We start from the raw sequence: 216,007 nt of genomic DNA, 5'->3' as shown, positions 1-216,007 counted from the left end.
GACGGGTCTGGCGACTACGTGCGCCGGTGTACTCGCTCTGAAACCTATTCAATTGGCTCTTGGGTTCCGTACGCCGGCTGGGATTGTTGCCACGACGGCCTTGTCTTTTGTTGCGCCTGCGTTTTCGGGTCTCTTGCTTACCAAGGTTTCCGGTATTCCGTTGACCGAGGCACGACACGATGAAAAGTACGGCGGAAGAGCGGATTATCAGGAGTGGAAGAGAAACACGCCAAAGCTTGTGCCCAAGTTATGGTAGGGCTTGCGGATTGTGTAATATCCTGGGCAGATGAACATGATTGTGGTTGGGGGAAAGCAAGGCTGTTGTTATATACGTGCCAGTAAGCAGTGGTTGAAGTGGTAGATTTGTTTTATTTATTCCTGCATATGCTTATGCCAGCTGCCCTCTGTGAATTCCTATAATTTCTTCGATTCATGACCAATCCCATGGCGTTCGCAGTCCGTTGTTTACATTACAATATATTTAATTAGCGGGCCTTGCATTTACTTGTGAAAAGATTTGACCTTTTCAATCTCGTCATAGCTGCCCATGAAAATGCCCGAGCGGTCGTGGATATGCTCGGGATCGACTTCCATCATGCGCTTCATGTTGCTGTCGAGAGCTTGGCCACCAGCTATTACTCATATATTAGCACGTCTCATGAAGCAAAATGGAGCACCTGAAAAAAAAAGGGGACAAAGAGAGAGGCATCATAGAAGCTTACCATTCTCAAAAACCATGGCCATGGGCGCGCATTCATACAAAATACGCAGCTTGCCCTTGGGACTCTTCTTGTCGGCAGGATAGGCAAAGATGCCGCCATACAGCAGCGTTCTATACGCATCGGCCACCATGGAGCCAATGTATCTCGAAGAATACGGCTTTCCATTGGACTGGGCCTGCTTCAACGAGTTAAAGTAGCTAATGGTGTTCTCCTCCCAGTACAGAGAGTTGCCTTCGTTGACGGAGTAAATGGCCCTCGACTTGGGGATACGCATGTTGGGGTGCGTCAGGATGAACTCGCCAATGCCGTTGTCGAGCGTGAAGCCGTTGACGGAGCTGTTCTTCATGGTGAGCACCAGTTGCGACGAGGCGCCGTACATGGTGAAGCCAGCGGCGATGAGCTCGGTGCCGGGCTTGAGGATGTCCTCCTTGCGGGCCGTGGAGCCCTCGGGGAGCTTGTGGATGGCAAAGATGGTGCCGACGGAGACACCGGCGTCGAGGTTGGAAGAGCCGTCAATGGGGTCGCACGCAACGGCGTAGCGGGAGCCCGTGGCATTCTCGAAGTAGATGATGTCTTCTTCCTCTTCGGAGACGAGCAGAGCGCACTTGTTGGACGAACGCATGGCCTCGATGAAGAGGTCGTTTGAGATGACGTCGAGCTTCTTCTGCTCGTCACCCGTGGTGTTGGAGGAGCCGGCCAGGCCGGTGAGGTTGACGAGGGTTGCGCGGCGGATGTAGTATGCGATGGACTTGAATGAGAACTGGAGGGCATGGCAGAGTAAACTGTATGGGAGCAATATTAGTTTTTTTTTCCTTTTCCCTTTTTTTGCGTGTACCCTGCTCATGTACATCCGAGGGGATTGCAAAAGGCAATCAACGTATAAACTTGAAATCGTGCACATACGTGAAGTCACCGCTGGCCTCCTTGTGCTTGGTCTGCTCCTCATTGAGGAACCGAGTCAGCGTCACAATGTTGGTGTTGACCTTTTCGCCGTTGCTGTTGTCCGCCATGATGCCGGTATTTCTGCGCTAACTTGTACTGTAGAGGGACGGTGATGGACAAGAGGTGTGAGTTCGACGAGGACTATGCCACAAGACGAATTGGCCTCGTTGTAATCGGCTGCTGTCGGGTTGACCTGCGGCAAAGCGTAAAAAGCTAACCTCGGTGGAGGGGCAGCGGGGTATCGTGACAAAGAGCTGCGAAGGCCAGCGGATCTCAGGAAAAAGAAATCCCGAGTTCGACGACGAGTATAAACGGATGAAAAGAAAAGAGCAGAAGAGGGGGGAATCCAAAGGGTTTGAGCACTTTTCTAGCCAGGAGAACAGGCACGAATGAGGTCACGATAATCATAAGGTAATATGTATGTAATGGCCGTGCCTCCCCATATTCCGTCCTCCATCCAACGCCAAGGAGGCCCGGCAGTCGTCCTCTTCCGCCAATCCGCCATGGGAATTCAGGTCCCCCGGGTCCGCTGGTCCTGCTCTTCCCGTCATGTGGTCTCACCCTCCATCCAAGCCACCGAGGGCTCCGGCCAGTCTGGAAGCGGTTATTCGAGGCTCGGTCCTCAACACCGAGCTGCTCGCGTCTCGAGCACCGACCGTGGGCATCCTCGGAAAGGGCCCCGTGACTGCTGGGAAACTTGGGGGCGCGGGATGCGGGAATCCACCTACGCAAGAGGATTTCCCGGAACTTGGAAGGGCAATTGAACTCGGAACTGTTGAACACATTTCTATGGCGTTGCGGCTAAGCTGCTGGAGTGGCTTGTCGCCTGTGGCGCGTGCTTCCTGAGTCCTGACAAAGCTCACGTGCCTCCGCGGATAACGGTTTCTCCGCACCGATATGCCCCATCCCCCCGCCGCCAATTAGGCTGCTCCATAATGGGCAGTCGTCGCCGAAATGCACCCTGCTTTCCCCATGGGACCGTCGACGTTGAGAAGCAGAAAGCCTCGGCATGTGCGCGACCACGTTTTGCACCGATGCCGCCGGACACCCGCTCCTGATATGCGCATCGCATTCTCCAACTCGCCCTTCCTTTCTCCCACGCCTCACGTCCATATTATATCCAGAATTGCCCGCCTCCCCGCCGGCCCTCTTACTTTGCAAAATCTCCTTCTCCTTCTGCTGCATCTGCTTTATTCCGGTCCGCCCGTCACGTCACAAAAAACAGCCCCGCTGCCCTGCCCGTTCGACTCGGCTCACTCCGGTCCCCGGCCGCTCGTGCAACTCCAACAACCCACCACCCTCCATTTCTTGACGAGAAGACGCGAAAACAGAAACATATACTCAAATACACACCTAGGTCATCAACACTGCAGCCGTCAAAATGGTCGTCAACACGCTCGTGTACCACCCCTCCGTCAAGCACTACCTCAGCTTCGTCGCCACCACCGTCGGCCGCGACAAGCTCCTCCGCACCATCCAGTACTTCGCCCGCTTCTACGCCTGGTACCTCCTGCGCACCAATGCCACCAAGGCCCAAATCGCCCCCTGGGACGTCACCAAGAAGCAATTCGGCCTGACGCGCAAGATCCTCCGCGTCGGCAAGAACGTCGAGCACCTCAAGGCCGCCGTCGAGACCGCCGACAACCCCAAGCCCGTCGACGCCTTCCTGCGCTACGCGGGCATCGGCAGGCAGATTGGCTACGCCGGCTACCTGACCTTTGACTCTGCCGCGCTGCCCGACGCCGCCGGCATCAAGAAGTGGGACAAGGCCAAGACCGTCCAGGCCTACGGGTACAGGTTCTGGGCCATGGGCCTGGTATTCAGCATCTCGGCCCAGCTGTATACGCTGTATCAGCTGAAGCAGCGGGAGGCCAAGATTGACCGCAAGGACGGCGAGGGCGTCATCAACAGCAAGCACATCGCCCGGTGAGTGAGAAATCCAACCCCCCGCTTCTTCTTTCGTGTGTGTGTTTTGCCGTATCCATAGCCTTGTCGGCATCAGAGCTATCTTTTTTTTGTTTTTGTTTTTGTTTTTTGACGACATTTCACGAGTGACTAACTTATTTTTTCTCCCCAGCGAGCGAGCCACTAGCCAGCTCCAGCTCATCTCTGACCTCTGCGATCTCACCGTTCCCTCGTCTGCCCTCGGCTGGGCTGGTTTCGACGACGGCTTCGTTGGTCTCGCCGGTACCCTGAGCAGTTTGATCGGCGTGTACAACCAGTGGAAGAAGGTCACCGCAAAGCCGGCCTCCAAGTAAATTCAAGACGATACCAGGAGCCGAGACCGCACCGTCCAGGTCCGACCAAATGACGACGCCTTAATGGATACAACACACACCGTTGCTGTGACTAGTTTGCCATTTCGCTCCCGCTCCCACATGCTAGGGATCGGCAAGAAATTGTAGTTATAGTACGAGAACCAAGACAGAAATGTCGGTTCGCATACCTTGATCTGAGCGGCCAAATCGTTGAATATTTGTTACGAACCTTTTCATGCTTTTATAGATTCTTTAATTCCATTTTTGGTTACCAACAAGGCGATTTACATTTTTCTAGTGACTGAATACTGGAGCCTCAAGGATCCAAATTTCAAGTCGTACTTCTATCACGCAGGGTATAGAAACTGTTAGGGAAAAAAAACAGAATTAAATTGATCAAGAGCAACACATCAAAGAAAGTAACAAATATCGAAACGCAAAAGAGGCGTGACGTGCATTCTGATAATCGTACATATCGTGGTCGTTCGCTGCAAAACCTCGAGTCGAGCATCTGTCGTTCTTGATTCTCGACTTTAGTTACTTTCCCCAGACGCCCTCGTTCACTTTTGCTTTGTCATCACGCCCATCCAGTTCGTCCATTCAGGCCCATCAACCCAACCATACTCCCATGAATCCGCGCCGTGGTAGCTCTGCCATATCTTGGAGACCAAATTTTTTTTTTAAAAAAAATGAAAATGAAAAAAGTTACTGTCGAGCAATTTGTTTTCCTGCACACCCTCACTCCTCATTATCATATTGAATATCCCCCCGGCCGTAGTATAGCGTAAATGGCAATTCGGTTCTCGTTAATTCTTCAGCCTTCCCATGTCCATACTAATGGAATGTGTTTACCGTGGCGAAGTTCCGACGGGCAATCATCTATTACCATAGGTCAAGGCCAAGTTCATCCATCGAGATACGATTGGCTCTGCCAAGGTGGCAGGCTCAACGCTCAGGGCAAGCAACAATGTGCTAGGAATAGAAATTACCAGTAGCGTCCACCTCTGTCATATTCGCGAGCATATCCATCACGCGGTGGGTACGCAGGTTCTCGAGGGGGAAAGTCCCTGGGAGGTCGATCATACTGACGACCGTTGGCATAGGGATCCGGCGGCGGGGGAGGATAGTCTCGACGGTATGGGTCCTCGTAGCGGCCTCGAGCCGGAGGGTAGTCCTCCACGGGGGCAGGTCCTCGAGGAGGAGAGCGATAACGGGCTCTGTCTTCGTGATACTCGCGTCTGGGACTTCGATCGCGATAGCCATAAGGACCAGGGTCTCGGTTGTAACCACGAGGGGGAGGGCCACGTCGATCGTATTCGTCAAATCGGGGAGGCACATTATTGTAAGGCCGTCGGCCCCCAGGCGAACGTGAGCGACCGCGACCATCCCGGGGAGGCATATCCGGCTGAGTCTACAGCGATACGCGTCAGCAAGAAGGCTTTACTTATATATGAGGGACTTGAAAAGGAAGGGGTGACAAACGTCGGCAATGCACTGGACTCGATTTCCCTTAAATTCTCGACCATCGAGCTTGTCTACAGCGGTTCGAAGGTCGGCAGCGGTCTCATACTCAACAAAGCTGGTGGACAAGTTAGTACAAGGCCAAACTATGGAAGCAATGGCTGGTTGGGACAACATACCCCCTGCCGTTAGAGTCTCGTCCCGTCTCGGAATATACCACGTCAAGGCCGGGCTGACGCGCAAAGTCTTTAAGGTCCTATATCCAGAAACCGCGTAAGTCCTTGTCCCCAGGAGCGACGGCATATTTGTGCGACGGCAAAGCAGCTCAAAGTCCACATAGCCGAAAGACCGCATCATACATCCCATTGTACAACAAATCAGACACCGCGAGCCAAGGGGGGGAACAGCCGGTAGCCAGGATGTGTCCCAAGGAGGATGGCGGGTTGTGGCAGTCCAAAATTACACAAGAAGCAAACAAGCCTCAAGGCGTTGAATCCCAGCCGACAAGAAGGTGCAGAAAGGATCCAAGTGACACAGGTGGGAAGCAAGATATCCATAGGGTCCAGCGACAAAGAGCGGGGAGATGTAGACAGACCTGCCAACTGGTTTCGTTTGGAAGCCCGGTGATTTGCATCCGGTGAGGAGTTCGTCGGGGTCGCGGTGGAGCGCGCTCATGGCCGCTGAAACCACTTTCCCTCTGTCGCGGTCCACGGGCAAACTGAACAGTGAGACGCTCTCCCATGAAGTCAGATCCGTCTACATGGTCCGTGTTAGCAAGACACAAGGCCAGGGAGGGAGCGTTTCGGAGGTTGGGCTGCCAGCGTGGGCGCGGCCCAAGCCAACGCGAAGGGGGTGCGTCACATACGAAAGGCTGTAAAATCGACGACGGCGAAAACAAGGCCATTGAGTTAGCAAAGTCGCGTTGCAAAAAAAAAAAAAAAAATAATGATGAAAAAAAAGTTGTTGTCCAGAGAGACAAGGTAAAATGGAGTCAAAGAAGAAAACAAGAAGGCTCAACTAACCCGGAACGACGTCTCGGGCATCCATAGGGTCCTTGTATTCGATGAAGCCGAAGCCATTCATCAGCTTGACCTCAGTGATGTCTCCGGTGCCATGGGTCGCAAAGTGAGCCTCGATGTCGGCCTTGGTAGCTGCCGGGAAAGCGAGTCAGTTGGAATCCAAAGGGGCGATGAGAGTTAGAAGGTGATGATGGGTTATGGACCATTGCGAGGAAGGTTGCCCAGGTAGAGCCGCGTATTAGAGACCTCAGTCGTCATGATGGCGGTGGGTGGAGAGCGGAGAGCGGAGGGCGGAGGGCGGAACGGCGGTGCGTCGAGGATCACCGAATCCTGGAGGGTTGTGGGAATGAGGCCAGTAGATGGCGGTTGGGATGAGAAAGAGGGATCCGAGGAAGCAGAGCAAGCACTGGAAAGTGTCGTCTTGGTCACGGCTGCGAACTTGGCCTGGGGGGGGGTCAAGAGGTCAAGAGACCAAGAGGTGCTCAAGTGAGGAGAAGCCTTGGGAAAGCTGCCTTGCCTGCGTGTCCCGTGTGTCTGTGTCCTGCGTGTGTGTGGTGTGTGTGGTGTGTGTTCAAGTGACCAGAACCTGTTTTTCCTTGCCAGAATGCGACACTGAGGCTGAGGCCCAACATTGGACGCTAAGCCGGGCGGTGGCAGTCGGCAAAAACGCATCATGGTGGAGGCGATTCCGCTTTTCTCGTTACTGGCTGGCGCACGAGTTGGTGGGCACTGGTCGATTTGATGTCAATACATTGTACTCCATACGTGGGTAGTAACCGATGAGCATCATCGTCTCAAGAGCGGTTGGTGACCATCAAATTGACACAAATTAACACAGGCATAAAAACACACCGCGAACAAGTCTTCAGTCATTATTGACATGTTGAACAACCAAGCCGCACCATCATCGCCAGCTACTTATGCGACGTCGTTTCCCAACTCACCTGTTCACCAAAGAAAACCCACTGTGCCTCTCGAGACGCCGTGCCACGCCATGCTTACAAAACACCACTCATTGAATTCAACCAGACCGCCGCCGGTTCCTGTGTCATGACTCGTTTTATTAACCCCCCCTCTTCTCAGATATCACCTTGCCCACGTCGCTTCGCCGGCTAAGAATCCTCAAACATGATGGATATGATTTCCTCCAGCATTGTAAATACTAAATGCGCGCTGTCCGGTGTAAATAAGTCAGTATCTATACAAAAAGCTACCAAATTTTAAATGCCGTTTCATCATAATCAGGAAAACCACTCACTTAAGCCGTGAATTATTCAATGTAGCAAAGATACGCCGACTAGCAGTTTGCGCATTCGCTCTGCCAACAACATTCCCTGCCAAGTCCGGCACAAGTGTAGCCAGCATGAGACTTGCCTCTGTGCGAGTCTTCTTCTTTTGCGCTTCGGATCTTGGCTTCCTATCGCGCTGCAATACCCCGTTGGGCCACATGCTGTCCTCCACCAGAGCAATATATCGCAGAATAGATTCGTCCTGCAGCAGCATCTTGACAATGTCGCGCACCTTCCTCTCAATAGTGCCTCCCAAAAGTTGCTGTAGGACCACGACAACTGCGCGCCCACGAAGCCAATTATTTCCTCTGTTCAGTTCAAATACTTCCAAGAAGATGTCGCAGATGGGCTTGATAAAAGGCTCCAGTTCCTTGTTTTCGAATGCGTTCAGTTCCGCTTCCGCCTCTGCGGCCGGGAAGGCCTCTTCATTCACGTTGAGTGGCATCGCATTAAGTTGGTTCGTGGCGGCGGCAATGAGATTCTGACCAGCCACAGATATCTGGTCCAAGACGGGAATATTGCCCAAAATATCGTCCATGCCATCCGCGACGGAGTCATAAAGTCTGGACACAATGTCCTTCTTGTCTTCGCGGTCCAAGATATCCTGTCCAGGGGTAATCACACTTTGGGACAAGAACGCGCGAAGTTCTCTACTACGACATACTTCGGGGAGGAGAAGCAGCTCTCGTAAATACTTCTCCAGGGCCTCTCTTCTCTTGCGGAGGAATTCGCTTTGGAATTTCATGACAACTCGTCGGCGAGGGAAATCCAAATTCCTTACTGACGGGTATCTGGATCGTAGCTTCTGGTGGAGGTCGTGGAACTCACTGTATCGTCTCGTGACTATCCATGATGCGGCAGGCATTTGCTCACCAGCGTTCCGTTGCACTTCGACAACATACATGGCAAATTCTCTGCCATCGTCCTCCCTTCCAACTTGAATTGACTTGATCTTGACTGAAGACCGGCCGTAGAGACTATTGTCACTCTCCTGAACAACGTACTGCTGTCGTTGAAGCTCCTTGCGTCGAATTTCTCTTTGCAAGCTTGCCTTGGACTTGCGCAAAATTCGCAACTCGGATGTGTTGTTTGTGAGCTCAGCCTTTCGCGTCAACGAGTCTACAATGGCTTCTTGCGCAACTAGACGGTCAATATCGTTGGTCAAAGCAGTTATAGCTTCAGCAAGACCGAGGTCACCCGGTGCTGCTTCATGGACCTCTTCGTCTTCGTCTTTGTCGGTATTGCCTTCTTCGGCGTCTTCAACCTCGTCTGCGAGAAATTTATCTTCATCTCCAAACAAATCATCATCCACAAAAACGCCGATTCTGGACGCCGCGCTCACTAAACCCAAGGACGACAAACTAGGCTTCTCCTGATCTTTAGCGGCTATTACGGGTCGTCCAGAATCGATTGAGTCCCGATTGGACTCGCGGTCATTGCTCGTCAAGAAGCTTCCTTCAGCGTCTTCAGCGTCTCCAAATAGCGAGGCTCGCAGATCTTCTGCAGTTTGAGGACGGTCATCATCCATGATGTTGTTCAGGGCTTCTTCGACAGCTTGAACAACGTGTGTATCTGGGGTCACCTGTAGCGGTGGTTCAGGTTCACCAGCACTATGTACCGAGTCCATTAACCCATCATTGTCTACATCTTCGTCATCAAACAGTGGTGCTGAGCCAGGCTCATCCAGCGACCGCCGAGACTGCGTCAGAGGATCTGGCCCGTTGGAGTTGCCGTCCATGCCCCGCAGGTCCGATGCGGAATCGGATCGCCTGGTGGTGTAGCTGGAAGCCGACGTTGCAAGTCGAGAAACCGGCTTTGGTTTGGCTTGGTAAGATTGCGATGCTCGGGTTGTAGGTGGATGAGTTGGGGGTAAAGGGGGCGGCGCCAAGCTCGCGGTGGACGACTCTTGTGACGCAAGGCACTTATAGTACAAATCAGACTTCTTGAAACCGTGGTAGTGTTGCGACTGCATTTCCTCCAACACTGCGCTTTGTGCTTTTAGAATAGACTTCCTGGCTCGATGGTATTGCAGCGGCGTTGCAGATTTTCCAGCTTCAAGAAACTGACGAACCTCCCGGCGCGACGAGTCTGGGACATGTAATTCAGGCTTCGACAGATACGCTCGGTTGATTTGCTGCAGGTCCATTCGATCAGACTCGGACCACATGGATAGGTTGGAGGAGGCTGCTTCATCCTCTTGACCATCGTCTTCCAATGGATTTCGAAACCCATCAACCACGAGCCAGAACTGCACAAGAGACATTAAACGTTGCCGGTCCATGTACTCCATGAAATAAGACAGTCCAGATGCGTCTCTCAAAAGTTCCACAAGAGAGACATTTTCCAACTTGGAGGTGACAGCAGCAGCGGGCGCAGGTGCTGGGTTAAATGAAATGGGCAGTCGATCGCCACCAGCGGCCAGATGCTGAACCCTTTGATCCAATAATCGCTTGCCCATTTCCAGGCGCCGCAAATACGCCGGGTCCTGGTTCACCTGTAGCGAATCTCGTTTTAGTTGACTAGCGACCTCGCTGCGGAAACGGCGTGCATCTGACAAGTTGTTTACTTTTCGTATGGCCCGAATAAACTTTTCGAACTTGCGCTCACTATCGCCTGGTGCAAGTCGGGGAGCCGGTGCCATTTTCACCGTCCGAGGTGTTGGTGATGCATGCTGATCAAGAGCTGCCCTGAGCTTGCGAACTGTCGATCTGTCTTGCAACATGGTACGGCCGTAACTTTCCATGACTTGGTTCCAAGTATCGGGATCTGACAATAACTGTAGAACGGGAGACATGACAGCACAGCTGACAATCTCCCGGATAATGATAGACACAGATCGGCTAGCTAGCATCTTCTCAGGCAGCACCTTGGGGATAATTCTTTCGGCCAGTGACCGTAGATAATCTTGCTGCACCATCTTGGTATCCGGAAAAGAGAGCGAGGCAGCAGGGTGTAAATTTCCATCTTTGTACTTGGAAGCAATGGCAAGGTCCAGCTCTTCAGATTCCGTAACCGAGCGGTTTAACTTTCTGCCTCGCACAGACTTTTCAGCATCGTAGAAATCGCGGAAGTGCGCCGTGAGAATGGGGATAAGTCGGCTCGTAACAATCTCGGCTAGATCTTTGTGACGCAGCGTTTCGAGCAGATTCGTAATTGCCAGGCGCACTGCCCGATCAACCTCGTTGGGAAAGACCGGGTTCCGGCTAATATGAGAATACCAACTGTACACAAAGTCGCGAAGAATCAGGTCCAACAGGCCATCGACAGCATCAAGAACATGCGGTGAGCACCCCAGCTCCAGTCTCTGCTTCTCGTAGGCTTGTCGTTTCCTCAAAGCGGACACTTCTTTCTTCCACCGACCAGCACCGAGAAAAGATGCCCTAGGAAGCTGATACGGCTTCCGTTGAGGTCGCTGCGAAGTCAACAGCAAGGTTGCGACGAGGCCGATAATGGAGACGAGGATGCCGGCGACGAATGCATAGCCGGCCCATCGTAGCACGGAGAACCAGCTCACAGCATAACCCCAAGCAACGAAGGCAGCTACGGCAGCGATAGCCACATCTCTTTGCTTTAGGGCCATGGCCAGAGCTGCAGACGATGGAGCAGCATGGTCTGCCGTCTGGTTACCAAGTATGAGGGATCGAGGGTCTTTGTGGAGGTCAAGTGTTGAAGGGGTCTGGTCGTAGGGGTATCTCGAGTGGTTGCAGGGAACACTTGAAACCAAGGGACTGGAGCGATAAAGGGCGTGGAGCACTGTCTCCAGACTACGTACAAAGTACTCAGTGCTTACTGACAGAACAGTGCTCTTATCGATAATGCTGAGGACCACTGGAGCTACAGGAGCTTTCTGCCCAAACTGTCTTAGTGCTGTTGTCAGAACCAGGGAAGTATTTAGGTACTTCATACGGAGTATACGTACCGCCTACTCCGTACTCCGTCAACGGGTCAACCATTATGCATGCATCAGACCTGGGTACCTTCATTGGGGCATCAACTCTTCTCGAGCCCTGCCACACAAACAAACTACAAAGCACTGCGAGACAACTTTTGCAGGGTGGATGCACAATGACCGCACATGCAGACGTTTGGCTACAGCCAAAGCAAATGGTGTCGAGTGTACTTGAGCATTCATGTTGGGCATCCATTGTCCCCTCCGTCTAAGCTGCGTAATTTCCGGGAATGACAAGAGACAATTTCTCACCCGCCTACTCCCACGGAGGGTCTTCGATGCGCCGAAACAAGGCTACAAACTTCTGTCCCTTATTCCTCGCCACCTTCTTTCCTTCTTCCGTCTCATTCTGCATCACTTTGACACACTCGTCCTTCTCCTCCTCCTCCTCGGAAACCCGCTCAAATGAGGGGTGAGCATCCAGATGCTGCACCATCCAGTGGTGCAAAGCTTCCACATCTGTGATGGTGTATACAATACCCCCAGGTCGCAGGGCGTAAGCATACTCCGAGTTCAATGTTGTCGAGACAATCCTGGCCTTGTGTTTTCTGGCCTTGAAGTGTGGGTCGGGGAAGCAGATGAAGATCTTGCTCAGTTGGGCTTTTTTGAAGAAGTTGGGGAGAAACTTCATAGTGTTGGCTCGTATACAGGCGGCATTCTGGTATAGTTTGCCTTCATTTTGCTCCCGCAGTGCCCATATTTTTTCCTGCACAAACTGTGTTACACTTGTTCTGATTTCCAGGCCTGCAAGTTAGATTAGTCTCACGCAATGCCCTCATCCAGCCACAATAAATGGGGAGTACACATACCTAACAGCAGGGTCTCTGGTAGAAGAGTAGCCAGTGCGACAAGTAAACCTCCAAAGCCGCATCCAATGTCCACAACTTCCACGTCTTTTGTCAACTTTTGAGGGTGAGTCGATTCTGCTGGGGGGGTGTCTGCTACGTATGCCGGATAGTACGATGACCAGTCCATTGCCTCCGGAGATGACGGGCTGCAAAAAGAAGTCAGCACACGATACTTACAAGTATTATATCCGACAAGTCGAAGTAGTACTCAGGCAGTAAACATACTATTCAAGGGTGTGATCTGAGAAGGGATTGGCATGAGCACGCTGTCGATAAAATCGTTTCCGTGGGAGTCTCGCGACACCAGCTTGATCCTTGGCATGGCTGAACTTCTGGCGGTTTTGCCGCTTATTTGGTGCCCCGGGCATATTGAGAGGCTTTCCCTGTCGGCTTTTGCGTGTGCTGCGTGCAATCGCTTTCATAGACAGATACCTACTAGGTAATAGATATCTTATTGAGCTCCTGGTCATGAGAAGCACTTTTGCGCCGACTTTGTCAAGCAATGTGCCAAACAGGAAGGCGGTGAAAACGGACTCCCGCCCACACCATCTCTTTTAAGTGGTGCGCCATATCTCCTTGCGCCCGCTTGACCCGGCAGCCAGACATGTCATCACCTCTCCTGCGTCGTCTCCAAACCGCAAGCCTCAACAACGAAAGATCAACACTTCCTGCACGCCCCGGGAGCGTACCTCGTAGGCTGTATCGCGACCATCACTGTGTATAGTTTGCTTCACGTAGCAGCAATAATGTCTGAACCTGTACAGACAGGCTCCTGGGACTTGAGTCACCTCTTCGTCCCTCAGTCTTCTTCCTTTGTCATTCGGTCTATTTCAGCTTTATGCGTATGCGCGTCCAACACCTCATACTCACGGTGGTCTAGCTCTAACATTCGCGCTTTTGGAAATAGGCATTTATTGGCACCATTTTTATTTTACCGTTATTCTTCTTCCTTGCCATAGACATATCTCTGTGGGTATGGAGGCACCTCTCGAGTCGAAGCGAACCCCAGAACAGCCAGTCAACGTCGCTAAGCTCTAGCACAATGAAGACCTCGGCCACTTCTTCCACGTCCTCCACAAGCGTGACAACGCTGGGCGGACAAAGGACACGCAAGAAATGATACAACTACTCTCCACGCACAACTTAGAACATTCTTTCCTTTTAGGATTTTTGGGATGTCTGTCATTTGTTTAGGAAAGCTGGCCAATAACTTTGATTAAGTCTGCAGTTACGCCCATTGCGGTAACATCTCCGCCAGCGCCAGCGCCCTGAACAATAAGAGGGTTGCTTCCGTACCGCTTTGTGTAGAAGCTGATGATGTTGTCACTACCCTTTAGGGCAGCAATCGGGTGGGATGGGTCAAATGTCTGGAGACCAACCTTGACATCCTTGGCGCCGACGTCGATGCTGCCAACGAATCGAATAACCTTGTCCCCAGCGGATGCCTTCTTCTCTTCCATCTGCTGATCAAAAGATGGAAGCTTCTCCAAGAACTCGTCGCCGCTGGAGCAAGACTCCAACTCCTTGGGAATCAAGCTCTCCACCGGGAAGGAGGTTGGTGACTCAACGGGCAAGCCGGCCAGACGAGCCAAAATGGTCAGCTTGCGGGCAACATCCAAGCCGTTAAGATCGTCTCGAGGATCGGGTTCCGTATAGCCAAGAGCCTTGGCTTTCTTAACTTCCTCTGACCACTTACCACCACTACCAGTGAGAGGAGCAAAGGAGTTGAAGAGGAATGACATGGTACCACTGAAGACACCTTCAATCTTTGTGACTTCGTCGCCAGTCTCCACAAGATCTTTCAAAGTCGAAATCACGGGCAAGCCGGCGCCAACGGACGACTCATGGTAGACCTTGGCTCCAGAAGCGGCGGAAGCCTGGAAAATATCCTGCCACAACTGATATGATCCAGAGAAGGCCTTCTTGTTTGGGGTCACAATGCTAACGCCAGCCTTCAGAGCCGCGGGGTATGTTTCAGCAACGTCTTGGGAACTTGTGTTGTCGACGATTATGGCTTTGCCAGGTGCCTTGCTTAGGTAGGCAACTAGGTCGGTCAGAGTAGGGGGAGCCTTGGAGGAAGCGGCCAGAACGTCTATTGCGTTGTCCAAGTTGATAGCCGAGTAATCGTCATTGTAGAGAGCTTTGCGACTAGTAGCAATGTAACAGAGACTCAACTTGGGGGACGGTCGGCGGACGGCGAGATCTCGGAGCTGGGTCAAGAAGCACTTTCCCACCCCACCAGCGCCTGCATCCGCCTGGTGTTTAGCATTCGACTAGGAACTAGAATTCACATTCCATTAACTTACCAATCACGGCAATGAAAATCGTGCTTGCACTTGCCATATTGTAAGGTGTTATTGGTAGAGCCAGGTGTGAGGAGACAATTTCTCTGCTATCCGATAGCGGGGGAAGGCATTTGGCGTGATCGTTGTGGGCTTGGAGTGGAGGGGCAGACTGTGGCTAGGCACGGAAGTACGTATGTATACATAACTACTCCGTACTTGTGGCTAATGCGGTGGCTGGGTTAAATTATCGTCTATCGTCTTGTAGTCCAACACCAGATGACCATCCAAGATATCTCATCTTCCAAGTTGCAAAATTTCCGTCTCCAGACCAGAAGGATCCTAATGTGCCAGACAAAAGCATATCTGATGCTACGAGTCAGAAGATGAAGCGTTAGCACCCCAAGGCTCATTGCATCGAACCTGAGCTGAGCCTAGCGCCGGATTTGTTGATTTCTATTTTCTTTGCATCTTCAAGGAGAACGCACAACCTTACACATACATCAGTCTCACATATCCTTATAGTCGCAATCGGCACCTTGCATTGCCGGACAATAGTAGGCTATATACAAGATGCCTCAAGATCCAAACCTGTACGGCCAGCGGCCTGCCAAGAAGCAAAAGAAGAACACGGCACTTCCATCTTCTCTAGATTTTACAGCACAGTTGACTTCACTCATGTCAAACACCACATCATCCACATCGACTTCGGGACGTACTAGGCCTTCCAAGGAACCAAAGGACGATATATTCCGAAGCAGCAAACCAAAGCAGCAGAGCTCCCGAAAGGATGATGGCAAACTGGTACTCAAGGAAGTCGCCGGAACGGAAGAAGAGACACAAAATCTGGCGCGTGCGAGGCGGAAAATGGAAGACAAGGCGCGGCTCTATGCAGCGATGAAACGAGGGGACTACGTACCGAAAGAGAATGAGGCGGCTCCTCTGGTGGACTTTGATCGGAAGTGGGCAGAGAATGTTGAGGGGAAAGACTACTCAAGCTCAAGCTCTGACGACGACGACGGAGATGATGGCAACGATGTGATTGAGTACGAGGATGAATTCGGACGACTCAGACGCGGGACCAAGGCTGAAAGGGAACGGATGGAGCGTCGAGCGCGGAGAGGATTACTGGGCGCAGAAGAACTCGAGCGCATGTCCGCGCGACCGAGTGCGCCTACGAACCTGATTTACGGGGATGCTGTACAGGCAATGGCTTTCAATCCGGATGACCCCGAGAAGATGGAAGAGCTGGCTCGAAAGCGGGACCGTAGTGCAACACCACCGGACCAGAAGCACTACGACGCTGACAGTGAGATTCGGACAAAGGGCGTTGGCTTCTTCAAGTTCAGCAAAGACGAGGAGACCAGGACCAAGGAAATGAAGGAGCTGGCAGAAGAACGCGAGCAAACTGAAAAACAGCGCCAGGCTCGTGAGGATCAAAAGGAAGCCCGGCGTAGAGAAATTGAAAAGCGCCGACGCAACATGGGCACGCGACGGGCTCAACGGCAGGCGGACAACTTCCTCGAAGGATTGGCGGAGTGAGAGGCTCTGTCAGACAGGACAACGGGATGAGAGGGATAGGGAAGGACGATTTAGATCGGTCGCGTATGCAACCATGTTCTCGTCCAGTTACGGAGCACAAGAGGAGACTAGGCATGTATTATCAATGAAACCAACCAGCCTCACTTTTGAGACGGAGCCTATCACCTGCTTCCGAATGTCCCAAAGCCACCCCCCGAGGCATTTAGACAGGGCACTCTTTTATCCAGTTCTGTCAAGTTGTTTCGATGTATTCCTAGCGTCTCAGGCTGGCCGAGCCAAGCCACTTTTGATGTGTTTTTGTGTCTTTTCGCATTAGTTCTGATGGCTCTTTAGAGAAGTTTTTGCGCTGATTTAACGGGGCCATCACTGGCGATGGCTTTCATGAACCAATGAAACCCCAGGCTATTCCAAGGAGGTGCGTGTCTAATTTCGCGTTTTGCTTCCTCCACCCCGCGTATTCCGTATTACGGAAAGGCGCCAGCGACCAGGAGCACGAGCGTTTTCGGGACCATGCAAGTCAATTGAGCGCAGGTGGAGGTGGGCGCGGAGCTGAAAGGTTTCGGCATCTGCTTTCTTGGGAAGATGCTGGTTGCAACCACGGCGCAGCAAAGGCGGCCAGGTAGGACTGCGGTCCTCCGTCTGGGTTGTGTGCGACACATGAACAGTTGGCAAAGCCCACGACAGGTATCGCAAGAGTGCTGGGGCAAGCAATCGAGAGATACACAACCAACTCTGGCGGCTTTCAGCACCTTGCCGTTTGATGCCAGGACGGGAGGAGTCGTGCTGCGCCATGGGTCGCGCTGCCGCATCGCGGACGGCCAGTCTCAACACGGTTAATGCGAAAAAAGTGTGAGTCACCGGTCGGACCCACCGGCTAGCGTATTGGACGTACGAATTGTACTCCGTACGCTTGGAACCGAAAGGGCGCGGTACCTGGCGAGGCGCCTCACGCCTTTAACAGCCTCGAATACGGCTGTGCGCGCAGCTCTGTTAGGGCTGTATGCGGCTTTCAGCCGGCTCCACCTGGTACCGCACCCGTGGACGCGTGCATTCCGCTGCTTGCTGCCTGAGAAATACAAAACCTCGCAAATTTCTCGCCCAGCCCAACGTCTGACTCTTCTTCTCCTCCACCCCCAATCTTTCCTCTACCACACAAGTCACAAGTCAGATCAACGCCTCAGGCGGCCTTCAAGATGCTGTAAACTACCTCTTTTTGAGAGTTCCCCCACAAATCGTCAAAATTTCGTCTCAAGACATAAACAACATTTACCCCACTCAATCTTCCCCCCGTTCAGCTCACCTTTCGGTTGATCTGGACTTCAGCACTGCTATAGAAAGCATCAGCTCGAGTTCTCCTCTCACCACCGCCACCATTTCGGCCCAAGACTTTCCAGTCTTCACCACGGATACTCAATCAACATGGCTTCCCAACTCCCCATCAGCCCTGCCGGCACCATCCGCGCACCAACTGCAGAGCCCCGTCGAGAATCAGCAGGATTTTGTCTTGTTCGACAACCCTCAGCCCCGTCAAGTCCTTAATCGGTCTTCTGTTCCGCTGTCCAGCCAGCGCCGTCATTCATACCACAATCGCAGAGACAGGCTTGTTTCTTCAGCTGTCCAGAATCAGCGAGTGGCCCAACTACTCCAGGCTATTGGACACCAATCATTATCTTCAGTTAACGCCAACCGTTTCACGAATCAGTTTTACGCCTCATCGGCCCCGTCGTCTTCCGTCTCCCTGAGCAGTCAGCAGAATATCCAACAGCATCAGCAAGGTTCTGCCAGGCCCCCTGTACCATTGTTCAATCAGAGCATCGGTAGTGTCCATCAATCCGCCAAGATGATGAACGCGGCAGACGTAGACCTGGATGAGTTCACCGCCTTCGAAGGCGGTGCCTCCACGGCATTCTCATCTCCAGCGGCCCCATCCGTCATGGATTTCAGTGGTAGCATGTCAAGCTCCACTTCAAACTTGGGCACTGTTTCTCCTCAGGATTTGCTCGTCCAAGATCCCTTCATGTCTGCGCCAAATTCATCTGCTCTTACTGCCCTGACGTCTCCTTCCATTTACAACGAGTCTCCGGACTTTGATGGATATGACGTCTCTCCCAACTTTGGCAGTGCAGACTTCGAGACATCTGGCGATCCTTGGTACCCCCTGTTCCCTCAGGACTCTAGCCACAGTGGTCCCGAGTTGAAGCTGGAGGATTCACCTGCCCAGAAGTCGGATGACATTGACTCTGTCGGTCCTGGTTCTGGCTCTGGCAACCGTAAGAAGGCTACCAACTCGCCCACAAGCAGTGGTCGTCATTCTTCCGTTGCCGGCGTCGGCTCGCGCAAGCGAGACAAGCCTTTGCCACCTATCATTGTCGAGGACCCCCGTGATACCGTTGCCATGAAGCGAGCTCGTAATACTCTCGCAGCTCGAAAGTCGCGTGAGCGAAAGGCTCAGCGCTTGGATGAGCTGGAGGATCGTATTGCCAAACTTGAGGCGGAACGTGATCATTGGAAGAAGATTGCTCTCTCGCAATCTGGCGCGCAGACATAAAAGTTTTATTGTTTTCCGGTCTTTTTCCTCGCTTTTCCTCGCTTTTCCTATACGCCAGTTGACCTGCGGTGTCCGTGGGAGAGTCTAATCTTCGAGACTTGTGTTTTTCAGTTAGTTCAGATATAATTTCAATTTCTTTTTTTGTATAATCTGAATGAATTCCTCTGTGATCGTGCGTGTTTCTTGTGTCAAATGCATCAATGAGCGAGATTGGTATTCGTTCTCTAGGCTCTGGACAGACCATGATTCTGTGCTAATATCCAGGCCGTTGTGCTATTGTGCGTCGGCTAGCTGAAGTCTCGAGAGATGTCCCTCTGGGTTGTTCACAGAATCAGCATAGGGTAGTTCGGTCGGCTACGCGACGTCAATGATGTACTTCAACGCGCCGAGCTCACCCCTTAGTCCCCAACTTTGGTGTTTCCAAGTCAGCTAGCTGTTCTGCTCCATCTCAGGGTAAAGAACTACATATTTCGGCGAATTTACTCCAGTTGTCGAAAGCATACTCCGTATCACCCCGTAGTATCGCGCAACTTTTGCCATAATCTAATGCCACGACCAAGCATGCTAAGCATCCAAGTATCTTCAAAGATCCGTCATGAGATAGTACGTGAGAACCTCAGCGTGAGTCAAATCTTTAGTAAAAAAAAGGTTTCGCGAATCACAAGTGATCCTACTGCTAGTACTAGCTCAAGGCACTACCCAATATAGTTGCGGCTGAAGATTACCGTGACCCGCTGACGGTGAGCGTACAAAACTGAGCAAGCCCCTTTCCTTTTCTTAGCCTCACGCTTCGATTTTGAACCCCAAATCCGCCACTCTTTGTGCCCATTGCTGTAGCATTGTCCTTTGTCTTCAGATCTATCCTACCTGTCACTCCTTCACTCGGGTGCCGGCGCGCATCTGCTCTGTCTTGCATTGTAGAAGAGCCAACATCTCCAATACACATCTCCAATACACAGGAGCCTCCCTGTTGGAACTTGTGTGCTACCATCCCCATTACAATGGGTCCCCATTCCTTTGCTCTCGGAGCCCTGTGCCTCGCGTCTCTGGCCTTCGCTCGTACAGATCTCGTTGGATGCACATACTTCGACACAGTTAGTGCCTACCCCGGTGGCCAGTCCTTCGCAACTCGTATCTGGTACGTTCCAGGATCTGGCGAGCTATGCGAATTTCTCGACTGTGGCGGCGGCCGGGCCCCTCCAAAGACAACCGTCCCGGGATGTGCAGCTTATGAGGGAACCGAGACCTATTCGCCCTCGTTTATCAACCCGAAGACTCTTGGCCACGCTCCGGCTACTGTCAGCCCGGCCAAGACCACTAGCAGCTCTGCTGCTGGAAGCTCTACCGCTGCTTCTTCCCCTGGAATCACTGGCACAGAAGTGCCTGCTACCACCGAAGCCTCTGCATGGTCAGAGACCGGTTCAAAAACAGCAATGGTGACGAGCACACCATCAGGCTCCGGAAGCAGGGGAGCGGCCATGACCAACACCACGAAACCCACCACGATAAGCAGCACCGGCGCGGCTGCCGGCCTTCCGACAGCCGGTCCAGTAGTATTGGGTTCCTGGATGGCTGCCGGTGTCGTTGCTGGACTTGGCCTATTCTAAACACGCCTAGTTGCCTAAGCAGTGACGTAATGGGCCGAAGATGTTGTACATTAGCTGGTATAGACTGTTATGGAATATTAGCATACTGTATAATGAAAATGTCAAAATGCGGATGCGAAATACCGCAAGTTATATTCTCATGATGCTTAAATGCACCAACATACACTTGGCGATGGATGGATATGTTTTGCATATTCTGTGACACTATCATACTCGGAGTATGTTGGTGGTAGGTGGAGATATTTCTACCCTTCCGCGTTTGACCACATGGCAGTTATTCAATCCGTGTTGCGTCAATTTCATTACGTCGGCAATGGATTTGTGCCGGCACTCGAGATCACGGCCCGGTCCCATGACACGTCCGGAATCGGCGGTTGGTGCCTGCGGGAGTCTTGGGGTGACATTCGGTCCAGGCTCTTTGTCTGTACCATGTGTTGCTCCCTCTCTGGACCATATAGCCGGGGTCCAAAACATGAATGTGGCTGTTTGGTTGGATAGGACAAGAGGGGCGTGCCGTGATGTGCATTACAGCAGATACACAAACTCCAGACAAGCCGGAGCGTAAAGGAGTGTCAAGATTGCATATTTCTCTGCAAGTCCATGTCGTACCCAACCGGTGAAAACATCGAGAAATGCTGCATAAACAAGGTGGTAGTTGAAGAGACTCGGAAGCCGATCGTCATCCAGGTTCTCACGACTACTTCCCAGAATGGTAATTGGGGTCAAGGATGGGTGGGCCAGAGAATCGCCAGGCTTCCAAAGTTCCTTTTTCCTTCGCTTGATGTTCACCATGAGACGGCACACGCCGGACCCTCCACTCACCCACAGCCAAAGTAACTTCAAAGCTTGAGACGTCTCTCTGCAGCATTTCTTGCCCGCCCCTCTCTGCTAGTAAGACGTCGTGTTACGACAACTGGGAAAGGGTCATGTCAGGACAAGGGTTGATAGGCTCGACCAGTGCTGCTGTACGAGAAGATGATGTAACCAGTCCACTCAGGCAATGCCTCCGGTTGGATGAACTGAATGGTCAGAAGAGGCTGACGGATAAGAGCATCGACAATCCCGGCGAGAAGTGCAGGCGCAAGGAGACGATTCTGACCAAGGTTAAGTAACTTAAACGTTCAAATTTTCTGAGAACCAATCCGCCAGACGGTATCTGCCATCTTCTCCATGTTGCCGCCAGTTGACAGGCTAAGAACAAGGTCTGAGTTGTCGCCCCGCCTGACTACGCTTAACTGGCAACAACGGGCTGGTTGGGGCTTCTGGTGGAAAGCGGAAGGAGCACAGCAGATTCCGGCAGATGATCCGAGTAGAGGTTAAGAAGGAAGGGAAGAAGGAAGGAACTAGGGGTAGATAATCTCAATCTCAAAGTACGCAGTAAGGAGGAGAAAACAAAAATAAGCCCCCCCAAAAATGGAAAAAATTTGCTCCCTGCATCCGCCAATCGCTCGAATTTCTCGACACAGACGCAGGATGTTGTCAACACGCTGATTTCATTTGTGATAGCCGCCGCTCCGTATAACTACCAGCTGATTATCATCTTATCACACCTCTTCAATTCGTCCGTAGGACTCCGCTGCAAGAGAACGTTGGGCCAATTTCGAATTTTGAGACCGTGCAAGCACACCACCTGCAAGAGCACAGTTCAATACTCACGTCTGAAAGAAACGAAGACGACTGTCCGCCCAATCGAATCAAGCACTGTAATCTTGTTCTCCATCGCCCTGCCACCCCTCGATCTTTGGCGGCCTAGCCTAATTGACCTTCCCAACACCGTGGGGGAAGAATGGGAGCAGCATTGGAGCAGAATACTAGGCAGACGCGCAGCCCGAGTTACGGACCTGTGATACTTGGATTCTTCGCCGACCTGCCACATCTGTCCACCTGACCCACGCCATCGCCGCATGGTCCGGTCCAGGACGGCTCCCCCAGGTCGCCAGAGCTCAGCAAGCTTCGCTACGTCTCGTTACCCCAAACATTCACGCATTTCTTTGTCTCATCGTGCTACCCCACACACACCAAATCCAACCGAGCCGGACCAACCACCTACCGCCGTCACCGACTCGGGAGACGTAGCGCTCCAGATGCCCCAATGCCGGCCAACGGAGCGCCGGTGCTCTCCCCGGAGGGGGCACTCGATTTACTAGATTTCTGGGGAGGGCGGGCGGAAGAGTTTGTGGAGGAGAGGCGCAGCTGACTCGAATCACAGGGCCAAAAAGTACGTAATGGGGCCGTATGTAACCGTTGTGCTTTGCCAAACAAAGCCTGGCATTGGCAGGCAGCACCAAAGTCCATGATGCTTCGCCAGGCCGTCCGACTGGCACACTTGATGCTTTTGTACGATCGGTGGGGACCGAAGGCGAGGCATGGCACGCCTAGCGAGTCACGAAGGTTGCCGCCCTGACACAATAAAACCACATGGGATCTTGGAATCTCTCAAGTCAGATCTTGCCTCCCATCCACACTCTCTTTCCTCTCCATCACCCCACAAGAACCGTTACACCTATAATACACAACTACTCATCTCTATGATCACGCCCATAACCTGGGGAAAGAGCAAACAACTTCTATTGGACAATGGTTTTGTGTGCTGTCTTCACTCCACCTGCGTTTGACCTCAACAGCCACCTTCGCAGCCCGAGTGCTCCATCATAAAGCAATTGAGGCGCCAAGCTTGCTTGGTTTCCAGCTATCAGGTCTATTTACACAGCATCGTCTAACGAGACCAGACATCATGGGTTCTCGAGGCACCATTGCTCAGCCAGAGGGGACACCTCGCTCCTGGTGCAGAGACAACTTCTTCCTCACTACCGACAAGACATTCCTCGACCCCAAAGCCGTGAACGAGGTGTTTGAATCGGACCTTATGTGGTGGAACGATCCCCTCGAGCTTAGCCAGATGCGCAAGATGCTTGACAACTGTCTCACCCTGGCAGTCTTTTATGTCCCAGACACTGAGGAAGAGATGATGAGTAAGTTTGTGCCCAACAATCTCTGAAAATCAACAGAGCAAGTACATGACATTCGAGAACCGTCTTTGGACCCTTTGTCTAACCTTTCCTTTTTCATTTTCTTCAAATTAGGCAATGGCGGCATGCCTCGATACATGAATAACGGCCCTGATTTCAGAATGATCGGTCTGGCTCGCATTGTGACAGACTACGTCAGCTTGGCGTACCTCACCGATGTCTTTATCATCGAGGAGTTCCAGCGTCGAGGCCTTGCCTCATGGATGATGCGTGCTCTGAAGGAGCTTGTTGACGAGTGGCCAAATCTTCGTGGCCTCATGCTCATGGCCAGTGACAAAGCTGCTGCTCGCATGTATCAGCGCACTCTCGGCGCGGTCGATTTTGATAAGGGCCCCTCAGCAGGGATGGTCATGTTGGAGATGGGAGGAAAGGGTCAAAAGGACGTTCCGGATGAGCATTAATTCGGAAAGAGGAAGAGAATGGAAAGACAGTGCGGAAAAACCGTCGCGTCAATGACCCGTCCGTATGGCTTGTTATGCCTCCTCCCCATCTCTACTGTTCTCTTTTTAGAACAATTGGCATCGGCCCGGAATTTCGATCAACGTTAGCATAGCAGTTTTTCTTTTTTTTTTAGCGTACGGCCTTGGACTGTGCAGCTCTCAGTTCAACGGCTCGTTTGTATGGTGGCGCAATGGGAGGCTGGACAGGATCCAGAGAGACATGGTCCTCAGGGAGCAGATAGGATGCATCAGAGTCGAAGGCTGATAGATCTCCACAAGCGACAAACGGCGCAATCCATCGCGTACTCCTGTCGCTGCCTTGGTTGTTGTTGTTGTTGTTGTAATTGCCACTGCCGTCGCCATCTTTCGTTTCGTCGTAGACTTCGAGCTCCGTGATACTAGAAGAATCAAGGGCATTTACACCCATGACCGATGCTGGGGTGCAATCCCATGCGCCAGTCTGCGGATTTTGCATGGCCGCGTGAGCTACAACAGGCAACTGCAGCTCCCTCTCCTTGACCATCTTGTCCAATCTTTCTCCCACACCCAGGGGCTCTTCTAAACTCGCATGGAATCCCGTGGGCGGTCTGAAGTTCAAACACACGATGAAGGCCTCCATACTGCTCGCCCTCGAACTTCTCGGCTTCGCCACGACCACCTTTTCGAAAAAGATCTTGAGCTGCGCATACAGCACGTCCACGTTCCGCCCTCTGAAGATCTTGGCCACAAACTTGCCGCCCGGCTTCAGCACGCACAGCGCCAGGTTCAACGCCGCGAAAAGCAGCTGGCTCTGCACGTAGATGTCCAGGTCATGCAGGCCGGTCACGTCGGGCGCGCCGTCACTCAGCACCAGGTCCACCGGGTGCGAGGCCTTGCCCTCGGCCGCGCCCTCGGCCGCGCGCTGCGCGTCGCGGCCCGGGTCCAGCGCCCCGAGGAGCAGCGGCACCGTCGCGGGGTGCGTGATGTCCGCCTGCAGCGTGGTGATGCCCGCCAGGGGCGAGATGGGCTGCAGGTCAATCGCCACGATCTTGACGTCGTCCCTGGGCCGGGAGGCCGCGTGCTGCGCGGCAATGGCGGCCTCGACGGCCGACGTGCCGCCGGGCGTCGTGGATGCCGGGAGCACGGAGAGCATGGAGCGCCGGAGGTGCGCTTCGCCGTCTTGCCATGACTTGAGCCCGAATTGCTCGTTTTTGATGAGCACCCGCGACAGCACTTGGGACCAGGAGCCGGGCGCGGCGCAGAGGTCGACTACGCGGGAGACGTTGGCGAATAGATTGAATTCTGGGGACGTTAGCCGCGTGTGCGTGTGTGTGTGTGTGACTGGGTTTGGACATGGGAAGACGTGACGGACCTTCGTCGAGCTGGAGGAGTTTGAAAGCGCTCCTGGCGCGCCAGCCTTGTTCTTTGGCGAGGCGGTAGTACGCATCGCGCTTGTCTTTGGACGATTTGCCCATTGTGAGGCGGGGACGGTGCTAGCTGGTGGGAGAGAGTTGGGCGTTGAGGTTGGATTTTCGGGGTTTGGTACGTTTTTTTTTTTTTCGCCTTTGGAGGTTTGATACCACCCCCGCGATAGTGGGATGGCGGGGATGGATTGCCCCGCAATTCTCTAGTATTTGCTACTTAAGTAGATGACAACCTAGACGACGACTTGCACTTCATATTCGCATGTTCAGTGTACCCATCTGCATGAAAGTGATTATAGTTGATGAGTAAACCGTCAGTTATGCTTTATTTATACCTTAAATGCTACAAGCCTGCATGTTATCGTACATCCAGCATTCTAAATGATCCCCAACTCACTGCCAACAGCCTCCAACGCCTCTCCCAGTAATCTCAAGATCGTGTCATCTCCGCCGACGCCTAATGCTCTTACCAACAAGGGATAAAGCCGCAAAAGGTGCTTCCTTCTTTCGCCTCTAGCCTTCTCTAGCGAAGGAATAGCCTCACCACGGCTTTCAAGCTCTACAAGCTTCGTCAATGTCCAGACTAGTTCCTTGCGCTGACTGAGTGGTTGTGGCATCTGTCCACGTAGTGGCTGGTCAGCGACATAGGCGCGAATGGTTAGTGCGCATCGGAGAATGAGAAATGGTGCTGCTATGCTGGCGATGCGGTTTCGAAGTGTGGATACCATTTCCTCTTGTTCAACTTGTTTATTTTTCCTTGATTTTTGTTTCATGGGTTCGAAGGCTGTTGACTCTACAGGGTCTTGGGCGGACACCAAGGAGAAGAGCTCGTCGAAAGCAACGTAGGCCATCCTCCTCCGTTGCGTGGGCGGAATTGCGACCGTACGACCTGGCCTCGGCGCGTAAAGGGAGTGTAGGCCATATTTGTCCTCTTTGTCTGGGAATTCTTGTTCTGTATGTGTGAAATTGTGAATGATGGAATTCTTAAAGAGGCTCTCGGCATACGATTTTCTGGTTTTATCGGGAATATCATCTGCGCCAAGAGATGGAATTATGAGGGCTCGAAGGCTGCGGAACGATGAAATGTCAAATGTTTCGTCCTCGTCAAAGGATGCTCCATCGGCATTCTCATCGCACTCCGCACTGAGGATACCATCTGCCACACCGACGACGGCAACCCAGATTTCCTGAACAGTGTTGCTGGGAATTCCTAGCGCCCTTATTTTTGGGAGTGTAGCCTCCAGTATGGACAGCACTGACGAGGTTGCTAGTCTCCAAGGCTGGACTGATTTTGTAGAGATGGGGAAGTCGTATTTCAAAGCAATTGGCTTGTGAAGAGCTGACAGCGCATCCGAAAACGCACCACTATTATAAATGTCCTTCTCAGACGCGTGGTTCAATATGAGAGTCTCGACAAGCTTCATACTGGCCTTGGACATGGCCACGTAGGTGCGTTTCGAGCCAGAGACATAAAGCTCTCGTTTGTACGCCAATGTGACAAACTCTGACACTTGTTTGATCACGGCTGATATCACGCCTTCCACATCGGTTCGGATCATTTGAACAGCTGCAAGTGTTTGAGTCTGCAGACTTGTAGCATGCTCAATGTCTGAAACATGTGTACTAACTGAAGCTTCTTCCACAGTCTGACGCAACAAGGTAAGCATGCGTCTTACAGTTTCAACAGTCAAATCTTCTTGAATTAGATTGTAGACATCTCGCAGTGCCGCGACGTACGCAACCAAGCAGTTCTGATTGTCTTCTGCTTTGTCGCCCACCGCCTTTGAGGTCGGAATGCCCCTTGACCACAAGTCCCACGCGAATTCAACCGTCATCTTATTGAAGATTGGTTTCTTGTTGTCTCCAGTTTGTGAGAGAACATGACTCAGGGCCTTGAAAGCAGCAGTATTGATCTCAAGAACCTTGAAATCAAGCAAGGTGGCAAAATGCCCAAGAAGTTCTCGCCAAAGCTGATTGAATGACGGATGAGCTGTGAGAACATCGATGTGATTGGCAAGAAGGCCGGAAATGCCATCAAGCACCACAACAGCAGTGCCGTGCCAGTCCACTTTGTCCCTTTCATTTACATCATCATTAGATGCGGCGTCAAGTTCTTCCTCTAGGGAACAAAGAAGTTTGAAAATGACCGACTTGATGCATATTGACCAAGCCTCTGGATTAAGGCGGCCGCCATTTGCATCAAAGATTCTCAACAATGTTTGAATGGCCGAATTTCGCAAGTCAAGACGCTCATCCGAGGCGACTGTGGCTAATCTGAGAAGTAGTAGCATCCACAAGGCAGCATCTGAGCCCTTTTGTGTGTGATCTGCTGCCTTTCTTTCTAGCTCGGACTCGTCAGATCCATTCAATAGATCCGCTCTGATCTCTAGAGAGTTTTCTTTTGCAGACAGAAAATCCGACAATACCCAGAAGAAGGTAACCGTCTGCAATGTTTTATCAGTATACACCACACGCCCATGAAAATATACCATGTAAACTCACCGTTAGCGCAATGTTAAGATCATCGTCCTGGGAGCAAAATTTGTACAACGTATCCACCAGAATCAAGAAGCAAGAATTAGGAAGAGAGGATAAAAAGTCCGAGCAAATAAGCTGCAATGAGCCGAACGCCGATCGAGTCAGCTTGGGTGATCGTGTGGAGAGCAATCCGGCCTCTGGACGCCGTCTACGTTCCTGAATAGCATTCGAGGTCACGAATCCGCTGCCAATGATGTCGAACGCAATATCCCAGCCACTCACCAGGCTCTCACCACAGCCCTCGACCAAACTCTTTAAACCTTCCAGGATGATTCTGTGAACCTCAATGTCTGTCGCCACACTGGCTACTGATGCAGAGCGAGCGTTCTGGTTAAGAGCTGTCAGTGCATCCCGCAAGGATGAAAGCAGCCTTAGCTGCACCGAACCTCTGCTGTCTTTCGGTATCGACGTTGTTGCCGTAGCTGCTTCGAGGATAAAGCGGGAGAGCGTCTCTGCAGCTTTAACCCTCACATGGGCGCCTAGAATGGGGGAATCAAGTGCGTGGATGATCTCATTTGTCAAGATATTCCAACCCGATGCCGCTGGGTTATTCATCAGAAGCCTTTCCAAGTTCACATTCGCGATTTCACCAAGTTTGGCCAGTGCGAACAAAAATTCTTGATTTGGCGATGCAGAAACAGTGGTGGAAAAGCTCAACACGCGGCGATGGCCATGGCCAAGCTGCTTCTGCGAGGACTCGATGGGTGACGGAGAAGCAGAGTCACCCGCTTCCGGTTTCTCTGGAAGGTTTTGCTCTAGGAGATTACACACCGCTTCGACTACTTCGACGAAAGGTGCGTTGGGGAAGTCAACAGTGCTTTCGATCAATCGCGAGGCAGCAGTTTCAACAGATCTTATCTCATTATTAAAGTTGGCCATTAATGAATCGGAATCACCGCCGTGTTCGGCTCCGCGGCCTATGGACGGGGTTCGACCAGGTGCCTTGCCAGTGGCAAACAATACGAAATCCGCCTGTTGCAAGGTCTCAAAGATGATGCCCCATGCTGAGCCCAAGGTTGGGCCAAGCGCAATCCCGAGGTTGAGAAGGGCTCGCAAACAGAGCAGATTCCGAGTGTTCAACGACACTGCGGCGGCGTCAAAGGAGACATTCCGTTGCTTTTCTGCTGAAGGAGAGGCCGGTGTTAATGTCTCAACACTTAAAAGACCACGGGCATTGCTGAAGAGTGTGTTTGCCGTGTCAGACGGGGTGCTGGGCGCCACAGATTTGGGCTGGCCCGAGTTCATACAAGCAGTGAGCAAATTAGGCGGCACAGCAGACTTGCCCAGTGTTGACAAGAAGGCGTCTCTAGGAGTAGTAAGCTGCAGCAGGCCAGATACATGGGCAAATCTCTGAAACGATCGCACCAGGCTGTGATAATACTCGGAATCGAGAGCAGCGTATAAGAATGTAGAGAACGTTGCAAGAATGGCAGGCCAGCATTCATCAACAATGGCGGCGCAAATTTTGATGTCCGGGTACATTGGGTGATCTTTAAGTTGAAGCGGATTGACGGGAACCGGATTCTTTTTAAAAGAAGCTGTCCGTTCTAAGCCTGCTAATTTCTTCTCCGGCAGATCAGAGGACGCGGGAGAGTCTCGACCAGAATCGTGCTTCGAGGCCTTGCGGCGGCTGCGGCTCTCGCTAGGGACCGTAAGGGGTAGGATAAACTTGGCCAAACCGTCAGATAAAGATGAGAGACACGACAGAATCAGGCTGTAGACGTATGATTCGGGGATGGACGGCGGGTCGGTCTTGTCAAGTTGGTCAATGCAAGGTACTCTAATAGAGCTCCATTGAGTGCTGATGCCCGTGTTTGAAGCTTCAGAATTGATGGAGCTACTAATTATGCCACTCATGCCGGCCTCAAGCATCGCCTGATCTGTGGATTGAGCAAGATTTGTCGACGGATCGGACATTGGCATGGTAGACTGATGACCAAGCCCGATTACTGCAGGCTTTTCTGTGCTTAGCCTAACAAAGGTTGCTGCCAGTGTCTTGATGATATCCCTCTCCCCCTTTTTGTCATCATACAGGGAGAATATCTTTCGCACCAAGACGTAGTCGCTAAATATGCTTCTGAATACTTCCATGCAGAGTGCTCTCTTCCACAATGCCGAATCCTGGTCCAGTAGGTGTGTGAGGATTTCCAGAGCGTCACCGCATTCCTTTGGCAAAATGTCGATGTGTCTTCGCAGCATTGTGTACAGAATGCGGACAAGCCTGACTGTGGTAGCAAAGGAAGGCCTGCCCTTGAGAGCGCTGACAATGAGAGGCATTACTCTGACGCGAAGAATATGGGCCTGCTCAGCGTGTGTAGTGAATACAGAGGCGTGATTTGTTATGACAGACTCAATCAGCTCCAGCCCGAAGGTTTGTGGAAGGCTCGAGAATCTCAAGAACTCGGGTCTCTGGTTCTCAGTCATGAGGCATAGGTCGTTGAAGATCTACCATGCCGGTCAGCTACATTCGTCTTCGGAATTGTATGAGATAGCCTACTCTGTATGCATCAAGAGCCGCTGCACGAAGCTGAACCGTCCCATCCGCAGAGGGCGCTTCACCAACCACCGGAGCATCTGGTCCATTCTCTGAGCAACTTGTCAGCCATCAATAGGTATTGTAGCGTCCCCCGCAAACCAAGAACTTACTATCTTCTGAAACAACTTTATCAAATACCGAAACAACCAACTGCTGCAGCGTTGCGGCACTTGTATTATTCACAATCGCATTCTTGCTACTTTGCAAAATGAAGCAAATGTTCAACGCTGTCACTAGCAAATTCCCATTCAACTCGGCAGAGTAGTTCTGCAGCAAAGACGGCAGAGCCTGCAGAATCTTGAGCTGAACATCTAGCCCAGCAGAAGACGCCTGCATCAACGCCTCCAGGACTTGGTTGAGCTTGGACTTGGGCAAGGCCTTGGCGACGATGAGCCGCTGGAGGCATACAATGGCGATGGCGGTGAACTTTGCGTTTTTCGTCCCGCATGCTATGATGAAGGGGTTGACAAAGTTGGGTTTTTGCGAGAGCACTGGACACACGAAATGGTTAGATGACGACGGATTCGAAAGAGCTTGGCTTTGACAATGCGCATACATTCTGGGGCTGCTTGCTCAGATACGCTGCCAAGCTGCTTGAGCTCCTCAAGAGACTTTTCAGCCGCCTACAACGGAGTATCAGCACACTTTCGTACATGATATAACTCGATTTAGCGTCACGCGATGCGCTGCAAGCGTACCTGTCTCAAGTCATTATGCTTCCTCTTGCTCTCGTGTATGAGGTTCGCCAACTCGTTGGCGAGCAGTTGCGTCGTCATGTTAGGCTAGCCCGCGCGAAAACCCGCCCGTACGTACGCAAAGAACCCCGTTTCTCATCCATGCAGCTTCAGGGATTAGCCGGCGCGCAGTTATTTATCCAGATGAGATTGCGGAATTTAATGTTCAACCGATGCACTGTTGGTGTTGACGTATGACACGAGAGACGGCTGTGTGAGGTGTGGTGCCTGCCAACAAAGGGGACGTGGCCGGTTCAGGCCCACATGCACCCGCACCTTCTGACGTTAGAAGAATGGGTACGATAACTGAGGTGGTTGAGGGTTCGAACCCCTGGCATAGCGTTGGAGTACTTTTTTCCCTTTGGGTTTCGTCCGCTTGACTTGTATCATGTTTTTTTTTTAATAAAAATAAACCTTTTAAACATGGTTTATTTACACTTTTAGCTTAAAGATATCTATTTTTTAATTCTTGAAATCTTCGCCTTTTTTTTTTCGCAATATTACGCGGAGTACTAAACATACGGAGTATTACTAGTAGGCGCAGGTATCGACACAGCTCCACATTCATGCGCGTCGTCGGATGTACTATATCGCGTGACAAGACTCTCTCTGCCCACTTAGCATCGCTTCTCCTTTCCTGCAGCGTATCTAACTAAGAAGTCAGTTTCGTGCTAGCATTGAGTCTCCATATGTACACATCAGAAAGATGGTGCGTGTTGATTGAAATACGAATAGTTATAAATAGGTGCCAGCTCTATGGCATAACAACTCGAGGCAATCCAACGTATCTAAGCGGATGACAATCCAAGTTCATACATGATTCTTTTCTCCGTGAACCCCCCATTATCGAAGATAAAGAAGGACTTAAGCCCGTGCCACGTGAATCTATGGCAATGTGACGAAAATCATGGCAGAACCAGCTCTGCGAGTCTAGCGGCCGGACGGCCAGTGCAGCAACATGCGCTTTATTCTAAAATTGCTTCAAAATAGCGCATTAAAAGGCTTTTTGCTTCGTAAATAAGTAAACAAGCAAATGATTTCAACACCAATCACCAAGTCGAGCTCGGCTCCTCCCAAAATACAAAAATATCCTCACAGCACTGGGGAACGCGTTAGCTAAAGCCCGTTGTTCCATGTCGAGTGTAGGGAGCTGACTCACCGACGCCAAAGCAAACTTCAAATCCAGTCATGAACACGTGAACGCTTAAACAGGAGCGTTGGTGAAGAGGTAAGAAACAGATTCACCGTTGTGTGTGCGGCGGATAGCCTGTTTAGAGTTAGTTGTGAGCTGATCCGATCTTGGTCGACGAAAGTTTTCATCGCACGTACCTCTGCCAGAGTAGCCGAGACGTCAATCACCTTGAGTTTGGGACATCTTTCAGTCTTATCACCGAGGGGGACGGCTGCAGAAATTGTTAGCATGGTATTTTTGATAGGCCAGAATAAATAATCTCAAGTGTAGCTCACTGTTTGTGACAACCAAGCCGGCAAGGCAGGAAGCGTTGATGTTCTCGATCGCCTTGCCACTCAGAATGCCATGAGTGACAATAGCGTAAACCTCCTTGGCACCGTGCTGGTTGACAGTCTCGGCAGCCTTGACAAGCTGTTGCAGAATGGTTAGTCCATGCGGCTTCAAAGGAAAAAAAAATGGAGGAGAGGATGAGTTTGCATACGGTGCCGCACGTATCAGCCATGTCATCGACCAGGATGGCAACCTTGTCCTGAACATCGCCAACCAGAACCATGCGACCAACGACATTGGGGCGAGGTCGCTCTTTGTGAATGAGAGCAAACCCGACATTCAAGCGGTCAGCAATGGCAGTGGCTCGCTTGGCACCGCCGGCATCAGGGGAGACGATGACGCAGTTTTCTGACTCCAGATTCTCGCGGATCCAGCGAAGAACGGAAGGCTCAGCATAGAGGTTGTCGACAGGGACGTTGAAGAAGCCCTGAATCTGAGAGGCGTGCAAGTCCATGGTAATAACGTGATTCTAATAAAGGGGAGTTAGCAAAGATGGTCAGAGCTTATAATCGGGCGTTGATGAGTTTTACATACGCAACCAGAGACTTGCAACATGTTGGCAATGAGTTTGGCACTAATCGGCGCACGCGACTTGTCCTTCTTGTCCTGGCGAGCATAAGGAAAGTTGGGGATGACGGCAGTGATGCGACGAGCAGAAGCAGTCCGGCAAGCATGGATCATGATGAGCAATTCCATGAGCCCGTCGTTGACGTCTCCGGGGGCAGTCGACTGAAGGATGAAGACGTCTTCATCTCGGACAGATTCTCCAATGGACACACTAGTCTCTTGATTTGAGTAGTTGAGACTCATTGTGTTGGCGACATTGATGCCCAGCCTGGGGTGAAATATCAATCAGCCAACGACGCCAGGTGGATACATGATGAATGATGTGCCAGTGCCACACATTTTGGCATCAGTTGCAAAGGCGAGGGGGGGAAAAGAATGCATACCGACTGGCGACTTTGGCACTCAGATCCGGGTGAGAGCTCCCCGAAATGAGCTTGATTTCGTTTGCCATTTGGTCCAACATGGCCGGTGATGTTCGGCGGGGAGGGGGAAGTCGGGAAGGAGCGCAGATGAAGTCGATCGAGGTCAAGTGGGAGAAATTTTTAGCGGCACTCAGAAGGCTGCAAGTGTCGCGGGCTGCGGGACCAGACTGGGATTGATCCCTCTGAGACTCGAGTGAGACCAGGACTGCGAGGGGGGCCTATGCCTCTTTATCTTTTGGCTGTCGGTACTCAATTACGCACTTGATACAGGATAGGTATGGAAGTATGCGACGAGCGAGGACTCTACTACGCTCACGAGCTGCTCATGGGTGCGAGGCGTCAAAAGTTTTTTTCTCTAGACGTCGGCCGGATCAAGCCATTCGCTCGCCTGGGGCCGATGGATCAATCTCCAAGTCACTGCCGCCAAAACCAGGTGCTGCCCGCTGCCGGTCTCTCTGCTCCTCCCCATCTCCCTCGGCGCCGAGTCATGTGATGGGACGTTGCCTGAGTGCCAATTGAGACCTCTGGTGGACCGTAGGCGCATGTCTGGTAACTACTCCGTACTTGATCACGCACCAGTGACGGCTCGCAGCGGCTATGCTAGGCTGGGGCGTCTGCAGTGCGCTAGAGCGGCTGTCAGCCCACTAACATGGAACCAGACTGGACCGTTCCAGACGCGCTCCCAGAAGCCCAAAGCTAAAATCCACAGACAGCACTTCACCATTGCTGACGTCTTTTCGTCGTCACTTCGACCCCCCGCCAGTTCACCCGACACAATCGAGCACTAGCATCATCGCCCGTCAGCGACTCCGGCAAGAGAACGCCGTCAGCCCGTCGTCTCTTCTCGCCACTTCTTCCTTCTGGGCTCAATTGCGGCCGCTGCGTTGCATGGTGGTGCGGCGCCTGGTGTCGGCGCTGGTGCCCAAAGCTGCCCGCAACTCTGCCGTATCGCACACACACTCGTACTCACACAGACACAGACACACACCGCTTCTGCCAGGCGGTTCGACAAGAGACCTCACCATGTCCTGTGCCCCGACGACCATATCACCATGGAGAACTTGTCGTTTCTTCCGCCACGGTTAACGTCGTCGGCGTCATCGTGCTCGTCCCTCAACGACATGTCCTTGAGAAATCGCAAGTTGCGCCTGCTCGTTGCTGCCACGGGACCCCGTGACACATCGTGGGCCCAGGCCCTTGTCGTTCGACTCTCCAAGAACCCCCATATTGAGATGCGCGCCATCGTCGACGACGTCGTTCCCCGGCTCACACAGACCATCATTGTCCTGGAGAACCGAAGCCTGGCCGCGGGACAGTGCGGACGCGCCGACGACGTCGAGTTCTTTCGCCAACAAGCCTTTGACCTGGTCGAGTGGGCAGATCTGCTCGTCTGCGTTCCCCTGGATGCAGATGGAATTGCCAAGATGCTGGCCGGCATTGCCGACACCTTCCTCGGAGAAGTGTTCCGGGGGTGGAATATTCAAAAGAGCATCGTGCTCGTCCCGGGCATGAGCACACACATGTGGTCGAATCCAGCCACAAAACGACAACTCAGTAAAATACACAGAAAATGGAATTGGATCCGGGTCATGACGCCCATCCTGTGGCACTACGAGGGGCAGATGAACCCCAAACGGGTCCCCAACTGGAATGGCTTCAACGAGGTGCTTGGAATCATCAAAAACCAGGCAGATTTACTAGGCCTCGGCCGAGATGTCGAAATCGCAACCAGCGCCGCCGTGGTTCCCGACACCAACGATGTCCAGATTCGCTCCAAGCTACCGCCTGAAATATGGACAATGGTGCTTGATCACGCCGGCGACTGGGAGCTCGCCAAAGCACTCGGCATGTACACCAACCTGCCCATGCCAACGACGTGGTCACTCGAACCCAAAGATCCCACCGACCCTCTCAAAGTCTACGAGCACCAACTCGAATGGACGGTCCTCACCGGAAACCCGGCTGCCATATGCAAGAAGCTGTCGCAATCTCCGCCAAACTTCCAGTACGTGCCAGCCTTGGTCGTCAAACTCGTCATACGCTTCGCCCTCATCGACGTCCTGGCTTACATGGAAGCCAACCGCCCCGAGCTCTTCAGAGCCTTTGACGGCACCACCCTCCCCACCAATGCATCGGCGTACTACCCACGAACCGACGTCCTCGACTTTTGGAAACAGAGCAAGTGGTTCCGCGACGAACACATGTACGACGCGGAGGCCGTCGACGGGGCCTCCAAGAACGGCCACGTCCGCATCCTGGATTGGTGGTGGCGCCGCTCCGGTCTCCCGCTCCGGTATACGGAAACAGCTCTCGAGCAAGCCAGCGGGCGCGGACACTTGCTCGTCCTCGAGTGGTGGCGCGATGCCGCGGCGCAAGACGAAGAGATTGTCCTCCGACCAGGCCGGTCTCTTCTCTGGGCCTCGCAGTACGGGCAGGCGGACGTTCTTCAATGGTGGGACGCCTCAGGGATACCCGTTGCCCACGGCGATGGCGTTGCCAAAGTCGCATCGCGCTGGGGCCAAGTCCAGGTCCTCGAGACGTGGCGCCGTCTCAAAGGCGACAACAAGCTCGTCTTTGATGCTGAGGTTTTGCTAAGCTCCACCATCCACCAGCATGTCGACGTGCTGGAGTGGTGGCGCAGGTTTGCGCACGGCGAGCTCGAAGGCATGGAGGGGAGGAAGCAACCCGTCGAGTTCCGGACGTGTAACATTGAAGAGGCACTGGAGGATAGCATTGGCGATCCGGACCAGAACCCGGCAAGGAAGTGGTGGGCACGGTATGGTTTGGATCTACGCATGAGGAACGAAGAGTGGCTGCAGACGAGATACTTGTAACGCGAGGACTGGCATAGGCGTTACCGGGGATTTTTTTCATCGCACGTTGGGCGTTGTGTGTGTGTGTTTTTATTGCATCTTTTTCTACTGATTCTTTTGCCCGGGGCTTTTGTATGCAAGGCGTAAGGGGGCAAAAGGCTCAAGTTGTTTTGTTTCCAGGCAGCACACTCATCGTACCACATGTTAGGCATAGTACTAAGATATGAGCAGAAAATGAGACAATGCACAAAAAAAAAAACAAGGGAAAAAAAAGTCATCATCTCGTCCCTAGTAGTATTGGTGTTTCAGGCAAGTGTCAAGAGCCGGCATGAATGCAAAATCCCTGATAATTAAACTGTCAGCCATCCAAGTCGACGTGTGTATCGCAATGGCAGCGCCCCTGTTGGCCAGCATAAACCTTTGCGCGGTATCATATCATGGCTCGCTATTATTTTCCGGCACGGCGTCATGCCATTATCGTTCCACCTGGCTATAACACCGTCTCAAAGGCTCTGTCCTACTCGGTACGGGGTCCGGCGCGGGCATCCGGGACGTCCCGAATCCTGGTTGAGTATGATTGCGCATGGAGTCTTTTCGCGTCACTCCATAGAGTTATTGCATCTTGGCGTGTTTCGTCGCGAGCAACCCCATCGAATTACGCTGGGTAGCATCTGTACATATGTAAAAGAGTTTAGAAAGGAACAAAAGAAAGGGCCGCTACACATACATTGTAAGTGCACGCTCATAGTACTACGCCAATGGTCAGGGAGCCTGTGGCGCCATCATCATCCTTGGCGCGGCTGCAACCACGGGAAGCAAAGAAAAGGTCTTCTTAACCTGTCCCGCCCAAGCTGTCGGGTCGCCAGTGCGTCGGGTTAGGTAGGACGACTGATTTTCTTTAGCCTTTTTTTTTTCTCCTGGCCGGCAGGGGCTTTGTGAGAATTGAAACTCGCTGTTTGCCCGCCAAGGTTTTGTCCCTTGTCCACGTAAATACCATGCTAAGCTTCTTCGGACCTCGTCTGTTGTTTGCCCAGGACGCCACACAGGACCCTGGGGGGGTGGCCAGGGGTTGGTGATACTAGTTGTGGAAACATGGCATTATCGACATGGCACCATCAGGTTGGGCCACGGGGACGATGACCGTATTCACCACGGTGAGAAGCTGACGATGCATACAATGTTTTGTATGCATGCACATACTCGCTACTCCTGACGCCGTATGGAAACCTGGACAGGCATGATCCAATCCGCCAATCCAGGACAAAGGATTCAAAAACTACCACGTATACCGGTAACGAAAGCAAGCATTGAGATTGAATGCGCTCCACACACGACAGCTGTTTGGCCGGCAACCGACGCGCCGACAAGCGGGAGGTGTTGTGGGCGGTCAAGGGATTCGACTTGGGATGAATTTTGTTTCGTGGGCCAATTAATTTGCGCTTGTCTTATACCCGCCTTGAGACGAGACGATTTCCGTGCTGCTGACGTTCGCTTGTCGGCTGTCTGTGTGGCACCGCACGCTCTTTGGCCTTGAGGCCCTTCCCTTGACCATGCTCTTCTAGAAATACGGAGCTTCCATCTTCCATGCAGGGGCCGGGGGGGGGGCCCGAGTCAGAATGCACATGGACTCCTCATTTCTTCGTTGCTGAAACTCTAAAGAACGGATTGTACCAGCTCACATTCGCTACCAGCCAAGTTGTAAAAGGGGTCCAGCATGGGGGCCCTATGTCCTCCGTAATATAGTCATCTGCAGGTGGGCAACTTCATTTTGGCAGTCGTGTGCATGCGCGGGGTGCACTTGTGGTTGCAGCCATGGCTATAGTTGGTGTGGCTTTCTTTCTGTCCATCCAGATATATAGGGGAGGGAGCCTTTGTTGAGCAACGCCAAAGTCGAGGAACCCGGGAATCATCGCCAGGGCCGAGGGTTTCTCGTCCGTGCAGCCATCCTTTCCATTCCATTCCAAGAACAAGTGCCCGTTTCGGAGGCACACACAACACCGCAGCGTGTACTCAGCATGACGTTGCCGACGGCCTAGCCGTGCCCGCTCGTGATTCCGGTGAGAGTCAGCAGCCCATCCAGCCTTGTGTTGGGCTGGACATGTCGGGGCCACGCTCTCCAAGGCCAAAGAATAGTACTCCGTACATGGCATTGCAAATCCTTCTGGAGCCAATCTGCCTCACTGCCGATGTTGTCGTACAAACAAATAAACCCCTGGCTATACCAATGCAAAAAGTCTGTCCGCCACGGTCTTGGTCATGGCGAGCAACTCGGGCTGGAGCCACGGGCCAGACCCAAATATTAGCGGAGAATGGCCGTTGTCCAAAGAGCCTCTGGCGTGTTTGCACGAGCTGGCTTCGTAGAAACAGAGTCTGACTATTTGATGTCCGGTCCGTTGTGTTAAGCCACCGCCGCCACAAGGCAAACGCCTGGCGGTTCAGAGTTCGCGCGTAGTAGACTTGACGCTTTGACTTGCCCAGATATCTGATCCAACGTTGTCTTTTCCAACGAGAATCGCCGCCACTGTTGTACAATCGACTGGCAGCCGGCGTCGTTTAGCAGACCCTTGTCATACAATATGCAGGCGTCCTTCACCTCAGCAGAAGCGGGACTTGGCTGAGCAAACAGTGCCCTGCTCCTCGCCCAGGTTCAGTGGCCGTCTTTCCGAGCAGTGGGTTCCGTGTTGTAGTATTTCGGAGCAAGCAAGACTGAAAAGCCCGCTTACGGAGCTTCAATCGCCATCGAGGCTGGCGTTCCTGCTTCAACCCCCTGGCTCTGAGCGCGCAGCATGGATCATAGAGGGCCTCCTTGGTGTTGAAATGCACAAACCATCTCCCAGTCAAGTTAGTGTAAGCGGCACAACGCCGCCATCTTTACCACCCACCCACGCGACAGCAACAAGCCGGGAGGCTTGGACCAATCCATCACGGGCTGGGTGACCCCAGACGAGAGGGCAGCCACTCAACGCCAGTACCAGAGTCGACCCATCACAGTCCGCTGAAAAGCTAAAGGTTGCAACCTTGAGTGGCATGGCAGTAGGAGTCCGCTATGTACGGAGTAGTAGTTGGCAAGTTGGGACGGCGCGGTTTGACTGATAAAAGGCCGTGAGCCGTTTCCCACAGTTCAGATAGAAACACCTCAGTATAATAGGTTGCGTGTGTCGCGCCCATGCTGACGTCGATTTATTATTCCTCTGAATCCTCTCGCACACTGTCGCTCGTCGAATGCGTGTATGTATCTTTTCCACCATCTATCTATTCCTGTGTTTGCCCCGAGCGAGGTGCACCAAGATCAGCAACATCCCTAGTCGGAATAATCGCCGCCATCTGCTGCCCAACATCCTGGCAATCAAGCCTCTCCTCTTCCAGCATCCCCTTGCTCGGCGTCTGCGGTCGTGGATTGCTTCTAATTAGATGGTGGGGAGGCAGGCACATGCATCTCATTTAGCAGTGTCCGGCTATCGAAGCCTGGTCTTGACAGTTCTTGTCCCTTTCTTGAGAGACCTCATCTCAATTCTCTTTTTCTATTCCAAAAACTGTCAATTGAATGGTTTCCGAGTAAAACGACCACATGTCCAGAGACCTTGTCACCCTCAAGACAGCTATCCTTGTATTTAGTTTTCGAGTTTCACCTCATCACGCCAAGAGTTATCAGACTCACCAGATTTACCAGTGGACCAGTCTAATCTCGAAAATAGCAGAAGTCGTCGAATGAAGTCGCAACTTGACGAAAATCGGTGGCTATTTGGGAAGAGAACTCCGACAGAAACACCTCTCTCGCCCTTTCTCACATGACCTCCTTCATCACCCTCGGTTTCCGCTCGAGTTAGCAAATTTGGGAAACTGCCTTGCAGCTTCCCGCTTGGACGCGGCGGAAAGATGGCTAGGTTTTCCTTTTCCTTCACCGGCCGCAAGAAGCAAAATGTACCACCTCCCCCAACTGGACCGCGCATGAGCAAGGCGCACAAGATTTTAGGTTCTACACCACTGAACATCGATGCTCCAGGTAGCTGGGACGATGTGTCTTCCTTAACGACTAGTGACGACAGGTCTACAACCACCGGTGCCAGTTATTCCGAGTCGGAGCTGCGAGGCCATGAGTACGAACATCGGGTTGCCATTGCCAGGTCGGATGAGGACTGGGGCGAGGAATCAGACATCATTCCTCACCCTTTGAAACCCGATGCTATCAGTTTTGGAAACCCTACTGAAAGCGTTAGAACAGATACAACCGGAGCATTGAGAAAGAGCCAATCATCCTCCACGATCCGATCATGGTATGATAAGTCGAAGCTGCCACTATCAATTTCTCAACAAACGTCCTCATCTGCCATTGCGAAGGGGTTGCCGCCTAATTTCCAACCAGGACTCAACCCAACCGGCGTGGAGGAAGGATTCAGGTCCAAGAAGAAGCCTGCAAAGTTGATGTTTTCTCGCACAGCTCGAAAGGGAAGCGATTCAACATGTAAAGACTCAGTTGCAGAGTCAGGCCTCGATCGCATGCTGCGTTCGCCATCCATCATCTCCTCCTTTTCCGTCATGTCAACAAGGTCTCGTGAGTCACGAAGATTTCGAAAGAAACATACCAAGGAGGATCCCCCCTCTCCAATTCCCGAACCCCCCCGGCCAGTAACCAGTGGCAGCAACCGAATTGGTCGTGGGAATACTCGAGAGCTCCCCTCGCTCTATAGCCACTATGAACAGATGTCCCTGAGAAACGTCATGAGACAAAAGTCTACTCCTAGCTTGACCATGACTGAAAATGGAATCTTGACTCTCCAAAACGTGACGGAAGTACCTTATGACGGTCACGAGGCAGAAGTAGCCGTCCATCAGCCACAGAAACCGGCGTCTCAGAACCCCAAACTGACCATCTTCCCCAAGGCCGATTTGCAGTCATCATCGCCTGAAAGGAGTGTCACAAGGTGCCACACCAAAACGTCGAAGGCATCGAAAAGTCTGGACAGATCCTTGGAGGGCGCTGACTTGCTACAAACCAGTGTGTTGATGCTATCTTCGGATTCTGAAGAGGACGATGCCGAACCGCGACCACCAGTAGTCCGACCATCAGCACCAGCGCCCTTGAGAAAGCCGTCAAAGTTGGAAGCCAGAGCACCACCACTCGAAGAATGCCGGCCCAAGATGGTCAGTGATCCGAAACCTAGCGAGGAGCGGGCCAGTCAGTCCACCAAACTAGGCAAGAGAAGAAGCGTTTCAGCATCGAATACATATGTTGCGAGGCCAAGCCCAGAAAACCGTCTTCGGGCTCCTACTGCAATGAGTTCGAGGTCTGGGACTCCTCTCGGAAGCTTCTCCCCCGCCATCCCTTCCCCCAGAACTTCAGTCATGTCATACTCTTCGGTAAATTCAGGAATGACTTGGCAGGGGAAACCTGGATATGGAGTACAGGAAGCTCGTGCCATGACCGTGTTTCCAGCTTGGCGGTCTCCCGGCGCGGAGCTTGAAGAAAAGCAGGATGAAGCTTCCAACACAACCAGTAGAATGTCCAGGCAACCTATACTCAATCAAACCTCGTCGACGGATCAACTGACACCACCACTAAGTCCAACCTCCGTGGACTTTTACATTGGCTCGGCGCACTCGTCCATCGACGGCCCCGGAAGCCATAGTCGACTAATAGCTGTCAGCCATCAAGAGGAAGTGCTTCTCTCGGCATTACGACAAAAGCAGCAGGCCATGCGCAGGGCGTCTATGTCTCAAGTGTCAGAAGAGAGTGAAGTTGACAGTGTCGCAGGTATTAAAGGCCAGCCTGAGAATTGCCGTCGGGAGCAACAGGGTATGGAATCTGACATGTCGAGTGACGATGCACAAACTCTGGCTAAGGAAGGCCATCGGAAGGAACATCAGGCAAAGGAGTCGCAAACAACCATCACCGGTTCGACATTTGAATTCGGATTCCCAGCTCCCCCGTCTTTCAAGGAAGACACCAATACACACAATGAGCAGAGTCCCAGACGCCTCGAGTCCTCTGGCGTTCATCCTCCTATTCATACAGAGGGTATAGTCCTTCGCAGCGATTCCATTCCTACAAGCCCTGTCGGTCCTCCTCCAACCCTTGCGTTGCCGAAACTTCCAAAACACGCAAGGAACTCCAAGTCTTTGCCGAGCCGCGACAATGACAGCACTCAAAGTCAACGAGATGTGACTTTGTATTTTGATGATTCTGAACCAAGCCCAGATTTATCAGATATTCAAGGCTGGGAATCGGCAACCGCCCCAACCACAAATGCCGTATCTCCTGATGCTCCGCTAGCTACATCTTGGCCTGAACATGAAGGAGGTCAAGCAAGTGGCAAACAAGTGCTCCCTTCTTCGAAATTAGAATCACAGTCGTTCCTCTACTGCGACGGTTTCTCTGAACTAAATGTCAGAAATCAAGCACCCAACCAAGAAAAGGAGGCAACTCCCAGTGGAGACAAAGACATTCCCCGCCCTGACAGCCCCATCTCCCCTGAGGCATTCCCAGCTGTTCCCGCGAGAAGAGTAACGTTGGGCAACATGGCGCGCTTAAGCGCAGTTGGGCCTAGTCTTTTCACAACTGCTGGAGCCCCAGGACGGCGGGGAGATGATGATTAACTTTGCCATGACAACTGTAATGATGGATATACACTTACCAATCCGGTATCAACTTTTCTTCTTCAAATGGGATTCTTTCAACCCCTTTTCTCTTTTGTTTTCTCTAGGACAGAGTGTCGAGGCAACGTGCCGGCATGAATCTTAGAGCACCTATGTATTAGCCTCAAATATTGGACATCTTTCACCTTATCCGGGTGCAATCTTCGTTGCCCGGCATATATCATGGTATGGTGACGGCGACAATGATAGAAAGTATGAATACAGCGACTCTTTTCTTCTTCTTCCTTGGACTTGATCATGATGAAGGCTGGAATATGTATTCACCACACCCGTACTGGCCTTGTGAATTCAAGGCTAGACATAATACAATGAATCAATTCAGGTCAAAGACGACGTGTATAAAAAAAGAAAAAAATGCTTGTTCTTTGGCTAGTAATTCGTACGTTTGTAATTTCGTTCATGTCCATTGCTTGCCATGTAATTGGTGTGATGCTGCTTATCTACTCCTGCCTTCTAAAATATCCATCATCAGCACTTCACGCAGTTTGTCTTGTGTAGCTCATGAGTAGGTCGAGCCCTCGGGGGGTTGAGGAGTTTTTTTGTTCATCGGGGCCGCCATATATCTGGGCAGTGTCAGCGGGATCCCTATTTAGTAACACACACTGGCCAGGGCGGGAATATTTTACCTTCTTAACTCGATAAGGACTGTCTCCATGGTGTTTTCTCGTTTCCACTGGGCGAGGCAGGGGAGCTGATTGGGATCGACCATGCCGTTGCGTGGATTAACACAAGGCAAATTAACCTGGCTAACAAACTGGATAGTAGGAGGTGCATCAGGGTACTTGTCGCCACAGTGCATTTTGACGCTGTAGATGCGATTCTCGTGAACAGACTGTTACATGCGGCGCATGACAAGTCAGAAAATGGCTCAGTAGAAGCAATTTGCAAGGTGCAAGAATAGAATGACGTGTTTCGTTTGCTTCTTCGTCTGCTAGCAATCCGTTTTGTTCTTGGTACAAACGCGGGGGCTTCCATCTTTTGCGGCGTATGCAGAATTCCAGCTCGACAATCACTCACATGAGGAGGCCCCAAAATGGTCCCATTCCAGTTGCTCATGAGCAAATCCTCGCTGTCTTCGAGGCCATAACTACAGGCTTCAGCACCAAGGCCTTTCTCGCCCTTCTCGAGCTCCTCTAGCAAGCGGAAGTTGCGCGGAACCTTGGCGGTCATGTTGGCGGGACAGGAGCGTCGTCCGACGACGATGCAGGTGGGCTTGAAAGTTATGTTCCGAGGGCGGAGAGCACTGCACGGCGAGCAGGGTGTTCCAACAGGTTGGCAGCTGATTTGGACAGATGGAGTATCGGCTTGGTTCAGGACCTGAGTCTTCTAAGTCGAGTGTAGTGTAATGTTCTGCGTGGCCTGGTGCCGGTAGATCGATTGATGGCTGTGAACGCGGGGCAACTTCTAGTTTCAACCTCCTCAATGTTCGTCACAGCCCACCACAGTTTGTCTTGCTCCTGCCTTCAGCCGCGGGAAACTTGTAGCCACCACGCCGCTCCTTCCCTGTGGCTCAATATTGGCAGCCTCCGCCCCGCGCCTGCTCTGACTAATCCGCAACCCATCGTGGTTCAGCCCAACAACCGCAGTTGTGTCGGCCCCGTTTGAGACAAACACCGGGGTTCTTATTGAGACGGGTAAATCTCGGCCCGCATACCCTCCAGTAATCAGGCAACCAGACGCTGAGAGTGCAGTTCCGGTTACATCGTAGTGAGAGCTGTCTCGTTTTCTCTAGTCGACGTTCCGACAGGCCAGAGTCAGAGCCAGAGCCGTCCGATTTCGAACCTCTCGACCACTCCAACAGAGCTCGGCTCATGAGCGGCGTCGTCTGCATTAAGCGGCTGTGACGTACGCGAAAAGCCCATCATGCTGAGCCTATATCTGACAAGAGCTGCTCTCCGGAGCCCATTGCTCTCCCATCAATCCCGCCTTTTTACCTCGTCTACCCGCACTCTCCTTCCTGCCAGCTTCGCCGGACCATTACCTTCATATTTCCAGAAACCCCGACTTCCGGCAAATACAGTTGTTCGCTTTGTTCCCCAACAGACGGCATGGATTGTCGAGCGCATGGGTAAATTCAACCGCATCCTTGAACCAGGTTTGGCCGTCTTAATACCCTTCATTGATCGCATTGCCTATGTCAAGAGCCTCAAGGAAGCTGCTATTGAGATTCCCAGCCAGAGTGCCATTACTGCCGATAATGTGACTCTTGAACTCGATGGTGTACTCTATACCCGGGTGTTCGATGCTTATAAAGCCAGGTAAGCTCGTCCTTCACGCCCAGCCGGCCTTCCGTACGGCAGCCTATGACCAATTGCTGTTCTCGGAGGCGGTCAAACACTGCAAAGAGGAAAGCGCATACTGACATGAGCTTCCCTTTCATAGCTATGGCGTCGAAGATGCGGAATATGCCATCTCCCAACTTGCCCAGACGACTATGCGGTCTGAGATTGGTCAGCTTACTCTTGACCACGTCCTCAAGGAACGTGCAGCCCTCAACACCAACATCACTGCCGCTATCAATGATGCCGCCGAGGCATGGGGTGTTACATGTTTAAGATACGAAATTCGCGATATCCACGCCCCTGGACCCGTTGTCGAGGCCATGCACCGACAGGTCACAGCTGAGCGATCCAAGCGAGCGGAAATTCTCGACTCCGAGGGCCAGCGCCAGAGTGCCATTAATATTGCCGAGGGTAAGAAGCAGAGTGTCATTCTTGCTTCAGAAGCTTTACGTGCAGAACGCATCAATGAGGCGGATGGTGAGGCAGAGGCAATTCTGCTCAAGGCTCGCGCCACGGCTGAAGGTATCGACGCCGTCTCCAAGGCCATTCTCGAGGGCCGGGAAGGCGCCAAGGGTGCCATCAGCTTGACTGTGGCTGAGAAGTACGTAGAGGCCTTTGGCAACTTGGCCAAAGAGGGTACTGCTGTTGTGGTCCCTGGCAATGTTGGTGATATTGGTGGCATGATCGCCACTGGGCTGAGCGTGTACGGAAAAGTTGGCGAAGCTCAAGCAAAGTCTATGGCTAAGACCGCCATCGATACATCTGCTTCAACAGAGCGCGGCGACAAGAAGGAAATCGAACAGCCCAGATCAGAAGAAGAAGCTGCGACCATAAGAAAGGATGCGATGAAGGAGAGCATGCTGGATGGCTTCGATCAAACAACTGCCAGAAGATGATTGAACAATTGTCTTTGACAGATGTAGCCATCCAGTATATCCTTCCTCATGTGCTATTTGCAACAAACATACACACGCTACTCATCCATGATACTGGAGCCAAAGGCACTCAAAACGGGAACAGGAAATAGTGTATTTCATCAACTGTACTGTAAAGTAAGTGGGGAGGGAAAAAGGGTTCTTATGTGTTTTCGACATTTTGACCGTGCCAGCTGGACGCGATTAGGACCAAACCGGGGTTTTACAGTCTCATGCCGCAAAACGGAGCGGATGGGTGGCGTATTCACTGTACTCATAGGCGGGAAATGATCTTCCCTTTTGAAATATACAACCTTATATTTGCATGTTGCGGTGTCACGGAGTTTTGACTGACTTATAAATCTAACAGGTCAATATTGTCATGGTAAAGATATCACTAGGTCCTGCAGCAAAAACTTTGGCCACCGCGCCCAGATATCTTTTCAAGTCCCAAAAGCTATTTAATCACCTAGCACATATATGCCTTTGTATGCAGATACATGATGATTTGGGCGTTCTAGATGCTGGTGCCATTAACAGCGATGTATGCAAGTGTAAGTCATGGCTGAATCGTACATCACGTAGAAATCCACCAGTGCACAGTTTCATGGGATTCTAAAGTTATATTGATTGCCAGTACATCCGCCTTCCATATGGCTATGCGTTTCCCGCTCTCCATAATTCTTTCGATTGTCCCCTGTCAGTCCTAATTTAGCACCGCGGACAAACGTGCCCTTTCTTATTTTCTTGTCAACACGCCCTCGTAGGCGTTACAGTTCCATTTCTCGTATTTTGCCTCCCTTGAATTTGTCAAAGGCTAGGCATGTAGACTAACAATCGACAGGGTGGCTTTTGGTCATGTGAGTTGGTTTGTAGTGTCGATTGCTACGAAACGAGCGAGATGTAGAGATATTGGCCCGTTTCTCATCTGCTCGATCCATTTATAAGAGAAGAACAGCGGCTAGGAGACCCAGCAGGATGCTGGGGCTGTTGATAGCACCAACGCCTGTTGGGGAAGGAGAAGGATTCTTTTTGTCATCAGTAGGTGAAGCACTACTGGCAGTAGGGGTACTGTCACCCGAGCTAGATCCAGATCCAGATCCAGATGCCGAAGCAGTGGCAGAACTGGATCCAGAGGCAGAGCCGCTGCCACTGTCAGAGGTCTTGATACTTGGAGCGACACGGAGGGAATATGTGCTGGTGGCACTGCTGCCCTGGGTCGTTGTAACTCCGCCGGAGATATCAGAGGTCGCGGTCACAGAGCCAGAGGTCGTGGTGCCAGAACCAGAGCCCGAGCTCGAGCCGGATCCAGACGCAGGTCTTTGAGGCCCGCTGCACTGGGTGGTGCCGACACAGCTAGTTCCGGCAATGCAGAATATACCATTGCTCTGGGAGCAGCATTGAGAGCCCCCGGGGGCGCAGGACTTGCCACACTTAACACGGTCTCCTTCACAGGTGTTGGAAGGTGGACCATAGCAGGTGTGTCCAAGGGGACAGCATCCATCTCTCTGGCAGCCGTATCCGACCCTGCAGAAGGTGCCCTCTGACTGCGAGCAGCACTGAGCACCGATGTCGATACAGCTGTCACCGCAAGCAGTACCGGTGTCGCACGCAGCAGAAGCTCGGAGAGAGAGGGCCTTGAGATCACCAATAGGTGAGGTCATGGACTCGAAGGGAACCTTGTCGGCAGCAACGAGCACAGCCAGGGAGAGAATAACAGCCGAGGCGAGCATCATGATACAAGTCGGAGAAGAACTCGGCTGGATACAACAAAAGACGAGAATCAAATGCGAGAACCAAATGAGGATAGAAACAGAGAGAACTTGTGTTTCCGGAACAAGACAAAACGCCAAGTTAAATGTGTTGGCCACAGGAGAAGATGAGCGGTGAGCAAAGGCCATCCCATCTTATTATAACACGGACCATCGCAGAAATATGTATGTTGGCTTCTAGGCCACAACGAAGTGAGCCTGACCCTAGAAGGTTTGATATGCCAGCGTCCTTGAATGACTGTCTGCTTGGTCCGTGAGTGATTCTCTCGCAGCATCGTGCTCACCAGCGCTGGCGATAGGACGCCCTGACCTACAACAAGTAAGTCCAATTAGCAAAGCGAAGCCATTCTCAGCCCAATTGACCGAGCCAGGATCTTGCGGATCACTTACGCCACAAACTGAGTCCCGAATGGATCAAGGACTGAAGGCTTGCTCCGCTGCCTTGTCAGGCAAGCCTCAATACAGATCTGCGGAATATTACATTATGACTGGCCGCCACAGGCTAAGAACCACCCTTGTCACCTAGATAGCGTATCCTCTCTCCGCAAGATGAATTGTCGGTTGAGGGGAGATATGCAGGAACAAAGTGCGGCTGATATTTGGTCACATTCTGTTAAGAAAAGCCTCAAAGAAGGGACACACAGGAGCCAGCCTGAAGTTCAACAGCATCGGGAAGATAACGATGACAGCAAATTATGTGCCAGGTTTGTACAATGCTCTCCCATTCACATTTTTCTAAAACCAGTTGATAATATCGGGCAATTAGTATTATTTATTTATCGGTATCCCGGAAATGCAGTGTGTATAAGTGCGGTATAATCCCAAACCGCGTTTGTCGTCTCATGTCTGAGTGGACACTGGAGATTGTGAGCGCCTGCTGATTTTTAAATTTAGACTCGCTGCAAAGATCATCATGGTCTTGACCAGTCAGCAGGTGTAAATAGAGACAGAGATTTGAATTCTGACATTGTCTGCCAGGGAATCCGGGTCATCTAAGAGACTGTGTCTTTGAGTAAAATTGTATCAGCCTTCGCCTCCTGTCTTGATGCACCGAAAGTGGTTGACGTTTGCTTGTATCAGTCGAAGGTCAATCTCATCACGATCTCGTAAACGCTTGCTGCAGATCGTATGTCCGTCTGAAGTGTGTGAGTAAATACCCCTGCGTCTTTTGGAGTCAGGAAACCTGATGAAAAGAATGAACCACTGTGCCGACTATCTCCTCGCAGGCCAACCTGAGTTCAATCTTCTCGCCACGCTTAAGCTCCAAGCCCAGAATCAGTTGTTTGTGTTCCGCAAGCTTATTCACACTCCCGCGCCAAAACCAAACAAGTCTCCCGTCGCCGCCTTCCATCACTAACGTAACCCAGGGGTTGTTTTTATTCCAGAGTGGTACCTGGTCATTCTCGTACGCCAGCACAACATGACAAACCCAAAGCGGAGATTGTGACATCTCGGGTTGATCATGCTGATGGTCACCACGGGGAAGTCTATCAACTAATGCGTAATCTTTGATGATGTCGAACTGGCAACACAACTTGGGGAACCCAGCGAGCTGTTGCAACAAGTTGTGACCGAATGGTGGGTTGCGGCTCATCAACCTTTCAATGTTGCAGAAATCGGTCTGGGCCAATTGGTGAATACTCTTTATGCCACTTCGAAATAATTTCTCCATTTTCACAGAACCAATACCATCAACCAAAAGCAGTTCTTGGCCAGCCCCTTCCCACACACCAGACTTAACACTCCGCAAAACGTCCAAGACCACATTTACGCCCCTGCCGTCCCTTCTTAGTCCCAAAATGTCCGTGAGGCATCGTAGGGTTCGGTCTAGAAGCGCATAGATGCGGCCTCTTTCTTGATAAAGCTCTTTTCTCGCAGCCCCGGATATCTTGTTGGGCCATCCAGTGCGGAGAAGGTCTATCTGAACTAAGAGGAAGACCTTGTGCCACGGTTGAGTAATTGCTTCTTTGATGGTATATGGGATCGCCGTGTGATCGTTGATTTCGCGAAAGAGATTTTTTTCGGCTTGTTTCAAGGGGAAAGAACGAAATTCGCTTGCGAGGCATGACTTATAGAGGACTTGCCGTCGATCCGGAGCTTGTGAGATGCTGCACAGAGCTTTCATAGTGACAGAAGAAAGCTTATATCTTAATTGCACTTCATGAATGTTGGACTCCATATCTTCGGTACTAGAATGAACTGGTTCTGTAGCCCCGACAGATTGTGTGCTAGGGTGAGGCTCGGGAGTACTTTTCTTGTGACGATTCATGTTGGCGTGCGTCGACGAGCTTGCATAGGTTTCAGCGTCGGGGTTCATAATTGCGCTCCTCGCTCGATGCTGTTCTTTGACACTCCTCTATGTGAGGATTCCAATATGAAGCGTCTGACAGTTTGAGTTACGGTGATTAATTACTGTCTAATGGCAAGTGACAGGGCAACTTTGTCACGAGGCAAGCGCGATCCCGAGGGCAGGAGCGGCCCGCAAGCCAAGGCAACAATGAGCAGTATTTGTATTTTGTAGAATTTAAAGCAGATTATGTGATAATAATTTAACTTGCACCCGGCTACCACCATACTACGATGCTTCTTTGGCATCAAGTTAGACTTCCTAGGACATCATGTGATGCCATTGTTGTAGCTGCTAGCAGGGGCTTACAGGGTGTTGAATTGAAAGAGTTGATCTGAGCCGTGGCTTCCAGCTGCTATATATATCCTTCATCTGAACGCTCCGAGGGAGAAGGATTGACCGTAATATCTGTAAGGAGAACTTTCATAGGCCGTGCTGAGACTCAAGATACTCGAAAATGTTGGCGAATACTCGGCGACGAGCTTGATGCTATGTTGGTAGATGGAACAGATATCAAGCTCACGAATTGAAACCATCTATCTGCCACAGCAGCTTTTCTAAACGCTCTTCGCAGATCGTACTAGCTTGAAGGAGGAAAGTGAATTAATCAGTTTTGACTGAGAGACCGATAATTCGCTTTTTAATGATGTAACTTGCCTAGCAAACCTTATAATATGATTTCAGAAACCGCTCGGGTGTTTTCTGACTGACGAGCCGCATATTTCGGATCTCATACCGCAGGTGCATCAAGACGAGGTCGAAGTCAAGACAATGTCTCTGTGGACTGTTTCTTCAATGAGTTTGTCATGCCTAGCGTTACTGGCGAGGGATGTTGCACATTGGGCACCCAAAATTAACTTCCATTGTTCATAGTGCCGTCCTGAAATTGTATACTGGTTCCAGTGAGGCGTTTTCGGAAAGCAAGGCGCCACAGAATCGGCCCGCGCCTAGAACAAACTTCAGTCTTGTACAATCTAGGTAAGATCGTCAGGCTACGATAATAAATACAAGTCGCCTTTCCTTTGAACACCCCATCTAGCCGCAAGCGATGCATGGAGTAAGATCCCAGAGATCCCAGGGGGTATCGGGTGGTAGCTGGGGAAGGCTTGCTCGATACTGTTACACTTCTGGCGTCGAATGTACCCGGCGTCTCGTCTACAAATCATCACACGCACCATTTTGTGGCGTACCGTCGCACTCTCATCACCAAGACTCCTCGGCAATACAATTTCAGAGGATAGCGAACGGAATCTGTTGTTGTCCAAGAGCGTTAGTTTGCCACTGAGGGGTAACGAGAAGTAACTTTCCAAGGGGCGAAAGCGCGAGAGCGAGGTATATTGTGGTGACTCAGACAGTGATGCTCGTAGTCTTGTTCCAACTGTTCTGTCGTCAGGTAGTTTTGTAACGAGGGGAAATACAAGAAGCCATGGCTGTGGTTAATTAACAAGATGGAACCAAGGCGATGGAACATACAACCTGTGTATGGCAAATGAAAGGCTCAGCGCGCGGTATTGCACAAAGATGTTCACCCGTACAGACTAGGCAGGTGAGGATTGAAGCTAGGGAAGTCACGGTAAAGGCAACTGTCCAAACAGTTCTTGCTTATTCCGCCGATTGGCAACAGTTGGCACGAAATACATAAGGCAAGAGCAGGAGGCAGTGATACAACGTGAAAAAAAAAAATCCACCACATACCCAAACACGAAGTTCTTTACTCATTCACGTATGTATATGATTTGAAGGACCTCGGAATTGTCCTAATACTCTCTTTACCTGCCTACGTTTACTCCGTCCACACTTTCGCGAGAGACTTGTCAGGTTATCATCATGTCTTGCAACTGCTTCATAGTGCCGCCTCACCTGCTCAAGGGAATAGCAAATTCGACTCACAATTCAGAAGAGATACGCAAGTCCGCCCAAAATGGGCTGGAATTACATGCCAAGTTAACTGATGCTCGCAAAAAGCGTTTGGCTTCTCTAAGCCAGCCTCGGGGTGCTCGTGGTGAGGTTCCTGCTCCTCGTCCCGCACCTTTTATTCCAGAGACGGTGCTGCATCATCTATCCATTGCTGAAGATGTTGACGAGGCCGTCCGTCAACGTGCCAAAAGAGACTTGGAGCATTTTCAGTCGCTGATGGCACCCAAAGGTTCTTAGGGTTTCACTCGCAGTTTCTGCTTTTTGGTCAGAGAATGCTAACTGTGAATGGAATCACAGCCGAACCCCAAGAAGAATCGCAATCCATGGTAAAGCCAAAGAAAGACCCAAAAGATGCACCATATCGAGCCGTCTACGATGCTGAACACGCAACCAAACCAACAGAGCTGCCTGGGGAGTTGAAGAGGGCCGAGGGCCAGCCCAAGACAAAGGATAATGCTGTCAATGAAGCTTATGACAATGTCGGTGCCGTCTTGGATTTCTACAGGAAGAAGTTCCACTGGAAATCGATCGACAACAAGAATTGTGATGTCATCTCGTCAGTTCACTTTGGCGAGAGCTACGAAAATGCCTGTTGGTTGATTCCCCGTCTATATTGCCCTCCTGCGTATGAACTAATATGAAATGGCAGTCTGGGACTCGCAACAAATGGTGATGGTTTTTGGTGATGGGGGAGAGTTTTTGAGCAACTTTACAAACTGCATCGATGTTATCGGGCATGAGTTGACCCATGCTGTCACGGAGCACACCAGCCCTCTCGTCTATGAAGACCAGCCAGGCGCCTTAAATGAACACGTCTCTGATGTCTTTGGCATCATGATCAAACAAAAGAAGGAGAACGAGACTGCTGAAAAGGCCGACTGGCTGGTCGGTGAAGGCTGTCTCCTGCCTGATGTTAAAGGATTGGCCCTCCGCAGCATGAAAGCCCCAGGAAGTGCATACGACGATCCACGATTCGTAAGTATACTCTATTATATCTTCAACTCCTTTATATCCCCTAACCATTTTTAAAAGGGAAAAGATCCTCAGGTCGATAATATGAAAGACTACAAGAATACGTACGAGGACGAAGGAGGAGTTCACATCTTCTCCGGCATTCCGAACAAGGCCTTCTATCTTGCATCCGTTGCCTTTGGGGGCTACTCGTGGGAGAAGGCGGGGCAGATTTGGTGGAAGGCTATGAACAGTGGGAAGATTCCGGCTCGATGCAGTTTTACACAATTTGCCGATGTTACCGTGGATTGTGCTGAAGAAGAATTTGGCAAAGATGCTGCAGAAATTGTCCGCAAGGCATGGACCGATGTTGGTGTCACTCGCGTTATCTAGGAGAGTGACAATTGGTGCAGTCCGTGGTGAAGGTGAAAAGCATATTTACATTGCTCAGTTGATGTATGCTATCATGACTCTTGTTACCTAAGTACCTTGATGCAACAAAATATCGTTTGTGTATTGAGTTGAGGTCCTTACAAGGTGTGAAAGGGCCAATATGCGCAACTTAGCAAGGATAAGGTAAATCCCAAAGTCAGAAACATGCATGCTAGCGTCGCGACTCGTCTTTAGCGATAAAGTTGGTGACGACCGAGGCAGGCTCGCAAATATATTTGTTCATAATCAACGGAGAAGCTACCCTAGGAAAGTGATGTCTCACAGTGGGGAGAGCAAATATAGATGGACAGACCAGACGGCTGACTATCACACACGATACCATAATATACTCTAGCATATTGCTGTATACAGGCCTATGGTTTCTCAAAGACTAGACTATGAATTCTAGGACCATCCCGACCATGAGTCGTCAACCCCAGCACACTTTGTTTAACATTTGTAACGTTCGACTTGCTTGCCGTGGCAACGTTTCCACCAACATCAACAAACCTTTTTTTGGCATGTGTTTTCGTAAATCCATGGCAACTCTCCACCCGGCCGCCAGCATATGTTGAGGCGTACGATATCGTTTTAAATTTTCGATTTGAATGTTAATAGATATGGCTCGTCATTAGCGCAGGGATATGAGAGCATCAATCTCGCTGTTCAGTTCGTACTTTTCGCGGCCTGCATAGCCCCCCCTCCCCCACCTCGGTAGAATCCGAGCAGTTACAGATCAATCTCACTCATCCCATCTCCTCCATACGGAGTACTACTACGTACCTGGGCTGCCTTTCGGTAGATTTTCTGCGCACAGATATCATATGGTGGCGCAGTCATTCACGGGGGCCGGGGGGGGGGGGCAGCAAACCCGGGAACTGCACGATCGTTTCCCGCCTCGCCCGTCCCCAACATGTCAATGCATTTCGTTGAAGCGAAATCGTACCTTCACCTGAGGCCAACGGACAATGTGTTTCACAAAAAATTTTTTTTTTAAAAAAAATTAATATAACAGGCCCAGCCCACAATGCCGAGCCAACATCATGCCAGAACAAGAATGTGCGTCCAAACAACCCCGTGCAGGTGAAATTACCAGTGTAGTGGGGCTCTATGGGGGCCTGTAGCGGTGCCGGCACCGTAACAGAGGTGCCAAAAGGTGCCAAAAGGCCCTAAAAGCTAGTGCCGTGAGGTGCCGTGAGGTGCCGCGAGGTGCCAAAGGTGCCCGTAAATTTAAGGCCGGCACCTTCCATATAATAAAAAATAAGCACGTTGGTTAATTAATTGTGACTGTTGTAGTAGTTATATGTAATACTTAATTTATGATCTATGAAGCCATGTATTTAATCCCTGTAAATACCCTTTTTTATGCCTTGTAAAAATGCCCTATAAAATTCCTTTATTTAATATTATGTAATTGGTGATGTGCGGTAATAGGTGTGTTTTTTTTTAGCGTGTATGGCGGCCTTTGGCACCTTTTTAGCACTAATATGTAACCTTGCCGGCACCCAGCCGGCACGGTATCGGCACCGTACTAAAATATGGCACGGTAGTATTACTTAAGTATACGCTGCAGATAACGTACCAATTTTTGGTATGGTAACAGCATTCCAGCTAGCTCTACTACTCAATGTTGACACATGCATGCACGGCGAGCAGAGCATGTCCGTACAAATGCAAGCGCCTGTCTGGTTACTCTGGTACCTGCATCTGGCCCACTGGACATTCTCCTCACGGGGCATTCCGGCACCAGACCCTTGCTCACCCCACGTCTGCCATTCACTTGGGCAGCTAAAACCTACACAGTCGACACTCTCACGTACCAAAATCTCTTCATCCTGCGCATATACATGCAGCCCAGCCTTCACCCTCGTCCGAAAACAGCAACTTCTTCACCCCACCGTATTCCTACATCATCTCATACCCTTATCCTCTTGGCCTTCGCCATCCTGTTCCTCGCGCTGGCGCTCCTCATCCCTCACAGTCTCACAAACTCTGCCGTCCCCCGCCTCCGCCAGCTCTCCAGTCATCTCCTCCGTCGAATCCACCTCCCAACTGCCACAATGGTGACCGCCCCGCCCTACAGCCACGAGCTCGAAGTCGCGCAGCTCGCCGTCCAGCGAGCCACCATCCTCACCAAGCGTGTCTTCCACGAAAAGGCCAAGGGCACCGTCGACAAGAACGACAAGTCTCCCGTGACTATTGGCGACTTCGGCGCCCAGGCACTCATTATTGCTGCCCTGAAGCACAACTTCCCTGGCGATGCCATCGTTGCCGAGGAGGAGGCCGCACAGCTGAAAGAGGATGCCAACCTGCGTCAGACGATTTGGGATCTAGTCAAGGATACCAAGTTGGACGATGAAAAGGCTGAGCAGACGCTCGGTGGAGCTATCCAGAGCGTCGATTCTATGCTGGAACTAATTGATCTTGGAAACAGCCCGGGTGGTTCCAAGGGTCGCATCTGGACCATTGACCCTATTGATGGGACTAAGGGGTTTTTACGAGGTGGTCAGTATGCTGTGTGCTTGGGATTGATGGTCGACGGGGAAGTTAGAGTCGGAGTACTCGGTTGCCCCAACTTGCCTGTGGACGATTCGGCTCGTTTGACAACAGACATTGGATCCAACGCCACCGATGAAGGACGAGGGGTCATCTTCTCCGCGGTCGAGTACAAGGGAGCCAGTAGCCGGCCCTTAACGGCTGGCAGTCTCTCCCCGGACAGCAGACACATTGGCATGCGTCCCATCGAGGACCTCGCAAAGGCCACCTTTTGCGAATCCGTCGAGGCGGGACACTCCTCGCATGATGATCAGGCCATCATCTCGCAGAAGTTGGGCATCACAGAGCCGTCGGTCAGAATGGACAGCCAAGCTAAATACGGCTCCATTGCCCGTGGTGCGGGGGATATTTATCTCCGTCTGCCAGTGAAGGCTAGCTACCAAGAGAAGATCTGGGACCACGCGGCTGGTGACTTGATTGTGAGGGAGTCAGGTGGCCAAGTTACGGATATTTACGGAAAGAGATTGGATTTCAGTGTCGGTCGGACGTTGGCGAACAACAAGGGTGTTGTGGCTGCTCCGTTGGGCGTTCACGACCGGGTGTTGAGGGTTGTGCAGGAGGTATTGAAGATTGGGCAATAAGCGATACCTGGGCCAGCAATGAAAACAGGTTTGATGACTAAAAAGCTAGCAGACGAGAATTTTTCGATCGATCGATGAAATCCGGTTCGCCGATATGGCCACATAGAACAGGGGTGCACTGGGTAGCGACGAGGGGGAAAGCAGGAGAGAAAGCAGGGGTTGCGAGACAATGCATTCTTGGGCCCAATTTCCTGTTAGGGGCATGACCGACATTGCTGTTGGTCGGGGATGCGTCTTGGTTGGCTGCGGTGTTGCCCTTTGTCGTGTCCCTGAAACAATTGTTCAATGCACTCGAGTATGATGAGACTGACCGTCGACGAGGATAATGTCTCAAGGCAGGCTGTACGTGGAAGTATTGACTCGAAAACGAAAAAAAAAGACGCTGAAATAAAAAGAAGAAGGACGCTTTATTTATTTTATGTATGCGTGTAAAGACGATCGATGATAATCTAAAGCTGTCTACCAAGTGCAAATCAAACTGGGCCTTCCAATCCCGCCCGCTAGGTATCCATGTAAATCAAATATCCACAAGCACACCCGTCTTCGTGAGTCGTCGCATTAGCCGCCTCTCAAAGACACCCTGCCCATTATATCTATCTATTCGGCTAGGCAGTCCAAAATAAAAATCGCAAAAAAAGATCAGAAAATTCCTCGTCGAAAGGGGGTCAAAGCAAATCTCCACATCAAAACCAAACACCAGCGTGAAGTCTTCATAGCCAAGAGCCAAGTTGTGTGCCAGGAATGGTCTCTTTGTAAATAAATAAGAAAATTCGAGTCGAATTGTAAAAATTAGATGGTCTGCTCTCCGTGTACCGAGCGGTATATCCACTGTGCTTCATACTACATGCTGCATCTCATGACCAAGAAACTGTACAACCAGAATAGAAGAGTTGGATCTTTTTTTTTAAAAAAAAAAATCAAAGCAATTGATCCTTTCGGCACATTTACAGGAATAGCTGGGCCATGGCAATGCCAGCACCAACCAGGAGAGAACCACCAATGGCAGCAGCACTGCGAGGAGCGGCACCAGGAACGGCGGTGGTAGGGACGGTGGTGGGAGCAGAGGTGGCCGAGCCCCTCGAGCTGGTGAGCGTAGCGCTGGCCGTAGAGTTGGAGGAAGCCGAGGCAGAGCGGGAGACGGTGGTGATGGTGGAGTTGGCCGAAGACGTCTTGGACTCGGGGGCCTTGGTGGTGGAAGGCTTGCTGGAATCGGTCTCGGTCTGGGTAGCAGAAGCCTTGGAGGAGCCAGAGGCAGAGGCAGGGGCGGAAGCAGAAGCAGAAGCGGAAGCGGAAGCAGAGCCAGAGGCGGAGGGAGAAGGGTCCTTGCTGCTGTCACCCTTGATGACTTTGATGCTCTCCCAGCTGCCCGACTTGTCACCGTAGATGTACTCCTTGATGCCACCGTTGGCGGGGCTGTCCTTGCCGGCGTAGTCGACAATGGAGATGCTCTTGTAATAGGCGTCGAAGGGAGCCTTGGAGAAGTCGGTGAAGCCGCCAGCCCACTGACGAGTGCCCTCAGGAGAGTTCTTGCCACCAGCGCACCAGGTTCCGAGCTTGATCTGCATGGGAGTCTGGGGGAACTTGTCGCCGACAGTGGCGGCATCGAGCACTCGGACGCTCTGGCCGTCGATCATCCAGTTGACCTGCTTGGAAGTCCACTCGACGGTGTACGTGTGGAAGGAACCAGTGGGATTACCAATGGGGTGGTACTTGCCGCGGTCGTAGGTGGTAGTGTCTCCCTTGCTGAAGTAGTTGGTCTGGACCTGGGCGTTGTCGGAGCCGACAAATTCCCAATCAATCTTGTAAGTGAGAGCCTCATGTTAGCACTTTTCACACAACAATCAACCAATTTTCAGCCTGGCAATGAGAACTTACCTCATCGAGATCATCAGACTGCAAGACAGCCGAGGTAATAATACCGGCTCCGGGAGCTGCCTGCATAACTACATCGACACGGCCGAAGAAGATGTACTTGCCAGTCTCAATGGTGGGAGCGTTGGTCTCGGTCTGGATGGTAAAGACGGCGCCATTATCCTTGTACGAAAGCTTGGTACCTTCGGCTTCCGAGAAGATGGAACAGGCTCCCTTGGTGAAGTCGCAATCGGACTTGCCGCCAAATGCAGGGTCAGCAGGACACTCTGGATTTTTGTCAGCACAACAACTCTAACTCAACTCAATATGTAACGGAACTGTTCAGGATCAACGCTGTACCTTTAACCAATGGAGAACACTTCGTAAAAGTTTGCCCTTTGGCAACAGTTGCCAAAGTAAGGGTTGCGATGGACACAGATTTGAAGAACATGTTGACTGGGGATGGTGGTTGTCGCAGGATGGTGACGATTAGTATAAATTGAGGCTCGGTTTTTTCGTGTAAAAAGGAACACGACGAGCGGGATATGTCAAGGACAATATAACAACGAAAGCGAGTGAGCTCGTTAGCGAAAGACGAGAAAGTTGATAAGACAAGAATGACACGCCTAGTGCCAGTCAAAGAGAATCAGCTTTAGTGATGTAAAGAACAGGGAGGACAACGACTCGACAAAGCAGGCACGAGGGGAGGCTGAGTGGTGCTTTATTGCTTTCTGGAGGATGAGACTGCCTGGCCATCTGGGAACAATCTAGGAACCAATAACACCAACGGCATCTGGATCCGTCCATCCAACCTGGGTCAATCAGCCAAGCCTTCCACACGTCGTGGATCCCTGGCGTTTTGCTTCTCTCGGCAACGCCATGGCCAATCTGAGCCTGCGCCTGACAACAGGGCCCTAGCGCCACTCTCGAGATATGAGACATTGACACGCCTAGAAGGCAGCCAAGCCCATCCTGGCATGACACTTGAAGCTCCATTGATGGCGTTTCTGGATCCGCCCCAGCCACCCCTGCCCATTGCAGGGCCCACGTTTTACGAAAGGGCAGGGTCACAAGGGGTCAGAGCCGCAAACTGATAGCAGCCAGCCTTACCGTCGCGGGCTCTGGAGATGACGCCTGTCTTGTCCTGGCTGCGGATGGAATCACCCGGCCGCTCTCGTGTTTATTTCGGGCAACGGCCCATGCCAGCACAATGCTGGGCACGACCAACGACCAACGAGCTAAGAGCTACGAGCTACGGAGTACAAGCCGCGCAATACGGGCCGTGAAGTCAGGGTTAATTAAAGTCACAACTTCGTCCGTCCTCTACAGCCTAATTACTACTAGTCAGAGATGGTGAACGGGGCGGTCGGCACGGCATGGGACGCCGCAAAAAGACACTGTACTCCATACGCCTCCTCAGTCTCCAGAGAACGAGGTTGGGGCCTGGCCAGTCGATCAACATCGCTTACGGAACATGGTTTGAAGGGAACTTGGGGGGCAGATGGACAATCAACGGACATCAAACGGTGCGGGACGTTGAATAGAGACGGTGCGGACCGGTGGCGGAGTGGGGGCCATCGGCCATTGTTGTGCGCGCCTCGCGCAGACTCGGCAAGAGCCAGACAGTGCCAGACAGTGCCGTTTCCGGCGCAACAAGGTCGTCACTTCCCTAGCGCTGCCCCTGGTTGACGCGGCTCTTTCCCTTGAATGACCTCCCCCCTCCTTCCCTTTGGAGTTTGGAACCGAGGAACCAAGGACCCTCCTCGCCCGACCTGGTCGACCCCCCGCCCGCTTCATCTTACTCTGCGACCACTCCGTATTCCTGCTACTCCTTTTGCCTATCGGGTTGCTCTTGGTTACGTGAACAGTCATTTGAGAACGATGAATGGCCAGTGCCAGCCCAGCCACAAGACACAACACTGAGCCGACATCCAACTTTATCAGTCAATTGGCTAAAGAGCTAAAGAGGGTCAGATCGTCTCGACAGGTACGACCAAGATGTCAATCGCTCGGTGCAGCCTGTGGTGACACCGAGCACAATGATACCTCAGCATCTGGGGTAACGTGTCGTACAGAGACCTGCAGGCTGTCAAACGCTTCAGTGCGCACATCAGCACGGATCTTGTGCACTGTTGGAATAGTAGGGCTCTGTCATCAATCCTCACTCAGGATGGATGCTGACGAAATGGCCGGCCACATTCTGAGCAGTGAGGGAATTGTCGTCGACACAGTGCTGACGGCTGAAACAGGAGCATTAACTAGTGCATTTCTTCAGCCAGCCCCCAATGCGCCGTCTACGTTGTGAATTTCTATCTGTCTGATAATATCGACCGCATCTTTGGGCGACGGCACCTGAACACCTCGTCGTGGGCACAAAGCTTTGGAATTCGCAATTTGTTGTCAACCCAGTCGACAAATTTCCACGCCGTGAGCCAAGGCCTTATCATCTGCAGGGGCAAAATGGCAGGCGCACACACCATGCGAATAAATTGCCCACGACGCCAGCCAACCGCTACGCCCAGCAATGCGCGGCACACCGGCATCCCACCACTTTGGTAGTACGTCTGGTATGCAACGCACAGTGCTCCTCAGGCAGATTCGTATTCAGGCTCCGGACCATGACTGGTGGGGCTGTGCTGAGAGGATCGATCAATTCCTCCATCATGTGGTTCAGTCGATTTTTTGTTCTCTTGCCTAGTCCGTAATACGACTTGCTTTGTCCCTCCTTCTCGGCGACTGCCGCATGAGGCCAGCAATCGTGTTGCCGGCCTGACCTTATTTGAACAAAGGCACAAAAACGGCCCCTACCGAGTCTAACGAGTAACGAGGTTGCAGCGGCTCGAAACTTGCCATTGTCGGTGGCGGTATACTCTTTTGAGATCTACGATGGTGCCTTGACGTGCGCTAGCTGGCAAACTGGCTAGTCCTGTGCTGAAGTCTGCTAAGTGGGCTCTTTGCAGCCATTTTCTCCGACATGGCAGACACATTGACAAGTCAAAAGTTGACTACGTTGCGCTAGTTGAGCCACATTATCGTCTGCCGCTCCGCTGTTCTAAATTTACCATGCCAACACGTCCACGTGTGCAGGGACCAAACCCTTTTTGCAACACGCAAAGTCGTCAGTCTTTGACGGAGGAGCTTCGTACTGTAACGAACCATTATTTCGTCACACCAAGCTTGGTAAGTCCATGACGTCTGAACGTGTGTTGGGGGGCAAAGAAGGCAGCTATCGTGGAACATGCCGTAGTGTCTTGCTACCTATTCTCACGACAAACTAACTACCCATTAATACACATATTTACGGCCACAATACAGTCTAGAAGGGTCTGAGGGATTTGCCATGGCACACTCCCACTGGTTTCTCGAGCCTGCCAGGTCATTTGATGGATTTCACCATCAACACGTGTGAGTCACTGTCTATTAGCTTATAATAATCATGGAGATGGCTAAGAGTGAGCAACAGGAGCATAATATTAGTTGATATACTCGTCGTTTCGTGGTTCTTTGCCATATTTTAGGCGATCATTATACACTGCCCGCAAGGAATATCACACCATCAAATGAAGGAGACTGACGACGGTGTCAACAGGGTGAGCCGTTGTACAAATATAACGTGACATCCATGCAAGGCGGGTTGTGCATGCACAAAATGGCAGCAATCAAAGAGATGGTGCAGCTACCCGTACCCAAATCACTACACGCGGCCGTGTAACGAGCAGTACTTGGACCATGGATTTCCATTTCGAGGTCATTGCAGGATGTATTCCATTGTGGGAGGCCAACAGCCGCATCGCCAACTTTGGGATGTCGCCAGGCATTTGGAGTACACAGTATTCTTCTATTATATAGGCATAGGGTAAAAAGCATTCTATCGAACAAGGCGCCTGGCTACCAAGCACTGTACTACGGTATATTGTAGTACATTAGAATACGTCTAGATACTTGGCTGTCACATAATATGCTATGGTAATTTATAGCATATTAGCGTGTACTTGGCTATCTCGGGCTACGATTTTAAAATACCGCGGCATACTAGTATAATTGGGAGACGGGGCAAAGCAGAAATATTGATAGAGGCTCTAGTGCAGTATAAGATCTATGAACAGCTCACATAGTCATCTTAATGGTCCTTGATGATTTGAGAAATATCCTCCGAATCTCTGCTCTCATCGTGACATCCGGCACGAGACCACTCACGGTTGCCAATACGGAAAGAGAGAATCTTCTGTCATCTTGAAAAGGTGGTGTAGCTTCTTGGATACCCTTCATCTTCCATTACTTCATGTTTCACGGACAAAGTAACCGAGCAGCAGATCTTGGTGCCTACTATTGCATACTATCAAACGCCGCAGGGGTTAGATATGGGTGCGCAAACTTGGAACTGACATCCGTGACACGGTCCTTAGACAGCCAGCGGAAACTTGATGGAGGTATTCTAATAATAATAGAGGATTCAAGTTCCCCAATATAGTACCAACCCTTCCTCACCATCTTGACGAACAGTGTTGAACCCCAAAAAGGCGCAAAGCTTCAGACGCGTCTCGGGGAAGAACAGTCCGCCACCACTTACACAGCGTAGACAAAGACCTGCGCGATATCTATTTCGACTGGGCGACATGCCGACCTGCTTTCATCGAGTGGCCCGTGCCTGTCGGAGAAGTCTTGTTTGAGAGGCGGCTGACCATTACCCGTGACGGTATGGCGTCACTTCCACCACAATTTCATTGTTATCCAACAAAAGAGTTTTGCATTTTTTATTCAACCGCATCGCCGTGCTATCCCTGAATTACATGGAACGCTTCTCTACATATTATGGTAGGCGGTCTGTTCACTACCCCTCTAGGATCTTCATCCTTTATCACACCCTTCTTAGCTAGCTCTTGCTATTGATGGTATTTGATGCACTTGAGCTCTTGTGTGATTGTCATTTGGTCCCTCTTTGCTCTGCCGTGAGGTTAATCACATCACTAAACGAGCTACTCTATTTATACCGAACAATGTAGCATCTTGATAAACAACTTATGGTCGGAAATGTCCTGACAATCATGCCGTTGCGAATTAAGTGCTACGATGCGCAGAATGGGTATTTATCTACCTTGTAAGCAAATAGTATACACTCTAAATAGAATATAGTTTAAAGTACAGGCCTTCGCGCGCAGGCGCTTTTAAATTCCTTGTACTAGGATTGCCTGATTCTTGGCGTGTACACGTAAAAACAGCTTTAACGGACTGGCAGGACGGCGGCGACGGATTGACAGCTGCCAAAACTTCTGGTATTTGACTTGTAAATAGAAACTGTTTATTCATTTTTACTTTCTTCCTTCCTCTCTCTAACGCTTTACCAGAACGTTTAGCATTTTACATCACGATTACCACAAAACGTTGCTCTTTTAGCGCCAAATTCTTAAACCATCTGTATTTGGTATTCAGATATCTTGATTTGTCGTTCGGGCTTTTTTTCACGTTTTCAGTGCACGTGGCGTAGTTCCAATATTTCCTGCTCGGAAATTCACTTGGAGTCAGGATGTCGCAACTCTTTCAGAAAAAGGAATTACGTCTTTTAACAACACCAGAATGGGATCGGTCCTCGCTGAAAGATCGCATTATTTGGAACAGACGTCTGCAGCTACATGATATGTCTGAAGATGCCGGGCGTCTTTTCACAGACGATCAGTTGCTCGCAAGATACAATCCTCGTATCGTAGCCCCCGAGCAGTTTCGTTTTTCAACAAATCCATACTGGATGATGCCAAGTATGCCGACTTCTACGCCTATCCCACCCGCCGCCCCTGCAGCTGAGACGATTCAGACTCCCAGGAAATTATCGTTCAACGAGGCCTTCTCAGATGAAAATTGGGAGAACCTAGACAACAATACTGCTGCTGCTATAGCATTTATTCGGGATATAGTATGGCCAAAATTACCGCCCTAAACTACAAATACAATAGGACCGCCGCCCACGACGACGACTTTTACGTCTATCCCTATACGGCAGCCCCTGAGCAGTTTCGTTTTTCAACGAATCTATACTGGATGGTGCCAAGTGTGCCGACTTCTACTTCTATCCCGCCCATCGCCCCTAAGAACCTAGACAATAATTGTCACACGGTTGATTCACAATGAAGGCCGTTTCATGATATGGCAATAATTCAATTCATGAAATCATTTAAAAAAAAAAAAAAAAGGCTAGATGGTCATGCGAGCCCACTAGTAACACTGCATGTGAGCCGTACCAGGCTCTGGGACTGTGACCAGCAGTGAGAATAACGCCGAGTACACGCATCGTGATGCGTTAAACACGCCAGCCAGATGGTGAAACACCGAGGAGCTAGGCAAAAAAAAACACTGTGACTTAGTTTATGCTCATCGCTGAGGGATAATTCAACTCATCTAATAACAGTCTTTGGTATCAAAGGTCCTTGGTTTTCCTCAAGGGCTAGTCAACTAAAAGCTCTTTAAATATAAAAAGTTGGTGAGGGTCTTCTGTCCTATGTCCCATGATCATTGCCCTCGTGTAATCCCGTGTGACACCAGCTTCCTCTCCCTCTAGCCCGTCTTCGAGCTATTGTGTATTTGGGTCGTGATAATAATGTTACTGTCCGCATAACCTGGTGTCAGGACTTGTAGCAGATATAATAATAAGTTAAAAGTTATAGTCTAGAGAGCGTTGCGAGAGCAAGGGATGTAGTAAAACGAGATTAGAGTAGTCATTGAGGAAGCATTCCAATTCAACAGAGTCTAGACTGAATCAAGGGACATAGTTTGTTGTCGCATCTTGAGGGCGGCCATGGAGATTATTTTAAGTTCTTAAAACAAAATGGAAAAGGTTTCGAGTTAACAGGACAGGGCTCTTGTAGTGGTTCGAATCATCTGTTCTATTCAGTGCAAGCATCTAATAAGTTCTTGCACTTCTGCAGAATTGACTGGCAACTTGGTCCCCGCGACAGGATCTGGTCATATCCAATGTGCCCAAAGGTATAGGGTAGCGCCATCGCCCATGTCTCCGCCACCCAACCTCCGTCGCTGTCGTCACTCGTCGTCGTCACTTTCATCCTTCACATCAATCCAACTCCTCTTCAACCCTTGAAATCTCACCAAATCTGCCCACCATGCAGGGCTTCAACATGGGACGCTACGTCCCGCCAGACCTCGAAGGCACAACCTCAGCCAACAAACTCCATAAGAAACACGGCCTCGGCCAGCGCGCATCCAAACTCGCCTCCCACGGCATCCTCACGGTGCGCTTCGAAATGCCCTTCCCCATCTGGTGCACCTCGTGCCCCAAACCAACCATCATCGCCCAAGGCGTGCGCTTCAACGCCGAAAAGAAAAAAGCAGGCGCCTACTACTCCTCTCCCATATGGAGCTTCCGCTTCCGCCACGCCGCGTGCGGCGGGACCATCGAGATGCGGACCGACCCCAAGAACACCGCCTACGTCGTCGTGGAGGGGGCCACGAAGCGAGACACAGGCGAGGACAAGGGCCCGCGCGAAGGCGACGAGGCCCTGGCCATCATGACCGACCAGGAGCGCGAGGCCCTGCGCAAGAACGCCTTTGCGAGCCTGGAAAAGACCATCGAGGACAGGGAGAGGCTGAAGGCGGCCACCCAGAGGATCGACGGGCTGCTCGACGCCCAGGCCAAGTTCTGGGACGACCCGTACGCGCAGAACCAGAAGCTGCGGAGGGCGTTTCGCGCCGGCCGCAAGGAGAGGGAGCGAGAGGCCGAGCGGGCCGAGGACCTCAAGGACAGGATGAGCCTGGGCATCGACCTTGTCCCCGCGACGGAGCACGACGCCACGAGGGCTGCCCTGATCGACTTTGGCCCGGGGGAGGATGGGCAAGCCGCGCAGAGGGCGCTGGCGAGGCCGTTGTTTCAGACGGCTGGTGGTGACGGAAACGGAACGGGCGACAGGGACGCTGCGAGGAACAAAAGTAGCTTTGTCGCTGACATTATGAACAATACGCGTTGGGCAAAGGATCCCTTCTTACAAAAGAAGGACGGCGTCAAGACGGCGCGGATCCAGGGCGTCAAGAGGAAGAGGACCGATGACGAGGACAGGAATCCCTCGCCTGACAAGGATGCGAGGAGTGCTTCTGCATTGGTGGAATATGATTCTGACTGATTTGTGCGTTTGGTTTGGTTTGGGCATGGCGTGGCGTTTACGGTTTGTTGGTAGAGCAATATACCCCTTTTTTTTGTGCTCTACCAATTTTATGTTCTGGCAGATGGAATCGTCTCCCGCTACTGTGCATGACATGTTGCTGTGTTGGCGTGGAACGTGGGTTCTTTTGGGCATCGGGGGAAGAGAGGCGCGGCGTTGACGTTGTGCTTGGTTTATCTGGCTTGGGCGCTGGTTTACTGGTGACAGTCGGTGTTGTTAAGGTTTGGATTGTTTCGCTCTGTAGTAAAATGAAATTACAAGCATGATACAAGTATCGACAGTCGGTGTTGTAATTCGTCGTGAGGACTGGATTAGATATCCGATGGTACTGCTGCTCTATGATGGGGAACTTCACCTCTATATACAGGTATTTCTCTTGGCGGATGTTTTGCATTAAGAGGGCTCAGGGGCGGTGGACTGTAGGGTGGTAGTTATAAAATACAGTAGGGCGACAGTGGCGGGCTATAGACCGGATTTTCTTTGTAAGGAGTATGTGTTTGAGGAGACTTGAGGCTGCAGCCATTGGGTCTAATGTGTACGCACCCTCATTTTCAATGCCCGTATCGAGTGCTGGAAGGATTGAGATATTTACCGATTAGAATGATGATGGTGGCGATGAGGAGGAGTATCAGGAGGTTGTGAATGTGCTGATTCAAGATGAAGAATGAGCAGTACACATAGAGAAGCACTCCAACATGAACATGGGTACATTGAAGGTATCTAGCCTGCCCATCAGATTTGCCAGCGACCAACCATTGCCATCTCTCAACTTGTCCAGCTCGGCGGCCGATCAGCGGCCTTCTTCCCCCAGTCCGACTCCGTGTTGCTCAGCGTCAGCTCGAGCGTCCACCCCTCCGTAAAGAGCTCATGCCCAATCCACGACCTTGTCCAAGGTTTGCCATTCACCGTCGCCTTCTGGACATAGACATTCTTGTATGCAGAGTCGAAGTTGAGGGCGCGGATCGTCGCTCTCTTCCCCGTCACGGGACTCTTCACGCTGACTTCCTCCAAGAACGGAGCGTTGATGAGGTACACGTTCTGGCCGGCCACAGGGAACAGTCCAATGACGGAGAAGAACAAGAAGGAGCCCATGGCCCCGGAATCATCGTTGCCCGGAAGCCCGCCGTTGGTGTTATTGAACGACGACGGGATGTATTGGTGAGCCCTTTTCGCAGACAGGCCAGGGCGGCCAGCATAGTGGTAAAGGAAAACCGTGAGGAAGACGGGCTCGTTGGAAATATCCGCCAAGCCGCTCTCATGGAAAAAGTTTAGGCGGGAGATGAACGCATCGTCGCCGCCGAGCAGTGAGATGAGAGAGGAGGTGGCGTGCGGAACGTAGCTGGAGACGCGATATATTACTTTTTAGTTTTTTTCTTTTGTAGCATGGCCCTTCAACTTACAACAGGTATTGCCAGATACTGGCCTCAAACGTCTCACTTGGGTTTGACGTCAGCGAGCAGAAGCTACCAAGGGCTGAACAAGCTATTGGGTCCTGAAATCCCCACGTGCCATTCATGTATTTGGGCTGGAAGAAGCCCTTGAACCCGGTATCTTTGCCTTTGATGACGGAGGTCTGGTCCTCCTTCCACAGGTTCTGCCAATTCATGCTGCGGTGCATATACTTTTCTCGCATATCATGTTTGCCTAATCCTCCCGCAAGCGTAGCCAGGCAAAAGTCGTTGTACGAATACTCAAGAGTGCGCGACACGCTCCGGGAGTTGGTTCCAAAGCCCAGAGGGTCGAAATCCAAGTACGGGATGTACTTGTACTTGCGCCAGCTCTGCAGGCCGCCGCGGCCGTGATACGACCACTCCAGGGGCTCATCCTCCGCGTCGGTAACAACGGCCTCGAGGGCGAGCTCCCAATCAATGTCACTGCTGAGGTTCTTGGCATAGGCGTCCACGAGAACGACGTCGGCATTGGAACCTCCCTGAGTCCACCCCTTGCACATGGACATGTGGCAGTCAGGCAGCCATCCCTCGTGCTTGTACATATCCAACAAGGACTGAACCATTTGTGTCTGCGCAATTGGATCCAGGATTGTGAGGAGAGGGTGCTGAGCTCGGAAGCTGTCCCAAATGCTGTGCGAAACGTTCAGTTAGTTTGTCAAAGAAACAGACAATAGTTTTTGCCAAGCGCAGTGCTGGTAACCCAGAGAGACAGCCTCTTACCAGTAGAATGAATCAAAGTAAGGCCTCCCGGTATCCCAGTGAGGATTCTCGCCGCTATAGTTCTGGGGACTAATAAAGCTCCGATAGGCACCGCTCCAGAAGCTCGTCAACAGATTCTTGTCCGCGCCGCCGGGCTTGACAGATATCGGACTCAGCTTCTCTCGCCATGCATCCTTGGCAGTCTTTACGAGACGGTCAAAATCTTGGAGGGGATTCGGAATCTCCCTCTCTGCACTGCCGCACGCCTGCTCCGAGCTTTTGAAGCTGAGCCCAACCCTTGCTGTAACTGTGTTGTCGGGCCCTGGACTAAATCTAGCAAAGCCACCACCCTCCAGGTAGAAGAGGTTGAAGCCACGGGTGATGTACATTTGTTTTGGCTCCGTTCCCGCCCTGTTGTTGATCCATACGCCCGTGTCATGGATTTTTGCCCCGGCGAAGTCCACGCAAAAGTGAAGCTGGTACGAGCCGGCGCCAAAACTGGGCAAGAAGGTGCCGTTTCCAACCATTCGGCCAGATTTCTCGTCCACGAGGATACTGGCATTCTGCCGGCTCTGCCACAGGTCTGTGAGGTCGAGCAGGATTAACGGGTGGCTCCCCTTTGACTTTGGAAACGTGAATTTCATCAGACTGGCATGTTCGCTGACAGTCATGTTCACTCGGACACCAGACGCAAGCTCGATGCCAAAGAGCCCCGGCTCGGCAACTACCGAGCTCGCCCTGTAGTGAACTTTGCGGTCTCCAATGCGAAACTGGCAATTGTTTAGCTCATCAGAACGGCAGACCTGCGGAAACAGCGGAAAGTTGCCGAGGCTCGGATTCCCTCCCGTCCCCTAGGGGAAGACAAAAGTCGAGTTAGTTTTGACCGAAGCCTCGAGGGAACAGGCGAGGAGAAAATGGGCAGAGATGTGCTTTACTGAGTCGTGAATAGAAGAAATGCCCGTAACATTGGACATGTCCATGGCAAACCCGCCGGTGTTCTGGCCGTCTACATCGGCGACGACCTTGGCCAAGCCATACGGCAGAGTCGCTCCGGCAAATACATTGCCCCCGTTTGTTGTACCGATCAGTGGGTTGACATAAGTCAGAGGGTCAAATTGTGTCGCTAGGGACGCAAGAGGCCAGGGCAGCAGCAGAAGCTGCGGCAGATTGAGGCTGGGATTTCGCATGACGATGCTCGGTGCCCATGCAATGACGGCGTGCTCCAAGTGCCCGTGATGAGCTGCGGTAGGGGGACGATGGCAAGGCGACGATGCTCCGTTGCGTTGTTTGTTTGCCAGAAAGCCATTGGAACGCGTCCAACGTGGTGTGACTCTGATTGATCGGCGGGCCGCGGCCATTGCAGCAATCGTGCCCAATCCATAACTTACATGATCCAGACAACGCGGGGGAGCAATCCTCGGGGTAGCATCAAATGAAAGCCTATCATCATAGATGTCGGCGCTTTAGCCAATAAGTCGACCTCTGTCACCAACATTGGCCTAGCTGCGCACCGTCACCCACGCGCATAATCGGGCGGTATGCTTCGGTTTTCCCCTCACGAACCATCTTTGTGCAGAGCCTCGGGGCCGCGAGCCCAATGGCGACCTTGTTTTCGCGATCAGTCTTGGCAGAAGTTTGTCATTGTGAGACCTTGATCAAGCAATATCTGTGCCGTTGCTGACTTACATGTATGTAGTTACAAGGTATTGCCAGACCTGAAGGCTGATGGCCAGAATCGAGTTGTGATGGATCAATTGATTCCCCCGCCGGCCCCCACCCTTGATTCTCTGGCCGACTGTCTGTGTTCTGGCCAGCGGGGCGACCAGGGTGCCATGTACGGAGTATGTATGTTGTACGGATGGATATCTGGAGTCGACGGTTGGCTCCAGCCTCCCGATGTCAGATGCCGCCACGTTAGCCAACGGCATTTCACCATCACATTGCTCCGTAGACACACGCTGCTCTCTCATCTTGTACAAAGTCGACAGGACAACGGAACGCGAGGGCCCACAGTTGCAGGTTCAATGTATTTTCATCAATTATGGCTACTGGTACTATAGCCTTCTCATTTTAGAAGGGTCCAATGCTAATTCAACCCGCCCGCGCGCGTTGCTGTATATCAATATTCCTGTGAGCAGTCGACGGCAATCCACTCTATTAACCTTTGTGATAAGTCAGAACCGAATCCACTCCACTCATTCGAGTAATACCAGAAAGTGAATAAAAAGAGGAGGAGTTTGTGTGTGTTTGTTTCATCCAAAGATGGCAGTAAGGGGCCCACTCCCTTGCTTTCGCTCTCTCCCGGTAGCGTTGTGCTGGTGTCATAGGCTGAATTCTCCATCTTCTTGCAATTTCCCAATCACCGGCTCGAGCAGTCTGGGAAGCGCATCTGCCGCATCTTGACCGAAAGCGAAATCTCCCGGCTGTATCTTGTACAGCTCCGTCTCCTCCTCGGCCTCGGGGTTGATGGTACAGATTCGAGCCCCATGCAACTTTGCTTCTGAGATGTATCCGGCCGCGGGATACACTTGTGCGGATGTGCCTATAACGAGCATCAAGTCCTAAAAATAACGTGTAAGCCACCTTCTATCAACAGCGGTTTTGCTTTGCAGCTAGCTCCTGGCCCACTGCTCACTGCGCCAACCAAAGCAGGGTAGTGCTGAGGCGTACAATCTTATCCTTTGTGATCCATTCATCGATATTTTCAATCATATTCTCATCAAGCTCCTCGCCAAACCAAACCACGCCAGGCCGTTGAATACCCGTCTGACACTTGGGACATTTGGGCAGCTCCTCTTCGGGAACGTGCTTGATTCGGTGGTACGGGTCCAAGAGAGGAAGCGACTCTCCGGGGGGAGGATCCTCCGAGCCAGCCTGTAAAGATGGGCAGAATGGGTCGTCAAAGTTGTCCCGCTGAATCCAACCGCAGCCTTCCGTCGTGCATTTTATATCGAACAAGGAGCCGTGCAGCGTGCAAAGTTGCTCGGGTGGGTGGTTTGCTCGTTGAGACAGGTCTGCAGAGAGCGACAAAGGCGCAAATAGCCTCGCATTAGTCGAACCACGAACAACATGGAGGCACTCAACTAACCCCAAAGAGCGGGAGCGGGTGCTCACTCCCTTCCAAATACGGGTGGTTGAAGAACTCACTATCAACATTTTGTGTTAAACATAAGAAATCCGGGTTCTTCTTGGCCAAGGCCGCCAGAGCTTCATGGCCAGGGTTTGGCTTGGCTTTCAAAGCCAGGTGGCGTCGCCAACCATAGAATAACCACACAAGGCCCGGATCCGTCGTAAAGGCCCTCATCGTGGCTAGCTTTGTGGGCGAGTGCATCCTCCAGAGACCTCCGGCTCCACGAAAGGTTGGGAGACCAGATGAGGCACTCAGGCCAGCGCCGCAGAGGGCCAGGATGCGACGGCTGGAACGAAGGACCTCATGAAAGGTCTCTACATCGTTGTGGGGAGGCATCGAATCCGGTCCGACAGATGAATAAATATATATGAATATGTATTAAAAAAAGAAAAGGAAAAGAAAGAAAGAAATAAGAGAAAAGAGATAAATCAACGTATGAATATTCCGGTCCTGGAAACTACTAGTTGACCGAGCGGGTGTGGTGCGTCGTGAGTGGCCACTGCCGGTACCGGCTGGGGTAGCCCGGAAGCCGCCAGTGCTAAGAGGCGATCACGATCAAGATCAAGGCGAGCTGTGGTGGGGTGAGGATGAGCAACACTCTGCTATCCTAAACGGGAGAGCGAATTGTCTGTCATAGGCCGGCCGGGCTGTAGCGCGAGGACGCATCGATGAATAAGGCCTGCGAAGAAGAAGGGTTGGTTGGTGTGAGTTTTGCAGATGGAGAGAAAAAGAAAGAGGCTGTGTGAGGCGAAAGTACGAGGAGGTGGTTGCAAAAAAAAAAAAGACACACGCCGATGCTGCTGATTTTAGAAGAATCAGGGCCAACCGGGACCAGTTGCTTCAGGTGAGCAAGCACTTTGCACTTCGGCGCTTTACCAAAGCGGTGCCCAGGGACACAGATGGCGACTTGGGGCAACCTCGCCAGGTACTTTGAAGTATCGTGCGGAAGGCTCAGTGACACAGGTACCAGGGCGCCAGCAAAAGGTACTCCCAACTCCAGACTTCCGTACTCCGTACTCGGACCGTGGGGATAGCAGCCTGGGCACCTGCGCAGCAGACTTGGGGGTGTCCCGCTTCTGCACACTGGTGCAAGCCTCACATGTGCTAGGCAAGTACCAAGTGAGCTAACGAGAGTTGACTGGACTTTTGCAGCGACCAAGCCACATGCCCCCAACATGAATCGAGCACCCAGATACGAGCCAGCACCAGAAATATAAGTACGTGCTGCTTCATCAACCAACCTGCCGGGCACTAATCATATTTACAAAGTACTTAGATGCAGCACAGCATATTTATTGCAGGATACCGCGCTGTCGGCAGTCACCGCCACTCCTTGTGTCGCCGCCACCATCTGCCATCTAAGCACAAGCAGAGTACCAGACATGTAGCTGATGATGATGCATGCGCTTCCAACTTGTACTACTGTCATCAACACCTGTCGAGTCTGGAACTGTGGCCCTGTCACCTACTGAAGTACCTTAAGTACTCAACTTTACTTAAGGTATTGACTTAACAAGTACTTCAGTACTTACCCATTTGCGCATGCAACCAACCAGGCACATTGTAGTTGCCTGGCGCATGAAAGTCACATCGCAGTCCTCAGCGTCGGGAGCCTAGTCTGCTCTCCACCATGCCAATCAACCACGCTCTCGACTGGACCTTCAATGTAGCCTCGATGTTGGGCTAGCGCCGTTTTCAGACCGAGAGACAGAAGTTCAGATGAGCAGTTGCTTTCACCCTGGCCCTGGTCATGCTCCGGCTCGTCGTACCAGCACCACCCTGCATCTGCGCACCGCTCCTCGAGACCCTTCAGCTTCGCCAATGTCCCGCAAACCCCTCCTTCATTCATTTATTCCCTGTGCTTCTTTATTTGGAGCACTTTTCAGCATCTATCCACTATTATGTCGTGCCTTCTTAGTGCCTTCTGCGCCTCCTCCCTGCGCCTCCAGGCCCGAGCCGGCGTCTGCCAGGGACGCCGGCGAGGCAATGGATTGCAGTCCCCAGGAGGACACGAAGCCGCGCCCAAAGTCGCGCAAAAGCTTGCCCCGAATTTATTCGTGTTGGATCAAATATGTAGACGGGATGGCGAGCACCGGCTTCCATGGCCTGACATGCAAATAACGTCCACCACACCCCCTCCCCAAATGATGCTTCGTCATTGTTGGAGCCAACCCGCATCAATCCCTGCTCGGTTTGCACCAACAATATTTCTCGACGGTGCCAAGAAATTTCAGAAACACCCAAATACATACTAAGTTTTTAACTTTTAATTGTTTCGCTCTCTAGTCAAATGAAATTACACGCATGATACAAGTATCGTGCAAGCGTAAAATATACATACTAAGTTTACACTAGTATTTTGCAGTCCGCGTTCCATCATATCTACATACATACATCCTGTCCTTGCGCTAGTTGATGTTTCGCCCATCGGTCCGCCGTAATCGCATGGCCTGGTGGCCTGAAGGAGTGGAGAATTTAGATAATCAAATAACAGACCTGAGGCAGCAACAAAGGATAGCTTCCGTAGCTCAGTTGGTTAGAGCTTCGTACTAATAAACGTTAGTGATGCGGAGGCCGCAGGTTCAAGCCCTGCCGGGAGCAAAGTCGTTCCACGATGCTGTCCTTATCGTGCTGTTTTTTTTTTCATCTTCCTCTGTGCCAACTTTGAATTTTAAGTTTACCTTCTTTTTTAAACGAAAAAAAGCCATCGATCTTCTATACTTTGCACCTATGCTGAGAAATGCCAACGAACATTTTTCTTCCTCCGTAATGCTGTCAAGTGTCATTACCGACTCCAAGACCATGAGAACTCGCTAGTCGAGTTGTACCTACCTTACTACATATATACTTCGTCACGTCGCCGTAGGTAATCACGGCTGCATGATTTCCGTCTACTTGGTCAAAGTTGGTGTGTGCCGGACATTTGCTCTGTTTAGTTTACTTGTTTTATTTTTTTCTTGACTCGTCCTAGCATAACCCCGAGTAACAGAAAAAAAACCTCATGTCCTTCATCATAATACCACCATTATTCCAACCGAAACATCACCGAGGCCAATACAACCTTTGACAATCGATAGGTGGCAACCGTACCAGAGCCTCACTCCTATAAAACGGGCTTGGAAACCACGCCATCATCTCGTTGAGAAACCCAATGGAAACAGCAAAATCTAAAGTTTGGCAACCTCCCAGCCAACTGCATAGACAGGCATTCTTTCGTTCAGAGAGGAGAAACAACCAGACAAAAAAAATTCCGACATCATAATAGTCGGCCTATGCAACTCCCCGCAATGTATAGTCCTAAAAGGTTCTTTCAATGTGCCTTGATATCCGTGTTTACGCCGAAAAAAAGTGCGAGCGGAATGTCCGCTGATGACCCCGTGAGGTGTTTATGAAAATCGTTGACGCTTGAGATGAGATGTGTGCGTGGTGTCGGTCCAATCGAGGTTATACGTCGTCCATCTGCCCTGCTGGTTCTTCGTCCTCATCGTCAAAGCTAGCAACTGAAGACATGTCGTCCTCGTCTTCGCTTTCGGCCCCTGCTTCGTCGGCTGCGTCTTTCGTTGCGTACTTTTGTACATACTCTACAAATCCCATATATTAGCCCCGAGAGCCATGGTTGCAAGGATCACAGTGCACTCAACGCTTACCCTTGACCTTGGCGTCGTAACTTTTGGGCTCTCGTATCAACAGGGCGGCTGCCTCTCCGTTGAGGGGATCGGTTGGGTTCGGGTAGCGTAAAAGCTGCGGGAGGAAGACCTCGAAGATGTTGATCATGTCGAACATCGGTGACCATGTTTGGTTGATTACGTCCAAACAAACGGATCCGGACCTGTCGAGGGCCAATATGTCTCAGTACTGCCAGACACTGCAAACATTTGGCTTTCCCACTCTGGCGCCATCTGTTTGAACGCATCCACGAGACGCCATGTACCAAGTGTCTACTCACAGCTCATCGATGTTGGGGTGGAAGATACGGTTGACGAAGCCGATGCTAGGTGACTTATACGGATAGGTATCAGGCAACTCGACGTGCACTTTCCAGAGGCCGCCTTCAAAAGGAGCTGTAGTTGAGCGTATTAGCGTCGAGTCTAGAGGCATGTGTGGGTTATTCATCGTGGGCTCTGCATACTCTCGGCCGGGCCCTTGAAACGGACGAAGAACTCTTGCCTGTTTGTCGTTCTGGTAAGAAAGAATTCGTCGGCGTGGAAAAACGCGCATAGCCAAGGTAAGCATCTTACACTGCGCGAAGTTAGCAGCCATCAGGCAACAGCGAACGAGATGACATACTGTTGTCGTTGACCAGGGTTACCTCATAGTCACTCATGAGCCTACAAATGTCAGTTTGACCGTGGGGTTTTGGGTGAAATTAGAGGCAGTGTGTCCACCATACATCCTGTGATTAGTGTTAGCAGGTCATGGAAAGCAAAGCGGCGTAATGTATGAGAGTCGAGTTCGGGTAGCGGCGGCGTACTTCATGACCTGGACAAGATGATGTCAGCGGAGAGAGGAACTCGTTGTCTACAGCACCAGGCACAGACGGCACTTACATCAGTCTCGATTCTTCGGCGCGGGCTACTCATTTTGGCAGGCTCGCAGCGATCACTGCGTCGCGTGGTGTGCTCTTCGAAAGTTGAGGGAATGTCTCACGACTCGGGAACCGGCGACGTCACTACTGATAAGGATGGGCTGGAACAAGGGTGCGAGACGAAAGACGGCAGGTCGGCGGCGGTTACTGCTTCGACGAACAAAGATATGCGATGCTTCGGGTATAAACGGCGACGGATAGACGTTGTTTAACAAATAACGGGAGATGGGCGAGATGGGCGAGATGGCCGAGTGTGCACTGCAGTCTTTGGCTCGAGGAGAGAATGTCGGGAGGGTCGACTCGAGTCACTCGACCAGGTTGACTCAGTTGTATTCAGGTGGGTGACGGCGGCACAAGTCGGCACCTGTATGGGCATGTATGGGCATGTATTGGCCTGGCTGGTGCAATCAATGTTACGGGACAGGGCCTACTTGACTGACCCAGTGGTGAATGTCGACCTGTCCTTCGTTTTGTGCCAGTTGTCGATGTGTTCTGGCCCGGTCTGGTGCGGGGATGCGTTCAGCCAGCCAGTGAGTAATCCAGCTTCAATGTTGCCAGCCAGCCAACGGGCGGGCACGCTGTCTCTGGAGGATGGGGCCGCATGACCTCCAGACCTTTCAAATGCCCGGTTACTTGGGCAGTACGGAGTAACTAAAACCAGATTGACTCGTACTACAGCATGCAATGGTCTGGTGCCTTTGGACGTCCGCCAACCCAAGAAGGATCGGCAGCCCCCCGTTGGCCTCCTACACGTCAAAGGCTGGGACCAGAGACCAGACTGGACCACCGGCTGGAGCCAATCCGACCACATGCAGCCTCTAACATGACCCCTCCAGCTGCAGGCACAAGGCATGCACTGATGGTGGAGGCGATGATGCCACTGGGCCGCAGCTGCCGCATAAGGCCAACTCGGTGCTTGGACTACCCAGCACATGTGCAACCTGGTGTGCCAGTACCTGTCAACGTGGTAACATGTCTGGTCTGGCCAGGCATCAGACTCACTGACGCTAAGTGCTGGTCGTGCTGGCACTGGGTGGTTAAGTACTTAGAAGTACTTACCTAGTAGTGGCCACCGCCTGAGCCACAGCGCCTCGCACACGCCTCAGCCTTGAGCACTGGAGTGGCCGGAAACGATCGACCAGACCACCAGACCGTTGACATCTGAGCTTAATCCCAGCAACTCACCACCAGACTTTAAAATGTCAAGTCGACCCAAATGCGTCTCGCTCATCCCCTACGCTGTGCGAAGGCCCCAGTAAGTATTTCGCCCCACAATGCCCCTGCAGGCGACTGGTGACCTCGGATAACCTCGATAGCAGCCTGAAGTTTGGTATATTTTAATGTAGCGATTTATAACTAGCTTCTTATAGAGACTTCTATTATTACTGAATTTACTAGTAAAAGTATGTACCTCTAGGAACATAGCTTCTTATTGGATATGTACCCCTGCAGATACCGCATTGGAGCCTTCGCACACCGTGGGGGATGTGACCCTCCACTTATTAATATTCTTTATCCAGTACTGTCGACACCTCTGGCTATTAGATTTGGCCACTCAGTCTTGGAAATGACACAACAAGGCAACAGCATTAGTAGTCTGTTGAGGACCCAGGTACTTAAGTACCTAGTGGCTACTGTACATTCATTCGTGTACGTCGTACGTGTACATACTCTCATAGGCCGCTCCAGGCAGGCAGGACATCGCCATTGTGACAAATCAGGCTTTCACCCCTTCAATTGACTGCATTGTGGTAAAACAACAAAGACGCAAATTTGAGGCATGACTGGTCGTTTATTCCCCTCTGCCCTCAGACTTACAGCACCAGTAACAGGCAGCGTCGGCATCCCGTAACATTTCACAAAACTTCCGAGTGCCACCAGACTGCACATTGACAATCTTCGCCCATAGCAACCATCTATTGTTCTCGGCCAAACATGCAGATCGCGCCCAAATAAGCACACAAGAAAGAAAGAAAAAACCTCAACAATACCTACCAGAAAACATCCGGACAAACAATAACTGACTTGTCTCGAAAACCCATTTATTGTGCCACGAGACATGATCGACCTAAAAGGCGTCTGCATCACCGGCCGCCCCCGGTCTCTCCTCCCTCCTCAACCAACCACATCCCTCCCCAACGTCGTGGCTCCCAATCACCCGAGCCTCGGCACAGGCACGAACCGTTTCATCGCCTCTCCGATAGACCGAGGAATCCGGTCCCGCTCGGCGAAGGCGACAAGTGGACGCCAAACAATGCCTCCAGTTGGGAAATGGGGAGTCTTGATATTAAAAACAATAATAACAATCACCTGAGGTAATTTTTATTTTATTCCTTTTTTTTTTTTTTGTTAGAATAGACCGACTGCATCTTGCTATCCCAATACAAACAAATATTTGGAGAGCACAAACCAACCTAGTGACAGAAGGTGGGTCGCCGCGCCGCCCTGACTGGTTAACCAGGCACCCGGATCTGAATCTGGGTTAGCAACTCTGGAACCGACCGGGGTACCTCGCCCCAGGGTGCTCCGTACTCCGTGCCCGTAAGAAAGGGAAAAAACACCACAATTTCCCAGAGATACTCAGTTCTACAACGTAAAATCCATCATGGCTAGCCTGAATAAAACCGCTTCTTCCGCCACAATTCAGGCACACCGTTTCTTTTCTTTTCCCATGCTCGGCATGACGGGGTTTACACGGTGACGTGCACACCAGAATATTTTGCGCCTTTTTTTTTTCGCTCTTGGATATAGTGTATTGCGTGCAGTCCCTGTCGTACCGAGTACACCTTTCACTCATTGCCCTTGCGGTACTTGTTCACTCACTACGCTTGCGCGAGTATAAAAGTACCCGCACCGGACCCTCACATACACCACATCCGTCCAAGCCTCTCCCACCCCAGAACCATGTCTGCCGTCACCTCCCCTCTTAGACGGTCGTGTGCTCAACTTACACGAGCATCACCATCAAGCTCACTTGCCCTCGCCGCTCTTGTTCGTTCCCCCTTTTCATCTCCATCATCAGCTTTCCCCCCCTCCTTGTCAGCATGTGCAATTGCCTCACCTCAGACGCGGTACAGCTCCCACTCACCCATGGGGGCTGCACCCGCCAACCAGCGCAAGAAAGTTACTCTCGGTACCTTGAGGAGTCTGCATCGAAAGGGAGAGCCCATCACCATGATGACTGCCCATGACTTCCCCAGCGCCCACGTTGCCGATCATGCCGGCATGGATGTTATCCTGGTTGGCGACAGCCTGGCCATGGTGGCCTTGGGTATGGAGGATACCAGCGAGGTGCTTGTTGAAGAGATGCTGCTGCACTGTCGATCAGTAGCCCGAGCCACCAAGAGTGCATTCACGGTAAGCCATCTCGTATCGTCGTGGGATATTTTGCCAACAAGTACACCTAACATGCACTCCGTCAGGTTGGTGACCTGCCCATGGGCTCCTATGAAATCGCCCCTGAGCAAGCACTTGCCACCGCCATCCGCTTCATCAAGGAGGGACGCGTTCAGGGCATCAAGTTAGAAGGCGGCAAGGAAATGGTTCCCACCATTGAGAAAATCACCACCGCTGGTATTCCTGTCCTCGGTCACGTCGGTCTCACTCCGCAGCGGCAAAACTCTCTCGGAGGGTTCCGCGTTCAGGGCAAAACCTCCAGCGGCGCCATGAGCCTCCTCGAGGATGCTCTGGCTGTCCAGGCAGCAGGATGTTTCGCTGTCGTCCTTGAAGCCGTTCCAGCCGAAGTTGCTGCACTCGTCACCCAGAAGTTGGCCATCCCCACCATCGGTATCGGTGCCGGTGCCGGCTGCTCAGGCCAAGTTCTTGTTCAAACGGACATGACTGGTAACTTCCCCCCTGGTCGATACCTACCCAAGTTTGTCAAGAAGTATGGTGATGTATGGGGCGAGGCAATGAAGGCCATCGAGGCCTACCGAGATGATGTCAAAGCTCGCGAGTATCCTGCCAAGGAGCACACGTATCCTATGCCACAGGAAGAATTTGCCGCATTTGAAAAGGGAGTCAAGGCGTTGGAAAATGTGGCTGATCAAGCTTGAGGACGGCACATGTTGGGACATGTTGAGTGGGGGCGGCAGCACTTGATGATTCGGTTTTTGTGAGCGAGCGCATTTGCATTGCATGCGAGGCGGGTTTTCTTGATTCTCAGGAGGCATATTTTGCGTTTTATAGATATTTCCAGCAAGATAGATGATAGTTCACCCGAAAGCTGGTGTCATAGAGTAGGCGACAATGAGCTGATCCTGGCCATTCTTGAAACACTATTTCGGTCAGAATCGTAATTGGTATCACTTCCAGACATGATAATTCCAAATCATAATCCGGCTAGGGAGCAAAGAATGACTCTTCTCATGGAGAAAGTCATCCCGGATCGTACAAGGACATACCTGATGTAAATTCCCAACCACCTCATCCAAACTCGGCGCAAACGCACTATTCACATACAAAAACACGCTATCCGTATCCTTGCACCTTAGTTTTCTCCTCAAATATCTCACCACCTCCTCAAACTTTCTCGTTGCACTAATCTTGCATAGCTCCTGTGCGAGACTAGGTGCCGCACCAACGGGCTTGAACTTGACAACCACCTTCTCCTGGGGAAAACCACCAACGCTAGCCAAGGCAGCCGTAGCATCACGCGGTAGGTCTGCCAGCATGACAGAAGCACTCATGGTAAGTGGAAGCTCGGGAGAAGCCGCCCCAGAGTCATCATCTTCTTCGGGAACTGGGGAGCTTGGTGTTTGGGAGGGAGTGTTTGTGCTCAGCGATGTTGACGGTCCCGGCTCGTAGGGTCGTGCCATCTTGGACGATGACCAAAGAACCCAAAGTTCACTTTTAGACGAAAAGTAACAGGCGCAATAAACCTATGGTCTTGGAGTGGTGTATGAGACACCGTCTTCATCGGGCCTTGGCAAACAAGCCCTTGTGATCCAGTCGTTGGGTTTGCATGTACAGTGCGGCTCGTATCGTCACTGTACACCATGCACGGAGCGCGGAGTCGACAACGCATCGAGGCCTCAGGCCTGACCATAATCAGCTTTTCTCCCTGGCAACGCGCGGGCGAGGCATTACAATGGTTTCTTGTAATTTTGTTTCATTATGGTAACATACAAAGTACATATATATCAAGTAACCAGTATATGTACAGCCGGGCAATGTCCCACACTGGAAGAATCCTGTGCTTCTTCTGCAATGCTCAGCTATGATCCTTTTCCGCTTTCACCATACACTTCATGCCAAAAATCTGTCAGTCCTGACTTGTTTACTGTCGTCTTCCAATCCATCATCCTACTCCGTTAGCTATAAATATGCCAAGACAAAAAAAAACGCCTTGCCATGATGTGACGTTCAAAAAAGAAAAAAAGGTGAAAAAATGCTAAATATGCCTAGCTATGCCGCTTGCGCCGACTTGCATGCAATGTCATGATGCAAAGTGAAGAATAATAAAATGAATATGATAATCGAAAAAATTGTTCAATCAGAAGGACCGCTGGTGAGGGATCATTCTGGTCTCAACCTTTCGTCGAAGAAGTGGTATCATTTGGATTCTATACTGCAGCGGGAATCTGATTGAAATGCAGAGAATGAAAATGCGAGTTGCGTGGAGCCAATGTAAAAGCGCAAAGAGGCGCCAAATATCAAGGAAGTCGTCGTCAGGAACATTATCTGAGTTTTAGATGGTGCGAGTTTCAAGGTTGCTTCTTTGGTGTGCGAGGTGTGGGATATACTCGGAGTGTTTGAGTATGATATGTACTGTCGTCAATTACCATCCATTGTCGTCATTGTCGGACTCGGCGCCAGCGTATTTTGGCATACGTTTTAGTTGCTCGAGCAGCAAATCTAGCTCGGTCCAGTTATCATCATTTTCGGCAAATTTGCGGTGTTTCCGAGACAAGATGTGCTAATCAATGAGTCAGTCAACGGGCAGCAAAAGAGCATATAGCACAAACCAACCTCATCAAAATCTGGGAACTTATCCTGACAGTTTTCACAATAGCCAGGTTTCAAATCTCGCTTGCTTTTAAGAGATTGCGAGTTTGACTTTTTCTCTCTGCACTCTGTCCTTTGCGACTCATCATCGTGAGGTTGAACTGCCTTGGATGTTTGTCGACTCATGGTTGTTGACCGACTAGATGCAACGTCCATGGAAACCTCTGCAAAACGGCGAGAACTAACATCATGAGAAGCCGGGTTGGCTTTCTGAAGCACCTTTCTCTGAAGACCATGAACCTCTTTACTAGTTCCAGCCTTGCCACCATTTATGCCAGATGTGGATGAAATCATTTGAGAACGAATAGCTGACGTAACGTTTGATGGTTGCATTCCGGAAGCCACCGGCTCGCCTGCAAACAATCTGGTGCCTTCAGCGCGGCTAGTAAAGGCATTCTGCGACTTCAATTCCGCTTGCTTGGAGAGGACTGCTTTGGCAGGGTTAAAGACATCCATCGCCAGACCCGTTCTTACACGATTCTGGCCGTCTTCCATCTCTGTCAAGGTTCGCTTTCCAGTAACTGGCTTCGGTATGGGAATCTCTGGTGGCTTCAGAATCGGGACAGGATCCTCTCTCTTAACTAGCCGAGCATCCTTCTCTCGCTCACGGTTGCGGCGCTGTTCCTTTTCAGGAATTTCAATTTCTTCAACAAACGGGCAGCGTCCATTGCCAACGCTTCGAAATTGGGGCCATTCACCGTCTTGCTTGTTAACAGCCTTTGCGTACTCGCGAACCATGATAGGCTTGTACTTGTCGTCCATATCCCACACATAGATGTAGGGACCCTTGAAGTAAACCAGCTCTCGATTCACTGCCGTCGGATCGCGATCTGAAGGGCCGTTAAGACGCTCATTGTGCAATAGCTGAAGCAGATTGGGTTCGTGCGAGCCCTTTGTTACGCCGTATTGACTCCTGACACTTGTAGTTCCAGATGCGTAAGTCGCACCCCGGGTCTCTGATTCTAAGAGAACGGCCAGCATGTTTTGAAACTTGTCCAACGACCAGATCTTCTTGCCCATCTCTCGGGCTTTGTGAAGAACATCATTGTTACGGGTGCCTTTGGTCCGCCTTGTAGGGTCATCAGCTTGCTGAGATGGGATCTGTGTCTGTCGAAAGTCGAACAGAAGCTTTCGACGACCAGCCGCTGTGTTTCGATCTAACAGAGATGGATTGATCGTTTGGGGCTGCTCCTCTGGCTCCTGCTGCTCTTGTTCCAGAGATTCTTCATGTTGAGTTCCAGACTTCTCGGGTGGAATCGACCGCGTCGTGACAACATGGGTGATGTCGATAGAAAAGAATGGCTCCTGACGCTACATGATAATGAAGAAAAGACAAGTCAGTTTACACACGGTAGCAGCAATTGGTTATGACGGATCAACATACTGCACCGAGATAGTTGACTCGCTTGGTCAACTTCGCTCTAATATCGTCAGGTATACTCTCGAAATAAAACACCATCTTTGGGAATTTAGCCCTGTGATGTTTTTTCCACACCTCCTTCTCCGTATCAACATCCTGTACAGTTCTGGTAGATACTTGAGTAGTCCTCGTTGCACGATCCTTTGCAACTAGACGCGTACTGGAGCGTTGTACTACAACTTGAGTACGGTGTGCCTTGGAGGGAGAACGAACAGCACGCTGAGTACCATCTTCCAGGACCTGCTTCTTGACAGGGGGGGGCTGACCATATGCTTCCTCGCGTTGGACATTGGCATAAGATCTCTTTTGCTTGGCATAGGCGTGTAGGGAACCAGGTCCTCTTAATGGAGAGTTGGCGACATTAGGGTTACTCGTTAGAGGTACCCGCCTCGAGGACATGGCCGCGATGGGAGCAGGCGTGGGAGATAGAGATATGGCGGCCATAAAACTTTCCAATTAACATGCTCTGGAAGCCCACGACCAGAGCCTGACCCAGAATATGGGAAATTTGGCGGTTATGGCCGTTACTGGAGGTTGTTGTGGTGTGAGGCACACCTTGGCCGGGGAGGGGCTTTGTCGAGGTGAGTAAGCTGGTCCGTGTCGAGCACGCGACGTGCAGAGGAAATACACGTCAAGATTTGCGGGCTCACAGGCAGGATGTAAGGGCTGCTAGGAGGACATTGAAGAATCAAGTGCGGCCTTGCAGAAGGAAACAAGGGCCTTTATGACAACGGCGGTTGTTGTTGGTGTTGGTGTTGGACGTCGAAGGAACGAGGTCGCGGTGGTTGAAGAAAGAGTTGTGCTCGCTCAGCTGTGGTGTTGATGGAGCCTTCGCGCTTGGCATAACAGCACTATGCCTGGTTGGGCGAGGCTGCCAAAAACACGCACGGGCCAACCCGCCTCACCAGCAACGAGCAGCTAAGCGGTCGCTATGCAGCCAGTCGCCTCAAGTTTTAGCGGCTGTTTAGCCGAATGCGGACACTAAACAGGCTGCTCTTCAGGGCAGCCACAGCGGGGTTGACTGATCACCCCGGTATACCTTCCAGCACATCCCGTCTCCAGCTGTGCATAACGATCAATCCGACCAGTTCGTGAGATCGGGCGCTGCATAAGGGGTGCCCTCTCGCAGCCGATCTGGATTGCTAAGCAATGCAGTCTGTCTTGTGCAAGTGGATAATCGGCCTAGTACTGTGCTACCAGCATAAATACTAGGGCATGTATTCTGTGCATCCATATGTGGACAGCACGCGCCACAACCTCACACCACAGACCATCGATGCGAGGCTAAACTGCAGCCTGGTGTTGCTGTGCCGTCCATCCAACCCATCTCTTCATGGCGACCACTTCATTGCCCCAAGGGCTACACATCTTATCAAGCACAGACGGGCCACTGTGGTAGTTTCGGCAAGGGTCTTTCTTTCTTCTATTTGTCTAATCCCCGCTCCTCCTTTCTTGCTGACTATGCCATCGTTGCTCCGATTCAATTCCTCCAGAAATTATCCCGCGACCTTGAAATGAAGTTGCCGCTGCTATCATTCCGGAGCTCCCTATCTCCGCGCAACGCCTTGTCCACACGGGCTCCACGGCTGGCAAAGAGCGGCACAATAAACAGCTTGTCGATACGAGCGGCATTTGCAGAAAATCGGCAAATCATCAGATCCTACAGCGCCGTTGCTGTATCTGCTGCCGACCTGAAGTTTGGTCAGCCCGTCTACGAGACCCATCCTCACATTCTTAAAGCCGGTGAACGTACGTTTATCCTATTCTTCTTTCTATGTGAATGAATATCTGTAGCTGTAGCTGACCGTGATTCCCTTTTCTTGCGAGATAGTTACACCTGGTATTGCAGCCCAAGAATATGCCGACCGAAGGGCAGCGCTTGCCGACTCCATGTCGGAGGGAGGTGTGGCAGTACTTCACGCTGCCTCCCTTCAATACAAATCAGGCGCCGTTTTCCATCCTTACCGGCAGGAGTCGAACTTTCTCTGGCTAACGGGATGGAACGAGGACGACGCTGTTGCCGTCATTGAAAAGACGGGTCCCGGTTGGGGTGAATACAGCTTTCACATGTTTGTCAAGCGTAAAGATCCCAAGGAGGAGCAATGGAACGGCTACCGGAACGGTATCGAAGCTGCGAAAGACGTTTTCAATGCGGATGAAGCCCACTCCATAGATGGTGTAGACAGCCTCTTGCCAGATATACTTCGGTCTGCTAAGCTGGTATATGCCGACGTTCAACCCGTGCGGGACACGAGTAAAAATTCGCTCTGGCGATTTTTTTCTAGTAAAGACTCGACGCACCCCGCAAGGACGCCATTATATCCCGTGATGAACAAGCTACGCGTCATCAAGAGCGCAGCCGAAGTAGCCAATATGCGCAAGGCAGGTCAGATCTCTGGGCGAGCAATTACCGAGGCCATGAAACATGGCTGGGCGAAGGAAAAAGATCTCCATGCTTTCCTAGACTACCAGTTCATCGTCAACGGCTGCGACGGCCCAGCGTATATTCCCGTTATAGCAGGCGGCGAACGCGCCAATTGCATTCACTACACTGTGAATAACAATACATTCAAAGACGGCGAGTTCATACTTGTCGATGCCGGTGGTGAGTATGGTACCTACATCACGGATATCTCGCGGACGTGGCCTGTATCAGGAAAATTTAGCGCAGCGCAGCGCGATCTTTACGAGGCCGTCCTCAAGGTCCAGCGCACCAGTGTCTCATTGTGCCGCGAAAGCGCCAGGTTATCGCTCGAGGATATTCACGGCATCACTGCACGCGGTCTCGTCGATCAACTCAGGAGCATCGGGTTCAATGTGTCCATGAGCAATATCGACCAACTTTTCCCCCACCACGTCGGCCACTATATCGGTCTCGACGTCCATGACTGCCCTGGGTACAGCCGGCGAGAGACCCTCAAACGCGGCCACTGTGTCACGATCGAGCCGGGTGTTTATGTGCCGCACGACGAGAGATGGCCGAAACACTTCCATGGCATGGGAATTCGCATCGAGGATAGTATATGCGTTGACGACGACTCACCATTTATTCTGACGACGGAGGCTGTCAAAGAGGTGGATGATATTGAGGCGCTGAGATGACATGTACAAAACAACTAAAATGCATTCTCGCAACGAGTTTGGACGTGTATTACTAGCAGGCCAAAATATGTACGATTTGAGACAAAATTTACCCCGCACACCAATTTTAGTACTAGTAGTGTCTTTGATGTGTTTAATCCGTCACCACGTAATGGCTGGAAGCCTTGTAGGGTAGCGATATACTTTGGGGTCTCAGCGCTGCCTACAACCATCACTTTGAGAGTCTTCAACTCGAGCCAGGCCTAGTATATAATTGGTATATTTACGAGTGGTGAAGCATGAAGATGTAATTTTTGTACAGTCGCTTTCATGGGAGAGTTCTAACCTTTTTTTTTCTTCTCCACGAGACGCCATTAACATATCATTAAGTCCGTTAACCTCATACCGACTTTTCTGCCTGTCTAAACAAACAAGCAGAGATTCACGTGGTATTAACAAAAGCCATAAATCAAACGCCTGCATAGCAATGCTTGTCCTGTCTGAAGCCAACACAGACAGAAAAAAAGAACCGATGACCCTTCCTTGTTCCGAATCATTTTTGCGTACCATGTCCGTGCCAAAATGCTTTGTGATTTCCTTCAAAATTTTAAGCCCCTCCCCCCCCTTATCCTCTCTTTTTATTTTGCCGCGGATACTTCCGGTCTAGCTGGTCTAGCAGAAGCCTCTAGGGTCGAATAGAGTCATGCTGTGATTGGGCATCATCATATCGGTTTGCCTGCCCGTGCTGTTTAGAAGTGTTTCGAACGCTTGTAGTCTCCGTGCCAGCTGCTGGTGCTCTTGCATAATGGTCCTGTTTCTGGCCTCGAGTTGGTGAATGTATTCGGTTGCCTTGGTTAAGACGGTGCCCTGTGCCAAGACACGCGGGGAACGCGCGCTTTGGTTAGCTGCTTGCTCGAAATTTGGGCGGATCAAGAGTGATCGTCCAGAAGCCCGACAGAGTCAGGAACATTGTAAACATCCTAATAACTGTATGGGGAAAAAAATAAAATAAAAAATAAGCTCACCTTGCTAATTTTAGCGGCGCTTTGCTGACCACCCGCGGAACCACCCTCCGAGTCTCCGTCACCCCCAGAAGTTTGCAACGCAGGCACGGCGGCGCGCAACTCGGCGATTTTATCTTTTAGATTTGTTCTGTATTTTCTCTCAACATCATTGTGAGCTATTCGATCTGCAGACCGAGCTTTTGGTGCTCCTGCCGTGGTTGCTTTCTTTGAGGAGCCCGCTCTGCTTGTCGTTGGCCGCTTCGTAGTCGGCTTTTTCGATTCTGTCTCGTCCACCATCTCTCCGGTTTTCGCTCTGCTGGTGTCTTTTGATGTGGTTTGACTCTCCGTGGGCTTTCCTAGCGGGCTGAGGGGTCGGGTTATGAATTCCTGTGGTGGCCTACATCCCATGCCGGCACCAAATCCTACCCCGAACCCATTTGGTGGGATGAGGGCTCCAGGAATTCTACCAGAGTTTAATGCTTCCTCCAGAAAGCGTCGCTGTTCATCGATATCAGGCTCCGCATCTTGCGGGCCAGTCCGTCGCATTTGCTTGGACACATCTTTGAAGGTCGACTCAAGCCGTGATCCCGGCTGAAATTTATCTGCACCCTGCGCGCTGTTGAAAAGCGCCGTGTTGTTGTCGAGAGGCTGTTGTGATGTTGATATGCTCTCTAGCTGTGCCATCTTCTCCCCTGGCTTGGCTGTGGCTTCGAACATTTCCTCGTCGTCCGAGAGGACCTGCTCGAAGGCGCTATCATCGAAAAAGTCTTCTTCTCGAAATGGCGCAGTCGAGGTAGAGTACAGTCCGCTGCCAAGGCCAGGTATCGAGTCGGATGCCATGCCGGGTCTGGTTACCGTCGTTTAGTCTTTGCCCGCAGCACGTCTCGTCTTGCAACAAGACTCTTCTTGATTGAGCTTACCTGTTTTGACTGAGTAAATCGGGTCGTCTGGAATAATCAATTTCAAAGCTGCCCATCTTGTCCAGGTCGTCGTCAAATGATATCCAGTAATCTATTGAATCTAAAGCGGGGGTATCGGATTCGACCTTCATCCTCTTCTTGTCGTGAAAGTCCCGGCTTTGAAGAAGTGCGTCGGACTGGGGGCTCGCCATTGTGTTCTTCCCTGTCTGGTAGGGTGACCCGTGGGGCGGTTGTGTAAAAGACAGGTCGGCGAATGCAGCAATTGCCGGGTCGAACGATGGTATCGACACATCAGGAGGAGCGGATGTGAAGTCAAATGTACCCATCCCAGCAGAGGCGGCCGACGTTCCCCAGCTTGATGTGTCTTGTGCAGGCTGGGAGGTTTGTCGCGAGGACGAGAGGTCTTGTTCCATGCTGCTTACCGATTGCTCTCTAATGACATTGTCGTGCATCATTATGGCGAGGCGCGATATCGTAATAAGATGATGTATGAAGCCTTTATGGGAGACGGCGGGTTGCGAAAAGTGATGCTATGTCAAATTGGCGGTCCTGTTGATTGCGATGGTTTGTCGGGTATGGTATGGTTGTTGCGCTTCATGAGAGACCAAAATTGAATTCAATGTTACCAGACACGTCGAAGCTGTCGTCTGAAGAAACGTGCGCCCGGGCCAACAAGCTCTTCCGGTAGGCTCGACCGGATGGCAGGAACCGGTTTCGTGGCGTTGATAATAAACAGCTTGGCTTGGCTCGATATATTGTGTTAACCCACCGACTTACATACAAGCTTGGGGTCAAGCTCCCCTCGGGAGTCGGTCCCTCTGTTTAAATCAGAGCTGGAGCGGGCTCGGCAGTCAAAAGGCAGGCCGATTCAGATTCCTAGCGTTGGTTTTTTTCGAGAATTTTCGACACCCAGGGGAACAAAGCATGCATGACTTTTGGCCGCAGCAGGGTCAGATGGTCAGATGGCATCGAAGAGAAGTCGGGCTGTCCTCACAGTTCAGTTGCTCAGGCAAAACACGGAGCAGAGTTCGCCAAGTGCAGCCACAGCCGGCCAAGTCCGCCGCCAATGAATGGTTCCGGCCTGCGTCTATCGAGTAATACCGAGTTGGCGAGTTGGCGAGTCTGGTGTCTGCCAGAAATGAGGATTAACGATGGCAACGGCTTCCCGCTGACGCATTAAGAAACAAGATGCATTGATTAGCCGGTGCAAAGCTAAACGAGAGGCTCCGCACCAGACATCAACACGCATCTGAACAAGACCGCGTTCATTCATATGCACAGCATTGTCTGGACAAGTTTCCTCGCCCGGGCACAAATTTCCGGGCAACGCTGCTTGGTGGTCGGCGACTCCCGGCTTGGGCTTCCCAGTCGACACAGTACCTGCAGGCACATGGGCTGGTTTTCATGGCATTTTCCTCTTCCGCGCGCTGCTCTCCGAGGCCCAAATGGCGTGACATGAGGTTGCTCCACGATTCATAGTTGCCGCACACCCAACGCGAGAGCCACAAGATTGAATCCAGCCCATGCATTTAAGTGGGAGATCGTATGATTAGGCAAGCCGCTGCATCAATTCGCCGCCAGGGTGGGGCCCTGTGCTCCGTACCACTGGAACACGTCTACTCCGTCATGTCTGGCACATTCAATGTTCATGTCTGGTGTGTCTATTTTGTCCCGCCCCTTTGACTGATTGGCCCTGCGTTTCCATCCACGGCCCTTTGCGACTTTGCGACACCAGTTGACCTCTCCCAACCGTGGTTGATGTTTGGTCCGAGGTTTCATCTACGGCGCATTCAGCCTTGTCCAGAAGCTTCAGCCAGCAGGTCCAGAAGGTCCAGAAGGTCCAGAAGGCCCAGTTGTCCGCGAGTTCTCTCGCCCATCCATCTATTAACAGGCCATCTTTGCTTGCAACCTGGGGTCTAGGGGACCTGTCACATCCCCAAGAAGTACTCCGTACGTATGTACTCCCGACGTGCGTCCTTCCCGTTGCAGCGTAGTTGTATCATGGTATTTCGTCCTGCACATACGTTGTACATACATGATGGTGCTGGCGGTCTGTGCGAGAACTCATCCCGCAAACTCCATCGCCGGCACCTGAACCGCGCGTGTGCAAAGACCCAATGTGTGGGCTCCGGGCCGTGGAATATCACATTACCTTTCTCCCCGTGCTTGCTCGAGCGGGCCTTCAGGAACAACTCCATGTTTCGAACAAACCGGGAGGGGCTCGCCACCCAAGATCATCTTGATCTTACGGATTTGCCATCGGGGATAATGAATGAGCAGGTATCGAATAATACTAATCCTCTAATAGTATGTGTTATAGCCAGGGCCGCTTATCTGAAGCATAGTAACATCGACGAGCATGTGGCGAGTCTGCACCCTTCTAACCTTCTGGATGTCACATCCCCCCCCCAAAAGTACCACAAGCTATTGGTATTCATTCCATGTGCTGCGTTTTTGAATCTTTCAAGTACGTATTTAGCAAATCGACGGGCGAGCTACACCCCATACCCCATCCGCGATGCCACCAAAACATGGCTTGCCATATTCATTAAATTCTGACTCCCGCTTTCAAAGTGATCCAGGAGTATCGTCAATGAGAAGGAAAAACAAAAAGATATACCAATCTCTGACTTGCCGAGGACGCTGCAAAATGAACGGGGAAGGATATCGTATAATCCCATTTCTTCTATGCCCATGAACACCTTATTTGGCTGTATGGGGCTTCGGAAGTGTTTGGCGACGCTGGCAGTCACCACACACCTCGGGCTCATCGATGATATCATGCTTTGCAGTGGTTCCCTTGCAACCGTTGAACAATCGCTCACACCGTTTGATTTGATAGTATCCGACGTGTCCGCATGCCCATCTTTTGTCCACCTGCGTGCACATTTCCCCTTTATGTGAGAACCCTGCTTGCAGCACAAATTGCTGATGCTGGCGACGGTTTGGACGGCGTGTATTAGCGTCGTCGGATCATCCAGGCAGTGTCTGTCGCTTGTCCACCTCCACCGATTAATCCACGTTGACCCAATCGTCGGTATATTTTAACGGTGATTTTTGTGCCAATGAAAACGTGTCATCATGAGAAACCGTGACTCCAAACAACGTCCATGCATTTCTAGAGCCCTTAAGAAGTACCGAGGTTTTCAACCATGCCTCAATGACCGCTGTCTAATAACAGACGGTATCATGAGTTCGGATATTAAATGACGTATCGATGTTAATATTGTGAAAACGGCTGAGCATATAAGCGTGCAGAGTTGGTCGATACTGCGCTGCAAAAACCGACTTTGACGGCAGCCGCGGGACAGACAGCGCAACAGCGAGCAAGGCCGTGAAGATGGTCCTCGGGAGTTGTAAATTTTCTGTTGCCGGACTTGAATTTTTCCACTGCCAGTCTTAGGTACGCTTCCGTGCTTCCGCGTTCCCACCCTCAATCAGGGTCGTGCGGGTCCTCGAGATCTGTCATATCGACAGACTCAGGTTAGTAAGCTAAACCGAAGCAGGACGCAGCAGAAATATGAGGAATCAAAAATCGCTTCTCCAGCGGCACTCCGTATGTTGAAGGGCTGTTTGGCTTTGTTGCGTGCATTGTGCATGTAAAGTGTCACCCTTCCATTGAAATATAGTCACCGGAAGCTGGAGGCGCATATCCGAACAAAATGGCCGCAGACGCATGCCCTATCAACAACTGGCAAACACCGCAGTCATTTGAGCTGTACCATATGTAGTTGTAGTGGAGCTATGGCGATCTCCTGGTCCACCGGGCGTCAAGCAGCTTGTTGTACTATGTATGTTCTCGGTCTGTCAACACCAACAAGCCTGTGGATTCCCCGTTGCTTGTGTCAATGGAATCAAGGGACCAGTGCTGGATCAGTCGAACAGAAAAACAAAGACCATACCGACTAGGAGAGCATCAGACCTCGAATCTCGATTTCGCAATCAGGCCGATTTAGCCTGGATGCGACGCCGATGACCCCTCTTCGCAATGCTTGACCGCAGCGTGTGGCTTCAACAGCTTTGCAAGTAGTCGCATCCTATTAAGTGCATCGACGCATAGATGGCCCGCTGGCAGGAGCTGCATCCAACCCGCATCCTGCCGTGTGAGCCAAACTGGGCGATTGTGCAATGGCTTTCATGGACATCAATATCTTACCCGCAGGTGTGGCGAGCTTGATCGTGGGACTGCTCACAACAGTGGTGGCTCTTCGTCTTGCTGCCGGAAGAAAGGTGCATCCCAATGAGCCGACTGTATTACCTTCATGGATTCCATTCATCGGCCATCTAGTTGGCATGGCTATATATGGCGGTCGGTATATAAAAAATTGGGGTACCTTGCTCATGTCTCGTGTTGTGCTCTCTAGAGATCGACCCTGCTAACGCAGCTCAGCCTGTCGCATCCAAATGAGCCAATCTTTACTCTCCCGGTACCTGGCTCTCGTATCTATGTGGTTACAGACCCGTCCTTGGCTGCGTCTATTCAGCGAAATGTAAAGACTATGTCTTTTACCCCACTTGTCCCAGATATTACCAAACGAGTGCTCGGTTTGGACGATGAGACGGTGGCAAGAATCAGAAAGAACCTCGATCCGGAGCCAGGGGACCCTCGTGGATTTTTGGCCGGTGTCCACTATGTCGTTTACAGCGCCTTAGGTCCTGGATGGTATCTGAATTCTCTGAGCTGCGAAGCAGGCCAGGAATTGTGTTTCCAGCTTACTGAGTTTGCCGCATCTTTCGACAAGTTAAGCCAGACAGAACGAGAGTTGGATCTCTTGCAATGGGCCCGCCATTTAGTGACCGTGGGATCGGCGAGATATCTTTATGGCCCGCGAAACCCCATAGCTGAAGATCAGGGGCTGGAAGCCGCCTTTTGGGCTTTTGATCAAGGCCTCGGCGGTCTATTGATGGGTGTCCTCCCTTCCCTGACGGCTTCGGAAGCCTATCAGGGCAGGGAACGGCTGGTTACCGCCTTCATGAAATATTTTGAAGCTGGTCATATAAAGGACGGGGCTCAGATCTCAAGGGACCGCGTGCGGCTCGAAGAACAATATGGCATGAACAAGCAAATGATTGCACGTTCTGCGCTGTCATTTATCTTCGCTAGCATTGTTAACACCACAACCGCGACTTTCTGGATGGTTCTTCGCCTTTTTGCGAACAAAAAGTTGCTCAGCATTGCTCGGCGGGAAGTGGCAGAAGCACTGAACGCAAGCACAGAACGAGAGGGCTCCAAGAGATTGAGTATCGGGATATGAAAAAATAGGTGCCCAACTTTGGTTGCTGTGTTTCGAGAGAGCTTGCGCATTGGATCTGAAAACTTTTCTGTTCGACTTATCAAGGAAGATGTTCTCCTTGCCGACCGATACTTTCTAAAAAAAGATGCTGTGGTCCAAATTGCTGGAGGAATCATCCATGCCGCCAAGTCTATCTGGGGAGATGATGCGGATGAATTCAATCCGCAGCGTTTCCTCGCCCCCAAGGCCCAGTCTGGTGGTATTCACCCAGCAGCCTTTCGAGGATTTGGTTCCGGCAAGACCCTTTGCCCTGGGAGGCATTTTGCTACAAACGAGATCCTATTGTTTGCTGCGCTTATTGTCCATGGGTTAGACATGTCCTCGCCTGATGGCCGTGATATTCGGGTCCCACGAAAAAACGATCGAGTAATGCCTGTTCATATTCTGGAACCTTATCCCAGGGACCGCCCGAAAGTATTGTTCCGATTAAGAGATGAAATGAAATCTCTGCGAGACTTGACCATAGTCATCTGAAACGGGCGCGTAGACAAACGTAGGGTTGGGGCGATTAAGGCCATCCGCCTTTTGAACCTAACAATAATACATAATCCTGGCATTCGACGCTCAGTTTTATGTGACCTCATGCGAAGAATAGGGAGTTGCGCCCACGGAATTCTATGCCAACTGGCAACTGCTCATCCTTGCACCTTCCCTCCCCAGTGTCTGCACCTCTGGCAACTTTCAAAGCTCGCACATTTCGTCTATTTGTTCGTATTAAATATTTTCTCTGATTACTTCCGAAGTTCCTGGGTAGCTCCATCTCGGACGATTGCAATTTCAACAGAGCAGATGATTAGCCATATCACGATCACTTATTGACATCGATGAGCTGTTCAAGATGCCGAAGCCAAGAGGTTTCATTATGCGCTATGGCGCAATTCTAGGAATTGTCGTGCTTTCGCTTAGTGGCATGACATCGGCCTTGGGATGGCGCAGCCCGCAACAGAAATACGGTAAGCCAGTAGTGCATATGTTGTCAAACATAAATGATCGGTGCTAATGCTAGCCACAAGTTGACAAGCCTCTTGAAGAAGCGTCGCGGTCTCCTCCTCCCTCACCTTATGCAAGCGGTGCAAACCCTAGTATTTTTGCAGCGGCACTGAGTGAGTTGCAAGAATTGGAGTCAGAGCCCTTCTGTCACAGAATTGCAGCTCGACTGTTGGTAAATAACTGCCAACTGCTGGATGGCCGGAATGATGCAACGGTGATGACCAACACCGGCAGAGCGGCAAGAGACTTTGTAGATTTCTTTGCTGCCAGTCTAGCAATTTGCGACTTGGAGAGAGCCAATTTTGCGATACCGTCAACGTGCCATAAATTTCGGGAGCCTGTGTTGGCAAATCTCCCGGCACCTTCCAAACCAGAGCTTCATGTAATAACTCGCGAGATCGATGACTGTCTCGAGGGCTTGGCGCGATCCGACTCGGCTTGGAGCACATGGGTGAGCTATCGCCACAAAGCACTCGGATTCTGTGAAGCCGCTCGAGCAGACGGCGAGAAAGGTATTTGCGCCAGTTTTCTACCAAAGAGAAACCCGGCTAACTGCCCAGATCATCATATTTTTCTTCATCGAAAACTTGCAAATATTCTCGAGAGACTTACAACTGATGCCGAAGTCCAAGTACAGAATCGACTAAACGAACTCGATCGAATGTTCCGAGAGTCCAGCGACAACGCGAAGACTTTGACAGCCCACGTGGCGGGACTTAACGCGAGCTTGCTGTATTTTGAACAAGTCATTACCCATTCTATCTTATCCAAATCCAAAGTATCTAAAAGCAAAGCCTCTATTCATAGTCAAGAAGCTAACATATGTCCAGGAAACTGAAATGGTGGTGCAGAAAGGCTTGAACGAGGCCAGGTCTCTTCAGCAATTGATGGAAGAAGTACTCGGCATGATGAGCTTGAGAGAAGAGAATCATGCCCGCACACTCGAGACTGCTCTGGAAGTGGCTGTAACGCAGATTAACCGAGATGCTCATGAGGTCATGAAGATGTTGACGGCCGTCGCAATGTCATCACTCAGCTTGCAAGAACAACTAGTGAGTGCGACTATTCTAGCTGAGAAAACATTCTAATTTGTTATAGAAAAAATCTGAAAGCCAGCTATCTCTTGTAATGCGTAAACAGGAGCGGGTTCAAGAGGTACGGACCACATATTTGTTCGTGATGCGCTTGTCTAACTCCAGCAGGGGATGGAGGAATTGAGTCTTCTTGCAGATCTGGTGGCCGATAAACATCACTCTCACCAAGAAATGCTTCAGTCGGCACAGAATGAAACCGCTTACCTACTGGCATCACTTGAGGCAGCTTCATTTTCCATGGGTAATCTGAGGGCGTCATTCTCTGACCTTGGCTCGGTTGGCTGGTGGCCGTACATAATTTGCCCAGCTGCATCGCTAGTCCTCGGATCTTACAGGCTTCAACCGTCGGCCACACGAAACATATTACTATTAGGCGTTGGTGAGTACTCCATAGCAAATACCGGACTGCTCACCCGCACAGCCCCAACTTACAACCCAGCAGGCGAAATTGCCGGATTCTTGATGACATTTGCAAACATGCATGGGGGCGAGTTTTCGGAATACTTGTTTTCCTCTGGACTTTTTATATCAAGAAATGGCCATATTAACGAAACTATAAACGGAGATGGTTCGTCACATTTTTGATAAATGCTATGGACGCAATGACATTGGGATTTGAGCAGGGGTTGTCAGCAAATGGGTCCGATACTCTACACAATCATCTACCTGGGCAGGTCGTTGCCGGATTCTTACGATAAATGGGAATGGGTTGGGTTTGATGTTTTATTTTAGGCGTACCTTGGTAGGGTTGATGTGACCCTAGTTTTGGGTGGATGGAGGCATAGACGAAGCGAAAGGACATTGCTCATGGGATCGCATTCGAGGTGGTATTACGCATACGGACTTGACACTTAAATTTTACAATGGAATAGATATCCCGGGATCTTTTGTTTTTTTAATTATCTCACCAGTGGAGAAAGCCACTAAGCTCGTTCGTGTGGCCGGCGCCCGAGGAACCCAGCCGACAAACCAAAGCGGATATGACAACACGAGAGTCGCGTTGCGGCCAACGTCGGACAAGCTCTGGTCCCTTCATCAAAATAGGACCAACATCTGCGAGAGAACACAGTACACAGGTAAATTACGATGGCCACGAAAATAAAAATAGCCGCAATACAACTCTATTCTGAGGTATGTAACCTCCAAGACATGGGCGTGACTTGACACCAGCACCCACAAGAACACCCACTCATCTCAACAATCTCGCCATCGTGCCATGCATAAATCCCCAAATTTGTACAGAGCTCACCAATGTATCGAAACCCCAGCCCTTGGCGCCCACAGACAACTTTGCCCGCGCAGAAGCCTACCTGCGCGATGCCGCTTCCCAGGGCGCCAACATGGCCGTCCTCCCAGAGTACCACCTCGCGAGCTGGGTCCCCGACGCTGTCGAGTTCGCCTCGATAGCAGGCCAGTCCGCGCCATACCTGGAGAAATACCGCGCGCTCGCCAAGGAGCTCAACATGGCCATTGTTCCGGGAACCCTCCTGGAACCTGAAACGTCTTCCGGGGGCGGCCTCGCCAACGTCGCCTACTTCATTGGACCGGACGGTGCCGTCCTGGGCCGCTATCAGAAGAAGAATCTCTGGCACCCTGAGCGGCCGCACCTCGCGGCGGACATAGAGTCCCCGCACACGGCGTTCGATACGCCGTGGGGTAGGATGGGGATGCTGATCTGCTGGGATATCGCGTTCCCCGAAGCGTACAAGGCGCTTGTAGCGGATGGCGCGAGAGTGATAATCAGTCCGTCGTTTTGGCTGGCCGACGATGGTGGCGAGGGCTCGGATCTGAACCCGAATTGCGAAAAGATGTTTTTGGACAACGTCTGTATTGCGAGGGCGTTTGAGAATACTGCGGCGATAGTGTACGTCAATAGCGGTGCGCCAAAGGGTAGCACGGATGGCAAGGATGGCAGGGGGAATACGTTCTGTGGTGTGAGCCAGGTTGCTGTCCCGATTGTGGGGAGACTTGGAGGCGGGGAGTCGATGGGGCCGGCGGAGGAGATGAGGATTTTTGAGGTTGACATGGGATTGTTGGATATGGCGGAGAGTGTGTACAAGGTTAGGGGGGACATGGCGAGGGAGGGATGGCATTACGGGCCGTATCGTTCAGCATGAGGGAGGGTGGTAAGGGTTTGAAGACGTCCGCTGCGTCTATGGGATAAGAAATCTTATGGCAGGGAAAAGAAGCAGTATTGGAGTGTGATGAAAATAACAGGGTATCTATCATTATCGACTTCTAAGTGACGAACGCGTATCCTGCTCCGACAAGACTATCGTGTACAGAGTCTACAAACCACATCAATGTCTGGTTTGCGTCATGAAACACTCTCAAGCTATTAAACAAGGCTTGTAAGCCTACAGCATATAGACACGTATCAATCCCTGTCCATGATGGCTTGCGCCTGCAGGAATCGCCGTCTCAAATCGACCGCTTCCTGAGTGTGCTTGCGCACAATCCGATCAAGCTCCTTCTTTGCCTTGTTCAGCTCTCTCGTGCTCGCAGAAGACTTACGAGCCTCGATGGCGTCGGCATATCGCAAGCTCTTGTCATCGCGGTCGGTCCAGATTCCCTCATAATTTGAGGGCACACCTTCTTTATTATGCAACTTTTCCAGCAGTGAGGTCATCGGCCAGCCTGGAGTCATTGTGGTGCGCATGAGCGATTCGATGACAATGGGGCGCGGATAGCCAAGAGCCTCATAGAATTCAGTACATTCGCGGATGTCCTGGCTGTTTCCTTCATCGTCTAGGTTTACTCGAATGGGCGCTGACGGTCGCCTGGCTCTTGCTTCGGCCTGCTGAGAAGGTAACCGCCCTGGAGCTGGCTGAAAGGATGCAGGTAATGATCGTCTGGTCGCTCGCTTTGCTGCCTTCCACTCTGGAATTAAAGCCTCCGGTTCTTGAGCAGGCTCCGAGTTTCCAGCTTGCCGCTCTTTTGGGTCATCACGGCCCTTCCTCAAATTGAGTGGGATTGGAGTTACATCTAAAGCCTCGGAATGTAGTTGCTGTGAAGGTGTCACGTCGAACGTACTTTGCTGGGCGTCCAGCGGTGGAACCCGTCTGGATTGCATCTCAGCCATCACCTCATCTCTATCATCGGTTTCGTTGTCGTTGTCGTCGTCATCATCATCAATAGCATGGGACGGCTCCACTGAAGTAGAAGTCTTCGTAGAGCTAGAGTAAGCTTGTCGTAATTGCTTGGCTTTTATAACACTAGGTGACTGCGTCGTCAGCACACCTACTATCTCCTCCGGCGTTGACGGTATTTCCGCATTGCGACTCAATCGCGTACGCTTTGATGACTTCTCCACGGTTGACGGAGTGTGATCATCAATGGGCCTCTTTCGGTTGCTGAGTTGAGGAGGGGGTGAGGAAGGGATGTCGCTTTCGGGAGACACTGGTCCAGAATGTTTCTCATCTTCAAATTCTCCATCGCCGTTGAGAGAGAAGGTTTCCATCATTTCAAAGAACTCTGCGAGATTATCCTCGTAGTATCGCTGCAGTTCTGCTGTTACGCTCTTGTTTTCCACCAAGTTGTATTTCAGGTCTTCGGCAACTTTCATCCAATCCACTTCTTCTAGTGGCATCTTTTGCGCATCGACAGCTTGACTCAAATACCATAAATCGACGGTCTTGCCGCCAATACAGCAGTCAAAATTAATTTCAGCCCCAGTCTCCTCAACGAAAGTGTGCAATTGATTGTAGAATTCGCCTTCCATTGCGTCTTGGGTACCGCCTTCGCTTCCCTTAGATTCTGTTGACGAGATTGGTGCTTCCTCAGATTTCTGTTCGCTCCTCGTTATAGATGCGGCAGTGATTTGGGCATTATTGGGATTTGTAGAAGGCGACGCAGACGCCGGCTGGTGAGGGGCGCGGGCTGCTTGCTTCTTCTGTGTCTTCCCGAGGGCTTGTGCTGCATTTGGTAGTTGTTCCTCTTGTTGTCTTGAGTCTGCTTGGCTAGAAGCTGACCGACTAACAGGGTTCGTGGTTTGGAGAGCCAAGTCTGCAGCAGACATGGCCAGCTTCTCAAGGTCTGCGATTGGGAGGTTTGCCAAGAACTTGGTGAATCTGGTCCGCCATGAATGCCACGTATGCGAAGAATGCTTCGTCTCGTTAACGTTGCCACTATCAGTCAGTAAATTAGACTAGGACCTTACCGTCTCGGCAAATATTTTGAAGATCTTATTGCCAGTGCGACCTTCAGTGTGAGCCAACACCCAGTTTGCCAGTGCGGCATCGTCAGCATCGGAGAAACGGGTTCGTGTACGCTTCACAGGCCCGCTGGCACCAACACGAACCCTGGGCGTCTCTGTGTGGCCAGAAATACGATACCGATCCGTCAGTTGCGCTGCCCCATGCTGGACGGAATCTGTGATGTATTTCCACGAATACGAGTCCGGATGGGCATCCTTCCTCGCGTCGTCCGCGATTAGGATATGTGCATCTTTTTCCAAGGGCACAACTTTGCCGCCGTTATTCTACGCGCTGGTTAGCTGGGGAGCCATTCGCCCTCTGATACACTGCAATGCTCATTCTCGGGCTTGCCTTGATATGGTCGAGGATAGTGTTCCTCATCGGCACCCTCTGAGCAACCCAGAAGACCATGTCCTTAAAAATATTGCCTCCCGTGGCGCTTTCGACGCCGTTATACGTGATCCCTCCAGACATCTTGGGGATTATATTTGCCGCGGCGGGATGTCGTGTAGTGAATTACGCGTATGCCCTGTGTCGTGTCGTAAAGTGGTGAGCTTCGTCTAAGGTGCAGTAGGGGCGATAATCCCATATGTCAAGGACAAACAGTCGCTACCACATCAACGGTACAAGAGGCGCTCTTGCTTCATCGTGCAGGCGCAAGTTGCAGGAAATGGCTTATTTTTATTCCAACTTCAACCTCCTACTTGATAGAGTCTCGTGGTCAAGGCTCCAAACGACCGTTGGACAAGACCTGGACGCGTGATGAGGGTCGCGCGATCACGTGGGTCACGCTTGCTGGTAAAGTGGCTTTGGTGCAAACTGTGCCGTGGCTCAGGTCAGTTGGCGGTCGCTGAGCCAGTCGGGCCTTGCATGTGCTCCGCCACAAGTACCTAGGTACCTACCTAGGTAGGCAGTTACCAGACCAGAAGCCATCGTCAAACTCATGCCAAGAGCAACTGCATTCTGCCAGCCATTTTGCGCATGAGACCTTGGACGCTGCCGTGATCCGCGACGAGATGCGATGACAGTAGTACTGCAACCTGGGTGCCCGTTCTCTTCCATCAGTCACCCAATACCCCGGACCCTGGCTCTCGCGACTGTCTGACGTCAACAGCCGGTGATCTTGCCCAGCAGCCTCGGCCCATCATGGTCTCTCTAAAATGGGCCGTGACATTCATTTTGGCCGTAAGCTTCGCAGTCTTTGTAACCTTCTTTGGAAGATTACCTGTTTTTCGGTGCGTAGCTCGACCCTGACCCTTTCACATTTATGAGATTCTGTCATGCTGATAGTTGTCTGATGCAGACGAACGCCCATTGGCTTCTTACACCGTCTGATATGGATTCATGTCCCCAATATGTTACTGTCTATAGACAATAGACTTACCTCGGGAAGGATCACAAGGTCCTTATCCAAATTTGGACACTTTATCATGCATGAACGGCATCCGGCCGTAGTTGTACGTATCGGCCACCATCGTCTCGTGCATCATTCATGTACCATGACAACAGCAAACACTAACCAACCATCTTTAGATATTCTTCCTCATCCTCATGGTAGGCGGGGAATACCTTTACCTACCGCCCATATGGCACCGTTTAGCCCCCTTCACCAAGCTCACAGTCACCGTCACCGTCTTCCTCCCCTACCTGTTCCTCTATCTGTCTTGCGCCGCTGACCCCGGCTACATCACCAAAGAAAACCACGCCTACCACATGTCGCTCTATCCATATGACCACGCGCTTTTCCACCCCGGCGTGGAATGCAAAACCTGCGGATTCGTCAAACCGCCACGCTCAAAGCACTGCAGCCTGTGCAAGCGGTGCATAGCAAAGGCCGACCATCACTGTATTTTCATCAACTCGTGCGTGGGATACGGAAACCACCAGTGGTTCATACTACTCCTCCTCTCAACCGCTGTTTTGTGCACATACGGTGGCCTTCTCGGCGGTTCGCTGCTCTCCTCGTCGATTAAACAACACTTTGTCGACTGGTCGCCTTGGTCGCCGTCAAAACAGGGATGGGGCATGTACGTTGTCATCTGGGGCTGGGGCATTCAAACAAATATCGGCCTGGGCGTCACAACTCTCCTGTCCGGTTTGACGGCCCCCTTAGTTTGGGGTCTTTTGTTATATACAATGTATCTCGTGTACTGCGGCACAACGACAAACGAATCATTTAAGTGGTCCGTGTACAAGGATGATATGGAAGACGGCTATGCTTTTCGTCGACCCATGCCCTCGAAGCGAGAGAGGAATCTCGTCAAAGAGCCTATTTGCCGTAGGTGGCCGGTTGAACCGGAGATGGTTCTGGCAGCGACGGACGACGGGAAACCTCCGCCAGCGCAGATGGCGCTAGCCGGCGAGGGCGAGTGGGAGCGGGTGTGGAATTTGAAAGACGTCGAAAACCTTTATGATTTAGGGCTCTGGGATAATTTGGGAGATATTTTTGTGGCAGACTGTGCGTTTGGGGCGAGAGTAGAAGACCCTCCTGCCGAACGGGGCCTGCGGACGAAACGTACCAAGAGTAAATAGCGTGTCTCACATACTGGGAGCGAGGCGGAAGAATATTGGAGTTGGGCATGCATTCTAGTTATACTGTATAGATTGCGTCTGTGGGATCCAACGCAACTTGGGCGAGGGCCTGGCGGTGTGCTTCAACGAACAGTGTACATTAAAATTCAGAAATTTTGTTAATTTAATTCAGAGTATTGCTCATCAACATCGCTCGTGATTGTCGTAATCCCCACGCTTCTAGGTCTTGATTAGACCCTTCAAGACAAGAACCAGTAGCTACCAGCCACCCAGCCCATCCGCCACCATGGCAGAGACGCCTAACCCCGTTGTCCCATGCCCGCTTCTAGAGCGTTTCGATGTTATGTATGTCTATTTTGTCGTTGTCATTTTGAAGCTCTTTATAGAATGGTGCCAAATCTGTTCATGGCCTGTTAGCGCAAGCGATTGACTATATGTTTACTTCCGCTGATCTGCTTACCCAAAGGTTTGTTTAATGCTCCTGACGTAGTACTCCAGCCAGTTTCTCTTGGTAACTTCTTCCTGACCAACTGGTACGCCCTTCCACTCCACACGCATCACCGTAACGTGATCAACGTTGTTTTGTTCAAATTCGATGTGGAGCTTGGAGAAGTGGCCGGCAGGCCACTGGCTCAGACGCCAACTCTGGACGATCTTCTTTCCAGGTTCAAGCTCGAGATATTCCCCAGAGACGTTTCCACCAAATAATTCAAACTTTCCGCCCTTGTTGGCACCCTCAAAGACCTTTGGAGGTGAGCGGGTGAAGGCGGCAAGGCGCTGAGGATCGACAAAAGTTTGGTACATCTCATCGGCGGTAGTTCTAAACTCCTCCTTGTCCGTGACTGTTGTCGTGTTGACAATACCATAGGTGCTTGAGGGGGCACTGGAAGGTTCTGTAGGCTTGGGTGAAGAAGTCTGAGGATGAGTCTTCGGGGTCGAAAATCCGCTGGAAGGATTTGAACCAGGGGCATGTTGAATATCCTTGCCGTGCTCTTCGATGAGGACAGACGTGATCAAATTGAACTTCTTTCCCAGCTCTTTAACAAGCTGGCTGCGGACGAGCTCCTTCACAGGCTGGTTCTCCTTTGGAGCAGGGTCCTCGAGTTTTACCTCGAACTGGAAGACGAATGAGTGACTTGCACGGCAAACGACTTTGGCTTTTAAAAAGCATCACAAAGACGCAGACAGAGACGTACCGTATAGTCTTCGATATCTGGTTGGACCTCAGGGAATTTGATTGTGCCGGAAACCTTATCCACATCGGGGGCGGATCCTACGATGAGCGTAAGCCTAGGCTCTACTGTTGTTACATACTACACATTCACGTATCCTTACCAGCGAATCTCAGGGCGAGCTCCAGGTCAAAAACTGTCTTGACCTTGCCTTTTCTCTGGTAGACTTCAGCTTCGCCCTCTATGCTCTCAACCTCGACAATCTTGACTTCTACGTCGCCGTTTTTGGCACTAATTTCGTTAAGATTGTCCTCGAGCCATTTCTTTGTCCAGGCAGTGACATCTTTAGTCACCCAATGCCAGTTATTAGGGTTATGGAGGACCATCGCGGTGATTCGTTTTCGGAAATTTAAGAGCTAAAAGGAGAGCACCCTGGCGACGTTAGCATTACATTCCATGAGTACCAAAGCGCTAAAGCAAACAGCAGCAACAAAAATGCTTCCACAGTCTGGGAAATCAGAAATGGTCTTGGACCACAGCAAGATTGGTCATCAATGAAGGGAGTACAAGTCACTCTATGACTGGTGCCAGCTGGTGTCTCATCACGAGAGACTGCGGAAGGGGGATTATGATGCGTTGACATTGGCAAATGGCTGTACTTACGTTGTGATGGATGGATTGGGACGCAGCAGCGACGACAGTCAACAATGTGTAGGTACACAGCGAGAGAGATTTGATCGCTGGTGTCGAGAGATGAAAAGTTCAAGTCAGAAGCCAACACCTGAAAGCTCAGAACCTCGTAGAATTTTCTAAGAGCCTTGTGTCCCCACCATATTGCACTATCCAATAAAAGCGCAAAACGGGTCGCTTCTGTCAGTCTTGGATCCGCTTCTCCCAGCCTGGTCACTGGTGAAAGTGCTTCTTTTGAGGATAGCCATTTGTACTGATTACTTGTACTCTGGTCAAGATGTTAGGAATGTGATGAGAAATTGGTCTTTTGAGCTCAATTGGAAGTGAATGACTGGTACGGCATAACGATTCACCTGTTCAAGTTTCTTTTAGAAACCGATGACTTGCGGGCACACGTTTGTGCCCAACCAACCAACATTGGAAGTGAGGGGCCATGGGGACCATTGCTAGTCTGAAATGTCATGAGCAAACAGATTCTCTGCAAAACTTCGGTTGCGACTCCAGTGAATCATAAACACATGTACGATACGACCAAAGCGAACCTTGCGTATAAATCATATTTGTACAGAGTTCGAGTCTTGATCAAACGGCAGAGGGAAGGAAGTTTGTTATCGGGGCCGAGAGATCAGAGAAATCCAGGTTCGACGGCCACCATGCAATAAGCTATGCTTCGCAAGGTTGTCTGATGGCTTCTGTGTCAAGCAGGCTGCGATATTTCGGCTGCGCTGTATCGCGGGTTGACAGATTGGGCTAGATTTAACCTTTCAACCCAAGGTATCTGGTGGTAGAAATGCAGAAAATATGACAGAGCGGCGAGATGCCAAACCGAGGCGGATGGGGATCCAAACAGATGCTGGCAGAAGAGGTCAACTGGTCCTATTCATGCAGTTGGGGGTTCATAAGATTCGATCCCTTCGGAGTCATTCAACGCCGGCGGGTGGTCGAATGCTTATGATGCAGATTTGACTCGATGGACTAAAGGCAATAATGCTTGTGCTGTTAGAAGCCTATTCTGGTGGAGAAACTGGGCGCAATGGACGCAGACCTCTCGCAGAAGAATACTACCACCAGACGCACCCCAACCAGACATTATCAAGACCAAATTTGATCCCACTGAAGCCAATGGACGGACGGCAGCACTCGCTATTAGAGTACATTTGGGGCTGGCAGCTTGACAAAAGACGCTACTAAGCGCCGACGCCCAACCTCTTCACCTGCATCGGCAGGGATGTGGCCAATCATGGGGCCATATTCGCGTCTGATCCCTCCCTCCACGGAAGGAATTTGACCAGCAACAATGTTAGTCAACTAGACAAACCACTCGCGGACTGAGGAGGAACAGCAGTCTTGATGCATCTACCCACCAAGCGCCCCATTAAACCGTTGTATCCTGAAGTCTTTTCAAGCGTTGGCGTCTTTCCGCCGTGCAATTCGGCCAAAGTCTCGAGCCAACGAAAAGGGTGGCAGAGGGTAGTATTGTGCGACATGGAACCTCGACTTTGGTTCAGACAGTATGTACTACTCCATACCCAGGTATGTATTATAATACTTGACTTCTATGTACATATGCCTTGACCCTCGCCTCTTGCATATGGCTCATACAATGTGTACATAGGCACTCGAGGGTAATATGGGAAGATACAAGCCAGGATGGAGAAGCGGCCAAGGCAACGCCCACTTCACGCTGATCATGGCGTGATGTGCGCATTTGTGCTCGACAACTGCCACCCTAACAGCGTGGGGATACAAGACAGGCAGGTCCGAAGCGGCACACAACACAATTGTGTCGACTGTGATCCCTCGATTGTGCATGACGGCCAAGGCTGCGAATGCTACGGTTCCTGACAAAGGATGTCATCAGTACCAAAGGCGTGGCAAGATGATGCGAAGTTGACGCTCGCCGTTTTTTGCGCTCGCTGCCTCCTTTGCCGAGTATTTTCATATCCTCCGTACAACCCATGGTGTTATATCCATGTCTTGATTGCATATAGAAACAATTACGGATAGAATGAGCAACTACTCCGTACCTACCACGAAGAAGTAGTCGGACAGACGACCAGGGTCGGACTGGGAATCTCCCACACACAACAGCTAAACCTTGCAGACCAGACACACGGCATGCGCACAGAGTTGACACTGCGTCTAACCCCCGTCAATCTGAGAACAATGTGGTCAGCATTCGACTGAAGCTATGAGCTCGTCTACAAAGCAGTGCTGCCGATCGACTGGCCAGTTATTAGCATTGCTTGGACTTTACCCCCGTTCCTGCGAAGCCGCAATCTTCAACACTCGTTGGCCAAACCCGAGCGGGAACTGGGATTTGCTTTCCTCCCCACCGCCGGGCTCTGGGGTCATCGCCAATACATACAGCTTCCTGCAGGTCTCCGGCAACCAACCACGTTCTGCGCTTCCTCTAGAGCCATTTTCTGTTGCTGTAAATAGATCTGCCCGCCAGGGACACGCTCCCGAAGAGCTTGCGTCTTGCAGCCGCCGTTTTCAATAGACCGAGGCGAGAGTGGTTTGCAATGCTTTACGCACACGGGGTCGCGACCCGTCACCAAATCTGACCGACATACGGAGTACTGACCTGCACCGCGTACCATCCTCTAACCGCCGACAAGATCTGCTATCCTCGCGGCAATCCTTACCGACAGCGAAGCATTCTGTTCTATTTTCAGAAATCGGGGAGTCCGCCATCCTCCACGCGAGATCCGTCTCGTTTGGGGCGCCCCAGCGAGGTAAAGCAATCATGGCCTCGCCCCGTGATCCAGCGCGACTTCGTCCGGGCCTCAATCTCCTCACCACGAACTCTCTGGCTCCTAATACATATGGCAACCATGTGAACTCACCTATGTCTGCCGTATCTATGGCTTCTCCTTTTATGCAGTCGGCGCAGACGCCCAGTAGTGCCATTCAGCCATATAATCCCCAGGAATGGGTTCCGTCACCAGCTCAGATGCCCGACAGGTCTCGCCAGTTCCCTGTCGATGGAGGGCAAGGTACGGGAATATAGCTTCTTTCTTTTTTTTAATCTTTAACTCACCCACTTGCATTGACCTTTTATCTTGTCTGCAAATCCTAACATGAGTCTATATCAAGCGTCGGCGGTGCCTCCTCCCCCATACAGCCCTCCTCGAAGCAGGACGCAGCGGCCGATAAGCACTGCCTTTGAACACACCGTTGCGCTGGGCTCAACGCCTCCGCCTCCATCCAGGTTGACAATATCTCCTCTTCATCGGCCTTCACCAGAGCCGCCTGCGAACCCTTTGTTCCCTCCGCCGCCTGGTGCTGGGGGAAGAGGAAGCTCAAGAGATCGCCGATTTGGATTACCGTCTCTTGGGCGGAGAAGGGATCATGAGCAACCGCAAGCCAGCTCGCCTGATCCCCAAACAGCTGCCATGCAAATGAGAAGAAGCACGGGTCCTGCAATGTCTCAACCAGAGCCTGAACGCATTGTAGCACCTATACCGAGTACTCCCTTCACCGGACCTCCAGCAGCTCGTAGGGCGGCCTCGACTGGTGCAATTGATACCCCGACATCTCAACGATCCCGGTCAACATCGCAAACGAGGTGGGAGCCTGGAATGCCGCTTCCACCGCCGCCGCCCGGGCCCCCACCTTCGTCGTCAAGATCGCAGAGTGTTCAAAGCATAGACCGAGCCAGCGTTCCAATCATCTCACCTCCAACCAGGCGGCCACCACCAAGTGGTGTCACGTCTTTGGGCCCTGTTCCTCCCACACCCGCGGACTGGGTTGATGCCGATGCAGAGCCCAGCCAATCTAGCCAACCGAGCCAGTCTGGTCGCGGGCGGTCCCCTGGCTTGGTGATTGATACAACCACTGCTGCTAATGCCACGGACGTCCCAGATCCGTTAGGATCATCCAACAGCGCAGGAGGCTTGAATAGAGCTAGGGCAGTTCGACATGATAAGACAATACTCCAACGAAGAGCTGAGAGCCGAAGCCGCCATACATCGCATGGCTCCATTGATGCCATTGCACAACCACATAATATTTCAGATATTGTTGTTCCCTCGGGTTCTGTTGGCGTGCTGCAAAGGTTCGTGGCTGGGAAATCGACACCTCGTAGCGCAGGCAGAAGGGATAGTGAGTTGCCTCGAACAGCCGACTCATTGACGCTTCAAGATTCTCGAAATTCAACTCCACGAGCGCCAAGGTCCGGACAGCTTGAAGCCGCCACCCCTCCATTTTCCCCATATCACGGCAAAGGCGTTCAAATGCCTACACCCTCCAAAGCCGTGGCTCCCAAGGCTCTACCGACTCCCCCTCCTCAGACACGGTCAGCATCTGGCTCACGGCTAAGAGATTCATCTCGCCCCTCAATATCGGCATTGACGCCTATTTCTAAACAAACAGTAATTGGCCAAACCGCTGAGCAATTTGCTACTGCTACAATCGAGAGATTCCGATCATTCGCCGCCAATGAATCTGCCGCAGCGTCAGATGCGGATAGAGTTCGTCTGTTTGCCGATTTCATCGTAAACGAATCCCGAATTCGACGAGAACGATATTCCTCAGCCATTGGAGCAATGGGCTCGGAAATTTTTGATCTTAGTCGTGATTTGTTTCGCCCAATGGTCTCCTCGTCAAGACGGGAGTCCGGAGCGTCTCAGGATGAATGGACACCAGCATCGACAGATCCAAGCTATTCCCAGAGAGACTCGACGAGTTCTATTGTCCATGGTGAAGGGCTGTCGACCTCGGCACCAGCTTCTGCAGGTCTCTCCGCATCGCCTGGCAGCGCCCAGCCACAAGGTAACTGGACCAACAACTATATGCCATCACTTTCTCCGATCCTCAGCATGAGCGTCAGTGACAACTATGAAAATGGAAGCTCGCGTGGACGACCGCCAAGCCGGTGGTGGGAGACCGATTCTCAGGGTGAGCCTCGCATGTTTGAGAGATCCAAGCGAGAATCCAAGTACATGGGAGTTCCCAAGGATCAATGGGTTGAGGAAGAGCAAGGAACAGGGGCTTATATCGGAACGAGCGAATATGAGTCTTCCACGGAATATCCGCGAGAAAAGACAGGATGGCACGACCAAGAGGAGCCGTCATCCTGGACACTGCAACCGTTGCGGCTTTCTAGTGGAACGCCCCCGGACTCAAGTTCGTCCCAGACGTCACATCACAAGCCCGACGCAGTGGATGTTTCCCGGCTCGTTACTCTGCCACCACCATACCCTCGGCATTATCCTGCTCTCAATAATAACCATCCAGAATTGACAGCAACGCGGACAGCTGTCAGAGCTTTGAATGAGCTGGCAGAAATCAATAATGTAAAGGAGAGATTCACAATAGCCAGCTCCAAGCGCCGTGAAGAATTCTCCAAGGCAGCGTCTGAGCGTCGGCAATCACTGATGGCTAACTTGCAGAAAGAAATCAGCTCTGGAAACATCGGGTACGCGGATGCTGCTGTCATTGAGTCGGATTCTCAACAGCAAGAGAAAAATAACAAGAAGGAGCTGGAAAAAACGGAATACGAGCAATTCCAGAATGAGGTCATCCGCCCCCTTAATGATCTCTTGACTGCCCAAATCGCAAAAGCTGATGCTCTGTATGACAACTTATCGAAGCACCTTTTTGATAATGGTCAAATGGATGCTGATATGCCGCAAGAGGAGGGGGATGACCGACCTGAATTGCTCGAAAAGCTTACTCTGTTGAAGTGGATTTTCGAAACCAGAGAATCCCTGCACAGAGCTATTTATGATATTTTATCTGACCGCAATACACGATATCGCGAGGTAGTACTTACACCTTACCGTCTTTCTGGAAACAATGAGAAGCTCAGGTCCGCGGAGGCATTCTTCGCCGAGGATGCCGCAAAGCGAGAATATTCGCTCGCCACTGAGGTTCTGGATCGGGCTCGACAGTTCAGAACTATTGTTGAGGAGGCTGTCGAGCGTGGAGTTGCTCTGCAAATGTCGGCATTTTGGGACATTGCCCCGCCCCTACGCCAGTTACTCGACAGCATTCCAGAAGACCTTGAGGGATTCAACATTCAGATTCCCGCGTCCGAGTTTGAGGAGAACCCGGCATACCACGACCACCCGCTGCAGTATCTTTATAGTCTTTTGATGCATGCCGAGAAGAGCACGCGCCAGTTCATCGAATCCCATACCAACCTACTGTGTCTCCTGCACGAGGTCAAGGGAGCAGTGGTAAATGCCAAGGCAAGGGTATTGGAGACACAAGTCACCGAAGCTGACGGCTCAGCTATCAGTGCTGAAGACCGAGAACAGAGGGCCAACAGCATGAGGGAGATGGAAGATCGACGATTAACAGAGGATCTCCAAGAAAAGGTGCGCCTAGTTGAGGAACAGTGGAATAGCGCTCTTGGCGAAGGAATCAGGACAGTCAAGGACCGTGCCGGCGTATTGCTTCTAAGTACCGGCGGGTGGGACGAGACGTTGGAAGAGGAGCAGTCGTTTCTTGGGTTGGATCAGATGACTAATGACATTCATACATGACCTAAGGGAGGTTTAGGTTACTTTTATAGTCGAACTTTGTTGATAGATACCCCCTCAAATGAGGAAAAAGGTTACGGCCTGCGATAGGAATGAATCTACATGGTTTCATCCAATGTGCCATTCGCCAGCCGCTGTGACATGCATGGTAGTATCCTTAAAAAGGAGCAGACGAAGGGTATCAAGTTTCTATATTCATTGTACAGTGTTTATACAATTCCCATTGGCCGTTTGGCCCCTTTCCTCCTGTTTGTACATGCCTATTTCCGTTGCGCGCTAAAGAAGAAGTTGCTGGGCGTGCCATTCGGCCTTGGTGTTCGATTAATGCGGAGGTTTTGTTTTTGTTTGTTTTTGCTGGTGCTGTTGTTGTTACGTCCAGTAGGAAACAATCGGACCATTTGAAATCCAAGCCCGGCCCAATTGTTGTTTGCGCGGCAACCCAGTTCATAGTAACACAAACAGGATGCAACGTCATCCAACTTGTTCATTCTTCGGTACCTTGCCGCGACCCATTTCTAAGAAGAGATCAGCCTCTCCTTTACTGGAAAGCATTTCCCCCGTTTGTTTGTCAACGGCTTGGCAAGGTGTCAAAACTTCTTTCCCTTCCCGTACAACTCGGGCATATCCATGCCGACGCGCCTGGCTGTCAGCCTCACTCTCTCCTCCTCGTCCATGTCCATGCCTGGATTATAGCGCTCTATCAGTGTGACGTACAGCCTCTGAGAGCGCAGGTAGGCGACGAGTTGCTCTGCTTCGGCGTGTGAGCTGGCGGACGAGTCGGTAAATGAGGCGCGGAGACGGTTGTGTAGATGGCTTCGGGGGGAGGCGAGGACAGGGCGGGGGGGAAGTTCGCGCAGGATGGAGCGGTAGATGGACCGCAGGCGGGCGGGAGACATTGTTGGCATGTTTGGTGTATTTGCGGCAATCGCAATGCCGGCTTGGAGAAGGGAGGTTGTTTCGGGTGGATGGTGGTTTGTGTTTGATTCGGCTTGCAAAGAAAACTACTCGGTACTGCGAACGGGATTGAGAGCTGGTTTTGATTGGCTCGGGATGTCGGCGTGGGGCTTGCATGGAGGATGGTTACTGCATGTCGTGTCGTGCCTGCCAACCAGGCGGCGCAGTTCTGAACTATGTATAACGGCTTATTCGACACCTCAAGTAAAGACTATTATTATAAACTGCAATTGCCCACTTGAGGATCTATTCATAAATTGCTTCCTTAATTTTTATTTTTTTTAAATTGACTGATTTAGGTTGTTATACACTGGAGAAGTTAGTTGTGCATCACCAGCTATCCAAAGTAATTCGTCACATCATCCTCGAGGTCGTCCTGCCATCGGCCACATCGGCATCGCGACGTCCCGGCTTGGATCAAGGATCAAGAATATCAGTTATAAATGCTCTATATGAGAATTTCATAAATTTCGCAACTAGTAGTACACTTATACTTGACGGGTTCAAATACACGCCATGGTCCGCCATGGCCAATTTCCTCCCCCAACATTCTACCTGTGAATCTTTACTTGATCTTCTTCTGCTTCAACTTGATAGTCTGGTCGTTGATAAACACCCCCTTGCCCTTGTACGGCTCCGGCGGCCGCCACTGCCTCACCCTCCCCGCAAACGACATGATCACCTCGCGATCCGTACCCTCCAGCAGGATTCTCGTCGGCGAGGGCGTCGTCACCGTGACGCCCTGCGGAATGCCCTCCTCGACAGGGTGCGTGAAGCCCAGCTTCAGACAGAGGAACTTCTGGCCCGGGTATTGCTCCTTGGCGCCGCGGCGCTCGACGCTCGCTCGGTAGCCCACGCCCACCAGGCGTAGGATGGCCGTGTGGCCCTCGGACACCCCCATTACGTAGTTGGTCAGGTAGGACCACGACGTGCCTGCGTAGACCAATTGTTAGCAAAACTCTACCTTGACTTGTCCGCGCGATGGTGTTTGCAAAATTCTGACGGGCAGAGGTCACGACATACCCCACATCTCCTTTTGATGCTTGACGTTTGCATCCTCAACGCCCAGTAAGACTGTCTTGTTCTCCAAATCCTGCTGCAAAGTCACAAATTCAGGAACATCAAGCTCCAGCGATCCTATTCCCCAAGTCATGTTAGCTCAAATGCTTCCAACAGTTCTCACTTGGCACCACCAGTCGGTTTATGAAGCGCGGCCATGAGAAAGGAACTTGAGCTCACCCAACGGTCCCTTTACTGTAATTGTCTTCTTAACGGTAGGCTTGTATGAGGTCGCAACTTTGGATGTCTTCAAATCGCTCATGGAAAGCTCCACGCCGGGAGGGATAGAAATCAGCGTTCGCCCAAGCTTCGAGGGTCGTTTCGTCGTCGTCGAGAAGTGCCGTTGCGCAGACGTTTGCCACGCTGGCAACAGGAATCCCGGCAGCGCTACCTGCGGATTCATGCGCAGCGCATGGCCCAATGCCTTTCCCTTGGCAGGGACAAACCTTGAGGCCATTGAGATTTGTCTTTGCCGTGGCAATGGATGGGAGATTGCATGGACAGCCACTGATTCCTCGTCAGCTTTGGGTGCAGGTGAACTTTTTGGTCGCTTAGTCATCCCATCACGTGTACCACTCGTTGACAGCAGAATTAGGTGCCATGCACAGCTGTACCAACATTGCATTTACTGGCACTGCAAATATACTAGTTCTTTTTATATACGAGTAAATTTCAAAGTAATATTTACTCAACAACTTGGTCAATTCTCAGCGTACAATGCTACAAGAGTGGCACCAACGCTCAATAATAATAATAATAAAAGGTATCTAGCAACCTCCTCTGGTTACAACTACTTCCATAGCGCGAAGTAAACTTTGACCAACTCACGCCGCCCACATTCAAGTCGGACATTCTGGCTGAATACAAATAGCTTGTCGTAGAGTCTCTTACTCCAAAGGTTCTTCAACAGGAGCTTCTTCATCATACTCCTCTTCCTCCTCATCAACACCAGCATCCTGGTATTGCTGGTATTCAGAGACAAGATCGTTCATATTAGACTCAGCCTCAGTGAACTCCATCTCGTCCATACCCTCACCAGTGTACCAATGCAAGAAAGCTTTGCGACGGAACATGGCAGTGAACTGCTCACCAACACGCTTGAAAAGCTCCTGGATGGAGGTGGAGTTACCAATAAAAGTAGAAGACATCTTGAGGCCACGGGGGGGGATGGCGCAGAGGGCGGTCTGGATATTGTTGGGGATCCATTCGACGAAGTAGGAGGAGTTCTTGTTCTGCACGTTACGCATCTGGTCCTCAACCTCCTTCATAGCGACCTTGCCACGGCTGGAACGGAAATTAGTACAATGACCTCGTATAGTATGCACATCATTGACGGGACTTACAAGATGGCAGAGCAGGTCAGGTAGCGGCCGTTTCGGAAGTCAGAAGCGGCCATCATGTTCTTAGGGTCGAACATCTGCTGGGTGAGCTCAGGTACGCTGACAGCGCGGAAAGAGTGAGCACCCCGGCTGGTCAGGGGGGCGAAGCCGACCATGAAGAAGTGCAGACGAGGGAAGGGGACCATGTTGACAGCCAGCTTACGCAGATCAGAGTTCAACTGACCGGGGAAACGCAAGCATGTGGTGACGCCAGACATGACGGCAGAGACAAGATAGTTCAGGTCACCGTACGAAGGGTTAGACAGCTTGAGAGTGCGCATGCAGATGTCGTACAGAGCCTCATTGTCGATGCAGAAAGTCTCGTCAGAGTTCTCAACGAGCTGATGGACGGAGAGGGTTGCGTTGTAGGGCTCGACAACGGTGTCGGAAACCTTGGGAGAGGGAACGACGGAGAAAGTGGCCATCATTCGGTCGGGAAACTCTTCACGGATCTTGGAGATCAACAGAGTACCCATACCAGCACCGGTACCACCACCGAGAGAGTGGGTGATCTGGAAGCCCTGGAGGCAGTCACAACCTTCCGCCTCGCGACGGACAACATCAAGGACATTGTCGACAAGCTCAGCACCTTCAGTGTAGTGACCCTTGGCCCAGTTGTTGCCAGCACCAGACTGACCAAAGACGAAGTTGTCGGGACGGAAAAGCTGACCGAAAGGACCGGCACGGACGGCATCCATGGTGCCAGGTTCAAGATCGACAAGGACGGCGCGAGGAACATACTTGTTACCGGAGGCCTTTTGAGGGGAATCCCCGCGTCAGTCTTTGATCTTCCCCTTGATAACAACCTATGGTTCCTCAACATCCTAGGATTCGGCTCATTCAAACTTACCTCATTGAAGTAGACGCTCATACGCTCGAGCTGGAGCTCAGAGGTACCGTTGTAGACACCATTGCTGTCGAGGCCGTGTTCACCAGAGATGGTCTGCCAGAAAGCAGCACCAATTTGGTTACCCTGTCGAAATATTGTAAGCTCCCGATCTCCGTAACAATTCATTCGAAAATAGCGGCGAATTTGTTTACTTACGCACTGACCGGTCTGAAGGTGAACCTGTGTAAGATCAAAAGGAAATAAATCGTCAGCCAATGTTCATTATGATGATGCAGCGCGTTTTGCCTCGTCCTGATGATCCGTTGGGCGTGCGTATATGGACGTGGCCTCCTCATACAGCGGGGTACCAAAATCAGGGGCACGACCATGGAACGCGTCGAGGAGGGGTCCTAGACAATGGAGGGGGGACTCACAATCTCACGCATGTTGGCGGATTATCGTCGACGACAGGAAATTCGGGTGAAGAGTGAGGTTGATGGAAGAATCACGATAGCTAGGCAGAGCTTCACGATCCGTAACGGGTTGGTGTAGGGGAGCAAGGGAGAAGAAGTCGCGGAGGTGTTGATTTTTGTTGGAGATGTGGTTCACCGCCATACCTGGTGGTAGACCCCTGGCTGGGGAGGCAAGTGCAGCAGCCCAGGGAAGTACCTGCCCCGCCTTCACTTTCGCTTGTTTACACGCATGGTCTGTGCGTCCCCAAAAGGGGCAAGGCGGCAAGTCAGGCACCTTGCTGTGAGTGGCTCTAGTAACTTGACTATTTGCAGAGGTTGAGGCGGCACCTCCAAGCCTACACTTTTGGGTGAAAATACGACGTCTAATGAACCCCCTTCAACGTCATACTACTCCGTATTGATTGGAACAATATCCAGTCTCCGAAAGCTGGCAGGGTACCAGAATGGGTCCAATCGAATGGAGAGTACGTAGTAGTACTACAGAGAATGGACGGAGCAGCTCGTGGGAGATTAGATCAATTGATGAGGTTGACCAGGTTGACCCCCCACTCTGGATCCAACTTCCACCGCCACACTGAGAAAGTGATGGGTCACCTTATATGTGGCTGAAAGCCTGTCGTCTTGCAAATTAGGCACACTGTGAGCGTAGGGTAATGTCGTTGACCGGAGTATCAAGCTGCTAGATGATCTCACTGTCCAAAGAAATCCCCGGAAACTCTGGTTACTCTGTTCAAGTACTAATCGAAGGGTTCGCTTGCAACTTGGTTTCGGTAAGTTGGCGTCACGTGAACCCCCTTTTCTCCACACAAAATCTCACCCTTCCCGGAATTCACTCTGACGTAACATTTTTATAGTACCACCATGTTACAGCGATCTTTTGCGCGATGAATTTAATCAAGGCATGTTTAAAAGAAACACAGTCTCGTATTTCGAAGCTACTTGTCCCACGGTCTCAGCTCAAATCGTTCGTGCAACCGAGTCTAGCCGTGGAAGAACCGGATTATTACGAACCTGGCGGGTTTCATCCTATCTCCCTTGGGGATACATTTCACCATGACCAGTATACTATCCTGAGGAAATTGGGTTATGGGCAATACTCTACAGTTTGGCTAGCTAGAGATTTAAAGTATGTCGTCCATTGCTATTGTACTCGAAGCTGACTGGAGGTAGATGCCGAAGATATGTAGCACTCAAGATGTTGAGAGCTGACTGTTATGGTGGCACCCATGATATTTTCGAGACGGAGATTCTCTCCAAAATCTGTGAAGTGTCTAGGCAGAGTTCTCATGAAGGCCGCGCTCATGTGTCGCATCTCCTCAGCAAGTTCAAGCATAAGGGCCCCAACGGCGAACATGTTTGCCTCGTGTTCGACGTATTAGGACACCATCTGGGTTTCCAAACGGTGAAATACGAGGACGGAAGATTACCTGTTAAAACCGTGAAGTTAATTGCAAAACAGCTACTGCTAGGACTTGATTTCCTTCACAGAGAGTGTGGTATTATTCATACTGGTATGACGTAACATATCGTGTGGATATCCGCGTTTTTCTGTGCATTGCTAATATCCCCTTGTCTTGAATAGATCTAAAACCAACAAATATACTGTTAGAGTTGGAAAGCCCGAACAATGCCATTGCCAAGTATCTATCGGTAGTTCCCCCGCGGATGGCCGATCCCCAACGTGGTGCTCCGCTTCGTGAGGTTATCACGACACCGCCAATTTCCGAAATAAAGCATCCTCATGTCAGAATTATTGATTTTGGCGTCGGTAAGTATACTACGTTCCCAGGCATCACAATATGAAACTTCCGTGTCATAGCGTCTTGGAGAGAAAAGCATCTGTCAGACCTGATCCAGTCACCGGCTTTAAGGGCACCAGAAGTAACTATCGGCGCCCCCTGGGATACTGGTGTTGACATATGGAGTCTCGGATGTCTTGTAAGAGTGGTTTACTATTTTGTGCATCATACGAACTATTCTGACATTTAATTGCCAGATTGTGGAGTTTATCCAAGGAATAGTTCTCTTCTCCAGTGAGGGTTCAGCAAAGGGGACATGGACGGCTGAAGATGACCATTTAGCAAGAATTGTCGAGATACTTGGCCCCTTCCCACTTCCTGTCATGAGACAGGGAAGTCGGGCAACGCATTTTTTTGATCCCCAAGATATATTCCCCTTCTAGTATCGATAGGTTGCCTATCTAATACGCTTTGCCTGTAGGAAGTCTTCTCCGTATTCCGAACTTGAAATCTACGAGCCTTGAACGCTTGCTAAACGGCACATCAAAGCCGTTTCTGAAGCCCGAGGATATGCCCGATCATGAAGTCGATATATTTACTGACTTCATTAAGGGCATGCTAACAATCGATCCAGGGTCTCGAAAGTCTGCAGCAGAACTGCTGCAACATGAGTGGATTCATCCCCGATGAATATAGAGTAGAATTTGAAACGATTTACATACAAACTCGTAACTACTTGCGGCGGTATATGGGATTCTACATCACGAGCCGCCCTCCAAAGAGTAGATGTTTATTGGATGGCGTCAGCTGGTAAGTACAGACGGCAACCCGACAAACGGTCTGGTAGTTCTGATCAAACCATTCATGAAGGGTATGATCTAGTGCTATACTTGGTGAGCGGTTATCACGACGCTTATCGGGTTCAATCGTTGAACAAGTGTTCGTGCCTGTAGGGAACGTATTTTACGACGAGAAGCACGGAAGGCCACTGGGCCAATGCCTCGAACCTTGCAATCGGTCAGCTCCTGGTCCACCAGTTCAGTGCTGGAATGCATGGAATCGCTTGCAACAGTGTCCTTTCCTCTTAGTGATGGACAATTGCAGGCTTGGCTTTCTCCTTGGGCGATTCTCCGCTACGCTGGCGATAAGCTCCTTGATATGCTTTGGCCACATCGTCTTTAAAGGCTTTTCCCTAGTCCACAGCTCCTCGCGTAGTTACTTGTAGCTTCCTAGTCCATCATAGGCGGTAATTGCAGTATTATAACTCTGTACGTCTTCGCATGATTCCACTCTTTATATGGGAAGTCAACAGTCTTTCACTTTGTCTGAGCTGTCCAAACAATTGTGCTGTGCGGCAGCCTAGTCGTCATCTACCTAGGTACTTACCTAGTAGATAGCATGAGAAATCTCAACACACTCCATTCTGATCTGCACGAGCTGCAAAACTAAAGCGCCAGCAGTGGTATACGCGGTTGGACAAAGAATTCATTCAGAAACCACACGCTTCGCATTGAGGTGGTCAGCGGGCTAGCATCTACAGTACAATCAACAAGTCTGTCAAGCCTCATCTCTAAATTAGTAAATAATCATTTCACGTGCCCCGAGGCTCTGCCAGCTTAACATAGTAGTTGACTTCCTTCCAGATTCCCTACCTTATCGTCCCATACTCTGGGTCACTATAACAATGGTCTTGCCACGTATAATTCTTGCTGCAGTTGGCTGAATGACAAGACAGGGGAGATTGCGCATGAGCCCTGCCGCTTCTATTTTCATCTAAACGTAGGGCAGAGGTCTATCAGGCTCATTATTCAGGTTATCGCGGGCTTGGTTGGGCATCTGTGATGACTGCATCGCCGAATGCAATCTGGCTGCAGTGAATAGAGAGATTTGTCAAAGGCTCGTGACCGTATTCCCATTCGCGGCGTTGTCGTTCGACAAGCATAATAGATCCACGAGAAATGAACGACTGGAATATTTTTCCCTGCAAACTTCGGATACCTCTGCCCCAGTTTACGACGGCACTCAGACAAGTCTGTTCCCTGAGTGTCGTGTGTCGTACACATCTTGCTCACTGTGCTGAGGAGTGTCGGCGCCGGTTTATACAAGGGGCCCGTTCTTCTGATTCTCCCTCCGTCTTCTGCCTCGCCAAACAAAGTCATGATGGGGCAACGCCAGGATAACCATCATCAGGTGAGCTGGCCGCCACGTCGACACTTCTGACAGCCTGCAAACCAATGAATGGATTCTCATTATTCTCATTATCCCCAGTAGCTAAGATTAAATTTTTGGTCTAATGAGCCTTAACAACACCAGCCGCGTCCGCCTGAGCCGAAATCTTCTTCTTGTACGCCTGCACATCGCCATCAAACTTCTCGACGGTTCCCTTGTCACACACCCACAGTGACGTACACACCATCTGCAACATGGTGACGTCGTGAGATACCATGAGTACACCTCCCTGGAAAGCCTGCAAGGCTTCCGCAAGGGCATCCATAGCTTCGATATCAAGGTGGTTAGAAGGCTCGTCGAGTACGAGGATGTGGGGATTGGTGAGGGCCAGGCAGGCAAATGCCACCCTTGACTTCTGTCCTCCAGACAGTAGAGCCATCTTTTGTAAGCCTGTGGTGCCGGTGATGCCAAAGGCTCCCAGCTGTCTTCGATATTCCTCGTCCGTTTTTCCGGGATACGTTTTTGACATGAAGCTGACGGCACTAAGTGACAAGTCGAGAGCGTCCACATGGTGCTGCGCGAAAAATCCGATACGTAGACGTGGGTGAGATGTTACTATACCCTTGGACACTTCCAATTTGCCAATAAGAAGCTTCAGAACAGTCGTCTTACCGGCTCCGTTGGGACCTACAATGCCAATGCGGGAATCTAGCTGAACATCCAGATCCACGTTTCGTAACAGAGGTTTGTCCTTTGTATATCCAAAGTCGACCTCGGACATCTGGATAATGGGCGGCGACAGCTTCTCCACGTCGGGAAAGGTGAACTTTACACTGTATTCTGACTCTGGCGGGGTGAGGACAGGCATCTTTTCCAGCTTTTTAATCCGAGACTGAGCTTCGGATGATTTGGCAGCATTATAACGGAATTTGTCAATGAATGCCTGGAGGTGAGCTCTCTGCGCCATTTGGTTCTCGTACTCCTTCTTGGCAACCTTCTTTCGCTCCTCGCGGGTGGCGTAAAAGGAGTCGAAATTTGCGCCACGGTAGTAGTCGAGTCGCTCAGAATGCTGGTGAATAATATCGGTCGCAACCTCGTTCAGGAATGCTCTGTCGTGGGAAACAACAAGAACAGTGCTGGGATAGCCTTGCAGGTAGTTAGAGAGGAAAGTAATGGAGGGAACGTCCAACATGTTGGACGGTTCGTCGAGCAACAGCAGATCAGGCTCGCAAAACAGGGCACGGGCGAGCGCGAGACGCATTCGCCAACCGCCAGAGAACGTCTTGGTGGCGTATTGTTGCCTCTCGGGAGAGAAGCCAAGACCTGCTAGAATACTGGCTGCTCGAGATTCTGCTTTGTCAGATTCCATCTCGGCCAATTTGGACTGGATATCTCCCAGTTTGCTATCCTTGGCTTCCTTTTCGCGATCGAGCTTGGCAGCATCGGCGGACGTGTCAGCAAGGGGCGCTCGCCGAGCCTCCAGCTCAGCCAAGCTAGCAGTGAGTTCCTACACGATGTATTAGCCGCTGGACGGTACATCTTTTGAACTAGAGCTGGGTACATACCTCCTGTTCTCTCAGGAGAACTTTCCGCCAGACATCAGCGTCAAGAACTGCTTGCAGGGCAGGTGTATCGTCTCCAGTAATCTGTACAGTCGATTAGCATGCTTTGTGTTTCTCAAAGCTCAAGTACGGTTAGTCAGACTTACTTCTTGCTCCACGTGTAGAATGGATATGTGCGTGGGAATGGCGACCTCTCTCCTTGACAGAGCCCGCAAAAGGGTAGATTTACCCACACCGTTATTACCAACCAAACCATAACGATGACCATAGGCAAGGGTAAGAGTAGTATCCGTAAGAATCCTATTGCCGCCAATCGACACATCAATATTGTCCAGTTTGACGTCCTTGGTCTTGTTTGCGCCGGAGCTGCCAATTTGAAGAGGGTTGACGGCCATGTAGAACTCTTCGTACGACTGCGTATTCTCCGGCAGGTCCAACAGTCTTGATGCCTCATACTCTACAACCTTGAACGTCTTCTTCTGTTGCTTGGCAGCAATCTTGCGCTCCGCCTTTTCGAGCTTCTTCCGATCGACCTTCGATTCGACTTTTCTGGCATTGGCCTGCTCTAGATCAACACCGCCAGTGGCCACGGCCAACGTTGACGACATGTTACGCTGTGTGCTAACTTGGATGGTCTGATCTAAGCGCTTGGCTATGGAAGGTCCTATGCGCTGACCCCCATTTGCTTCGGCGTACTTGTCGACCCATTTCTCCACGAGCTGCTTGACCTTTTCCTCGACGGATGGATTAAAATCGCCGGAAGCGGAGAGAAGTAGTTCGGTAATGGCGGCGGCAGCTTCGCTAAGAGGTGACAGACCAGAGGTCTCTTCATCGTCGGTCCAGGCTGTTGAAGCGTGCGTCAGATAACCGACGGAGTAGTCTGAGACCACAGGATCGATGTTTGGAAGCACAGCTCTAATATCGGCTTCCATCCTGTATATTGTTGGTCCACGTGCGATTTGGAGCGGGAGACGTTGCTTTCGAGCTTAGGCTACTAGCTATTCAGCTTCAATCTGGAGTTTTCAGACGTCTATGCCCCGCCAGAGCCTTCGGCGGTGGTGCATAGTGGGGTCATCTGACGGCCCGTTTCGGTCCGGCAGAACGCTTGGCGACCGTTAATATTGCCACCTACCCTACATCGATTTTCCACCCACGCGGCTAAAATAGCTGCGGAATTGGAATATAGTGGGAGATTTCCTGAATGTTTCTGTCGTTTATATTCCTGGTATAATACTGAATATTTTGTCCCATTCCGTTGTTTTCGTTTTCATTTAGATATTCTTGGTATATAGATTCACACCATCACACGAGGGTGATCCGTATAGATGGACGGGGAACGTCGGCCGGGACGAGCAGGCCAGGTTTACCTACACATTCACAATATACGACGTCCAAAACAGCAGAGGCGGTTGGGATAAACATTCCTCCACAATGAGCCACGTGTGGGATTACCAGTCAGAGTGTCACCGTCTCAATCGGTGCCTGGCACCAGCGCCGTGCTATCACTCCACAATGCAAACTTTCTCGCCACGACGACCGGAACTGCAGGAACACGGATGAGGGCAAGCCGTCAGCTATAATCAATCATATCGGAGGCAAGGTCGGATGAATTGGTACATGGGCTCTGTCTGATGACGAGACGCAAATACCATGTTCAAGATCAGCTTTGTGCAATTGCTCGAGCCAACTACTATGGTTTTTATGACTGTCGAAATAACTATCTATCCCTGGCAAGACCATAAGTAGACACATGAGGAGAGTCATCATTTTAAAATGAAAACGTATTCCCCTATAAGAATTCTAATTTTGAATTATTCTGGCATAAAGAACTCCATGAGTGTTGGTTGAAGAATCTCTAGTTACCCTATATGGAAAAGAACCTTTTGCCAGCCATCTGTTAACTCACCTTTCGCTAATTCGAGCAAGACACTCCATGCCGAATCGACCGAGAACACACCATGGCAATTCGATCTGGCCCACAAACCCCGGCCCATCTTCCGTTCATTTTATCAACGAAATCAATTCGTTCCTCATTGTAGTACCCGCACATGTCGTCACAAGCAGGGCAATGTAATTGCCTACAAGTCCAAACTTTGGCAAGCCACCCGAACCTTTGCGGACCAATTACAAGCCCCAAACCTTAATTACCGGCGCGTTCATTTCGCGTATCGTGTCGCGTTACCCCGAACTTCCCCAATTGAATATGGCCGAGCGGCCTGGATGGATCCAATAATGGCGCCTGCTGGGTTACCAATACCAGAGCGGCGGGAACACCGTACATACGCCGACTTATGCAAGTCACACACACTTTCGCCTGATTGACACAAATAGAAAGAACGAGTTGTCAATCCGCCAGGGATCCTCCTTGCTGAGTGAGATGTGGAAACTTTCGTTTGGCCTTGGCGGCAACAAGGTGGAGAATGCCGCCGTCCTTCCGGAATCCTTCGCCAGTCAGTCGCCTGGTTAGAGTGGTCCTGGACTGGGAGACGACAATAACCGCGTCTCCAATGAGAGATGAGACTCACAGCCTGCTGGCGGACCACTGTGTGTGGTTATTATGTTGGCGTCCCGATTCTGCATGCCGTACATACGTCCTGCATACCCCGGTGAACTTTGCGAGGTTTGCATTGTCGAATGAAAGGTGGCTATCATAGTTTGTTTCCTTCGGCGGAGACAACTTATCCCAATTTATTCCCACCATCAACGGAGCTCCGTATTCGGGCCATTCTCATTATCAACGGCGTCTGCATCTGACAAAGTGAGAATGGGATACATACGTTTTTGCCCCAGCATTGCTAGTAACTCGTTCCCACATTCAAGACCATGGGCTTTGATAACTTATTAGCAAACCAGCCGGGTTCTGAAGACTCAAAACATGTTTGCCATGTGCAAGAACTGGCCTGGCTTTGTTGCTTGGAACCTCGCGGCCGCCGTATGAGAGAGCTCCCTTCTGATTGCAATGCCACAGCACCAGTTGATGCATTTGCAGCCTGGCTTGCCACAATTGCCACTTGACACAGGTAGACAAGGAAAATTGGCCTCGCTTCATGTAGCAGGCGATCCGGGCTCTTCCTGGTGGATTGTAAAGGTGGGACCTGGTCGGTATCATGCTAAGTTTTTTTCGAGTATTTGATGAATCGATTCCCGCTTCGGTATGGTTTGATGCGCTTGAGGCAAAGTTGAATTGTATAACTGAATCAAATACGTCGTCGTAGATAATCATTCTGATTCTCTTGCCATGTGGAACACAAAAGAGTTCTCACGTTGCCCTCAGTATTATCGAGTAGTGGACCATTGCAATCTAAATGGAGCCTCTATCTCTATTACCCCCTGCCGAGCTGGACCGATAGTGCAAGCATGGATTGAAAGCCTTCGCACGTTAGCACCAACCGCCCATCACGACCAGATTTGCCTTGTTCGGCGGCTCTCAGCGCCGACGTTCTCAAGACAGCGTTCTCGAGACAGTCTTCTTTGCTCGGGACTAGTACAAACACTTCTGATGAAAAAGACGACATTCTAAATACTCCGTAAGCTGAACAGGATAAGAGCAGTTTGCCGGGCTGTAACTGAACCTTTGCGAACTCTCCTGTATTGTTGTACTTGGTCCAGGACCTTCGGTATTGCTGTCCCACGCCCGAGAGTGTCCATTCGATCTTGGTATACAAGGATTGTGCTTGGCGTGATAGACTCGGAGCAAATCAACAGGGGGCCTGAAGCTCAGTGTTGGTGGCCAGCATTATCGTGATGCTGAATTGACCTGCTAACAATTCATCTCGTCCTTTCGTTATGCGGATAAATTTGTGTTCTTCTTTTCTTGCTCCTGCCAAAATCACGCCATCTGAAGGACACGAATGGTGCCTACAATCCAATGGCGGCGAGACGAGGCCATAATCTGGCTAGCTTCACTTTTCTGGGCTCGAGCAAAGGGCCATTAGAGGTCCAAGTTAAGTATAAAACCACCCATGGCCCTTGTTGCCCCACAAGTTGTCGTCAGATCTAGTCTGGATCTGCCGCACCAACTGAAAACCGTGATACCGTTGGTCAGCGTCGCTCACTCGTCAAAATGCGGATTTCTGTACGTACAATGTTGACTCATTTCTTGCATATGCATGTAAGTCGGCGTTTCCTCGCTTTGGTCTGAAGGCAAGAAAACAGACAAACAGGCAAAGCAGGATAGATCTCCAGCCCTTCATCCCGATGCGTCTGCGGGGTTAGAAACAGCCAGCAATGAGGAGAAAGTGTGTTTGTTATTTTGCCACACACCACGCGGCGATGGAGCTCCAGAAGGAATGGGGCTCGGTATAGCTCCGTAGTTGGGTTTTGAATGGTGACCAGGGTGCGTGTTGCGTCTATGGATGGATGAAGCTAGTCTTGGCCACGAGGAGTCGTCTCAGATCCAAGCTAGGCAAGCCAATGCATGCTCTCCAGTCTATCAAATAAGACGCCGCGGATACGAGGAGAGAGGAGGCGGAGAGACTGGCGGAAAGACTGGCGGGAGAGGACCAGTTGTTGCTACGATCTCCTCTGACTTGTTGCCCGTACGTGCGGAAAAGAGTTTTGGTTACGATTCGAGATTGTAAAAAGGGATGAGAAAAGGTTATGGTTGTGCCTTCCTTGAATGTTTAATGTTTCCTGCTACCGTTAAGCGAAGTTGGTTTCGTCCAATCAATACTAAAGTACCCCGTACAAGTACTTGGGAGCCCACGAGCTGTCTTCTACACTAGACGTTGACTCCCATCGACACATTGACCAGACATATTGCAACCCGCTTACAACAGACCTCATGTCCACAAGCAATGTTCGCAGAGGCACAAGCTTGTCCCAAACTCATTGTGAAGTTCCTTTTTTTTGTGTTCTGTGCTGATGTCACCACACGCTCGCTTGAAGTACCTGTGCGACGGCTTGGTCCTTTTTTGGGTCCTCGGTCAAAGCCGCCATTGACAGACATTATTGGCTACGGTGTTGATGCCTACGGACAGTCTTTGAGCACCAGACAATAATACTCTCACAATCCGTGCCACAGCAGACGTGCGAAATGCGGAGAAATAAGCCCATAAATTTCCCTGGGTATCGGCAGTTATCACATCAACCTTGAAACGATTTAATCAACGCCTCTTTGGACAAGGTGGCGGCGCTATGAACGGTTAAGTTGGTATCCGTGTGCAGCTGATGTGACATGAGAGTCACCTATTGATACTAGCCGCTGTAAAATCAACGGGTGGCCGCAAGGCAGCTTCGTGTTACAGGAAGGCAACGGAGGAGACCGCTGGCTTCCTAGCTTCCACAAGTCTTCGTGTCAAGAGGAAAACATGTCTCAATCGTGGCAGAAGGGTGGGTGAATGATACGGTAGCTTGGGTAGCACGACTGTTTAATCCTGGGTCCGCCGATTTGGCTTTGAAAACGGAAATGCACGGTCCAGCACTTTCATACCGGTGCTTTGCGAATGAGGACTCGTGGAAGGATCATCTGGCCGAGATACGGAGTACTAACTATGCTTCAGATTGTCTTGCTGGTCCTCGCGCCTCGCGTGTCCATCAAAGAATGGCACCTGAGAAGTTGATGCTGGACAAGGTATGTATGTCTGGGTTGACACCGAGTGTTATTACTTATCATTCTACGTTGAACTGGCCAGCATCAATCGACACCGGGCTACCGATGTTGTGGCCGTTCCTCACACGTGGATCGCTGATGGTCGTGTTTTTGTCGGCCATGTGGTTGAAGGTTGTTTCTCTATGCAACCCGGCATGTTTGACGGCGAGACGACTGCAAACAGACGATAACAAACAGCTCCTCGAGACCATGGCGAACCTGACAACCATGCACTGTACACCATATTGTACCATATGCGGCAAGCTAGAATGGACCCGTGGGCCGATGCAGACGCGCAGCATCATCCGGGAAGGTCTTTGGAAGGATACGTCGGCAGAAGCCACGTCTCGCCTCTCGCCAAGATGTGGTAGAGAACTGCACCGGACTCTAGTACGGAGTACTTGAGCGTCAGTGGAGTTGCCGTGGATTTGTGCCACAAGATCTCTGTAACTCCATCCAGATGTGCGATGGAAGAGATGGAAGGGGAGGACAAGGGCTACCGCGATAACAAAGCCACCGGCCAGCACACCCCTTTTGTCAATGGATGTCAAAGGCTCGGAAAACATTTCCATGTTGCTACGAACTCACTCCGGGCGGCGGACATTGGCGATGCAGGGCGATGCAGCAAATTGTGGTATCCCGTTCCGAGTACATGCAGAAATGCCTGCCTGCGGCTGAGTTGGGGAGACAGGCATCGTCTATGGAGCCACGGTCGGCTCACCTCTTGACCTTTCATTAAACGATGCAGCACTTCGCACGGAACAGTCATGACCATAAAACTAGGCTCAAAACGTCGGTTTGACTGGATTGTTGATGGCCTTTCTGTTGGGTCCCTTGCCCCTGCTCTACACAGGCTGCCCCGAACGACCCATGCCTAGCTTGTACATGTGCGGTGCAAATCAAGTACTAGTAATACCTGGTAATGCGGGAAAGGGGAGCCTTTTGCCCAGGAACATTTCAGAGTCTTGCGCGTGCTCATCATGACAAGGTATGCGGTTGTGCCACAACGAACAAGTTGGTGTGCTTTTGGTCAACTCTGGGTTGTCGATTCGTCCTGCGACACTGCCCTACGGGGTGAAAGAAGAGAGAGAGAGAGATGAGCGAGCGAGCGAGCGAGAGATTGCGGCATCTGACCACTGCAAGATATCATGCAAGTGTTATTAGTCCCTGTCACCCATCGTCCTGACGCCCGAAGCAGCAAGATGCGGTGCGTCCAGACCTGCAAGACGCTGCCAATTACAAAGGGCCGTCGTTCGGTCGGAACATCATCAGCGACAAAAAACATGATCCACTCGTCGCATCTCGGTCTTGACAGTACATATGCCCTTGTTCACATGGGTTCTTGGGATTGGCGATGGTCTAAGACACTCACTTGAAGGGTGGCCAACCAGGCGGGATGCAGGTAGACAGCTGCAGTTAGGAATGCAGAAGGCGGCCGAAGCCATATATTTAGCGACAAACAATGCCAACTCGGTAGTATGAGTGTATGGAACACAAACAAAATTCCTTGAAACGGAATTGTTGTCGGTCACGAGTCTGACAGCTACCAGACTCCGTAGATGGCTGTTATTGGGCTGCAAAGGCAGGGGTGGTGGTGAGTGAAACTGCATGTCACAGACGACACCACATAACTACATGCTGGTACATTGGACTATATTCGGGACGAAAATATGACAAGGAGGACACGGCGAGAATGAGCACAAGTCCGAGCCATTCTGCATGGGGTTGCTATTTACAGAGTGCGCTGTTCTATTTACGCAAAGTCTGCAACATCGATGGGAGAAGCCGTTCTGGAAATGAGGACGGACATACGTGACGAACCACCAGACGAGAAGTTGCCTCCAGTCAACAAAAACAAACAAATGAGAAAGATAAAATAGAATAAGAAAAACAAAAACAAGCCAAATAAAAGAGCGAGCGAAAGAAAGTCGCACAATCAGATTGCATGTCTTTGCCAGACCGCAACACTTGTAGCACCAAGTAATCATTCGTAGCTGTGCAATAAGACGCCAGGCCGGGTAAGAATAACCATGTAAGTGTGTGCATCTTGCGGGCGCTGGAATGCATCGATTAATGAGACAACAGATACGAACAGCTCCGTAATAGCCGACGCAATTGTAATCTATGTACGGAGTAGTAACTACATCTTTGCTTGGCCAAGATGTCTGTAACCAGCCATGTGACTACCTTGGGACCCGAGCCTGCGGCCGTGATGGCTTTCTGGAGATGACATCAAGTCATTGATGGCTTGGGTCTGGTTTCGGCCTCCAGTCCGAGGGCCCTGCCCAGTCGCGTCCACGGCCACGTCCAGTTGACGTCCAATCCCATGTCCGGCTCGATTGTTGTGATTAGTACTCGTCGTGTCAGAGTCAGCGTGCTTTGACCTGGCCTCGCGGAGAAGAGGCCAGCATCAGCATGTATACGGAGCACTGTAAACAATCATATTGAAATGTGAGGGCTGCGACCATGGACATCTTGAACGGGGTGACAGCTGGGGGCCATAAACATTGAACCGTCAACTGGCTGCCGGGAGAGACACCGTGGTGATGTGCCACGGTCAAGGTGTTTACAGAGGCAGGCGGGGGACGCGGCAGGGGGGACATGGTCGATGTCTATGTACAATTGTACAATGTACTTAAGTATGTATGTGCGGAGTAGTACCAGACATGTATCCACTGACTAGACCATCATTGACCTTGAAACCACGCACTACTGAGTAAGTACGGAGTACTGTGCTGGAGATGCCGACGTCAATTGATGTTGAGATGATAGCGGATGGGATACTTGACGCTGCGTTCCGTACCGAGCAGAGCACCGGTGACGCTTTGAGTCGGGTCAATTGACTCCAGTGCATGTTGCAGCATAAAGTCAGCAAGCGCCAACTGGAGGATTGACTGGCACCTGGGATTATCTGGAACATTCCGACTCCAGTGTGGACCGGTGTTTGCACCACTGACAGCTGTCGAATTTGTTTGCGTCTGGTGCCTCCTAAAGTCGGTCGAGTTTCCCTAGACAGGCATGTCGCCTTGAAAAACGTTTCACAAGGCGCGTGGGTGTTTTTTTTATTTTTATTTTTCTGTGGTCTTGTCCTCGGTGATCCGTACTCCATACATGTACTGCGGACAGCAACAGGATCAGCGGCCGGCGGTCAGTTTTATTTTTATTATTAACCAGCATTGTTGACAAGACACGCACGTGCTGTTGTTGATGGCGCGTGCCTGTGCCTGTGCTTGTGCTTGTGCTTGTGCTTGTGCATGTGCGCTGTTGCTACCCGTTGAACACGACCGGCGTCGACTGTAACGGGCCATCCGACCCGGAGCAACCAGACAATAAGAGGCACCGACTCTGGGCGATTCATTCAATGTTCGGTAGTCCAGATGTCATCATTGACACCTGGACCAGACATGGCATCTAGATGCACAGCGGGCAAGTCATGGCTGCCTGTGCCAGGCGGCTGGTGCGCTGCGCTGCAGTGGGTGCAGTGGGCTCAAGGGCTGCGTGCAGCGGGTACATGTGCAGTGGATGATGGTGCACGCGCCGTGGGGTGGCCCCGGGCACGTCAGTCGACGTCAAGTGCTCCGGTGTCTGGTGTGGATTCCATGCTCTCAGTGCTGGCTTGAGCACCTCAAAGTTGAGGGCAGGCAGCAGATGCAGCTAATAATACAGCGCCCACAGCAGCCCGGCGCCACTATATTAGACCAGACGTCAACGGTATGTGCACACATACTCGCCAGTGACCACTTATTCAGGCACATGCAATTTGACTTGATATTGAAGCACTTGACCAGACCAGCAGCGACATGCCTAAAGTATCTACTTTAGGTACTTACTTGACTACTTACATGTAGTTGGGTCAATAGGTCCCCAAGTCTGGCTAGCACCAGGCCAGACATGTGGACGCCTCAAGTGCTAATTACAAGTACATTACAGCAGACTGTATGTGCCTACCAGCCCCAGTCAGTGATAGATGTGTCCGCCAACAATCAAATCCAAGTTGACGTTGAAGCACCAGACGCAGCAAGCTGGACGTGGCAGCCAAATCAACTCGACCAGACATCAATGAAGCCCACCAGAATACACATGTGCACTCAATCATTGACGCTGCTGTTGCGCCTGGCCATTGGCCTGCCCTGTGCTTCCAAGCCCCGGTGTTGATGTCTGTGTCTGGTTGCTTGCCAAAGCCATTCGACGGAATATCGAGTTTCGCTTCGCGTCTTTGATCATACATACTGGTCCATGTTGACAAGGCGGCCGCTCTCTTGGCCTGCTGGCCCATGTCGCTGCTTGTCCCTTGTCTTCGACCTCGTCTTGGTCCCTTGTCCCTGTTCATCCCTGCGTCGGCGATCCAAGGTCGAACCAAATCTCAGCAATTGACTGGATTACAGCTAACCAGGCCCTCAAGCCAGCTCCGGATGTCCTGGTTCTGGCCAAAGATCCATTCCCATTTGCTCACTTGGGTCCAATCTCCAGACTTGCACGGGGCAGCAACATTGAGTGTTCCTCTCCACTGGACCGTGCCAAAAGCAGAGGCCAGGCCAATTTGCTTTCCTTCACCTTCTGAGCCTAGGCGAACCACGGCCGAATACTGGCGGCACCGGGGGAAAAAAAAATAGAGAGGTACAATCGTCAACTTTATTTTCTCGCCCTCGATTATTTTTTTTTATTTTCATGTTTTGTTATTTGTTTTGGCCGACCTTCAACTAGGCCCATTCTCTCCTTGGGAGTAAAACTATTCCTATTTGATTCTTTTTGCCCCATTCCTCCTGCCCGGCTGCCCCTCCGTTTAAGCATCGTCAATCGGGCTCTTTCTTTCTCTTCTTTCGTTTCTTCTCCCCCGCCGTGCTGCGTCTTTGGAGGTGAGACCAGGCGACGAGCTCTCGACAGGCCCATCACCCACCCCGACGAACATTTCGATCTGCGCGCCGAGCCTGTTGCTTGCTTGCTTGCTTGCTTGCTAGTACTGTCACGAACGGCTGCCGACTGCTGCTGCTGCTCCTCGTTGCTCTCCCCACACACGTGAGAGCAGATACACACAGTCCTCGGTTTCAAAGGCCTGCCCGTCTCCGAATTCTCCTGCTCGCATCCCTCCCGTCAACTGCCGGGGGCCCCAAACGGTCGAGCGTCTCTTGCTGATCCGTGGCCCGACGATGCCAATGCTGTTTCGACTCAATTATTGCCATTCTTGACCTCGACAATTAGAATGCTCGTCCTGCTGCCGAATTAACACAAGCAGAAGTCTGCAGCTCACCATGCAGACGGTTCCCAGTGTACGTCCAGTCCCCGTCCCGTCTTGAGAGCTTGTTTGAAGTTGTTCCCCTTTCGAGCTACCGCGCACCCACCACCAGACCACACCTTGCTTGACCCCAAAATCCGCCCTGCCACAAACCCACACCGCAATCGACTACACATGCACAAACACAGCCTACCTGACTTTATACCACCGCGCAGCAGCACGCACGCCCACTCAAAGCTCCTGTATCACCGGGTCTGGTTCTGCAGCGTTTGGACCCAAAACTCAAAACAGCCGCTGTTCTCGTCTGGGCCTGCTCCCACTCCGACGCCCTGCCCAGCTCTGCCGTCTCCTCGTCGCTTGCGTAAAATCGTCATTGAGTCTTGGATTGCATTGCCTTCTCTCCCTCTCCCGCCCTCCACTGCTTTTGCCTCACTTTCAGACGCACACACTTCCCACCACCACCCCGGGATTGATTTGCCTAGCTCTAACACGTTCTGGTTGCGACCATCTAGCTTGTTGGGACTGGCACTGCCATTGCTGCAGCTGCCAGTGGCCTGGTGTTTGGCCAACCCACTGACCTCGACCTCAACCTCAACCACCAGGCTGCCACAGCTTCCAGCCGAGGAGCTCGAGTTCACAAGAGATCGATATCAATCGACCGAGTATTGCCTGCCAAGTCGTACTCGCCGTCGAGGACCTTGACTCCGCCCTCGCGTCGACCAGCTACCAGCTCTGCTGCACCGCGCTCAATTGGCTCTGAGCTTCATGCTGCTGGTACTTCAATTCACCAAACGACGAGACCTCCATTGTCGCGCCGTCAGCGGCCGCAGACCTCCCAAGTTGCTCCATCAAGTACTTCCAGCAGAAGACAGTCTCTTGTTGTGCTCAGCCAGGGAGATATCTACACTGGTATCCCCGTCGTGGAAGGCTCGAGGGAGTCCATTTCGTCGTCCGGCTCTTGGTTGAAGCGCCTGTCTTCCATCCGTCCATTGTCACAGCACGGCAGCCCCAGGTCTAGCATACTTGCGGATTCACCATCAGTTTCAATTTCATATGGGTCTGCTGCTCCCATACTTTCCCGATCTGGATCTGTTTCGAAGCCAATGCCCCCGAATAAACTGGTAAAGCGTTCGCCCTCAAGAAACTACACGTCGGAGGAGTTGGCGCAACGCAAGTCAAAAGGCCATTTACCTACTCTTCGCCGACCAGCCACCAGCCACCAAAGATCTGCAACTCTGCAACAATTCCGGGCAGGGCTTGATGTTGCAGGCTCGAGTGCCGATGCAAAGTATTCCCTTGATGAGCCAATTTGTCCGGAGGAACTGCTTGGAGCATCGCCAATTGAAGAATTGGGCCAGTCTCCTCGCACCGCCAGGGCTGCAAAAACTTCTGGCTGGGTATCTTTTTTCCACTCCAAAACCGCCAGTCTTATGACAAAGCCAAGCTCTCACACCCGGCTTGGTGGTAGTGGTGACGGCGGTGACGCAGCATCGTCCGCAAAGAATTTGCAGTCCAAACGCATAAATCCGGCAAGAAGCATGCTGCCTGGCACCGGAGCTCATCTGATTAAGCCCAGAATGGTGTCGGGCTCATCTACGCAGAGCGACTCGTTTGCGTCGTCGCATATAGAGGAGGAACCCAACTACCAACTTGTCAGCCGCAATGGGGATCGTGTAGGCTCCCCGACTACTGGCGAAATGGTCTCCGGAATGCCACCGTCATCACGCCCAAGGAGATCTTTTTCTTCTACATTTTCTCAGACCGCAAACTGGGCCTCGAAAACATCTGGAAGCTTGCGCCGAACTAAACGGGGCGCGACCCAGGGCAGCGGAGAGAACAAGCGGCACGTGTCAGCTCCAGTCAGAGCCCTGCCATCAGCTGTGGGCCGCGTCGATACAATGACCAGCACCCCGATCGCCCCGGTTCAGCAGGGATTGACACTGGATTCAGCTGCGACTTTTCAACGCCCGGCGCCTAAAAGAAACGCATCCTCCCCACTGCCCCCGCTCTCCAATCTTCCAGGTCTTCATGCAGAGTTGTCGCGACGGAGTCCTGTTGGCGGCGTCGCCGGTCATTCAATTCGGCTAAATCAGCCGTCAGGAAGTTCAACAAGTTCTACCAGCGTTGCCATGACGCAGCGGAGAGGCTCTCACTATGAAAGACTATCTGCCCTGGACAGCTCAGACGGCGACGCGCGCGACTTGATATCTGGTGATGAGTACGACACTGACTTCAAAAGCGACACCCTTTTTGACTCGTTGCGGACTATGGGTTCTGGCCGGGTCAGAGCTGTGGAGACGCCCCTTGAGTCTGTGTATGATGAGTCCCCCCCCAGCACAGGCGGGAATAAGAGATCAAAACGTCTTTCAATCCAGGAGATCCTTGACCGGACTTGGGATGAAGACGGTAAGATTATGGAAGAAGACGAATCAAATTCGACTCCAGTCCACGCGCCACACCGATCCATGGGCAGTCATGTTAGACGTGAACTGCGAGAAGACCCTCGCTTTGGCCTGGACCCATTGACGAGCAACGAGGTGGCCCGGGAGACGCGCAACTTCGGCAGGTTTTCGCTTGATGATGACTTTGACGAGGACTGGACCAGAGATGACGATGACGCACCAGTCAATGCTCTGTCACCTCCTTCAAAGGGCAGTTCTCTCAGCTCTAGTGGCATTAATCCCAACGTTCGCCTAGCCTTGGCTAGTATTGGCGGCAACTTGAATGCTCCCTCAAAACCACGATCGTCAAGTAGCGAACGTCCTCTCAGCAACCTGTTCGACTGGAGCGAGCCAACCCCCCATGACAAGCAGAATCCGGCGTGTCATTCTCGGCCCAAGACAGCTTACGCTAAACAGGAAATTGACTCTAGAGGAGGTCGACCTGTCGTTCGCAAAGGGCCGATGCCGGCACACGTCCGGAGCCAAAGTGTACCTGTAGTGCACGATCTTGCTGATGAATCAAAACCCGCAGGATCAAAGTATGGGACATGGGGGCTTGGTTCAAAAACCGTTAGCGAAGATTGGGACGAGGACTTTGAGTTTGGTGGCCTCAATGATGGACCAGGCGGGAAAGACCACGAGGATCTTTTTGCGGTCCCTGAATCAATCCGTGCCTCTCAACCCAGCGTCAAGGCTCATTCTGGTCAAATTCGAGAATTATCTCTCCTCGTCAACGACCTTAAGCGACTCTGTCGCCATGGCCGGGAGCTAAATATGCTGAATGGCGAGCAGAAGCCATTCTGGAAGGAAGCTGAAGGCATCATTGCCCTGGCTTCTCCAGACGAGGGATCTGCGAACGAGGACGGTCAGTCAGAGGCCTCGATCTATATGGACGCCTTTGAAGCTGCAAACCCTCCAGGGGATGAGGATGACATTGACGATAACCTCTCTTTTGACAGGTTGGACGCAGTTATTGAACGTAATGAACCGGTCATGTCCAAGACGGCTGTCGTTCGTGAACGGCAATCCCCGCGACGACGATCTGTCTTCTCTCCAGATGATGATATTTTTGGAGCAAACTGGCCCCTGTCAGATGATCGTCCACGATCTAATCGCCCCAGTCGACCCCGAACACCCGAAAACCCACCAGCCAAACTTCAAGACGTGGATGGTGTGGTGAGATCTGTCATAGAGTCTGTTCAATATCGGTCGATTTTGGCAACTGCTCAGCCGGCCGCACAAGGATCTCGGAAGCGTGATGCTGGCCCTAATAGGATGCATTTCGATACTAACAGCTTGAAACTATTGGTCAGGAGAGCCGGAGAATTGCGCGATATCCTGTCCGATCTCATCAGGAGGGCCGATCAGTTGACACAAAGTCCAGCTCGAACTCCACGACACGAGAGACGCTTGGATTCGAGCCCTGCGTTTACCAGAGTTTTTGATGATCCAGGATCCAGCCCGGCCCGACGACCCGTGAAGAGTCGTGGTAATAGTACTACCATTGTTGAGCGGCCTTCATCTGAAAACTCGCCACCATCAAGCATTGGACGCCGAGTCCCCTTGATGACGGTGAATTAGCAACAATCACAGAATCTAAGCACCTCCAACTATACTCCTTTTATCACCACCACTATACACCTCCGTTATTCATAGCCGAGGTTTTGTACAAAACACGCGGAAAATACTTGTTTGTGAATTATCTTGTTTGCATAGCGACGGTTCTTGTCCTGAGGTTTTTCTTTTCTTTTTTTACTCACTATAAACGACATTGGGTGACTCGGACATCAAGAGGGCGAACAGTATAATATGGCTCAAACGAGTCGGATCAGCCTCGTCATCTGTCATCGCTTGAGATGCCTGTCATCGGGCTGCCATTGTCATGGCTGAACCGGTTCTGAGTGGGAGGTGTCGTGGCATTTTCTATTTTGTATGCTCTTTTTTATATAATGTAACCCACGCGCCTACCTGTCGTATAATGAACACGAGAGCCGGAAACAACTTCCCGAGGATGGGTATGAGAGGAAGCGACTGAAGCTGGAAGTCAGAGAAACGGAGACGATGCTTCCATCTGATATGGTCATTGCTCGAGATGCAAACGTCACTGCTAATGATTATGCAGAAAACGACTGAGGACTGAGGACTGGGGGACGATACAAAAAATACACATGCCATGGCCCGCAAATAGAGAGCAATACGCAAGGTACATTGGGAAGGAAATTGGACGAAGCAATGGAGCCAATTTGGGATACAGGAAAGGCGATAAGGCATTACTCCCGAGCTGTTGAAGAAGAAGCATGTCATGTTTTATAGCATCGGCGTATTGTTGACGCTTTGTCATTTTTTTAGTCTACAGTTGATGAATTGCATGGATAGAGCCTAGGGGCTATGATACATATGATTAGTTGTTTTCATTGATGAATGTCGTGGGAAACCCATTTCTACCGAGTATACGTGATTCATAGTGTGCCGCCAGGTCGCACTAGTATGAAACATGTCCGGTGTAGAAATACTAACAGTCGACTGCGTATTGACAAACCGGACACTTGGATGTATAATTCTGATTTCATTCAATTGCATATATCCTAACGCCTAAGTCATACACCTGGGTATCTCAACCACGCCCTGATGGCTCCCAATTCTTTCAATTGCTCCCCTAATTAACTAAACAATGCTTCTCATTCGTACTGGCCTATCGCTGAATCAAGTCTGGGTTCTTGTTTACCAGGGTATGGATGTAACCCTCGGCAGCGGGGTGGTAGTCCCCGTTTGATGTGTCAAGGATGTAAACGTTGAAGACGGGGTGGTGTCTTGCGGGATCGAAGCCGCCTATTTGGGTTTCCCGGCGGTGGCTGAGAGGGTTTGGTTGTTTCTCTGGCGCCGATATTTCTTCTCCTGCATCTACCTGAGCGACGGCAGGTTGGGTCTCCTCGTTTGTGGACTGCAGTGCTTCTTGTTCTGGCTGCGAAGCAGATGCCGTTGGTGGTTGAGCAGCTTTTTCGGGGGGATCGTGAAGAGCTGCGGCCCAGCTAGGTACCGATCTTGCAATCTCGTTCCGGGGCCGGGTAGCAGGACCTGTTGTTCCCTTGGGAGTAGCCATCCAGTCTGCGTCTGTGACGAGATGCGGCTTCAGTTGCACGGAGGCTTGGCCGGTAAGGAAGCTGGCCACAGTGGATTCGCCAGTCACGTTGGAATACACCGAGGATATATCCGAAACGGGCGATTCGCTGCCCGACTCATAAGACAGTTGGCCGGGCGGAGTGCTGGGTCGGACGGAAGAGAGCGTGACCCAGTCCTGAGCAAATGTTTGCGGAGTAGCCGGTGCCCAGAGAGCGTGCGACTCAAGCTTTTGGAGAGGCTGACGACTTGATCGCGGCGTGGGACGAGTTTCTAGCGCTGCGGGGGACTTTGAACTTCTGCGATATCCCTTGTCGTGCTGGTAGCTGCCTTGTTGAATTTTGAACAGGCCTTGGTGCTCCTCCTCATCCAGGGGAAGTGTGGAAATGGGGACCCATAGATCGTTACCCCGAGGGTTGGATATTACGATATCGTCATGTGGCCCAATGATAATACCTGTATCGTAGGTGGGCTGCTCTTCAATGGAAATGGCACCCTCTTCCGACTCTTGGCTTTTGATTCGCGTTTCGATTGATAATGTCATGTCAGTGGCTAGTGAAGTGCCCCCTTCATTAGTACCATCAGAAGGCGATGCCGGCGTGATTCCTTCCAACCAGAGCTTTTTGTTTGTCTGCTCTTCTTGAGGGGTTCCCTGTTTCCACAGATATTGGCTCTCGATGTTCAAATGACCGCCTTTTCGGGGCCTTGGGCGCAAAATCACTTCCCCAAGGTCGTTATAGTGATCCCAATGCTCTGACTTTGGCTGTGGCAGACCAAAAACATCTTCGTCCAGGGTAGGTTCTGGTATCGACCATAGAAACTCTGGCTCAGGGGTATTTGGGCGGGATATCTCCGTGATTTCAACGGTGGCCTCTACCGTGGACTGTGACTTGGACTCGCCGGACCACAAATACGCAATAGGAGGTGAGCCAGTATTGATTGCTGGTTGACTCCAGAGTGAGGTGCTGGTGATATCCGACGCCTTGGTCTGCCTGAGAGGAGCGCGCGCGGTGGATTTATATATTTCAACATAGGTATCCCATAGCTTACCGTCTTGGAAAAGCCCCTGGTTTACTGTGCTAGGAGGCATATGGACGTTGTTGACCCAGAGACTCACTTCTGGCGGTGGGAGAGTTGGTGACGAAGATTCCCGGCGCAACAGTGGCACGGGAGATGGCTCGCTCTCAGTGTGCTCTGGTTCCTCTTCCTCTGCAAGTTGCCGTGCCGCCGGCACTGAAGATGGTCTGACAGGGACTGTAGTTTCCAGCGTTTTTAACGATCCAGGAAGAGTATTGCTATTGTTGGGAAACAAGCTCTCCCTGGAAGGAACTCTATCAGATTTGAGCAAGCTGGCAATCTCCCAAAGGGTTCTTTCCTCAAAGGAATCGTCCTCATACTCGTCATCGTCGTAAAAACTATCATTATCCGAATCCTCGGAAATGTTTTCGACGGCCTCTTCCTCGTCGTCGTAGTGCTCAAAATACGAGGATGGCTGTTGCTGGGATCTCAGAATCTGCATCTGAAGTTCCAGAGTTGGGTAAATCGGAGGAACTCCTGCATCCATATTGCCTGGCAGCACGAACATTTGGTTCTGAAATGGTGTATACAATGTAGCTGCATCGGATGTTTCTCCCCAGGGGAATCGAAAGATACCCAAGGCGTCGCGATTGTTCTCCAAAGGCTCTGGATTCTCCAAAATGTCGGGAAGTGAAGAGATACGCTTGCTCTTCCGTGGAGGCCTCAGTGTGCGCGGGCGAGTGGCGGGTTCTTGCGATGGTGGTGGTGATTTGGGTGATTGAGGTGCTGCGCGCCACAGGCTGGGGGATTTGGCTTGTGGTATGAAGCTTTCTGGTGGATTGTCCCAGAGTCCAGATTCCTCCACGGGAGAGAATTCTCTAGGCTTTCGAGTTTCTGGCCTAGGGCCAGGAGATAGCGACCTAGTTGACTGAATTGCAGAGTCAGAGGCGGAGTTCCACAGGGCAATCTGTGATTTCGTGATTTCGGGGGTTTGATTAATGTTGTCTGACTTCCACAGAACGCCTTTGGCAGGTGCGACCTCCTCTTTCTGGTTTGGCCGTTGCTCACGATTGCTATTTCCGAGCCTTGAATATGTTTCGTTATTCGAGGGAGACGACGGCGCAACTGGCGACGTGTTCCCGGTAGTGATTGAGACCCCTTCTCGGGCAACCCGCTCCGAAATCTCGGACGTATTGTTTGCGGTGGTAACCTGAAACCTATCAGGAACTCTCCTAGGACGACTCATCTGCACTTGATCGGCTGTGTAAAGGACAGATGATCGCGGACGCCCCGTGTCCTTCTCCCATCCCGATAGATAGGGACTGTTATTCTTTGGAGAACTCTCGGCCACATTCATCGCCGGTGACTGCATGTTTTGTGATGCTAAAGGGCTTGCTACATGGGGAAGCGGAGAACCTGGATGTGAGCCAACTGTTAAGACCGACGCTCTAGTTAGATCGTCGCGCATCTTCTGCCATCGGTTTTCTTCCATTCCCATCTCCATCTCTATGTCTTTGAGGAGAGACATTCTCCTTTTTTCAAGTTCAGCAGCATCCATATTAGAGTCTTCGAATTTCTTCAGCTGCTCTTGAATTTCATCGATGGCCTGCTTGGCAGTGTCGAGAGGTGGGGGCTGAGGAGGCGATCCTTTGATACGTTTGAAAATCTTGTGAAGTTCAAGCGGAGGTGGTTTAGGGAAACGGCGGGATTGCATAGATTCTCGGTTAGAGAACGTAGGCGGGTTTTCTCCAACACGGCAGTGCCATGAGCCTTTCTTGCCTTCGGTACCGCCATACATACTATTTTGTGGCGATGGCGTAGATGTCGCATTGGCTGGATAGTAGGTATTTCGGTCAAGCATGAAGGTAACCATTTCTCTACCGTCGTCCTCATCATTTGGTAGCGCACTATCAGCATAGCTAACTCTAGTAGGCATTCCAGGAGCAACAAGATCAGCACCCAGAGACTTGGACACATAGCCAGCTTCGAGATCTTGTTCTCTGATATACTGTTTCGCATACGACGGTGTACTTGACTGGACTCCTGGTTGGTCTATCACGATTGAAGTAGGAGTGACTGATTCCCGAGCATCATTTACCGGGAGGATAGGAGATGACCTTCGTCTCAATCCTTCCTGTGACGATCGAAGAAGCTTGAAAGCTGGCGATTGAAGATATGCAGACGGCGGGTCTTCCGGGCTCATAGTTGTGGCTATGCTGAACTTGGACAAGTACCTGGTCGCGTCCTCCTTGCGTTTCCCGGATGGGGATGGCTCGTCATATTCTTGAGGCGTCACCTTGGCAACGGTATCCCTATCGTTGACGTTTTTCTCTGGCCTAGCTCGGTCATGAGAGGCCTGGGTTTGTAATATAGTCGGTGGTGGGGTGATGCCTGTTTGAGCCACTGGAGTTATATATGCCTTCACCTCTGGGTTATATGTCTTGGATAGAGATACGGACGTCTTGGTCCTCGCTGGTTCCAGAGGTTTGCTCTTCGGAGGTGGAGGCGGCGGAGGGGGCGGCTGGCTAGGACTCTCTCCGGCCGTAGCTGTTAAAATTGAGGCTTTCAATCTTGCCTCCCCTTCCTTTTTCGGAGGTAGAAGATCACTTGTTGATCCTACCGTCGGTGATTCTTTTGCCGAACCTGATGGCGTGATGGGTGACTTTCGAGGGATTGGTCGTGGTCGATGGACCACTGAAACTTTGTCATCAGAATTGCCCCGATCTGCCTTTGCAGCCAAGTCTGTTGCTATTTCATCAATGATGTCACGAACCCTACTAGGATCATTGTAGTCGATACTGTTGACGAACATGACCGTTGGGTCCTGGCTCTTACTGGCAGAAGCTTCTGCAGCCCGAGCTCTGGGATGGCTGGGAAGCCCCGTGGTTTCTCGAAGCTGGACCGGAGTTTTTGACGATTTCACTTCATCAATTGGTGGAGGCGTTTTAGGCCTCTTCCTCGATGGGCGAATGTTATTTTTAACTGATCCGCTGCGAGGAATGCTTGATGATGGCCCACTTCTTCGGTGTTGCTTGCTTGACTTCCTTTCCAATTGGTAGTATGAGCTGGAGTCAACGTCCCTCGGCGAAAGAGGAGGCACTGGAGGCACAAGAACGTCAATAGTCCTACCAGGGGAGACGATGGATTTTCTTCGAGAGACGCTCTCGCTTCTTGAGGGAGGAGTTTGCGAAGTTTGCTGCTGCGAAGAGGGGGCAGCAGCAGAGTTCTTCAACTCTTCAACATGATCTTCAGTCCGATCTAGCGTTTCGGCGAGCGGTTTATCTGGGCCTTTCAAAGTAGTTGCACTGGTGGTGTTCTTAGGGAAAGGTCGTAGAGGCGATCGGGGCGGCGGCTTCAAAGGTACCCCTGAACTTGAATTCCGTGAAGTGGGACTTTTACTTCCTGACCCGGAAGCATTCTTAGCTGGAATAACTGATGGAAATGTGCCTTGAAAGCATTGTGAAATATGTTTCGGTGACCTCTGCCGAACATCACCACTGGGAGTGGCAGGGGCCGACAACACGGCCGAAGATGCTGCCTGTGACGCTGACGCTCGCTCCTCGATAGGCTCCAAAGTCGATGCCCTAGTTTTTCCCGTGGCAGAATCTCGACCAATTTTCTTTCGCTGCAATTCTTTGGTAGCTTGTCTACTATACCTATTCGTGCTGAGCTGCTGAGGTGCTGCAGGGTTGACTCTCCGTTCTTTGTCTTGCCTGGCAGCGGTGGCCAAATCAACAGTTGCAATCCGTTTCAAAGGACTCGCTTCGCTAAGTTTGTCCTCTTGAACTATCGGATAAGATATGACCAGTTTTCCGCCCTTGATGACTGCTTTCTTCGTCGGTTGCATCAAAGACTCCTCTCGCTTCGTTGATAACGATCCGGCTCGTATAGGTGGGAAAAGTTCACCCTTAACTGGCATCCCTCCAACGCCAGCTGCTGCCTGACCCGGACTTGGGCGACTAATAATTGGCAGCTGATTGTTGCCATCTCCTGACGACAGCGCTCTTGCAGTCGCGCTAGTTGTAACTTCCCGTGAGTATTCCCTTGGGCGTCCGAATCTATCTGGTGGGACGGACGACTCGACTGCGGACGCCTCCTGGTTTCTTGGCTCCCTTGTTGGCGGAGGCGCTGCCTCGGATAAACCAGGAAATTTGTTGAGAAACGATGCAGTTTTTTGAGAAATTGCCTTTAGTGGCAAAACCACATCTTTGAAGTAGAAAGCAATGACGCCTGTTCCGCTTATTAGTAACAGGAGTATTCACGACTGGGCAACGAGGTACCACCAAACCTATGACGAGCAGCACTCCAACAGCGGGAAGGGCGGTACGAGTAGCGATACCGAACGAACTGATTCCTAGAATCATAGGAACACTCAGCTAGAAAGCCAACAGTTAGCTGAAAGCCCAGGTGCTGAACATGACGGCAATCCGGTTTTGCATACTGGAATCCAAAGACCCAAGGCCATCATGATCAAAGCGATGCCCCTGGATCGAGACCCAACAGGGCCTTTTACTCTCATGTCTCGAAAGACTCCTACCGAAGAAGCTCTCGTCACAAGAGTAAGGACAATGAAGGCATCCGCACACAGAACCGCAACGCCGAGTGGCCAGAGTAGATTTGTGGCCACACATACTGGGTCGAACTGTGGTCGTTGAACACCGACAAAGACGCCACCAATGATGAAGCGAAGAAAGAAGACAGCCTGGGGAAATAAGACACCACAAGTAGCTCGGGTATCGCTTTTCATAGCCCAGAATAAAAATTCTTCGAGCACGACTCGGGCGAGTTGGTCGAATGCGGCAGCAAATGCAACGGCGATTTGACATCCTGACGCAGAAGTTTGGTCGATAAAGGTAGCAACGAAGCCATCGACAGCCCATAGAGAAGCGAACAGAAGAAAACCGGCGAGGACCAGCCTCAGATCGCCTCGAAAGAGCGATAAAGCCCCGCCTCTGAGATGAAATAATACTGTCCCCAGAGAGGCACAGACGACGGCACCGCTGAGATGTGAGTTGAGTGTTAGCTTGTCAATTTCAACTCCAGAGAACCGAAGCTCAGTTCCCTAGATGAGGAATGAATCTTTTACTGACAATGCAAAGGTTGCCACCAAGGCCTGGTCTCTGGCCGAGCTGGACATGACGACGGCCTGGCCAACCGACGGCTTGTTGGACAGACCGTGAGGAGAATCGAAACGGCCCAATCAATGGGCCATGGACGTATAAGCAACCGGTTAAGGTAATTAGAAGACAATATTGATTCCCGAGAGTTCGGAGGGGGATGTGTTTCCAGTCGAGGCCTAAATTATTGCATCTTGGCCATCGTCATCGTACAGATCTCAGCTCGTGTCGCACCCATCACAGCAAGGTCTGTGTGAGGGTGGGATGGCAGAGGATGAAAGAAGAGGAGGGGACAGCAGGCATTCATTCACATGGGACAGATCTAGCAACAGCATCAACCTCTTTGGGACTGACAGTCTCAAAACATGCAAACGGAAAGCCAAAACATCTTATTTGGGCTAACACGAGTATTTGGCACACATGGGGGTGGAGGCCAGCACGTTCTTGCTAGAGTGTCGCGCATAGAAAGTATGTACATACATCTCGTCGTGCACATGTGCACAGACGAAGACAATCCTCCAAAAGCGTGTAGGAGTAGCAGATGGATGGTGGTTGGTGCCTCGCGGCTTGCCTCATGTCCTCCTACCACAGGAGCGGGAACGGAGACCAGAGGAGGAAAACTCTCAAACCAATTCGCGTTGGAATAAGGCCGAGCAAGCGCTCGGAAGGACAGATGGCCCTTGCTATTGGTACCGCGTATCACCATGATTGGAGTCGAGGACAACAAAAGGTGAGGTGAGGATCCGTGCTTTGCGACAGGTGCGTTTTGCATGAAACCTCAAACGTTAGCAAGACGGAGACTTTTGGGGGCGCAAATGGGGCGTGACCCAGCATTTGATGGCTGCGAGCCCACACCTACTGATGCGACGCATGGGAAATGCGGTTGAATCGTCTTGGCCAGTGTGGTGTAGATGCCAAAAGATGACTCGAGCGGCCTCTACATGACATTACTTGAATCGTGGTGGATGCGGTGATTATCACGACAGCATAGACCGTGGCCGAGCAGGCCGAGCTCCCGGCAGAAGTTTCTCCGTGCCGGTTTGACTCGCTCTTGCCATCGTATGATGAATGCCCCCTTCAGCAACATTTTGATCCTTCAGCCTGGCTGGTGAAACTGCGACACCAGATCTCCGGAAAACGGCCCATCACCATATCATGGGCAGCCGATGCTATTTATCACACCAATGTCTGGTTCTCTACTAAAGAATATGGCGTCCCGGCAACCTTTTGGGAACGTCATAACCTTATTCCACATGCTGCAGCCGACACGGTGAGATTCTTCACCTTGTCCACAGACAGTTTTCACCGTGCGCCAATTCGGAGAGCCGGTTCCTTCCACAATCACCATGTGCGTGACTGCTGCGGGTCACACTGACGGTGTTTCACGAGTTTCGACTTCTGCGTGGCTGGACCCTACCCTCGGCCTCACCCGACGCGTTGAAGGGCACGCTTTGGCGCCTCCCCCCGGCTGGATCCATGACACCACGACTTGGGAGAGTTTGGTCATCAATGCTGGTTGATGGTTCTGGCGGCTGGGACAGCTCCATGACTTCACAAGGCATTGATGATAGTCCGTTGGGTTGCAGCTGATGTCCACCAGGCCGAATCCCAGTTACCGAAAAGAGTAGGCGTTCATGTTTCACCCGCGCCTATGTAAATCAACCTTGAAGTCAAATGCCAGGAACCAGGTGTTTGGTGGTTGTCAATATGGCAACCAATCTCCCAACCACCAAGCTCCGGATTGTTGACAACGGAGTTGGGCCTCGCCGTGGCATCCCGCGACCGGATTGCCGCGCCCTTTCGACTTCATGATAATGGATGCAATCAAGTCCTTACGGGCGGCGCGCTGCATTAGTGAATCGGATAACCACCAGCAACAGGCAACTCCGCTCACCCCGAGAAGCTAATGCATCCATCCATGCCTCCGGCTTACGCATGATGTACATCCATGCAGTCCGAACCCTATCGATGAATACACCAACATCCATCGCAACGCAGAATGGGAACGGCCTACTGGTCAATTGCTCTCCAGGAGGCGAAATACGAGTGGCCGCTCCCCCGCATCCGCAGGACCAGGCAGTCCCAGATCTGCTTAATACTACGTACGCCTAAGCGGCATCCATCCGCAGAACGTGGCCAAGTTCCATAAACATCAATGCTTCCTAGCTGCAGCCGTCGTCCGCGGGTCTCCGTGGTTAGCCAACTGTAGTAGTGGTCAATAGTACTACTACTAGTACTGCGTACTCGAAGGTCAAGCCTGCTGGAACCCCGCTGTCGTCATCGCCTCGTCGAATCACCGCGTTGCGGTTGCAAAGCGCCCTCCGCACTACAAGCAAGCAAGCAAGCAAGCAGGCAAGGGAGAAATCGCCCAGCAGGCAAATCACCTTCCGACGCTGACACAACGTAAAACGAGATGTACATAGAAACCATTTGACTCTGGCGCCGTGGGAAGTTGTGAGTAAAGCATTTGACGCAGCGGCTGAGGCAGCCTGACGTAACCTCACGATTGTCACCGCAACCTCCAAAGCAGATCAATTTGACGGGTAAACGTGAGTCAAAGCCTGACAACGTAAATATAAGGAAGTATATCTTGCCATTTTTTTTTAGCGAAGGAGCACATCTGCCATCTTCTGGCAAGACGCCTCAGAATATACTCGAACTGCACCAAGACTATACAACATACTCACCCCCGCAATCATCATGGGTCGCTATGAGCTCGAGTATCCCAAGGACGCAACAAATCTTGTCAACAGAAAGGGCGACCGAGGTAACGATGACACTCAAACTCAACAACTCTACGTAATCACTCATATTCAGCCTACTAACTAAGCATTCTAGGTATCTATGCTCTCGAAAAGATCCACTCTCTCATCAACTCCAGCCAACTCATCCATGTCTCATTCAACGTCCCCAATTCTCCTTTCCCAGTCACCCTCCCCATGATCGGCCAGATGGGCTCTTTTGACCGGCCGTCCGCCGATCTAGGTGATCCTCTGGATCTCTACATCCATGGCTACGTCTCCTCGCGCCTCTTCAACCTTGGCCGCGGTGCTGGCGAAGACGGCATGCCCGTCTCTTGTGCAGTCTCCCACGTCGACGGTCTCATCCTCGCTCTCTCCGCTTTCAACCACAGCTATAACTACCGCTCTGCTCTACTCTTCGGCCACGCCAGTCTTGTCGAGGACCAGGAGGAGAAGCTGTACGCTATGGAGCTCATCACCAATTCTGTCGTGCCGGATCGCTGGAAGAACAGCCGTTTGCCGCCGACGAATGCCGAAATGCAGAGTACGAGCATCCTCAAAGTGAAGATTGCTTCGGGGAGTGCCAAGTACCGCGATGGTGGCGTCTCGGACGACAAGCATGATTTGGAGAACGAGGATGCGTTGAATACAGTGTGGACGGGTGTGGTGCCGATTTATTCGACCATGGGCGAACCGATTCCTGGCCCGTACAACCGGGTGGACTTGCCACCGTATGCAAGGGAATTCTTTGATGAATTTAGCGCGGAAAATAAGAAGCAGAGCTTGGACGCGGCAAATACAAAGACCGGGTAGATGCTTGTATTGAGACTACATAATACCTGAATTTGCCTTTTCGACTGCCCCAGTTGACTTGTACATAGAACTGAAGCATCAAGTAAACTTGACGTTGCGAAGTAAACCGTCACTGGGCCGCAAAGGGGGGATTTTAGTGACTAATGCTATTTGTTGGTCTATACTAGTAGTTATACTGGTACTGATACAATTTTACCAAGATGTCTGCGGCATAATCACTCCATGCAGATTCCATACGTGACAACTCGACACTCCCAATTCCATGTACTTGATAGCCAAGTTTCCATCGAAGCGTATCAGCCTACAAATGTTGCGAGAACTCGCAAACAACATCCTTCCCAGCACTGCACTTCGTGCTCTTCCTCCCGGCCTTTTCAATATCATAAACCCTCGCCGCTGACGCGCCTTTGCTCCCCTCACCGCCATGCCACTCGACCGCCTCAAACCTGACGACCCCAAAGTCAATAAGACCCTTTGTTGGCAAAAGCTCCACGATCCAATTAGCATCCCTCAAGCAAAGCCTCTTCTGGTTCTTCATCTCGCCACGCGCCTCCTCCCCCGTCGTCAAGTTCTCCAGGGTAGCAACTCCCGACGTGGCGCTCGTGGCATTGACACTCATGCGGATCCTGTCGCCCGGCTGCGCGGACAGCGGCTGCGCGTACAGCCTCGCGTCGGCCGGATACCATTCGTACCAAGGGTACACCGAGTCGTTGAGGTAGTCGACGCCCGTCTGGAGAATGGCATCGCGGCACGTTGCGCCGTCGATGCCCACCCAGAAGGAGGCGCCGAGCCCGGGGTCTCGCTTGTACTCGGGCAGCGTGACGGTCCCGGTGACGAAGGACACGGAGGAGGGCGTGGTGTGGACGGCACCGGCCCAGTTGCTGGATGACTTTTGGCGCGTGGCGAGGTGAGACTGGGCAGCTGGGACGGTCGACGACGCCGCCGCCGCGAGGTATACGAGTCGAAACTTCATCTTGACCTTTGGACCGTTGCTTGATTTCTTGGCGTTTTTGGTACGGAGTAGAGAGTCTGTATTCTGGCACTGGACTCGCTTTACATGTGTATTGCCCCTGAACATCATCTCACACCCTCCCCCATCCCCATGCGTTATTAACCTGGAGCACGGAGTCCTCCGGACAGAGTAGAGATTACAGAATCTATCGGGTATGTACTTTCGTATCATCAACTAGTCAGCGCCTTTGTGCCACCAGATGCAGTTCCGTGTCTCATAAATAGTGGAACTTGCAGGCTTTTGTCGTGATCGTACCCGTAGCCCGATTCGATAATGAATAAGCGAGATTTAACATGAAAGTGACCTGTCGACGGCACATTATTTTCATTACCGGTTTTTCTTCTTCGCGCACCCTAGGATACGTCGATTGCTTTGAGCGGTGACGAGAAGAGCAAAAAGAATCGGCTAACGCGCTTTGTGTTTGTTTTATTGTCAAGGTTGAAGGAACGGCTTTAGGGTATTGCAGATTGCTACCATAACACATAGCAGTGATAGTAATGGCTTTGTGCCACGTAAGAATAGTTTGTTGACGACACGATGCAATGCTTACATTGACCGACTTTAAATTCACCGTCCGGGCGTCGGGCCGACGGTTGGGTAAGTATGGATAGAGGTACGGAGTACTCCGTACACACAGCAGGAATACAAGACTGGGCTACTCCGTACTCCGTACTCCCTACGGACTCCGTATATTGCTGTTTGAAGCTCACCGCAAGAGGTTACTCTCACAGGCCGAGGAGCGAAGGTATTATGAAACAAGTTACACAGAAAGACCGAGGAAGATATTAGAATCCCGGCGACGTAAGATCTGCAAGCCACACCCTTCGTCACAAAGGCACCATGCCTACTCAATACGCTATCCAACACATTGCTCCATATTTCTAATGTCCAATTTCTACCCCTTTTTGTTCGCAGTACGGGGTACGGATTACTACTCCGTGGTGGTCAAATTAAGAACTTCAGCTGTTTCAATAATGTGGCATCCAATCTCACCCATGAGCCTCTTTCACCACTTCTCCCATACCAGCGCCGGAATAGAAGTCCTCATTAGCGACCAGTGTCCCAAAGCACTCGTCTCATGCCACTTGGCCAACTTTGCCGTCTCATTCTTTCTCAAGATGCCCTCATCGCCTCCTATCAGCATAGCTGTTTCAGGAATCTCGTTGGGCAAACCCAAAAACTCCCGTCTAGCTGGGCTCTGCAAGAAGTCCTTGGTTGTGGGACGTCGGAAGGTAAGTGGGCTACTGTCTGACTTCTTGCAAAAAATGACCATGTTGGTGAAATCCATGCCCTTGGTTTTGAGGGACTCTGCATCTGGTGGCATTTCGCGGAAGATGCGACAAGTTGGGAAGACTTGCTTGATAGTGCGGTAGATGACTTTGGGTGGTGGGAGGGTCAAATCACCCGCGTAGTTCTGTGGCAACCTTGTGAGCAAGTTTGGCGTGTTTAGCAGCGAAAAGGGTCGATGAGGTGGACTTACGATGGCAACAGTGCCCTCGGGCTTTAACAGCGTGTGTAGGCCCTGGAAGAATTCAAGGGTGAAGAGATCAATGGGCTCGGCCCCGCCGGTAAAGACATCGTGAACGATGTAGTCGTAGGTCGAGGGTGCTGTTGTGGCAAGCTCAGCGGTGTAGCTGACAGCATCCTGCAATACGGGTGGATTGTTTTCTTTCAAATCAAAGTACTTGGATGCAAATTCGTAAACAACTGGATCCATCTCTACGACGGTAGTGTTGATTCCATGGGAAACAAGCGCAGAAGGCGTCGTGCCAACACCAAGTCCGCTGCAAGGACAAGTTAGCCACCAAGTTACTCCGTACTCTGCGGCGAAAGCTGATACTCACATCACCAATGCTTTGGCATCCTTGTCATCCACGGGCGCTGCCGACTCGACCAATCTAACAGCTTCTAGCATGGCGAAGACGCCATAAACCGGCTCTGATACCGGCCCCCCCCTATGGCTGATCCACTCCCCTCCCAGTAGACTATGATCACAACGCATAACCCGAAAGCCCTCCTCTATGCTCTGTACGACTGAGATATAACCAGTCACCGACTCACGCCTCTCAATGAACAACCAGTTATCAGTCATCAGAGAGCTCATTAGACTCTGAGTGGCGGCCCGAGACTGCAGATGGGTGTTCAGGAAAATGGTGTGGAGGAATGGGAATGCCGCGTAAATGAGGTACTTTGAAGGCGAGAGGACCATGTAAGCAACCGAGAGGACAATCTCAAAGCCCAGTCTAGTACATACGAGGAGTCTACCCATGATCCGGGGCAGATACACGCCAACCTGGCCTTCAAAGAACTTGAACAGGGCCCAAGACCCAATGCCAGGCCCGGCATCAGCCACAAAATTTGGCAACATGCCCAATCGTGCCCCCTCCCAGTAATCGGCCACCGAAGCAGATGTGAATAGTGCCAACGGTAGTAGCGTGAGGCTCTCTGTGACCACGGGACCCCATTGCGCGCCGAATGTCTGGCTGTAGGCAGCTAGAAAATGCTGCAAACCGGGAATGCCGACGGCAACCATGGGAAGGGCTTTGGCCGGGGTAATTGGCAATGAATCTCGCAGGAACGTGTTGCCAGCCCACCCCAGGAAGCACCCTCCCATCACGAGCTTTGTGTGCCATATTGATGAGGGAATGGATCCATACACCGGTGAGAGGTTGAGCTGAGAGACATGGGAGTAGAGCGCAAGGAAGGCTAGAAGTAGGATGATGCGAATGTAAATGTTTAATTGGCCCAAAAATCGATTGCTAAACGTGTCGCTCCGGGCCTTGTCAGCCAAGTCTTGAAGCTCCTTTTCAAACCTCTCAGGCGTGAAGCCCGTCGCCTTGTCTTCAGAGTTGGCACCAGGGGCCGACGCCTGCCTTGCTGTCGCCTTTCTCGCCATGATCAAACGGTTCAAAAAAGGTGTCGTGTCCGCTCAGCAGACATGAGGTATCCTGAGCTGATGGAAGATACGAGTCGAGAAAAGTCAAGAACGATGAGGTAAACCCAGAATTGCCCCAAGAGCTCTCATTCATTGAAGACAAGTTGACCGTGCTCGTGCGTTTCACCCTGAACTCCGTATGTGTGAGAGCATCGATACGTTGTCAAGTACCAGAAGTATGGATTTTGCACCTAGGGGTTACCGATTGCCGTGCCCCGGTACTCCGGTGTGGCTTGCTGCCTTCCTTCCCGTCGAGTGGGGCTTTAGCCTTGCTCCCATGGTACGGGAAAATCCAATGCGAACATGCAAGATGCGGATGTCCTGGGCTGTTGAAAAGAGGTCTGGAAGAAACGGGCCTGAAATCCAATGGGAATCGAACAACTACTTGGAAGAAAGAGTGAAAGACTGAGGCGGGAGCTTCAAGAGGTTCCTTTAATTCCAAAAAAACGGGCCGTAAGGAGAAAAGACTTGAGCATTCACAAGGGGCTAGTCCACTTCTAGGTAGTTGCCAACGGGAACAACATCAATTGAAGTGACACTTGACATGCAAAAGTACTCCGTACTAGGTACCTACTTACCTACCTAAGGTACTTAGGGCACGCGCCTATACAACTACACTATCGCATAGCCTAGATTCATAACAGTGCGCCATAATTTTTTCAGATATAAAGGCCTCTACTAACATTGAATTCTGCTCTAATAACCTGTGCTCGGACCGTTCAGAAGAGCCTTAAACCGTACCTGCCCTCGGATATTGTACGTGCACCTTCCTGTAACAGCTTCGTCGTGCTCCGTGCTGGATTACTCACCAATAAGAGCTAGCCTTGATGGTGACATGCGCACACTTGCGTCCACACGGCTAAACAGTATTTTCCCCGAGTTGTTGCGCAATACTATCCATCTATTTGCTCATGGTCAATCTAACAAATTCATAAAACATCATATTTAGTCTCCCCCCTCCATCTCCTCCTCATCATAGTCGAATGCAGCTACACAAGAGAATATTTAACGACCCCGACTCCCAGCTGTTCGACGCCCACCATGAGCCCGGTACTTTCGTACACATTCATGATAGCATCCAAGTCATGAAATGCACAGAAATCCAACGACGAAAATGATCGCTCCTCTATCCAGACCAAACGAGAATTCAATAAGCCTCCGATCCCCGGTAGTGTCATCCTGCTGTTGCCGGCCTGCCCTATTACCTAGGCTTGACGCGACCACCACCCAGACTCCCAATCTTCATATCGGGGTCGCATAGCTGTCTTCCATCTCGTCGTCGCTGCTTGAATCATCACTTCGGGGACTTTGTGCGCTGCTCACATCAGCGCTGTGAATGTTGCTGAACTGGCCCATCAGGCTGCCGCCGCCAGAGAACGACCCCGGAAATGAGGGCGGGCCAGATGGCGCTGACATGTCGGCTAAGCTTCCACTCCGACTCATGGATGGCTTTTCCGGTAGCTTCTTCAACAACCCGGTCGAGATGTCTAGCATGGATATCGCGAATTGCGTCAGGGCTTTGCTCTCGCCGGGTTTGGAACTCACTGAGAGAGTCCATCGATACTCCCCTAAGCGACGACGGTACCAATCGGCTTCTTCGCGACCTGGAGACGTTGCCCACAACAGGGAGCCAAATGTTCCGATCAGTGCAAAGTTAGTCTTGGATGCGAAAAACCAGAACGAACGCAAGTGGTTCGGGGTCAGCCGATTGACAAAGTCCATGGCCGAGATGAGACGGGCTTTTGCTGCGCTTCGACAAATATGCTGGACATAAGGATCCACGGTGGTTGGATTTGATGCCAGTGAACGGATGATTCTACGGTGTAGTGTGATTTCCGTAGCAAAATACCCCAGGTGGAGATATCCAATACTCGATAGTCTGTTCGTCGAGGGTGGCGAAACGGGGGAATAACTCGTCATAGAGTAGGATTCGAGACGAATGTTTGCCGGCAGACCGCTATACCATTCCTTAAGTTTCAGCTGAACCGGTTTGGCAAGGGACAAAACAAGCTGAGTGCCTTGAGGGCCGGCATCGGCGATATTCTGTGTCGAGTTCAAAGTGTAGAATGTCTCGAGGATCTCTGCCAGGATCTCAGACAGCTGCACAAAACGAGTAAACAAGAGCCGGCCCTTCTCAATGTCTTGTTTCTCATCTGAGTCGTCCTCATCCCATTCAACATCTGGAAAGTCGTTGGCAGTCAAGGCTCGCACGCCCCAGTTGGATGAGAATATATGGGACGGTCGTCCATGTACCAAGGCGCCCCATTTGTCCTGCATGTATAGTGCCCATGCCAGCCTGCGTCTCAATCCCTTCTCCCAAGGAGGTATCTTCCAGATTGAACAATCCAAATGCAACCCGAGCTCTTGACCTATAGCTACAAGTTGAGCTGTTGGCGCCCACTGGTCCCCTTCTGGACGTTGGGATAGGAGCAAGCCGGCTTGAATAGTAGATAATTTTGGCCTGTTCATGGCATCTGCTAATGTGCTGCAGATGAGTCTCTCCAGTTCTCGCACATCAGGACGAGGTAGGTTCGAGAGCTTTTCGCTGTGATCCCACCAATTAATGGCTAAAATATATACTGCAGCCAGGATAGGCGGCGAAAACTCTCGGTGGGATCGCTCGTACTTCTCCAAGAAGACGTGTTTTTGAATGATTGGAAACGCTGGATGAACGATGCGGAAGTACAAGTCAATCAAATGACGCCCATTTGGCGATACCACGGCCTCGATGGCATCTAAATCTTCCATCACATGATCATATCCCGGTGTACTGTCGTCTGGCAGCATCAGAAAGGTGTCGTTGTCGCTTACTTTTCTCAAGGTACCTCTGGACAACAGACTTTCGTCCTGCGGATCGAAAGCGGAGAGGTTGATGAGCGATGGTTCAAAATCAGTGGTGAGCCCAATGTATTGACTGAATCGATCATTTTGCATGCCAAGAGTCCTCTTGAGAATTGTTGGCCCACCCACATTTGCCATGTCTTCCAGAAATGAGCTACTGGCAGCCGTGCTAGATAAGCTAGAATTGCCGAGTTTGCGAGTAGAAATGTTTGGTGAGCTAGGACCATGACACATGTTAGAAATTATCTTTTCGAATGTACGTGTGTGATGAAAGCGGCAGCCTCCGACGATACTCTGTATTGAGTGTGAAACAGCAAAGGAAAGAGGGAATACGAGGTAGTTCCATAACAATAGCAGTAGAACTAACCTTCGTTTGCCAAAGCTGGCTTCACGAGCTAGCACCCCATTCATTTTCCTCTTGCGAGACTGAGGGCTCGCTAATGAACTTGATAGAAAAGAGCACTCGGAGCCATTGGCTTGACAGGCGGCGCAGCCGTCCTCGGAATCACTCAAAACGCACTTGGTTCCAGAAAACCGACAAGTTTGGCACGGAGCAAAGGTCGACCCGGCCAGTGAAGAAGATTCGATCGAGACTCCGGTTTGAACACTACTGGGACCAATCTCAAATTTGCACAAACTGTCTTGTCGTTGAGGTGCTGGGTCTCGCCTTGGAGGCTTTGGAGCGATGGCTATGGGAGCCGTTCGCTGAACCGAGTTGTGAGCCATGCCGGTAGAGGAGGGTAACTTCAGAGATGTTGGTAGTACTTTAATATATTTAATGATATATATTTTAAATATGAATGCCCCTTTTGCGGTGAGGAGAATCCAAGAGTAGGAGGGTCGTCGGGGAGGGGTGCCGATATGCCGTATCAGCACCGAGGGTACGAGAATTTTTGCTGTAGTGTGCACAAAGACGATGCTCGAGTAACGCAAGACGAGGACCGAAAAAGAAAGATACTTTGGGTCGAATTACTCGATACCTGAGCCAAAAACCGATGGTAACAACAACCCCTGACACGATTTTAAGGCACAGCAACAGCCAGATTTGGCACCAAACAATGGGCCAAGTCAATATCGCTCGCAGCTGCACCCTTTTCCAAGTCGAAGCCGATTAGTTTGATCAAGGGTTATGCCTCTCGAAGAGTTCAGTGTCAGGGAGTCAAGTTACCACGGAGGCCAGGATGAGATAACCGTGGGTTATCGGAGTCATTGAGACCGATAGCTACGGGTACTCTCTTTTCTTCTCGGAGCAGATTCCGTGACGCACGTTCCGTTTGACTAGCAAAAGAGTTCAAAGCACTCAAGGCCGCGAGAGAGACATTGAGCTTCTCTTCTAGGTGCAGATGGCTTCGGAGTTAAGACGATCAGGTAGAGAAGGGGGGGGAGTAGGATCCCAAGAGAAATGAGTAAAGGGTGCCTTGTGCCTTGTGCTGTGTCTCCGATGGGCCAGGATGCAATGAATAGGGCGGCACGAATGTATGTGAGAACGGAGAGTAGGGGAGTGAGAAAGTGAAAAAGAGGAGTAGAGGCAACAAGAGAGGATTTTTTTTTCCCTTGAACAATCCTGATGTCTGGCTCTTCAATGGCACGTTCTCGCGCGCACGCCCTGTGTGCCAATGGAGAGGTAGAAAAATCGAAAGAGGCAACAACGTAAACCCACGCTTAGTCGCGCCTACCCAGTACAAAGTTAGGAAGAAAAAAGTGTGACATGTGCATCTTCCCCGGACTGGGGGTGACCCTTTGTGCTGGAACTGCTCGAGTTAGAAACACCACACACACAACCCGGCCAGCGATGACGGATGAAATGGGACCGTCGGTGGAGACACAAATTTATCCCAGCTAAGTGATCGAATGAGTGGCATGGCATTGACAAAGCACTAATCCTATCGTTCGTTTTGTTGTACCGTACCTAGGTCGTTTCCCGGGTTCAGAGCACTACCACTAACTAGTCCGTACAGTCCGTAACACTGGCAGAGATCGTGGCTGGAATAACCGGCCGAACCGGGGCATGGCGATCCCGTTATATCAACTGGCCATCTTCCAGTGTCGCAGAAAAGGCGTCAGAGATGGATAAACTACGCTATGGCCAACTAGACCAGGCTAGCTTGATATTCTGTTTCTCCTTAGTGGTGGCTGGCCCTATCAACCAACCATCACACACCTCTTGCGCAAGCTTGCTTTTCTTATCGCGGATTACGATTGGCGACAGCCGCCAAATGGTGGCTCTCAGCCTTTGCAACCACATTTGTGATGGGGCTACTATCTTAAAGTCTTGTCTTGCTACGAACCGCGGTTATGGATCTGTCGTTAGGGATATACGGGGGATCAGCAGTGATTACTCCGGGGGGACAAAGTGCTGTCACAACCTGGTTTGCTCAGGTTGCCACCGAATTCCTCCTACCAGATGTCACAGGAAGCACGTGTATTGTATATGCGGTTTGCGGAGCCCTTGCCCGCGGCCTTCTGCGGCCCTGAAATTAGCAGGTGTCAATCAACATGTCGTCGGGCCAGGAGCTGGACCTGCCAGCCTATTGATGGCCTGATAGGCCATAGGGTTCTCCGTATGGCACCCTGTCCCTAATACCAACGACGAAACCCTTCCCACGAAGACACGCGACATTTCACTCCATTACATAACCCCTGGCTCCAACATCCAATGTTGTGATATGTCGGAAACCTGCGCCCTTTGTACGCGGACCTCATTCGTCACACGCGCGGGCAGCTCACAAAAACCCCTCATGGCAAGCTGTAGCCAGCAGCAATTTTCAAACATCAAGCAACATTTTCTCTCCCAGATACGTCAGGGAAAGACAACAGACACTGGGATCTTCCTGCAAGCACGTCGCCGTCATTACCGCTGTCCGTCGTGCGGCTGTCTGACGTGCAACAATTGGCCTGCAATTGCGATTCGAGTGCATTGTGCCCACCGCCATTACCGTATCATCATGTTTGCCAGGTTTCAGGGTCTGCGAGATGGAGGGCAGGGATCTCAAAGGTCGAGGCCCCAGAATTGCTTAATCTGAGAACCAGGATGCCGTTTCTCACATCTCACTGGACCATTCGTTATCAGCAGAAAGAAATACATAATGGTAAAGGAGTCCTTGGCCCGCTGATATGCAGGCCACAGGAGCTTTTTCCATACCTTTCGCTTCAAGGCCCTGGTCTTGATCGTTGCGAAGCCGCCCTCCCCCACCCTGATACTCTCCACCGTCTCATCATGGTGGCTTCCGGCCCTCCATTTCCAATGAGGCGCTCCGTTAGACCAGGCAGAAGAGCATTAATAAGAGTTGCCGACGTGGTATGTTGAGCCACTCCGCCGACGCTGTCAGCGACAAGTGGTGCGTAAGGTGTCGCCTAGGCTACTTCCTATTACCAAATCGAAAACCATTTGGACGCTCGCAGCGTGGAGCCCCAGTACATCTAACGTAATGGCTCTCTCGGCGCGGGCCACAATCGAGTCATTTCGTTCGGTCCTTCTGCCCCCTGTTAACATGTCTTCGAATGAGGCTGTTGTAACGGGAGATCGGGTTGCGAGTTGCGGGTTGCTTCTCATCCAAAGATCTACGGAGTACGGAGTAGGAGAATTATACTTGGCTTGGTCGACAGAGGAACTGAAGGAATATCTGTCGCTACTAAGAGCCGACTTGTGGAAATGGCACATTATGTTCGGGCTGGCGTCCCGGGCCCTTGCCGTTGACACATGCCTCATGCCCAGATCGCCAGTCACGTCGTAGCTTGGTCCGGAAAGGGTACAGGGGAAATCCCCAGACGGAAAGCTTCATGCCCTGTTTTGTCATCTACCCTAGGTGAGATGTACCACGAGTTTACTATTAGGTACGAGGCAAGATCTACTGAGGTCTTTTTGTCAAAAGCCGGCACGTCCTTGGCGTGAAAATGTCACCACGGCTTGTTACCAGCCTGCCGAGATGGAGCATCTCACGCCAGGGCCCCCTCCCCTCCTCCTCATTGACAACAGAAACAGAAACAAAATTTGCAACAAGTGCTGTTAGTTCTGAGAGAAAGAATTGGGTTAGTTAATGTGCGTTCTGCCATGCGAGCTTCTAAACGACATTTCGCCTGGTCGTACAGCAGGAGAGTGGCCTCGGGAGATGCCACCCCTTGTCCGTTAATCTCGGCTCGTTCAACTTACACGACGTCATCCGGAGGGCGGAAGACGGAGGCCAGCAGCCTGAATTCAAGACTGGTCGGCGCTGCTGTCCACGATGTGTTCCCCACAACGCGCCGAGACTGACGGCGCCGCAGGGGTCCTTTCCTACCTCCGTTGGTGAGGGGTATCGTGGCCCTTCGCAGGCCCGGGCTTGGAGAAAACGCGGTGTTTCCGTGTTTCGGAGAGCGGTGTGCCTTGTCACTACAACCACATCAGATGGCTACATGTTCGTTCATCAACAAGCACCGCTGCTGTGCTGCGTCAGGGTGCATGCATATGTAGGTAGGGAAATGAGTTCGCCATGTACTCCGGTATATGCGCTTCTCTGGATTAGGCAACAAGCCAGATGTTTGAGCTTTGCGCTTCTTTTCAATATTTGGTCGGGGCTTTGCATCATTGCCCTGTGAGTCGAACGAGTTGGTCGACTTTGGCTCCTCCCGAGCTGGTAGAGCTACATGCATACACGATGCACCAATTTCACACACGACTTCTGGGAATGACGGCATCGCATTTGCAGTCCCAACAGGAATATGTACACCAGCCCTTCGGATTGATTCGTCTGTTTCTCGAGTTAAACCCTCCAATATTACACGTGATTCACAACTCAAGTGAACACCACAGGCTGCGGTAGCTGAGGACAGAAAATACTGCTGCCACAATACTACTGTACTGGGTTGCATCCGAAATGCATTACAGCGATCTGGCCCCCACAGAAAACACGGGAGAGGCATATTGTTCGGAGTAGGGTGGACTGGAATAAGAAGGCTGTTGACGGGGGAAAGAAAAAAAAGTCTTGGCTTGGTGTCAATATATTCGGTTTTTGAAAGACAGTTCAGGAAGGCCCTTAACGAGCAACACATGTATGTATGGCACGGCATACAGTGAATATCGGCAAGCTTGCCTCAGCCGACGACAACCGAGTTTGTACCGTTCCATGCCTTTCCATCCAGCCGGCTCCGCCGTCCAGATTATTATTGCGCCTGACGTTGCTATGCCTCCGCGTCTAGTGAAGCCGGCGTCCAGACCATTGTATGCTCCAGATACCGCTCTGTCCGCCTCTTCGACCCGCGAGGCGGCAGCATCATCTGCAGCTCCTGTCTAGTCTCGAAACCTAATCGCTTATAAAGTGGCACGGCGGACATGACACCTTCCAATACGATAGCTTTGCCAGCGTCCTCTGCCATATCCTCCAGCTCTCGCAACAAGGCCGATGCGGCACCGCGTCCGCCCCATTTGGGGTCGGTGCATAAAAATGTCACGTCTGTCATGGGGGTTTTTAAGGTTTCTGTCAGTGATTGTGTAACCCTCTCTCACGGGAAAAGGATAGGTCACGGGCCCCTTATATCGATCGATGACACATTCTCGTAAGATTGTTATATTATTGTGTAACATGTTCACCCGAACGCGGGACCGAGCAATGGAACTACCACCACGTGGGCAACCGAGGGAGGGGAGGAAAAAAAAACCAACTGACATGTCTAGTTGCTGAGAGACCAAAGGCAGGATGGCGCATTATGTATCTTTAGCCATCCCAAACATAGTGTTAAGCTCAAAAAAAGAAGAAGAAAAAGAAAAAAAAAAGGGGGAACTTACGAAAATAACCCTTCTGCCCGAGAACTCTCCTCCTTATATCTCCCGCAATGTTCGCATACTCATCCAGAATCGACCGTCCACAAAACTCGGGCCACTCATCCTCCACCGCCGCCGTCCGGGGCGCCAGTGTATCCTCGCCGCCTGGTCCGTACTCCAGCCACTTGATGAAGCTCGCAATGTCGCCCGTTGCCGGGTCCCTCGCGATCAGCACTCCCTTGCCAGAGTGCCGGATATGCTCCCTCGTGTTGCGCTCAAGCCACTCGCGGAAATACTCCCATGCTTGAGAATTGGGAAACTGCGCGTTGGTGAGGACGTCTTCTGCCATGGCGCGGAGGTGGATGTCGGCAGTGAGGGCCGCATCGTCCTCGAGGGGGATGACGATGTCGAATGACGGCTTCGCCATGTCGAGGCTGGACTTTTCTCTACACAGAGGTTTTGTTGCAACTGAATCTGGATCGTTCTTGCGCAGCACCTTCAACAGACTGAGATGTAGGACCGGCGTTGTGATTCTAGTCATGTGACTGATGCGACCGACTTTGGGACGTCGACTTTTTGATGACGCCGCCGACGCCGACTCCACAAAAGACGCTTTTGGCATGTCTCACGATGCGCGATGTGTCATGTCCGGATTGGGATAGTCGCTGATAAAATTAGACTGTGAAGTGGCCAACCTGCTCTTTGATGTGACAAACTCGTCGATATCTCCATCGATTCAAAAGTTTGATACGAGCGTGAGCAAATATACGTAACGCACAGCTATTTCACGCAAATTTATCTGGTTTGAGGACCGTCACTTCTCGCCATGTTGGGGGAGGGGGCGTTTATCCAATCCTATATTCATATGCCTACCCTATACTATTCCCACGCTAACAAAGCTGAACCCCGCAATAACGAAGTAAAAGAAAGAAAGAAAAGTCAATGTAAAGTTGCCATGGCGTCGTAATTTAGCTATTCCCTCCGCTCTTTGAGTAAGCCTGGATCTTGGCAGCATGTTCCTTCGCGTCAGTGATTTTAGGAAACTCGTTGCGCGACGCCGCAGGAGTAATGGAAGCTTGTTCAAGCGTAATATTAAGGCTGTCGACCTTATCCAGAGGAATCACAGTCCCATCGGACTTGCTAATCTCTACCTGAATAAGGTGTTCGATGGATTCCAGGGTCCCGTTCGACGAGGACCCCTTGGTAAGAAACCTGTCAATAGCCAGACTGCTACGCAAGTTTCCGTTGGCCGGAAAGAGCATAACAGGAATGGTGCTGGCTTGCTTCCCACCAACGAAGACTTTGATGGAGCAAGGACGCTCAACCTGGGCTCTGTCAAGCTCGACATGAGCGAAATGCCGAGTGTTGGTTTGTGGGCCACCGCGCTTGGCAAAGGCCGACGCTGGTGCATAGAGGGAGTTGATAATCTGCACGGAATCTTGTCGGAGCTGCGCCGGAGACTTGCGCCAATGCTCGAGTCCCTCGTATGTATACCCCATTCCCTTGATGCTAGAGACTGACTTTGGAGTGTAGTATTTGCGTTTGCTGTCAAAAAATGGCTGTAGAGGTGAGTTCTGGCCGATTATGGTCCCCTCTGGAGTTGAGAAACGCGATTGGCCTCTGTAACTGCCGCTGAAACTCGCCTGGGAGGGATTGATGAATTGCCAGTAGGTCCAGAGGCGATCAACGTGAGTGTGGTGAAGCATGCTGTCAGGCAATTGTCAGTGAGGAGATGAGGGCAAAGAAGCTACCAAGCTCGCAGACTTACAACAAGGGCTCGAAACCGCTCAGAGAAGCATCGAAGAAGTGGCCCCCGCAGGCGGCCGAGTAATGAACATCGTTGTGCAACTCTTCGAGATGATGTACTCTGCCCCTGACGGCAAACTGGTAAAAGTTGCTCGCGGTGCTGAATACATCGTACTGATCTATTGGTTAGCACGAGACCGACGAGAAACGAGGCCTTCTCGGCTCCTTGTCCAACTTACGGTAGCCTGCTTCAGTCTGTAGTCTTGCAGTCCTTGATTTGCCGTGTCAGGGTATCGTTCCGGGGCAGGACACCTCACCATCTGGCGTGATCGAGTAAAATCTCCAAATTGGCCGTCTAGAGCTTCTCTTGGGTAGTTATACGTTGATAATGGGTTCTTGATCTCAATACGCCCCAGGTTCTGGCCGTTTGGAACGTTGACAAATACTCTTTCCGGCACAGTGCAGGGCGGAACGTTGGAATCAGAAGACCAGTCCCAATATGGTGAGCGAAGGTTATTTGCCGCCGCCACGTATTGGTCACGGTATCTTGCAGGGTATTGGGAAGCAATTCCAGCAGCGTGCTCGACCAGGAGCTGTTCGAAAAGCAAGACGAATGGGCGGTGCCAGGGCAGAAAGAGAGCTTCCTGTCTGCTTGGTTAGTATCAAGCCGATACAGAGGCCATCTGCCTGATGCTTCCCGTCCCCCTCAAAACTTACACCGTGAGGGCAATACCCTCCCCAGCCGTTATTGTTGCGTGCCCCTCCATGGTTCCATTCGATAAATGGTAAGCCATGAATGCCTATAAACGGGAGTCAACTACTGGCAATGGTCCCAAGGAAGAGAGGCCGTGACAAACCAGAGACCTGGAAATAGCCAAGAGGGTCAGATGCATTCATCGACTGGAGTGAAGCGAGCGCCTGGATGTAGAGATCCCTGTGAGTGCCTTGTTAGATGGTGTCCTCTCAATGACACTGGATCAAACCCCGGCTCTTCTTACCATTGAGGACCTCCTTCGGAGTACAAGTCATTCACATTCCTCCTCAGGGGAACATTGCCATTGGCGGCCACAGGCGCACCGGTAATAGAGAATTGAGCAGAGGCTAGCAAAGGTGCGAGGCCAATGGCCAAGAGCGCAGTAGCCGACTTGACCAACATTCTGGGCTGATATCGTGAGCGTATATAGATTGACTTGAATCCGCCCGGCCACGACTGAGTTGGAAGATTTCCGTGTCGAGATCATGGCAGCGAACAGCGAAGGGCATGCCGCCAAGATATACTCGTCTACAATGGCTTCCTGTGCTGCAGCCCTGTCAGAGATGAAAGACGAGAAGCTGGTCCCAGAGAGATCCGTGTCCCCAAGCGAGCGGCCACGCCGCATCGGACGGCCCTGGCGATCCCTGGCGATCCCTGGTGCACTTGACATGTTCCCGTGTGCAAGGCAAGGGATTCCCGGCCGCCGCGCTTGTGGTTGCATGCCAGCATGCACTACATCTAAGTGCATGGACTCTTGCTGTGTATCCATGAAAGCCAAGCCGTTTGGTCTGCTCACGAACGGCCTTCTCGTAAGAAACGGCAGGCTATGGCGCTCCGTCCGGAGGCTGGCTCGAGTGTCGCCGACTTGGATGTTGCGTCATCCAATCTAGGGACCGCCTGGGCCGGACGCCATCTTTGGACCCTGAATGAGATGACGGCACGGGGAAACATGGCGAGCTAGGCGAAACCGGAGCTAGCTGCGAACATTGAATCGTCTGACGATCCATCATGGCAGAATGGCCCCCATGGTCTGGAATCGGGCATATCCTCTTCTACCCACATTGACGGCGGACGCGTCGTTGTTGTTTCTTTGCCATGGGGGAAGGAGAAGGCGAGCGCCTGCCGTGTCACTCAATATAGGAATGCGATTGGGTCTGGTTGACAAAACCGCGCCTTCTGTCCAACCGCATGCGCCGAGTCGCTGACCATCACGACTCCAGACTCAGCAAAGAGACAGAGTCTCCCGTCTGCCTTGGAAGACAGGTCTTCTCGCGACAACCGAATCTGTCCACCTGCTGGCTCAGCTGAAACCGCGGGAAGCACATCTTCTTGCTCAGCCCTGTGGGAAAAAAAGGTGTGCGGCCGTCTTTGCTGGCTCAACCGACCGGCCGGTGCCAGGGTTACATGAGGAAAATACGAAATGTTACCTTGCGGACCAGTAACACTGCGGGATCGCGAGATGCGCTTCGCTGTACCGACGCTTCCATCTCGCACCTTGGTCATTTACCCTGGTACGTTGACTCCGTCCACGGCGTCCAGTAGATGGGAATATCGTCCTCCTTGGACGGGGGTATTCCGAGAAAATCGTCAGGCACATGCATCGCCAGTCTGAGATGATAGATCCACTTGGGAGGAGATGCCGGTGTCGCCTTTGGCCCTGAAAGCTTCCGCCCCAATCAGGCAAGGCGGCCGTGTTCATTCATCATCAAAAGTACTAGTACCGCGTCTAAGCCGGAGGCATTAGGTAGTCTTGGACTCTTGGCCATGGTTCTCTCAAGGTGTGGCCGTGTCTAGCTCACGACTGTACAACGTACATCTTGCATTGACGTATTGCGAACACGGCCCGGGGAAGGGCTAGCGGCATCCGACTTATAGCCTTGAGAGTCCACCATGGACGGGGCAGAAAATAAACAAACAAACAAAAATAGTCATAAGAATATTCCCAGCTATAGCACATGCGACGACGTTTGTGCGGCTGTCGTACGAGAACAGCTTCGTGTCCGCCGTGGCCCAGAGTCGACATTGAAATGGGAATGAATATGGCCTCAGTTGACACGAGGCCCAAGTCCAACCGGAGATGTCTCGATTCCACGCAACTAGATTGTTGGTAACCAATCTCTGTATTGATCCATTGCACTTTTCATGCAGTGTCAAGCTGCCTTGAAGCTGCGAAGCTTGCAGCTCGCTTGCCTCATGAGCCACGAGTCAACTATATTACATGACAACTCGGCGCCAAAGAGCGACTGGCTGAAATCATTTCCCTGCCATCCAACTTTAACCATGATGCTTATATTCAGCTTTCGAGAAACCCCCGTGTCCGGCCAGGACAACTACAAATCGGGCGCCCTGCAGATGGGCGCATGGTTCCCTGGCTTCTCATCCGTGCCACCATTACCGATTACCGTTTCGTAGCCAACTCTTGTTACACAGGTTATTAAAGTGGAAAAGGGGAAAAGACGCTCCGTTGACCAGGTCAGCTCCGGCCCATCCGTGACCATGATCCTGGTTTTCCTCCGTAGCTTCTCAATAGACTCTGAACCAAGAAATGTTGCCGGCCAGAACAGGAAATTTATCATGTCATGTCAGCATGGCGAGGCTCGGCTGAGATGCAGTTGCATGGCCACATGTAGCTGTAGCAGAACCGCCTCCATCGACCGATTGGTGAGAGAGCTTCAACTTCCATGTCAGAGTCATGTCTCAACAAATGGTTCGTATAACCTGAGCTTTGTTCAACTGCACATGAACTTTATGGGCCTCGTGTAGTCAAATTGCAATCTCGGTGGGGGGGAAAACAAGCGACTTCTCTTGTTTCATAGGATAATGCTAAATGTACCCTTATGCCGTGCCCCCATGCATCGTAGCAAAGAGAGAATCTTGATGCTCAGCTGAGCTTATGCTTCCAGTAGCTCAGAAATTTTTCATATGGAAAGAAACAAAACAAAAGTCCCCCCCCCCAACCCCCTTTCAGCCGTATTCTCCGGAATATCCGTCTAGACTTGCAACAATCCGATCCGCCTGGGTTTAGTTGTTTGTTAAAAGTGACAGTTTCAGTTTCCGGTTGAGAGGTACCCGCACCGAAACCCTGGTTTGGAGAAAGAAACAGTCTGACTGGATGCGTTTGTATGTACAAAGACAGCCTCGTTTTTCCATTCTTCCCTTATATGGGTGGACCTGCAATGGAAAAGACTGGTGCTGGTGGTTATGGCAGAAGAGAGGGCCGTTGAGGCTTGCATCTTGTTAGTCTTGCAACAACGCCATCCAAGGGAAAGCTATAGTATAGCTTGAGCAGAGTTGATCATGAACCGAGGTGCAATTTCCACACACCAGCTTGAGCTTGTCGACACTTATTCAATGTCCCCACGTTCCCGGTCAACCTCGCAGCGGATCGATATGAGAACATGGCAGATGAAGCCGTCGGCAACCAGATATGAAATCCCCATGTCCGAGTTTCCCAAAGGGGACGTGAGGCTGACTTCGAGGGTTACATCGAGCTCGCATTGCGTGGTTTCGAATATGTCTTCTGCATGTCATTGGAATCATTGGCCAGTGAGAGTCGATACAGCCCAATAGTACCCAACATTGTTTAGGGATCTGCACAACCTAGCAGGGCTTCCGTCTTCAAGTAACAGCTGGAAACAAGAACCCATACAACAATTCTGTGACCTGTCATAAGTCGTGCTATTCAGCAATTCTAGTTAAACCAAACCCCACGTTGCTCAATAAATGCTACCAGAAGCAAAAACATGCTTTCTCTCCTATGCCGCGTATGCCGCTTTGTTTTGAAGGGCCGCCCAAAATGCAAAGTTATACAATAATCAATTCATCGTCGTCATCATCGAGAGAAATCTGTCTCTCTGAGAAATCCATACCCAAACTGTCCCTGCCCGCTTCTCGGATGCCCTTCTCGGTAACAAAACGTGTCTTTTTACGCACTGGCGGAGGATCCCCCCCTTTGTGAAGTTTCTCGCCTTCCTTCATTTTTGACAACTTGTTTCGGAGGTTGGAGCCCCAGCCGAATGCGGCGGCTGTTGAGGATGAGTTTGTGCTGCCCACAACAGAACTCGCCTGCGAGCTATCCGGTCGTTTGCGCTTGATGGGGCTGAGATGAATCGTTCGGTCTTTGCTGGTTAGGCCCAAGGATAGGGCATCACGTTTCGTAGACTGGGCCTCCTGGTCTGGAACGGATCCGTTGGTCTGGTTTGTCGCCGCAGGGCTCTGGCCAGCGGTTCCTTTGAGCCCGGCTCGCTCCATGTATTCTCGTCCTGCGGCGTTGCCTATTTTGCCCAACTTCTTCATCATCTCGCGCTCCTTTTCCTTTGCTTCCAGGCTTCTTTTGACCGACTCGGCTTTCTCTTTCCGGTCGGCTGCACCGCGATCTTTGCCATCAATCAGATCTGCTGCACTAAGAGATCGCGCGGCAAACCACTGCGTCCTGGTCTCCCAGTCGTAGTTGCTTGAACCTTTTTTCTTCTCGTCCTTCTTCTGTCCAAAGCCAAATTTGCTCCGCTTCTCCCACCCCCCAAAACCACTGGAGTTGACCTCTACTCGCGACGATCGTTGCTTTCGAATGGCTTCATTGGAGTGAAATTCACAAAAATGTGTCTTCTTCTTATTCACCCATGCGCCGCAGAGATCGCCGTCCTTTTTCACGGACTGACAGAAACCCAAGTCACGAGCAGAGCCAATCTCTAATATCGTGTCTTCGTCCGAGTTGATGACCAGACTGAAACGACCAGTGTCTTGCCGCCCTGGCGGCGGAGGCATAATGTTCGGGTTAAGGATGGCAACGACAGTACCTTCGGTTAGTTTCCAGAACCGTGTAAACCCAGAATTGAATAGAAAGAGATCCAGCTCAAAATCTAAATCTGTCAGTGTCATGACGAGGTATTTGCCTCGATCTTCTTGTTTTTGATTTGCAGTGGGCTTATGTGCTCGTGGCTCTGATTTGCGGGCCACAACAGCAAATACCACAATATCTTGTTCCACATCCGGTAAAGCGTAATCGGGTGATTTTACATCTCTTAAAAGGTCCTTGATGTTGAGTATTTTCTTCTTGGAAACATGTCGGGTAACGACAGTGTGTGGTAGTATCCGTTTTGAGAGATGGAAACAGGAATAGACCTCAAAGGACGCTTCGTCTGTCCCTGACGACTCATCAGTAGCGCTTGCCCCCAAAGTTGAAGATGATAAATTTGAATTATGAGAATCTGGCCGTGGTTGGTGAAGACTTGGCGCAGTCTTGCTTCGAGGTAACTTTGAAGCTGCCGGGGCGTGTTGTGACAAGATCTCTTCACGAGTAAATGTCGGCGGAGGCAACGGTTCGTCTGGAATCTCGACTGCGCTCTTCTTGAACCGTTCCATCTCATCCTGTCCAATGCTAAATGCATTGGTGCGCGCTCTTTGTATTCTATCAATCCTTTCCGCTCTAGCAGCCTCCTCCGTCCGTGCTGAGGCCAGTCTCTCATTGAAGCTCAATGGTCTCGCAGTCTCTGGTGATAAAGCAGAAGAGTGCACTGATCTGGATCGATTCAAGTATCCTCCAGTCTGGGACGATGTGCCCGGCTTGTTTCCTTTCTGGCTCGGGGCGCGCTTGAGAGAGACATCTTTGGCTTTCAAGCCCTTATCAATGCCCAAGAATACCCTACTTGGCGACGTTTGTTGTTGCAGGAATTGGAGTTTTCGAACAGGTGATGCAGGCACTGTGACCTGGTTTTGGGAAGCCGGTCGTACATTCTCATCCGCGCCTGGTGTGCGCGCGCGAGCACGACGATTTGGGCTGGGCAAAACGGGGTCTGACTGAGCGTCTGCTTCACCGTCTCTGTGCGAGGCGGCTTTTTCCCTAGCCTTTGCATTTTGAAGTCTTTTCAGTTTCAACTTTGCTTGTATCTCTTGAAGCTTCAGCTGCAATGTCTCCTCGTCTTCGTCTTCGTCGTCGTCGTCGTCCCCTCCGGATGATTGAATGCCCAGACCAGCGCCGGGTGATGAAGTAATAGCCGCCAATGCTCGAGCACTTCTCATGGGCGAAGGTGACGGTGACGTTCGGTTCATCATCTCGCGATATCGTTGACGTCCACCAGGTGTGCTTAATAGGGCTTCGTGAGGAGATCGAGGCGGCCATTGCGGCTCGGGATCTGCAGCACCTATGCGTCAGTCCAGAAGTCGCATAGCAGTCTAATTTGGGATTGAAATCTCACCCGGTGCCATCGCGTGACCTCACAGTAGCAACCTTTGGGCAGCAAGAAAAGGGGATTTCGAATAAATATCAGAAGTGAAGCGAAAGGCCTGGGGCAAGCAAAGGCGCATAACCGTACACTCGGCTATGGCCGTTGAGCGGCCCAAGCCATAGAGCTGGAGCAGTGCTCCAGGCTTGTTTTTTCAATGTCCAAATGGAATGGCTCTGCCTGCGTATCAAAACGAAAGCAATTACATCCGTCAAAGCTAAAAAGGTCGATATCGAAAATTATGATGAAGCTCCGCGATAAGGTGTGCTAGCGTATGGGTAACATCGAAGGCTGAGTGCCGGCGGCCCATCGAATGGGCCATTGCGGCTCCTGGCTTTTCCCAGACTTGCGCACTGGGACTTGGCTTTTCTCGTGACACGCTTTACGCGTCCAGATCCCTGCAGCCTCAGAACCAGACGCGTTTCTTACCCCGGGACACTCCCGACTCTGCAGTTTGCTCGCTGGAGTATTTGGCCATGTACGGAGTACCTACCAGGTACTTAGAGGCTGTAGCAAGTTACCTAGCCTGATGCATCCTGTCGGGTACCTGGCCAGGTCTACACCAACGTCTCCCTGCTTCTTGCTCGCGTTCAGACTCCCACCCATGACCACATTTTATTTCGAAACATAATCAATGGCGCATGATTTCCTTGGATTGGATTTTGGAAACATATTTTGATAGATCTCTGTCTTCTTTGGCCTAAAAATTTTGGAAACATTCCATCTTATTACGCCATTGATCCCAGTTGATCGCATGAAACCAAGGCCATGCCGCGAACGAGGTCTACCAAACCAGCCGCGAGCGAGTCGACGGACACTCCAGCAGCCAGTCTTGCCTCCAAATACACGCTCACTCCCAGAGATGGCTCGTCACCGGGCATATTCATCTTACCAAAGACTGCAACTCCAGAAGCACGCATAGTCACATTGCCCCATCCGCGAAATGGCAAACCATCTCGGTATCTCGTCTGTCCCAAGACCGGCATCCACGAATTCACAAAGATTTCAGCCCCCCAGTCGGCACCCCGAAGCTGGCTGATCGAGACCAGAGCCGATTCGGGCGACGGCGATACAGACAGCAAGGAAGCAGACCCGCATGTCGACATAGTATCTTCCTCCGACATGTTTGTCGCAACTACAATAGATGCACTCTTCCTGGTTTTACCGTCATTGGTCGATGCCACGGTGCAAAAGGGCTCGGATGAGAAGAAGAGGCTCTTTTTGTCAAGTGACGACCACTTCGACAAACTCCCCGAGGAAAGCTCCCACTTGTCCGAAATTTTACAATGGGAAGCGACCAGAGCGCTTATTGAGTCAAGAATGGAGATCATTTGTGACACTGTAGAGGCCGGTGACGAGAAGATGTTCCGACTCAGCGAGAAGAAACTCGTTGCTACGATCCTTGAAAAGGCCAAGAGGATGAGCGATGGAGGTCTGCCGCCTACTTTGGAAGAGAAGTTCGTCAAGAGGGCATTAGAGGCACCGATTCTGTTACATCGCAGCAACTTGGCAGCTAAAGTTTCCGAAAATCAAGCGGCCGTCGAGGTTGCAACAGAATCCGAGGTTTCTACCCCTGTTACCGATTCCGCTCAGTCTCAATCAACAACTGTCACGACCGACTCAAATTCATCGTTCGTGTCACAACCTTCCACTGCGGCAACATCATTTGTTGAAGATGGCCAAGCCGAAGACGCCGCCATGACTGCCATCCAAGCGTCTGCGGAAGTCACTGCGCTGCAGAGACTCCGCGTCGCCTTTGATTTTATTTGCTCCCGATATATCCCCACCGCTACTACAGAACAACTAAAGCGCCATCTGTCCCAACAAGACATGTGCTCAGTCGACTTCTCACCGCTGGACAAGTATCGAGCTAAATTGGCAGAGCTGCGTGCTGAAGCCGTTGCCGCAAATTCAACGGCTGACTATTCGAGGAAGCGAATGGGGGACGAAGAGGAAGATGCACTTCGTCAGGAGAAGAAGCGAAAACTGGAAGAGGAGAAGAAGCGTAAAGCGAATGAGAGCCGTGGCGTTAGAGAGCTCAAGAAGGTCAACACGAGTGGGATGATGAAGCTCAGTCATTTTTTTAAAGCAAAATAAAGCAATTCATTTAAAAGTTCAAACCGGGTATCTAGGATGCCAACAATATTGAAAACGTCATGTGACGCATAACGTACATATTCACATCATGAACAACATAAACCGTCTTTCATCTTGTCCCCCGTGTGCGACCTCGCGTTGACCGTACCCCACGGCCTATCCCTGAAGTTCCGCGACTTCTTGATGAGCTGGATGTAGGTGGTTCGGGCAAACGGCCTCCCGTCGTGCCACTTCTAGTAGCAATTCCTCCGCGGCTCCGAGTCCTTCTTAAACCCCGTGTACCTCTAGAAGTCGAGGGAGCTAACCTTCTAGCAGTCTCCTCCTCTTCTCTTCGTCGGCGCAATTCCTCTCGTCTTTGCTCTTCTTCTGCAGCCTTGCGCTCGGCAGCGCGCTGCTTTTCTAACGCTTCAGCCTCTTGTTCAGCCAAGTCCTGGGTCACGCCTTTCCATCCGGGGTGAAGGATTAGGCGCTGGTTGTGTTCGGTCTGCGATAGTATTCTCGTCCACGTGTTCAATAAAGTTGACGCATTGGCGACAGTCTTAGCAACAACCTAGCATCATGGGATTAGGAACCCAGAAAATAGCGAGGTCTTCTTCCAAACTCACCTGCATATTGCCACCCGCTCGATTCAGCGTGCCTAACAGGCCTTCAATGCCTTCATTGACACTTCTGACACCCTCCAACTCTCTGCGCAATAAATCATCCCGGCTCACAGTCTCTGATGCAGGGGGACCCGTCGGGGTTTTGGGAGTCTTTGGGGTTTTGGGGGTTTTTGGACGAGCATCGTGGGAGGGCGATGCCCAGATATCAGACTCGGTGTATTCGGTGTCGTCCGCCATGGATTCGTGGGTGTGTACGTGCCGAATGTTTCGCGGGGCAGAGAGGCGGTATTAGATAATCACAAGAAATAGAACTAAGAAGTGTGGCCAGAGGCAAGGGTCTAGAATTGTTATGTGTGTTGAGAATGACCATGGAGTGACGTGATGCACGACGGCACATGATACGGCGCGTCACTGTGTGGTGGAGGGGCGTTGCTGGTTCGTTTGAGGGGCCCGTACTCCGTAAATCCACATGAAATAACAATGCAAATCAGGCCACGGACGACGGCAAGGTCGCAGCAAAATAGCGGCTGTCGGGCAGCCATCAAGTGCCAAACAAGCTTTGATCTGTAGTGTCGACCACCCCTTTGCCCTGATTGGCCAGCCGTGGCGCGAAACAGACGCGTCGAGCGAAGTAGGGAGACGCGTGTGAGGTCGATTTTAGTGGGCTTATAGGCCAAGGGCCAGTCACATGCGCTAAAAGAGTCCAGGGCACACAGCAAATGGGCGACGGCTGGGCGGCTTTGAAGCAGCGAGACGCAGAAAGCAGGGGGGCTGGTGCCCGCAGTTACCAACGACGCATTCCCGTCCCAGCCTCCCACTTACATCCAGTCTAAGCTCATGAATGTCGAATCCTTCTCCTCCCATGCTCCATACATTTAACACATTTCATCTTTACTAATTTTCGACAACACCAACTGTGCGCATTGCCGTCAAGATCCCACAGCGTTCTACTTCCCCTAATCGATTTGCTTGTTTAATTGGCCTTATTGTTTAGCATTTCTTCACTCTTGTTAACCTTGCCTTGCCGCTGCCCGAAAATTACCCTAAACTCTAGGCTTTATCTACGACTGGCATTACTCAGGCATCCGCTTCTATGCCCCAGACACCGTAACAGAGCAGTAAAGCCAAGGCAGAGCGCCAGATCGCATAACACTATACGCATTAGTGTCTCATTCACGCCCGCATACACCTTTCAATAATGGCTTTCGCCAATGAACCTGCCGGCGCCAAAACGCCTTCACCGCCCAGCACTATCCGAACTCCTCCTGCACCTCAACTAGGGTTTCATGATAGCTGGGAACCTTACTCTCCTCCGCGCAAGTCGGCAAGACTGTCTTCACAAAGAGCCGCCAATCGAACCCCTTCACCTCGAGCTTCCCACCGTCAGCAACCCGGTTCCCCACGAACAGCGAAAAAGAGCCTCGCTCAAACTGGCGCTCCCATGGTTTCACCAGTGACGTCTCCTCGCAAGAGGTCACACCCCGCTCTCGACTCTCGCCGTCAGGTGTCTTCATCTTTGACTGCCGAAGGAACTGCCAATGCTGCCGTCGCGCTTGGTCTCAATGTAGACAAAGGCGTGCAACGCTCGACGACGGCTTCGGTTTCACAATCCGCTGGTATGCTGCCCACGCCATCAAAGACGCCTCAAAAGCCACCAAATGAAAAGACTGCGGCCAGCATTCAATCTTTTGCCCGAAACCTCTTCTCGTCTGAGGAAGAAGTCTTGCCATCTCCTAGGAAGCGACGATCTAAGAAATATTCCGGAGTTACGATGGAGAGTTTCACGGCCGAGGAAGAAGAGGACCCCATCACTATTTTCACCGATTCGCAAGACCGTATCCCTGAGAAGGACAACAGTGAAGCAAATCCGTTTTATGGCAGCACGGCCATGGCCGCCGAACCAAGCAAGAGACAAAGCCGGCGAAAAGTAGTTAGCATTCCTGGCGAGGGTGCTCAGTCAATAGACGAGGCTGCTCGTCGCGAGGATGGTATAGTTTATGTCTTGTAAGTCTTTGAACTTTTATTCTGTATCTGTCCTGTTTTCTCTCTTTTTTTTTTTTTTGGAATAATGATGCTGACAAGCGGTTTAGTCGTGGCAAGAAGTTCTTCCGCAAGTTTTCTGAACAGGACCAATCTGAAGAGATTGCTGCCTCTGCCGAGGATGACGAATCGCGGCTCAACCGACCCCTCACCCGTGCCTCTGTGAAGCCTCGACTCCTCTTCCCCACGCAAAAGACTACTGCGGAGGATGATGAGGAAGCCTTGACTGACGTGGAGGACATGAACCTGATTGACGAACACGTCCCCCAAACACCCATGAAAGCACATTCGATTCCAGCAAAGACCCCGGAAGCACCAAAATATGCACCCGTTTCCCCTCCTGACACAAGACGCACAACCCGTTCGACAAATAAGCTGGCGGATACGCCCATGAAAGGCACAGGCCGCAAGAGTCCGTTCGACTCGTGGCCTAGAACAAAGGAGCACAAGAGCCAGTCGCCAGCACCCAAGAGAGCCGGCGAGAGTCTTGCTTCCGAAACCACCAAACGAACTCGTGCTTAGACCGCGGACTTGGGGCCTTGGTGAAATGACCTTATTCTTGTTTCGAGTAGATAATATGGCTTGGAGAGTATTCAAAGATTTTTGTCACGGTTTGGCATGGCTCTGCAGAATGAGTCATTGTATTGGAGGATGGTGTCGTGCTGACGGGACGATTATTTTCCTTCGCAATCCTGGATTACCGGACTGTTTTTTATACCTGACCTGGAATGAACGAGGTTTTCGATTCTATCAAGGCGTTTGGAAGGGGACAGGATATTTGAAGCTATGCGGCAAGAATGCTCAGTTCCGAGAAAGGCATCATAGATTTACAAGTTTTCAAAATTAAATGTGTTACTCAGTTTTAATATCAACCGAGGAAACACCCTTGCACGGGTCCAGTTTATGTTACTCCTTGTGGTCTGTGTTATTTCTTTAGAAAGCTTTATCTGCCAAACAATGCAGCTATATTGACTTTGGTAGTCACCATCGCGGCGGATAAAAGCCGCGGAAGTTTTTGCCCCACGCCGAAACGGACTTGACTTTTCTGCCCCTCATGTCGTTCTCTGTAGACATGGCCCGCCCTTCTTCACCCACCATTCTTGCTACTACTTCAATTGCGCCATTGTCGAATACCATAGGCAGGAGTCAAGGCATTTTATGAATTCAGCGTCATTCTCATTCTAAATTTTGATTTCTTGGATTTATTCTGGCGTCTTGGGCTGCTCATTGGGTTTGCTGACTCTTCGAGACGAGGCCACGGGATAAATACTACCACGTTTTGGATCTTCGGTCTTGACCATGCATATCCTAGTCACTAACGACGATGGACCACCATCATCACACTCCTCGCCATACATTCGCTGTCTTGTGAAGCATCTGGAGGATGCAGGGCACATCGTATCAGTCTGCTTGCCTCATACCCAGCGCTCATGGATCGGCAAAGCCCATATGATTGGGCAAACTCTTAAACCCACGTACTACACGCCTTCATCCAACATCCACGGCGAGGACAATGAGGGAACGACACGTCAATTGCCCTCTACGGCAGCTGATGCCGACGAATGGGTTCTTATTGATGGGACGCCGGCATCATGTGTCCAGATTGGATTGTACCACTTCTTTCAGGATAAAGGCCCAATCGACCTAGTTATCAGCGGACCCAACTATGGGCGAAATACGACGTCTGTGTTTGCTCTGAGCTCTGGGACACTGGGTGCTGCACTGGAGGCGGCTGTCTGCAGAAGGAAGGCTATTGCTCTCAGCTTCGCCTTCTTCTCGAGGAACCACGACCCTCTTATTATTGAGGCTGCCTGTCGCCATGGTGTCCGGGTTATAGAAGCTCTATACAAGCAGTGGCCCACGGACGAAAGCGTTGATGTGTATAGCGTCAATGTCCCGCTGGTAGAGGGAGTCGAGGAGCACAAGACACTCTGGGCGGATATGCTGCAGAATTACTGGAAAGAAGGAAGCTGCTTCCAGGAGATTGATGGTGATACAGGCGACGCTGACGAAGAAGAGGCTCGAATTAGGCAGGGTGAAATTGATAACGGGTCGACTTTACAGGAGAAGAAGGGACACAAGCATAAGCATTTCAAGTGGGCTCCGAGGATGGCGGATGTTTACAAGAGTGTAGAAGAGTCTGGTCCCGGTAACGATGGGCGAATTATTCGAGACGGGAACACAAGGTAAGAGGACCAATTCTCTAATATTACGTCATGTCCTAGAAAGCTGACAAGTTTTGAAAAAGCATAACTCCAATGAAAGCCAACTTTGCAATCTCACACCCTGTACCCGCCGCCACGGAGTTTGAGTTTGGGTCGTAAGTCAACACTCCTTATAGAATTTCTTTTTTTCCCTTCTTCGTTTTGGATTTCGGGCCGTACACAAATAGAGACGATGAGCTATACAAGAGGCGAAACTCTGAACATGTACATCATGCACTTTGCATACTTGGTCCATAGACTTCTTGAGCAGTACTCTTACCATGGTGTTATTTTTTAGTTCTTATAAAGTATTGCCACTCAGAGAAAACTCAAAGCAAGATAGTGAAGCGACAAGTGCAGATGCAGCTTTTCAAGCCATCATTGCCTACGAAGATCCCTATGTGCAGCCCCTTATTGTCACTGCACTGAATGCCATATTTCCACGAGGCTTGGTCAAGCTCGTCACGGATATTTCGATGACAGATGACTTTTCAATGGCCAAGTTTTTGGACTCTCCGGAGTCTAAAGTAGTACAGATCACGCCCTACGAATCCATTGATTTCGAGTTTGCGGCAACGCATCCGACATCGTGTCTGATAAACAGCTATATGATCCGCAAGGCCTTGATCCGCAAGCACTATCTCTCGGCAACTGTAGATCACTGGGTTGCGAAGAACCCTGATTCCCCGCTCAAAAAGCACGTCAAACGAAGCGAATCCTTTGAAGTCGACTACGCCGAGTTTCTAGACGACGCACTGGTCGAGGCCTTCGATCTCCGAGAGAGCATGGACCGCAACGCTGAAATGGACGGAAGTGATCCGTCAAAAAGGGAATGGTGGATCTTGAAACCCGGAATGAGCGACCGAGGGCAGGGGATTCGTCTATTCAGCACAATGGAAGAACTACAAGACATCTTTGACCGTTGGGAAGCAGACCGCCCTGACAGCGACGACGACGAGGACTATACTCACTACCAAGACACCCACGGCGAAGGCGGCGACTACATCACTACCTCTCACCTCCGTCATTTTGTCGCCCAACCCTACATCCACCCACCGCTTCTCTTGGATGACCGTAAATTTCACATCCGGACCTATGTCCTCTGCACAGGCAGTCTCACCATCCATGTCTACAAACATATGCTCGCCCTCTTCGCCGCAAAGACCTACTCTTGTCCCTGGCAATCGCCCGACGACATCGAATCCTTCCTTACAAACACATGCCTCCAGGAATCGCCCAACGAGAACTCGGTCCGGCGTTTCTGGGACCTGCCGCTGCCCCAGACGCAGCTCTCTGGTATATTTGAACAGATTTGCAGCGTGACGGGTGAGGTATTTGAGGCAGCCGCTCGGGCCATGCCGGTTCATTTCCAAACGTTGCCGAATGCGTTTGAGGTGTTTGGGCTGGATTTCATGGTTGACCAGGGTGGAAAGACATGGTTGTTGGAAATCAATGCTTTTCCAGACTTCAAGCAGACGGGCGGGGATTTGAGTGAGATCGTGGAGGGGTTTTGGAGGGGTGTTATGAGAGTCGGTGTTGGAAAATTCTTGGGTGTTGACGTTGCGAAATGCGAGGATGAGGGGGATATGGTTTTGGCTAGGGATGTTGATCTGGGGAAGAGGTGATTCGATGATTCGATCATGGAAGGGGGATTGCGGCTGTCTCTCTACGGTCCGGCATACGGAATATACTCAAAACTCTTGGAATTTATGTGCTAGAAATGATGTAGTGCGTGAGTGAGCAGCAACATCACTTATCAACATTCAAGATTTAGTTGGTATCCTGTATATGCTATGACCCCTATTTCCGAGTGATTCCTCAACTGTCGCGAGAACGGGAAGGGGCACCTGCGATATGACCAGAGTGATAGCCGACGCTGTACTCAATTTTGAGGCCATTCACACAATTCCATGCCATCTCTCGTCAGCGTTCTCTCTGCGCAGCTTTAATGAGCAGCAACTTGGCGTGAATACAGTTCACATCTACATACCTGTTTCATGTACATGTTTGATGGCATGCGGCCACCAGCACACGTCACATATTGCAACCCAAACTACGCTATCTTGCATGCCTGCCGTTCAAATAAACACTCGAGAGTCGAAGCCATGAATGTAACTATCCCACCTCCAAAACTAACATCCCAACAACATTGATGCAGCCATGACCTCTGTATCACTACATATCCACCGCAACCAACGTGGCTCGGCGGTGGCTTAGATCACTGCGCCCTCGGTTCTCCTCTTCTGCAATCCCGTCACTACATGTGTCTCCGGGTCCGTTATCCGAACTGGATGCCGATTCCCGGGTCGACTGGATTGGCAAAATCCTCGGAAAGCAAAGGAGGCATGGAAACACACACGCTGGGATATCAAAACTAGGACAGACACACACGAACACACATGAAAGCCGGGATCGATATTGGTCCCTGGTGAAAGACTTGGGAGTTTGCTCTTCTGGAGATTTGGAACAGGACCCACGACGCAAGATTAGATGGACGGTAACAAGGTGTATCGGAACGACTGGGAGATGTGTTGTGGCACTGCTGGCAGACACGAGGGTGGTATCCGAAGAATATCAGGTTACTTTGGACTCCGGAGGAAAGGAAGAAGTGATGGCATGATGACAGCTGTGCTCATGCTGGGAAGTATTTGGTAGTATATCCCTGCCCCGTCCGAAAAGGAAAAAAAAAAAAAGAAAAAAAAGAAAAGAGGCAAAGCAACGTGTACCAGAGACATCTATCTCATGGAGTCAAGGTATGGTGCCTGCCCTCACCGCTTTGAATGCTACAACGGAATGAAAATGTTCGAAACATGCACGCTTTGATTCTAGTATCAAGAAACAACCGCCGCTCTCCGCCAAGACCAACACAGCCTTATAAAGTGGTCCTTGTCGACTCTTCTCCGCAAGTACCTTAAAGTACTACACGTGAAGGCATCGCCAACCATTCGCGTCTAAACTCTTTTCGGGCTCGTCTAGCTAAGCTACAATGAAACAAGGCATCCGTTTCAAAACGGCCACCTTGTTTGCTGGGCATCATTGTTGCGTAGCAAATAGTAGTATGAACTTGTGCCCGGTGAAGTCGCTTGCTGCGGGAAGCATGTAGTAGTATATGCATTGAGGCTGAGCACTCAGACTGGGCCGGATTAGGAAAGAGGCAATTGATATCGATTGACTATGTATGCAGAAGATAGGGAGGGGGGAGGACGCAACACAAAAGGACTCGGGGGCAAATAAAGGCGTTTGGAAGCGGGAGAAAGATGGAACGAATCCGGATATTGAATAGTACTGAGCCAGGCGCTCATTCATTACCATGTCTACTACTCCGTACTATGGTGGCACTGAGGACTGTGTTTTCAGCTACGTACTGTGTTGTATTTTATTGGCTGTCTGGTGGCTGTTGCGAGATGCCATATTGCCGAAAAGTCCATTCGCGCCAGGTGGAGTTGCAAGCAAGCATGGTGCTGTTATCTTTTTACACTTTCAACGTGCGACGCGAACGTACGACATGTCAGCTGTGCGGCGTGTCATCACATCCATACGTACATACTCCGGTATGCTTGTACATACGTGTGCCACCCAAAACATGAGACATCACACAAGGATATCGCCCCAGGCAAGATTTGGGACCTGCCAGACCTTCAACTGGACCCGAACACGTATGTATGTAGATATAGGTCGAATGACACATTTTGTAAGGAAGCCCAGCGGAGTCTCGGTTGCCGTTTTGCCACGGCAAGACACGGCAGCCTCATGGACCATGGTTTTGCAAATGCAGTTGACTGGTGCGGAGTACAAGTGCGAGCTGAAAAGGTTGGATTTGTTAGCGTTGACGCTTCCACGATAGACACAAATATTGAACAGTGAGGCTGTGCTGCAGACGCCAAAGGCCTGATATGTGCTGATTGGTCCTTGGTTCATGGAATGAATGTTCATCATGGTGCTTCCGGCAGTCCTGGGCCTCTGGTCCCTGATATCATCATCACAGACATGACAGTCAATAACCAAAGCCATGTGGGGATACAGACAAGCCGTCTTGAATATTGATTGAATATCGGAGCTTGAGGCATTTTGGCGACAGGCTGCTGTGCGCGGACTTGTGGTGGATGTTGCGGAGTAGGTGATGGTATCGCTAATGAATTAATTTCTGCAGGGACTCATGTGGTAGGCGGTTGAAACGGGAGTTTTGCCTTTTTGATAACTTTTTGATTGCTATGGGTCCACGGGAGGAGGTTGCGTTATATATGTACGGAGTATTAGCACGGACTGAATGAGCTCCTCCTCCCCGTGCGATGACGTCTGGAGCCTCGTGGCATTCGAATCCGCGATTCCAATGCGCGAGTCGACAATCTGAAGTGTTTTGTCTCCCAATCGACCACACTGGCTTGAAGAGGAGCAGGTGGCCAAAAAAACAGGGATCGAGTCGATGAGTCCACCATCGTCACCATCGATGAGATGCCAGCGGGGCTTACCAAAGATGCTCATGTTTCTCTTCCATGCTCCTGCTGCCCTGCCTGGTCAGTCATTCTGAACTAGTCCTGACAGACCGCTGGGGCTGGAGAGTGTCAGCAGTAGCTTAAGGGGATTAAGGTGTGTTCTTGGGACGGGATAGCTCCAGGATAGCTCCAGGATGCTGCAGCCACGGATCTGAGCTGAATTTAGCGGCCCGCTTATGTCCAGGTTGGAGCGTCTGGAGTGACGGGGAGACTTTTTCCCTCTCCCGGTTTGTCGCGTTGAGGATGTGAATCGTGTCGATGTCACTATGCGGCCGCCTCTGCTTCTGCTTTGCTTCTGCCTCTGCCCCTATCCGTGATTCTCTGTCATCGACTTATCGATTGACTTCATCGATGAATGACACGCGGCTGGCAGGCTCCTTGGAGAGTTGGCAGATGGTGGCCATTTCCTGTTGTGAATCAAACAAAAGGAGGCCACATTCAAGCCCTTGAAACGCACCGAGAACAGCCACATTCACGGCACACCACCGCTGGACTGATTGCTGTTGATGCAAGGGACACGCCTTGAACATCTACCCTGGTACTACTTATCGATGGCTATGACCGTACGCCAAGGCGGTCATAGACTCATAGCAACAGCCAGAGACAAAGGCGCTAATATGAGCATGACTGAATATTCATGCAACGACCACTTATTCTTTTCTGAGGCTGAGTGATGGGACTTTGCAAATCATGAAGCACGCATCACGCAAGGCCGTATTTAGTCTACCCGCCCTTGTTGAGAATTTCCGGACAACTGGCTGTGGCAACAGTAGCAGTAGGCGTTCTGCGCATTGGCATGTTGAGAAAGCCACGCCAAGAACATGGTTGACCAAGAATCGCCCACTATTACGGCGTTGACAATACCATGAAGGGTCGTCGAGCGCTCAGCCACATCCTCAATGCGCATCATATTTGCCATTCAATCTAGATGTCGCCACTGGGGAGGCCGCCATCGCCGCCGTTGCAGCGCCGGCCATTCCGTCTGCGGAAGTTGGAGGTCGACTGGACAATCCAACAGAGACTGACTCCCCTCAGCAAAACGCGAAGGCGAGCATAGGGCGGTGCTTTGTCGGAATCATGTTTCGTGCTAATTAGAGTCTGCACGCATACTACGACAGATGCGCTTGGGTTTGGAGACCAATCAGAACTTGCATCCTGCCGATTCAGCACAAAGCACTTCCTAAGCTTTGAATAGCCATGTTTGCCAGACGTACAATTCATCAAGAGAGAGAGGCCCGCAAACGTACCATGACCATCGTGCGATTTAGGCACAGGCATCGGATCCTGACGGAATCCCTCCTACTGTCAACTCAGCTCACAGCATGGTTGGGCTGCCTCACAGACACGTACCTAGATAATGTACCCCGTACGGTACTACTCAATATCAGGGAAAGGGTCTCGTACTCTTTCCGCCACGGGTCGGTGGCGCGGTACTTGGAGATCAGGGTCATCCTGGCGTGGCTTTAGTCAGTCTTGTGTCAGCGTCGTGGCCTAACAGCACCGCGGTAAATTAGGGAGACGGGAGCTGGTATTCTTGGCTCTGGCCGAAGTAACGCAGAGTATCGCTCAACAGTGGTACATGATAACATGATGGCGGTCTTGGGTGCTGAGTACGAGCACTGCCCAATTCAATGGACCTACCAGACCAGACGGCAACACATGATGGTCAGGCCGCAAACCTGGACTCGACTCCTGCGTTCAATGACGACTCTTCTGTGGAATCAGCCAACACCAGACACCGCATAAGCCATCGAGTCGGTGGACTCAGCGTTGTAGCCATCCCACACTTGGGCCTAACCACCGTCAATCAGCCTTCCTGGTGACACTGGAGCATCCTGAAGCAAAGACTCGGCGACGGCGATTCACCATGGTACGGCACGGTGGGCTGGGGACCACAGTACTCCGTACTAGTATTCTGTGCTGTCCGTACGCAGTATTTGGCTTGTGTTATTAGCCAGGGCACTCGTAGGCCTTCGGACGCTGTCCCACGTTAGCCTTTGCCTGGGACTGCACGGAGAAACTCACTCCACACACAGAGTGAATGTAGGAGCCTAAGAAAGGGGTCGGCTGGGTGGCACCTAACTGGAAGTTGTAAAGGCACCGAAAATTCGCCCTTGACAGAGCCCGAGAGCTAAGACCTCGGAATGAGCCATGTAACGATTGGAGCCCTCCCCGTCTCTGTGCTGCCAGTTGCCACGGCTCGTCCGTCACCAAGCAACCTTGTCTTATTTGCCAAATTTGCTACGCGGAAAATCTGAGCGAGACAGGAACTGCCCCGTTGCCGTTCAATGGGCCGCCACTTCTCCAATCATCCCGCGGCGGCTTGCCAGGGTTGCCAGGGTTCTGGAGGCATCCCCAGTTCCAAATCTTGGGAGTGGCAGCTAAAGTTCCACAAGTACCCAAGTTTCTTTCTCTGGTGGCCCCACTCTGACCTGGCGCGCCCAATCAAGCTGACCTTTTTTTTTGCACAGCCTCAACCTTCGCCTGATTCGGTTTACTTGCAGGTCCATCGAACTTCACCTTGGAGCACACAACTGCAGCACCGGCGGCAGTCTGGCGTGTTGCTTGTGTTCGCCGCTCCATTCACTCCTTGAACGCCTTTCTTTTCACTTCGTCTTGACCTGTTGTGCTCGATATGTTCTAGATCCCCTAGCTGAAGTCTTTTAGCAGCAACCGCTTCGGGGCGTTGTTCGTTCGCTGCGTGTTCGAGGCTGTCCCCGTACTAATTAAACTCGCCATACTTTCTTTCCTCGACACCCTGACGCCTGGATTTGCCTCCTCTACGTCTACCCTGACCTCTGTGCCTAGACATTACGCCTTCGCGCTTCTCCTACTACGACCCAGCTCCGATATCTCCATGATCTCGTCTAGACAGGCTTCCGCATAGCCTCCCTTTGACTCCGTCATCACGACCCATCTCTGCCCCCCAGCTGCCTCCGCCGGTCCAGCTGTGTGCCAGAGGCGATGACGGACGGTGGTGAACTAGGGCCGCGTCCGCCTGGCGCGGCCCCCCGGCGACAAAGAGCGTACGTGCTCCCTCTTCTCAGATATCTGCCATGTTGGCTGATATATTTGTGTACTGGCCCAAATCTTATGTTGTGTGCTAACTCAGAAAACAACACAGGCCGACCATCAACATTGACACGGCTGCTGTCAGTAGCGGTGGTAACGTTGTCGAGATGCCTCAAGAATCAACAGAATCGCAGCCGCAGCCGCAACCGCAACCGCAACCGCAAACGATGGCCACGCCCATTTCCACCCAGGATGACACCGTGAGCCCATCTACTATTGTGGAACAGCCGCCATTCGGCTTCAATAGCCAACGCTCGGAACTGCAAGCGGACACTTCGTTCGATAGCCGTGAGAACAGGCCTACTAGCCCTCACAATGTTTCGAGTCCCGTACTATCGCGAACGCACGATGGGGGCGCGGGCTTCTTGTCTGTACCCAACCACTTACGGTCAAGACAGAACTCAGTGGATTCGGATGATGTGGCCCGTTCAGTGACTTCACACGGTGACACGACGGTAGTTGCCTCTAGTTATACCCAAACCGACAAATTAAAGGCCTCTGGTAACGAAAAGATTATGAAGGACACTAGAGCCTTGAACCCGGACACCGGAACCGAGAACGATTTCAAGGTCGACAACAATCCGTTTGCTTTTACCCCCGGCCAATTGAACAAAATGTTCAATCCCAAGAGCCTATCCGCCTTTTTTGCCCTCGGTGGCATGCGAGGCCTCGAGAAAGGTCTCCGATCAGATCGCAAATCTGGTTTGAGCTCGGATGAGACTTTTTTGGATGGCGAAGTTACCTTTGACCAGGCCACGGCTGAGAACGATAAGAAGGCCACCGAAGGCGCCATCACAACCACTGCTGCAGTCGCGAGGATGCAGACTAACAAGTCCCGAGGAAACGACTCCTTTGCCGACCGATATCGTGTTTTTCGAGATAACCGTCTGCCTGTGAAGAAGGGAAAGAGTCTGCTAGAGTTAATGTGGATCACCTATAACGACAAGGTCCTGATTCTACTATCGATTGCCGCCGTCATCAGTCTTGGCGTTGGTCTCTATCAGACATTCGGACAGAGCCATGGCGATGAGCCCGCTGTTGAATGGGTCGAAGGTGTGGCGATTATTGTTGCCATTGCCATTGTCGTCATTGTCGGGTCTCTCAACGACTATTCCAAAGAACGCCAGTTTGCCAAGCTGAACAAGAAGAAGCAAGATCGCAACATTAAAGTCATACGCTCTGGTCAGATCTCAGAAATCTCGGTTTTCGATATTATGGTTGGTGACGTGGTTCATCTTGAGCCTGGTGACTTGGTCCCCGTTGATGGTGTTCTCATTGACGGCTTCAACGTGAAGTGTGATGAGTCTCAGACAACGGGCGAGTCTGACATTATCAGAAAGCGACCCGCCGACGAAGTCTATCAGGCCATTCAAAATAACGAAAGCTTGAAAAAGATGGATCCCTTTATACAATCTGGTGCCCGCATTATGGAAGGTGTCGGCACATACATGGCTACATCAACCGGTATCTACTCCTCGTACGGGCGAACGCTCATGGCCCTGAATGAGGACCCTGAGATGACCCCTCTCCAGGCCAAGCTCAATGTCATCGCTACGTATATTGCGAAACTTGGTGGCGCCGCCGGACTCTTGTTGTTCCTCGTCCTCTTTATTGAGTTCCTTGTTCGTTTACCGAAGCTTCCCGACTCAGTTACCCCTGCCCAGAAGGGCCAAAACTTTCTAGAAATTTTCATTGTGGTCGTGACCATTATTGTCGTTGCTGTGCCTGAGGGATTACCTCTTGCCGTCACTTTGGCGCTAGCCTTCGCGACAACTCGCATGTTGAAAGATGCCAATTTGGTTCGACATCTCAAGGCTTGCGAAGTCATGGGCAACGCGACAACCATTTGCTCTGACAAAACTGGTACCTTGACACAGAACAAGATGCAGGTCGTGGCCGGCACTATTGGCACAGCACAACGATTTGGCGCTGCGCGTCCCGACTCTCAAGATAGCTCTGATGAGAGCGTCGAGGCGGAAGCTGCAACCGAGGTTTCTGCTGCCGAACTCACCTCCATGCTTAGTGCTCCGGTAAAGGATCTTCTTCTGAAGTCTATTGCCTTGAACTCTACCGCATTTGAAGGTGAAGTAGATGGTGAGCAGACTTTTATTGGCTCCAAAACTGAAACGGCTCTCCTCCTCCTAGCAAGAGCCCATCTTGGCATGGGCCCAGTAAGTCAAGAGCGCGATAATGCGACGACTTTGCAAATCATCCCCTTTGACTCTGGACGCAAATGCATGGGCATTGTCGTTCAGCTGCCTACAGGTGGTGCCAGGCTCTATGTGAAGGGTGCTTCCGAGATTTTACTTGCAAAATGCACCCGCACGCTGAGCGACCCCTCTACTGACGATTCTGTCACAACCCTTTCAGCACAGGATGGAAAAATTATCACCGAGCTCATTGAGACATATGCGTCCCGGTCCCTAAGAACCATTGGCATTTGCTACAGGGACTTTGAAGTCTGGCCACCCAAGTCTGCTCGTCGCGGCGAAGGTGGCGGGAGCGATGTCGAGTTCAATGACCTCTTTCAAGAAATGTCCTTCATCGCCATGGTTGGTATTCAAGACCCCCTTCGTGAGGGTGTCTATGAGTCTGTCAAGCTTTGCCAGAAGGCTGGTGTCGTCGTCCGCATGGTCACTGGAGATAACAAACTTACTGCCCAAGCCATCGCCAAGGAGTGTGGCATTCTCCAGCCCAACAGCATCGTCATGGAAGGTCCCGACTTCCGCAATCTCAGCAAGCGAGAACAGGAAAAGATTATTCCGCAGCTCCACGTCTTGGCTCGTTCTAGCCCCGAAGACAAGCGGATTCTCGTGAAGCGACTCAAGGACAAGGGTGAAACGGTTGCTGTGACGGGTGATGGCACAAATGATGCCCCTGCACTCAAGATGGCCGATGTAGGTTTCTCCATGGGCATCGCCGGCACTGAAGTGGCCAAAGAAGCTTCAGCTATTATTCTTATGGACGACAATTTTGCTAGTATCGTCAAAGCCCTGAAGTGGGGCCGTGCTGTCAACGATGCCGTCAAGCGATTCCTCCAGTTTCAACTTACCGTGAACATCACCGCCGTTGTCTTGACATTCGTTACTGCCGTTTCCAGCGAGACGGAGAAGTCTGTCTTAACTGCCGTCCAGCTGCTGTGGGTGAACTTGATCATGGATACCCTTGCAGCGCTAGCTCTTGCTACAGATCCCCCACAAGACAGCGTTCTTGACAGGAAACCTGAACCCAAGGGTGCGTCGATAATCTCTATCACTATGTGGAAGATGATTATTGGCCAGGCGCTGTACCAACTCGCCATCACATTCCTCCTGTACTATGGAAGTCCCAAGGGCATCTTGCCTCTCCCAGGCCCAGATGACATTCCCGAGCCTGACCAAATCAATACGCTGGTGTTTAACACATTTGTGTGGATGCAAATTTTCAACCAGTGGAAGTAAGTAGCTGCTAAACCCAAGTCTGTAGTTTGTTCGACCAGGATGCTAACCAGCCACCATCAGCAACCGACGATTGGACAACAAGTTCAACATCTTTGAGGGTCTCAGCAGGAACTGGTTCTTCATAGGCATCAGCATCATCATGTGCGCTGGACAAGTGATTATCATCTTCTTTGGTGGTGCCGCTTTCCATATTGCCGATCAACCAGAGGACAAGGCCATATGGGGCACACTCTGGGCCATCGCAATTGTTCTTGGATTCATCTCGATACCCGTGGGCGTCATCATTCGACTGGTTCCCGATTGGATCATTCTGGCCTTGGTGCCAGAATTTTTGAAGAAGAGGTCGCACTCTGTACCCGGACTGACCATCTCAGATGAAGAAATGGAGATGTACCCAGAGCCACTGGCGGAATTGCGAGACGAACTAAACTTTCTCAGGCGGGTGAAGGGTGGTCGCCTCAACAATTTGAAGTTTGCTATTCAACACCCCAGGGAAACCATTTTGCAGCGATCGCGCAGCCCATCGCACTCGAGATCGAACTCGATGCATGCACCGCAAACGCCTACAGGAGAGGAGAACTTTGGATCGCCTTTTGCGACACCCAACTCTGGGGCAAAATCAGGATCAAACCGATCCCGTTCGAACTCGGCGGTGCGCGCTACCGCTCTCATGGCAGGCGTTGTCGCTGCCGGTGTTGGAGCCGGATGGTCGCCGGCGGGCCGAGTGTCTGCAGAGGAAATGCAAGAAGGCTCGAACAACAGTAACAACAAGACGGTAGAAAAGCGAAATGAAGGAGGAGATACCAGCGAATCGCGGAAACGAGAGTAAAACTACTGCGCCTTTTTTTTTTCCTGCGTTGTTGCTTTTGGTTTTTGGACCAGGCGCTGTATTCATATGAGGCATGGAAACCCAGCCTATTTTTTTCAAGTTAGTTTATTCTATTAGACAGGCCGCATTACACATGAAGAACTTTGATAGCTTTGGTCGTTTACAAATAAGGAGTGGATATATTTTGTTGATAGCATTGCCGGTAGCCTGAAATTAACGACTTGAAAGACTATTATGAGCATTTGCGGCAAAAAGGGCCCGACTAGTGGTACTGATGACCTAAACGTAACATGTAAAGGCAGACGAGATGACTTTTTGAGCCTGGTGGTTATCGAACTTTGATAGACGGACATGTCTCGCCAAAGCTGTTCCCGGAGGCGATGGCGGCAGTGTACCGTGTGTCAAGGGCCAAAGGGGGCTCTTTATGATGTGTCGGATACTTGGGTAAATGAGGGTGATGGATTGGCAAGCAACTTTTTTTTTGCGATCAACGTGGTTGGTCCCGTCTTCCCCGCGAACTACATAGGTCCGTCCATCCTCCATGCTCGCCGCCATCTTGTTTTGTACAATACGTGCTTGGCACGGCTGGCCTGGTTTCAGCCGTATTGTAGTTATTTACTGGCCGGATGGGCTGCCTGGCTGTGGCAGCGTGGTGGTAAACAGCCCGCAAACAGGTCCAATCGAGCCATTTTAATAACTTGGTATGGAGTACTCCGTATGCATGTAACTTACTTGCTGGGGGCGACGGGGGGGAAGGGCAGAGAGGGGGGAGTTGTGTGTGATTGTGCGCGGTGTGGCGTTTCTTTTTTGTGTCTGTCGTTCCGTGGCTCGTCAATTCATTCGAAGCCGGCGGGCTCCTCTTTGCTCAAGGTGAGGGAGCGAGGTTGGGTGGGCAGAGCCAAGGCAAGGCGGTACTCGGTAGCCGGATTGCATCTTTGGATACTAATATTGTCGGTGGTGTGGTGTGGTCCGTGTGGATGGGAAGGACAAGAATTACCAAGGGAAATGGAAATGTCTGGGGTGCTATTCTTGTATGTATGTACAAGTTGAACGGGTTTCCCCCATGTCTTTGGCACATACATCTCAAACGGGAACTCGGCTTTGCTGCTCATTGCTGGCGAGGGCTTGGCGAGAAAAGCAAAAGCAATGCATATGGGACGGACATTCGTCCATGCTGTCTGTGTAGTTGCTTGCATGTTTGTTGACGCAGATATTGGGTGACGAGTTGGAAGGGGTCGATTGACTGTTTTTCACCGGGCGTGTAATAAAGTGGCTGCATCTCGTAGTCGACGACTGTTTTGGACATGCATAGCTTGCTCTTGCTCACTCTGAGCATCTCATCACTCACGACCCATTTTACGGAGCAGGCCGATTGATTCCTTCTTTTCTCCGCCGACCAGACAACTACCTACTTGAGTACCTAATAGGTGGGCAAAGCGGAAACGGCAGCAACTTGGGCTCCTCGTTTGGGCGTCGAGGCGTGGAAAGTATCCGAGTATCCGAGTATCGACTGGAGTATCAAATACCGAGTGAGTGAGCGAGTGAGTGAATGAGTGATTGAGTGAGCGCGCGAGTCCCCAAACCAAGTGGCACTCGCCCTCGCGCCTGTCACACTTTGTATTTCGGGACTGGCATTTATTTCACTACATACTTACGTACAAGTTGCCATTGCCATTGCCATTGCCATTGTCATTGCCATCAATTGATCTCCGACACCCGTCACCGTCACCCACTCGGCACTTGGGTCTTCGTATGGTCTTGCAACCAACGTCTTGGCCTCTTTCTTCTTTTTCTTCTTGGGTTCCACGTATTCAACCCGAGTCCCGTCGTCTCCATTCATCCCATCGTCCCAACGCCAACTCGGGCCAGGCATTCGAGCACTCAAGCACTCAAACAGGCGCTCTCGCATTCTTTGCATGCGCCTGTCTCGGCTCGCCTCTGCTTGTCCCATCCCCTTGGACCTCAAACGGCCGAGGGCTCGCAACTAGGTATTTGTCCCTTGAAGCTGACGGAACCGGGACGAGGCGTGGTGTGTTGCTGCGTGTGTTGCCACTGGAGAGGCGTTAATTTTACTGTGCCATCTTATTTAAAACGGATAGCCAACATTTCGCAACGCAACGCAACGCAACACAACACACGAAAGACAAAGCGCCCATCCGCCCCCATCTCATTCATTCATTCCTTCTTTCATTCATCCATCCAATCCGTCGAGCCAACCAGCCATCCCCTCCGCCTCGGCCGGCTCGATCCTGATTTCTGTTCCTCACACCTCCCCAGGACAACTGAGACAGACGAGGACAACTCACTCACTCGCTCTGTTGGCGACTCGTTTTATTTCGGCACGAGGCGTCGCCTAGAATCTCGACGCCGGCAGGCCCTTGGCTGGCATAGGAAGCCCTGAAGAAAGGCAATTCTAGCTAATTCATCTCTGGCTCCTTGAGCCCAGCTATTCTTGGCCACAACTGCCCGGTATTTTCTCTCGACAAGACGTCAATCTACTAGGTCGGTGTGTGTGGGTTTTTGGTTTTTGGTATGAAGAGCGTGCAACCGCCTATCAACCAACCTTTGAGTCTTTTTGCTCTTCGCAGCCGCCCACATTGACACGCATTCAACTCCTCCATCTCTCTCTGTGCTGGCCTCTGCTTGTCAAGCCTTGTTGTTCCATTTTTGCTTGCCTTTTACTTTCTCTATTTCCCTTTGCCCGCCTTGGACGTTGCGCTTGCCAGGCCCCAAGGCTCCAAGGCGCCAAAGCTCGCTTTGCCTATTTTCGCCCGCCGTCTAGACAGACATACGTCGTCTTACTTTAGACTTTTGGCCTGTTTTCGCTCCCAACCTCTCTCTGCTCTCTCTCTTTCTCTCTCTCTCTCTCTCTCTCCGTCTCTCTCCGCGTCGCTTTTCCCCTCTTTTTTCTTTCTCTTCCTTGTCTCCTTTTCCCGCTCGACTTTATTGCAAACTCGTGCATCCTCTGCTCTCCTCCCTTTGTCTCATCCAACTTCATCGGTCCTCATTTGGACTTTGGCTTTAACAACTCGCCATTTCCACTGTTAGGATTGCAGCCCGTCAGCCCAACACAACTATTTCCTTCATGACGATGAAACGTGGCGCCGCCAAGGCTGGGGGTCTGTCGCGGCGAAAGCCCAAAGTCGACGCCTTCGAAAACTTACCACACGATGCCTCTGTTGATCAACTCAAAGCCGCTGCCGTCCATGTGTCTTTAGAAGAACTCGAGCACAGAGTTGCTGATGTGCGCGATTCGTGGGAGACGGATTCGTTGTTTGAGGAACTGACCCAGGGGAGCCCCGAGGAACAGTGTAAGTCTTTTATATCTACACCAACACCTAATCTATTTGTATTTGTATTTGTATTCGTGTTCCCTTTGCTCTCGCTCCGTCTTGTCGAATTGCATCATTTGATTGCTCGCGTGTTTGGTTGTTCTTGATATTGCCATCGCTTCCACCCACCCAAGCCATATGCTCCATGTGTCGAGCCCAAAAACTTGGTTGCTTACTTTTGAACCCCCTAAATATTTTCCATCTTGATTTTTCATCCCTTCACCCATTCATCCTTCTATCCATGAATGCATTGATTCAAATTGACTGACATTTGCATAGCCCCTGATATTTGTACCCCCGAGGAGTCTGCCCGACTTCGTCGTGAACTACGAGAATACGGCCCCATCATTTTCTGCAAAAGAACTCTAGATTGCGGTCGCTATACGGCCAAGAAGCTTCTGACCGCCTTTTCCATCTATTCGTCTGATTCTCTTGAGGAAAAAACAGAAGAATATTACTCCCATCTCGTGTCGCTGGCCATCACCAGGGAGTTGTCAAAGCGTATCAAGCTGACCGACTACAATACTGTCGACGACGCCGTAGTCCTCATCCAGAAATGCAAAAATATCATTGTCCTCACCGGCGCCGGCATTTCCACCTCTCTCGGCATCCCGGACTTTCGCTCCGAGGGTACCGGTCTATACTCCAAGCTGGCCCATTTAGGCCTCAACGACCCGCAGGAGGTCTTCAACATTGACACATTCAAGGAAGACCCGACGATTTTCTACTCGGTAGCCAAGGACATCGTCCCTGCCACTGACCGCTACACCCCGACGCATAAATTCATCGCCATGCTCCACCAGCGCGGAAAACTCCTGACCAACTACTCTCAGAACATTGACAACCTCGAAGTCAAGGCCGGCTTGCCCAAGGACAAGCTGATCCAGTGCCACGGCTCCTTTGGAACAGCCAGCTGCATAGAGTGCGGCTACCAGACCCAAGGCGAGGCCATCTTCCCGGACATGAAGGCGGGCAAGATCCCCCGATGCCCAAAATGTATCCGGTCCCTCCGTGTCAACGGCGGAGCGACCAAGAGAAAGCGCTCTGCGGGGACTGAAAAACGCCGCAGCAGACGGTGGTCCGACATTGATGATGACGACGACGACGACTCGGGTTATGACATTCCCTCTGCCGGTGTCATGAAGCCAGACATTACCTTCTTCGGCGAAAAGCTTCCCGACGAATTCTCCAAGCGCCTCACCGAACACGACCGAGACAAAGTCGATCTCGTAGTCATCATCGGCACATCCCTCAAGGTGACTCCCGTGTCCGAAGTCTCAAACTGGCTGTCCCCCAATGTGCCCCAGATCTACATTTCCCGTCAGGCAGTCAGCCACATCAACTTCGACATTGACCTCCTAGGTGACTGCGACGTTGTCGTCACAGAGCTCTGCCGCCGCCTGGGCTGGCCGCTCAGGCATGAAATGGTGCCGCCCAACCAGGTCATCAACGTGACTCCCGAAACGGGCTACAAGAACAGGCATGTCTTTGAGGCAGTTGTCCCCAAAGCAAACGGCGTTAAAAAAAACCCTTGAACCTAAGAACAAGCGATCTCCTTTTATACAAATAGTTGCCTATACGTTTTTTTTTTAAAAAACATCATGGATACGATGTTTTAGATGAATTTTTTTTGGTAACACTTGATAATCCAGGCGAGCCAGGCGTTTTCGAGCTACACACTTGACAGGAGTCGCCTCCCCCGGCCCCTTTGGTTTCACTATATATTTTGTTTTGGCCTGTGTCTATTGGCAATGCTGCGACTTATGTGTTTTCTTTCCATATAGTGTTAGACATTTGTTGTCGGGCATCCCTTCGAGGGGGGTAATAACCAAGCTACTGGTTCTGAGAAACGGAAAGGGATAGGTGGTGCATTTGGCTTGTTTTTTTGTATCGTAAAGAACCCTAGATGCAAAGAATCGTGTAGATTTCATGATTTAACGATTGTTGCAAATCCCTCTATGGTGATGTGACGTGACCATGGCTCCGTAGAAATTAATTTTAAAAAAAAAAGGGATATTCAGAGCAGGGCAAGTTGTGACGGCCTGTAATATTCCTCACAGCAATAAATTTTCCTGCCTGACCGCTCGTACAATCATCCCCAAGTCTAGCAATACATACACAGCGCCTCCTTCCTTCCTTATGGGCTACTCTAAATCAGACTCTCATACTTGTCTAGCCCTGAAGACTTTTTCCCTCCGGCGTTATTATTCATCTGCTGACCGGAATTTCCCATCGATGCCATCGGTTTCTGAGCCGTGGGCGCGCCCCAGCTGCCTGGTGCCGGAGGCGGCTTGATGCTGAACGAGGTGTTTGGCGAGGAACTGCTGCCTGGTGGGGGAGGCAGCGAAAACGACGAGTTTCGTGAGTCGCTCCCGCCCAGTGAAGGTCGGGCTTGCTGCCCAAGGGACATGTTGGACATGGACGTATTCATGCCGCCGAAGCTGGAGCCTGATTGTGTGGACGTATGGCTCGAGTAGTTGGAGTAGTTTGATGTGGATGAAGCCCATGGGTTGGATGTTGCAGCTGCCGTGGCAGACCAGTTGATTGATGATGGGGTCTGCTGCGGAGCCTGCTGGAAGGATGGTTGTGTACTTGGCTGCGTCGGCTGCAGCGGTCGGCTGTATTGTGTTGACGACGGGGCGAGAGTGCTGAACCGCGCCAGATCTGGAGTTACGGTGCGGAAGCCCGGTTGGCCGCTGCCCATGGCTGGCTGCGTCGTCGTCGTCGTCGTCGTCGAAGGACTCGTGGGGTTTTGTGTAGACCATGAGAACGAAGGTGTTTTCGGCGTGCTGGATGAACTCCTGATTGTGGTGGTGGATGGGGACATGACCGACGGTGTGTTGTCCCAGCTGGGAAAGCCGTTGTTACCGTTGGACGATGCCGACATGCCCCCCTTACCCTTGACCAGCGCTTCGAAATCATCCTCATTCCCGCCGGTGCCGCTGTCGAAAGTGGTGCCGGTGACGCCGCCGAATGCGAGGAAGTCTTCGTTGGGGCGGGCAGTTCCTGCGTTGGCCGTGCCAGATAGCTCTTGCAGTTTCTTTGTTTGTTCGTCCTCAACCCTTCTAGACAGCGTCTTGATGAGTTCCATGAATGTCTGAAACTGACGCAGATCCAGCAGAGGTCCCAGACTCATGCTCCATAGAATTGGGAGGATGTCCATTGCTACGAAATCCGCATCCGCATTTTCACCCACAATGCGTAACGCGTTAAGAGCTGCCATCATGACGGCTGGCTCTTTGGTCTTGATGGCCTTGATTAGAGGCACGATTTTCTCCTGCATGGTATACTTGTCCAGCGCACTGGAGGACGATGTCTTTTTATTTTCAATCAGGCCGTTCAGACCGTCATCAGCTGCAGCATCCGTAGATCCGCCACATAGGATGACAAAAGCTTGCAAGCCTCGGACCTTGATTGCCAGGCTGTTCGTCTTGCTGAATACTGTAGCTACCACAGGGAATAGTTCATTCTTAATGGTGCTAAAGTCGAGAACGGGGAGAACAGACGGTAACGTCCTCAAAGCCGCGTCTATGATTGAAGGCGTGGGACACTCAATGGCGGCCAGTATTACAGGAAGAATATCTGGTGGAATGGAATCAGTGAGAGAGCACATTCCGGACCGAGCGAACCAAGCTTACCGTCTTTAAACTCCTTTCCAGAAGAGTTGTCGGCGGCCAGTGACAAGTTTTCCAGAAATATCATTAATCCTGCATCTCGAGCCGGGTCCTTTTCTTGTCCTTGCTTGGCATTGACGACGAATATCTCCTTCAAAGCCGGACGAACCTTGTCACCGAATGCTCGTCGGGCAGAGGGTAGCAGGTCAATTATTTTGAAGACATTCTGAAGAATCAGTGAAAGCAGATCTCTATCTTTGAGCTCTTCCAAGAGTGCTGGCAGGATCTTCTTCTCCATCACAGACTTTGGAAACGATGGCAACACCTTGTTCAAGCCCTTCATAAACTGAGACTTCTCATTCGGGGTCTTGGCCGGGAAGGAATCCAAAAACCTTATTGTCGACACTAAAACGTTGTCGAAATACTCGCTTTCCTGGAATTCACGGGCGGTCATCCGTTGAGCTGGTCGCCTGGCGATCAATCTGGGCAACACGTGGCTTGACAGGTCCTTTGGCAAGGGTCGCGACGACAAAAAGCCGTTGGACGCGGATGGTGTGGTGGACCCCGATGAAAACAACCTCTTGTATGAAGAAACACTACCATGGCTATCGAGAGGGGATTTGTGCGGCGAGTTGTACAGGGCGATGGCAAGCAAGCCGAGTGAGTACATATCTGCAGATGGAGTCAAGTTATTGTCCATGACGAAGTCGGGAGATGTATAGTCGAGGTTGAGCTGGACATGTCTTGGTAATCGAGGGTCAATATTCAGCACCTCGCCCAAGCTTATCCCTTGAATCGAGGTCGGTTTCGTTGAGTTGTCGGCCGGGCTGCAGAAAGACAAACCGCTAATCTTCCAATCAGACTATCGGGTTTATGTTAGTAGGTCATTTGCAAAGTAGGGGTTCCTGTGTAAGTCCATTGTGGTGTACCTTGGCATTGATAAGCACAGCATCTGGTGTCAAGTTGCAATGAACAAGACCAGCATTTTCGTGCAAGAATTCTAGAGCCTGGCTGACTTGCAACAAGCCTTTTTGGATCTCAAGTTCGTCGATTTCAATCTCACGCCGCTTTTTGACGCCACTTGCATCCTCGGTGACAAACCGACTCGACCTCCCTCCTGATCGCTCCTGGTCATCCTTCTCCTGCAGCACACTAGACAAGGACGCAGAGACGGCCTCAGTCACGAACTGCAAAACACCGTTCCTCAACTCCTCGACCGGTTCCACTAGCTCTAGAATCGATGGGTGGCGAAGCTTTGCCAAGTTGGAAGCCTCCTTCTTCAAGCGCTCAACCACCTCGTCCACAGTGCGCTTGAAGCCGGCTGCCCCGGATCGGCCCAGAGAATTGCCATTCGATAACGTCCTCTTGTCGAAGACGAAGACGCTGTACGCATTGCCAGTGGACTTCTTGGTGGCATCATAAATCTTCCAAGGACCGGCGGAGGAGATGGGATGCTCCGACGTGGAGTAGTTTGCGGTGATGTTGGTGGCAGAAAAAGACTTGAGCGCCGAGGTGAACATGGTGTATATCACGGACGGTGTGATTCAGAAGCTTGTGATTTCATGTCGTCGAGGTGTCGGTGGTCTGCAGTCGGTGGTGGATGCTGGCGGGCAGTTGGCTGGGCTGCGATTGATAGAACCAGTGCGACGGCTAGCTAGTAGCGTCCGGGCTGAATGAAACCAGATCAGTATTTCGTCTTCAAGGGAGCTCAGTTGCAGTCGTGCTGCAAGAACTTAATCAGGGAAAGCTTCCATATGCCTGCCCCTTTGTTGGCGTGTATCCCGCGGCATAGTTGGTGTCCACTCAGCTGGACGTGCCAGATGTCTCAAGGTCAGAGAGCCCGAGGGTCCATGTCTGACAAAGAAGAAGGCTTGGCCCAAGACAAAGCCACCTACCCGGTACCCGCGCGCTCTTCCTCAAACCCCGGCGCTTACCTTCGGCCCTGGCCGCTGGACCGAGCCGGCGGAGGCCAAAGGGCGCGCGGGCCTGTCAACTGGTCAACCGGGGCAGATGCGCTCCCACGCAACCCACGCAGCGATTGCGCTGTGCGCTGCAACATCACTGACTGCAACAGGCCCAGATCTCCGGTACCGGTACCGGTACTCCATAACTCCTGCGCACCCTTGCTGGGGGAGCCCGGCTTTATTTTTTTTGTCGAGAGACCGCACTTCGACGACAACCTCAAACTACCTTCCCCTGCTCAGTACAACCCCTCACGGCTGTCCAATTGGCGGCGTGTATATATATTGCGACCATTCCCCCAAGGTCCTCCGCCATTGCATCTTCGGTCGAAACAATACTGTACCATACTACACATTAGACTTCGGCTGCACGCCCATACCCTCCCCGATGAGAGCCGCCACTTTTGCGCGGAGCGCCGTCTGGGCCGCCAGCAGGTCCTCACGGACGCTCCAAGCCTCCCGTCCCCTTCGTCTCTTTAGCATCAAGGCCGAAGCTGCTTCAGACTCCAAGCAGAAGGCTCTTGACCCCAACAGACTCTCCATCACTCAGACATCCAGCCCCAAGCCGCTTAGCCAGCCCGAAACCCTTGTCTTTGGACGCGAGTTCACTGGTATGTCTTGCCAACTAATTTGTCCCTCTATGTATTGGGGAATGAGAACAGCCTAACAACCGTCAATTCATAGACCACATGCTTGCCATCGAGTGGACTCAGGAAGATGGCTGGCTCGACCCTAAAATCACCCCTTATCAGAATCTATCCCTAGACCCTGCCACCTGCGTCTTTCACTATGCCTTTGAATGTTTCGAGGGAATGAAGGCATACAAGGACAAGGACGGCAAGGTCCGCTTGTTCCGCCCAGACATGAACATGGCCCGTCTGAACAAGTCCGCTTCCCGTATCGCCCTTCCCACCTTTGAGCCCGCCAGCTTCATCGAGCTCATTAGCAAGTTGGTCAACCTTGACTCACGATTCATCCCTAACCAGCGAGGCTACTCACTCTACCTTCGACCCACCATGATTGGTACCCAGAAGACCCTTGGCGTTGGTCCTCCTGGCTCTGCGTTGCTCTATGTCATTGCCTCCCCCGTGGGACCTTACTACCCTACTGGCTTCAAGGCCGTTTCGCTCGAGGCCACCGACTACGCCGTGCGAGCTTGGCCTGGCGGTGTCGGTGATAAGAAACTCGGTGCCAACTACGCCCCTTGCATTGTGCCCCAGTTACAGGCTGCTAGCCGGGGCTACCAACAGAACTTGTGGCTCTTTGGAGAAGAGGAATACGTCACTGAGGTCGGTACCATGAACATGTTTGTGGTTCTCAAGGACAAGAAAACCGGTCAGAAGGAGCTCATCACTGCCCCTCTTGACGGCACCATTTTGGAAGGTGTTACCAGAGACTCCGTCCTTGCATTGGCCCGCGAGCGTCTTGTCCCCGAGGGCTGGAAGGTCACTGAGCGCAAGTACACCATGAACGAGCTCTATGAGGCTTCTCAGGATGGTCGCTTGGTGGAGGCTTTTGGTGCCGGTACTGCTGCCATTGTCAGCCCTATCCGAACCATTGCCTGGAAGGGAAAGCACGTCGAATGTGGCCTGAAGGAGACTGAGGAGTCTGGCGAGACTGCTTTGCGCGTCAAGGAATGGATAGAAGCGATTCAGTATGGTGAAGAGGAACATGAATGGAGCGTTAAGATTGCGTAATTTTGAATTCTGATAGAATAGACTAGAAGTTAGGCGCTCGGTGCACATGTATATATAGTTTGGACACCTAACGTAGCAGCGTCATCAAATTAGAAATAGGTTTTGAGCCCATCGTGTCTGCACGTATGAAAACAGGGCATTTGGGCAAGTATTTCGTCACCAGGTCGTTGAGAACAACAAGTTGCACAGACGCGATGTAGGGTAACGTGAGGCCAGCATTTGATAGAGACTTGAGAAAGAAGTCTAATGCGTCGTACCATTGAAGGAATTTATCTTTGCCCAAAACAAAAGAAGGCCCTTGAAACATGTACATATTAGCGTTTGATGCCGCGTTGGCCCCCCGATCCCACTCCAATCGAACATATCCCCCTGTCTATCCCTTCCTTCGTCGTCCCCTGTCGCCAGTTTATTCCTTCTTGTCCTTGCTGGGGTCCGGCAGAACACCCTCTGCTTCTAACCGCCGTCGGGCCTCCTCGAGGGCCCAAGTAGAGACACTGCAGCCCCATTAGTAAACGAAGTCTTCCAAAGGGTCGATGCTCCAGGAAGAACCATGCGGCATAGACGACCAAGAACTCTCCGATATAGCAATTCCGCTACCTCGTATTTTATCGAGAAGTCCTTGACCAACCTAGTCTCGCTGTAGTACGCGGCGGAGAATTCGACCACATCGGAATAACGGGGTTCGAGGGACTTACGATGTGTCGGGCTTAAAGGCCAGCGCAACACCGGCAGCCAGCAAACTGCCACAGAAAATATACATGGGCCATTCCCAACCCTCGGGCTCCGGCTTCTCGCCGGGCTTGATGCCCCAGAGCCAGCCGGTAGGAGGTTCGAATTGTGACTCGCCGTGGCCGCCGCCTTGCCGTCGGGAGGTTACGGAGAAGGGTCTGGTAGCGATGGGCTGGCGGGCGCAACGCACTGCTCGCAGCGGAGCAACAGAGTGTCGAATAATTGCCATTTTGGTCTGGCCCGACTGCGTTTTGTATGGTGCGAGCCGACTATCGTTTCTCAGTAGCTGGTGATTTGAGATGTGTTGTTGATGTGACCAATGCAGAGGAGGTCCATGGCGGCAGAAGCAGCGGGCCATATCACGTGATCCACATTACACTATGTACACCCCCTGGCGCCATATCGGCGGCACCTCATTCGACGAAACAACAATCGACGTCACTGCCTGCGCAAAGCGTGCAATTACGCAAGTAGTCATTCTGCTGTTTATCAATGGAGCAAGTGTGAGGAGGCTTCAGCGGCAAGCATGGGGAAGGCGCGACCTCTCGATGAGGGCATTGAGGAGGGGCTTGCTGAACCTGCCAAGACTTCGGACCAGGATAAGTCAATGGAACCAAGAAGAAGAGCCTGCGCTGCATCTCTTCGCACAACCGCCCGGCTTCGAGGAAACAACTTTTGCTAAACCTCTGGGGCCGCTCCCCTGTCATTGTTATGGGGATCTTTACCAAGAAGCTCAGATCAATGGCAGAAGTAAATCGACGCCAGTATGTCGAGCGACAATCAAGATACGGAGGCTCAGGCCGATGATGACATTAGACGGCGTATAAAAGTCCAAGACGACACCCCCGGAAACTTGGAAGATGATCCTCCAATACAAGTCTCTTTGAATAGGCCACATATCACAAAACATTCGAGGCCGCGCCTAGAAAGTCGTCGTAGCTCCGCCATGAGTATTGCTCAGATCGATCAGGTGCTCTCAGACCATGACATGGATGAAGACACATATGGAGTCTCCGAGGTCCGCGAGGGACTCTTTGAGGCTATATTTCTGAAGCCACTACATCTTAATGTGGCGGATCTCTTGGAGCGCTCAAAGACCACTTTACCGGCACAATTTGACAAGTCAAACCCATTAGCGCCAAAGTACTTCGTCTCGCGACAGTGGCATCAACTGAATTCTCTTTTTCGCCGGATAGCAACTACGAGAGAAGGAATTCGACTCTTCAAGACGTTTTCGGCCTTTTTCATTGCATATTGTCTTTGTCTGTCGCCCGGCGTAAGAGGTTGGCTCGGCCCTTACAATTACATGATGGTTATATCCGTCATTCTCAACCACCCAGCTCGCACCCTAGGAGGCCAAATCGAGGGCACGGTTCTTACCATTGTGGGAACGACTATAGGAATTGGTTGGGGTATAATAGGTCTTCTCTTATCAACTTCTACTCTTGCCGCCAGTGCTGGCTATGGCGGCATCTTGGCCATGTTTCTTGCGCTGTTCATGCTTGCCTTGGCTTGTATTCGTGCCTTCTTTATCAGATTCTATCAAGCAGTTCTCTGCGCTGGAATAGCAATCATGTTCACGACATTGGCGGACACAAACAGCCAAAGCGTCATCTGGAATAATTTACGCAGTTACGCTGTTTCATGGCTTTTTGGGCAAGTCATTGCATTGGTTGTTAATGTTCTAATATTCCCAGACGCAGGGTCCAGAGCTCTAGCCACGGCGTTACATCAAGCGTTTGGCACAATGCAGGTCTGTGCACTTCTCCCTATGGGAATGATATATTTTGGCTGATTATGCGACAGGAAGCCCTCGATCTCTCGGACCAACCGTGTGGCATGAGACCGAGGCGGCGATTAGCCGATGCCTTTGTGAATCTCTCGGAGGCGTATAGAGATATGAGGATCAATATTACGGTCTCAAGATTCAGACCAGACGATGTTGAACAATTACGCAACAAAATGCAAGCTGTGATACGAGCACTACTGTCGCTTCAAACTGAGCCTGAGCTTCTGCATGAGTCACGCTCAGGACAGGGTTGTGTGGTCATCGTGGATCGGCGTGATTCTGACAACGTTGACGAACAGTCTCCCCCTTCAAGCTCAAATAATCATTCTGTCGTCCAAACGGCCTCAGATGACATGATCCGCAATGTCGTTGAACCTCTCCGAGCTCCGACAAAAGACCTCCTCGATAGCTTGAAGGAAGATCTACGAGTTTGTGACGCCGTGCTAATGGATCTATCTGGGTATAGAAAGTACCTGGGCCCATCAGAGGTGGTTTCTTCGGACCTTGCACCAGTTCAAATACGAACAAAAATTGCAATTGCGGCTTTTGACACTGTGGAATCAACCATTCTACACTCAAATGATACACCCGTATCTTCAATTCACGATGCCAACGTGGTACAACTCTTGGTTTTTGCAAGGCGTGCTAGGGAAACCATTGCAACAGTCGAGGCTCTTATGGACCAAGTCGCCTCAATGCAACGGGTACCAGACTGGCCTCACGCGTATTTGCCGTCTTATCCTATTTGGAAAGCAATTCACCGAACCAACGCTCAGGTACGTCATGATCGAGGCGGTGTTACTGCGGGGTATTATCAAAAGACATTTGTAGAAATCGCCAGGCTTCTCGACAAGATCAAGTCCCTAGACTACAAGGCGATATCGCAGATTCATCATGGGCAGGCTCAAGAAGAACCGCAAGCCGAATTTAACCGCTCCATGACGAACTCCGACGCGAGTATGGCCCCAGTTTCTAAAAAGAGAAAATTGCGATACAAGATTTGGACAGGGTTGTACCGGCTTCAAGGTTTTGAAAGTAGATATGCTTTCAAAGTCTGCCTTGTCACATCCCTCTTGTCAGTACCATCATATCTTCCTCAAAGTAATGGATGGTGGGATTACTACCAGGTGTGGTGGGTAGTTGTAGTGAGCTGGGCAGTCATGCATCCGCAAATCGGCGGAAATATACAAGATCTAGTAACTAGGTCAGGTGTAGCTATTCTAGGGGCAACTTGGAGTGGGATAGGATACGCTGCTGGAGGTGGAAGCCCGTACGTTATGGGCGTCTTTTCAGCTTTGTACATGGCGCCCATGCTCTATCGATATACTATAAGTTCGCATCCAGTAAGTGTCTTTTTTCTTTGTTGGGGGGGGGGGGGGGGGGGGGGGGTTGTTATCTGTGGGGGGGGGGCTGCTTTATATTGGTTTCTGACAAGCAGTATTTAGCGTTCGGGGCTTGTAGGCTGTCTTTCTTTTACCGTAACGTCTCTTGGTTTACAAACACACGGTGGAGGTTCATCTCCCACGACATTTGCCGTATTTAATGGTCTAGCCTTTTTCATTGGAACTGCTGTGCCGATAATAGTCAACTGGGTCCTGTGGCCCTTTGTGGCTCGCCGTGAATTAAGACACGCACTCTCGTCAATGCTCTTCTTCATGAGCATCCTATACAGAAGTTAGTAAAGCCTCCAATAATGGCTAACGACCACACTAACTCTGATAGACGTGGTTGGCAGCTACGTATATTTCAGTGACGGCAAAGAACCGAAGCCGGAAGACATACAGAGGTCAGAGATACTCGAAGGGAGACTGCGAGAGGGTTTCGTCAGAATTCGCCAGCTTCTAGTATGTATGCTATCCTATGTCGACGCAGCGTCCTCTGACCAGAAGTCATACAGGTTCTCACCCGCCACGAAATTCGACTGCGCGCGCCATTCGACCCTCTTCCATATTCCGGATTGGCAGACGCATGTGAAAGATTCTTTGATCACCTTATCACCGTTCGCCGGTCCGCCATATTCTACAACCCAAGCTATATCAGAGACGACCCCCTGGCTGCCCAACAACTCCTCAGTTACCGTCGCGACGCTGTAGCCGCCATCTTGGGCAATCTATACATTTTAGCTGGCGCTCTTCGATCTAAACGAAAAGTACCCGTATGTCAAGGCTATCAAAAGTTGCCAGTATATGATATTGCAAAACTGACTGGTGTCACAGCTCTATATGCCAAGCGCTGCTGCAGCCAGAAAAAAGCTATTAGTCAAAACGGCCGAGGTCGAAGAAGACATGTCCAAAAAGGCACCACCACATGATATAAAAAAGCATAAGGAGTGGAGCGATGTTTACAGTTTTTCATACAGTGAGAGCTTAACCGGCTGTGTAGTTCAACTTGAGGAGCTAGAGAAGTATACAAAACTTATAGTTGGGGAGCAGGGGTGAGTCTGTTTTGAGCATTCTTTTATTCAGGACCTCTAGGCTAATTAATTGACACCAGATTCGACGACGAATTTCAAGACGAAGACGAAGATGACGATAATCCCGTGCAAAATGGTGATTAATAGCCAAGCTCTATTTAGTATTCAATTGATACCCCGTACATATACGCCAATCTAGCATGTTTCCGTATCCATAGGTTTAAATCAAAAGATGTCTCTGCTCCTAAACCCCCATGTATGCGCCATTCGTCATTTCATTAAGGATGTCCCTTGTAACCAGTTTTCCTTTCAAAAGGGCCCGTTCCCCAATCCTCGCCTTCTTTGGCGATGGACGGCGATTTTCTTTGCCTTCAAGGCTGAATACCCCCTTCTTCACTGTCTTCTTAGGAGACTTTGACTTTGGTGTTGGGCCAGCAGTCATGGGTGTGCTTAGTTCTTCAAAATGATGGCTCTCAAGGGCATCTGCTGGCAGATTATATATCCAATCCCGCCCTTCCATCAAAGAAATAAACTTGCTTAGCATGTTCTCTTTTCCACTGTGTTTCAAGGTATTCATGCTTCCTACAACCAGAAGCTTTGTCTTGGCTCGCGTAAACGCGACGTTAATTCTCCTCCAATCTTTAAGCAGGTCTCCAATGTTGCATGCTTCGTTGCTCCGTACAAGACTGAGGACGACAACCTCCTTGTCTCGTCCTTGGAATCGATCAGTGGTGTGCATCTCAACTCCCGCGTAACCCTTCAGACGGTCTTTCAAAAGGAACAGCTGGGCTCGGTAATGAGTCATGACACCTACTTCGGACGCAGGTACTCCAACTGCGAGAAGGCTTTCTACCAATTGCGATACGAGTCGCACTTCTGTAGAGTTCACAATTCGCTTTCCTTGAGCTTCCTCTCTAACCAGAGGTTTTATTGTATCAGTGTTGACAAACCGAACTCGCGCCTCGCTTTCCAGGAGATCGTATAGCCAACAGCGAGACGGGCCAGGGCCAGTACAGAACGATCTTGGTGTTCCTGGATGTGCCAACGAGGATGCGCTGAAATGAGCCTGGCCAAGAGCATTCATATTTGGAATATGAAGTCTCTTCCTTCGTAGTGATTCTGTCCCACATCGCAGCCTCCCGTTATAAATTAGGGTATTGCTAAGCGTCATAATATCCTCGCACATTCGATATTGGTGCTCAAGATTGACAACCGCCTCCGGGTGAGCATCTGAAAGTAGTTTAAACAAGCTTACGTCGAGACCACCTTCCCGTGCGTCTTCATTCCGCACAACCGGAGGTAGCTGATTGTGGTCACCAACGAGAACGAATGAGCGTGCCATTCGAATAGGTCCGGCGCAGATGGGGAGTGTAATCTGTGACGCTTCATCTACAATGCAGTAGTCGAACGAACGCTCTTGGAAAACCGGATGATTGATGCCTAAACAAGTAGTAGCAACGATGGGCGTGCCATGCCAAGCTTCTTTAATCTCGTCAAAGGTTTTCCTGGGCTGGCCAGCCAGATGAGCAAAATCTTGGACCTCAGGGTGAACTTTTGCCGGTGCCCCAAGACGCAGCACCGGAATCTTGTCGGTCTTAAGCTTTAACAAAATGTTGTCCACCGCCGTGTGGGTATGAGATGTAAGCAATACGGTCTTGCCTTGCGATACAAGTGCTCGAATAATGTGTGCGATTGTTGTCGTCTTGCCGGTGCCAGGCATACCAAGAACCAAGGAGTAGTCTTGCGTGCTCATGACTTTCTCAATGGCTCGCCTCTGGTCAACATTAAGATTTTCTCCGTCTATAACAGTGTATTGTGTTGGGGCCGTCTTGAACCGAGGGGGAGCGAGGTCAACAATTAAGCGTCGTATTTGAGTTGCTGCAGGCACATCATTTGCCATCATTTGTACAAGATTATTCCTTACAGTCGCCATGCCATTGCTAAACTCATCTTGATCAAGTCGATATCGTACAGGCGGGTGCTTGATGTTGGATTGTTCCTGGTCTGGGGACTTTCCTTGTGTCACATCCATGATACTGGAAAACACTTGATTATCAATTTCATCAAACCCAAGTTGACGGGTCCGGGCATTGTGCAGCCTTCGATCGACCGCAACACTTATCCGTTGCTTGCGAACTGAAGTAACGTATCCAATGGCCAATGCAAAATGGCCTTCTTCATCCGACACAACCACGGGCTCCCCGGTCGTCAACTCTGATTCCAGGAAAGAAAAGCTGGGTTGATGGTTTCGTTTAATAAACGTGTAATGAAACCGGTTGATGCGCGGGTTAAGAGTGTCGACAGATGCGGATCCTTCTTCAATTATGACATCAGAAAAACATCTCGACTTTTTCTCACGCTCGGTGCTCGTCATTGTCCATAGCTCTCGCTTCGTCTTCTGGCTTTCCTTTTCTTCCATTGTGAGGAGATTTTCCCATTTCACAAAAAAATCCTGATGAGTTGGTGTTAGGTGTCTGACAAGTTCGTCAAACTTTTCATGCATGCCACTAGATTCACCATCGCCGTCGTCGGCAAGGCGATGATATGTAAAACATGACGTTTTGGCGTAACACTTCCCGCACATATGCTTACTCTTTAGCATCGGCGGCAGCTGTACACTCCTCTCTCTGATGTAACACGCCAGTTGATTTCTTTGGAGAATCATGTGTCGCAGCTCGTGTTGGATTGCAGGAATGCGCAGAGTTTTCGACGTTTCCATGTAATAAAGAATACCATAGGCAATATCGATATCATAGCGGTCGGATAATAGGAGAGTATAAAGTGCAGTTTGGGCCATATGACTGCTGTTGGCATGCTTGCCAGTTTTGACCTCGAACGGCACTGTTAGGGTCCTTGTTTGTTCCCCATCTGACATAGCGACTTCAACAGTGGCATCTATGTTGCCTTTAAGTCCATACATAGGCGACCAGACATGCTCTTCGACATCGAGTAGCTTTGTGATCGCCATGTTTGCTTTCTTCCCATTCCGATCTTCCACGACCGCATCATCCTGTACCAAATTATTAGCATATCACTGAAGAATGGAATGATACCAGCACTTATTTGATCCATACCTGTGGTTTTGGCGCGACAAAGGCCTTTGCCCAGTAACTCAACTCGGTCATTTTTGATAGGAGATGCTCTTTGGCGCTTGGTAACCCAACTTTAATCGTATACAAATCTTCCACGTGATTTTCGGTGATTTTGTCAATTATGCAGCCAAGGAATGGCAAATCCCACTGGTTTGCCATTAGAGCCTCTTGAAATATCTCATGAAGCATTGTGCCATAGACAAGGGGGGGAGAAGCCTCGCTGGTAGCCTTAACACGATCTTGCAGTACTGCTCGACGCATGCACCCGAACGAGTCCGCAACAACCGTGGATGAAATAAGTTGATCTGGGTGCAGTATCAAAAGGTTTTGTGCATCATCAATAATGCACTGGCCGCGAGCTGAAAAAGAGCCAATAACGTGGACGTAAGAATTGGTGTGTGCAGGTGTTTCGAACCAAGCACCCCGAAGATGTACCGTCCTGGTGACTTTCGAATTATCGGCTTGAATAATGAGAATCTGATTTGATGTTAGCTAGAATCGTCGTTTGAAGAGCGGAGGTCAACAAGCCTTTTCTGGTCTAGTCACGCGATATTTATCAACGAAATCACCGTCTAGAACACCTGTCACTAAATATCGCTGAATTGTTTTTGCCTTTTGTTGTCTCTACCTTGATTTAGTAAATGGAGCACTGGGGTGGTTTCGCAATACTTTGACCTACACTTTTGGACGGCGGCTCTAGTTGTTGTATCGATTGAGTCGCGGCCAGTTCCACGGCATCGAAGTCGATATCCCCATCTAGGTCGTTACCAAATTCATCACCAGGACTCTCTTCAAATTTCGCAGCCGGGAGGTTCTTGGACTGTCTCTTGGGCGTTGATTTTCCAAGAGCTTGTCGTGATTGCACAATGTTGTCACAAACGCTATCATCATCATCCATGTCGTTGAATTCCTCGACCAGGTCTATGACACTTTGGCTTTTCCCGTCATGGTTCCGTCGACCCGGCTGGCCTTGATCGATCTTGTCTGGTAGTGGAGTGTTAGTAGTGCCTGTGGCTTGCATGCTCGCTTCCAGTTCCACGAAAACGTCGTCATCGAAATCATCACCATAGTCGGAAGATGAAGATGACGGCTCAGCTGATTTCTCCGCGCGTCGCGGCGTCTCCATTCTTTCCGGCGACAGCTTTCTCTTCTTTGGTGACGGCGATCTCATGAGCTGCTCCTGGGCCCGACTGGGGCCTGGCTCGTTAATGGTGCCCGTGACTGTGTCTAATAATGCTGTGACTAGAGACGATTTCGATGCTGCTTCCATCTCCCGCTGCTGACTACTGCTTTGACTTCCCGATTTAGATCTCTCTACTTTCCTTCTCTTTGGCCAATTTAAACCACAGCTTATTGCCCTCCGCAAGTTGGCGTCGCCTCGACGAGCAGACATGTCCTTCGATGGTTTTGGTGATGATGAAACCGTGAGCTGTGCCAGAGAAGGATTCATGGCTCCGTTAGGCGTGGTTATGTTTTCCGATCCATTCAGCGAATATCGATCCCACAGTTCCACGGTTGGATCAACGTGGGGTGATCGAAGAGCCGTTCTCAACTTGTCGACATTGACTGCTGGCAAACCCCCCTTGTCCGTAGCCGGCGATGATATAGGCGAGGAGCTTCGAGCACGTTTTCTGCCCTTCCGGTTCATCATCGGCGACAACGCTGCTGCATACAGCGTGTCTTGCTGGTTATTCCAAAGCAACTTGTCGTTTGGGGAAGAAATATCGGCCTCATTCTCCGCTGGGGCTGCATTCGGTTCAAGCAAGTCTCTCCAGTTCAACCGAGTCACCGGTGTGGCAGCGTTTCCCACTACGCCAGCTCCTATAACTGCGGCGTCCTGGGGCTTGGCGGGTGTACCACTGGCCTCACCCGGAGCGGAAGCTACAGACTCATCTTCGGCAGGTCTATATTGGAACCTGCTCAGTTTTTTCTTCGTAACATCGGAAACAGGTGGTAACGGTCTTGGTCTTTGTGCCTGTAAATTGGCAGGATGGCTGTGTGATCGTTGCCACGGACCGCGGTTCTACTCTCAAGTCAATCAACACGAGGCTCGGCCAGCAAAACACTGCAAAGCTGGTTAACGGGTGTCTCTTACCTTCGACAAGCCTATACTCTCAGAATATGACTTCTGAAGCGGCATCTTTGGCAATAACCATTCACAATGCTAGATCATTAGGCGCCTTTACCTTTGCACAGCTCACCAAGACGAATTGGCCATGTGGGGATGTAATTCGGTGCAAACAAACTTGGCCCTCCAAGCCAAGGGATGATAGATCGATGGCCATATGGAAGACGCGTCCTGCACTTTCCGACCGCGTCCAGCCCCGCCAAGCAACGCGACCCCTGTCGAGCCCGCATGGCAACCAGTGGTCCCCATCACGTGCTGTTTCAATCTTATCGATAAAGCTCGCCCCGGATACAGCCGCTTCTCGTGGAGTCGTGCGTCATTGTCGAACCGTCCTTCAGCTGCTCAATCAAATCGACATATCCGCCAGGTTTTCCTTGTTTGGCCATAGGCATCGGCTCTCACCAATTCTCGTCTCTTCATCATGGAGAGGCCAAACGACGGGGAGGCTCATCCGCCGCGCATGACGCGGGCAGAGTATACCCGCAATGTCCGGGCTGCTATTGAAGAACGACGGCACAAAGCCATGGTCAACCGGCAACACTACCAGCCTCAGATTCACGAACAAATCCAGAGGCTCTTCTCAGATTATGAAGCTCCATTCTACGCTAGAATGCGCGGTTTCGGCCGCACGCAAACCCTTGCGCTAGCCGAGTCCACCGTCTTGGGGTTGGCCGCCGGCACCGACAGGAACCTAAGTGATACTGAGACGCAAGCATTGACGGAGCATTTCCTCTCCAGCGTTCACAACATGCTGGCATGGAAATGGGTCATGACCGGTCTAGCAGGATACATGGCCTACCGCGGGCGGCAGACCATGCGGTTCCCCTTCTTCAAGCCCGTCATTACAGGCGGACGATTCAACCCCGCCACCGGCGGTCCCCAAGTCCGCATCATGTGGCACACTGCCCGGTTTGCAGCATACTACGGCACATTCTGGCTCATTGGAGAGCCAATCTTCCAGGGCGTCAACTTCCTGCGCCAGAGCTATTCCATGGACAAGGACCCAAGGCTCGCCTCGCTACTACGAGACGGAAAGAAACAGACTGGCGAGGTCCTCGGCGCCGTTCAGGACTCAAATAGCCAGCAATACGGAGATGCTTGGAGACCTGAATCACAACAAGAATACTCGCCACAAATCAATGACGGCTACCAGCGACCTTCTCAGCCGACACAAGCACAAGAGCAACAAACATGGGCCTCGTATCGCCGCCCCGAGCCAGCGCAGCAGTCTCCACGGGGTTGGGACGCAGCAGACGACATTGACGATGCGTCCCCCGTAGCACCGTCATCTAGATCACAGGCTGAAGGGGCTCAATCCTACAGCGGTTCCGCATGGGACCGTGTACGACAGCAGGCCCAGTACTCGCCCCGACAGATCCGACGGGACCAAAAGTCATGGGAGGCGCCGCAAGGCACCAACAGCGCATGGGCCAGCGATACCGATGCCAGTGCACAGTATCGTGGCCCCAGGGATGACTACTCGTACTCCAGCGCAGACGAGGAAAAGTCAACAGCGAAGGTGCAGGCACAGAGAGAATTTGACGCGTTGGTGGAAAGAGAGCGGAGAGGTGCTGATCAAGAACGCGGTTCATGGGGGAGGTAGGTAGGTTTGGGAAAATAAAGCAATGATAAATCGGAACAAGACGAGTATTCCATGCTGCAAATGCAATGTATTTTTAACAAAGTACACATCAGGTACAATCCAATATAAGACGCTCTTCAATATGCATCTCCCCATCTCACATGTCACGCCTAAAACCAATTTTAATATGTCTACAAACGAGAATCATGAAAGAAACTCTTGAGGCAGAAAATTGAAGCATATTCCATTCATCCTGATAGCTAAGTAATGCAGAACCCCCAACGTGCGTATCCTGTATTCAACATTGTAACCCCTTAAGACTTAACATCCTCTTGGACTTCTATGGGCTCAACCTCATCATGGTCATTCTTTATGGTGGCTTCAAGAATACCCTCGCCAGCAGTATTCGACGCCAGAGTAATATCCTTCTTTCTCTCGTCTTTTGTATGCTTTTCTATATTCTCTTCTATATCCGGTCCTCCCGCAGATTCGTCATCTAGTAGCTTCAACTTCTCGGTTTTGGATATAGGTTCTGAATCAGCAACTTCCTTTGCAGACTCCAATTGCTCAGGGGCCCCCTTGGCCTCCTCTGATTCCACAGCAGACATCCGGGCTGGCTTCAGAGCAGTTGACAGCTCCTCGGGCTTTGTGTCCTCCTTGGAAGGGCTATCGTCCTTGTTGCTAAACGAGAAGCCCCCATGCTCGGGATCGATAGACCACACTGTCTGTGTTATAGAAAATGAGAGCACCGGAGCAGCGGCCTTTGCTTCTGATGACGTTGCTGCGGCCGGGCTCTTGGCAGGGGCGCGACGCTGAGGGCCACGGGCACGTCCCTTTCGTGCATCTGACAAAGGTATCTTTTCCTTATCGTTGACTGCTTCCTCTTCCTTGGGAGGTTCCTCCTTCTTGACACCCTGGGGCCCCAGCTGGAGTCGTTTGTTCAGATCACTCATGAACCCTGCCTGGAGGGCCGCAATCTTGCCACCAGCAGGACGATTGGGGACCGGTGGCTTGGTCTTCGATGAAATACCATCCTTGGACTCCCCGGGCGAGCTCTTAGCTGGTCGAGGAGGAATAGAAGGCTTGGGCTTATCTGAAACAGGGGGGCGGGCTTTGACAGCATCATCTCCGCTGTTCTGCCTTCCCTTGGGTCGATCAGGGACTGCGGGGCGCTCGGGTGATAGTTCGGCCTCCTTAATTGCTTTGGTTGGGATGTCTGGCTTGGTCTGCTCAACTGGCGAGGCATCAACTGGCGAGGCAGAAACCTCCGCTTGGTGAATATGACTGTCGGGGGCATCTTCCCAAATATCTCTGCTAGGGAAACGTCTGCTCGAACCAGAGCTTGGACGCACCTCTGTCTGCAAGTGAGGTTGATGGGAAACCCAGCTCGGCTTCGAGTCCTGCAAGGGCAAGAACGTGTTTCCACGCTTATTGGCTTCCTTCTCTGCCAATTCTTCTTGGTACAGAGCGAAAGCTTGCGCTGGCGTGATGGGCCGATCACCAGGCTGGGCAGATGAGCGGCGTCTCTCTGGTTGAGCCACGTCAGGCGTTGACACTTCAGCAGTGTAGTGGACACTGTTCGGCGCATCTTCCCAGATATCCTTGCTTGGAAAGTGTCGGCGATCACAATTCTCATCAGCCGGCTCCTCCTTTTCGCCCGGCTTCTCTTCCTTACCATCTTCCGGGAAGAGAGGATCGTACTCTTCTACATCTTCTAAGGGAGTGTGTTTGACCTCCTGTGGATGGGATTGATAGCGTTGTACCCGAGGGCGGCTTGGAGGACGGCTTGGGAGGTCTTCTCCATCAAACGAGCTACCACGGCGTTCCAGATGAGGGCGGATGGCAGGTTGGTGTACATGAGGGCTGGGGTCCTTCTTCAGCTCATCCGAAGCAAGGATAGGAGCGGTGTACTCCTCAGATTCTTCATCCACCTTGCCCTCTCCGTAGGAATAAAACTCGGGGTTCTTGCTATCATCTACATGGATAGCATTGTCCTCTTCGTTTGCTGCATGCTGGGAAGAAATAGGAGCATTCCCGTCTGCAAAAACTGTAGAGGCGGGTCGAGATGATGAGATGCGAGATGCATACTTCTCACTGGCCTCAAAAGCAACATCATCGGTGGGAGTGCCACGGAGCTCAACGGAGGCTATTTTGACGCGTCAATGAGTGATTTTAGTTTCTTTATGCAAAGCAATGCACATACCAGCTCTCGCGTGATGATTAGCCGTATCTCTCACGAGTTTATTCAAATCAGAACTGCTCATTGCAAAATCGTTATGGCGTTCGTGTCGAGGGGTGTGCTGCTCTCGCTCAAGGGCCTCGGGATGCTTCTGAAAATACGCTTTTTCAAGCTTGTCTTGTGGCACAACACCATGGCCGTGGAGACCATAGCTGCCGGGGGGCAAAGCACGACCGCTGAGCTTTCGGCTGTGATGCTTTTTGGAAATTTCGGGGCCTGGAGAAGGTGCTTGAACATCTCCAAGATGCTTGTTCATAGGAACACGCTGGCCAATTTCAGGAATTCCATGGTCATCGTCTGTGTGGTTGCCTAGGTCGCTGTACGCCGAGACACTACTTTCAGGACGCTTTCTCGTGGACGCACGAGAGACGGCCCGGTCTTCGCCGTTGCTAGGCTGGCCAATTCCAAAAGAAGCAGCTTTGTCTGAGTCGGTACGTGTAACAGCCATGACCTGCTGCTTGGCGCTCTGAGCAGGAAGAGATGGCTTGGGCGCATGAAGCTGCAGGTCGTCGGCGACAGATCGAGTCTGTTCGGGAGAAGAGGGTCGTCTTTCCTCCTCCTCCAACTCAGCAGCTACAGCACTATACTCCATGCCCTCCTCGCCGACTGAGGGCATGCCGACACTGCTGGCCCGTTCAATAGGGTCTTCGGCCTGCTCTTTTTGCACATAATGCTTGCTCAATCGATTGTCAACGGGCTCGGAGGGGATGCCCGCTGTGAGCGGAGACTGTGCAAAGCGATCGCGGCCGGGCGAGATGGATCGATCGAGGCGCTTGTTGACGGGCCGAGGAGGCACTTGCGGCATGAGGTGCGTAGGAGCTTCTTTACCCGAAGACCTACTGGGTCGAGGCGGTACAACCGGCGTCTGCGCCATTGGTGCTGCTGACATTCTCCGTCGTGCGGGCGACAAAGAACAATGTGCCGAGGCGTATAGATAGAGAACAGGCTTGCCGATGGACAGTCCAAAAGGGCCAATGAGGTGTAGTTGGAGAAATATATGGACAGACTGCAAAAGTCTATAAAAGATACATGCCTGTTGACAAAGGACAGATTAGTGATTTGAATCAGGGTTTGCGGTTAGGACTGTCAGTTGGGCGGTCGACGGGTGACTGATAAAGCACTCCGACTCCATTGTGACGCAAGATAAGCAAAACCCGCCAGGTACCAGAGGCGCCGCCCCAACAAACAACGCCAGAGCTCAGACTCGGGGCCATCCATTGACTTTAAGATAGATAGATGCTGATACGGGTACGGGTCATGCTATCCAGGGCCGGGCAGAGAGCCAGCGACAAACGGGTCGCGATTGCCCGCAACATACAGAGCGCGAAGAAGCGGTGATGTAATGCAAGGTCTGCTAGCTCTCTGCCCAATGGCGAGCGACATGTTTGTGATCACTGATTAGGGTATGTGCTGGACCAGGGACGACGACTCACTCTGTATAAGCTGTGCAATGGATGCTTGAGGTTGGTACGAATACCGGACAAACAGTCGTCACTACAACATGCAGACGTTTGATCAACGAAGAAAGCTTTTGAATTGAGTCACAGAGGAAGCGGGAAAAGGAGTTGTTGAAGACCTAGGACGAATTTAGCCCGAAGGCGTTGAGACTCGGGCGGCTGTGACGATTGATTGTACGGAGTACGTGTAAGCCAATGCATGCCAATCGCCAACTCGATTCCTGTACTAGGCTTTGTCGTCACCAGACCAGCAGCCGATCCACTTACCGTGCCAAATATGCGCCCCTGCACGGTGCATTGAGGGAGGGACCTGCGTCCAACCCAACCTTCCGGCCGTTGCATGACGCCGCAGATGCGGGAGGCTTGTCTGAGCACTTGGAGCGTTTCGACTGCTTTGAACCAGGGCTTCAGCATGACTTTCTCATAGGTCAGGCTGTTTTTGTGACGCTTCGCGTTCCGCATGTTACTATTCACGACGCTTCACGGCAGCCGACTCAGAAAACGGAGAGTCAATACATCAATCACGCTTGCAGGCTAACTCTAGAAGAATTCCACATGCATGTTGAAGAATACCCCTGGCAACGGACATGGAGTACACAGTGCGCCCTCTCCACAACCGATCCCCACCCCAAATCCACAGGTGCGCCGTCGCAGCAGGGCCTGCACTTGAGCGCTGTGGCTGCAAGCGGTCGGTCGCTCCCTCGACCAAACAGTGCAAGGACAAGTCTGATGACCATCAGGATTTTACTGGCCTGGGACGTGCATTGCATGGCTAATAAAGACTAAGAGTGTCCGATCTGATTGAAACGCTGCATAATATGCCCCCTTTCTACATGGGTATAGGAGCCCGCAGCTGCAACTGCAAACTAAAAACATGGAAGGCCTTTAAAAGAGAATACGCTAGCTCCCTCCTAGTACTAAGTAAAGTACTTGAGTACGGAGTAGGTAGGCTCCAGATGTCCGCGGAGACTCGACATGACACATGCCGATACGCGCCTATTCAACGTTTGGTTGGTTAATGTTCTGTGAACCCCTTCTTGCTTCAGCACTCCGTGCGCCGTGCAACGCAACTGTTGAGTCTGGTGGCATCAGAGTCTCGTCGGCCCCATTCAGTGGGCACATAGTGATAAGAGTCAGTTCTATTGACTGCACATGTGTAGCTAAGTCAGTACAAGGCACGCCATGGCGGACCTGCCCCCTCCTTGCGCCCAGGCAATATTTGTGTTGGTCAAGGTACTAGGGCAAGGGCGGGAGGCAGGCCATCACAGCACTTGAGGCGAGGCGACTTCACTGCACCGTGTGGGTTCCCCATCGTGCTGCGGGGTACCAGACTGCACTAACAGCCTTCGTCATATGCGCCAGGCAGGGTATTGAGCGGCATCTCGATCGAACAGGCAGAAATAAATGCATCACATCATAGCCCATGCTCCCTGCTTCGGAGTCGAGCACGATTCCGTACGCCCTTTGGCCCCGATGGCTACCTAAGACTCCCAAGTCCTGTTTGCACAATGCAATTGCTCTCGGATTTCCAGATGTATCCATGTAATTGGGTTCGACCAGACATTGGTAGGCATAAGTTACAGGCAAGCAACAGTCAGGATCGACGAAAGCCTTACTTTTTCACATTTCAGGATGGGCATGTTCCTCGGTACAGAGTAAAGGGAAACGGACGCGCCAATCAACAGTTTACTCGCCGTTGAACCAAAAAAAACCTTGGCTTTCCGACAAAGCTTGAATTCACATGACGGGGGCATTGGGTTGTTACGTCAATGGCCTTTGAACGTCCTCGATCCCGCCGCATCAACAATTGGACGGTGGGACGACTTGGATAAGGAGGATCCACATGAGCTCTTCATTATCCAGCTCATAATGCGAAGTTGGTGCCTCTGACCTTTCAATTGCAACTGCTGCCCACACGAGTAAGTGCCTAGCTGTCCAAAACCTTGATTGCACCTTGGTCAACAAGCGTTGGAGCCTGTTTTCGAAACATTCAGACTTCAGCTTATGGCGATTTTCCTCTATCATTCAATGAAGAACAAAGGCTGTGCTACCTAGCTATATAACCTTTGGGTA

General features: G+C 51.3%; 58 protein-coding genes across 58 annotated transcripts in view; 28 read left to right on the top strand and 30 right to left on the bottom strand.

Annotated features, from left to right (window-relative positions):
* The window catches only part of MAA_02042 (3-oxo-5-alpha-steroid 4-dehydrogenase), a gene marked incomplete at both ends in the record, with an annotated part of 1,167 nt that extends 911 nt beyond the window's left edge, over positions 1-256 (top strand). The window contains one exon of the mRNA XM_007820040.1: positions 1-256. This exon is cut by the window's left edge and continues 36 nt beyond it. Coding sequence (XP_007818231.1) covers positions 1-256 — 256 coding nt within the window.
* A 245-nt stretch (positions 257-501) lies between these two features.
* On the bottom strand, positions 502-1,732 carry MAA_02043 (Fructose-1,6-bisphosphatase; the record flags this gene model as incomplete). Its single annotated transcript, XM_007820041.1, has 3 exons — positions 502-632; positions 723-1,504; positions 1,626-1,732. 3 exons carry the CDS (start codon positions 1,730-1,732, stop codon positions 502-504), a joined length of 1,020 nt encoding a protein of 339 aa, XP_007818232.1.
* Positions 1,733-3,045: 1,313 nt separating this feature from the next.
* On the top strand, positions 3,046-3,922 carry MAA_02044 (Peroxisomal biogenesis factor 11; the record flags this gene model as incomplete). Its single annotated transcript, XM_007820042.1, has 2 exons — positions 3,046-3,590; positions 3,742-3,922. 2 exons carry the CDS (start codon positions 3,046-3,048, stop codon positions 3,920-3,922), a joined length of 726 nt encoding a protein of 241 aa, XP_007818233.1.
* A 3,592-nt stretch (positions 3,923-7,514) lies between these two features.
* MAA_02045 (RGS-protein) lies at positions 7,515-12,856 on the bottom strand (the record flags this gene model as incomplete). The annotated part of the gene is made up of 7 exons (XM_007820043.1): positions 7,515-7,575; positions 7,661-11,455; positions 11,486-11,558; positions 11,611-11,714; positions 11,901-12,384; positions 12,450-12,634; positions 12,714-12,856. The coding sequence occupies 7 exons, from the start codon at positions 12,854-12,856 to the stop codon at positions 7,515-7,517; spliced, it is 4,845 nt and encodes a 1,614-aa protein (XP_007818234.1).
* An 822-nt stretch (positions 12,857-13,678) lies between these two features.
* Positions 13,679-14,831, bottom strand: MAA_02046 (uncharacterized protein; the record flags this gene model as incomplete). Its single annotated transcript, XM_007820044.1, has 2 exons — positions 13,679-14,733; positions 14,795-14,831. 2 exons carry the CDS (start codon positions 14,829-14,831, stop codon positions 13,679-13,681), a joined length of 1,092 nt encoding a protein of 363 aa, XP_007818235.1.
* Positions 14,832-15,343: 512 nt separating this feature from the next.
* Positions 15,344-16,312, top strand: MAA_02047 (uncharacterized protein; the record flags this gene model as incomplete). The annotated part of the gene is made up of 1 exon (XM_007820045.1): positions 15,344-16,312. One exon carries the CDS (start codon positions 15,344-15,346, stop codon positions 16,310-16,312), a length of 969 nt encoding a protein of 322 aa, XP_007818236.1.
* A 790-nt stretch (positions 16,313-17,102) lies between these two features.
* Positions 17,103-18,860, top strand: MAA_02048 (Basic-leucine zipper (bZIP) transcription factor; the record flags this gene model as incomplete). The annotated part of the gene is made up of 2 exons (XM_007820046.1): positions 17,103-17,161; positions 17,477-18,860. 2 exons carry the CDS (start codon positions 17,103-17,105, stop codon positions 18,858-18,860), a joined length of 1,443 nt encoding a protein of 480 aa, XP_007818237.1.
* Positions 18,861-19,861: 1,001 nt separating this feature from the next.
* Positions 19,862-20,467, top strand: MAA_02049 (uncharacterized protein; the record flags this gene model as incomplete). The annotated part of the gene is made up of 1 exon (XM_007820047.1): positions 19,862-20,467. The coding sequence occupies one exon, from the start codon at positions 19,862-19,864 to the stop codon at positions 20,465-20,467; it is 606 nt and encodes a 201-aa protein (XP_007818238.1).
* A 5,249-nt stretch (positions 20,468-25,716) lies between these two features.
* Positions 25,717-31,189, bottom strand: MAA_02052 (endosomal peripheral membrane protein; the record flags this gene model as incomplete). Its single annotated transcript, XM_007820050.1, has 6 exons — positions 25,717-27,783; positions 27,842-30,322; positions 30,375-30,463; positions 30,524-30,904; positions 30,970-31,036; positions 31,112-31,189. The coding sequence occupies 6 exons, from the start codon at positions 31,187-31,189 to the stop codon at positions 25,717-25,719; spliced, it is 5,163 nt and encodes a 1,720-aa protein (XP_007818241.1).
* Positions 31,190-34,710: 3,521 nt separating this feature from the next.
* Positions 34,711-36,492, top strand: MAA_02054 (flavoprotein; the record flags this gene model as incomplete). The annotated part of the gene is made up of 1 exon (XM_007820052.1): positions 34,711-36,492. The coding sequence occupies one exon, from the start codon at positions 34,711-34,713 to the stop codon at positions 36,490-36,492; it is 1,782 nt and encodes a 593-aa protein (XP_007818243.1).
* Positions 36,493-40,347: 3,855 nt separating this feature from the next.
* Positions 40,348-43,065, top strand: MAA_02055 (uncharacterized protein; the record flags this gene model as incomplete). The annotated part of the gene is made up of 1 exon (XM_007820053.1): positions 40,348-43,065. One exon carries the CDS (start codon positions 40,348-40,350, stop codon positions 43,063-43,065), a length of 2,718 nt encoding a protein of 905 aa, XP_007818244.1.
* Positions 43,066-43,747: 682 nt separating this feature from the next.
* On the bottom strand, positions 43,748-44,295 carry MAA_02056 (Ubiquitin-conjugating enzyme, E2; the record flags this gene model as incomplete). The annotated part of the gene is made up of 2 exons (XM_007820054.1): positions 43,748-43,957; positions 44,143-44,295. The coding sequence occupies 2 exons, from the start codon at positions 44,293-44,295 to the stop codon at positions 43,748-43,750; spliced, it is 363 nt and encodes a 120-aa protein (XP_007818245.1).
* A 693-nt stretch (positions 44,296-44,988) lies between these two features.
* On the top strand, positions 44,989-46,303 carry MAA_02057 (Stomatin; the record flags this gene model as incomplete). Its single annotated transcript, XM_007820055.1, has 2 exons — positions 44,989-45,383; positions 45,508-46,303. 2 exons carry the CDS (start codon positions 44,989-44,991, stop codon positions 46,301-46,303), a joined length of 1,191 nt encoding a protein of 396 aa, XP_007818246.1.
* A 959-nt stretch (positions 46,304-47,262) lies between these two features.
* On the bottom strand, positions 47,263-48,054 carry MAA_02058 (uncharacterized protein; the record flags this gene model as incomplete). The annotated part of the gene is made up of 1 exon (XM_007820056.1): positions 47,263-48,054. The coding sequence occupies one exon, from the start codon at positions 48,052-48,054 to the stop codon at positions 47,263-47,265; it is 792 nt and encodes a 263-aa protein (XP_007818247.1).
* A 1,213-nt stretch (positions 48,055-49,267) lies between these two features.
* On the bottom strand, positions 49,268-50,410 carry MAA_02059 (matellopeptidase-like protein; the record flags this gene model as incomplete). The annotated part of the gene is made up of 1 exon (XM_007820057.1): positions 49,268-50,410. One exon carries the CDS (start codon positions 50,408-50,410, stop codon positions 49,268-49,270), a length of 1,143 nt encoding a protein of 380 aa, XP_007818248.1.
* Positions 50,411-52,267: 1,857 nt separating this feature from the next.
* Positions 52,268-53,701, top strand: MAA_02060 (matellopeptidase-like protein; the record flags this gene model as incomplete). The annotated part of the gene is made up of 4 exons (XM_007820058.1): positions 52,268-52,586; positions 52,655-52,948; positions 53,007-53,332; positions 53,390-53,701. 4 exons carry the CDS (start codon positions 52,268-52,270, stop codon positions 53,699-53,701), a joined length of 1,251 nt encoding a protein of 416 aa, XP_007818249.1.
* Positions 53,702-55,377: 1,676 nt separating this feature from the next.
* Positions 55,378-56,877, top strand: MAA_02061 (uncharacterized protein; the record flags this gene model as incomplete). The annotated part of the gene is made up of 1 exon (XM_007820059.1): positions 55,378-56,877. One exon carries the CDS (start codon positions 55,378-55,380, stop codon positions 56,875-56,877), a length of 1,500 nt encoding a protein of 499 aa, XP_007818250.1.
* A 944-nt stretch (positions 56,878-57,821) lies between these two features.
* On the bottom strand, positions 57,822-59,179 carry MAA_02062 (glycoside hydrolase family 16 protein; the record flags this gene model as incomplete). The annotated part of the gene is made up of 3 exons (XM_007820060.1): positions 57,822-58,676; positions 58,753-59,015; positions 59,089-59,179. 3 exons carry the CDS (start codon positions 59,177-59,179, stop codon positions 57,822-57,824), a joined length of 1,209 nt encoding a protein of 402 aa, XP_007818251.1.
* A 6,658-nt stretch (positions 59,180-65,837) lies between these two features.
* On the top strand, positions 65,838-66,851 carry MAA_02063 (DUF572 domain-containing protein; the record flags this gene model as incomplete). The annotated part of the gene is made up of 1 exon (XM_007820061.1): positions 65,838-66,851. One exon carries the CDS (start codon positions 65,838-65,840, stop codon positions 66,849-66,851), a length of 1,014 nt encoding a protein of 337 aa, XP_007818252.1.
* Positions 66,852-67,655: 804 nt separating this feature from the next.
* MAA_02064 (glycoside hydrolase family 92 protein) lies at positions 67,656-70,398 on the bottom strand (the record flags this gene model as incomplete). The annotated part of the gene is made up of 4 exons (XM_007820062.1): positions 67,656-68,229; positions 68,291-68,971; positions 69,062-69,810; positions 69,925-70,398. The coding sequence occupies 4 exons, from the start codon at positions 70,396-70,398 to the stop codon at positions 67,656-67,658; spliced, it is 2,478 nt and encodes an 825-aa protein (XP_007818253.1).
* A 963-nt stretch (positions 70,399-71,361) lies between these two features.
* MAA_02065 (NAD-dependent histone deacetylase, silent information regulator Sir2) lies at positions 71,362-72,506 on the bottom strand (the record flags this gene model as incomplete). The annotated part of the gene is made up of 3 exons (XM_007820063.1): positions 71,362-71,601; positions 71,711-72,054; positions 72,188-72,506. 3 exons carry the CDS (start codon positions 72,504-72,506, stop codon positions 71,362-71,364), a joined length of 903 nt encoding a protein of 300 aa, XP_007818254.1.
* A 3,108-nt stretch (positions 72,507-75,614) lies between these two features.
* On the bottom strand, positions 75,615-76,750 carry MAA_02066 (Ubiquitin-conjugating enzyme; the record flags this gene model as incomplete). The annotated part of the gene is made up of 4 exons (XM_007820064.1): positions 75,615-75,751; positions 75,818-75,999; positions 76,117-76,409; positions 76,718-76,750. The coding sequence occupies 4 exons, from the start codon at positions 76,748-76,750 to the stop codon at positions 75,615-75,617; spliced, it is 645 nt and encodes a 214-aa protein (XP_007818255.1).
* Positions 76,751-82,534: 5,784 nt separating this feature from the next.
* On the bottom strand, positions 82,535-84,625 carry MAA_02069 (Zinc finger, DBF-type; the record flags this gene model as incomplete). Its single annotated transcript, XM_007820067.1, has 3 exons — positions 82,535-82,672; positions 82,726-84,072; positions 84,146-84,625. The coding sequence occupies 3 exons, from the start codon at positions 84,623-84,625 to the stop codon at positions 82,535-82,537; spliced, it is 1,965 nt and encodes a 654-aa protein (XP_007818258.1).
* A 1,070-nt stretch (positions 84,626-85,695) lies between these two features.
* MAA_02070 (xaa-pro dipeptidase app) lies at positions 85,696-87,283 on the top strand (the record flags this gene model as incomplete). The annotated part of the gene is made up of 2 exons (XM_007820068.1): positions 85,696-85,930; positions 86,031-87,283. 2 exons carry the CDS (start codon positions 85,696-85,698, stop codon positions 87,281-87,283), a joined length of 1,488 nt encoding a protein of 495 aa, XP_007818259.1.
* Positions 87,284-87,947: 664 nt separating this feature from the next.
* On the bottom strand, positions 87,948-89,641 carry MAA_02071 (helix-loop-helix DNA-binding domain-containing protein; the record flags this gene model as incomplete). Its single annotated transcript, XM_007820069.1, has 3 exons — positions 87,948-88,007; positions 88,288-89,113; positions 89,187-89,641. The coding sequence occupies 3 exons, from the start codon at positions 89,639-89,641 to the stop codon at positions 87,948-87,950; spliced, it is 1,341 nt and encodes a 446-aa protein (XP_007818260.1).
* Positions 89,642-93,685: 4,044 nt separating this feature from the next.
* MAA_02072 (Cytochrome P450) lies at positions 93,686-94,441 on the top strand (the record flags this gene model as incomplete). Its single annotated transcript, XM_007820070.1, has 1 exon — positions 93,686-94,441. The coding sequence occupies one exon, from the start codon at positions 93,686-93,688 to the stop codon at positions 94,439-94,441; it is 756 nt and encodes a 251-aa protein (XP_007818261.1).
* An 877-nt stretch (positions 94,442-95,318) lies between these two features.
* Positions 95,319-96,558, top strand: MAA_02073 (nuclear membrane fusion protein Kar5; the record flags this gene model as incomplete). Its single annotated transcript, XM_007820071.1, has 4 exons — positions 95,319-95,433; positions 95,494-95,982; positions 96,031-96,248; positions 96,301-96,558. The coding sequence occupies 4 exons, from the start codon at positions 95,319-95,321 to the stop codon at positions 96,556-96,558; spliced, it is 1,080 nt and encodes a 359-aa protein (XP_007818262.1).
* Positions 96,559-97,904: 1,346 nt separating this feature from the next.
* MAA_02074 (Nitrilase/cyanide hydratase and apolipoprotein N-acyltransferase) lies at positions 97,905-98,681 on the top strand (the record flags this gene model as incomplete). The annotated part of the gene is made up of 1 exon (XM_007820072.1): positions 97,905-98,681. The coding sequence occupies one exon, from the start codon at positions 97,905-97,907 to the stop codon at positions 98,679-98,681; it is 777 nt and encodes a 258-aa protein (XP_007818263.1).
* A 260-nt stretch (positions 98,682-98,941) lies between these two features.
* Positions 98,942-101,234, bottom strand: MAA_02075 (ARID/BRIGHT DNA-binding domain protein; the record flags this gene model as incomplete). The annotated part of the gene is made up of 3 exons (XM_007820073.1): positions 98,942-100,669; positions 100,724-101,044; positions 101,112-101,234. 3 exons carry the CDS (start codon positions 101,232-101,234, stop codon positions 98,942-98,944), a joined length of 2,172 nt encoding a protein of 723 aa, XP_007818264.1.
* A 1,077-nt stretch (positions 101,235-102,311) lies between these two features.
* MAA_02076 (Zinc finger, DHHC-type, palmitoyltransferase) lies at positions 102,312-103,292 on the top strand (the record flags this gene model as incomplete). Its single annotated transcript, XM_007820074.1, has 1 exon — positions 102,312-103,292. One exon carries the CDS (start codon positions 102,312-102,314, stop codon positions 103,290-103,292), a length of 981 nt encoding a protein of 326 aa, XP_007818265.1.
* Positions 103,293-103,748: 456 nt separating this feature from the next.
* MAA_02077 (Activator of Hsp90 ATPase) lies at positions 103,749-104,850 on the bottom strand (the record flags this gene model as incomplete). The annotated part of the gene is made up of 3 exons (XM_007820075.1): positions 103,749-104,408; positions 104,489-104,565; positions 104,628-104,850. The coding sequence occupies 3 exons, from the start codon at positions 104,848-104,850 to the stop codon at positions 103,749-103,751; spliced, it is 960 nt and encodes a 319-aa protein (XP_007818266.1).
* Positions 104,851-108,237: 3,387 nt separating this feature from the next.
* MAA_02078 (uncharacterized protein) lies at positions 108,238-111,648 on the top strand (the record flags this gene model as incomplete). Its single annotated transcript, XM_007820076.1, has 1 exon — positions 108,238-111,648. One exon carries the CDS (start codon positions 108,238-108,240, stop codon positions 111,646-111,648), a length of 3,411 nt encoding a protein of 1,136 aa, XP_007818267.1.
* A 584-nt stretch (positions 111,649-112,232) lies between these two features.
* On the bottom strand, positions 112,233-112,550 carry MAA_02079 (uncharacterized protein; the record flags this gene model as incomplete). The annotated part of the gene is made up of 1 exon (XM_007820077.1): positions 112,233-112,550. The coding sequence occupies one exon, from the start codon at positions 112,548-112,550 to the stop codon at positions 112,233-112,235; it is 318 nt and encodes a 105-aa protein (XP_007818268.1).
* A 614-nt stretch (positions 112,551-113,164) lies between these two features.
* MAA_02080 (uncharacterized protein) lies at positions 113,165-114,115 on the bottom strand (the record flags this gene model as incomplete). The annotated part of the gene is made up of 3 exons (XM_007820078.1): positions 113,165-113,532; positions 113,623-113,736; positions 113,839-114,115. The coding sequence occupies 3 exons, from the start codon at positions 114,113-114,115 to the stop codon at positions 113,165-113,167; spliced, it is 759 nt and encodes a 252-aa protein (XP_007818269.1).
* A 430-nt stretch (positions 114,116-114,545) lies between these two features.
* MAA_02081 (Tubulin beta chain) lies at positions 114,546-116,312 on the bottom strand (the record flags this gene model as incomplete). Its single annotated transcript, XM_007820079.1, has 5 exons — positions 114,546-114,942; positions 115,002-115,792; positions 115,888-116,010; positions 116,083-116,106; positions 116,301-116,312. 5 exons carry the CDS (start codon positions 116,310-116,312, stop codon positions 114,546-114,548), a joined length of 1,347 nt encoding a protein of 448 aa, XP_007818270.1.
* A 710-nt stretch (positions 116,313-117,022) lies between these two features.
* MAA_02082 (Serine/threonine-protein kinase) lies at positions 117,023-118,768 on the top strand (the record flags this gene model as incomplete). Its single annotated transcript, XM_007820080.1, has 7 exons — positions 117,023-117,109; positions 117,194-117,465; positions 117,510-117,850; positions 117,922-118,107; positions 118,159-118,277; positions 118,336-118,372; positions 118,560-118,768. 7 exons carry the CDS (start codon positions 117,023-117,025, stop codon positions 118,766-118,768), a joined length of 1,251 nt encoding a protein of 416 aa, XP_007818271.1.
* Positions 118,769-120,368: 1,600 nt separating this feature from the next.
* MAA_02083 (ABC transporter) lies at positions 120,369-122,741 on the bottom strand (the record flags this gene model as incomplete). The annotated part of the gene is made up of 3 exons (XM_007820081.1): positions 120,369-121,754; positions 121,813-121,893; positions 121,956-122,741. 3 exons carry the CDS (start codon positions 122,739-122,741, stop codon positions 120,369-120,371), a joined length of 2,253 nt encoding a protein of 750 aa, XP_007818272.1.
* A 9,907-nt stretch (positions 122,742-132,648) lies between these two features.
* Positions 132,649-136,654, top strand: MAA_02084 (uncharacterized protein; the record flags this gene model as incomplete). Its single annotated transcript, XM_007820082.1, has 2 exons — positions 132,649-132,666; positions 133,145-136,654. 2 exons carry the CDS (start codon positions 132,649-132,651, stop codon positions 136,652-136,654), a joined length of 3,528 nt encoding a protein of 1,175 aa, XP_007818273.1.
* A 1,111-nt stretch (positions 136,655-137,765) lies between these two features.
* Positions 137,766-144,344, bottom strand: MAA_02085 (uncharacterized protein; the record flags this gene model as incomplete). Its single annotated transcript, XM_007820083.1, has 4 exons — positions 137,766-143,437; positions 143,496-143,583; positions 143,649-144,207; positions 144,298-144,344. 4 exons carry the CDS (start codon positions 144,342-144,344, stop codon positions 137,766-137,768), a joined length of 6,366 nt encoding a protein of 2,121 aa, XP_007818274.1.
* Positions 144,345-147,024: 2,680 nt separating this feature from the next.
* MAA_02086 (FMN-binding split barrel) lies at positions 147,025-147,878 on the top strand (the record flags this gene model as incomplete). The annotated part of the gene is made up of 2 exons (XM_007820084.1): positions 147,025-147,091; positions 147,163-147,878. The coding sequence occupies 2 exons, from the start codon at positions 147,025-147,027 to the stop codon at positions 147,876-147,878; spliced, it is 783 nt and encodes a 260-aa protein (XP_007818275.1).
* A 301-nt stretch (positions 147,879-148,179) lies between these two features.
* Positions 148,180-148,851, bottom strand: MAA_02087 (uncharacterized protein; the record flags this gene model as incomplete). The annotated part of the gene is made up of 1 exon (XM_007820085.1): positions 148,180-148,851. One exon carries the CDS (start codon positions 148,849-148,851, stop codon positions 148,180-148,182), a length of 672 nt encoding a protein of 223 aa, XP_007818276.1.
* Positions 148,852-149,896: 1,045 nt separating this feature from the next.
* MAA_02088 (spermine/spermidine synthase family protein) lies at positions 149,897-151,786 on the bottom strand (the record flags this gene model as incomplete). Its single annotated transcript, XM_007820086.1, has 2 exons — positions 149,897-150,674; positions 150,735-151,786. 2 exons carry the CDS (start codon positions 151,784-151,786, stop codon positions 149,897-149,899), a joined length of 1,830 nt encoding a protein of 609 aa, XP_007818277.1.
* A 1,281-nt stretch (positions 151,787-153,067) lies between these two features.
* Positions 153,068-154,900, bottom strand: MAA_02089 (nitrogen regulatory protein; the record flags this gene model as incomplete). The annotated part of the gene is made up of 1 exon (XM_007820087.1): positions 153,068-154,900. The coding sequence occupies one exon, from the start codon at positions 154,898-154,900 to the stop codon at positions 153,068-153,070; it is 1,833 nt and encodes a 610-aa protein (XP_007818278.1).
* A 4,923-nt stretch (positions 154,901-159,823) lies between these two features.
* MAA_02090 (GCN5-related N-acetyltransferase (GNAT) domain protein) lies at positions 159,824-160,830 on the bottom strand (the record flags this gene model as incomplete). The annotated part of the gene is made up of 2 exons (XM_007820088.1): positions 159,824-160,095; positions 160,428-160,830. 2 exons carry the CDS (start codon positions 160,828-160,830, stop codon positions 159,824-159,826), a joined length of 675 nt encoding a protein of 224 aa, XP_007818279.1.
* Positions 160,831-161,371: 541 nt separating this feature from the next.
* On the bottom strand, positions 161,372-163,305 carry MAA_02091 (Tyrosinase; the record flags this gene model as incomplete). Its single annotated transcript, XM_007820089.1, has 6 exons — positions 161,372-162,110; positions 162,172-162,323; positions 162,389-162,793; positions 162,867-162,949; positions 163,007-163,083; positions 163,148-163,305. 6 exons carry the CDS (start codon positions 163,303-163,305, stop codon positions 161,372-161,374), a joined length of 1,614 nt encoding a protein of 537 aa, XP_007818280.1.
* A 6,587-nt stretch (positions 163,306-169,892) lies between these two features.
* Positions 169,893-171,221, top strand: MAA_02093 (Ribonuclease H2, subunit B; the record flags this gene model as incomplete). The annotated part of the gene is made up of 1 exon (XM_007820091.1): positions 169,893-171,221. One exon carries the CDS (start codon positions 169,893-169,895, stop codon positions 171,219-171,221), a length of 1,329 nt encoding a protein of 442 aa, XP_007818282.1.
* Positions 171,222-171,377: 156 nt separating this feature from the next.
* On the bottom strand, positions 171,378-172,060 carry MAA_02094 (DASH complex, subunit Duo1; the record flags this gene model as incomplete). Its single annotated transcript, XM_007820092.2, has 3 exons — positions 171,378-171,454; positions 171,504-171,771; positions 171,827-172,060. The coding sequence occupies 3 exons, from the start codon at positions 172,058-172,060 to the stop codon at positions 171,378-171,380; spliced, it is 579 nt and encodes a 192-aa protein (XP_007818283.2).
* Positions 172,061-173,021: 961 nt separating this feature from the next.
* On the top strand, positions 173,022-174,385 carry MAA_02095 (uncharacterized protein; the record flags this gene model as incomplete). Its single annotated transcript, XM_007820093.1, has 2 exons — positions 173,022-173,827; positions 173,914-174,385. The coding sequence occupies 2 exons, from the start codon at positions 173,022-173,024 to the stop codon at positions 174,383-174,385; spliced, it is 1,278 nt and encodes a 425-aa protein (XP_007818284.1).
* Positions 174,386-175,162: 777 nt separating this feature from the next.
* On the top strand, positions 175,163-177,692 carry MAA_02096 (5'/3'-nucleotidase SurE; the record flags this gene model as incomplete). The annotated part of the gene is made up of 2 exons (XM_007820094.1): positions 175,163-176,049; positions 176,411-177,692. The coding sequence occupies 2 exons, from the start codon at positions 175,163-175,165 to the stop codon at positions 177,690-177,692; spliced, it is 2,169 nt and encodes a 722-aa protein (XP_007818285.1).
* A 6,047-nt stretch (positions 177,693-183,739) lies between these two features.
* MAA_02097 (phospholipid-translocating P-type ATPase domain-containing protein) lies at positions 183,740-187,901 on the top strand (the record flags this gene model as incomplete). The annotated part of the gene is made up of 2 exons (XM_007820095.1): positions 183,740-187,068; positions 187,133-187,901. The coding sequence occupies 2 exons, from the start codon at positions 183,740-183,742 to the stop codon at positions 187,899-187,901; spliced, it is 4,098 nt and encodes a 1,365-aa protein (XP_007818286.1).
* A 3,085-nt stretch (positions 187,902-190,986) lies between these two features.
* On the top strand, positions 190,987-192,768 carry MAA_02098 (NAD-dependent histone deacetylase; the record flags this gene model as incomplete). Its single annotated transcript, XM_007820096.1, has 2 exons — positions 190,987-191,212; positions 191,513-192,768. 2 exons carry the CDS (start codon positions 190,987-190,989, stop codon positions 192,766-192,768), a joined length of 1,482 nt encoding a protein of 493 aa, XP_007818287.1.
* Positions 192,769-193,382: 614 nt separating this feature from the next.
* MAA_02099 (protein kinase domain-containing protein ppk32) lies at positions 193,383-196,367 on the bottom strand (the record flags this gene model as incomplete). The annotated part of the gene is made up of 3 exons (XM_007820097.1): positions 193,383-194,815; positions 194,872-195,709; positions 195,777-196,367. The coding sequence occupies 3 exons, from the start codon at positions 196,365-196,367 to the stop codon at positions 193,383-193,385; spliced, it is 2,862 nt and encodes a 953-aa protein (XP_007818288.1).
* Positions 196,368-197,196: 829 nt separating this feature from the next.
* On the top strand, positions 197,197-198,505 carry MAA_02100 (branched chain aminotransferase; the record flags this gene model as incomplete). Its single annotated transcript, XM_007820098.1, has 2 exons — positions 197,197-197,419; positions 197,493-198,505. 2 exons carry the CDS (start codon positions 197,197-197,199, stop codon positions 198,503-198,505), a joined length of 1,236 nt encoding a protein of 411 aa, XP_007818289.1.
* Positions 198,506-198,911: 406 nt separating this feature from the next.
* On the bottom strand, positions 198,912-199,463 carry MAA_02101 (NADH:ubiquinone oxidoreductase 11.6kD subunit; the record flags this gene model as incomplete). The annotated part of the gene is made up of 2 exons (XM_007820099.1): positions 198,912-198,999; positions 199,201-199,463. 2 exons carry the CDS (start codon positions 199,461-199,463, stop codon positions 198,912-198,914), a joined length of 351 nt encoding a protein of 116 aa, XP_007818290.1.
* A 537-nt stretch (positions 199,464-200,000) lies between these two features.
* MAA_10712 (acid phosphatase AphA) lies at positions 200,001-203,580 on the top strand (the record flags this gene model as incomplete). Its single annotated transcript, XM_011412430.1, has 7 exons — positions 200,001-200,987; positions 201,041-202,366; positions 202,469-202,697; positions 202,746-202,867; positions 202,921-203,178; positions 203,240-203,457; positions 203,517-203,580. The coding sequence occupies 7 exons, from the start codon at positions 200,001-200,003 to the stop codon at positions 203,578-203,580; spliced, it is 3,204 nt and encodes a 1,067-aa protein (XP_011410732.1).
* Positions 203,581-203,680: 100 nt separating this feature from the next.
* MAA_10711 (uncharacterized protein) lies at positions 203,681-208,668 on the bottom strand (the record flags this gene model as incomplete). Its single annotated transcript, XM_011412429.1, has 4 exons — positions 203,681-206,446; positions 206,511-207,005; positions 207,208-208,551; positions 208,624-208,668. The coding sequence occupies 4 exons, from the start codon at positions 208,666-208,668 to the stop codon at positions 203,681-203,683; spliced, it is 4,650 nt and encodes a 1,549-aa protein (XP_011410731.1).
* Positions 208,669-209,077: 409 nt separating this feature from the next.
* On the top strand, positions 209,078-210,259 carry MAA_02102 (uncharacterized protein; the record flags this gene model as incomplete). The annotated part of the gene is made up of 1 exon (XM_007820100.1): positions 209,078-210,259. One exon carries the CDS (start codon positions 209,078-209,080, stop codon positions 210,257-210,259), a length of 1,182 nt encoding a protein of 393 aa, XP_007818291.1.
* A 293-nt stretch (positions 210,260-210,552) lies between these two features.
* MAA_02103 (uncharacterized protein) lies at positions 210,553-213,351 on the bottom strand (the record flags this gene model as incomplete). The annotated part of the gene is made up of 2 exons (XM_007820101.1): positions 210,553-212,384; positions 212,442-213,351. The coding sequence occupies 2 exons, from the start codon at positions 213,349-213,351 to the stop codon at positions 210,553-210,555; spliced, it is 2,742 nt and encodes a 913-aa protein (XP_007818292.1).
* Positions 213,352-216,007: the final 2,656 nt, after the last annotated feature.

Source organism: Metarhizium robertsii (assembly GCF_000187425.2).
Source record: "Metarhizium robertsii ARSEF 23 chromosome Unknown MAA_Scf_1, whole genome shotgun sequence".
Classification (NCBI taxonomy): domain Eukaryota; kingdom Fungi; phylum Ascomycota; class Sordariomycetes; order Hypocreales; family Clavicipitaceae; genus Metarhizium; species Metarhizium robertsii.
Note: the sequence above shows the minus strand (reverse complement) of the source record. Positions and strands in the feature narration are given on the sequence as shown.